This window comes from Anabrus simplex, chromosome 7 (assembly GCF_040414725.1).
Source record: "Anabrus simplex isolate iqAnaSimp1 chromosome 7, ASM4041472v1, whole genome shotgun sequence".
NCBI lineage: Eukaryota > Metazoa > Arthropoda > Insecta > Orthoptera > Tettigoniidae > Anabrus > Anabrus simplex.
Window position 1 is genome coordinate 173,270,184 of NC_090271.1, and position 255,730 is coordinate 173,525,913.

Sequence of the window (255,730 nt, forward strand, 5' to 3'; positions counted from 1 at the left end):
GATGGATGCAGAAGTACTGTAGCCATCAAGAAATGACAGCAGACAGTGATTCTGATAATTCACCTCTAAATTTAACTTTTGCCTTCGTATTTTTAAAAGTCATACTAATGAGGTTAACAAGTTTTTGGTGTAATCCAAATTGTTTAAGCCTTTTTAATAATGATTCACGATGAATACTGTCGTATGTTTTTTTAATCTACAAACGTGATGACTAGACCCTTACTTCGAACTCTTTGGTGCTTCATTATCCATTTTAAACTAATGATTTGATCTGGACAGCTTCTACCTGGTCGAAATCCTCCCTGTTATTCTCCAAGTTCTTGGTCGAGTTGTTCTTGGATTCTTGTGTATATAATCTTGGATAAAATCTTGTATGAAATATCAAGCAAGGATATCCCCCGATAATTATTTGTATCGGAGCGATCACCTTTCTTATGCAGCGGGTGGATTATCGCTGTATTCCATTCCTCGGGAAGTTTCTCCGTGTTCCAAATATCAATGATGTATTTTTGTAGGTTTTGAATAGTCTGATCATTAGCTTCTTCCATATTTCTGCTACTATTTGATTCTCTCCTGCTGCTTTGTAGTTTTTAAGTGCATTAATTGCTGTTTTCACTTCATTGTAAACTGGTGGTATAATCTTTTTTTTTAATGGAGTTTTATTTTTTGGGGTTAGAGTCAAATTCTGAATTTTCCACATGATCCTCACAATTAAGTAACTCTTTAAAGTATTCTGCAAGGATGTTAGCATTATCTTGATTATTGTGTGCAATTTTTCCATTTTTATTCCTTAACATAAGTGTGGGAGGGGTAAACTTAGATTGATATTTCTTGAATGTTTTGTAATAGTCTCTTGTTTTATGCTGATTGAATGTTTCCTCTATTGTGCTAAGCATTTCCTTTTGATAATTTCTTTTAATTGTCCTAATTTCCTTAGCTGTTTGTCCTCTGACATTGATTAGTTCTTCTCGAGATTTTTCTGTTTTCCTCTGTTGATCATTTAAACATGCCTTGTGCCTTGCTTGAATTGCTTTGTCACATTCCCCGTTCCACCACTCATGTTTCTTTCTCCTTGTAATTGGAGCGATTTCTTCAGCTAAGGTTTTAAGTTTGTTGATCATCGTCTCTAATTTGTCATTTAAAGGTGTTTTGGATCTCTCTAAATATATGTTATTATTTATTAAGTAACTGGGATCATAATTTCTCCTTGCTTTGAGATGATTACGTTTGTGTTTCCTTTTTGGTGTTAACTTGATTTTTATTTTTGAGATATAGTGATCCGTGTAAATGTCTACCCCACGAAGGACTCTGACATTATAAATTTCTTTATGATAATCTTTATCCATAGCAACATGATCAATCTGAAACTCTCCCAATTTTACGTTAGGGCATTTCCATGTCATAAGTTTATGTGGTCGCCTCATGAATCTGGTGATTTCCAAAATGAGTCCATGATCTGCACAAAGTTCAATTAATCTTTGGCCATTTTTGTTCGTTAATTTATGAGCTGGCCATTTTCCTACAACTGTGCGATACTTATTTTCTCTTCCTATTTTAGCATTGAAATCTCCCAGTAAGATTTGTATATGCTCATCAGGGATCTTCGATAATATGTAATCAAGTTCTTCCCAAAAGTTTTCAACTCCTTCTCTATCTTTATTGTTTTTGTCATTTGTTGAGTCTATTATGCTACTATGAACAAGAAAACCTACACCAAATTGGGAGACATTCTTCATTACACTTTGTCCTGGAGGTCCTTTGTAGAGACGATAACCTCCTGATTCAATTGGTCTGTGTTCCTAAGTTCTTGTAAATCCTATGTTGGTCCATCACATCAGTTAAATGTTTCAACTTGCCCACCTTACTTAATGAATTACTGTTTAATGTTGCAAAATATGAAATTTTTCCTGATTTGTTGAACTAAGTCTCCTCTTACATTGTTGGGTTTGTCCACTCTCTGTCAGCTGTCTGTCAATTGTCTGTTGGGCTTCCAGGCGCTCCGACTCTCCTAGGTCTTCTACTTGACACCCCACCGATTCCGAGTGGCGTCTTTGTGCAGATCCTTGTTGTTGTTTGTCACCACCGGTGGATTTATTCATTAGAAGACTCATCATCATTGATTGTCTGATCTTTCGATCGAAACATTTCTGACCGAGGTCAGGCTTTACAATTCCAGATGTGATCTGGAAAGGTGATTAATGAAGTATGAATTGGTGATAAATGAATCGCTTCAAGTTCATCCTATTTGTTCAGGACTGGGAGTAGGCATTTCCTCCATACCCCGCAAACGTTATGGTTTTCCCGCCAATACTCGGGTAGCTGATTGCAGTGGTTTCCCACTGGGCGATGGGGTCGCCACATCCCTACGCCAATTATTATTATTATTATTATTATTTATTTATTTATTTACATAGTTTACGCCCACATTGGAGCACTTAAATCAATCCGTATAGGCTACACTACAGTCTTCACAATATTAGTTGTAATGTTTTCCAACTTCCTCTCCTCTTCCCAGAACTTCTTCATTTTTTCTGACCTGGCCGCTCTCTCTTTATCTGTAATGGTGGACTGTTTTAGTTTGACTGTTTTTTATTTTAGTCTTATATCTCTACTTCTCAGAATCCTCTTCTCTCTACAATTTGTTTCATTGTTATATTCAACTCTTCTAAATCATCCTGGACCTCAACAAACCAGTTGTTCTTGGTTTTACTTTTCCAAAAGAAATGTAATAATTGTTTCAGTAGTCTGGTCTCTGGTAGTCTTACTGTGTGGCTGAAAAAGGAAATTCTCCTTTTTCGCATTGTATCCACAATTGATTCATTTTCCCAACAGACTATTTCATTAGGCAGCAGTCTCCATTGTCCATTTACTTGATGTTTTTTATTGATGATTGTCCTGATGGTCCTTCTGCTATTTTTTTATTTGATCCGTTGTTGCTTTGGTATTCAATTTAAACAGAGTTTCACTTGCATAAGTTGCTTCAGGTTTAACTACTGAGCCATGATGTTTGAATTTGGCGTTTATCGAGAGAGATTTCTTCTTATATGTTGACCATGTGACTCGTTGTGCTTGTCTCAGTTTTGTTGTTATTATTATTATTATTATCCTTAATAGGATAAGTTTACAACTTGAGAAAGAACTAGGAGAATATCAAGGAGGTTTCAGACCCTGGAGGAGCTGTCCTGATCAGATCATGAGTCTTAAGTTGATAATGGACTATAACAGGAGAAGAAACAGAGATATGGTGATAACATTTGTAGATTTCAAGAAAGCTTATGATTGCATCCATAGAGAATCTCTGTTTAAAATTTTAAGACACCTTGGACTACACCCCAAATTAATAAACATGATAAAATTGACTCTCACCAATACCAAGTCAAAAGTGAAGTTTAGGGGGGAAACATCAGAGACATTTGAAATTAAAACTGGACTACGGCAGGGAGATGGGCTCTCACCACTATTATTTAACTGTGCTCTAGAAATGGTAATGAGGGAATGGTTTAGAAAATCTCCCCCCAAAATAAAGATTGGCCGAAAAATCAAAACAAATTGCCTGGGTTTTGCTGACGATTTAGCATTACTAGCAGTGGACATAAAAGAAGCAAAAACCCAGATATCAGAACTTCAAAACATTGCAAATAAAATTGGCCTCAAAATATCATTTGAAAAAACAGAAATTATGCCCCAAAAACCAACACAGCTAAAAGAAGTCACCATAAATGGTAATAAAATCAAAATAGTAACTCAGTTTAAATATCTTGGAGAAGTAATAACACATAACTTAAATGAAAAAATCTCAATCCAAGTAAGAACAAATAGATTAGCTAAAGCACAAAAATTAACATGGGATATCTACAAAAAGAAATGTCTATCAATAAATACAAAAATAAAACACTACAACACAGTTATAAAACCGGAAGCTACATATGCAGCAGAAACACTCTTTTACCTGAATAAACAATCAAAGACTGACAGACTTCAGAAAATTGAAAGGAGGATTGGAAGAACCTGTATCAACAAAAAATATCAGAAAGATGGACAGTGGCGGTTAATACCTAACAAAGTCGTGTACAAAGAGCTAGAACCCATTACAGATACTATGCGTAAGAGGAGACTGGGATTCTTTGGACATATCATGAGGATGCAGGACTCGAGACTTCTGAAACAACTAGTACAACACAATCTCGTCTCAAAAAATACCACAACATGATGTAAATGGATCAGAGAAGTAAGAGAGGATCTGAAGGAAATAGGCCTTACAACAGAAGACACCAAAAATAAGATAAAATTGAATACAAAACTCAAGAATACAAACCTCCGCTTTACCCTTACACAAAACAAACCAACAACACGCACATTTTCAACTGAGGAAAGGGCACGAAGATCGGAGCGTCTGAAGAAGTACTGGGAGGACCGCAAAGCCCGAACAATCCCTTCAAAGAGACCTGAACGACGGACTGACTAAAGTGATCCTATGTGGTCATAGAAGAAGAAGAAGAAGAAGAAGAAGAAGAAGAAGAAGAAGAAGAAGAAGAAGAAAAGTAGTGCAATAAAACACCTGGGGAAGATGGCTTAAATTTGGAGTTATTCAAATATCCATGCAAATCTTTCCAAGAAAGATTCACCCAGTTCCTAAATAGAATTTGGAAAGGAGAAGACCCACCTGAAAACTGGAATAAAGCAATAGTCACACCCATTTTGAAGAAAGGCGACAAATATGACTGTGAAAACTACAGAGGTATATGTTTATTAAATTCTGGTTATAAAATATATGCCAACATCATTAAAAATAAACTATACAAACACTAGGAGAACATTCTGGGAGAGGAACAATAATTCACCGGGCGAGTTGGCCGTGCGGTTAGGGGCGCGCGGCTGTGAACTTGCATCCGGGAGATAGTGGGTTCGAATCCCACTGTCGGCAGCCCTGAAGATGGTTTTCCGTGGTTTCCCATTTTCACGCCAGGCAAATGCTGGGGCTGTACCTTAATTAAGGCCACGGCCGCTTCCTTCCAACTCCTAGGCCTTTCCTATCCCATCGTCGCCATAAGATCTATCTATGTCAGTGAGACGTAAAGCCACTAGCAAAAGAACAATAACTTGGCTTCAGAAAGGGAAGATCTTGCTGCGATGGCTATTTCACAATGAAAATCCTTCTAGAAAAACACAGGGAATTTAATGTAGAAACCCATATTGCCTTTGTGGACTTCAAAAAAATGCTTTTGACAGAGTAAACCGCAACACCTTACTTAATATTTTAATATCTGATCATACCCCACAACAGAGGGTACATAAACATAACCTGATTTCCGTAAAGATCAACGATAAATGATTATCAGAGTGGAAAACAATAAACACAGAAGTAAGACAAGGTTTGCGGTCTTTCCTCTCTCCTGTTCATAATCTATATGAATGCTCTCATACGATAATTTGGAGGAACAAAACATGGTTCCATCCGCATTAACAGAAATCTACAGCTGGACATAATATTATCTGCAGATGACTTAGTGCTGATCGCCACCTCAGAAGATGATTTACAGCGTTCAATGTATAACCTAAGTCTAGTCTCAGAAAGGTATCCAATGGAAATATCCCCTGAGAAAATTAAGATAATGGCTTTCTGTGGCATGGGACCAGTAAGAAGCAAGATCTGCTTAAATAACAACATTTTGGAAAGAGTAAATGATTTTAAATACCTCGGCTACAAAATGTCTTTCTTTGAAGAACTGGACATACCTGAGAAAATCTCCAAATTCAACAGATGTTTGGGAATCATCAATAAAGTTTTTAGACCATAATTAGTTCAAAAACACACCCGTAAAAGAATGTACAAAATCTTGGTAAGACCTTTACTGTGCTATGGAAGTGAAGCGTGGACCCTGAGGAAATGCGATGAGAGAAGAATAACTACAGCTGAAATGAAATGCATGCGGCGAACAGCAGAAGTCTCTAAGTGGGAACACAAAAGAAATACAGAAGTTCTGAATGATATTAAAAGCAGACCTATATTAGAATACATCTATGAATACCAGAGAAATTTGCTAGAACACCTAAACAGGATGGACAGAAGCAGGATCACCAAAGCAGCCATAAACTACTGCCCCGGTGGGAAGAGATCTCTGCGACGCCTCAGGAAGATATGGCGTGAAAATGTAAATCTTTTGTATAGACCGTAACAGTTCTTCAATAGGACTAACACATGAAAGGAGGATGATGATAAAAGTAGTAATCTGGGCCTCCTTCGACTGATCTTAGCTGGAATCAGGTTGATGGTAGTGATTGTTGTTTTAGGAGGAATTACAATTGGACAACCATACTCTCTTAACACCAACCGCAAAGGAAAAGAGAAAAGGTTTCATCCTTCGAAGAATGAAGATATAGGCAAAAGAAAGGGAAGGGCGAAGAAATGAAAGACTCCTTAGGAATCGCAAACCATATATCGCCGTTGTCGGAAGAGAGCAAAAGTTGACCAAGAGGGCTCAGATAGCAGAGATGGAAGTGAAAAGCCTGGTACAAGTAAGTGGAAGGAATGTCAGTCCGGGCTAGAGGCCTTATGTTCGCCAACCCATGTTTCCAAGTTGAGAGACGCTGAGGCTTCCTCTTTCGTCGCTCTTACCACAGGCAGAGAATACCGTGGATGTATTCTATCATTCCCATCCACAGAGCTTTGGAATCAGGCTAAGTAGATTTCATTTTTATTCATTTTGATACTCAATGCTAAGTATTTTTGTGATAGTTTAATGGGATCAAGAAGAAGCGTTTATATCAATACTCCTCTGATATATTGATGGTGTTCAGCAACTTTGACAATCAATCGTGGACTCGGATAAGACTGGGGTTTCGAATTTTACTGGCCAGTTATGGACGAAGTTATAAGTTACAGTCCATTACAATCTTCTACCTCTCATTCTTGATAGCCAACCACTGGTTAACTGAAATATGAAAAACTTCCTCAGAGGTTTGAAATGCTGTGTTGTCTACATCCACAATTTAGAACCTTCTAATTTTGTGTGATATATGTACATCTGGAATGTCGGTGAAGAAATCCTATTGCTATCGGAATAACGGATAATTAAGTAGAACTACCGTATTCAGAAGTTGGCATAGATGAAGTCTTTTAACTAGTTTCTGAAATGAATGTAGATCTATGCAGATGCTCTCAACTAATCTCAAAATAGTCTTGCGTAAGTTAACAAAGAAAAAACTATCAAAGAAATCCCAAATATTAACAGACAAAATGTTTCTAATCTCAAAATTAGCATAGAAAAATTCTGAAAGTAATCTCAAAAGTTGATCTAGTCGAACTCCGTAACTAATTCCAGCACTTAACACTAACGAATTCTGAAATTAACTTCAAAGATTAGCTTAATAAGAATATCACAAGTCAACATTAATAGTAACAAAAGTAAGTTCACCTAGTTGAATTCTCTAATTAATCTCTAAAGTTAATATAGACAAAAGCTCTCACTAATCGGGGTGGGAGGGAAGAGAAAAGTCAACGTAATCGAATTCTCTAACCAATCTCAAAAGTTAACATTTTAACATTGACAATTTCTAAAACTAACTTCAGAGGTTAACATAGACTAATTTTAAAAATTAACACATATTCCATTATCTCAAAAGTTTATGTAGTCGAACTCTCGCACCACTCGGAGAATGACTTTCAGCTCTTCCTTATCGTGGTCCCACTGAGCGCGACTCGAGTTGGGGTCCACGGTGTGGGGTAGTGGCAGCACTAGACGGTACACCGGTGAGCGAACGTCAATGCGGCTGCGTTCAACGTTCAGATTGACGTTCTCGTAGCGCTCGCCAGGTAGCGGGATGGTCACCACCATATCTTCGCAACTCGCTGTGGCTGGCGTACGATTTCCCATCTGGTGGAGAACACAAGAAGTGTCATTAGAGTCAGGTTTCGCCACAGAGCGCAAGGGTATTTGCTGTACATTAATGAACTTCATAGATAGTGTGTCTGACAAATAACAAAATACCACAATATGCAACATGTGCTTATACATATCGTCTTCGTTCTGCAATTTTTTGATTTGTTTCGCTCATGACATTCTGTGAATGTCTAACTCAGAAGAAACAGAACCACCTGCAGGCAGCAGGTAATTGCATTCTCGTAATTAAAAATGATTGTTACTTTGTCCACTTGCAAATCCTGAATGTCCAATGCATTCTTAGGACGCGAAAAGGAAGTGCTTAAATAAATAAACGAAAGTGATTATCCTCCTCGCAAAGAGCCCGTGTGTTAATTACAGAATTGGGAAATGATATATTCTTGGTCTTCGCCTATCATTCTCAGGACAGCTGACGGCGGGGACCAGCCACTCCGCCTCCCGAATGCAGAGCTACAAGGGTAGTAAAACCATCCACTGTTAAGCCAAAGTACGAATGCCGGCCCCGTGTTCTAGGGGTAGTGTGCCTGCTTCTTACCCGGAGGCCTCGAGTTAGATTCCCGGACAGGTCAGGGATTTTTACCTGTATTTGAGGGGTGGTTTGAAGTCCAGTAGGCATACGTGATTACAATTGAGGAACTATCTGACGGTGAGGTAACGGCCACGGTCTAGAAAGCCAAGAGAGGATTCGTCGTGACCATACGACACCGCGTAATCTGCAGGCCTTTGGGCTGAGCAGCGGTCTCTTGCTAGGCTAAGGCCCTTCTGGGCTGTTGCGCCATGGGGTTTGATTCGGTTGACACACAAATGCAGTTTTATTATGTGAAGGTTAAAGTTTTTAATGTCTTACTTCTTTAAATCTCTTCTTTCTTTCTTTCTTTCTTTCTTTCTTTCTTTCTTTCTTTCTTTCTTTCTTTCTTAATCCGTTTACCTCCAGGGTTGCTTTTTTCCTCAGATTCAGCGAGACCACCTCAAGGGCAGTGTCCTGGAGCGTGAAACTTAGGTTAGAGGATACAACTGGGTAGGAAGACCAGTACCTCGCCCAGCCTGCCTCATCTGCTATGCTGAACAGGGGCTTTGTGGAGGGATGGGAAGTTTGGAAGGGGTAGACAAGGAAGAGGGAAGGAAGCGGCCATGGCCTTAAGTTAGGAACCATCCCGGCATTTCCCTGGAGGGGAAGTGGGAAACCACGGAAAACAACTTATAGGATAGCTGAGGTAGGATTCGAATCCCCTCAAGTCAGTTGATCTCCCGAGGCTGAATGGACTCCGTTCCAGTCCTCGTACCAATTTTCAAATTTCGGGCAGAGTCGGGAATCGATCCCTGGCCTCCGGGTGTGGTAGCTAACTTTTAATCTCTTTTGGACTAAAACATGGCCTTTCAGTGGCTAAAATTCCAAGGTCTACACGTAAGATCTACGTTTGTGAGGAGAATCTTGACTGACCTGTAAGTAGATGTCTTCTGTGGTTACTGCTTGTCTGAACTTGATATCATACTGGGGCCTAGTGCGAGGATCGGCGCTCTCTTCACATACAGCGTCTTCCGGGACCTCCTTCTCGTCCCATATAGCACCGGTGTCCTCAGGAATACTGTTACTCCCTGCTTTGGATCCTTTCCCCACGGGAACGATATCAGCCGGTCCTGTGCAGAGAAAAGATAACTTGTTTTTCTGGTATTACTAGCTGTCGTATCCGTTGTTGACTGGTTACTGTTTGTACAACTGATGCAGTAAAGTGACAGAACACCACAGCTAACAATAATGAGGCAATGTAATGTTATAATAATAATAATAATAATAATAATAATAATAATAATAATAATAATAATTGCTTTACGTCTCACTAACTACTTTTACGGTTTCGGGGGACGCTGAGGTACCGGAATTTAGTCCCACAGGAGTTCTTCTACGTGCCAGTAAATCTATCGACACGAGGCTGACGTATTTGAACACCTTCAAATACCACCGGACTGAGCCAGGATCGAATTTGCAAAGTGGGGGTCAGAAGGCCCGAGCCTCAATCGTCTGAGCCACTAAGCCCGGCTTGTACGTAATGTTATAGTTGATAAGATTCATGGACTTAGAAAACTGCAGGCCATATGAGACATGAAATAGGATTAGCCTAATATTTCCGGAAATATTTGGAAGTTCGTGAAAAATGTAAATAGGTCGGCCATGTTGGTGGTCGAGGTAAACGGAGGAAATATTTGAGGAACATCGTTTCAAAACGTATTAAATGCAGTCGAGGTCAGAATATGTTTTTTTGCGGTTTCCCGCCAATTATGATATGCTCTTTAACGCTGTTGAGTTAGATCGGGTCATTTCGTATTTTTTCCCATAGGAATTCAGTGCTGAAAAACATGATTCGGGACAAATCGTATTATGTGCACAACGGCGAACGGTTCAAAACGTATTATGTTCACGATAATGTTTCCCAGCATGTATTTATCCCGCTCTTTTGTTGGCTGTTCCCGCTATTTTTATATCGTACTTGACATTGTGGTATTGCTTGCATGCCCGTTTACTTTCGATCATCATGGAAAGCTACTTACTCGTAGGAGAGTGTTTCCACGGACCTGAAAGTGAAAATGATTCTTCCAGAATATTTTCTGTACACAGTTCAACATTGGGTTTGGGACACCATCCACGGATGCTTGTAGTTACTGCGCTCGAATGCTCTTTCAAATTAAATATGAAAAAGTTAGTGATAAAAAGAACCGTTTGCTAGATGATTTGGGAGCAAATAAAATTCGCTCACAGGGTTTTCACAAACTTATGAGGGAACGACCTGCTAACACAATGTTCTTCTGCTTTGTTTTGCGACAGGTACAACCGCTTCCTAAATTATCAATTGGCGAAGCGTTCTATTCGCTCCAAATATCATTTTACGCACTATGTGTTAGCGATGTCAGTATTCAGAATCCGAAATTATATGTATGGAATGAGACTGAGGTTGAAAGAGGGCCAAACGAAGTGTCATCAGCTGTTACTTCTTTTCTAGATGCGGCACATTTTGATAAATCGATCACCTGTATCAGGCTGTTCGCAGACGGATGTGGAGGCCAAAACAAGAACATGCATATGATCCATGCTCTAGTTTATGGCTACAAACCAAGGCACCCGCTAACATTTCCATGATCGTTGTCAACTTTCCTGTCATTGAACATTCTTTTTGACACGCGGACAAGGTTTTTGGTGTTGTAGAAAAGTTTCTTCGTAAGTGCTCTGACATCGTTACTCTCGAGGAATACCCAGAGATCTATCAGTCTGTGGGGACTGTAAAACATCTAGGAAAAGAATGGGTTATAAGGGACTACAAGATCTTCGCCAAGCATTTTAACTAATTGGACGGGATTAAAGAAACGAAGACGGTGATTCTGAAGAAAAGCGAGAAATGTGGTCAGTACCACGTTACGTAAAGATGGAACCGACGTACAGGTTTGACGACCCCTCAAAGCGATTCGTAACCCTTCTGAAACTAGGCATAAGGCTGGGCCAGGTACATGAACCTCCCGTAATTCATAAACCGAGAGCATTAACTGACGCTAAAAACTGGACGTCGAGAACCTGGTGAAAACTAGATTTGGAGACAACTGGAAGGAGTTCGACAGTTTACAATTTTATGTTTCAGCACTAAACATCGGTTCAACGTCAGATACTGGTAGGCCGATTCATGATGACGACTGTGTCTGTTTGCATGAGGAAGAACGATTACTTTCAAGGCTGTAAACATCCATAACATTAACAATGTGTTAATAATAAATTTGCTGTACATGATGCGCTGTAGCTAACAATAAAGTCAATAACAATCTTTGGAATCAAATGAACGTTTCAAATCGTATTATGTGAATAAAAGTTTGTATCAGTGAATTGGTTCAAAACGTATTAAGTGAAATTTTATAATTAGAATGACGCCTTCATGTATTGGGAAATGATTTGAATCATGACTGATTCGGGAACATAACCTCAATACCTAGATTTTGCCGTTTAGAATTTTGACATGTCTTATTTGGTTAGGAAGTAAAACGTTTTTGTAACTTCCTGTAAAATTATAATCTGTGCACTTAATACGATTTGAAACGATGCTCCTCATTTCCGAAACGCAACATGATTGAGAGTATGAATATGGGATGGACTAGTGTGTTCGAACTAGTAGTTATCAGAACGTGTGAACCAGAGGATGGCATGCTGATTCCCGCCAATATTTAGGAAAAGGTGTTCTATTCGGGTAGGCCCTTAGTGCATGCGGTACGCGGCAGTAATGCCATCTATCGGAGATGAGTGGCGGCAGAAAAGACAAAGCACATGACAACGAACAGTAGTCAATGTAGGCTACTGGTAATGTTATTGTTGAACAAGTTTATGGTCTTTCGATATTGTAGGCCTTCACATTTTAGTTTTCTAATGACTGTGATATTAGGCATCCAGTGTAAAATGGGTCCTACCTCCTCCTTTACTGACTCCCTCTTATTCTTCAAGTGATCGTTCCTTTACGATCTTTTTCCTCATTTTGATATTCATCTTCACAATCTTCCTTGTCGATAAGGGACGATATTCACATGGATTTTTCACCTTAAGACAATCACGGCAAAAACCACCATCGTCGCCACTTAACACGATTGAACAGTGTTTTCATGTGAGCGATGCTCAGCGTTGATATGGACTAAGCAACAACATTCTAAATTCACAAGTATCTTTGTTATCATAGTCAGTAACGTACAGTAAGACTGCATAAAACATAAATGATCGGAAATTGCATTCTGTACAACATTTGCTATGTAGTATTTATCGGTAGGGCCACTAAGAGGGTAACATAGATATTTGAGAATTAAACTTTTAGGCCTTTCCCTACACTACCGTTTCACCTAGGATGAATAAATTATTTATAGTCTAAAGTGTAGTGCCTTATTCCCCGATTTTCATTCAATACTGTTTAACTAATTTCTCGTAGCTCGGCGTTGATATGGGCTTAGCAACAAAAGTCTAAATTAATGAATATCTCTATTATCATAGCCCGTACGATAAAACTGTACAGGGCATAAATGATCGGAAATTGTATTCTCTATAACTTTTGTTACGTAGTATTTATCTATAGGACCACTAATGACACCAGGAAGGATGTGAGTTCGATTCCCCGTCAGGAAGTCGAAAAATTTTAGAAATGAGATTTCCACTTCTGGAGGTGCACATGGCCCTGAGCAGCCTACATCACAAATGAGTACCTACCACGTTAATTCCTGGGGGCAAAGGCGGCCGCGCGTACAGCTAACCACTCTACCCCACGAAGTGTCGAGATTACGGATAGTGGAAGCCTTTACCTTCCACCCCTCCCAGGGCCTTCATGGCCTGTACGAAGATGACTTTGAATTTTTTGTTTTACACTAATGACATAGATATTTGAGAATTAAATTTTGGGCCATTCCCTCCATTACCATTTTACCCAGGGTAAATAACATTATAACCTAACCCTAAAGAGTAGTGCCTTATTCCACGACTTTACATACCGTACCGATTTTCATATGATTCTGTTCACCAATTTTTCTCATGGCTCGGCGTTGTTATGGACAAAGCAACAAAAGTATGAATACATTAATATCTCTGTTATAATAGCTGGTACGGTAACACTAAGACATAAATGATCAGAAATTGTATTCTCTGTAACTTTCATTATGAAGTACGAAGGGCGTACTATATTGTTTTACACTTTATTTTTTTCTACCCAAATGAAGTACATTACACATCAGTTGTTACGTCCACCATCTCAACATAATCTTCTTGTAACTGTATGGACTTTTGCCATCGATGTGTCAGTCTCTCCAGACCTTTTTGAAACCATTCTTTCGGAGTGTTGCGTACCCATGCCTTGACAGCTGTGTCCAGTTCTGCAAAATCCGCAAAACGGCGACCACGCAGGTGTTTCTTCATGTTCCCGAACAGGCGATAATCACTTGGTGCCAAGTCGGGAGAGTCTGGTGGGTGTGGCAGCACAGTGAATCCCATTTGATCAATCGCAGCGGTGGTCCCTTGGCTAGTGTGGGGACGGACATTGTCGACTGAATCTTGATCATGGCGTTGTAAAAGTTCTCTTCACACGTCCACACGCCTCTGCTTTTCGTCTGCAGACAAGAGTCTAGGCTCCCACGTGGATGACACCTTCCTCAACTGTACGTGACCGTGCACAATCTGCTGCAGGGTGTTTCTGCTAATTCCCGTGGCTGCCTCCATTTCCGTAAATGTGATGCATTTGTTTCCTTGCATGGCCTCTTCGACCCGGGAGATGCAGAGGGAATGTTCCGCCTCTAGCCACTTCGTAAATGTTCTGGTTCCCATCACCCGAGCTATAAAAAGGAGGGCTAGCAGCGGACATTCAGTGAGAGTTGGGCTCCGTGGTGGAGTCCTAGCCATTATTGGTGCTGGACTCGGACTCAGTGCTGTACTTCGTGGTGGAGTCAGTGTGCGACTCAGTGTGTTGGAGTTCGTTGGCTGGGCTGAGAGCGACAGAGGTATTGGCTGTCGTTAGTGCCCCACCGAAGTCTGAACGAGGAGCTGTGGTTGTGGTGACGGGTAGTCCAGTTAGTAGGTGAACTGGACCGACGGAGTCTGTGTACTACCTGAGAGTACTGTGTGTTTGTGTATTTCCGTGGACTGAGGATCGTCAATGAGTCAGCGAGGGAACCCGCTATCGTGAGTGTGAGGATAATGGACCTGTATTAATATTCGCTGTTGTGAGCATCGTCCTGCTGTTGAATACTGTTAAGCTGTTGCTGTTTGGTTGTTTACTGCATATGATTGTGTGAATTACTGGACTGTCTCTGGAGTCGAACCAACGAACAGTCATCGTTTGTAGAGTGACCCGTACCCCTGTGTTCAGATCCAGCAGTCCACACACAGCTGCTGTATGAGGTGACTTGACCTGGGGAAGTGAAAGTAAGGATTAGCCGTCCCAGGTATAGCAACGGCCTGGCGCGTCTGCTGTGCCATGAGGAAGAGAAACTTACAAAATAGACAGTAATTAGTGAGTGCGGCCATTCATGGTTAATTAGAATTGTGTGTATATAAAGATATATATGAGTATGTGCATTTATTGGGTTATCCTGAAATAAATTAGAATAATGAAACAGGCGGTGTTTTATTGGTAACAATATGTAGCTACGGGAAAGACTAATGCCTTAACCATTCTGACTTTAGTATTCAAAGATACATCTGAACACTTGAAGATCTTATCCAGGCCTCCGAATGCTGCTCTTCCAAGGGCAAGTCTTCGGCGAATTTCTGGACTGTTTGAGCCACTTCTACTGATGGGTGATCCTAACAAACAGAAACCATTCACCTCTTTGATAAAATTAGTTATCAACATGTTTGATGGTAAACCTGTTGTCATTATTTTGGTCTTGTTGATATTCAGATACAGGCCCATGTTCTCACTCTGCTCTCTAATTTTCATTATGATGTTCTGTAGCTCTTCTTTATTTTCAGCAAACAAAGTGGTGTCATCTGCATACCTAAAGTCGTTTATGTTCAATCCACCAAGCTTAAAACCATAAGGTGACTCATCCAATCCAAATTTCCTCATGATGTACTCAATGTACAGATTGAACAAGTAAGGCGAAAGTATACAGCCTTGTCTTACGACTTTGCTAATGGGGAAGCATTCTGTTTCACGTAGAGGTTACGCAACAGGGCAATGAGATGTTTAGGTATGCCCATCACTCTGAGTACACTCCACATCTTCTCATGACTTACACTATCAAAGGCCTTCCTGTAACCTATAGAGCACATGTACAGCTCCTTCTGATATTCCTTTGCTGTTCCACCATCCAACTTAATGATGTCACTAATGATGTATCTGGTTCCTCTTCCTCTTCTAAAACCAGCTTGAGTAGCAGACATTCAAGCTCTATGTATGGTTCTAATCTACATTGTATGATTTTCAGCATCACCTTGCAGGCATGTGGTATCAGAGCTATTGTGCGATAGTTGAAGCAGTCCAACAGATCTTGTTTGGGTATGGGAATGAAAATATAGTTAATGGGACGTAAAACCAGTAACATTATTATTAAATTAATTTCTTGCTCCATATCAAAGCATTATTGAATTTTTTGAAGCCATTAATTATATAATTGCCTATACTATTTGTATTTGTGATGGATGACTGTCATCCAATATCATCCGGGATAAAGCGAGGAGGAAGAAGAAGAAGATCCACATTTTTGTCGGAAATCTACCTGTACATTCTTATATGACGAACAATGGCTATAGTTCTCCTCAGAGAAACACGCAAAAATGTTTATACTGAGAATAAGTACCTGACGTTGTCAACAATGAGTACAACAGTATCTTCATTGGAAAATAGTACTTGAACGTCCAGCTTCGTCTTTCTCATACGAATATTTATTGGAGAAGGCAAGAAATCGTCTAATCTTTTAACTAAATGACCACATAGAAGTCACCAAACCTTGATGTTCTCTGTAGTGACAATCTTGCTATTTACGACCATATCATAACCAGATAGCTTCCACACGAGACATCGTATCGGCGACGACGTTATCTGCTCCCTTTATATGCTGAATATCAGTTGTGAACTGGAATATGAAGGACAGCTGATTAAGTTGGTTTGGGGGTATTTCTTCTCTGGGTTGAGAAAATGCATGAAGCAGAGGCTTATGGTCCGTATATATGGTACAGTGTTGTGCTTCCAGTATATAGCGGACATTCTGGACAGCCTTGTACACAGCTAACAGCTCCCTGTAATAGGCCGGCCATGTTATCTGGCGCGCTGAAAGCTTCTTGCTGAAAAACGCTAGGTGCTGACAATAATGTCCAAATTTCTGTTGCAAACATGCTCCAACTTGAGTATTTGATGCATCGGTAAAGAGGCCTAGAGGCGCATCTGGTAATGGATAAGCAAGTTCAGTGGTTTGCGCTAGGCTTTCTTTGCATTCGTGGAACGCACGTTGCAATTCTGGAGTCCAGGGGACAGGTTTCGAACTCTTAAGCTTAGAATTGGCTAGGACGTTCACCAACGGCACCTGCAATTCAGCCGAATTTAGTAGGAAACGACTATATAAGTTGACCATGCCCAAGAACTGGCGGAGGCTCTGGACAGTCTTCGGTAGAGGATATTCCAGGAGAGATTGGATTCTCTTTGGTGGAGGTTTCGTACCGGTCCTTTGAGAGACGATAGCCCAAGAAGATTACCTCACTTGCACCTAATACGCACTTGGATGGATTTATGACTACACTAATCTCTGGAAAAGTATGCGGTAATGGTACATATGCTCTTCAGCATCCCGTGAAAACACCAGGATATCGTCAATATACGTGAAACAGAAGTTTGAATCCCTAGTAACCTCATCCATAAAACGCTGGAAATTTTGTCCAGTATTTCGTAACCCGAATGACATATAGGGAAATTCAAACAGCCCGAAAGGTGTCGCTATGGCTGTTTTTCAAATGTCACTGGGGTGAATCGGGATCTGTTGGTAGGCCTTGATAAGGTCAAATGTACTGAATATGGTTGACCCAGCAATATTATGGCAAAAATCTCCTATGTGTCGTACCGGGTAACGGCCGGGTATGGTCCTTGCGTTCAATGCCCAGTAATCACCACATGGACGCTATGAGCTGTCCCGCTTAGGTGTAAGTTGCAGGGATGAGAACCAGGGACTATTAGAAGGTCTCGCTGTACCGCACCTTACCATGTTCTCGAATTCTTTCTTCGCTATCTGCAATTTTTGAGGTCCCAGAGGACGAGGTCGACAAGAGACCGGTGGGCCTTCGGTTGTCCTAATGTGATGCACAGTATTGTGTTTAATATCACGTTGGATCCCAGGTGGGTGAGTAATGGAGTGAAAGTCAGCGAGCAACATGCTAAAAGATGAGTCGGTGGAGACTGCAGCAGTCTTTACGCAGGCCTATTCGATAGAGGCTAAAGATGCCTTAACGTGTAGGCCGGTGGTGCCGTCGAGGAGACATCTGTTGCGGCAATCAGGGAGTAAGTTATAGTAAGCCAGAAAATAGGAACCAATGATGGCTGTGCTATCATCAGCAATGACAAATTGCCAGCGAAAGTCACGACGTAAACCAAGGTTGAGGTTCATGGGAAGGCTACCATACGTCCTGATTGTAATACCGTTTGCAGCGCTCAGCTCATACCCGGAAGGTTTGCAAGTGATTCCCAGAAGCATACGCGGGAAACGGCAAAGGTCAGATCCGGTGTCATTCAGAAATTTTGTTTGGTATTCCGATCAAAAATAAACAGACGGCGGCCCGATGTAGAACAGACAGTTGCAGTCTTCACTGGCTGTTCGTTCCGTTTTCCGCCTGCCAGGAACAAGGACTAATACATTTTACAGCTTTATCTTTAACTTTTTGTGGTACCAACAAAGCCGGCCCTGTGGCGTAAGTGAACGGTAGCGCTTTTAGATCTCCTCCTACTGTGACTTGAGGGACAAGAGACCGGTGGGCCTTCGGTTGTCCTAATGTGATGCACAGTATTGTGTTTAATATCACGTTGGATCCCAGGTGGGTGAGTAATGGAGTGAAAGTCAGCGAGCAACATGCTAAAAGATGAGTCGGTGGAGACTGCAGCAGTCTTTACGCAGGCCTATTCGATAGAGGCTAAAGATGCGCTTTTAGATCTCCTCCTACTGTGACTCTTGCCTCGGGGCTGGTTACGGGCCAGGGCATTGACTTTACGTGTCAATTCCTCCATCTGTGCAGCGAAAGTGTTCGGCGCAGTGCATCGTGCACGAGGGTGCGTTCTGTATGTGGGGCGAGTTCATTCTTCCGGATGCCGCCACAAGAGTATAAGGAGCCGAGCCACATTAAGGTTGTAGGGTGGGCACGTAACACACATGAGCAATCACTCGCCCAAATCTTGACTACGCCTAATGTAGAACAGCTCACGTAATTCGGCGTACCACTTTGGCTAAGGATCGTTACCTTATTTATCTTATGTTTTTTACGCACACCTATCAAGGGATCTCCAGCACTTCGGTCGTTCGGAATATCGCTTAACCCCTCCCTGCTGAAAAACGGAAAATTTTTGCATGTGCAATTTGCGATGGAAATGTGAACAAACGCTAATGTGAAAGTTGCATTTGCGTAGAACTGTACGTAGAGACAACCCCGCTTCCCGTCCTCTTAAAGCTGCACACAGGAAAGTGGTCTTGTGATTCCGGGAAGTTGATAACAGCTAGTATCATATCACAGTGGTCCCATGTACCTCAGCGGAGATGCATTGCACCGGAAATTCCGCATTTAGAAGGCTTGTTTTCAACAGAAGCAGGGTGTATATATATATATCGCTACGGTACGTATTTTTCCAACATGTACATAACGGTTGTTTTTAAGAATATAACATGCTGTCAGGCCCAAAATTCTTCTGGGCTCGGCGTGTTCTGCTACGTAGCAGTTGGCGATGCGAAGTGGTGGATGTGGACACTGCCTGACTAGCACGGTGGCAGCAGAACAGTACAGGTGTCTCTCTATTGTGTAGTGAGGTTCTGCGTAGCATAGGAAGCCGGCAGATGACTCACGCACAACACGCGCTCGTTTGCTTTCCCAGGACTGTTCACAACACAGCCACATGCAGATACTGTGAAATGTCAAATCCATTATTTGTTCTCAAACCCTATCTTCTCCTGAGTTTGGCTTGCTCTAATATTTAAGGAGCATTTCGTATATTACCTTCAGATATTTTTTTCAAAACTGCTCGTTGAGATTATTTTCTTCAACGATAGACTGATGTCAACTAATGATTCCCTTATTTACATTGCTCCTGGTCTGATCATTTCAGTCAACAGAGATTAAAATACCGTTCTGAAAGTTCTATCTGATAGGTCGTACGCTACATGTATTTATAGTTGTAGCAGCACAGTCGCTGCGTAACAGGTACTGTAAAGTCAACACCTTGCCACTGGTTACGCGTACTTAGTCATATCTCAACACCCTACCTGAGGAGAAAGGAAGCTCTGCTGACAGAAGCAAAGAAGATCTGGTCATCTCCCTCATTACCAGTTCACCAGGAATTTTGCTACCCATCGCCAAAACAACTTTGATCTAGGAGACCAGCAAGTATACTGGCCGGCCGACTCTTGAGGGATAATTTAAACCAGAGCTGGCGGGATGAGTGGTCAAATTTAACATCTGGTACTAATGCTCATGAGCTAAATCGAACAAGGAAAATGAAGGGTTTCGACCTCCCAAGAAAACGATGACGTCGCCTCAACAGACTGAGAACTGGGCACGGACGCTGCAATTTCTTACGCCATAAGTGGGTTTGGATGGATTCTGAAATGTGTGAATGCAGTGAAGAGGAGCAGACCATGGACCATGTCATCCTGCGCTGCCCTCTTCATGCCTACTCCGGAAACCTCAGCGACCTGCTTCATCTTTCAGAAAGTGCCGAAGAGAAGCTGAAAAATTTGGACCTGGACTTATGGACTTGTTGTTATAAACACCATACGATTAAATAAATAAAGTCACTCAAGAGGACGACTGGTGGTGGTGGTGGTGATGATGATCGTTTTAAGAAGTACAACAGAGCAACCATCCTGTTTTACGCTGGGCGCTGCGCAGTCTCTAACTACCGCCACAGGTAGCTAAATATGTTCACTTGTAGTCTCAACTATGCAACCCCGCGTCATAGCAAAATGGACTCCGAAATGGAAGCATTACTCGCAATATTAATAATACGACAACGCCGATGTATACGACAACAAATAAAGATGGTTGCCCAGATGTACTTACTCTTAAAGAATAATTATTACTACCACGGCAAATACAGCGCCGTTTTATGTACATCAAATACTGCAAACACGCTTACATTGCTATACTTTTGGAAGCTAAATAAACACGAGAAGCCGAGTGAGTCTGACAAAATTCAATGAATTTTTTTGCTAGTGGCTTTACGTCGCACCGACACAGATAGGTCTTATGGCGACGATGGGATAGGAAAGGTCTAGGAGTTGGAAGGAAGTGGCCGTGGCTTTAATTAAGGTACAGCCCCAGCATTTTCCTGGTGTGATAATGGGAAACCACGGAAAACCATCTTTAAGTCTGCCGACAGTGGGGGTCGAACCCACTATCTCCCGGATGCAAGCTCACAGCCGCGCGCCCCTAACCGCACGGCTAACTCGCCCGGTGAATGAATTATAATCCGGTAACGTGCGGTACAACTACTTGGATGGCACGGCGGTTACGTTGAACTAGGGATGGCGTGAACTACACGAGTGACTCCGTTTTCGTGAAATAAATTATGGTCGAACACAGTGGCAACTAGCCACTACCGTACTTCGGACGAGACACTTGGAGCGCATTGTCTGTACTGAATATTACAGTTATTGCATACAAAATACAAAACGAATTAGTTTGTGGATTATAGCAGCCGCCAGTAGTGGTGACTAGTTGCTAGTGGTTCAACGCTGCCTTAACACTAATCAGAAGAAAAAATAGAAGAGGTCTGACTTTTCGAAGAATTAAGGTATCGGCAAAAGAAGGGTAAGAGTCATGAAAGGCGCGAAAACGAAACACTTCCTAGGCCTCACAAATCTAACAACGTAGGGGTCGGAAGAGAACAAGAGTTGTCCAAGGGAGGTTCGATAGGAAATATGAAGGTAAGAGGGAAAAAGTAGCAGAAATGTCAGACTCAGCTAGAGGGCCCGTGGTTGCCAATCTACGCTCCCAAGATGAGAGCCACTGGATGATTCCCCTTTAGTTACCGTATCTCTTGCGACAGGCAGGGGATACCGTTGATGTATTTTACCACTCCCACCCATGGGGTGAAGTACCCACTCCAAACGGGCGGAAAGTTACTACGCTATCTCCTAAACCACAGTGGCAGACTATCCATTTGTATCTCAGACATTAAATGAATGCTATTTGTTTAAAATCCCTTCAATTGCTACAGAATTTAAGGGACGTCGGTGTATTGGAATGTTGTCCCAGAAGAGTTCTTAGCGTGCCGCAAGCTAACGAAATGGAGTGGTCACATTTAAACACCCTTAAATGCCACCGCTCTCAGCCAGGCTCGATCCTGCTGTCTTGAGAACAGGTGGGCAACGACTAATTAACCGCGATACTAAGGTCGGCTTGAACCTCATAGAGGCTAAGGTTAACGATCTGTGGCAAGTTTATATGTGGTAATAGGGTGAAGGAAAATGTTCATGACTTTTAGAATTATGCTCCATCCTTCCTCATTTATGGGAAGGTAGGCTACAGCCATTCTTGCCTGTCGGGTTCTGTCTTCAGAAGTCAGCATTGCATCACCCTGCCCCTTGGACATACGCAGTCGTCATATCTCAACATTTGAAGGAAAAATACGAAATAGAGATTATCTTACATGCTGATTGCTTCACAAATGTTGCTGGGAATGCATATTGGCAATGTAAAGCGATTCTGTATAACGAAACCGATTCCTGGCAACTATCTTATGTTACTTAATCTCTTATGTATTGGATCAGCTTCTAGTTTCATACAATATTCACACACGTTAGAGTTTGAAGGCCCAGAACTAGTGGTCTGTTTACTTCCAAATTAATGGGTAATTCATGGAAGAAAGCGTTTAACAGGCTAATTTCCTTTTAAGGAAAAAATACATACTGAAACCCTGAGCAAAGAGGAGTTTTAAGAGAGTGAGGTTTCATCTAAAACTCGATGGGTGCCAGTATATCTCGTGCCAGTTAACTGCACTAATGTATATAAATTGAGGAATTTGGAATTACAGGGTACCGGTATTATAATCTTCGGAAAGTTGAGTGCGTAGAAAACGGATATCCCAGTTGCACACTTAATATTAGCCCTTTTTAATAAGCCAAGCAGTTATTTTCGTACAGGTCTCGGAAAGAAAGCTTTTGGAGGAATAGGAAGTAAAGGCTTCCACTATCCGTATCTGGGTACTACGAGATTTAGAACGGTTAGCTCTATGCCCGGCCACCTGTACCCTCATGAATTAACCTAGTAAAAGCAAAGCAAAGTCATCTCCGTACAGGCCATGAAGACCCTGGGAGGGGTGGAAGGTAAAGGCTTCCACTATCCGTACCCTCGGCACTTGGTGGGGTAGACGGGTTAGCTCTATGCCCAGCCGCCTTTTCCCCCAGGAATTAACCTGGTACTCATTTTTGGTGTAGGCTGAGTGAACATCAGAGCCATGTGCACCTCCGGAAGTGGGAATCTGTTTTATTTTTATTTTTCGACCTCCTGACGGGGAATCGAACCCACGTCCTTCCGGGTGAACCAAGCACGTCTTTACCTCCTCGGCCAGGCAACACCTGAATTAACCTAGTACTAATTTTAGATGTAGGCTGAGTGAACCCCAGGGCCATGTGCTTCTCCAGAAGTGGAAAACTAGTTACTAAAGATTTTGACTTCTTGACGGGGAATCGAATTAGTCTTCACCGAGCTCGATAGCTGCAGTCACTCAAGTGCGGCCAGTATCCAGTAATCGGGAGATTGTGGGTTCGAGCCTCACTGTCGGCAGCCCTGAAGGTGGTTTTCCGTGGTTTCCCATTTTCACACCAGGCAAATGCTGGGGCTGTACCTTAAATAAGGCCACGGCCGCTTCCTTCCAATTCCTAGGCCTTTCTTCTCCCATCGTCGCCATAAGACTTATCTGTGTCAGTGCGACGTAAAGCAAATAGTAGAATTAGTCTTTTGCGTGAAGCGAGCACGCCTTTTATCGCCTCGGCTAGGCAGAGCCCTCATTTTAATAGTTATAATATTTACAGTATTTTAGTTGTACAAGAATATATGAGTAAAAATATTTTGTCATCTCTAGTTATTTCTGTGATCTCTGGAGAGCAGCTGTCATTTTAGGTTTTTTTTTTTTTTTGCTTTACGTCGCACCGACACAGATAGATCTTATGGCGACGATGGGATAGGAAAGGCCTAGGAATGGGAAAGAAGCGGCCGTGGCCTTAATTAAGGTACAGCCCCAGCATTTGCCTGGTGTGAAAATGGGAAACCACGGAAAATCATTCTCAGGGCTGCCGACAGTGGGATTCGAACCCCCTATCTCCCGGATGCAAGCACAAAACTACGCGCTGCTAACCGCACGGCCAACTCGCCCGGTCATTCTAGGTTTTGGCCAGGAGTTCGGTATCGGATGCCCATCCCGGCGCCATATGATATTTTGGTTTAAAAATACATCTAAGGATTTAATGGGGTTCGAACTATGGATAGAAAGCCCCATACGCAAGAAAGGTATCACATTATTACTTCCAAAAAGAAGGCTTCTTTGTCTGCTACTTTCCTTCTACAGTCCCTTAAGGTCTTACTCAATCAAATCATTATCTTTTTCCTTGTGAGGTTGTTCCATTAGAATCATGCCGCCTGTATCCTATGGTTTCTCGAGAACAATGCTACCTACAAGGCGATATTAATGCCACGCCCTTCTCAGCCTAGAGGGTCAGATAAGGGGTTGCGACATCTTAATCCAAAATATTCTGTTTTAGGTTGCAGACCCACACCACTCCCTTACAGACCAAAAAACCAAGCCCCACGGCACTTAACGCCCTTGAAAGGGCTTTAGTCTGCCCAGCGACCGCTGCTCAGCCCGAAGGCCTGCAGATTACGAGGGCCCGTGTGGTCACCACAACGTATTCTCTCGGTCGTTATTCTGGGCTTTCGAGACCGGGGCCGCCATCTCACCGTCAGATAGCTCCTCAATTCTGATCACGTAGGCTGAGTGGACCTCGAACCAGCCCTCAGATCGAGAGAAAAATCTCTGACCTGGCCGGTAATCGAAACCGGAGCCTTCGGGCGAGAGGCAGGCACGCTACCCATACACCACGGGGCCGGCTACTACCTCACAGAGCTAGGATTTAATGATTCTGTAACTAGAGATTTCCCTGTTATTTACCAGAAACACTTAGTCGAATTAGGACCAGCAATGGAGTTCTAAATTGTCAAACAATATCCCAGACACCCAATTATCATCCACTTTCACAATTGTCAATAATTCGGCCTCGCTCAGAATCCCATGCAGCTTCTGAATGCCTTATAATTGATCGAAAAATCCTCAGATGTACAAACCACCATGAACCCCATCCCTCTACATACAGACACGGTAAGCCTATTACGAAATAATAAAAAGGAATTCAAAGAAGAAATGCACCTCAGCCTAATAAAGCTCCATCGGACCTAAGCTTCCCCACTACGACGACTTTATTCCAGCCCACACAACCACATAAAATAAATAATTGGAATGACATTAATAAATTTAATTACCTCCCGCCAGTAATCTATGTGTAAGAATTTGATGATGTTACTTGAGCCCTCTAGTTATTTGGTCAGATTCTACCACATTCAGTCTATACACCAGATAAATTCAAACAGACTGGTGTATATACAATCACCTGTAAAAACTGTTGGAAACTGGAAGAGAATTTGACATCAGATTTCACGAACACCTGGTGGCACTTCGGCTACATAAGCATGAAAAATAAGCAGATGATGCACGATGAAGCCTTGACTCTGGCACGCGTTGTGGAGTACAACATTTAATAAAAATCGTGACCAGAAACAGTTTTAATTAATCACATACAATTAATAAAATTCACAGTCACGTACAAGGCCTACATAAAACGTGGTTATATTTAGCAGTATCGTTTTATCTGTACACTTCAAATCTTTTCCTTCTTGTTGTTATCTCGGATTAGATACACAAAAGTCGAAAGTAATTTCAGTTCTGTTTTTTCTTGTCGTTTGTTGGTTTGTTTGGTTTTTAGATAACTGGAAAATGGCTTAACAAATTTTTAGAAATTCGGTATTTAAGTTCATTGATAGCCGGGTTGTGCTCAAGGCTAGGTATTATTTGATTATTATACAGTCGCTAAACAATATTAAGGGGACCAAAACAGGAAATGTCCATTTCCTCTCTTTTCTTTATCGAAACAGTGTGAATAACAACAGTTTCGTAAAGTGTATACACACGTAAAGGAAAGTTTGTATCACCTCGGACCAAAGAATTCCTGACTCGTAACCAAAAAATAAAGAGATATACAGAGGTACCGTATCACCGTTATTTATTGTTCAACAAAACAACAAATTAGAGCCTCTACAACAAAACAGCTTTACTTTCTCACTTTGAGTTCCTGAATACTGTGCACACCAGTACCTTTAATGCAGGATAACACGCCACCTAATACTGATGTATGTCTGAATTCGTCTTTGCATACTCTCCATTAGTTCATCAAGGTAATGTTGCTCCAAATTGCCCCACTCCTCAATGGTAGGCATATATACCTGCACTATTGTGGTGGGCATTGGCTTGGTGTCTATCTTGACAACGATAATCCTTTCACTATGCTGTTCATAGCAGCTTACCCACTGCGTAGATCTCGCAAAGTAATTGTGGGTCGTTGGGTTGTGATGTCAAAAAACAGCCTTCTCTAATTTACCGCAGGCATGTTCGATAGGATTCATGTACGGGAAACGCGGCGGCCACTCTAGTCGAGCGATACCATGATCGCGAAGGAAGTCATTAACGATAACAGCACAATAGATGCGCGCATTATCGTCCATTAAGACAAATGATCTCCAAAATGCTCGTGATACGCTACCGCGAGGGATCAGTGGATGTCTTCCCTGTTTCGTACAGACGTGACATTGCCCTGCATAACTAGGAGTGGCGTACGGTGGCTCCACATAATGCCACCCCAAAACACAAGGGAACCACAATCTCGTTGCACGTGCTGAACAGTGTGCCTGAGGCGTGAACCCTGATCAGCTGGTCTCCAAAAACGTCCCCGACGATCATCAGTAACAAGGCATGTGACACTCATCGGTGAGAAGGACTTTATACCCATTCTGAAGAGACCATTCAGCATAATGTTGGGCTCACCTTTACCGCACCCCATGATGACTAGGTTTGAAAACAGGGCTTCGCCATGGGTATCGAGAGTGAAGTTGTGGCCTGTGCAACCTGTTTCTCACAGTTTGAGTTGAAACGTGGCGATCTCTGGCTGTCTGAACATCGTTATTCAGCATGGTGGCATTGCGTTCAGGGTTCCTCCGAGCTGAAATTCGAAGGCAACGGGAATCGACTGCAGTCGTAGCCTTTGGACGACCTGTACGATGCAAGTCATCAACAGACCCTGTTTCCGTGTACCACATACATGTTCGAACCACATCAATGTGATTACAGGCCACACGTCGAACAACTGCCCATGTTGGCCATCTTTCTTGACATAACGTGATATGCGTACACGTTCGCATATCGACATACCACGCCGTGCCGTCCTAGGTGCTCACTACGCTGCTTAGAATACACATCTAATGCTGCACCTCTGGTGGCCATGATCATAAAGGCGACGAATTTCTATTGTCTGACACCGTGGTTAGGCCAATCACTAGACTGCGTGCCAAAAGTCTGGATTCAGTTTTAAACGTCTTCGCAGTGTTCAAATTGAGTGAGGGCATGTGACACGGTTGATGGTGATTCGTCCGTTGAAGCAGACTCCTTGCTGTTATTCGACAGGAGTAGGCCGACATTGGATTTCAGATCCCCACATCCAGACATCCAGGAGACCCACGGGCGTCAAATAGAAAGGCCTGAACCAGACAAGCCGTACATATCCTCAGCCATACGATAAATAAAACCTTCCACACTAGTGCTACAACTTCAACTGAAATATTGCCTCCCTTTGGAGCGTGGGGTACTGCCTCTGGACTTCGGGTGCATGCAGTTGTCAGTATGTTTACAAACATCCTAAGGATCCTCATTAACGGCTGCATAGTACAGTCCAAGGTAGCAAAACAGTTGCATGACAGACAGGGTCGATGCAAAACATTTTTTGATGAATGTAGTTTCCGATATTTTAAGTTTACTGCATGTTGATAGTATGGGGAATAGAATCGGAAATACTGGCAATAATCACATTTTTCATAAACTTCCCAATGTCTGCGGAATTATGAGTTATATCGATTACCTTTACATAAGAAATGCAGAAAATAAATTGTTCACTATTTTATCTCCCGCACATTTTTATCGTATTGCCCCCTAATTTCCCGGCATGTTTCCTCACATTTTTCAATCTTCCTTTCCAGCAATCGATTTCGTACTTCCCGGGCTAGGATCAGGTATTCCTCCCGGTCAGTTGGGTCCGTAAATCTTTGCCATCTTTTCCTATAATCATTTTTAATATGGAAAAAATCCTTCAGGAGATCCGGCGTGGTGTCATATTGGGTGCCTTGGCGGCACTAAACCCGCGGCCGGACTGCATTCTTAGTCATTACCCGTCCAGGAGCCGTTTCCAGCGCGGTCCGCACATTTGACGACGGTCCGGAACATTATTATTATTATTATTATTATTATTATTATTATTATTATTATTATTATTATGTGTTGCTGGAATGGCTGATGACAGGAAAAACCGGAGTATCCGGAGAAAAACCTGTCCCACCTCCGTTTTGTCCAGCACGAATGTTACATGGAGTGACCGGGATTTGAACCACGGAACCCAGCTGTGAGAGGCCGGCGCGCTGCCGCCTGAGCAACGGAGGATCCTTATAAGTACATTAATAACAGTAAAATCAATTGGTCTCACCTCTTTCTACACCCCACCGCCGTTAAGTTTATTTACCGCCACCCTCCCCCCCCCCAAAAAAAATTAAAAGAATGCTTGTTTCTTTATGTTTAAGGGAGATTCCAAACACCAATGTTCACGTCTATTACCTTCAGTTTTGAGATATAAGTATCCCCATAAAAATAATTTACTTTTTTCACTTCATTTCACAATACTCCTCCCCCCCTAAGTGAATTTTCCCGCAAAACATACTTGTTTCTTTAATAGTAAAGGATCTTCTAAATACCAATTATGACGACTCTAAATTCTTCAGTTCAAGATTTATGTGTCCTCATGAAAGGAATTCAACTCCTTTACACTCCCGCCCTCCAAGATGGTTTCCCCACCAAAACGCGTTTTTCTTTGTTTTTAAAGGAGATCCAAAAACGAATTTTCACGTCAGTAACAACTTTAGTTTATTTAGATGTATGTATTCTCATACAATTAAGTCAATTAATTTTTCAATTCTTTCACCCCCCTCCCACTTCGTTGGATTTTCCGAGAATACGTGTTTCTTTACTTTTAAAGCAGATTGCAAATATCAAATTTCACGTCTGTAACATCTTCATTTTTGAGATATCAGTAGCCTAATTAAAAGAATTCAACACCATTTTCAGTCACTTCTACCCCCCCCCCTTCCACCCAAGTGGTATTTCTGAAAACTAAAAATACACGTTTCTTTATGTTTAATAGAGATAAAAAAAAATCCATTTTTCACTTCTGTAACATGTTCAGTTTTTTTAGATATACTGTAAAAATTCTCATTTTAAAATTTCACCCCTTTTGAGTTCCCCTTAAGTGGAGTTTCCAAAAACAAATCACCTATGTTTCTTTACATTTACAGGAGATTCCAAACACCCACTTTTTACGTCTGTAACATTTTACGTTTCCAAGATATTCTGTAGATATAGTCTTTCAAAAAATTCACCCCAATTTGTCACTCCTGTTTAACCGCCATTAATTGGATTTTCCAAAAACTAAAAAATACGTGTTTCTTTATTTTTGAAGGAGATCCCATATACACATTTTCAGTTCTGTAATATCTTTCGTTTCTGAGATATATGTATCCTCATTAAAGGCATTCAACCCATTTTTCACCCTTTTACACCCCTCGTATTAGGATTTACAGGAAACAAAAAATACGTGTTCCTTTATTTTTAGAGGAGATTCTAACCACCAAGTTTTACATCTGTAATTTTTAAAGTTTTAAGATGTAGACACACTCATTTTAAAAAATTCATCCCCCCTTTCACCCCCCAATATTTGGATTTTCCAAAAACGAAAAAATACATGTTTCTTTATTTTTAAAGGAGATTCCAAACACCAATTTTCAGGTCTGTAATATCTTCGGTTTCTGAGATATAAGTAGCCTCATTAAAGGCATCCAACCACTTTTTCACCCCATTTCACTCCTATTGCGATTTTCCGAAAACAAAAAAATACGTGTTTCTTTATTTTTAATAAAGGTTCTAAATACCAATTTTTACATCTGCAAACTTTAAAAGTTTGGAGATATAGATTCACTCATTTTAAAAATTCACCCCCTTTTCACCCTCCCCTTAATTGGATTTTCCAAAAACAAAAAAATACGTGTTTCTTTATTTTTAAAAGAGATCAAAAGTACCAATTTTCAGGTCTGTAATATCTTCAGTTTCTGAGATATAAGTGCCGGTATCCTGATTAAAGGCATTCAACCCATTTTCCCCCATTTTCACCCTTTTTCACCCCTCCTATTGGGATTTTCTGAAAACAAAAAAATACGTGTTTCCTTATTTTTAAAGAAGATTCTAAATACCAATTTTTACATCTCTAAACTTTTAAAGTTTTGAGATATAGATACACTCATTTTAAAATTCACCCCCGTTTTCACCCTCTTAGCGACGGAATATCCAAAAATCCTCTCTTAGCGAGCACCTACATCTTAATATGAATATATCCCCAAAATTTCATTACTTTATGCCCAGTAGTTTTGGCTCGGCGATGATGAATCAGTCAGTCAGTCAGTCAGGACAAGTTATTTTATATATATAGATAGCACTTCACTGAACATGAAATAACAAAATTTTTAACACTATAATCTTGCTGATATTTGTTTGGTTTATTCTCCTAAGGTTGTCTGATACAATAATAACTTATTTCTCCTTCCATGACGAAGCCTGAATTTAACTGAAATATAAATAAAGTAAAAATTAGCCCACACCTGGCTTTAAAAAAATTATTGAGGGTGAACCTCATCCTGACATTTGTCAAATTGTTAACAAATTAAAAATTTAGCAACAATAACATTCTATTAGTTCAAGAAATATTTGTCAACTTTAACTTCATAAAGAAAAATTAACTGATAATGGCGTCGTCATAGTCTACAAATATTATTAAAAAATATTACATTATTATTTATCTTATTCATGGATAAGTCCCATTGATGTTGAATCAACTTTCTGACCCAATTAATCTGAATTACACCCTTGAAAATATCTCAATTAACGTAACTTCAATTCACTTAATCTTGTCCGTTTTAGACTTTACAAAAGCTTATTATGTTCTCAAGAATTATTATTTCCACGAAAATCCTTCTAAAGTGATTTAAATAACGAATGACATTAATTAACTCATGTTACACGACGCCTTGAAAATTATTCATTTACAATATTTAACAGTTCTGCACTTTACTCATACGCAAATGAAATAATACGCACCTATTCATTTTTAAATATTACGTCAATGTCAGCTTTAGGTAGATTTTTAATAAAATTTACTAAAGGTATTAATCCTCACAAAACAAGTCCTCACAAACAACGCCGAAATAACCTGGGCCCATCGTGATGAACACGTGACCAGGACAGATCCACATTTTAGTAAATCACAGAAAAATATCACTAACTACTGCACTCATTCTACATTCACACATATGGTACAGGATTATTATTTACATATTTTACCAGGCTTGAATTGGCTATAAAGAGTGTTATCAGTGATTTGGGAAAGTAACAAAATTCCAGAAGATTGGAGTAAAGGAGTCATCATCCCACTGTTCAAAAAGGGCAACCGACGGAAATGTGGAAATTACAGAGTTGTCACACTCACTGAACCTGCTGGAAAAGATCATAGAAACAAGACTTAGGAAGATAGTGCAACCTTTGCTTGAGGAAGACCAACACGGGTTCAGGAAAGGTCGAAGTACTGTGGATATTATCTTTGCAGTAAAGATGCTGACAGAAAAGTACTGGGAATACGGAAGAAATCTTGTGATTGCATTTGTGAACATTGAAAAAGCATATGATAGTGTTCCTCGAAACAAGATATGGGAATGTCTGGAAGAACTAAAGGTGCCAAAGTACTTAATTGACAAAGTCAAGATGCTATATCAGAAGTGCTACAGCTGTGTCCAGATAGGCAACGGACGATCAAAATGGTTTGAAACAAAGGTATCCAACGAGGAAGTGCTCTGTCACCACTCCCGTTCGTGATAGTAATGGACAAGGTCATCAAATCTATCAAGAAAATGGACAGTGAACCAAACGCCCTGGTATTTGCTGATGATGCGCTTTTATGGGGAGAGACAGAAGCTGAGGTTCAGAAGAAACTTAATGAATGGAACGACACATTAAAAAATTTTGGACTGAAGATGAGCAAAACAAATACAGTGGAAAGGACCATCAACAGGGAAGGAACAAGCTGAAATATATTTCTGTAGGGAGCAAAACTTGAATCAGCTTCCCACTTCAAGTACCTCGGAAGCACAATATCGAAAGACAACACTGTTATGCAGGAAATACTCAGCAGGGCACAGAAAGCATCGAACTTCTACAGTCAAGTCAGAAATCTCCTCTCCGACTGCAAAATACCACAGAAAGCGAAAGCAATCATGTACCACACTTACTTCGTACCAATCCTCACGTACGGTTTAGAGACATGTACCCTACTGAACAAAGACTTCAGTAGAATCCAAGCAACTTAGATTCATTAGAACCATGAACCAAAAAACCAGAAAGGACAAGATCAGAAATGAAGTGAATAGGAAAGTAGCTGGTATTGAAGTTCCTATTATCAGTGTCATAAAGAAACGCAGACTTCAGTGGTATGGGCACATAATGAGAATGAACAGGGAAAGAACTGCCAAAAAATATTTCGACCTTAATCTCGTAGGAAGAAGACCACAGGGAAGACCAAGAAAACGTTGGATAGAGACTGTAAAATCAGATGTGGAGGAGAGAGGATACAAATGGGAGGATGTACTGGATCAGAAGATGTATGAAGACAGAAGGAGATGGCGAGCGCTTGTACACCACACCCGGGAAGCTGGAGTTGGGAAATGATGATGATGATGATGATGATAATCGAATTCTGGAATTTAGTTTTAAGTTTTAATTTTGATTTTAATCCTGTTCATGGAATATTCAGATGACAGTATCTGATAAATTGTTGCGCTCGAGAGTCATTGAAATGTGATTGAATCTGGGCAATCACTTAGAAAATAAAATAGAATTAACACAACGTTGATCATCTAAAAATCAGTAATTCAATATTCAGAAGAATTGGTCGACAGTTACCACGTACATAAATAATGGCTAAACATCAATGTCATCGGACATGTGGTTCATTTTTTTTGCTACCTACACCTACACAGACAGGTCTTATGGCGACGATGGGATAGGAAAGGCCTAGGAGTTGGAAGGAAGCGGCCGTGGCCTTAATTAAGGTACAGCCCCAGCATTTGCCTGGTGTGAAAATGGGAAACCACGGAAAACCATCTTCAGGGCTGCCGATAGTGGGATTCGAACCCACTATCTCCCGGATGCAAGCTCACAGCCGCGCGCCTCTACACGCACGGCCAACTCGCCCGGTCATGTGGTTCATGAGTCGCGATAAATTATTATTACTCCTAAATTTCATCCACATTATTTAACACGTGCTCCAAATTCGCAGAAGGCATGGTACTCAAGATACATGCTTCTCAAAATAAAATCACAAATTAATCCCACAGGATCGCCGTATTCCAGACACATAATCCACCAATAGAGCAACCATTGAGCATAACAGAATAAAAGCAAATATCATTTATCACTCATGACCATTAAATTTTAGTTTAACCCGAACTTCAATTTTATTGCATCCTGGCCAGCTTCAGCTCGGCGAGGGTGAAGCTCTTGCTTCTGAGTTAGCTGTCTTATGACATGCAAGTCATTTTCATATTTTGCTTGCTGCAGAGAAATGTGAATCGAGTCACATTCATGACATGGGCGACTTGAAGGATATACTAAATTCTTCTGTGAAAATGCGGTGAAATTTATCACTCGAAACATACTGTCTGCACTCTTCATTGTATTTAGTGAAGCATAGTTCTACTGTATGGTGCATTGTCAGAAATCGTTTCTGTGGGTTCTTTTTTCTTTAATCGTGGCTTTCACATGTGGGAAGTTGTTTTATGAATACCCTAACACTTTCAATATCTTCTTCAGCACAATTTTTTGATGACTAAAACTGTTTACCTCGCTGATCACTCTGCGGAATTACATTGCCTTTCCTTATACCTGCCGCAATATTTTCAATGCGACTTCTATGATTTTGGAGACCATGAATACTTAAAAATGCCAACTTGCACACTTTAACATTTTCCCCTTGAGTCGTATGAACCAAATTTTGAAAATAATAACTGTGTTTGAATGGTGACTTTGTCTTCTTTGTCTTACGTTTGGTTTCTTCCATTTTAAGGCAACCAAATAAATAAGCATTCTGCAAATTCAAATTTTCCTTTTTCCGAAATACGTCAATACAAAACAATGTGTTTACATTTTCAGTTCGGGCCCAATTTTGCAGCTTCAACTCGTCTGTACAGTATGACAAACCTCTGTTTCTCCTCATCTGGAAAGCAGTTTGGCCACTCATGTTTCCTTTTCTCTTCCTTCCTCTATTGGCAATGCCCTCATTATCGGCAGATGGTGCATCATCCTCTCTCGGATTGTCAGTAATTTATGCAATTCTGTGCGAAACACTTGGCGGAGGTGGTGAATATTTTCCATTGGAGAGGCAAGCCTGTAACAGGAACATTACGTTAATCCATATAATTCAATATTTCATGTAAATAACGGTAACTGAAAAATGACTTCACATGCCATGTATTAAGTTAACGAGGGAATAATATAGGTATCAATAACATATCGTCGCTCCTATGCTAAAACCACGAATCTGACAAGGCTTTTTCTATCCATTATTTCCCCTGAGACTGGTCACGCCTCCTAGCCACATGTTGATATGCAGTCCATCAGAACAAACTTTGCTGAGTTAATTTTCCTATGCTGATGTGTAAAGGAAAATGAATCTTACTGTACCGTACTGCAGGAATGTACGTTTGCATGGCATATTTACCAGCTCCTTGAGTATAATGTATTTAAGGTTCATTTTCCTCTACACATGAACATTGGAAAATGAACTCAACGATAATTGTTCTGATGGACTGTATATCAGTACGTGGTTGGAAGGCGTAACCAGTTTTAAGGGAATTAATGGATAGGAAGTGCATTGTCACATTCGCGGTTTTGGCATAGGAGCGACGATATGTCATTGCATTTGAAAACATATAAATAATCATTGCTCACAGAATATTTTTGTTAAACACAAAGTATTATTGTAGTTAACAAACAATAGCTTTTCACTGTGGCAAGTACATAACGTTTGGTGTATACAGTGATAAATACCGCAGATACCATTATCTACATGCATAAGTATATTTAAGGTTATGCATTTTTCTTACCTCAGATTTCCTGTTTGACGCCCGTAATTCAATATCCGCTGCATCTGGTTAATAGACCGGATCTCTGCCTGAGTCATCAAACTCCGAATCACTGTCTTGAAGCACCTGTGTTCATATTTCAGCATCATTTACATGTGACCGAGTCTGACCCTTTGGCTGAATGGTCAGCATGGAAGCCTTCGGTTCAGACTGTCCGGACTTCGATTCCCGGCCGGATCAGGTATTTTAATCGCGTGTGATAATTTTTTCTGGCTCGGGGACTGGTTGTTTGTATTTGTCCCAATACTCTCCTCTTCGTGTTCAGGCAACACACCACACTACACTACCAACCACCACAGAAACACGCAATAGTGATTACCTCCCTCCACAAAGGGTTGGCGTGAGGAAGGGCACCCTGCTGTAGAACATGGCCAGGTCCACATGTGCGACACAGTTCGCACCCGTGACCCCACAAGGTGTGGGAAAAGCTCTAGAAGAAGAAGAAGATTTACGGGTGACTGTGGAAACAACAACAGACTTCCTTCGAGCAGTCATCTAGCAGTCGATATCATTAATAACATAACTTTGAATCAATACATCTCTGCCGTCTGTTGACCGTTTCTGAAACCATTTCGAATGTGTGATCAGCCTGTATGTTGCTTTCATATGACATTAAATCTCAGTTTCTCACAACATGTCAGATACCATTATTTACAACCTTACGCCACATATTAGAGGTAATCTCACTACAATAAAATATTTACTATACGCCGTGGGGGCTGCCTAACCGATGCGGAAAAGGCGTGCTTGATTCACCTGTAAGTAGTGGGGGTCCTGGAATCTTGGGTGTAGAAAGTGAGTACCTAACTAAGTACGCTATGTAGCCAACTTACCTGACGTGAATGGGGGAGGATAGGTTAACCCTTTATAGGGCAAAACTATTTCAATTGATATTTAATGAAACCGGAAATCTGTTAGGAATGTACGAGTTTTCCGTGGATTTTTCGATGATACAGACCACTCTCTGATCTGTAGTGAACTATCTCTAGGCCTAGGGTAGAGAAAGTGAAATCTGTCTGCAAACGAATAAGGGTAGAAAATCTCCAGGACGAGGAAATTAGATAGAAGTACATGGTTATGATTAGTGAGAAGTTTCGAACAGTAGACAGTAAGCAGGTTCAGGATAAAGAAAGTGAATGGGTGGCATACAGGGATGCTGTAGTAGAAACGGAAAGGGAATGCCTAGGAACAACCGTGTGTAAAGATGGGAAAAGGCCAACATCTTGGTGGAATGATGAAGTGAGAGCAGCTTGTAAACGTAAAAAGAAGGCTTATCAGAAATGGCTCCAAACAAGGGCCGAGGCAGACAGGGATTTGTACGTAGATGAAAGAAACAGAGCGAAACAAATAGTTGTTGAATCCAGAAAGAGGTCGTGGGAAGATTTTGGTAATAACCTGGAAAGGCTAGGTCAGACAGCAGGGAAACCTTTCTGGACAGTAATAAAGAATCTTAGGAAGGGAGGGAAAAAGGAAATGAACAGTGTTTTGAGTAATTCAGGTGAACTCATAATAGATTCCAGGGAATCACTGGAGAGGTGGAGGGAATATTTTGAACATCTTCTCAATGTAAAAGGAAATCATCATGGTGGTGTTGCGAACGGCCAAGGTCATGGGGAGGAGGAAAATGATGGTGAAATTATGCTTGAGGAAGTGGAAAGCATGGTAAATAAACTCCATAGTCATAAAGCAGCAGGAATAGATGAAATTAGACCTGAAATGGTGAAGTATAGTGGGAAGGCAGGGATGAAATGGCTTCATAGAGTAGTAAAATTAGCATGGAGTGTTGGTAAGGTACCTTCAGATTGGACGAAAGCAGTAATTGCACCTATCTATAAGCAAGGAAACAGGAAGGATTGCAACAACTATCGAGGTATCTCACTGATTAGTATACCAGGCAAAGTATTCACTGGCATCTTGGAAGGGAGGGTGCGATCAGTAGTTGAGAGGAAGTTGGATGAAAACCAGTGTGTTTTCAGACCACAGAGAGGCTGTCAGGATCAGATGTTCAGTATGCGCCAGGTAATTGAAAAATGCTACGAGAGGAATAGGCAGTTGTGTTTATGTTTCGTAGATCTAGAGAAAGCATATGACAGGGTACCGAGGGAAAAGATGTTCGCCATACTGGGGGACTATGGAATTAAAGGTAGATTATTAAAAGCAATCAAAGGCATTTATGTTGACAATTGGGCTTCAGTGAGAATTGATGGTATAATGAGTTCTTGGTTCAGGGTACTTACAGGGGTTAGACAAGGCTGTAATCTTTCACCTTTGCTGTTCGTTAGTTTACATGGATCATCTGCTGAAAGGCATAAAATGGCAGGGAGGGATTCAGTTAGGTGGAAATGTAGTAAGCAGGCTGGCCTATGCTGACGACTTGGTCTTAATGGCAGGTTGTGCCGAAAGCCTGCAGTCTAATATCATGGAACTTGAAAATAGGTGCAATGAGTATGGTATGAAAATTAGCCTCTCGAAGACTAAATTGATGTCAGTGGGTAACAAATTCAACAGAACTGAATCTCGGATTGGTGATACAAAGCTAGAACAGATCGATAATTTCAAGTATTTAGGTTGTGTGTTCTCCCAGGATGGTAATATAGTGAGTGAGATTGAATCAAGGTGTCGTAAAGCTAATGCAGTGAGCTCGCAGTTGCGATCAACATTATTCTGTAAGAAGGAAGTGAGCTCCCAGACGAAACTATCTTTACATCGGTCTGTTTTCAGACCAACTTTGCTTTACGGGAGCGAAAGCTGGGTGGACTCAGGATATCTTATTCATAAGTTAGAAGTAACAGACATGAAAGTAGCAAGAATGATTGCTGGTACAAACAGGTAGGAACAATGGCAGGAGGGTACTCGAAATGAGGAGATAAAGGATAATTTGGGAATGAACTCGATGGTTGAAGTGTACGCATAAACCGGCTTCGGTGGTGGGGTCATGTGAGGCGAATGGAGGAGGTTAGGTTACCTAGGATAATAATGGACTCTGCTATGGAGAGTAAGAGAAGTAGAGGTAGACAAAGACGACGATGGGACTCGGTTTCTAACGATTTAAAGATAAGTGGTATAGAACTAAACGAGGCCACAACACTAGTTGCAAATCGAGAATTGTGGCGACGTTTAGTAAATTTCAGAGGCTTGCAGACTGAACGCTGAAAGGCATAACAGTCTATAATGGTAATGTATGTATGTATGTTTAATGAAATCTTTTTTTATCGTATCGTATCGTAATCTGTTTACTCTCCAGGGTCGGTTTTCCCCTCGGACTCAGCGAGGGATCCCACCTCTACCACCTCAAGTGCAGTGCCCTGGAGCTTCAGACTCACGGTCGGGGATACATCTGGGGAGGATGACCAGTACCTCGCCCAGGCGGCCTCACCTGCTATGCTGAACAGGGGCCTTGTGGGGGGATGGGAAGATTGGAAGGGATAGACCAGGAAGTGCGAAGGAAGCGGCCGTTACCTTAAGTTAGGTACCATCCCGGCATTTGCCTGGAGAAGTGGGAAACCACGGAAAACCACTTCCAGGATGGTTGAGGTGGGAATCGCACCCACCTCTACTCAGTTGACCTCTCGAGGCTGAGTGGACCCCGTTCCAGTCCTCGTACCACTTTTCAAATTTCTTGACAGAGGCGGGAATCGAACCCGGACCTCTGGGGGTGGCAGCTAATCACACTAACCACTACACCACATATTAGTTACCATATTATGTATTTATACAGAAATAAGTATATGATTCCAAGAAAATTTATTTTATTTATTATTATTTTTATTTACATATTTTACGCCCACATTGGAGCACTTAAATCAATACATTTGAGTTAATTTCTTCTTTTTCTTCTCCCAGACCTTTCTCATCCTCTCCGACCTGGAAGCCTTTTGTGTGTCCGATATAGTATTTTGTTTCCGTTCAACTGTTTTTAGTTTGAGACTTATGCTTTTGTTTTTCAACATCCTCTTCTCTTTTCTGTCTTTGATTTGTTGCCGAGTTATACCCAATCCTTCCAAATCATCCTGAACTTCTTTGAACCAATTATTATTTAATTTATTTTTCAAAAAGTAATCATTACAATTGTCTGTGGCAAAAAATCTACCACAATCCGTTTAGGCAAACTGAAAAATACATATGTGGTTTGTGGTTAATATTTTAACCATATTACATAAATTGGTTTTTATTGTTAAGAGTAGATATTTTTCACTTCAGGAATATTATTTCTAAAAACGTATAATGCAGTATATAAGAAAATACGAATATAAATAACACTCTGAAATACATTAGAGAAAATGAAAAACCTAAAAAATTATACCATTCAAACATATTCAAACACATTCAAACATGGCAGAAAATCTGAAAGATGCTAAAGAAACATATGAACAGACTAAAATGTTACGTGTAACGCACACTTACTCTGTAGAAAAGTATTTCAAAACATGAACGCACATCAGTTTTTCCCATGGAATGGGGCAAAGCATGCCTTCCACAAAGCTACTTCACATGTGCTGCACTGCAACTTGTTTCTTCTAGGCATTGCTTGGGTGCTGCAAAATTCACACCTCCTCGATGTTCCTGCTGAGGATAATGACAACAATACCACTTCAGTAGGTATTAGTTTTGCTAATAAAAACAGTAGTGTTTATTACTGATCCCGTTTCCCTGTTTTTAGAGGATTGGTGGTGAACTCTTGATTAGGCACTTGTTTTACAGCCGGATGCCCTTCCTACCACTAAGCTCTGCAGAACAGTTGACGAGGTGGAAGAGAACAATGAAACACACACAATCACAGAGTTCCCAACAGGAGAGAAGCTATAATTCAAAATAAACATTGCTGACCTGACCGGGAATCGAACCTGGGACATTCGTGTCCAGAGACCAGCATAGATCCACTCGGCTACCAAGACATACTGACCATAACAGTAATAAAAGAGTAATGGCAAGTTTTTAATATAGTATTTTAGTACAGTATTTATTTAAACATAACAGGCGATTAGCCCCGATACATATTCACACAGCCCCTTTTCATGCACAGGCAACTAACAACCAAAAGCAAAGAAACACGAGACTCCTTGGGCATGCCATGAGGTCCGTCAGATACTCCAGAAACGTGACACTCCCTTCGGCAGTCATCTTCACTCCCTCATGCCACGTCCATCGCCTCCATTTAATATTTAAAAACAAAATAAATAATAAATAAAATATAATAATATCAATAATAGGCCTATAAGCTAACAACTTACTACTAATGTCCGGCCGCGCCGTCGCCCCTGGTGAGGAAAAGGCCAACCTCCCTGCGATGGCACGACCGACACTACCCGTGGGGCCTAAAAGAGGACCCCCTCTACCTCTACCAGATGACAACGCAGTTCTCTCACCATTCCATTTACGGGCGGCCACTTGGGGCTGAAACCGCTCTCGTCCTGTTCCTCTCCCCTCTCACTCCTCATCCCACATTTATCTTCATCATTTTTGGGGTAGGCCCGTCCCACCCCATCCATTTACGAGCATGCCTTCCTCTCCCTAACCGATCTACTATACATAAATAGTGAGAAAACCGCACATGCCTTCATAGATACAACTAAGTGTCCTCCTGCTACCGTACTACAATTAATAATAGGGAAAAAATAATAATGAACAATTAATACTCGCAATTAACTACCATACAAATAAAATAATAATTGAATACCTACAATTCCATTCCTAAATAAATCCAGTCTGGTCCTACTCTATCCTTATATTCTACACGTATCATTTATATCAGGTCATTGTTACAAAATCAGCCGACATCAGGTTTCATCAACTATTAGCACATGACCTTGCCTGCCTGTCTACTGCGTTCGCAATTCTTGTCCACTGTCCCACTATGGCTGAATTCCAATATACTGTTAGTCAACAGTTTCACAATCACCTGTCGTATCACGATCTATAGGGCCTCCTCCTACAGTTACAAAATCAAAAAAGCTCCCTAACTTAACACATTACACTCACCTTATTTTTTTCAGTGACATAAACACACTTCCATCTTTTCAGCCTTTACACATCCACTTATACTTCCTATGTCTCCTCCTCTCTCCCCTTTCTCTCACACTCCTTTTTAATGTCGCATAAGTACCTGTTAAACTGCCCCCCATCTTCCCATTGCCTGATAATCCACCTTATATTATTCCTCTCATCCCCTTTTTCTAATAATTCACGATGTTTGGCACTCAATAGACAATTCCTTAACTTACTCGTTTCTTTATAATTACTAAAATGAAAATCGTCGTTTACTACCCCCACATAATACAGATACCGTCTTATCTCTACCCTTTAGCCATCCCTTGTTCTTGCGGAGTCCCATCAACCACCATACCATCCTACCCCTATTTAGCCTATCAACATACCTAATATTTATCACCGTTACTTCCAACACTTTATTCAAAACACTAAGGGAATTTCTTAGCCAATTTCTTCTAATAATCTCTGCTTCTGCATATCTCTAATCCTCCTGGAGATTACCTTCCACCCTCTTGCTTCTGTCTTCGACCAAACCGAATCCCACATGTACCCCAAACCTATCTTCTCCAAATATCCTTTAATTTTTCTAGCCAGCATCCCTTATACATGCTCTTCAGTTGTTGCTTGTACGCGGCTTGCAACAATTTCCCGCCCTCTCCTCTTTTCAAAATCACCCAGTATTTAACTATTCTTTTCACACACTCAACTTCTGTATCTTCCCCACAGAAATTCCACCCCTGCATTAGCTGTGCACTGCGGGAGTCGCATCACCGACTTAACGAAATTACAAATGATTCGTCTTAATTCCACTCTTTTCTCATCCAACCCCCATACTTCAGCCCCATACATTACCCTACCAATAACCACCGATCTTAAAACTAACCTCAAGGTTTTATAGCTGATACCCGGAAATTTAGCCAACAAGTTTTTGATTGATGCTAGGGCGACAATGCCTTTGCTTCTCGCTCGACTTATTTGATGGCCCAAGTCTCTTTTCTGTTAATAATGACTCCTAAATATTCCTTCGTACTTACTTGTTCCAACCTTTCTCCCTGCACGAAACATTTCCCATTCTCCTTTCTTTTTTTGTGTACCAGGGCTACTGGCACTTTCGATTTATTCCCGTTAATTTTCAAGGCCCATTTCTTTGCGAAATCCGACACCGCACTTCAGCCCATCTGCATCCCTCTTGACGTTAGCGTGATCAATATCACATCATCAGAAAAATCAGTCCTGGTATCTCTAACCCATTAATCATCGGAACGGCCTAATTGCTTCCCCATGTCCATCCAGAATATCGTTAATAAATAAAATAAACAATTTTGGCGATTATTTACACCCTTGCTTTAAACTCACCGTAGACTCTTGTTCCGTAATAATAAATTTGGAGCTTAATCTATAAGGAAAATAATTTATTGTACAGGAATATTTCCTAACAGCATTATTGACAAAAAGAACTTCCAATAGAACAAAAAACACACGCCTTGCGCACTTCAAGACTGTCATCCTTTTTTAAACAAAACTTAAGGGAGAGCTGTCATGATACCAACCACTACAAACACATAACAGGATAGAAATCAAAATTCACTTAACATCCTCCCCTCCTTGCAATTTTCGTTTACACTAATCCACAGATAAAATTGCAACACAATGAAAATAGACAGCAGCATTCTACAATAAAACATTACAATATTTCATTTGACACTGATTTTCATACAATGACTGTCTCTTCTGGAATATTCATAAGTCCAAACGTTTTGGTGTTTTCACTATTCTACCACTTCTTGTAGACTTCACTTGTGGATTTGCCACTGCATCAGATGATCAATGCGAAGCCTTCTCTGGCTGTATCTCCAGGATAGAATCTGGCCGATTGCTCTGTATTACTGCAGATTCATCTGAAGAGGCGACTTCTAAGGAATAAAGCCTTTGAACTGGTCGCACCCTCTCGCCCGCAGCCGTTCTCAGTTTGACAACCCTGACGACGCCATCCTTACCAGGGAACACCTCCTGGACGACACCTAGTGGCCAATCGACTCGTTTGATGTCATCAGCTCCGATCAGCACAATGTCTCCAACGTTCACTTTGTTGGATGTCCTACCTCCCTGTTGAATAAGAAGAGCCAGGTATTCTTTGCTGAACCTCTGCCGAAGATCGTCCCGCAGTTTCTGTAGATAACGCCATCATAATTTTATTCCTTTTCTGTCGATGGCATCCAAATCTGGCACATCAGTACTGGGTATCTCATGAAGAAAATCAGCTGGTTTCAGATCGTGTAACTCATCGGATACATATGTCAATGGCCGTGAATTTATAATAGCTTCACAGTCACAGAGTATCGTGCTTAACTCTTCGCAAGTAACCGAAGCCTTGTCCAAATTACGACGAATCAGCTCTTTCACCATTCCAATAAGCCTTTCCCACCACCCTCCCCACCATGCAGCAGTGGGAGGGTTGAATTTCCAAGTTATTCTTTCTACAACACAACTGGAAACTATTCCTTCCCAGTTTAACCCTTGCAAAGCGTGGTTAGCCCCTGTGAAGTTTGTGCCATTGTCGGAGTAGATACCCGAGACCCTGCCCCTGCGAGCAATGAATCTTCGTAGGGCTTGTAGGAATGCGTTTGTTGACAGAGACCTGACAAGCTCAATATGAACTGCTCGATAGACGGCGCAGGTGAATAACACGAGCCACGCCTTTTCTCCAGTCTTCAGATACATGGTCAAGCAAGATCTACCCCGGTGACTTGAAATACTGCGGTGCAGTTAACTCGCTCCTTGGGAAGTGGGGCAGATTGTGTCCCCATTGACTTGGACCGATACCTCTTACATATGACACAGCTTATTATGATTCGCCTAACCTTCTTCCTCCTATGACCCAGAAGTCTTCTCTAAGCATTGTTAATAAAGTTTGAAGTCCAACGTGCTTAGACAGGCCATGTTTTTCCATCACCATTCTCTCAACGACGATGTTATCTGAAGGCAGCACCATGGGGCACTTGAAGTTTTCTGTATAATCACCGTAGGCTAACTTTGTTCGCAGCATTAGAATTCCCTGACTATCTTCAAAAATCTGAGTTTTCCTTTTCATCTTTTGCTCTATGATCTCTCTGTTCTCTGTTTGAACACATCTTATCAGACATCTTTCTGCCTCGACTACTTCTTCTACAGATAGTTCTCCCTTCCTTTTGGCATCTTGGTTTCGTAGGTTGTAGACAAATCTCAGTGCCCAGCCAATCATGCATAACGTTCTATGGTAACTAGAAAAACAGCAGAGTCTCGATGTAAACTCTTCCTTATCAAATACTGCATTCGTTACGAGAATCTTTCTCTTCTCCTTGTTGACTTCATCCTCAGGAGCCACAATGTCCAATTTAGGCCATCGTTCAGGGTCATCCTTGAGCCATGTGGTTCCTTCCCAAAACTTACTTTCTACCAGAAACTTTGCGCTCATGCCTCTGGATAGTAGGTCAGCAGGGTTTAAAAACCTTGGAACATGATGCCAATACTTCGGGTCACTGACCTTGCGTATTTCCTCACAACGATTTCCTACGAATACACTCCAGTTTCCTTTCGTCTTGATCCAGGTGAGTACCACTGTTGAGTCACTCCAAAAGTATGTTTTACAGTCTTGGAGGTTTAATGCCCTTTTCACTTGTGTGCATAACCGAGTGGCTATGACCGCAGCGAACAATTCTAGGCGGGGTATAGTTATCGGTCCTAAAGGTGCAACCCTAGGTTTAGCTTGGACCAACTGTAATGACAAAATAGAGTCCTTTTCTGCCCTTAGGAATATACACGTAGCATATGACAACTTGCTGGCATCAGCAAACACATGAACAGTTAATCCCCTGCTATCAAATTTCCATGGTACAAGTCTTCTTGGAATCCTGCATTGTTTCAACAAAGGTAAGTGTTTCACCCAAGAATGAAATTTGTTCGTTATCTGTTGTGGTAATTCCTCATCCCATCCATATTTTTCTCTCCAGGCTTCCTGCATCAATAATTTAGGGATTAATGTTACTGGACACAGAAAACCAAGTGGATCAAAAATACGTTGTACAATTGACAGTAAGCTTCTCTTAGAAGTTGAAAGTGTGGTTAGCTCAACGGTATTAATGACACAGAACACCTCATCTGACCGAGCATCCCACATAAGACCAAGTATTGAAACAATGTTCTCTGACTCTGATTTTTCTGGTGAATTGCTTATCCACCCTCTTAATTCAAAATGTGCTGAACTCATCATTTTAGTAGGTTTTTCAATGAACTCGCTCATCTCTTCTTTTGTTTCACAGCTAGTGACACAATTGTCCACATAGAAAGAATTCTGCAGCTTCTTGGCAGGTTTCAGATCTTCAGCTGAAACTTTACTCAGGTGATGCGCTATAGTTGCTCCTAATAGGAATGGGCTGCACGTAACCCCAAACACTACTCTGCAATGCCGCAATGTGATGACCTCGCCTTTGGAATAATCTTTCTACCAGAGAAATCTTAGAAAATCTCTGTCATCCTCATAGAGGCTTATCTGCAGGAACGCCTTTTTAATATCAGCTGTGACCCCTATGGCATGCCTTCGAAACTGCAACAAAAGTTTGGGAATAATCTCGATGAAATTTGGTCCCTTCTCCAAGCATTTATTCAGCGAATTGCCATGTCTGTCCTTTGCCGAAGCATCAAACACAGGCCTAATTTTGGTAGTTAAACTTGATTCCTTAATGACTGCTCTGTGCTGTAAATAGTGGCCTGACGCCCCGTCATTTTTATTTACAGTCTCCACGATTCCACATTCTATCCACTCCTGAATCACATCATCATAATCTTTAAGCTTGTCCAAGTTTACCAATCTTCTAGTGACTGCTTCCAACCTCTTCTCAGCTAACTTCCTGTTATCCAACAATTCTGAAAGGCCATCCTTCCAGGGGAGACGAACCTCGTATCTCCCTTCTTCATTCATCCTTACAGTTTCATTGAAGTGTTTCACGACTTCCTCTTCCATCTCTTTCTTTGACTGAAACTCTGCAGGGTCCTTTATGCCAATGGTTTCTAACTTCCACAAGTCTGATATATCCATTGCTTTACCACAAGTGAGACTGACTAGTGACTTATTGCCCTTAGCCAGATCTCGCTGACCCATCACTGTCCAACTTAACCTGGTTTCCAGTGCATACATATTTTCACCCAGCTTAATCAGAACTCCTGTAAGCAGCTTCCCCAAAACATCTGCTCCAAGCAACAAATGCACCTTTGGAACATTGACCCCAACATCTGTTAACTGAATGTTTCTAGTTGCAAGAACAGGGTAAACATGTTGCGTTTCTAACCTTGGAACATAACCACATATTTTCTTCTTATCAAGCACCGAGATTGTGCATTTGAAATCCCCTTTTAGTGCTTGTAGTGTTACATCATAAACATTATGGGTCTCTTTGCTAGTTTCTACACCCCCAAACAAACAATGAGACATCACTTCCTTTCCCACTTTTTGTAGTCGTAACTTCTTAGCGCTTTCTTTGGTTATGTAAGATATTTGTGACCCAGAATCTAATAAAATTCGTGCAAGCTTGACAGGTCCTTCACTACCATAAACCTTCACAACAAGAGATTGTAGTAATAGCGTCTCTGCATTTTGATAGGCAGTTAAAGTCTCAGTGTTTTGATTATTTTGATTATCCTTTCCCTTTGAACTTTCCCTCTCCTCTTTCTTAGTAACTAAACCAGGACATAAGATAGCACAATGATCCCTTTTTAAGCAAATCATACACTTCACAAATGCTTTACATTTGCTCGAGTTATGCCCTTTCCTTAAACAACGAAAGCAAGCACCCCTTTTCTTGAAAATATCCTTCTTCTCTCCATTCTGGAGATTCCTCACTTTAAAACAATCAGCAGATGTATGGAAACTCTTGTCACACCAGATACAACCTGTTTCAGTTTTCTGATCCTCACCTGAGTACAAAGCAGCAGCAGTGGGAAGTCTCTCTTGTTTACCTTGCTTGCATAACATGTCATCCCTCTTCCCAATAAAACTAGAGCGAGCAAGTGACAAACGTTCTTCGCTCTCCACTTCTTGTTTTATAAACAGTAACAACTTGCTTAGGTGATGATCGTGATCATTTTCTGATATATGAGATACACGAACTCTTTCCCATGCCTTCATGACCTCTTCTGGTAATGCCGACTCCACCAGAGGATACAGCATTGCTGCATACTTATCACTAGTGACTCCTAAAGATTCCAAAGCTCTCAGTTGTGTTTCTAATTTATCATAGAGACTTCCAATACTAAGGCTACTACCTTCGGTAGCTTGAAGCAGAACAAGATTTAGAAGTTCTAGGACATATACTTCTATAAGTAATTCTTCCCTGGCATACCTGGATTTCAGGTGATCTATTGCTTTTTGATAGTTCACTCCGGACGGAGGGAAACTCTCAACTAGCTCCCTGGCCACAGAACCTGGAACAGTAGCCTGTAGTACTGAAATTTGTCTTCCGGGTCGATATCACAATCGTCGTTTATTTTCTTAAACTGTAGCCAAAAACCAATCCAGTTTCTTATATCTCTATCGAACTGTTTAAGCTGTAGCTTGGGTAAACTGAAATTCATTTTCTTCGTCGTCTCGATCTCACTCGCTAAGGTCTCACCTCCACCAACAGATAAATTCACTTGAAAATTATTTTCGAACTTAACCTTAGATTGTAGCCACTTCTCCCGGTACGTTTCTGCCGTGTCGAATTCCTTTGCGTCGTCTTCTTCTGTCGTTTCTTCAACACCCCTAAGTGCTTGAACCTTTTCATCCAAAGATAACATCCGCATTGCCTTATCTTCTAAAATACGGAAGTGTGTCAACATTTCTTCCGCATCTACGACTGCTTCCGATACTTTTGATTGAAACTCGCCATGTGCTCTCGTAAATAGTCTATGTATTTGCGATCTTTCCTTATTATACTGTTTAAGCTCCTCCATCTTAACTATGTCCTGTCACGGTCGCCAGAAAATGTTCCGTAATAATAAATTTGGAGCTTAATCTATAAGGAAAATAATTTATTGTCCAGGAGTATTTCCTAACACCATTATTGACAAAAAGAACTTCCAACAGAACAAAAAACACACTCCTTGCGCACTTCACGACTGTCATCCTTTTTTTAAAACAAAACTTAAGGGAGGGCTGTCATGATACCAACCACTACAAACACATAACAGGATAGAAATCAAAATTCTCTTAACAACTCTAGTGGTCTGCTCAACCTATCTTCACCCAATTTTACACAGCACCTAACCACATTATATATCGCCTCCACTGCCCTTAACATCTTTTCCGACACCCCCAACCTACCCAATTTCTCTAATAGAGCCCCTCTATTCACCCTACCGGACGCCTTTTCAAATTCAATTGTCGCTACATACACCTTACCTCTTGGCAAGCTCATATACTCCTCCAAAACCGTCTTCACTGTCATTATATTGTCCGCTGTTCTTTTCATTTTTCTAAACCCCCCTTGGTAATCTGAAAATACTTCGTTTCTTTCTGCCCATTCACTTAACCTGTTCACTAACACCCCTGTATAAATTTTAAGGAATCTAGCAGAGATATTCCCCTATAATGATTCATACTGTTTTTACTACCCTTTCCCTTATATATTGGGCATACAATTCCTGTCTCCAACTCCCTAGGGTACTTCCCCTCATCAAAAATCTTATTGAATAGTTTAACTATGCCCTCTATCATGTTCCATTTTTGCTCATTTCCTTCCAAAACTTATTATTGATACCATTGCAACCCCCGCCGCCCTCTCCCTAATTCTTCTTATCACAGCCAAAGTTTCTTCTCTTGTGATTTCCTTGTATAGTTCGTAAATTCCTACTCTTCTATTCCTCCAAATTGCTTCGTCCCTGGCCTCACTCAACCATACCTCCCACTCCCCCCCCCCCCGCCCCGAGTAATTCCCTAAAGTAGCTAACCCACTGTACATCCTCAATGCTCGTTGTCTATAGACTCCTTCCACCCTTAATTATTGTATTTATCCTTCCCCAAACTTTCTCGGTGTTGTTCATCTTACATTCTTTACTTATGGCTTCAGTCTGTTCCTCTAACCACGCCTTTATTACCTCACAAATTTTCTTTTTGTAAGCTTTCCTTAACTTACAAAAAACTTCTCTTTCTAAGCTCCAACCTTTTTTCTATACTCCCATAACGCTCCCAGCACCCTCTTTCGTATACCTTCACACTCTATCTTAAACCATTCTTCTCCCTCTTTATTTTTTCTTCTTCCACCATTATCTATCTGAGCTATCATCTTTATTGCATGTAGCAGCAATTCCAAGGCTTTATCGATCTTATTCTCCTCTAACGCCCTTTCCCATCTATATTTCAGTATGTGTACTTCTTCTTTTGCTACCCTGTCCCAAACCCTTTCCATTTTCTCTGTCCATTTGTACTTATTATACCCTCTCCCTAGTTCGTCCTTCATCTTAACTTCTTTCCTTGTATTCTTCTCCTCCCCCCTTTTTAACAGAACCCACACTGGGAAATGGTGCAATTCAATCCAGTCTCCTACCTCCATCCTTATAATATCCTCTAAGACTCCCTCCGAGCTTAAAACTATATCTATCACACTACCCCCTGCTCTGAGACATAGGTCAATTTACCTGTACTGTCACCCTCTTTCCTTCCACTCAGAATATATACATTCCCCGCTGCGCACATTTCTAAGAACTTCTCCCCATAACTGTTTATAGTTTTATCCTCATTTCTTCTACTTCTCAACGTGCCAGTCCCGTCTTCCCTACTATATACTGGACTCTGTTCCCCTATTCTCACGTTCCAATCTCCAAATAGCAGCACGTCCTCTTCTTCTGCAAACTTCTCCCTTATCATACTGATCTCCACCAATAGCTCTTCACAAAGATGCTTATTTGTGTATACGGAACTACAAGGATGGCAATACACGAACGCTAGGATTATTCTCTTCATCCTTCCCTCTACCCATCCCATATTAAATCTCATCCATATAACTTCCTGCATATCTGTCTCGATATTTATGCTAGTTCACTAATATCTTCTTTAATTAGTACTAGCATTCCTCCTGGGGTGCGTCCTTTATTCCTCTCCATTCTTCTATATTTATATTTAATCACAAACCCCTTCCATGAAATCTCTTTCTCTCCTTCCAACCACGTCTCCAAGAGTGCCACAACACTGAAACTTTCCACTACTTCTCTAACCTTTTTATGTCCTGTTTTGTTTCCTATCCCCTCTATATTCACACATCCTATTTTCCAATATAGTTATCAATCCTCCCTCCCTTCTAAATTGCCTCCCTTATTCTTACTCCTTGTAGCTCTCACCCTCTCATTTCTTGTTTCGATACCTCCTTTTCTTAACATTATTTGCCGTTCCATGCCTTCCGTATCCTCCCCCCCCTTGCACACTTTACCCCACAAGTCCTTTAGGCTCCTACTTCTTCCTCTGTTCATAACATCTCTTCTCATGTTCTTTCTTACTCTCTAAACCACTACACACTGCACCCGCCGGTTCTTGCTGCTCACCCTCACTCGCCCCTTCGCTGCTCTGTTCTTTTGTATCCATATTGCGTTGCCCACTTCCACATGGGTTGATCTCCACTCCTTCCTCCACTTCACCCCTAGTTGTTTCTGCTTCTTGCTTTCCATCTTGCACTGCCACCACTCCTCCCTCGGAGCTGACGTGTTCGTCCATCTCTTTCAGCTTTGCCACCGGGTGCTCCATAACCCATCTCCCATTCGTCACCACTAGTCTCTGACCTCTTATGCGGGCTTTTAGCCCTTGATGCCTCGTTCTCCAAAGATGCCTATTCAGAATCTTCATGTTCTCCACACCTTCTTTTCCAATGTCCCTCCTCACCCATACTTTCGACCCTGCAAGTTACTGCCGTTTCTTAGCACCATTTCTGCCATTAGGGTAGAGAATACTGTACCCTAATTGGTCTCCGTCCTTTTGCTTTGCCCACTCTCTCCACATCGTCTATGTCCACTTTACTGAAATTTATCTTCATCCTATCCCGTATGACCTCTACTACCTTATAGATTAAATCAATCTTTCCTTCTTTCACACCTTCTTCCACACCATATATAAATATGGCTTTCTTCTTTCTCTCATGCCTGTACCTCTCTGCTTCCTTCTTCATCATCATCACCTCTTCTTTCAGATGTTTCACCTTCCCTCTTAATAACTCTATCTCTTTCTCATTGTTGCACGCTCTCTTGTTCGATTCCTCCGTCTTCGTTTCTAACCATTTCTTCATGTTCCCTATCTCCTTTCTCTGTTCTTCCATCATGTCCTTTATTTCTTCCACCTTATCCCATTGACAATTTTCTTGAATTACTTCCTTCACTGCCACCTTCAGTGCTGCCATATCTTCCATGCTGAATTTGCCACTGGTATTTGGGTCTGGGTTTAATTTCACCCCCCAATGACCAGAAGAACAGCTAACACTGCTGCTACCAGCACCGCTTCACCCCATTTTATCTCCTCTTTTCCTTTTACCAGTGCATTCTTGGCCTCCTTCTTCTGCTTCAACTGCCACCTCCCAATCGCGGCCCGGTACTGCTCGATACCAATCATATTAACGGCACGCACTGTTACAAAGCGACCTCGCTCCTCGCTTGCTCAAGCCAGACCGTGATAAAACTGTAATACAACTGACAGTGCTATGAAAACTTAACTTTCGTACTAAGATGTTGTATTCAGTATGTTCCTCTCAAGTTCACCAATATGTAAACCCATACAATTTAGCTAATAACATCTTAGCCATATATAGTGCGTATAATATATGTGCAATACTATATAAAGCTTATATTGACAGAAATATGGTTCATGAAAGATCATATGCATCCCACGCGTTAGTTATTTATAAAATAAAACTACCTTGTTTTTCGCAAGAAGTGAGGTTACGGATGAATGATCAGGAAACATACAAAATGTAAGTAAGACTTGATATTTTAAAAAGGTCCTATCAAATTATAATTTAGACATATTACCATCATCAAAATATCACTGAAAGAGCAATTAAATATGAGAAATACATTCACTTACCGCCTAAAATGTAAGCCATGAGTCCAACAATATTCCAGAATGCACTGTGGTTGATTAATTGACCACAATAACAAAATGGTGCTGCTCTCTCTTGCAAATCATAGACACCAAGGTTTGGCTATGTTTTCGACCACAAACCGTTCCGGGAGAAAGCATTCTAGCGTATGGTTGATTATCCAACAAAAATGAAAGAAATATGAGACCTAATACAATGTGGTTAAATTACTAACCACAAACGTATAAAGGGTTTTAAATGCCAGTCAGCCAAGGTATACCCGTAATCTATTGATCTCATACGATGAGTTTCCGAAAACAGCGATAGAAGTCGAGCTCTTATTTCCGAACATCTCTTAATTATATACTCATTTCTCTTTTCTGTAGACAATCATTCATCCACGCTAACTATTTTATTCTAACTAGCATCGATAGGTGTTCTTGTTCAACATCAGCAACAATTTTCTTCGGCAGTACCATAGGTTCGTAAACATTGTCTTAAACTCCAACTGTGGGAGTTTGAAACTGAACCATTTTTGCATTCTCTCTGACTGTGACTTGCTCTCTGAACATCTAGGAGCATTGTTGGGATATGTTGTATCATCCATTATATAGATTCTTTGAAATAAAATGGTAGCACATAGTTGACTGGAAGCAACACCTCCTAGATATATAAGGCCTCACAACTGTTCTGGGAATATACCGTGACGTCAAAATCGGGAGGCAAGCTTGAACCTTTTCAGTAATAACACAGCAATGAGTTTGGCCATGTAACGCTGAAATTAGAAGAGTTTTAATTCGTTTAATGGTGCCAATTGTTAATACCGTTGTACGTAATGGTACTGATGTGTTGCGTACTCAACTTTAAGGAGAATTCCGGCAGTGATAACGAAGTGCATGCATTAAGTTTACGAAAGACGAGGTTATGCGGCAGATATGTTTACGTGCAATTCCAAGACAAGACTACAGATTTACTAATAACTCAATGGTGAGTAACTATTATTATTACATTCTCACACAATCATAATGAGTATAGGCCTTTGACGTATTTAACTACACGCAACAGCTGGTGATATGTAGGCATATTTACTCTTTAATGATATAAGGTTATGTTAGATCACAATCATGGGATACATTATTTCAACGGTATTATTATTATTATTATTATTATTATTATTATTATTATTATTATTATTATTATTATTATTATTATTACCGTATTATTATTATTATTATTATTATTATTATTATTATTATTATTATTATTATTATTATTATTATTATTATTATTATACGCATTAAAACATACCACCTACAGGAGCTGCTGGTGTAGGCCGATTCACTCTGTAAATGCACGAATTTCGCTCACGGTGATACATTATTTTACAGGTATGCCACAGATATTTCAAAGTCGGTGATATTTTATGGGAAGTAACTGGTACTGATCCTGCCAGAATGTGACTATAAATATGATGGGCAGTTGGAAAAGATATAAGCCACTGCTGTCTCTGACAATCATGGTCTTGGAAGAGGAGTAGTTAAAAGAACCAGGCAAAAATGTAGAATAGAAAGGAGCAATAAACAGAGCCATTGAAGATAGTACATATCTCATACACAGAATTTCAACACAGCTGAAAAGTACAATAAACACGTTGTTACCTGATGGTTGTTGTACTGTGATGAAGGGAATGTAAGTAATTTTTCTGTACGTCGATACATCAAGGCAACCATACTGCATGGCATATGTAATCATCTTATAAGACATGGCCTTTATTCTAAACGGGTTTTATTAAAGTAAAAATATTTCTAATGTATATGTGGACAAAATTACTAATATAAATGCGGTATATTCTTTAGTTACAAAACATCATAGCTGCATCACAAGGAATGAGTGTAACAATGTGTAGAAAGATTCAATAAATAAGTTAATTCTAGTCCTAGTTGGTGAATTGGACACCGAGGATGATATCCCCACAGTTAATTTAATAGCCATAGTTAAAACATTTCTTAGTTCATAAAGGAGTATGTGCATGATTTTCTTGTTATTTGTTCAACCTTCTGTCTGATATCTCCTCATGTTTACAAATTTATGGCCGACCCCGTGGTGAGGGGATATAATGCCTGCCTCTTACCCGGAGGCCCCGGTTCGATTCCAGGCCAAGTCAGGGATTTTTACCTAGATCTGAGGGCTGGTTTGAGGTCCACTCAGCCTGCGTGTTTACATTTGCGAGCTATCTGACGGTGAGATAGCGGCCCAGGTCTAGAAAGCCAAGAATAACGGCTGAAAGGATTCGTCATGCGGAACCCAAGACACCTCGTAATCTGCAGGCCTTCGGGCTGAGCAGGATCAAGGCCAAGCCCTTCAGGGCTGTTGCGCCGTGCGATTTTTACAAATTTATGAGAGAGTAGCAATTTAATGTTGCCACAATATGTCAATACTTTTAAAAGAGTAGGCTCCAGTCCGAATGGTAGTCCAATATTAGGTTAGAAACTTACATACTTTCTGGAATACATAAAGGTTTCGAACAGAATTACAAATTAGTAACATCGATGGTAGGTGAAATTCTCATTAAACCATACATGAACTTCAAGAGAGGAAACATTGTAGGCTCATGTGCAAATACTGCCAGTGATGCTACATCAGCTTAGATGTTAGGCCTATGCTAATATTATACGTGCTAGTTTTCTTTTAAGATCACGTAATCATCATCATCATCATCTGTTTACCCTCCAGGTTCGGTTTTTCCCTCGGACTGAGCGAGGGATCCCACCTCTACCGCCTCAAGGGCAGTGTCCAGGAGCGTGGGACTCTTGGTCGAGGGATACAACTGGGGAGAATGACCAGTACCTCGCCCAGGCGGCCTCACCTGCTATGCTGAACAGGGGCCTTGTGGAGGGATGGGAAGATTGGAAGGGATAGGCAAGGAAGATGGAAGGAAGCGGCCGTGGCCTTAAGTTAGGTACCATCCCGGCATTCGCCTGGAGGAGAAGTGGGAAACCACGGAAAACCACTTCCAGGATGGCTGAGGTGGGAATCGAACCCACCTCTACTCAGTTGACCTCCCGAGGCTGAGTGGACCCCGTTCCAGCCCTCGTACCACTTTTCAAATTTCGTGGCAGAGCCGGCAGCTAATCACGCTAACCACTACACCACAGAGGTGGACAGATCACGTAATACCTATTTAAATTGAAATATGTTTGTAACATTCTGTTGTGATGTTAGCAATTCGGCCTAAGTGAGTTAACATTGCAAAATGCTGTCGTGTTTTACAACTGTCTGCTGTTTATCTTTAATGGCAGAGTCACTAAAATACGGTAATAACGACAGTATAATTCAATATCCTTCAAATTTGAAACGCTATTTGTTAGTAAATAAATTATTCCGTTGGCAAAAAATATTAAATTCATGTCTGTGTTTAACTATGTTCCGCGTTTCTCTGCATTGCCATCGCCTCCGTAGCGTGACGTCACTACGCTGTTGTTAGGCCTTATTATCTAGGAGGTGTTGCTGGAAGTGATCCCCCTTTTCATTTTTAATCTATTCACTACATTTGTTGGTACCGAAATACTCGATTGAATGAACCGACGTACTTTGAATCTTTGACTCAAAATAAAGGAACATTCAGGTTATATTGTACTTCGGCAACTTCGTAAACATACATCTGCAGACTACGGCCTGATAAAGGGAAGTACCTCGCTCGCTTTAGCAATGCTACTTACTCCACTTAGAATTTCAATTTTATTTGGTCCATTTTTAGTTATGCACATATCGTTAGTTAAGCACATATCGTTCAAGAGATATTTATTGCCACCAGAAACGATAACATTCATTGCTCCGCTTTCATTCACTAACAAAATGTCAGAAACTTCATTAGATAGATAACATAACTTGAAACGGAAATGCACTACGGAAAGGGCAAATGCTACACGATTTATTAATGCTATTAACAGCTTCAGTGACACTACACCGTTGAACGAATATCAATATTACCGAAAGAGACTACAAGAGACATTAGACAAACTTATTAGCATAGATGACGTAATACACGACTTTCTTTCGGATCAAGAGTTTGAACCTGATATCGAAAAATGTGAGGAGTATATTGACACGGCCAAACGAGCCATGCAGCGCGCTACACACGGCATTAACGAAAGTACAGCTATTTTAACATCTTCTCTCAGTATTAATGCCCCCAACACAGTACCCTCTGCAATCACACATTCAATAAAACTGCCCACTATCAAACTTGAGCCTTTTAACGGTAACATCGAAACATGGTCTTGCTCTTGGGAACAGTTCCAATCATCAATCATCTGTAGACAAGAACCAGACAGTATATACAACTGATAAACGTGTTTTCTTGAGAGGTCATCTGGAAGGAGTAGCTAAACGTCTCATTGATGGTATCGCCGTCACTGCAGAAAATTATGAAGAAACCAAACGAAATTTGCAGTATAGATATGGTGATAAAAATAGAATTATACAGACATGCTTAGATTACCTAGATAATCTCAAACCCATTCGATCTATCTCTCCTAATTCCTTAACCCGCGAGTGGTCGCTAGCCAAAATGTAACGCGAGTGGTCGCGCGTGAGACTTTCTCTCACATTAAAATAAATGTGACATTTTTTACAGTTTTGTGAGGCGTAAAAATGAAATAAAGAAAATGAAATGGCGCATGGCTTTTAGCGCCGGGAGTGTCCGAGGACAAGTTCGGCTCGCCAGGTGCAGGTTTTTTGATTTGACTCTCATAGACGACCTGCGCATTGTGATGAGTTTGAAATGATGATGAAGACGACACATACACTCAGCCCCCATGCTAGTGAAATTAACCAATTATGGTTAAAATTCCCGACCCTGCCGGGAATCGACCCCGGGACCCCTGTGACTAAAGGCCAGCACGCTAAGCATTTAGCCATGGAGCCTGACATAAATATGAAATGATTAGCTGTTTATTAAAGACACAAATTGCTACTTAAAATAACATATGCAATGTACATAAAAATAATTTTCGTTCTGGAGTTGTAAAAGAAATAAAATCTCACACATGCATTATATCTAGTAAAATTTACGTAAAAAGCAAGGTTTCTGAACACAATAGCATTTTCAAAAACAATAAGTGCTCATAATACAAATACTAACGCTTACAACAGGAGTAAGTTTTCCGCTCAACTTCAAAATAACACCAACGCCATTGGTCGCGCGATGAGAGAAACTCTCACACGGCGCGCACGGATATATAGGAACCTTTGTTCTGACTAGGGGAGGGGGTGCTTACCCTTCAAAAGTGAATCGCTCTACTCACGACAGTTATAAACTCAGCTAGAAGAGGGAACAGTCACCTCACTTTCATCATTGTGAAGTAATATCACAGTAAAAAATAATGTGAGAGAAAATCTCATATAGCGACCACTCGCGGGTTAAATTATAAATGTATATGGAATGCAATCGTCGCATACAAGCTCTGAGGGCTCTGAGAGAGAATGTAGAAAACTACGGACGAATTATTGCACCCAAAATGTGTATTCTGCTCATCCGACTACTCCACCAAACATCATTTCACTTACACACAACCATAAACTACGACAGACGAAACTGCTATCTGCACAATAGAGACCTTATCGCACTCATGAACATATACAAGCTTCCTATGTCGAAATGGGCTAGTAACTCTGAATCTCTACAGGACTCATGGAAGGCTGTGAATATAGTGCCTCATGTAAGAACAAAGTTCTTGGCATTGATTGGAATACCGAGCCTGATGCCTTCTCTCTCATCGCTGGTGATATCTTGATTCACTATTTAGAAAACCTAGTACCAAACGCCTACTATTTCGACTTATTTCAAAATTCTACGACCCACTCGGATTGTTCTCACCAGTCTTAATAATTGGCAAATTACTATTCCAAGATACTTGATACAGAGGTATTGGATGGCTAGAAACACTTCCTTTCGATATTGGTGCAAAATGGTTGTTATGGTGCTCCAATATCCACCATATTTCAGGTATTTCTCTTCCACGATGGATAGGAGCTGAAAATTCACGATTTGAGACCTCTGCGTTACATGTTTTCTGTGATGTATCGGAATGAGCATATGGAGGTGTTATATACCTGCGTACGGAATTTAACAATGACACGACAGTGCGACTAGTATGCAGCAAAGCTAGAGTAGCACCGGTAAAGAAGATCACTTTATCTCATCTAGAACTGCCTGCAGCGATGGTGGGAGCGAGAATTTTACAATATTTCTCTAAGGCCACAAATAATGATATTACAAAGGCAACAATGTGGACTGACTCCACTGTTACACTTGGGTGGATTCACAGCGAACCTCATCGTTGGAAAACATTCGTCTGCAATTGCGTTACCGAGATCATCTCGTACACTTCACCACCAGAGTGGGTGCACTGCCCAGGACTTAATAATCCGGAAGATCATTTATCAAGAGGAATTCGAGCCCAAGACCTACGTTCGACTGAAACAGGGTGGTATGGTCCTACCTGGCTTCGAGCTTCACCACAACACTGGCCTCAAGATTCCATATCTGAGCACAATACACTCCTAGAATTTAGAATGACTACTCATCAAACACTTGCCGTTACCATTCAAATTCCCCTTCTTGATATTTCCAAGTACAGTTCCTACTTCAAACTACTCCGATTAATAGGATGGATTTTTTGTTTCATGAATAACATACGTAACAGAGAAATACGTTACGGGAACTGGCGGCTTCTGAAATGGAAACCAGTCGACATTATCTAATTTATACGGCCCAACAAGAAAGCTTTCCTGAGGAGTATAAAGCTTTACGGGAGCATTTACCACTCTCGAAGATCTCTAAAATTAAACGTTTCCAACAATTTCTGCAAGACAATATGATCCGCCTAAGAGGTCGACCTCAGTTCACTGAAACATCGTTTAATGAGAGACACCCACTCTTTCTTGATTGCAATCATCACTTCTCACATTTATTGATCAGAAAAATTCATATTAAACTGCATCACTTGGGACTTCGGTAACAATTCAGGATCGTTCGAGCACGACAAACCATCAAGAAAGTTCTTCGAATGAGTTTACTATGCAAGCTCGCGAATAACCCTCACGGGCAAGCTCCTGAAGCTCCATTACCAGGGAACCGCGTTAAGTGCGCAACTCCATTTCAAGTCACAGGTTTAGATTTCACTTGCCCGCTGTATACAAAGCAAGGCGACACTGTACGAAAAGTGTATGTCTTATTACGCACTTTTGCCACTACTCGAGCTGTTCACCTGGAACTTACTTCCGACATGACTGTAGACAAATTCTTACTCGCCTTTCAACGCTTCACCAGTCGTAGAGGAATTCCACACACAGTAAATTATATTCAGATAACGCTACTACCTTCCATGCAGCCAGTAAGGAACTCAAAGATGTAACTACTATCATTCAACAAAACGAAACTTCCCAATACGTTGCAACCAATGGAAGTAACTGGAAATTCATTGCTCCACGTACTGCTTGGTGGGAAGGATGGTGGGAGCGTATGATCGGCACAGTTAAGCGGTGTGTTAGAAAGGTCTTAGGACTCAGACAAGTAGACCATGAAACACTTAACACAATTCTGGTCAGTGTGAAGGCCTCAATAAATTCACGTCCATTACTCCAGGATGAAGGCCCCACCACTTTAACGCCTGCTCACTTCCTAAACATCGGAAGACGATTGAATTATATCCCTACTGGATCTGAACCACTTCTGCACAAAGACTTGAAACGACAATTCAGACTTTAGCAAAAGGCAGCAAACGATCTTATGAAAAGATGGACCAAAGAATATCTCTTGGAACTGAGAAACTATCGTCATATCCGGCAGACACATGGAAGATAAGTTCCCTTACGAGTGGGAGATGTAGTTCTTCCACAAAATGACTCACGCCGCCGTCATATGTGGGAGAAATCACTCATCGAAGAGTTACGACAAGGACGAGACGGCCACATCAGGACGCTGATACTCCGCACGACTGATGGACTACAGATCACACGTCCAGCGCAGCTGGTCATCCCACTGGAGGTCGACCAGAGTGGGGAGGATGTGGGAGTTTGAAATGGATCCATTTTTGCATTCTTTCTGACTGTGACTTGTGCTCTCTGAACGTCTACGAGCATTGTTAAGATATGTTGTTGTGTCATCCAGGATACAGATTCTTTGAAATAATATGGTAGCACATAGTTGACTGCAAGTGATTCCCCCTTTTCATTTTAATCTATTCACTACACCAACAAACTCACCTAATCTTGCCGAACTTGTTTCAGGTAGATCATCATCGCTGTCAGGCGTCTCGGGAGGTTTCAGTATATCAGCCAAGCGTCTTATATCTGAGATACTGAACTCCATTGGTGTCCTAACAACCTTTTAACCTGTTAAAACCTGAAACAAAGTGAACAAATTTATATGTCGCATAAATATAAGTGGACTACAGCTACTTTTTGAACAGAAACCTTCAGATTTACTATTATATCTGGAACTTCCTGAGGGACAGAAGGAACACGGAATATTAAAATATTACAGGCCGCGTTGCACACTGAGAAAGCTTCACATTGCCTATCTCATAGGTCTTGACACAAATAGTTGTGCCTAGTGTGGTAATTATTGTTGTAAAATGAAGTACAACTGGGCAAGCATCCTGCCACTAACCAGAAGGAAAGTGGAGTAAGTTCGACACGAAGAGCGTGAAAATGAAACACGCCCTAGGCCTCGCAACTCAGCTGGACTGAAGAGGTTTTCAACAATTTTCGAGGAGACACTCGAGTTGGTTCCCAAATTGTTGAAGGGTCAGTACAGGAATGGTTCCCCAGTAAACTTATTTTCCTCCCCACTTTCAACAGACTGAGGATTGTCTATTGCTTCTTCAGTAGCTATGATTACATTTGTTATTATAGGTACAGTATCAAAATTAAATTCCTAAACTTCCTCGAGGACATCTGTTAATTGGAATATATTGGGGTGTGGAGCGTAAAACTGCCCACTGAACTTGACATATACAGTATATATATGTGTGTATATAAGAATGAAATAACATAAATATCATCATCGAGTGTAAAAATGCATTGTAGAAATTTTAAGAAATACTTACTATTATATGTGTTTTAATAGGCGTATGGTGTCAGGAGTGGTAAGAAACAATTAATTATTCCAGCACACGGAATAATTTCCTTATGTGAATTAGTATGGGATAATCGAATAAGAAATAATAGCTTATTCGATTATTTAATTTTATTAGATCATTTTTCCATACAATTACTTTCTCTATTATTCATTCGAAATTCCATTCGAATGAATGAAGCAATCGAATAGCGAATGGTCTCGAAATCATCGAATGAAACGTGATCCAAAAATGTTGTCATCATCTCATCAATATAATCACAGGGAAATTAAAATTACATACCTCCATTTCCTTACAGGAAGTATGTGGATGGGAAGATCGGCCTCTGAAAAGCCGTCCAAAAATAGTACAAACTCGTGCTCCACGCGTGAGTAGGGTTGCCATACGTCCTGAAAAAGCGGGATTGTCCTGAATTTGAGCATGTGTCCCGACGTCCTGACTGAATTTTTAAAAATTCCTAAATGCCCTGAATTTTAAAAATCAGAGCAAATTATTATTTTAAAATTTTCTCAAATACTTTTAAAGGGGAATAGCCCGCCTGGTGGCTGTGATCGTTAAGGCGCTGAAGTCTAAATGGTCTGACACCGAGTTTAGCCGGTTCGCGTCCCGTTGGTCGAAAAAATGTTCACCATCAGAATGTTGGCCGGCAGGGTAGGGGAGGTGGTGGTATACAATTTCTAATCACTAGATTGCGTGCCAAAAGCCTGGATTAAATTCCAAACCTCCCCGCAGTGCTCATATGGAGTGAGGGCAGACCCCTTGGTGCTATTCGACAGGAGTGGGCGATGAGCCGGCACCGGGTTTCACCCTCTCCCTACTATCATATATCACGTCATTCATTTCATCTCATTAACTCCTCTGACGAGGTTGTCGTCAGGAAGGGCATCCGATCATAAGAGCCCGCCACGACAGTTTCATCTCACCTCATACCCGACCCCGTAGGGAAACGAGACAAGGGTTGGACAAACACACTTTTGAAGGGGAATAGAATTTTGTTGGTTGGCCATCCTGAAGCAGAATCTGTTGTCATGGTAACAGGCTTGACCATTGAACTATAGGTAATACTGGAATGCTGACTGTAGTGGTAGCTCTCGCAGAAAACTGCTTCCTGTTCCTTGGCTAGTCACGCCACCTCGTGTACGGCAAAGTTGACTAGATACAGAGCCTGGAAGTTAGCTGATGTGTTGTGTTTGATGGACTCTTTTGGTAATATCTGACCGTACGTCAAATTTGTGATACAATCAAGATGCCTATTTCTTGTGTAGCATATGGTTGCGCTAACAGGTAGCAGAAGAAACCAGTTGTGAACTCACAAAAGCTTCATTTCCAAAGGTAAGCAGTCTCAGCACTATCTAACTGCAAAGCTATAAATATGGTATTTTAAAACGATAATTACTATTTTCTTCCGGTTTGGCTCTTGTCATTAAGTATTTTATGTTTATGGAGATATCTCACATGATATTTTGGCATACCGGTACTAAATGTCGTACGTTACGTTTTATAGGTTATAGTCAGAATGATACTGTTGCAGAATTTATAACTTCAATCGCAGATTTCCGTGGAAACGTCCGGAAATATTTAAAAAGTGGGTTATGGCTGTGAGAAGGAAATGCTGGACCCGAACAAAATGGGAGATGTTCGATACATTTTCAACTTCTTTGAAATCATGTCAAAAAAAGACTAAGGAAACAACTGATAGGGAATCTGCCATCTGGGTCGGTGCCCTAAATGCAGATCAATGGTGACTGATTATTTTGTAACGTGTATATATTTTGTTTATTAAGTGTATAGGCCTAATCCAATGTGAAGTTGTATATGTATATATACACGCATACATATGCTGCCTTTGTCCTGATAATAAATATGGTTCAAAACCTGATTACAATGTATTTTCAATTAATCATCATTCGCAGATATTTCCCGTCTAAACTCACTAAGCTATAATTTTTTATGCATATGTTTCGTTTGTATGGCGTCTATTTTATTGCCTTTCTAGTGTAGGTATCGGTCCTGAAAGCCAAGAATAACCGCCGAGAGGATTCGTCGTGCTGACTCCACGACACCTAATCTGCAGGCCTTATGGCTGAGCAGCAGTCGCTTCGTAGGCCCTGGCCCTTCGAGGTTGTTTCGCCAGGGGTTTGTACCTTTTTAGTGTAGGTATACACATTTACTGTCTTGTGACCTCTTGAAGAAAAAATGTTTGAGTATAATCAGGCCTAGAATATACTTTCATTTTATCCAATATTCCAAGCCATTTTCAGTTTCAAATTGCTAATAATCCTCTGAAATACACCATAAATCAGGTGAAACCAGCAAGAGATATTCCGCCTAAATGTTTAAAATTCGCTAAGATACCTTTGTCTCATGTACGTATAGCCTACGTCAGCCATACCTCCATGCCGTAAAGCTAGTCGCCCCGGAAGCCGCATTTCGCTCCCATACCGTCAGCGGCTAACGCTATCCACTTCCGCCCGGGAGCAACGTGTTTCTTGGCCACTATTGCTAAGTTGACATTTTACACAGTGTTCGACGTAGTTTCGTCATATTAACTGTCTTCAACATTCGTCTATTTTAGTTTATTTGCGTGTTTCAGTAATATACCATTCACGGAATACAGTTACACAACGGATCTTTTGGAAAAATTGTATAATGTCAGAAAAAGAGACTTTCAAAATTCAACGATTCATGGACAAACGATTTGCCATCGGTTAAGCGTAAAAGAAATGAACATGAAGCATACTGCGATTTGTGCAAGTACGGTAAGTAAATGAAAATAATATTCTGTGGTGTAACAGAATAGGTTAGATTAGACATTTATAACATTTATTTCAATTTGCGAGAACGTGAAGTTAGTTGGGACCAATAACGTTCACTGCAGTTAATCTGAACAACCGTATTTACAATTTGGCCTATTTCTTAATAGCCCTACTTTTACTTTTATTCCCGTTAGAAATTACGGTTTCGAATCGTGGTCCTTTAGGTTAAGTTCAAAGGTTAAATTAGGTTAGCTTAAATTAGATTACATTTATAAAGGATTAGAGACATTTGCATTTTTTGCGTGTGTTTTATTATGTAATATATAATATCAATAACAATTTCGTAATGCTAATTTGCCTACCCGTACCACCTCAAGTGTACAAGTGCCGGATTAGATTAAATTATGTTAAACCTTTACTCAGCCTCGACAGTAGAAAGTTATGATTCTTTACCGAAATTATTTCGGCACTAACTTGATTATTAAAAGTGAATTGAATGCAAGAGAAACATAATTGCGTTTCTTAACAACTGAATTTATATTTTTAGTACATATGTCAACGTGTCCCATGGAAGTAATGGGGATGCCTCCAAGCATTCATTAACAGGGAAGCATAAGAAAGCTCTGTCTGCTGTTTCAAGAACACCAGTACTTCAGGGACACTTCAGTGAACAAACCAATGAAGCCAAGAATGTCGCAGCAGCTGAAGGTGCTTTTGCGTATATTCCATCAAGTATCACATGTCACACAATTCAGCCACTTGTAGCTGTAAGAAGTACAGCAAGATATTTAAAGACTCAAATATGCATTTATGTTTTCGAGTGGGAAAACAAAAACTGAAGCAATTGTAAATAAAGTTCTTGCTCCCCATACTCTAAATGATTTCCAAAATAATATAAAACATGTGAATTTTCTAAGCATAACTACAGATGCTAGCAGCAAAAGGTATCATAAAATGTTTCCGGTGATTATTCAGTATTTTGATAAGAGTGTAGGTACACAGACTAAGTTTACTGAATTTGATGAACTAGAAAATGAAACTTCTGTCACTATTTCCAATTACTTGTCGAAGACTGTAAAAACATTTGATATTTCAAGAAAGGTAGTTGCATTTGGGGACAACAACACTAATACTAACTTTGGTGCCCTAAGAAAAAGAGAAGGAAATAATGTATTCTGTCATTTGAAGAATGATTTGGAATGTGGTAACAATTTATTAGGTGTGGGATGCCCTGCCCATATTCTGGATAATACCCTACATGCTGGAACTGATATTTTGAATATTGATATAAAGACACTTGTAATGAAGTTGTTCAATCATTTTTTCATCTACACAGTTAGGGTAAATACCCTTAAAAGTTCTGTGATTTTGTTAGTGTTTCTCATCAAGATCTACTACATCATTCAAAGACAAGGTGGTTGAGCATCTTCCCTGCTGTGGAGAGAGTCCTGTCACTATTTCAACCTCTTCAATCCTATTTCCTGTCAATTGAGAATTGTCCAAAATATTTGAAATCTTTTTTTCAAAATCCTCTTGCCAAAGCCTACCTCCATTTCCTTCAATCCCTTTCTCAAACATTCCAAATATCCATTCTAAGAGCAGGAATCTACAGTTATTGAAGTTGTTTAAATATTAGAATCAGTGGCAGAAAATCTCAAGCAAAGTCATGAACAACATTTTGGTTCATTAAGCGTTCAAGAAATCTTAAACAATCTGAGTGACCACACAAAAGCAGGAAGCTCATGAATGATATGCAACGTGTGACAAATATTTGCGGAAGTGGTTGAGTTCATTCACTGACTTAACATGTTTTGAATGGATGGTTTTGGTGAATGTTCCAACATGGAAAGGGCAAATAGGAGAGACAGTTAAATTTTTAATGAAACGGGGCCACAAAATTGATGATTCTTGCATTTAACTAAGCATTGTGTTTGATAAACTTTGTAAGAAAAATTGAATAATGATGAAAATTATTTTGTATCCATGTTAGATAGTAATAAGTGGGTTAAGTTTCTCAAGAAATGTAAATTCATTGAGCAATATTCTGAATTGTTTAAATTGGCTGAGTTCTATTTCTGTTTACCTGGCCATAATGCATGTGTGGAAATAATTTTTTTCTTTAATGAATTCACAATGGCTAGGTGACAGAAACAGACTGAAAGTAGAATCTGTTAAAAAAAATATTATTGCTGCAATACAATTTGAAATTAATATCTTGTCAGGAATTTCATGATTACATTTAAAAATGATGAGTTCCTAAAAAGTGTGTCAAGTTTAGAAAAGTATATGTCATAAATATCTTTAAGCAAAGATAAATAAATGCTGTTTTTAGTTTTCATTTACTCGTGTTTTTGAGAAATGAGTAATTCCATGTGAGCTGTCCCATCTGTTACTTAAAAATCTATGTAAATAATATTGAATATTATACAATTTTGGAGTGGTCTCTAAAGTAGATATTTTACTTAAAGTATGATTTCTTACTATTTCTCTATTTGATTTTTAACATTAACATCATATAACAAGTGAGTTTTGTTAATGGATGGGATAGTTCACATGGAATTACCCAAACATACTCGCTGGAACCATAGGCACCAACTTTTGGTCTTGAACACGGGGGCAAGGATGAATAAATCAAATATTTTTCCGGGAGCAAATACCCAAAAACGGGAATGCGTCCCCGTACCACTATATGTATGGGGGCAAGTGCTCCCATGTTAGCGTCCTGTATTCCATCCTGAACCTTATGGTAACCCTACACGTGAGTCATACATTCACATGTTACTTCTTAATATATTTCATCACGAGCCCACGCGATTACGCAAAGCGTGATGCTAGTGTTGACTACTCGACTCGTCAAATTTATCTAGTCAGATATTAAAATTCGCTAGAATTTTCTCTAAATGGCAAAGTCGCTAGTAGCTATCTTTGAAATTTTGTCGCTAAATGACTTCAAAAAGACTCAGGATGGCTGGAGTTGGCAACACTGATGATGATGATGATGATGATGATGATATTTTGTGATGGTGGTTCTTTCCCCAGTCAAGAAAATCTGTAAAGGGTCAATATAAAACAATAAGGGTTGAAAACAATGAAGGAAAGGGGTGGGGGTGATTACTGTTTTAAGAGGAAGTACAAATGGGCAACCAAATTCTATTAATACTAATCACAGAAAAAATGGAAGGCGCCTGAAACTTCGAAAAATGAAGGTATCTGCATAATAAAGACAAGAGCCACGAAGGGCGTGAACATGAAAAACTCCCTTGGCTTCGGAAACCTAATATCGTCAGGGTCGAAAAGAAACAAGTTCGGTCAGGATAGATGAAAGTAAGGAGCCTGGCACAAATGAGTGGAAACAATGCCTGAATTCGGCTAAGCGACCGGTGATCTCCAAACAACGCTCGCTCGCTCACTCAATCACTCACTCATTGACTCCCTCACTTATATACTCAATAAATCAACATCAAATGTGACTGTGGCGAATAACAAACTATGCACCATATGCTCCAGTGTTCATTGTGTCCATCTTCCTACAATGAAGATGATTTTTTTCATGCAATACGGAATGCACTTGATGTTGCTAGGTTCTGGTCGGTATTAGTGTGAAGTGCTTTGATTTTAATCTGTGTTATTATTTATGTAGTTTAGTATTGCATATTGAACTGTGTAAATGATATTTCTGATACGATGATAATAATAATAATAATAATAATAATAATAATAATAATAATAATTTTTTTTTGCGAGGGAGTGTGGAAAATCTTTCATAAGACGCTTGTGAGGGTCCGCACTCAACAAGTGTGTGGAGATTCTTACCCACTAAAAACCACACTCCCTTTTCCCACGACGTTTATCTCCGCCCCGGAACCGCTCTCGCATTACTTCAGGGCGGATGTCGTGCTTAATGCATCTTGTGCTTCATCTTCCTTCTTCTGCTTTACTATCTGTCGTAATCGTCCAGGTCCTTCTTCTCTTGACGCAGAATATTTTCTACGTAGACTGCCACCTGGTCCCAAGATTCTCGACTTCGTAGCATTACTGACACGATCCCTTCTGGCGTCAATTCTCCGTGCATAACTTCTAAGCATCTTCTTTGTGGCAGCCAATGAACACACACAAAGAAAGTATGTGATACGTCATCGATATCGCCGCAGTATATGCACACCGGACTAGTTGCTAGCCCTAGCCTATGAAGAAATTTTCGGAAGTATCCATGACCTGTCAGGAACTGTGTGAGATAGTAGTTCACTTCACCATGATTTCGGCCAACCCATACGCCCAGAGAAGGTATCAGCCTTTTCGTCCATTTCCCTCTAGAATCATCTTCCCATCTTGTTTGCCATCGTTGCATTCTGCTACTAAGAGCCAAAGCCTTTGCCCTTTTCCTACCTAACTCTTCTTGTGTGAGCCAAATTTCTTGTCTTTCGAAGGCCAACAAGTCAATGGGAGCTACTGCTGCTACTACTAGAATCGCGGGTTCTGATACTGTGCGATATGCGCAAGCAATTCGTAAAGCTGCTCTCCGTTGTACAGCTGCAATTCTTCTCCGATATTTCACAATTTTTAACGATTCAGCCCAAATTTCCGAACCGTATAGCAGTATCGATTGAACAATTGACATGAGAAGCCGCCTTTTACTAGATATCGGTCCCTTGATATTTCCCATGAGTCTGCTCAGTGCAGTCATGGTTTTCGCTGCCTTATCTGTTACCCGTTGGATGTGGTCCCAATATGTAAGCTTAGTATCAAGCGTTACACCAAGATATTTTGTGCTCCTAGTTGTTTCGATGGCTATCTGTCCGATCTGCATCGGTACAACAGTATTAATCCTTTTCCTCGTCAGGAGGACAATTTCCGTTTTGTGATCTGCGAGTTCTAACTTGTGATTTATCATCCATTCTTTGACACGTCATATCACCTGATTCAATTTAAATTGAGCCAGCTCTAGGTTACGGGTTACTATCACAGCAGCCACATCATCAGCATAACCCACAAGTTTTACATCTTCTGGCATCTCCAGCCGTAATAAATCATCATACATGATGTTCCAAAGGTGTGGTCCGAGAATTGAGCCTTGCGCTGCACCAGCTGTGAGCCGTTTTCTTCTCTGACCGTCTTCCGTGTCGTATAACAATGTACGGTCTTTCAAATAGTCTCGCAGTATATACATGAGATATTCTGGTAGCTTGAAAGTTTCTTCTAGAGCTTCCAAAATATCACTCCATCTTGCCGAGTTGAAAGCATTTTTAACATCTAGAGTCACAAGAAGCGTCAGTTTCCTAGAATAATGATTACCCGTTTGAGCTCGTTCTGCTGTCTTCACCACTTCCTTCACAGCATCTAGCGTTGAGTGACCTCTGCGAAATCCATGTTGTTGGTCGGATAGGTCGCCAGCTAATCGGACTGCTGCAAGTATTCTCGGTTGTAGAAGCTTCTCTAAACCTTTCCCGGCAGTGTCCAGCATACATAGAGGTCTGTAACCCCCAGTTTTCCCTTTACTGATCAGAACCAATCTAGCTATCTTCCAACGAAAGCTAAAAATTCCCGCTTTCAAACAATGATTATACATTCTCAACAGCAGTTGAGGACATAATTCGGCTGCCACCTTTAGTACTTCTGCTGGAATACCATCTGGACCAGGGGCTTTCTTATTTCTAAGGGAATTAATTGCTGTTATCAATTCTTTAATTGTAAAAGGTGGTACATTGTCTAGTTCTTTCTCGGCCTCATCATCAATCCTCTCTGCATGATCAGGGAATAGTGTGTGTACTATTTCTTCCATGGTGCGTGGATCCATGATAGGGCTTGGTATCATCCCGAATTTCTTCATGACAATTTTATACCCTAATCCCCATGGATTTTCATCCACTTCCTTGGACATTTCCCACCACTTGTCGGCTTTACTCTTTTTAATTGTATTTCGCAGTCTTTTCTTCATAGTCTTATACTCTACTGAGAGAGCTGCGTCGTTATGTCGTGCTCTTTGTGTCCTTCGTCTGAGTCGCAGGCATTGTTTCCTCAACTCAGCAATTTCTTCATTCCACCAATATGCTGGACGCTTGCCTCTCCGTTGTTTGATTCTGGTCATAGATGCGTCGCATGCTTGCTGAAGGAGTCTCATGGTGTGTTCCACGCATTTATTAGCAATAATGCTTCTTTTGCCTCCGTGACATGTATCCGTCATACAATCCATTCCATTCTGTATTACTTCATGAAATTTTTCTCTGTCCATAGTGGCTATGTTCCATCTTTCTGACTTGGGCGTGGTAATCCTTAGATTCGGAGTCTCTTGAAGTACAAGAAAAGTGATATACTGATGATCGCTTCCAGTATATTCTTCAATTACTCGCCATTCAGTTATCCTAGACGCAATGTCTTCAGAAGCAAAGGTTACATCTGGTATGGTTCCCTGACACCCTGGTCGCCGAAAGGTTGTCACATTACCAACGTTGATAACCATTAATCCCAATCTCGCGACCATCTCCATTGTACGCCGCCCTCTAGAATCTGTTTGAGGCATGTTCCATTCAACTGCTTGAGCATTAAAATCACCAGCAACAACTAGGTTAGTGTTCATCCCTTGCAGAGTATCTTCAAGCCCATCTAGTTTTGTCTGGAAGTCAGAAATAGCCTCGTTCGGGGTAAAATAACAGCTGACAATAATAATAATAATAATAATAATAATAATAATAATAATAATAATAATAATAATAATAATAATAATAATAATAAATATATCTATCAATAAATCACCACTGATATGCAATTAGGGCAGTTGCCTGGGTGGTAGATTGACTATCAGTTTTTTACTTAGTCCTTTCTTAAATAATTTTAGAGCCCCTGTGACTTCTTTTAGTCGTCTCTTACAACCGGCAGGGAATAGCGTGGATGTTATTCCAGCGCCGTAACCCACAGGGAAAGATATTTGGTGAATGAGACCAGTGCTGTATAATAATAATAATAATAATAATAATAATAATAATAATAATAATAATAATAATAATATCGTCATCATCTTCATCAAAACAAGTTGCGGTGATCTTAAAGATATTAGAACTTATTTTTACTTTGACATAAAATTAAAGAAGGTCTGCTGCTACTTAAAAGAAATTGTCAAAAGAAATTGTCAATTTGGTAGTACTGGGGCTTGCTTTCATTATGTGGTCAAAATATGGCATTTACTTAAATAAGGAACATTATTTTACTAATATTAAAGATTAAGGAGGTACATTGGAAACAAACGGCGTATTTCTATTTTTGGAAAGAGTTGATCTATTCGCTATTTCAATCGATTATCCATCCGACACACTTAAAACCGAAAACTGTATTCATGACGTATCCGATTATTCCATGCGATGCGCCTGAATGATATTAGAAATTCATTCAATTATTTTATTCGATTATTTAAATAATCGGATGGAAGTTATTCGATTATTAAAAGTATCAGTTTATCCCATCACTAATGTGAATACAATAATTATAATTAATGGCATGATGTATTCAAATAAACCTGTACCAGAACTCTTGTACTGCAATGAACAGTTCGTAGAGAATTAGAGAGTTTTGAAACAAGTTTGGTTGGGAACTTTTCCTGCAGTAATTCACATCACTGTACTCCATATAAACGGGCAGTGAAATGGAACGTTAGAAAATCTTCTCTATATTTTTTCATTTCTATATATTTTGAAATTACCACAGTCATCCCCCCCCCCTCCCAACCCGCTCCATAGATTCGTATCTGAAAAGGATATTGAAACTTCGGCTTGAATGGTGGATGGAATATCCAACACGCAGTCCTTTCCTTTCAGCGACGCAGTTGGGATTTCGGAAAGCCAAAAGTACCTTCAACAACCTCAGTATACAGTATTAACTACTGAGATAGAACGGAGTTCCTTTAACAAAGAGTATTTATTTGAGTAGGGTAAAATAACGGGTCCTGACGCACCGTTAAGAGAGCGGGCTAGAACTTCTGATGAAGAGGACGGCGGCACAACTGCCTTCGTAATGTAACAGGCCGTACTGTAGGAAGCGCGCAAAGGCAATCTGCTGATCGATTAGGGCGAATGTTACGAGTTACATCTGTGAGTGTAATACGAAGTGATTGAAAGCTTTCTGTGAATAATAGGGGTTATTGAAAGTCATTTATTGATTTTTAAGTACGTTAAATGCCTTTTCTTCTAAATGGTCTTAATTCATCAAATCAAGATTCACATAGGTAGCTGTAATTAAAATCGTGAAACAATGTCGTTTAGGATATATTGCTCCTTGTTAAATATATTGATTGAATATTTTCCCCAACCTTGTATATCCCTCTTTTTTACTGTTCTCCACGCTGGAAAGCAATGCTAAACTAACATACTGTAAAAATACTCATTCTCAGTATTAATCAAACGGTTACTGAACATAAATATTCGTATATTACGTACATTATTGTGTAAATTTTACTCGAAACGGTGATTGTAAAAGCAAGGTCGTTGATAATTTGCCTTTTAATAAACAAACAAACTAGGCATGTACTCTCACTGGAGAAATATTAGAAAAAATAGTTTACTAATAAATCGGTTTATTATTATTAAATGGACGATTTTGAAGGAGCTCTCAAAGTAGGTATCTTATGACAGTACTAGATCAAGCGTTCATTGACTGTTGCCAATCACGTGACTGATGACGCCACAAAGCGTGGGTGATTTGAAAAGTGGGCATGGATGTGTGTGACAGCTGTCATGCTACGAGGGGGCGTGTGCTGCGCTCTGGTAGGCGATTTTAAAACTACGTCTGTAGGCTTGCCAACCTGACAGAGGGAAGGAGTGCCAACCTTACAGACCCAAATTCGATGCTAATAAGTTTGTTCGCAGAACGAATCTGTGATAGTTCGATTTGTCGTCCATATGCGCACGCGCGGTTGGCAACTAGTTTGAAACGTGACGAGCTGAGTTTCACTACGAACAGGTGTGGTTCGAGAGACCAGCTGTTTTGAACCAAAGTGTTGTGTACTCTGTGAGCTTCGGAAATTAATTAGGATTATATTCGTAACTTCAAGTTTAAAAATTGAAAACGGAAGGTCTGAAATATATATATATATATATATATATATATATATATACTTAGGCATAAATACAGAACTGAGGTTATATATTTGGTAAATTTTACTTATTTTATAGGTTACTTGAGCAACTAATCACGGCCGTGAAGTAATTCTCAGGTCAGTTATGAAATGAAGATAGATGGCAGTGGGTATGCGCTGACTGAAAGAGTTTTCGTCCAGGATCAGAAACTGTTCCAACGGTGTGCCAATGGTTTCCAACAGTTCGAAAACCTTGTACGAACAACACATTAGTAGTCAGCAACTCTGATGATCGCTACTACGAACACGAATTTGAATGTGCGCATGCGTCTGATAGTTGGCAATAGTTTCTGACCGTACTACGAACAAAGCTAATAAAACTCCAAGTTTAACTGCCTTACTAGGTAAGATGGCTGCTGTACATTGGGACAAATGGTAACAGTTCAGTGGCCTCTTTCTAGCCGGTTGCCCTTCCCTAAACTAGCTTGTGGGCTTCTGGCGCAAGAGCTACTAGGCAAGATGGCTGTCATCAAATACAGTAACTTAGATACAATACGCGACAGTCAGCGAGATATCGAGGGACGAAACTATTGATGGTAAGATCAAGACCGACTAGTCGATCTTGGTAAGACTTAAACGGGCGGTTGATCAACTTCTACCAGATGAACAGTTTGGCTTCAGAAAAGGAATATCCACAATGCATGCTATAAATAATCTAATGGACGACATGGATCATGCACTACGATACCACAAGGGAAATTTGTACACGATATTTATGAACTACAGCACTACACTAAAGCATTTGATCTACTATATAGGGGAAACAATGATGTACAAACTGGAAACAACTATACACTTAGGTCATAGATATTCATTATTACAGACGTGTGCAAATTATTGGAATAAATTATAAAACTAACAGTAATTCACTTTTAAAGTATAATTATAACAATTTATCAATATACAATGACCTCTTTAGTACTTTGTGTGCATTCCCTTGTTCTTTATAATAATTTTCCCTCAGATATCCCAAAGGGCCATCAGTGAACTACATGAACCAAAGAATACATAAACAGGTTGAAACATACTTTTACATCCATATGTATAGAGGTTACTGTACTAAGTGAGGTAAGAAACACAAAATTCATGCATTATTCTAATAATTTGCACACGTCTGTAAACATCTTAAAACATATTTTCAATTTTAACTATGTCTCTGTAAATAACAACATCGCCCTCTCAAGCCCAATAGTACAGATGAATGGTGTTCAACCGGGAGATCCTTTGAGCACTATTTTGTTCAAAATAACAGTTATAGGTCTGATAAATAAAATTAGAGACGCAGATGGAGAAACCTCAATTAAGGCCACGGCCGCTCAGTGATATTTCGTGGATCAACGTCGTTCACGTAACCATACTTATGACTTGATTGGATATTCTAAAGAGATACTGCAAGCTGGTGAAGCTGTCACCGGTGGCTAAAAATCTCAAAGTAAGTGCCAATTTATCTTGAACAGATACAGCTTTTCTAAATTTCGTGTCCCTTGTTTATTTTCGGTTCAACCAAAATTTAATAAATACTCGAAATCGGTCGGTGATAAACGAGTGAAATTCTTAAAATATCCACTTATTTCTAGCGATTTCAAATCCAGAAGCAAACTGGAATTAGCATTACCTTTGTAAAACTCATCTTGCCACCAACGACGGGGATGTTTATAGTCCTCGATTAGGTAATGCAGCAGAATATAAACATCACTTATGACGAGTATACTAGATGACATGGTTGCATGTGACACAACGAATGCTGCGGAACTACTGGTGTTCGCATTGAGTTTGACGAACGTACACATTATACAAGGTTGCAGCAACCGTTGCGTTGCATGTTGCAGCCTCCTAGTGAGTACCTGCCTTAAGAAACTCAACGCTAAATACTATTACATTTTGGAAGATAGATTAATCAGCCCAAAAGGAATTGGTTAAGGATGAGACAATAACCTTGTTTTCTTAGTTGCTGATGTTAGGTCGAAAGTTTCTTGATCGTTGTACTCCCGTACGGGTGAGTGGAACTATCACTAGCCCTGTTGACTTATCAAGCGTAAATATTCCAGTGGAACTTAAGTTGAGAAACGGCAATGCATTATGATTAGAGATGTGTCGTTCCTGACTGAACTGCTCCTCGGGATGAGTAAGTCTTCAAGGAAGGACTAACTGCGGAGTTGTAGTTCTTTAAGTCCCAACCGACCAATGAGACGCTTGCATGCGAAATGAGCGGGACATGATGGAACTAAGAGTAGGAGTACACGGCCGACTTGATGCCTCGCTCTAGCTAGCTCAGCGCAGCGAGGGATCCAGTCGGCCGTGAGGAGTAAGACTAACCAGAACAGAAGGTCGGCCAATGAATAGTGAAATTTAATTTTTATTTGTATACATTAGTTGTATTATGTGGTACCAGTTGCGAAACAATAAAACTTTGCGTTTATTTATGTTAGTGTCGACATATTCTTTTACATTTTCGTGTCGGGAGAACAGCTACAGAGCAGTAGTTCTTTTAGTCCCAACCGACCAATGAGAGGTGGGAAGAGTAGTTCTTCAAGGAAAGACTAGCTACGGAGTTGTAGTTCTTTATGTCCCAACCGAGCAATGAGAGGCTTGTATGCGAATTGAGCGGGACGTGATGGGACTAGGAGTAGGAGTTGGAATAAGACTAACCAGAAGGTTGGCCCGGGACTCTTCTACAGGAGCGCACGGAGATAACTTTATAATGAAATGTAAATTTACTTGTGTAGATTGATTGAATATGTGATACCAGTTGCGAAACCATAAAACTTGGCGTATATTTATGTAAGTGTCGACATAATCTTTTACATTTTCGTGTCGGGAGACTAACTACGGAGCTGTAGTTCTTTTAGTCCCAAGCGACCAATGAGAGGTTTGTATGCGATTTGAGCGGGACGTGATGGGAGTATGAGTAGGAGTTGGAGTAAGACTAACCAGAAGATTGGCCCGAGACTCTTCTACAGGAGTGCGCTGAGGAAACTTTGTAGTGAAATTAAAATTTACTTGTGTAGATTGATTGCAATACGAAACACCAGTAGGGAAATCATAAAACTTGGCCTAAATTTATGTAAGTATCGACACAATTTTTTTTACATTTTTGTGTTCGTGGTGTAAAGTACTCTAAGCTAAAATAGGCCTAAATCAAACGCACGTAATGTGATATTTAGGGAGTTTGAAATTATAGCCCAAGTTTCATAATCAAAATATTAATAATGTGTAATCACCGAACTCATAGTTTATCGCCGACCGGTGTAGCATGACGGTAAGCACTGCTTGCCTGTAACCCGGACTCAAGAGGCGCTGTGGGTTTGAATCTCCCCATCGACTGTTCTCTAAGGGTTTTCCGTGGTTTTCCCTTTTCCCTCGAGGAACATGCTAGAACAGTACCTTCTTCAAAAACCATGGCTGATTCCTTCCAAATCCTTTTCCAAACCCCCACTTGCAAGTGAAATTAATACCACGGTTCGTGATCTATTTTGTGACTGTGGCCAAATTTCAGAGGTATTGTAACATTGTTCCTGTAGATATTTAAAGGAAATGCACTGAAAATCCAACCATTAATAATTTTATTCTCAGTAACCTAATTGCCATGCCCTTTAAAACAATCATGATCGTAAATTTTTAAAGGTACATTCGGCTGCTGTGGTGCGAAGCGCGAGCAGTTGTAAAATACTCACGTGCTGGTCACGGACCATTTTTGGCAGCCCAGCCGTCTGGGACTCTAGCGAGCGAAGTTACCGAGGGAGAAGAGTAGGAACTAAAAGAACTGCTCCCAAAGAACTGTTCATTTCAGGGACTGAGCAGTTCTGACACTTGTCCTTCTGGTGAACTACTTTTACCCATCTCTAATTGTGATGGGAAAGTATGACGTACCGTAGCATCGGTAACCAAGCAGATAAATAAGATGACTTCCAATGAATTACACATACGGTAGAAAAACAAAGAAAACCTTACGGTAGTATATTATCATAGTACCGTGCGGTAACAGTAGAGAACACAAATTCAAGCATAAAACGACTTAAAAATCAGGAACAACAGGCTTTGATTAAAAGAAGGGACCATTAATTAATTTATCTTTGGTAATTCGGTGATCCAAATATAAAGTTCATAACCATCTCTCTCTGTAAATTAATTAATTGATTAATCAGCCCAAAAGGCATTGGTTAAGGATGAGACAATGACCTTGTTTACTTAGTCAAGTTGCTGATGCTAGTTTCTTGATCGTTGTACTCCCGTACGGGTGAGTGGAACTATCAGTAGTCCTATTGACTTATCAAGTGTAAATATTCTAATGAAACTTACGTTGAGAAACGGCAATGCATTATGATTAGCATAATGGCAGCGTGTTAAATAGATCCATACAGAACCATAAGAAATGAATATAATTATAATATTATAATTACCGTTTACAGAAGAATATAGAAAATGCGTTTGCATATACTTAATAAACACTTCTCACTTTAGCTATCCCAAGTTCGGACAATTTGATACCAAAGATCTTAACCGCTGGTTTATCACTCTATTCAAGACAAATCGGCACCGATTACTGTTGCCATGGAAACGAAATCACCACAGAAAATGTAATTTACCACCATGGTGTTTTTGCAGGTAAGAGGTCTTGTGTATGCTTCCTGAAGTGGAATATATAGATAAACAGCCTAAGTCCACAATTAACCATTTTTAAAAATCGAATAATAAAGCATGGTTTTGTTTCGCTTATACAAGAAAGCAAGATATTGGTATCCGTTGGTGAACATGCGACTGATTGTGGTATTGGTGGTACCACTGACATCAGCGGAAACTCGAGAGAGAAATTGATGAACAAGAGTAACGCCGATACTGCGTGGCAGGAGCGGGACTGAAAACTAGTATATCAAAAATGAGTGAAAACCACGTTGCTAGCGTGGCCGATGGTGTAGGTGAACATATATCCAAGAGGTAAAACAATGTTTGGAACTGTTATGCTCGTAGTCATTATTATTTATTGTGTGTTCTTGTCTTCAGTTGCAGGGATCGATTTCTCTGCGGTTTGCGATTAGGAACCATGTGCTGAATTTCATGGGATACTCGTGAATAGTGCCTCTTATCATTCGCGGTGATAGTATCTGGAGCCACAAGCTGTTTGATAACATCTGTGATTTACCGGCGGATTGTAACTGTCATACTTAAAGAGTACCAACAAATGTTAACAGTGGTTACCCAGTTCTGTTAATATGTTATATTCCAGTGACTATATTCAAGTATGACGTAGTCATGCAAAAGGAAGAGAAGAAATCTTTTCTTTTATATTGGATAATATACATAATACATTTTTACGTCTGAGTGCAGTTGACCTCCCTACATAACCTATATTCATTCAACCGTTCTAAAATCTTTCTGTGGCGTCTCCGAAGACCGTAAAAGTAGTTAGTGGGACGTAAAACAAATAACATTATTATTATTATTATTATTATTATTATTATTATTATTATTATTATTATTATTATTATTATTATTATTATATCTTTCTGTCTATTATTTCGTGTGTGTTGATTTGTGCTTGACCGCACCGATAACGTTGCATGTTGAATTAGGTGAAAATTTCTTATTTCGAAATGGTAGGCACTTTCTCAGCTGTTTTAAGGGGACTTAGGAGGGCGTCCTGGAATTTGAGTTCATCTGTCCAGAGAAGTTTGGTTGTGTCATGCAGTTTCTCTTCTTCAAATTCATTGCGTCAGCATAGGTATGTTACCTCTGATGATAACCATAACCTTATTCATCTTATGTAATTTCTTAAAAAGTACAAAGTTAAATCAGCTTATTCGAGGTATTTCTGGGGGTGCAGAAACCACCCTGGTTCACTCCATGAAAATAGGAAACCATGAAATTAGTGTTCATTAAGTCAAATTTTGTCCCCTCTCAAACATAGAATGAGTGTTAATTCACCTTTTGTCCGCTCTAACGTAGAATACGCTGCTCTCCCAAGAGACTAGAGGCTTGTAGGCCACTTTGCAGCAGCTGACCTGGGGGCTTATGCCTCCAGACCCCCTTTGCTTGCCATGCCAGTCTGAGATATAACTTAATCAACCAAAGCAGACCAATGGTCTTATCATTTACGGGACCTAATAAAGCCAGACAGTGGTCTTGCCACAACATATACTAGAGACCTATAGACTGATTTGTGGAATTATGCTCCTAGATCCCCTTTGTTTACCATGCAAGTCTAGGACCTAACCATCCCAAACCACACCAGTGGTCTTGTCACACTGACCTTGGTAAGCCTTGTGTACATGACTGTAGTTGAGGGTATATGCGGTTATACGCCATATGACCTCTGATTAACTCCACTCAGAGTATCCCTTCTGATATCTTGAGTATACGTTCTACTTTGGTTCTTTTCTTTCTAATTTTGACATTCTGTATCAAAGGTTCAGCTTAATGAACAACATTATCAGCCATAACTTATTTAAGGTCACCGCTATTCATTGCTTACTTCTCCAGTCTTATGTTCATGCTCTAAAATGCTTCACCAGTTGCCTGATTTGCCTGAGAAATATGTGAAAACTTTGGCTGCAAAACCACCGTACTGCAACATACATCAATTCAGGATTTTATTCCAGTGAAAAGTGTGATCGCAAATGAAAAGAGGCACTTTGTATTGTGTTATAATAAACAGCTAGAAGTAGGTCCAGTAGAAAACTATCGTGTAAGCATATTAAGATTTTCAAACTTGTGCATTTAAATATGGATTTCTTTTTTATCATCATAAGGTCTCGTCTATATGCCTGACTTATGCCAGATTGAAGGAAGTTTTATGTAGCTAGCAGTAACCCACTAATTTTAAACGTCAGGGTGGTCTTTCATCCAGGATATGCCATGCCCTGTCTTAAGGCTAGTACACACCTAGCGACAAAGTCGCGGGACATTGTATGGGGACAGTTGCGAGACACTGTCCCTAGACTGTTGCGATACAATGTCCCGTGTCCACTCTATAGACCCAGTTGCACCACAGGAAATGGCGCAAGAAATTGCTTTACTTGCTTTTAATGTTGTGAATCTTTTTCTCCATCTCGTGAATGGACATAGTGAACTTTTTAGCCAGAGACTCCATTGCTTCCCTCCTTTTGTCTCTGTTTTTATACTCAGTAGACATAACATCTCAAAGACAAGGGAGGGTGTGTAAATCCTCAATGATTTTTAGAGTAGTTTCCATCACAAAACAACAGAACACGAAACGCAACACCAACACGTGGCGTCTATCTGCACACTGGCATCAGCGTGTCCCGGGACTTTGTCTTGCGACACGTCCAGACTACATCATGTTGCGCAACATTTGTATCATGCATCCCATTTCGAATGGGAGACGTGCGACATGCAACTTTTGTATCGCGACAGTCCCAAACACGGAAAAAATGTCGCAGGACATCCCTGGAACTTGTCACGATACACATATTCCTCAACTTTGTCGCTTGGTGTGTACTAGCCTTTAGAGTATACCCTGTGAGAACTTTGAGACTACAGTGCTGCTTATGTAGCATCTTGTGATGTGAGCTATGCTGGATTGCTAACCTCTGTTTTATAACCATGATAGTAAAGTTTTTACTGATGTGGGTTGCCCTGCTGCATTTCCTCCTAAAGCAATTATCACCGCTAACCTTTGCTATTGGGATGTCTGTCTTGGCTGTGCATTTGCCACTGAATAAGGCATAAAGATAGGGAAGAGAACTAATCTTATTGCTGAGAAAGGAACTGTTCCACCACTTGCTTGGAGCTGATGTGTGAAAATCAAATCAAGTATACTGAGCAATGGAAATGAAGCTTTCTTGTTTCCTGAATCTGCTGGTACAACTTATTCAAAATATAATTGCACTTAGACGAGGTGGCACAGTGTGTATCATAGTTAGTAGATGGCAGTGGCATGAATAGCAGACATGTCATTGAATTGACTGCAGCCATCATGTATCTCATAGGCCTGTTACCTATAGGACAGGATGAAATATAAAGAAGAATTTGTGAGTGCTTCAAATGCAAAAACAAGATGGCAAATTGGTCAGAATGGAATGTGTGTTGATTGTTCAGGATAGAGATTGTTCTTATCAAGACTGAACTTCAGAATGAAAGGAAACACTGTATCATTGAGGACTGACCAAGTGATGTACTGAGCCATTGTATATTTGGCATGCTACTGTAATTGGTAACATGACACCAGTAGTAAAGAAGTAGGCCTAGTGGTACCTGGCATGGTATCATAGTAGAAGCCTTTTACATGGCAGATACTTGAATGTGTCAAAGTTTTGATTTCAATTTAGTCAGTCGACTGTACTATAACAGCAGCCAAAAATTGTTTCTTGAAATCCTAATACGATAAATGTATTTCACCAAAATCTGATTGAAATCAGAAAATTGCAACCATAATGAAAAGCCCATATGTTATTAAAAGGCAGTTCAGATCAAGGATAAATGCAAAGTTTGACAACTGGATGGTGTTAAGGCATAGACATTGGTGGGTTGGAGTTTTTCAAAAATTTGGAGACCGGGCGAGTTGGCCGTGTGGTTAGGGGCGCGCAGCTTGTGAGCTTGCGTCCGGGAGATACTGGGTTCGAGCCCCACTGTTGGCATCCCTGAAGATGGTTTTCTATGGTTTCCCATTTTCACACCAGGCAAATGCTGGGGCTGTACCTTAATTAAGGCCACGGCTGCTTCCCAGTCCTAGGCCTTTCCTCTCCCATTGTCGCCATAAGACCTATCTGTGTCGGTGTGACGTTAAACCAATTGTTGAAAAAAAAAAAATTGGAGAACTCCATCAAACAGAGAAGAAAAGTAAATATCAAATACTGGTTTGTAATTAATGATTATGAAATGGTATGTAGGTTAGTATGAAATACGCAGATCAATAAGAACGATGTTCCAATTATTGCAAATATGAAAATTGTGACATTAATTTACTTTATATATACATATCGTATGTATGTATATATTGTAGCTGTTACTCCAAAATCTTGTAACACCATTGACCATCAAAATCGAGGTTTTGAGTATACTAAATGAAAAATATTGTTCCTCAGATGTCTATGGGACCTCATGATGCAATATTGATTTTTGTGCTAATGGCAAAAATAAAACAATTATTATATTATATATTTTCGTTTACGGCCGTTAGAGACCACGTTAGGTAACGGTTACATGTTTCCGGAAGCCTTCTTCACAGCCCAAAACTTTAGCATCCTTTCTCTGGCAGGCTGTCTTCTTTCTTCCGTCTACCCAGGGTTAAGTTTCCCTGGAATGTGTCGATCACTGACCTAAACTGTGTTCGGTTTGAGATCTTCTAAATTTAGTCCCGCCTGTTTGAGATCCTTTCTCACCTCGAACCATTTGTCCGACACTTTAGGTCTGCTGTCTAGTATTGTGAAAATCTTTTTTTTTTTTGAAAGTCTCTTCTCATCCATTCTAAATAAATGCCTATAGAATTTAAGTCTCCATTTTCTCATGGACTCTATTAGCCTTTCATTGTCACGGTCAAGTTCTTCCCTTCCTCGCAACCTATACTGTCCGACCACAATCTTTGGACCCATTATTTTGCGAAGGATGTTTCTTTCAAATTTCTCATCTTCTCTCAGTCCCAATTTCTCTGTCATTTGGAGGCATTCACTAGCATACAGACATTCCATTTTAATTACTGTATTGTACTGCCTTAGTTTGGCTCACTTGGAGATGGTTTTCTTCTTGTGTACAGGATATGTCCTACGAAAAGCCGCAGCTGTCTTCTCCTGTCTGGTCTGTGCTTCTCTTTCATTAGTTTTCAATTGCACTTTTTTATCCAAGTGCTTAAAGCTATCAACTCTTTCTCTTTTATCGTGTTCTGTTTTCATGTACCGAGGGGCTATTCTGATGGTTGTTATATATTTCGTTTTTTGGAAGAAGTCTGTAGTCCTGCTTTTTCTGCTTGTAGTTTTAGTACATTCAGCTGTTCTATTGCTATGTCAGTATTCCTAGATAGCAGTGCAACGTCATCAGCAAAGGCAAGGCAATTGATCACGACACTACTCTTTGATCCTCCAATGTATATTTGGTTAAGTAGTCCTTTTCTGTCCAGTTTTTTCCCAGTCCTGGATAATCTTCTCCAAAACACATTTGAAAAGAATTGGTGACAGTCCATCACCCTGTCTGACTCCTGTTTTCATTTCGAACTGCTTGGAGATCTCTCCCATGAACTTAACTTTTAAATGTGTCCCAGTTAAAGTTTTCTTAATAATTGCTGTTGTTTTGGCATCTATTCCAAATTCCACCAATATATTAAATAGCACTTCCCTGTGGACGGAATCATATGCCTTCTTGAAGTCTACAAAAACCAATACCAGATCCTTCGAGAGATGATTCTCTACTACACATTTCAGACTCAAGATTTGATCAACGCATGATCTTACCTTCCTAAATCCCGCTTGATACTCGCCTAGTTGGTGATCCACTTGTTCCACAAGTCTCTTCTATAGTGCTTTAGACAGGTATGATGGAAATGCTGAGGTAGTTGTTAGGATCTGCTCTATCACCTTTTTTGTGTAGAGGGTGAATGATAGCATTTTTCCAGTCTTCAGGGATAACCTCCATTTCCCATATCTTTTCCATTTCTTGCCTTAAAATTGTGATTGTGATTTCTCCCACTTTTCAGCATCTCTGCTGTGACAGAGTCTTCCCCTGCAGCTTTGTTGTTCTTTAAGTCTGTAATTATTTCACAGAGTTCTTTTTCGTCAGGGGGTATTGACTTCTCATTCTGTTTCTTTTGATCCTCTTTTGGCCGTTTATTTTTAGGCATTTCACAATTCACTGATTTCTTAAAATATGTAGCTAATATCTCACAATTTTCATACTTATTCACAGCCAATTTTCCATCTTCTCTTCGAAATCTCATGGTAGATGGTTGATATCCATTTATGTACTCTTTAAAGGCCCTGTAAAAGATTCTAGTATTGTTTTTCTTAAATTCCGTGTCAATACTTCAGATTTCTTCAGATATTTGGTTCCTTTTGGCTTTACATGTAATATTACATGTAATAAATATCATTTTTGGTCCGTATTGATGATATTAGATTGAAATAATAACATTAAGTTATTTATTAGACCACCTAATCAATACAAAATCGTCTTGGATGATTTACATAAATTTGTTAGCTAATAGTGGGACATGTTTCGCCTTCCCTGAAGGCATCATCAGCCATAGTCTTAACCTTAAATTAAAAATAAGCGTCTAAATAACATGTAGTAATGAAATGAATTTTTAAAAATCTTGAAGACATTTGAAGTAAAATAACATTAAAAATAACAATGATGGTTTGAAAATACAATGTGATGAGATACAATAGTGGAAGTATTAACAAAATTAACATTAGAAGGCTGCTAAAATAAGTAGGGGAGAGTGGGGCAGTTTCATACACATTCTACCTATTAACACTTAAGAAGATTTAGTGGCTGTATTTTGCAATCTAAATGGCTAAAAACAAGTGTTACACAAACATTGTTATATTAGAAACAAGTTGGACTTATGTAATTACTCATTTAGTAAATTCCTATAAAACAATTTAAAAATATTTATAAACATGTAATTTGTATGAAAGTACCCCAATATGGGGCAGTATCATACATTGCAGGGGCACTTTCATACATGTTCTACAATATTGACAAAACATGCTTTTATACATACAAAACCAGCACTAGCCTATCCTAAATTGAATTCTGTCAGATCTACAGAAAAAATTAAGGAAATTGCTCGAGCTGTTCCTCCAACCATGGTAGGTTGTGGAAGTTTAGTGTAAACATCAGCCCAAGAAATTTCACTGACATCTTTCTTTTCATGGAAAACAAATTTCTTTTTATAATTTGTACGTGAAAAGTTTGAGAAACTCTGAATCATTCATTTTCTCATCAACTTGACAAAGTATTTCTTGCAAACTCAACCAGAACACAAGTCATTAAGCTCAATATCACTGCTTTTATCAAGCAGCGGTAAGTCAACATCTTGGTCACTAAACTCAAGTTCACTTTCACCACTTGTTACAGCAACACTTTCTTCACTGCTTGAAGAAGTGAAGCCTACAGATTCCTTGCCAGATTTAAACAATTTTCGTCTAGGGAGATTCGAGGATGTCATCTTGTTTGGCTTTCTTTTCGTTTTATTCTTAAGCTTCATCATTTCCTCCAATCTTTCTTTTTCAGGAGTGGTGGTAGTCAGAATTCTTGACTTTCCTTTAGCTCATCCAGTGTCTTTAAGTGTTATAGGATTTGCTTTGGGGTAAGGGTGGATATATTCTGGTTTAATTGTAGGTTTTTGAGGGTTGCCTTGGAATTGGGTGTTGGCGTGGAAGTGGGAGAAGCTGAAGTGGGTATGTTACTGGATGGTTCTTGGACATGACTTTCTTGCCCTGAAGGTGCAGATGATCCCATTAAATCTTCCTCATGATGGGCAGGATCTGAAGATGTAGAAATTTTTGTGCAATCCTGTGGAGGGCTTGGGAGATCTGTTGTCAAAGATGCAGCAAAGTCTTTGTCAGTAAAGACAAAATGATTTGGAGACCAAAGTCCAGTCTTCCTGAATGAAGACACAATGTTGATCTTGAAAAATGACTGACTGAATGGTACATTTGTCAGTTATGGTATGCTATAAATTGATATGGTCCTTCCTGGATTTTCATAGATCCATGTATTAAATGCTTGCCTGCATCTGGTCTTAAATGGGCCGAATTTGTCGAACAAGACAAGTACGGGATCATCCTTAGAAGACTTGCATATCTTTTGGAGATGCTTGATGATTTCAAGAAAAGATGTTCCTGCAATCCAGCCACTAGGCCTAGGAGCCCCAATTATATCCTTTTGGCTTTAAAAATAGATATAAGGGGGTGTATGGAAGTGCCCCAAACCATTGTATGAAAGTGCCCCATAGGCAGTTATTTTACTAATCTTGCCATGTGGCTTTTCATAAGTTATGGAGACTACTGTAACTTATACATAAGTTGCAGTGAAGACTGTAGTATGATGTGAAACTTGTTTCAGAATCAAACACAGTGAATCAAAAGACTTACCTAACTATTTCACAGTATGAAGATTTTTTAAAAAATCACCAAAATTAAACTTTTCAGCACAGCTTCTCGTCAACAGATGCTATGATGCTACAACTTGCACAGGAAGTAGATGAAGTCAAAAGGAGTTAATAAGAATAAAAAAGATGGCACACTCTACCCTTAAAGATGGGAAAATTAAAACTGTATGAAACTGCCCCTGTATGAAACTGCCCCACTCTCCCCTACAATGGATAAAACAACAGATTGTTATACAACAAGTAGTAAGATTGCATAAAAGTTGAGGATATGAAGTAGGTGAATAGAAGTTGAAGAACAGTTTCAAATAGGATCACTATGGACCATCTCAAAATTTGAAGTGATGTTCAAATGTTGTAAATTGTGAGTTTGTAGATATTCTAGTTGAAAAAGCATATAAAAGTGGAATCTGTAAATGGAAGCAAGAAACGTAGAGTTAATTGTGTGAAAAGATAATCTCGAACATAGTAAGATTATTAATAACATCAACGGACTCTGTCTTTGGCATCGCTATGTTGATGATACCATAGCTATCATTGATAAACAAATCAACAACAGCAATAACATACTATCATTCCTCAACAACTTAGATAATAATATTAAATTCACTAAAGAAGATGAGTTCAATAACTCTTTGAACTTCTTAGATATCAAAATCACACGAGCATTGAACAAATTCGACTTCCAAATATACAGAAAACCCACCTTTTCTCCAACAACCATAAAAAATGATTCTTTACATCCCAACTCACATAAAAAAGCCACTTATCACAGTTTAATATATAGAGCATTAAAGATCCCTATGTCCTCTACTAATTTAAAGAAAGAATTACTATTCATCAAGGAAATAGCTAAATTCAATGGATTTAACACGAGTATGATTGATAAAATCATCAATAAAACCAAACTGAAACTAGCTACCAATTTAACCCCATTAAAACCCGTCAAACCAAAATACGCTAAATTCACGTTCACTAACCATAGCATTTACCCGATAACCAATTCATTAATGAAGCACGAAATAAAAATAGCCTACACAACAAAAAACACTAATCGTAATTTATTCTTCAATCACAACTCTATCAACATCACAGACAATAGTTACTCTGGATCAGGAATATACAGATTGAAATGCTCTACATGTAATTTTTCTTATGTTGGCCAAACTGGCCGCAGCTTCTCTACCAGATATGCCGAGCATTACAATGCCCAAAGACACAACAAATTCTCCGCAATGGCCAACCATATGAGGGACACCGGGCATAAATTCACCACAATAGAACAAGACCTCCATATCCTAAAAAGAGTCGATAAAAGCAAACTCATGACAGAATATGAAAACTTATTTATTTTCCTCGACCAACATTTTAATAAAGATAAAAATCTAAATGACACTATTGATAAAAAAAGCCCCTTGTATGAACAGATTCTTATTTTATTACGAGAATCAACTTCCCTCACCAACAAATTCTTAAAAATCTTCAACCTCACATCAATTAGAGTTCCCACCTCCCCTACAGCTAATATACCCCCCTCCCTTCCCCCCGCCGCTAGTACCTCTAATTCAAATACAACCAATAAACCCATAGCCACACCCACCGGAACATCGCTCCCTCCAATAGCCTTACACCGTTACAACACGCGCAGTAATACACTCTCTTCCTTCCCTCCCACCAATAGCAGCCCCCCTCCAATAGTTACGTCAACGCAAACAGATCCCCCTCCAGCACAAAACTTCAGTTATAACACACGTAGCAAGAAGTCTACGGTTGCAAATTCTTCTAACTCATAATATTACAAGCTATCTTTGTCACCGTCAAATGGTAAGTGCATACGATTCTACTTCAATATTTTTCAAATATCTTTTCACACAATTAACTCTACGTTTCTTGCTTCCATTTACAGATTCCACTTTTATATGCTTTTTCAACTAGAATATCTACAAACTCACAATTTACAACATTTGAACATCACTTCAAATTTTGAGATGGTCCATAGTGATCCTATTTGAAACTGTTCTTCAACTTCTATTCACCTACTTCATATCCTCAACGTGTTCTACAACTTCACCATATGCATCTGACTTTCGTCTTTTATCTTCAAGATCATGATGAACTTTGGATCTCTCGACTAACTTTGACTTTTATTCTCTCCTCTTTACTTTGATTATATAAGATTTTTCGCCATCGTCTAATTATAACCGCCATGACTATCAACTTTACTTTTATGCAATCTTACTACTTGTTGTATAACAATCTGTTGTTTTATCCATTGTACTTATTTTAGCAGCCTTCTAATGTTAATTTTGTTAATACTTCCACTATTGTATCTCATCACATTGTATTTTCAAACCATCATTGTTATTTTTAATGTTATTTTACTTCAAATCTCTTCAAGATTTTTAAAAATTCATTTCATTACTACATGTTATTTAGACGCTTATTTTTAATTTAAGGTTAAGACTATGGCTGATGATGCCTTCAGGGAAGGCGAAACATGTCCCACTATTAGCTAACAAATTTATGTAAATCATCCAAGACGATTTTGTATTGATTAGGTGGTCTAATAAATAACTTAATGTTATTATTTCAATCCTTTTGGCTTGCCGGAGGGTCTTTGCTGTCTGTTTGCGTATCTCTTTGTATGTCTCAAATTTATCTTCTGTTTTATCTGCGTACCATGCTTTATAGGCTGCAGCTTTCCTATCAATAAAGCCATTAATATTGTAATGCTCATTTCTCTTAATACAAAACCTTATAAATTGGACAACAAGGATTTTAGGTTTTAATAATGCGTTAATAAAAAACCTTGTAAATTTATGACCCGGACATGAAGTCGGGTTACATAATCTCATATCTCCAAATGACTTGACAACGAATTAATCTTATCATTTTCAATTTTGAATTATTTGCATGATAATAGAATTCGATATATATCTATCATGAGATTTATTAATATCTTTTTCTAATTCCCATCAAATAGTTATGTTCTATCAATATTTTTGTCCTTCCTGAAAAATTAGCTTTCTGGAGATACAAGGTTTTAGATTAACAGATTAGATTAGTGACTTATGTCAAGCATTATTTGGTCTTAAAATATATGTAAATGAACTTGATCTTCATAACCTTCTGACCGAGCTCGATAGCTGCAGTCGCTTAATTGCAGCCACTATCCAGTATTCGGGAGATAGTGGATTCGAACCCCACTGTCGGCAGCCCTGAAGATGGTTTTCCGTGGTTTCCCATTTTCACACCAGGCAAATGCTGGGGCTTTACCTAATTAAGGCCACGGCCACTTCCCACTCCTAGCTCCTTCCTGTCCCATCGTCGCCACAAGACCTGTCTGTGTCGGTGCGACGTAAAGCAAGTTGGAAAAAAAACAAAAACATAACCTTCTGTTTACCGGGAGCACCATGACCTCTTCCTCTTCTAACTCTATTAGTTTTAAATCATTTAACCATTTTCTTATGGATCTCTTTCTAATTCTTGTACAATTGACTTCACAGTATAATTGATTGGGCATTCACCTCGTTTACTCAAGGTTACTGAATTAAAACCTCTGACACAGTCAATTAGGAATAAAATGTAGATTCATGTTAGTGAAAGAAATACACATACCTATAGACATACCTAGCTAGTGAAAACTTACAGTGATTGGAATTTGTTACAGTGAACTGAAGAGACGATTGAAGGCTGAACAAAAGGCAAAGGAGAAAGCTGAGAAGGAAAAGCTTAAAGCTGCGGAAAAAGCTGAAGCACCAAAAAAGAAGAATGCCATAGCAGAGGAAGAAATTAGTCCTAACGTAAGAATACTTCTTTTATTAATGATAACCCTTTCCCTTTGAATATTTTCCTAGCCTCTCAACTTGTAATTATTTCGGTAACCACAGCGGAAAGTGATGATGGAGATGATGATTTTAATGAATTGTTAAGCGATTTTGAAAGTGAGAGTGATACAGGAAGTGCCGAACATATTGTATCTGAGAAGGAAGCTTTAAACGAGAGAAAAAAGCACGAGTTCGAAAGCTATTTTATCACTATTTTCATGGTGGTCGGATTATTTTTCTCCACCAGGCTTTCAGATAACTGTGACAGACTCTGAGAGCCAAGTAGTGTTTGATGACAATCCGAAAATCATTGATTTTTAAAAACCTCATGTGCCAGTGGCATTGGTGCAGATAGTTGAACAAATCGGTGTCCCAAACAACCATTGAGCAATCACCACATTCCAGGTTTAGAAAGTATTTTAAAATATCAACTTGTATACTTCCAAGAAGTTACATGTGTAAGTTGCTTACAGATTTTCGGAAATAATATTATTTTGGACTCTTTACTTTGTATAAAGATAATGTGCACATGGGCACAAAAGTGTAATTTTGTTATCTCTCAAAATAATATTGAACATAAGTGTAGGATTTTCCATCTGCATTTAGATTTATAAAGAACCAACATTTATAAACATTTTAAGGTAAAAAAAATTGAGGCTTCCACAAATTTTTTTACATACAAATGAAAAAAATTCAGCACTTAAAAGGTTAATGTAGAGCATTTCTTTAGCCATGAACGGCATGTAACAAGAACTCACACAGGTCATTTAAAACATGTGATATTACTTCAACAGACACCATGTAAATAACGTGATACGTATACGCACCCAAATTTCTGCTGCCATATTTTGAAAAAAATATTGTGGAGATTATTTGCTTATATATTGCCTGAGGGCAAAAACGCCTTGTATAGGAATTGTCATTGATAGTTTTCCTTAAGTGTTCAAGTTATTAGTGTTGTTGGTCTCAGATGCCTAATTTCAATAGCAAGATGGCCAGGATCTGCTCATGATAGCAGTATTTTTATTAACTCATGAGCGAATGCTCAGTTCGAAACGGGCGACATTCCGGAATGCATACTCTTTGGAGAGTATGGCTACCATTGTTCTCGATACCTGCTGGCTCCAGTTCTTCATGTCAAAACAGCTACAGAGCGGGCTTATAATCAAGCTCATGAAACAGACAGGTCAGCAATAGAAAGAAAGTTTGTGGTTGTGAAAGGACGGTTCTCTCGTCTTAATACTCTCCATTCTCTGAAACTACTTAGAAAATGTTTCAGTCCAAGCTTCTTTTGGGATGTCACTTAGTGCACTCTCGTATGCTGCAATGGCCTCTTCATCCGACAAAAACCACTGCCCATGTATTTTTTCCTTGGTTTTAGGGAATAGAAAGAAGTCACATGGGGCCAGGTCAGGTAAATAGGGGGGATGAGGTAACACTCGCACTTTTTCCCTTTCCAAAAAGTCCATTGTTCTGGCAGCCCTGTGTGCAGATGCATTGTTGTGATGCCGCAGAAGGTGCCCATTCTTGGACTTTGGGTGCTGTGACCTCCAAGTGGCGAGGAATTTGGGAATACAGTCATTCACATACCATTCAGCATTGACTGTACGATATATGTCCAAGGTCACAGAGGTGAGATACCCCATTTTCGTAAAAAAAAGTTGCTACCATCCAGAGCTTCGACTTTGTCGAACTTTTGTGGGTGGTTCCTCCCCTGGAAAACACCACACAGAGGACTGTCTCTTCGTTTCAGGGTCATAATGGTAGACCCATGTTTCATCACCTGTGACGATATTGTAGTTGTCTTCGAACTGCCCTCTATTGAATTTTTCTAGCATGAAATGACACCACTCCACTCTCTCCTCCTTTTGGCTTTCTGTCAGGGAATGTGGCACCCAACAGGCACATCTCTTGGTAAGACCTAAATAATCATGAACGATGGTCTGCGCTGCTCTTGACCCAATATTTAAGGTCCCTTCAATGTCACAAAATGTAAGAAGTGGATCTGTTTTGATCATTTCCCTCACAGCATCAATTTTTTCTTGAGTCACAGCTGTTGCTGGGCGACTGGGACGAGGTTCATCTTCAATTGACTGCCGACTCCTTGAAAACTCGCGAAACCAATTTCCAACTGTGGCTCTAGAAGGGGTAGCCTCACCAAAAACGCGCAGCAAAGAAGAATGGCATTCTTTGGCACTTAATTTCTTTTTATAATCATAAAAAAGCATTGCTCGAAAATCGCGGCGCGGCAGATCCATCTTGCACCGTGTCTGACTCAGCACTGCCTGTGCTTTCTTCCCTCACTGTGGAGGAGCTACCGCAAGGAGGGATTGCGCGCACATGTTCCAAGGTCGAAAAACATCGCTCTTTCAAATGAAAATAATCCCGTTGTCCTCAGAATTACGGTTTACGCTCTGCTAAAAACTTTCGGCATAACCTTTGTATTACAGTCAAACTCAGTCAAATATGATTTTTGAAATGCCTAAAGCTGTTCTGTTTTCACTGACGTCACTGTACACGACAAATATTTCCTTTGTTTGCCCATTGTAAACATAACGTAGAACAACGGAGAGTTGTGGAGTGTTGGAAACATCAGTCGTCTTGGCCACTAAAACTGAAACAAACTTGGCTTCTTTCAATTCAGATTTTATTTCTTCCAGCAACGAGTTTGCCACTGCATCAATTAAATCATTCTGAATTCTATTTGATACACCCCTAAAAACTGTGGATATCTCAAAGTGGGTTTTAAAGAGAGTGTCATATTCTGCAGTGTATTTTAACAGCTCGATGTAGTTATCCCTATTAACTGAGGTTTCACGCTCGTCATGCCCTCAGAAAGAAAGTTCTTGCCTACATAAAAAGCACACAACATTAACAAAATGCTTCAATAGTTCCCTGTTTTGTTTTACCCTCTCGTTATAAAATATGATTCCCTGTTTGAGCTGGTCATGTAGTTGTGTGTCCACTCTAACTTTACCAAACGACGCTAAGAAATAAGATGCTCTGATGTGTCCTATAGACTCTTCGTGAGAAACACCTGTATTGGTAAAATTTCCCAGATTAATATACCCCATTTTTGTCCAGCTTGTGTTTCTGTCTTTACCGAAAAGAAAACAAGACCAATAGAACAGGGCATTCACTTTGGTGCATCCTGTCAACCAAACATATTTTTCGTATGAAGAAGAAGCAGTGAAGTGCCTAGTGAAACCTTTTACTTGTTTTGTTAAGCCTGATAAATCTGGAGTTGGCCTACCTTCTTTTATAAAGCTGCATTTTTCATGGAAATGTCTACCTGAGAAAGGCTTTTCGATAATATTTTCCACTACACACTCGCGCATAATTCCAAATTGATATTCAAGGCTGTGACGACACCATCATAACTTAATCTACAGTGTCACAACACATAATACATGTTATATTCATGGATAATGGCACAGAACTCACGAAAACTTCACCTGTGATCCAAGAGGAACACTACAAAAATTCACTATATACCACCATTACAGACAACCAAGTACCGGTACAACAGTGGCTTAGCTCTGTGTTCATAGTGGGCAACCTAAATATTTTTCTGCAACTATCGGAAAACATACTGTACACGTGCCATCAATGAATTGCTCAAAAAAACTTTATACATGCCGAAATCCAAAAATAAAATATATTATTTTATATTACAATTGATTTTATAAACAGGCTATATTTTTATTAGGGAGATGATATTTTTATTGTAGGCTCTAGTGTGTGGCACTGAGTACTTTGAGTGGCAAGTATTAAAACAAACAGGCCCTACCTAAGGTAGCTGGCCTGTTACCATAAATTGCTGTCTGGGGAGGAGCCACAGCTTCAAGGACAAGGAAGCTTTAAGTGCATGCGTCATCCAAGCGACTTAAATTTCGCTTGGGATTGCTCTCTTTCACGCCGGCAAGGAAACCCAGCTCGTTGGAGAAGCTGAACTGCAGTAGTGCGAGCGGATCGTCAAGACAGCTGTACTTGGCTTAGATACTAGCAGTTTTTTAAACTTAGCGTTCTAAGGAATAATAAGAAAATATAAATACAAAGTTATTTACCCCAGCAGCACTGGGGTAGATGGGGTTCATTGCACACCACTGGTCATTAATGAAGACATCATTTTCTCTACCAGGCCACTTGTGTACAAATCCGTTGTAGTACAGACCCTCTTATATGGATGTGAGAGATGGACAACATACAGGCGCCACATAAAAATAATTGAAAAGTTCCATCAAAGATGTCTCTGAAGTATCTAAAAGTACCTGGCAGGATAAACGCACGAATATCAGCGTTCTGGAAGAAGCTGAAAGTATGAGCATAGAGGCAATCCTAGTCCGATATCAGCTATGGTGGGTTGGTCATGTAGTTTGAATGTCCAGTCATCGAATCCCAAAACAAGTTCTTTACTCGGAATTAAGTAAGGGTTACCACCCTATTGGAGGCCAGAGAAAGAGTTATAAAAACTGCATCAAAGCCACCCCGAAGAAATGTAATATTGATTCTAACAACTGGGAAGTGCATGCTCTGGAATGTTCGGCCTGGAAAAACACCATCCATCAAGGAGTTGCTGCTTTCTTTTTTAAATTATTATTATACTAGCTGATGAACCCGTGCTTCGTTACGGGATTCTCAGAAAGACTGACTTGGTGGTTTTCCTAACTGAATTCAACATAGGTCATTACAAAAACATCAGTAGGAATGTAGTGATTGAAAGCAATGTTATCATATAAAATACTCGATCAAATGAAAAACCGCACACTTTCTCACTTTCAACGAACAGTACTACGGTGCCGATCTAAGTGTCCAAAGCTCCAGAGCTAGAATAACCAGGTCGCAGACTGCAATGAACACTCCTCTGTCATTATTCCCTTAAATATGCACACTACTCATTCCAATCAGTGCCTCAGAGTAGGGATTGAATAGCTCGAATACTATGATGAACCAGTGTGTTACATACCAGATATATCAGAAAAAGTATGAACCAGAGGAATGGCATGCTAATGAAGAAAGTTATCTTACTCCCCAGCTACTTCCCGCCAATGTACAGGCATGCTGTTACAGTCGGTACGACCAGGCGAGTTGACCGTGTGGTTACGGGATCGCAGCTGTGAGCTTGCATCCGGGAGATAGTGGATTCGGACCCCACTGCCGGCAACCCTGAAGGTGGTATTCCGTGGTTTCCCATTTTCACACCAGTCGCACCAGGCTGTATCTTAAAGCCAAGGCCGCTTCCTTCACACCACTATTCATTTCCTATCCCATCGTCGCCATAAGACCTACCTGTGTCGGTGCGACGTCAAGCAAATGAAAAAAACCTCAGCACGCTGCAGTAATCCTATCTATCGGGGATGAGAAAACAGAAGACAAAAAGCACATCACAACAAACAATGGACAATGTAATGTTATTGTTGTTAAATTTTATGAGCTTTCTATATTGTAGGCCTTCACATTAGTTTTCTTTCGACTCTGTGATATTAGGGTGTCTTACAAAATTATTTATATCGTAGAATGTAGTTCCTTATTCTCAGACTTTACATACCTATTTTCAGTAAATTCTGTTTACCCATTTTCTCGTGACTCGGCGCTGATATGGACTTAGTAACAAAAATCCAAGTTCATGAATATCTCTGATTATATGCGGTACGGTAACAATTTATAAGACATAAGTGATCGGAAATTTAATAACTTCTTACATAACTACTACTAACTTACGACATAACTAAAGTTATGTTAGTTATGTAGTATTTATCGATACGACCCCTAATAACATAAGTAACTTATTTGAGAATTACATTTCAGGCCATCCCTTAAACTACCATTTCACTCAATGTGAATAAAATAATTTGTAGCCTAGATTGCAGTGGTTCTATCACCTGACATTACATACCGATTTTCATTAAATTCTCCTCAGCCGTTTTCTATTGATGCGTGTACAGGCAGACAGACAGACGGACAGAAATTACAGAAAAGTAAAAAAATGCATTTCCGTGTTACTGTGGACATGACAGATACAGAAATATCATTCATTTCAAATTCTGAGCAATGCACAGGCAAAACACTTATTTTATATATAGATTACATTTCAGGCCTTCTCCTAAACTATTTCACTCAGTGCGAATAACATTATTGATAGCCTAGATTATAGCGACCTATTCCCCGACTTTGCATACCAATTTTCGTGAAGAAACGACCACTAATAAAATAAATGTTTGACAATTAAATTTTAGGCCTTCCCCATAACTACCATTTTTCTCAGCGTGGATAGCCTATATTGTAGCGAATTATTTCCCATCTTTGTCTAGCGATTTCCATTAAGACACGACCACTAATAATATAAATATTTGAGAATTAAATTTCAGACCTTCCCCTAAACTACCATTTCACTCAGCGTGATTAAAATAATTTATAGCCTAGATTGTAGCGGTTCATCACCCAACTTTACATTCCGATTTTCATTAAATTCTCTTCAGCCGTTTTCTCGTGATGCGTGTACATACATACATACAGACAGACAGACAGAAATTACGGAAAAGTAAAAAATGCATTTTCTTGTTACTGTGGACATGACCGATACAGAAATACCATTCTTTTCAAATTCTGAGCAATGTACAGACAAAACTCTTATTTTATATATATAGATATTTTGCGAATGAGCCCATTAGGACTACGCAAAGTACTTAGACAGGCATTTGCCTTTCTTTGTGCCCACACTTCCTTCATTCGTTTGCTGTGTGCTTCTTTTCTCTCTTGAGACCATGTTGTTCCGGTCTTCTTCTTTGGTTTTTCCTCTTGGTCAACTTGCCACTTATGAACTTTGGTTCTGAAGATAACCCAGCTTTGGATGTCTTCAGGTGTAATTCCTGCCAGTTTGAGATCTGTTTTAATTTCGCCAATCCATTTTATTGTGTCCGTTTTGGCTTTACTTCGGTTTTCATAAAATTCAACTATTTGCTTGGTAAGTCTATCTGGGTTCATCCTTTTTATATGTCCAAAGAATCTTAATCTGCGTTTTCTGATGTCGCTGTGAATGTTAGAAAATTGTTTGATTTCCTGTTTCCCTCTAAGGCGGTACTGTTCATCTACGAGTTTTGGGCCTAAAATTTTTCTAATGATCTTGCGTTCCTTTTTCTGAATATTTTCTAGATCAGTTTTCCTGTTCAAAATTAGTGTCTCTGATCCATAGAGGCATTCTGGTTTTATAACTGTATTATAGTGTCTTAGTTTTGCATGCTTGGAGAGACACTTTTTGTTATAGATGTTTTGGGTGAGTCTATATGCAGTTTCCATTTTTTGGCATCTAACTTCATTGGCTTTTGTTTCCATTCCATTCTCCTGAATTATTTCACCGAGATATTTGAATTGCTGGACCCGTTTTATTTTGCAATATTTTGTCTCCATGAATTTAGGGGCTTCTTTGCTGCAGGTCATGTATTCAGTTTTTTCAAACGATATTTGGAGGCAGACTTTTTCCGCTGTTTCTTTCAGGAGTTCGATCTGGTTTATGGCTGTTGAAACGTCACGAGTTAAGATTGCCAGATCGTCCGCAAATGCCAGGCAGTCTACTGCTAATTTGCCCCTACCAAGAGTGATTGGTTGGTCAATCTTGAGGACAGACTTCTGTTTGCGCCATTCCTGTATTACCTTTTCAAGGACGCAGTTGAAGAGTAGTGGAGAGAGCCCATCTCCCTGTCTTACTCCTGTTTTGATCGGAAAAGAGTCTTGAGATTTCTCCCATGAATTTAACCTTAGATTTTGTGTCTGTCAATGTCTCTTACAATTGCGAGTGTTTTCCGGTCTAGACCCTGTTCTTTTAATATCTGAAACAGTGATTGACGATCATCTGAATCATAGGCCTTTTTAAAATCAACAGAAGTACAAACTACATTTTTGCTACAAATTCTCTGATGCCTTAGGATTAACTTTAGGTTCAAAATTTGCTCTGGACATGAACGGCCTGGTCTGAAACCTGCTTGATATTCACCAATTTTTGGTTCTAGTTGCTGTTGGGCTCTATCGAGAAGGCACTGAGATAAAATTTTGTAGGCAACAGATACCAATGAGATTCCTCTGTAGTTATTTACATCTGTTCTGTCTCCTTTCTTATGTAAAGGATGAATTAGTGCACTTTTCCAATCTTCTGGAATTTGTTCTGTTTTCCAAATCTCTTGGATGATACCGGTGAAATCTTTTATAGTATTTGGGCCTGCTGATTTGAGAATTTCTGCTATGATCCCATCCTCACCTGCAGCTTTATTCATTTTAAGTCGTTTTATCTGTCTGGTAATTTCTTCTTCATCCGGTGGTACTGAATTTGGGTTTGTGAAGTCATGTTCCTGCGGTGGAAATCTTTGTGTTGGCTCTGGGCAGTTAAACAGTTCTTCAAAATACCTTGCAAGTTCGGTGCAATTTTCTTGATTGTTCAGTGCAAATTGCCCATTTACTTTCTTAAAGCAAAGGTTTTGTGGCTGATACCCTGTTAGCTTTGTGTTGAAGTTCTTGTAGAAATTTCGTGTGTGGTTTTTTTCGAAGTCCTTTTCAATTTCTAGTAGTTGATCTTTCTCAAATTTCCTTTTGGTCTGTCGGACTAATTTCGCTGCCTCTTTCCTGACTGCCAAAAACATTTTGTGATTCTTATCGGTCTTTTTGCTGTTCCACTTATTGTATGCATTCTGCCGGGATTGGATGGCTTGTTCACAGTCTGCGTTCCACCAAGGGTGTTTTTTTCTTTTCTGCAGAGGAATCAGTGTTTGTGCTGTTTCAATTAGTTTGGTCTTGAGTTGCTGCCAATTGTTGGACTGCTTTTTCTCTAATTCTTCGGTGAGAGATGGCTGGATCCGACTAGTATAAAATTTAGGAATTATTTGCTTCCTTCTTCTGAACCTTTGGGGTATCAACTGTAGTTTGACTCTTGTCAGATAGTGGTCTGAGTCTATGTTTGCACCCTTTCTTACTTGGACATTCATAATTTCTCTGTGGTTTGGGTACGAAATTGCCACGTGGTCAATTTGAAACTCGCCCAAAAGGGAGTTGGGTGATCTCCATGTCATTTGTTTAGAAGGTTTCTTCCTGAAGTGAGTCGACATGACTTTAAGGTTGAATGCCCTGCAGAATTCGACTCATCTCCGTCCATTTTGGTTCGTCCATTTATGTGCTGGGAATTTTCCAACTGTTTTCCTGTATTTCCTTTCCTTGCCTAGCTGAGCGTTGAAATCTCCTAACAGAATTTTGACGTGGCTTTGAGGAATTTTTGATGCTGTTTCTTCTAGTATTTCCCAGGATTTGTCTACCTTCTCGCGATCTGTTTTATTGTCTTCATTGACTGGCATATGTGCATTGATCAGTGTGTATGATTTGTTTGCACACTTTAGGGCGATTGTCGTTAGCCTATTGTTTACACATTTCACACCTGTTACCGAGTTAAGTATGCTCTTCTTGACTGCAAATACAACTCCTAAATGGGGTGTGTTTTTGAGAATCCGTTTGTCTGTTTTACTTTTGAAGAGTCTGTAGTTCCCGAAATCCATTGCGTGTTCGTCAGTCAGCCTCGTTTCTTGGAGTGCCAGTATTTCTATTTTTTTATCATTTAGGGTTTGCTCTAGTTCGTACTTCCCTGCCCGCAAGAGAGAATTTATGTTCAGTGTTCCGAAAAATGTTTTGCTGTTTGGGCGAAGTTGGCCAGAGGTCTCAGACTCCCTCTGTTTGCGTGTCCAGCCAGACTCCCCAGAATCCGATAGTCTGGTTGTGCTGCTAATGTCAGCAGTGGATTGGTTACCACCTGGGGTACAAATTTGTTTTCTGCCACGCCTCATGGTACTTGATTATCCAAGTATTGGACCGTAGTCCTGTTTCATAGGACTGGAGTGGATAGTTCCAGAACATACATTTCCAGCTGCACCTCTGGTGAACAGACGCTGACCACTTTGCCGCTTGCTGCAAGTCAGACGCGAAGTGGATTTCAGTCAGTTCTTCCGCCCTCTCCGCCATCGGGATGAATCCTCTTATGCCGTCGAGGCCGTTGACCATTTTCCTTGTTCCCTCAGTTGATCCGCGGGTGCTTATTTGGCTACGCCTTATTCGCACCTGTCCTGCATATCTACAGGAACTTTCTCTATCAGCCATTGGGACGCGCCGTGTCGGGGTTGAGGGCCCCCACCCCAGTGTCTTACATAGAGTTATGCCTAACTCCTACTCAGTTCAGAGCTAGACCCCCACGCAAGCTGACCGGGCACGGTTTAAATTATTATTATTATTTTTTATTATTATTATTATTATTATTATTATTATTATTATTATTATTATTATTATTATTATTATTATATTTTAGAACAAAGCTGCCGTATTGCAACAGAAAAGCATACTTGGAAAAACGTAGGTTTGTCCTGAGGAGAAATGGCCAAATGCCAGCTGGCTCCTTAACATATGGTTGTCATCATTGTAGAGTATGTAACTCGCAGATTGGACTGATCATTCATCTGAAGACACATTGGTAGGAAGACTATCATACTCGCTTGCGAGTGATTATGATGATGATGACCTCATCCAACCTTCTGTGTTAGTCACTTCCCTATAGCATTCAAGCCAAATGCTGTCTATTCACAGCATTATATTAAATGCACCCTCACAGCACTTTTAATTTGCATATTCACTCAGGCCTATCAATTCACTCTTGGTATTTGTTTCTTTGCTGAAACCTGAACCTGTTTCTCATTCATATTTCAGGTTGGAAATCAATCTCTCATTGAGGGAAGTACCTGGCATCAATATTGAATGTCTTCACTTTCTTGTATGTTCCCTTCGCTGGGCGAGCTGGCTATGGCGTATAGGTCATATAGATTTACACTTGCATTCAGGAGATGGTGGTTTCAGACCCCACCAGAAGTAGTTCTGAAGGTAGCCGTCTGCAGTTCCCGCTTTTGCATACCAGGAAAATGCTGAGATTGTACTTTAACCCTTTCAGTGCTAGCTTTATTTTTATGTATACGTACCCCCTCTGTGCTGATTTTTTCCTTTCAAGAATGTGCAATTATTGAACAATAAACTTTTCTATTTATTTAACAGACATTTTGAAGATAATAAATTGAAATAAGCTTATAATGGTGGTGATGTTCAAAGTCTAAAAATGGACATTACTGTGGTATTGTTCAAAACAAGGTATAACATAACGAACCCTACATCATATGGTTGATACATATGTTTTTTCAGCTTGTTATCATTGTACTAGTAAATGTGAAAGAGAGACAAATTTTCACTCACAGTCATATCATTCCACTTGTGAAGTCTACTATTTGTAGAAATTGGGTAAACTGTTAAGACCTTCTTGTAATATTTATTGGTTACCTCCACTGGCATAGCCAAGGGGGGGGGACTTTTTAACAACAACTGTTCAAATGAATAGAAATAGTTTTTAAAATAGGCTAACTCCATATCCATTCCACCTCATTTCACTAACCCATTTAACCACCACATTGTTTTTAATTCATTTTAATTCAATTCATATTTACGTAGTATTTAAGAGGAAGAAGGTACCCGATTATAATGTACTTAAAGATAAACACTTAGTGAGTCACCTAAGCCGTATAAACAGCTGAAGATGTTCTAAAAAAGAATGAAACATGTACTGTGTGTAATTAATTTTAATTTGCTAAAATGCAAATATAAGTATCAAAAAGGTGGGAGATTTTTGTTGTTATAAGTCTTTGAGGAGTGAAAGCCAATCTGATCAGTGTGTGGCACTCAAGTGGTTAAACCAGTAGGGGAAAAATGTTCTTTTCACTCTCCTCCTCCATACACCTTTCCAGTAGTGTCTGTACAATTGTCTAAGCAGCTGTCTTCCTCTTATCATTGCTTTCTTATCTGATAAATCACTGCTGTCAATCTGCTTTCTAAATTGGTTTTATGTTCAGTTTGTCAATATGTCAGTTGAGGTAGCTGGAATGTTATAACTAGGTTCAGATAAATATAACATGCAGTGCACGAGTGGGGAAGTGTACACTCTGTTTTACTAAGATTTCTACAAACAATTGTACCGCTCTACCTGGAACATTCATTATCTCAGACTGAATGACTTGAGCTTCGATATTCTTGGTTTTGGACTGACGAGAATGTAGGAACATTCCCCTGAACAGGGGAGGTGCTGGAGAAAAGCTTGCTGCATCGTTCACTTTACTGCAGACCTTAACAGCATTAACATAATTTACAAGTAGTGTGCTGGTGATACCCTGTTATGGTGGGTAGCAGGGAATTGTCAGTGGTGCTTCATGCTGCTGCAATTTTGTTTGACACTTATTCTTTCCGCATCCAGCAAGGGTGCCAAATGTGTGTCAAGCCCTCGAGCGAGCTAAACCTCACCTGTTGCTTCAAGGAAATGTTCACAGTGCATCCACCAGCATGAGCAAAATATTGCTATTAAGACTTTCTTAACTGGAGATGTCTATAAAATTTGCATGTTGTTGGGCGAGTACAATTTTTTGTTTCTACACGCGGCACAGTTATTTGTATCAAGTTCTACAGGCATGACTAGTGCAGTTACTGCTTTGACTAAGGCTGGTAATAGGAATCCCTGTAGTTTTTGCTGTTTGCTTATTGTATTTCTGCCAAGTTGGTATGGCTTTACCATTGTTATCTTGTAAACTTGGTTGACACAATGCTTTCAAATGTAGTGTACTGTTGAGTTTACTGTATATGTCTAACAATTGAACAAGGGCTGTGACTTTTATGCTTGCTTTGGTGTAAGTGAAAAAGTTGGTTGGAATGTAGGTCTATGCATTGAAAGGCTCCCTTCAGATTCAAAGAAATCATTTGTATTAGTAGACTGTCTGCACTACACCATAAATGTATCCTTTTATAACCGTAATCATGTACTTAAATGAAGACTCTTTTTGATATGGTATGCTTTGTCATTATGGCAATCCATGAACTGGAAAGTAATATAAATTGAATTAATGCAGTTTTGCATTCGATACATTGTCACAATCTAGATGCTGCTCATGTTATTCTTGATTTATTTTTAGGAATACTTTCGGTTACGAAGCATTGCTGTGTCGCAGTTGAAAGAGGCTGGAGACCACCCATACCCACATAAGTTTCATGTCTCAACATCGCTCGAAGAATTCATTGAGCGTTATAGCCATGTTGAAGATGGCGCGATTCTCAAAGATGTTGAAGTTAGTGTTGCAGGTAGGAACAACATTTTGGGGTTTTTAAAATTTTCTTTAACCCTCTTTCAGCCAACTGTCCATTAATGGCTTTAACCCCTTTTGTACGTTCTTCTTTTCTTCATGGGGCCTCTAAATATTAGTTCCTTTTTGTTTCTTAGGATATTGGATGTCTGTTTTCACCATTGAACCCTGTCTTCAGATCTTGGATTTCTTGTCACTGTCATTTCAACATCACTCTTAATCATCCATGGAAAATAAATATCCATTATTGATATGGGGTGGTAGAAGGATGCAATAAATGGGGTATCCGTGAACAAGCCCTTTAAAGATTATGTTCACAATGGAAAGCAATAATGATAAATATGGTGAGCCTTGTGGCTACCCATTCTTTCTTATACAGTACAATAAAACCTCAATAAGACATTTCTTCAGGGGACAAGGAGAGAGAACATGTTAAACAAAAAAAGTACTATAGAAAACCTAAATAAAAATTGTCCATCAGGGATGTGGAAAACACTTGGTACGGTTTTTGACGTGCATGCATTTTATGTCCGGTAAATTCAGGTACAGAGTAAACCATATACCATTTCTGAAGTTGAAAGAGTATTAACAGGTGTAAAAAAAAAAAAATTATATATATATATGAAAACATTTCCATCTGGGGCTTATAAAATAAGTGTCATAAAATTTGCAAAACACGGGACAACAAATATGAAACCATTTGCACTAGAGCCCAAAATATTATCAATGTACTTTAGGTCATCCTCTTTCTAAAAATAATGTGATGTTTGACTGTTAGTTGAAGCCATATACACTGACTTAGCAAATGTCATGGGATAGTCATTTAATAGCGTGTGAGGCCTCCTCTGGCCCTGCGAACTGCAGTGAGACGCCATGGAAGTGAGTCAACAAGTCCCTGGTAGTCTTCTGGACGCAGCTGACACCAAATCGTTTGCAGAGCAGCCGCCAATGCTGGTCTGTTCGTGGGTGCAGGATCCATGGCACGGAGCCTGCGTTCCAGGACATCCCAGATATGCTCGATAGGGTTCATATCGGGGCTCCTGGGTGCCCATGGCAGTCGTTGGACCTCCGCTGCATGTTCCTGGAACCATTCCTGGGCAACATGGGAGCGATGTGGTGGCGCGTTATCATCTTGAAACACCGCAGAATTGTCTGGGCGCTGGAAGGCCAAAAATGGGTGGAGATGGTCTCCGAGCAGCTCAACATACCGCATACCATTTAAAGTCTCTTCCAGAACAACTAGGGGGCCCATTCAATACCAGGAAAATGCTCCCCAGACCATAAGAGACACCAGTGCCCTGGACCACACCTTCGAGGCAAGCGGGATCCATCGCTTCCTGTTGTCTGCACCATACACGGTGCCTCCCATCGGCATGGTGCAGTTGAAATCGTGATTTGTCCGACCATATCACGTTACGCCATTGTTCCAGTGTCCTTCCCTGGTGACTGGCGACAAATGCGCATCGTTGTGCCCGATGACGTTGGGTTAACAGTGGCACCCGTGTGCGGCGCCGGCTCCCGTACCCCGTAGAACCCATGTTCCTACGAATTGTCCACTGGGAGATGTGTCTATCACGGCCTGTGTTGAATTTAGACGTGATTTGTTGCACAGTTGCCCATCTGTCACTATTGACAATCCGTCTCGGATGTCACGGTCATCGAGGGTGGCTGGACGGCCGGTCGTTCATCTGTTGTGGACGGTGACACCTGCATTCAACCATTCACGATACGCCCTGGACACGGTTGATCGTGTGAAGCTGAATTCCAGCACCAAATCGCACTTCCCACCATCCGTCGGGCACCGACCACCATACCCTGTTCGAACGGTGTCAGCTCACGACGACGTTCCATGTTACACCTGTCACATGCATAGCCACTGCTCACAAGGTCTCCTATACAACTGCCGCTGGCACAGGGGGCTTGTGGTGCGCAGACAACACACCTGCCCATCCCATGACATTTGCTCAGTCAGTGTATATCAGAGTAGTGTGTTATTAAACATTGTTTTTTGGTCACACACTTCCACCATGAATTAAGTTTGAGTTTACACTTGTCCATGCACGAGAGAACTACTTTGGTCGCCATCTTTAACGCAACAAAACTTCGTTAATACCTGGCATTAGTTCAGACCGACCCAAGCTGAAGGAGCTAGATTTATTCGCACCAACTATATGTACTTAAGATGCAGATGCCTTTTCTCTTCCTGGAAGGATTTTCATTTGCATTCCCTCCCCAAGCATTTTCATTTGCATTCCCTCCCCAGTTAACATTTTGTAAATTGAGATCACCTGCTACAATAATGTTCCTTTCTGTGCCATGCCCCACATAGCTGATTATCTTATCAAATAATTGTGCATCAGCGTCAGTGCCAGGCTTGCCAGGTCTGTACACCCCACAAACATCAAGTTGCCTATCATGTCTGGAGATCAAGTTTTACACTTAGAATTTCATTTTTCTCATCATTAACTTTTACGCCCTCCCCTGTGAACCATGTGACCTTGGTGCGGTGGGGAAGCTTGGGCATCCCATTGAAGCGGATAGCCAAATAATAGGCGCAACCATATCGGATGGGTACCTGTCGAGACACCAGTCTAACGAATAATTCATCAAAAGGGGGTTAGTCGCCTGATGTTCTGATGATGGCTTTCTTCCAGGTAAAATATCCCAGAGGTAAAATAGTCCACCATTTGCATCTCCGGGCGGAAAATACACAGGAGGGGCAATCATCAAGAACATGAATACTGACATTCTACGGGTCGGAGCATGGAATGTTAGAAGTTTGAATTGTTGTGGTGGGTTAGAGAATGTGAAAAGGGAAATGGATAGACTAAAATTAGATGTAGTTTGTGTAAGTGAAATACGTTGGCAGAAAGAGCAGGGTTTTTAGTCAGGCAGCTACAGAATTATCAACACAATCAAACATGGGAAATGGAGGAGTTGGTTTAATAAGAAGAAAATAGGGCAGCGGCTAAGTTACTACAAACCAGCATAGTGAACGAATTATTGTTGTCAAGATAGACACCAAGCCAATGCCCACGACAATAATGCAGGTCTGTATGCCTACTAGTTCAGCAAATGATGAAATAGAAAGAATATATGAAGAGATAGATGATTTATTACAATACACAAAAGGAGATGAGAATCTAATTGTGATGGGATGTGGTGATGCAGTTGTAGGCCCAAGAAGAGAAGGTAATGCCGTAGGAGAATTCAGACAGATGAAGGGATGAAAGAGGAAGTTGGCTAGTTGAATTCTGCATTGATCCTAATTTAGTCTTTGCTAATATTTGGTTCAAACATTACAGGCAACGGCTGTATATATGGACGAGATCTAGTGACAGGAAAGTATCATCAGCTAGATTTCATTATGATTAGGCAGAGACTCAGAAACCAGGTGTCGGATTGCAAGACATTCCCAGAAGCAGATGTGGACTCTGACCACAACATGGTTGTCATGAAATGTCATCTGAAGTTGAAGAAATTGAAGAAAGGAAAGAATGCAAGAAGATGGTTTTTAGATTAGTTTAAAGAAAAGAGTGTAAGCAATTTTTTTTTTTTTTTCAAGGAACATATTTCACAAGGACTAAAGGAAAAGGCTTAAGGAAACACAATAGATGGGCAGTCATGCAGAATGAGATTAATAGGGCTGCTGAAGAAAGGTTAGGAAGAAAGGTAAGATCAAGTAAGAATTAGTGGATAGTGTTCCGTAATAATAAATTTGGAGCTTAATCTATAAGGAAAATAATTTATTGTACAGGAATATTTCCTAACACCATTATTGACAAAAGCACTTCCACTGGAACATAAAAACACACGCCTTGCGCACTTCACGACTGTCATCTGTTTTGAAACAAAACTTAAGGGAGGGGCTGTCATGATACCAACCACTACAAACACATAACAGGGTAGAAATCAAAATTTTCTTAACATCCTCCCCACCTTGCAATTTTGTTTACACTAATCCACTGATAAAATTGCAACACAATGAAAATAGACAGCAGCATTCTACAATAAAACATTACAATCTTTCATTTGACACTGATTTTCATACAATGCTTGTCTCTTCTGGAGTATTTATAAGTTCAAACCTTTTGGTGTTTTCACTATTCTACCACTTCTTGTAGACTTCACTTGTGGATTTGCCACTGCATCCGATGATCCGTGCGAAGCCTTCTCTGGATGTATCTCCAGGATAGAATCTGGCCGATTACTCTGCACTACTGTAGATTCATCTGATGAGGCGACTTCTAAGGGATAAAGCCTTTGAACTGGCCGCACCCTCTCGCCTGCAGCCGTTCTCAGTTTGACAACCCTGACGACGCCATCCTTACCAGGGGACACCTAGTGGCCATTCGGTTCGTTTGATGTCATCAGCTCCGATCAGCACAACGTCGCCAACGCTCACTTTGTTGGATGTCCTACCTCCCTGTTGAATAAGAAGAGCCAGGCATTCTTTGCGGAACCTCTGCCGAAGATTGTCCCGCAGTTTGCTTTTTGATAGTTCGCTCCGGACGGAGGGAAACTCTCAACTACCTCCCTGGCCACGGAACCTGGAACAGTAGCCTGTAGAAGATACTGAAATTTATCTTCCGGGTCGATATCACTATCGTCGTTTATTTTCTTAAACTGTACCCAAAAACCAATCCAGTTTTTTATATCTCCGTCGAACTGTTTAAGCTGTAGCTTGGGTAAACTGAAATTCCTTTTCTTCGTCGTCTCGATCTCACTTGCTAAGGCCTCACCTCCACCAACAGATAAATTCACTTGAAAATTACTTTCGAACCTAACCTTAGCTTGTAGCCACTTCTCCTGGTACGTTTCTGCAGTGTCGAATTCCTTGGCGTCGTCTTCTTCTGTCGTTTCTTCGACACCCCTAAGTGCTTGAATCTTTTCATCCAAAGATAACATCCGCATTGCCTTATCTTCTAAAATACGGAAGTATGTCAACATTTCTTCCGTGTCTACGACTGCTTCAGATATTTTTGTTTGAAACTCGCCATGTGCTCTTGTAAATAGTCTACGTATTTGTGATCTTTCCTTATTATACTGTTTAAGCTCCTCCATCTTAACTAAGTCCTGTCACGGTCGCCAGAAAATGTTCCTTAATAATAAATTTGGAGCTTAATCTATAAGGAAAATAATGTATTGTACATGAATATTTCCTAACACCATTATTGACAAAAGCACTTCCACTGGAACATAAAAACACACGCCTTGTGCACTTCACGACTATCATCTGTTTTGAAACAAAACTTAAGGGAGGGCTGTCACGATACCAACCACTACAAACACATAACAGGATAGAAATCAAAATTCTCTTAACAGATAGCTTGGGAGACATTAGATGTGATTGACAAATGGTGAAAATACAAGAATGCAAAATATGAGGAGGGCAGAAAAGAATGCAGGCAATTAACCCAATGAGCTCGGATGACTAGGCACGCCCGCTTGTGAGCACATGGCCTACCACTCTGATGACGAGCTGGGCCCGCACATGCCAATTCTCAGATATCTTCCTATAGTCTACCCAATTAGCAACATATGGCTTTTGCGTTAAGATTTTCGTATACTAGAAGGTTGAGGTGAGGGTATGTCAATGTTTCCCCTTGTTTGACCATCACACCATGTACATAGGGCAACTCGGAAATACAGTTGAACCCCTATTTAACGTTTTTACAGGGATCTGATTTTTAACCCTAAATAGGGGTTTACCTTAAATCAAGGTTTCAGTAGAAAGCACACCTACTCCAGAGATCTTTGCCTGTATTAACGTGAATTGTACCATCATACATTATTCACACAGTGACAGCAATAAAACAAGGAAATATCTATCCTACACACTGTACTGCAGTTATGGTTTGTGCTTCATTTTGACAGATTTTTGTCAGTGAATGCAAAAACCACTTCGGTTGAAGGTTGTTCTTATAACGTTATACATGATTTTCCATGAAAGTCAGGCAAGGTACCAAACTAGCATAAAAACTCATTTAAATTGGTATGAAACAACAATCGGTTTGTTTAAATATTTTTGCGTATGTTTTCCAAGCAGTGGCTTACTCATTAGCCCGTATTTTCGAATTCCAATAGTCTGAACACGCATATTCAGTTTCGTTCTTTAAGAATTGTAATAGCATCACTCCAGAGGCTTGTGGCAAACATTTCCATTTTCTTACTTCAGACAGCGTCACCTAACCTACAGTCAGTCTCACCATGTTTGAAATACGAAGTACACAACATTTTTGAGGTTTGGTTTTAGTAATGCACTCCCTATATGAACAAATGTACTAAAATTAACGTTGTTGGACTTGCATAGTTTAGAAGAAATGTAATACAGTAGAAGTCCGTTATAGCGAGAATTCATAACGTCGAAAAATTTACTCGCTATAGCGGATTGTCGTTATATCCGATTTTTGTGTGAATGTACAAAAATAATGAGTCACCACCTTATCAATACACTAATTTATTTACTTCCAAACTGGTGAATAAGGTCAAGACCGGTTTTGACCCCTAAGGGATCATCTTCAGTTGACATACACAAAAATATCTACAAAAACATCACATATAATGATTAATGTTTAAGTTAAATTCAATTGTCATTAGAATGTTGGTAGGTACATCTTAGTTTGGAAATATGTGTTATATGAGATTTATAGGCCTACTCTATTTGAGCTGTTATGTATATAGGTCCTATGTTCCCCTGCATATAGTGTCAAAAGTATTGCATTGAATATAATTCATCAATTTGACAAAATGCTAGTGAACTGATTACTAAGATAGTAAAGTATGTACATTTTCTGGGAGGTACATGCTGTTCTACATGTTATCACTTTACAATTTATATTACACAATATGAAGTAAAATTATTTTTGCATTTGTACACATTGATAATATTAAGTCCAATGTAGGGTCTTCAAGGTGTACTATTGGACTGTCAGTATCCTAATTACATTTAATGTAGTGGTTTATAAGGTTTTCTTGTTCACTTTTATAGTTCAGTCAAATGAAAAATGTAGAAGGACCTTGTTGATTTGGATTCTTATGACTAAAATATTGGTATATAGTACCTTGTTGACATGGATCCTTAATACTAAAATACAAGTTTGTAGCACCTTGTATTCTTGTTTTATGTCTTAAAATAGAGTTGTACCTTGACACTGTTTGTTTTGTTAGGTGCAGGCATGTAAAAATCTTGTTAAAATGAACCCTTAGGACTAAAATACTGGCATGAGATACCTGTTAAAATACTTTACATTAAAAGTACTAATATGTGGTGCTATATGCACATTCTTCAGACGTAAAATGGGGTTAACATAGTTTGACAACAGTACTATTATTATTATTATTATTATTATTATTATTATTATTATTATTATTATTATTATTATTATTATTATTATTATTATTACTATGGGTTGTTATGATTAGTTGTTATAGTTCAATATAATTGGTCCATTTGAGATAAGAGAGTGGTTTGCTATCATACTGAGGTGAGATTGCTCTGTTATCTTACTGTTCTGAGGGGCCCGATTATCAATATAGTGGTAGTGAGGGTGTTCAGGAATAATACAGATACCCTCAGCTATCATCGTAGGTACATACGAAGCAGAGATAAAATAGTATACAATATTAGTTGATAGCTCAAACATAGATGTGGTAGAAGAAGCAGCATGATATAATAATCATAATAATAATAATAATTTACAGCAAAATTTGCGCAGTGAGAAGGAATAGGACCAAGAGAAAGTGACAGGAACAAGAAAATCTCGAATTTAACGAAGCAAACAGGATATGTATTTAACAGATAATAAAAATAGTAAACATATCTCAACAAGTTTAGTAAATCCCAGACAAGAGTTTGCTAGACTGAAATATATAGAGGAAACCTTGAAAGACAAGGAAAATGTGCCACATTTACAATATAAAATATAGAAATACATCAAAACCGTATGAATAAGTATAAAGGGTACGATGAAGAATAATATAAGTCGATATAGAAGAAGCAACCTGAAAGAAGAAGTGAAAAGAAGGAAAAGGGATAAAAATGAAGTAGGGATTGAACTGGGAAAGGGATTCTCTTCGCCGGGTGAAGTTACGCTGCAGAATGTGTTAAATAAACATATACCAAAAGGTAACGATGGTCCAAGGAAACAGATATTGTGATTTCAAAATTCCATTGTCCGTAGTACAGTTCGTGTTTGAAAGGTTTTAGTCGAAATAATGTCTTGCATATATATTTGATGCCGTAATAAGCTGGCCAAAGTAAAGTTCAAGTGGGGCAGATGGCCCAATGAAGAATTTAATGTCCAAATAACATTATGATAAAACTTGCTCACCAGATAACCTGAAGAAAATAACAGTCCAGATGGTAAATGACAATATCGAACGTAGTAGTAGTATGGCTGCTTCCACCACTCCGTAACGAAGCCAGACACAATATTTTGAGCGGTGGAGCGAGATTATATAGTCGTACAGAAACATCGAGAAGAGTAGAGAAGTTGAAAACCAGCATATTCCAGAAACGTTGTAATCACGTGTCCAATGGAGGTTAGCGAAAGCACACTCACAGGAGGAGGAGGCGGTGCGTGGAGAAGAAGATGACGTCAGGATCACGTGATGAACAGAGTAGGCAGGCGACAGGTGAGCATAGCAGAAGAGTGAATGAAGTCGTGGTGGCGTGATCGGCAAAAACCAGCATGCGAAGGTAGGATGTATACGTAGCGGTAGCGGAGATCGTAACACATTAGAATGTTTACATAAATAGGATCGAATGCATATTTGTACTGTGTGCTTTACGAGTGAATTGCGTGATGTTTTGATAGTAATATCTGGCAATTTTGTAGGCTGCTGCTGTTGTTAGAGCTGTCTTGAAATCCTGAATATTATTAAGAAAGCATTCTCTTCTTGTCGCGTGTCGTTTTCAGGTTAGGTTGGTGACTATTATGAGATGAAGTGCGTTTTAAATGTCATATGTCCTGATTGAGTTGTACGTTAGTTGTACCGTGGAGGCATTCGTGTTGTAAAATAATGTATCTGTAAGTAGAAATAATAAGTATATAAGATGATGTGATATAGAAGTGTGGTAGTAAGTTATATGTCGTATCACTTACGTTAGATGTTGAGACCGTGCACTCTGTGTGGCTGCCTGTTGAGATCTATTGCGTGTTGTTCTGAGGTTATAGTTTGTGGCAGTAGAGGGGAGGTTTGAAGGGATGGGTGGAGCGCTTGTGACGGGAGTGGGGTTAGAGGAGGGGAGGTCTTGGAGCGGTTGATTTGTATGTATGTATTTTTGTTTATTAATTCTTTTTAAGTAATAATCTTTTAGGAGGGGGATAATTGCGTGAAAAAGAATATTGTTTCTGTCTGTGTTTTTGTTCAAGTTGGAGTTTGGGTTAGCGTACTTATCTAAATTTATATAGAATTCTTCTAGTATACTGAGCTAGGGGCTTTTTGGATTTATATTGAGGATTTGCATATCATTACTGATGTCTGTAAATTTGTGTTTCTGATCGTTAATGTGCTATCCCATGGCTGAGAAGTGTCTATGTTTAATGGCATTTACGTGTTCGTTGTATCATATTGAAAAACTTCTACCAGTAAGCCCTACATAGCTGGCTTGGCAGTCATTGCATTTTAGGCGATAGACTCCTGAGTAGTTGTATTTGTTTAAGTTATTGACTGATTTGGAATTGTATAGTATGTTGGTGTTGTTGCGTGTAGTTTTGTATGCTATTTTTAGACCTTGTTTTTTAAAAATGTTGGTTATGGAGTGTATATGGTTATTATTGTAAGTACCGTATTTCACGGCATAATCGTCGCCACCGCGTAATCGTCGCATCCTTTATTTTCAATAAAAAAATCGGACTTTAAACCTTTAATTACATAATCGTCGCACGTCCAAATTTTGTTCACTAATCTGGTTAAAAGGTAAATGGAACTGCAACGTAAGTTGCACATGAATGCGCAATTTAAATACGTGTAATGTTTATGGGCAATTTGGCAACACAGTCACGTTTGCGACATGTTGCACAACGTATAAATAAATAATACCGGTATATGTACGACGCATGGCTTACCGGTAGACTATCGGCAGTTTGACAACGTGGTCGCGAGACAGTGTACTATTTATTCACCACCTACATATTATGAGTTCCCATTTGAAATACGTAAGGCTGTAAGTTATCGCTTATCGGCAACGTCGCCAGGAAATACCGGCTAGGTAGGTTGAATGGACCTCGAACCAGCCCTCAGATACAGGTAAAATTCCCTGACCCGGCCGTGAATTGAACCCGAGGCCTCCGTGTAAGAGGCAAGCACGCTACCCCTACACCATGGGGCCGGCTCCTGTGTTATTGCGCACGAAGTGAAATCCAAGACGATAACGCAGATTTCCACGGAATTATTCAGCCGAATTATTTACGATGTCTCAGTTGTCATCGCTAGACTCTTATCTTACTACTACGTCATAAGTGTCCGGGCATGGGATGAAAACTTTTATCCAAGCAGTCAAGATAATTATTATCCAATGCTATTAAATTTTATTTTATAAACTCGTCAGTAATGTAATGTAAAATCATCAATAACTGGGAAGAAATATTAACCTAATTACCGTATGTTTAAAAGAAATTGAAAAAAATGAATGTTTGTTACTGACGTCTCGGAATACAGTCAACTATACAGTAGATTTACACCGCGCTAGCTAGAGCTCCGGTTTGCGAGCTTTGCGCAAGCGCAGTAGTGTGTCGCAACCAACGAGCTAAACTGATAAATTGTTGCATGCTTCCTTGCTGTCTAACAGTATTGGCTGCTCTGGAATGGACAGATCACAGATGCATTTATTTGTTTCAGATTTACGTGATTACTGTAGACATGTGTGCATGAGAATTTAAGTTTTTAATTTGTGTTTTGGGTGTTTGCAGAAATAATTTGTTTTAATAGTGAACAATTATGGAAAGTCATTTATATCGCAAAACATTAACGTGTGAAGCATTCATAAGCGATTATGGGTAAATATAGAAACTATTCTGCGGGCTTCAAGCTAAGCGTAATTGCCTTCGCTGAACAGCACGGGAACAGAGCTGCAGAAAGAAAATTTTCTGTGAGTGAAAAGTTGGTGCGTGACTGGCGGAAAGTAAAAAAAACAAGCTAAAAAGCACAAACCCTTCTAGACGCGCATTTAGAGGTCCTAAAACAGGGAAGTTTCCTATAATTGACGAAGAAGTGTTTAGGTACGTCAGTGAAATACGTAACAATGGCTGCAGTGTATCATATGAAATGTTACAAATTAAGGGACAGGGGGTAGCGCGCAAACACAGCATACCGTTAACTCAGTTTAAGGCGACTCGTGGGTGGATTAAGGGGTTTGTGCGACGACACAATCTGTCAGTGCGAAGGAGAACAACACTAAGCCAAAAGTTGCCTGCTGATAACACGGACAAGATTGTAAATTTTCACCGATTTGTTATACGTTTGCGCAAGGAAACTTCGTACTTGCGTTCTCAAATCGGTAATGCCGATCGGACTCCAATCTTTTTTGATATGCCTCGCAACAGCACTATTGCGCTGAAAGGATCACGGAGTGTATTAATGAAAACCAGCGGTAGTGAGAAGTTGCGATGCACGGCAATGCTAGCCATTACAGCTGACGGGAGAAAGTTGCCGCCTTACATCATTTTCAAGAGGAAAACGATGCCTAAGAATATACAGTTTCCCCGTGGAATTCATGTACGAGTGCAACCAAAGGGTTGGATGGACGTAGAACTCATGCTGGACTGGGTTAAAACTGTGTGGAATAGAAGACCTGGTGCACTACTAAAACAACCAGCTCTGCTTGTTTTAGATAGTTTCCGAGGTCACCTCGTGAACGAAGTGAAGCAAATTCTCACTACAAATAAGACACGACAGATAGTCATTCCTGGTGGCCTAACATCTGCTTTGCAGCCACAAGACATATGTGTTAATAAACCCTTTAAAGACCACTTACGTCGATTTTACAACGAGTGGATGATGAGCGGCGATCAGCAATTGACGCCCGCCGAAAATATCAGGCGTCCACCCTTGGACTTGTTATGCTCGTGGGTGAAGAAGAGTTGGGATCTTATACCACCTGAACTAGTCTCCAAGAGCTTCAAAAGGACTGGGATTTCGAATGTACTAGACGGTTCCGAAGATGACGCAGTGTGGCAGGGAGACGAATCTGATACTGGTATTAACAGAGGCGAGGACGGCGCATCAGATAGCGAAACCTGCGATAGCGACACCGAAGATTTGGAATAAATTGCGTACCGGTAAGTCCGCATTTCACAACAAAGCGATAATTTTTTGCAAGTGTAATATTTTAACTTTAATACTCAAATTAATGACAAATTAACTTAATACGTTCATTTTTATTTTCAGGTTGGAAAAACGTTCGCCGAATTGTTGCGAAAAATTATGAATTTTGTTTTAGACTATTTTAATTATTTTGATGTATAAACGCGAGTATTACGTGCATCTTAAATTTGTATCAAATACAATTTAGTTATAAATACATTTTTTGAGTAATACAAATACTGGTATTAAATATTCATCGTATAATGGTCGCACCCTACAATTTTTTTCGAAAATTTTGGTATAAAAAGTGCGACGATTATGCCGTGAAATACGGTAAATAGTGCGTATTCTTTTTTATCTTTGGACTACCTAGAATACCAAGAAATCCAAAAAATAGAAAATATCATCCTTTGGTGCAGGTTTGCCGACGATGTATTTATAATCATGGACAATAGACATATTAATGAAAATACAATCTTAGAACAACTGAATAAAACAGATCCCCACATAAAATTTACCATGGAAACCGAAAACAACAACACCATAAACTACTTGGATATATCTATAACCAGACATAACAACCATCTAACATACAACATATACAGAAAGCCTACCCATACATCGAATACAATAAAAACAGATTCCACCCACCCACACACTCACAAGAAAGCCGCATACTACAGTATGATACATAGAGCATATAATATTCCACTTTCGAAGAAAGAATTAAACATAATTCACGAAATAGCCAAACAAAATGGATATAAAAGAGAAATGATAAACCGGATCATCAACAAAGTAAAAAACCAACCGAAAACCAAGCTAACCAGAACCACCAAAGATAAAAAAGAATACGCACTATTTACTTACAATAATAACCATATACACTCCATAACCAACATTTTTAAAAAACAAGGTCTAAAAATAGCATACAAAACTACACGCAACAACACCAACATACTATACAATTCCAAATCAGTCAATAACATAAACAAATACAACCACTCAGGAGTCTATCGCCTAAAATGCAATGACTGCCAAGCCAGCTATGTAGGGCTTACTGGTAGAAGTTTTTCAATACAACGAACACGTAAATGCCATTAAACATAGACACTTCTCAGCCATGGGACAGCTCATTAACGATCAGAAACACAAATTTACAGACATCAGTAATGATATGCAAATCCTCAATATAAATCCAAAAAGCCCTTTTGCTCAGTATACTAGAAGAATTCTATATAAATTTAGATAAGTACGCTAACCCAAACTCCAACTTGAACGAAAACACAGACAGAAACAATATTCTTTTTCACGCAGTTATCCCCCTCCTAAAAGATTATTACTTAAAAAGAATTAATAAACAAAAAGCCATACACAAAAATCAACCGCTCCAAGAACTCCCCTCCTCTAACCCCACTCCCGTCACAAGCGCTCCACCCATCCCTTCAAACCTCCCCTCTACTGCCACAAACTATAACCTCAGAACAACACGCAATAGATCTCAACAGGTAGCCACACAGAGTGCACGGTCTCAACATCTAACGTAAGTGATACGACATATAACTTACTACCACACTTCTATATCACATCATCTTATATACTTATTATTTCTACTTACAGATACATTATTTTACAACACGAATGCCTCCACGGTACAACTAACGTGCAACTCAATCAGGACATATGACATTTAAAACGCACTTCATCTCATAATAGTCACCAACCTAACCTGAAACGACACGTGACAAGAAGAGAATGCTTTCTTAATAATATTCAGGATTTCAAGACAGCTCTAACAACAGCAGCAGCCTACAAAATTGCCAGATATTACTATCAAAACATCACGCAATTCACTCGTAAAGCACACAGTACAAATATGCATTCAATCCTATTTATGTAAACATTCTAATGGACCAATTATATTGAACTATAACAACTAATCATAACAACCCATAGTACTGTTGTCAAACTATGTTAACCCCATTTTACGTCTGAAGAATGTGCATATAGCACCACATATTAGTACTTTTTAATGTAAAGTATTTTAACAGGTATCTCATGCCAGTATTTTAGTCCTAAGGGTTCATTTTAACAAGATTTTTACATGCCTGCACCTAACAAAACAAATAGTGTCAAGGTACAACTCTATTTTAAGACATAAAACAAGAATAGAAGGTGCTACAAACTTGTATTTTAGTATTAAGGATCCATGTCGACAAGGTACTATATATTCACAATTAAGTATTTATTTTCCACCTAGTCGATACAATGATTGCTTAAGGCAATTTTTAATGGTCAAAAGTGGTACATGTTTCGTATATTATCAACATCTTCAGCCACATAACACTGTTTAGATGAAAAATGTATAAAATTGACAAAGTAATGCTTTAGAGGAAGTGTCCTTACTATATACCAATATTTTAGTCATAAGAATCCAAATCAACAAGGTCCTTCTACATTTTTCATTTGACTGAACTATAAAAGTGAACAAGAAAACCTTATAAACCACTACATTAAATGTAATTAGGATACTGACAGTCCAATAGTACATCTTGAAGACCCTACATTGGACTTAATATTATCAATGTGTACAAATGCAAAAATAATTTTACTTCATATTGTCTAATATAAATTGTAAAGTGATAACATGTAGAACAGCATGTACCTCCCAGAAAATGTACATACTTTACTATCTTAGTAATCAATTCACTAGCATTTTGTCAAATTGATGAATTATATTCAATGCAGTACTTTTGACACTATATGCAGGGGAACATAGGACCTATATACATAACAGCTCAAATAGAGTAGGCCTATAAATCTCATATAACACATATTTCCAAACTAAGATGTACCTACCAACATTCTAATGACAATTGAATTTAACTTAAACATTAATTATTATATGTGATGTTTTTGTAGATATTTTTGTGTATGTCAACTGAAGATGATCCCTTAGGGGTCGAAACCAGTCTTGACCTTATTTACCAGTTTGGAAGTAAATAAATTAGTGTATTGATAAGGTGGTGACTCATATTATTTTTGTGTGAATGTCGGAAAACCCCCCATACACATTAAAATCGGTATGAAAGGGCAATCAGTTTGTTCAAAACTTGCGTTTCCACAGATGATATCCACACTGCGGCTTATTTGTTTTTAATTTTTTCAAAATCCAATACTATGTGAAATTGTATGTTTAATTTCATTCTGAAAAAATATAGTACCGCATTTCTCCAAATCCAAGGCGAACCCCACTTATTCCTTCAAAATTTTAAATCAGGCTCAAAAAGTACTTTGTAAAATTATATGAATGCCTTTGTTGTACAGTAGGTCTGTGCATTATTAGACTATTTTGGACGCCGAACATTGCCTTCGCCGTGACGTATCCATTTTGCGGCTGCACAATTATTGTTTATTTCCGCGAGTTTAAGGACCATTAAACTAAAATTGGCATCATAATACCGAAGAGAACCCGTTAGAAATATGCCGGCAATACCTGTTCCATCCGTCTCTACAATACGACGATCCATCAGGAAATTATTCTTGGTGTCTATAAAACTGTTACTTTTACTCAGCATCAGATATAACTGGCTACCGCTACACGCACATCTCACATGCCGGGTTCAGCCAAATTCAGTGGCTAGTGATGTATAGGCCTAATCGTGGAAGTTGAAAGTCAACGAACAAGTTTATTGCGCCACGGTATGGCCATTCCACCCTTGTGTATTTCGTGCACATACGTCATAATTTCATCTTCGACTTCTTTAAAGTGTCCTTGTTGCGGACCACTAAATGCATTTTTTTGTACAGTACGCATTTTTTGAGCTCTTTGTCTTCACGCTAACGCCAAATATTGGCTTTACTTAGGCCTATGCCGTATTTTCTTGCGGCTGCACAATTATTCTACATTTCCGAGTGTTTAATAATCATTAACTAAAAATTGGCATCACAATATCGACGAGAATCTCTTGAAAATTTGCAGACATACCTTTCCCACATATCTTTACAATAAGACTATCCATCACGAAATTATTCCTGCTGTCTATAAAACTTATTTTACTAAGCGTCAAGTACAATAGACGTGTTATAACTCTGCCACTGAGTAGCTGGCCTTTCTAAGAATTCGAAGGCTCGCATGTTTTGATGCCATTCTGCGGATTTGGGAAATGTTTTTGTTGAGGCTACATCATTTTCTCTTCAGTATTTCCCAAGATCCAGTGGCGTTACGCACAGGCACTGTCGCGGATAGCGATGTACAATAAAGAGGCGGTCGTTTATTGTCAGTGAGTTTTGTGTGCACATGCGGGGGTTAAAAGCAGCGTGGTTACCGCGGTGGTTACCAGTGGTATCCATTAACTTACTGTTAGGCCATGAATGCAAGTCAACCCTTGAGTTTTCGCATGAGTTTTTGAGAAGAAAAAACATCGTCTTGGATTCGGAGAAATACGGTATCACTCCAGAGGATTCTGTGGCAATCACTTCAGTTTTCTTCTTCAAACGGCGTCATCTAACCTAACCGTATATGTAGCATTGAAAACATATTTGAAACACATGTAGAGAAATGATAACCTCCTCGCTAAAAATTTACATGTAAATAGCCTTTCCGAAATTCAACTGGACGCGAGAAGATATGAACTATTCTCTGAAATCAGTGATGTACTCTGCCATATCTTGAGGTGTATCACATTCTTACTTAATTTCCGTATATAACATTAAAATTAAGATATCGTTTACTTCAGTCATTATTTTTAACGAGTTAACAACTGCTATCGGCCACGTTATTTATGCATTTATTACGAAAACGTGTTATCCTCTTTCATTTCGATTTTTTTATAGAGAGCAGCAGTCGACGGGTATTACTAATCGACTCCAAGATCGCCTTCGAATGTCGATGAGAGAGCTCGCAAATGCACATAACGAGAAAACTATACCGTACCGAAGATGATTGATTGCATTTTGTGGCAAGCGTTTCAGTTTTCTTATTCAAACAGCGTCACCTATCCTAACTGTACTATAAGTATGATAAAGACACACTTCAAGCGCCAGTAGAGAAATGATAACCTTCTCGCTATAAATTTTCATAACAGCCTTTCCGTAATTTAACCAGACGTGAGAAAATATAAACTAACCTCTGAAATCAATTGTGCACTCTGCCATATCTCGACGTGTATCCCATTCTTACTTAATTGCAGTATTTAGCCTTAAAATTAAGCGGTCGTTTAGTAAGCCATTATTTTTAACAAGTTAACGACCGTTATTAGACACGTTATTTATGCATTTATTACGAAAATGTATTCTCTTTCGTTTTGAATTTTCTTTACGGAACAGCAGTCGACAGGTATTACTAATCAACTCTGACATCGCCTTTGAATATACAATATTAAATAGAAGGAAGGATCCACCTTTAATATTCCGTTGTTAAGTTGAACCAAATAGAAGTTACAACCTGTTCATTTGGGACCGGTTTCAACACATTTGAAGTGTCATCATCAGCCAATTAGCAAAGCAGTGCAAAAATTAAGTCATAAAGGTCTAAAAACAAGTAACATAATGATCAAAGGCAAAAAAATTAACACTATTTCATGCCAAAGCAATTCCAGTTGATGTTCATAACACAATGATCAACGTCAAAAGAGTAAAAAGAACACCACTGTTTCGTGCCGAAACAAATCCAGTTGAAGTTCATAAGCAGGTCTAGTACAATCCTGTTATGCCGCATTCACATATGAAGACGTATGAAGATGTTGTAATTTGAGATCGATAACGAATTAAATGACTTGTTCTAATATGCAAACTTGAAGGATAACTCATTATGAAATTGAACTTGTGATATGCAGTTATGTATAGTTGTTGCTAAGCAGGTCTTGTAGGCATTTGTTTCACCGGCCGAAGAGTAAAAGATGACGTAATTGAAGTCTTAGGAAAACAGTGTAGGACTTAATTTTGACAATTCGAAGTGGATATATAAATTTGAAAATAATTTAAATCGTTAAAAAGATTAAAACCAAATAAAAATATATAAAAAATAGGAAGACATTTTAAAAGAAATTACAGTGTGAGGCTCAACTCAAAACAGCTTGTCATGGTGATTGATAAATGAATGGGAGATGATACATAGAGAAAAGGGTGGGAATAATGAGCACTTATTAGAGGGTGGGACGGAAAGGAAAAAGTGGGGAGGGTATCTAGGGAGTAGGGAGGACCATGGGGGTGTTGCAGAAGGGGGAAGTGGCATGAGAGGGTATTGTGTAAATTGTGAAAGATTGATCGCTTGCTTGTTGACTTCAGGTTATTTAAAATGGAGATGAGAAAATTGAAAAGGGCATTGTGCTTCTCAGAAATATCATTCAGGTTAAGATTTGGATTGAAAAACTGGTCGAGGTGTATAAAACAGTTTTCAGTGATGTCTAGGAGAGGGCCTTTATTTAGAGTGCTGAGAATTTCAATATCCTGGTCTATTGTAGTGAAAATATGTTTTGTGTCATGTATATGTTGCCCCACTGCCGAAAATGTGTTGTATTTTATTGCATTAACGTGTTCAAAGTACCTAATTTTGAAGTTGCAACCAGTTTGACCTATGTAAGAAGAGTTACAGTTGTTGCACTTAAAACGGTATATGCCTGACTTAGAAAAGACACTTGTTTTATTTAAGGAGATGGAGTTATGTAATAATTCAAAGCTTCTATTATTAGTATGAAAAGAAATCACTGTATTGTGTTTTTTGAAGACATTAGCAATACTGTAGGCATTTATATTGAATGTGTATGTGGAGAAAGCAGCTGGTTTAGGATTATCTTTTAAGAGTGTTGTGTTAGGACGGTGTTTAAATTTGTTAATAATTTATTCAATAAAATATCTATTATAACCATTAAATTTGGCAATGGAGTGGATGATATTTAGTTCTTTATTTAAGTTATCCTTTGAAAGCGGAATTTTGAGGGCACGGTTAACCATACTGTTGTACGAGGCACGTTTGTGTGTCTGTGGGTGAAAAGAGTCTTGTTTTATGTATTAGCTGTATGTGTGGGTTTAACTTTAAATTGCCTTTGAATGTCGACGAGAGAGCTCGCCAGTGGAAACGATACCGAAGATAATCGATCACATGCAATATATTATAATCTATTAGCTTCATTTCCGTATTGATTAGTATCACAGTATAATGATAATTTAAAAGTCACCACCTTATCAATACACAGATTTATTTACTAATTTACCAATTTTGAAGTAAATAAATCTGTGTATTGATAAGGTGGTGACTTTTAAATTATCTTTACACATGCAATATAATCGCTGGGTGTATACATATCGGTAACGGAAAAAATCGCACACGCTTAATCGCTAGTAATGACGGATGCGCCAGTGATAGGGTTCTCGCTGTAACCGTAGGACGATACACAGTTTAATATAGGAATTTTGAAGGGACATAAAAATATTGTCGCTATAATGGAGGTCTCGTTATATGCCGTACTCGCTATAGCGGACTTCTACTGTAATCCTAACATACGATGCTCTTGCTTATTATTAGCAATATAATTTGAGTATTCCTTATTCTTCCCACATATGTATACAATTATGTTACGTCTTCGAGACATAGGGAGGCAAGTCACTTGACGGAAGAGTTTGCGGGAAACGACGATCCGTTTCGCAAACATGATCCTTGAGCCCAATAACTCGGCGACTGCTGATCCAAAGCACGTGTCTGCTTTGCTTGCTTGTTCTAAGTTTATTGTGAATAAAAATACACAACAGTGTATCTAGTATACTGTTTAATTAGTTGGAAATGCAAACGTCTGTCCAGTGTGTGTGTGTGTGTGTGTGTGTGTGTGTGTGTGTGTGTGTGTGTGTGTGTGTGTGTGTGTGTGTGTGTGTGTGTGTGTGTGTGTGTGTGTGTGTGTGTGTGTGTGTGCGTGCGTGCGTGCGTGCGTGCGCGCAGAGATAGGTTATTTATAAGGTTCAACCTATTCAATACTAATTACATGTTGTATAGATGTTATTTACAACATTTATTTAACATGGGACCGGTTTCGACATTTAAATATCATCATCAGCCATAAACAAATTAATTACAAACAAATGATCAAGGACATAATTAAAACTGGCGTAGTGACACATTGATATATGTACATAGTTTTTTTTACCATTCCAAGATTAAAAGAAGGTTTTGAAATGTTATGGAAGCACAAAAGTCTTTATACGCCCATTTATACCTTGCGTTAATACTGGTGTAGTGACATAATGAGATATGTACATGGTTTTCTTACCAATCAAAGATTGATAGAAGGTTCTGACATATTTTCAAAGCCAAAAGTCTTTAAAATGCCTATATACACCTGTGTCAAATAAAGCGTCAAGAACTTATAGGAATCACTTGGTACACAGCTCTGGCTGTGGATGGACCAACTCGCCCGGTGGTGTACCCTCTACTCATCCTCTTCACTCCCTTTCCCCTCCGCTTGATCTTGCTTAGTCCCATTCTTTTTCTCCATAAAATCAGTCAACTCCTCTGATTTTCCCGTTAGAGTTACAACATTTATTATTCCCACCTTCTAATATTAACCGCTGGTTGCCCACTTATCAAAGCTCCCCCAGCACAAGAACTGCATCTTGCTTTTAGCTGGGTACGCCCTCACCTTTTCTGGGGCTGATAATTACTACCACTCATTTTAGGCTATTGTTACGATGGGGTCACACTCCCTAAGGCATTTTAGAGCTATTGCCAGCAGTTATTCAGGCTGCCCCTTATATGGGGAACAGATGCCCTTGCAGCCACCTCTAACATGGGAAACACACGCTGCTGATGAATAGTGCATTCGTACTATTCCCTGAGTACAGGGCTGCCTCTTCCACAATATCCACCGTTTGGAAGCCCATATTCTCCGCTGTAGATTCCATAAGGTCTTCGCTCGTAACCCTGAGCTGGGATCCTTACCAGAGGCTACGCATCGGGCCATTGTTATTAATAAGCCCCAATGGAAAAGGTTTTAGTATTTTGTTCTCTCGTCTTTTTCAAGCCTTTTAATACTTTCATCTCATCTTTACATACATGTAAAATGCACGCATGTCAGAAAAAAATGTATCCGGTGTTTACATGTCCCTGTTGGATAGTTTTTATTCATGTTTTAGTAGGATACCTATGCTTTGCTACAGTTTTAAGCTGAAATTTATCATTGACGGTTTCAAATTTTGGCAAGTTACTGTCAGCTGAGCCCGTAAAATACACCCTCAGTTTGAATGTCAAATGCTTTTGGAGGTATGATTATTTATTTTTAGATGTAAAGCTAATTTGAATCCCATAGATTTCAAATGTTTTAAAACCCTATCTTATTTAACATCTGCCGGGCTGAGTGACTCAGATGGTTTAGGCGGTGGCCTTCTGGCATCTTTGAAAACTAAAAATTAATAGTAAGTGGGACGTAAAGCCAATAACATCATCATCATTTTTTTTTTTTTTTAAACATCTAGGCACAGAAGCAATAAACCTGCACATTTTTTACCTCTACAACGCACAGTATTGCAGGTGTAGAATGTTCTACAAATATTTCTTTACACAGTGCTGACCGGATGCTTGAGCTTGTCACATACCCTGTGGACTGGACATTTTTCTACTGAGCATACTAGAGTGCACATTATTATAAAAGTGTACATAAATATTAAACTAGTCAATATTTTATCTTTAAAGTTGATGGATCTGTCTTTAAAAAACCATCTTCAGCATCAATTCCTAATACATCATCAATGTTTACATCACTGTCATCATTAGGGTCACTTGAATAAGTGAGTACACTATGTAAATTAATGGTGTGTAGGGGCTTGAATATCACTTCCACTATCACTCTCACATTCAGTTTCCACTAATTCACAATCACTATATCCATTAGAACGATCATCAGCATACAATTCTTCTAAAATACCATCATCAGCTAACACTGTATTATGCGAGCGCTCCATCTTATATTTGACTGAACCAGCAGAAAGAAAGTCGACGTCTTGAAACTAAATAAAAGAAGGCCGTGAATAAAAGAAGAGTGGCAGATATACACCTATGATTTATTCTACTCAATGTGCACGTCCGAAAAACGATGTCGTGAATAAAACCCAGATTTCTCGGGGCCCGTCCCCTACCGCTGGCGAGCGTACTACGAGATTTCTCATGGCCCATCACACATGTGTTAATTAACATCTAATTAACATCCATGTAAAATTTTAAGTTCATATGTGAAACATTAAGAAAATCTTTTATAAATAGACAAGAGGCTATGCCTCATAACATCGTGAATCCTGACACCCACACACAAGATAATATGCCCAACTGGACCTTCCATTTTATCATAAATATTACAAAAGCATTTTAATGTATATTTCACACACAATAATTTTAATCTTGGTCATATTTTAATTTGATATGTTTGTACTGAAGATGACTCCGAGTGAGTCGAAATATGTGTGTATTGAATGGGAGGAATAATAAATACTTAATTGCATTATTATAAGAGTTCAATTGTCAAGACGGAAAAATTAAATTTATAGTCTGTAATGATTGACAATCACTTAGGACATTGCCTTTTCTTTTTCTTTAAAAAAAAAAGATAGCGAGAGGATGTGCACGCTTATAAGTACATACTCACTGCTGCTAAATGGTACGTGGTGCACGTTGGATTGCTATTTCTAAATAACAAGCAATGAGTTGCCTAGTTACATGAACCTCCTAGCAAGAAAGGTACTTCATAAAACATGGCAGTGTGTTCCCATCCTCCTATATACAGCATTTCTTACCAGACTATCATGATAGAGAGTAAGTCGCCCTCGCCTAGCGACAATCTGACCATCAAGGTCAATCCTGTCTTCATGCAGCTTTATAATTTAATTATATAAAATTGCTCATCATAAACTACCTAGCCGATTTTGTTCAAACTACTTCCTAAACCCTCTCATGAATGATAAGAACTAATTGTGAAATTTTCAGCGAAATTGGTCCAGACATTTTTGAGTCCATTCGAGAGAGACAAACAAACATAGTTTTACTTTTATTTATGTACAGGTAGATTCAGTAGTATGTTTTCTCGCTTAACACATTCTCGTTTCCTTGTCCCCTGCAGAAACTTCCAAACACGTGTGGTTAGGGGGCGCGCAACTTTGAGCTTGCATCTGGGGGATAGTGGGTTCGAAACCCACTGTCGGCAGCCCTGAAGATGGTTTTCTATGTTTTCCCATTTTCACACCAGGCAAATGCTGGAGCTGTACCTTAATTAAGGCCAGGGTCGCTTCCTTCCCATTCCTAAGCCTTTCCTATCCCTTCGTCTCCAGAAGACCTATCAGTGTCAGTGCGATGTAAAAAAAAATTAAAACTACTTCCAAATGAGGTTTTGCTGAATAAACTAACCTCTGAAATTAGTCATCTACTCTGTGCCATATTTGTATCGCTTTCTTACTTAATTTTAGTACGTAACATTAAAACATTGATATTAAACGATCATTTACTTCAGCCTTTATTTCTAATGAGTTAAGTACTGAATCGGCCACGTTATTTACTAATTTATTACGGAAACATGTTCTCTTTGAAAAACTCATGGTTAAAATAAATTGGTTATAAAATAAGAGTACTGCATATATATTATATGCCAAGTTTCATTTACGAGGGTGTTCATTTTCAGGGAGGGTTCATGCTATTCGAGAATCTGGTGCTAAGCTGATATTTTATGATCTGCGAGGGGAAGGAGTGAAGATTCAAGTGATGGGCAATGCCATGGAATATGAATCTGTTGAACAGTTTGGCATAGATTCGAGTAAAGTGCGACGTGGTGACATTATTGGTTGTGTAGGTCATCCAGGAAAAACGAAGAAAGGAGAATTATCCATAATACCTAAGAAAATTCAGCTCCTTGCTCCATGCCTGCATATGCTTCCACATCTTCATTTTGGTTTGAAAGACAAGGTAAAGATATACTATTTGCTACATATTTTATTCAGTACTTTTCAAAATTGCTTTGTAAATTTGTGTTTTATACCCTTTGATTAATTTTTGTATTTCTCATTTTGTGGACCATGATTACAAATGGATTTTTGTAAAATTAATTCAGTTTTAGTTCAAAGAAAGAGTGAGGAGAAAAATTATAATATTAATCGTATTTTAAACTTTTACATTCAGTTGGAAAAACAGCCATTGACAATTGAAGAGCCAAGTACTGTAAGTGGTTTATCAACCAAAAATAACATTTTCACTTTTTTGATGTATTCTTGCTATGTTTGCCGCTCTGAATCTGAATCTGCCATTGGTTTCTCTATAAACCTACTTATAGTTCTAGAAACATACACAGGATTTAAAAGACCTTCATTTTACAGTACTATAAATTGGGTAAAAGCCTCGTGCATATTACTAGAAGTGGGTTATGGACCAATCAGCCAATAGGAATCAAGTTTTCATATCACGTGGTGTAAACAGTTAAGATGGTGGGTATGGAAGGTAAGCATTATTTTACTGTTTTACTGAGATCTTTAATTTTTTGTAAAATAAATATAATGAAAATGTTATCAAACATTAGTATAAGAAATACAATGCTTAAACTGTTTGTGTTTCTTTAACTTATTTTGACTGATGCTTAGATGGGCCTAGATAGTGTAAGATAGTTATAACTTGCATAACATAAACAAACTTATTGCTATGTATGTATTTCTGCATGCAGTACAATTTTAAATAAAGCACTGTTATGAGGCCTACTAATTATACTGTTACATTTTACCGTTTATTATTCCAGAAGTGGATTCTATGGATGGTGCACAATTTAGGGAATGTTTAATAGAAGTAAAAGAAAGCAAAGGTGATGAAGACCATGATGCAGGTGAACTCCATGGTAAAAAGAGGCTTTATAATCCAGAGAAGTGGAAAAGGAATATTCGTAAGTTAAGAAGAAATTCTTTCTTGGAATATGATCCAGTTAATGGGGGATCCAGTATAACTAGTTAGGAGCAAGTATTGATGGATTGTAATAATGGTTGTATACTTCAACTGCAAAATCCTGGAAGTGGTTTTGAAAAATAAAAATCATTGGCAGACTATAACAAACAAAATGTATCTCATGGGATTGATTTCAAAACTAGACAAACAGCGAATTAGTATTTCAGAAGAAAATCGCAAAAAGAATAGGAGTGTATATCAGTATTGTCAAGGAAGGAGATACGTGTATAAAACGATGCAAAAATGCTTTTCTGAATGTATTTTGTTTGTCAGAACGCAGGATGGAAAATATCCTGAAAGGTGTAGCTGCAAATGATCCAAATACTGTGTTAGATACGAGAGGACAGCATGTTAAAAAGGTAATTTCTACTGAAAATAAAGATGCAGTTCGCAGATACATTAGCAGTTTTACTTCTGGGCAAAGTCACTGTTCAAAGATGAAGAACCCTGATAGGATGTATTTATGAGCTAACCTTAATTTAAATAAAATGTATGCATTATATCTGGAGTAACATGAAACTGAACTTGTAAAATAGTGGCTTATCAGAAATATTTTCCTCCATGAGTTTATTTTAAGTTTTGGTGCACCTAGAAGTGACACATGTGGTATGTGTGATAAACTAGCATGTTCTCGCATTAACCCAGAGCTCACTCATGACAAAAAACTATTACTTTTGTCTTACAACAAACTTTGCCCATCCCATATCATAATCACTCTCAAGCAACTTATCAATGACAACTTTGGTTATACAATGAAGGGATCCATGTGTGTTCCAATAATGAAACATTCATTGCATTGTGGACAGAATATCAAGGAAAAAGGGAAAGTGATGAAATCTGCTCAGCACTGTATGCAGTTTTGAAGATGATGAAGGGCCAGAAAATGCTGCCCAAGAAAGAAATTTTTTAGTCATATGGCTGCACGGGCCAAAATAAGAGCTTTTTGTGTTTTCACCCGTCTTTAGTGGTGCAAAGAAATTTTGCACACACATCATTTGTCATCGCTTCCTCGTAAGTGGTCATACTTCTTTGCCCTGCGACCGTGACTTCAATCACATAGAGAAAGCAAAACTAAAAAACGTAAATAATATTTGTACACCAGAGGATTGGGTAGATATTATTAGGATTGCAAGAACTGAAAAGCCATTTCATGTTGTAACGACTCCTCTCGAAACTCGCAAAATTTTCAAAAGTGTTAAATATGATTGAAGAAAGGCATATAGGACATGTGTTACGAATCCAGCTGTAATTTGACACACCATCTGTTTGCAAAATTTTGACTTTTCGGCTCCATATACAAATTTTTAGGTTCACTCACAAAATTTATCACTACTAGAGGAATAATCAAGCATTAAATGGTTATCCGACTTTTATTAAAACCTTTTTTAAGGTGTGGGTGCGTAACATCATCGGTGAAGATACAAAGATATACAGAAATACACAAATATGCAGGTGTTTGCGTTTACCTGTGATTCACATATGAAGTGCGAGCACGTAACCTATTGTTGGTTTGTTAATTCTGTGATTCACACTTGAGAAGCATTGCATCATGGTGTGGCTTGTTTTTGAAGTGCTCATCAACCATTTGCACGTTTTCGTTTAGTTCAATTGAGCAGCAGCAAGGACAGCTACACATGCAAGTTTATCGGGATAGTTCACCATGCCACCACAAGTGAGCTTAGATGAAAGAATACGAGTTCTCAAGGACGGAATGAGGTCTGGAAAAGTAATGCTCTGTAGCTTTTGCAATAAAAGAATATTATGGGAAACTTCTGATGGCGTAGAAAGGCACATTTCTAGCCACCGCCACGTGGTAGCAGCAAAGACACGCAAACAGCAGACAACAATGTTCGAGGTGGCTGTATGTTAAAAGGAGCAAAGGTACATAACATTCAATTGTTATATTCTTGTAAATACTTTTATTTCATTGAGGGCGATGTAACAACGTTACAACTGTGGTCTGTTACCCGCCAACATTGGCGGCAGAGTGGGTTAGGAATTGTAGGCTGTTCATCATCATCATCATCATCATCATCATCATTTCCCTTTATCCAGCTGTAGCTGGGTAGGAGCAAATATGGTTCCTCTCCACTTTCTTCGGTCTTTTCCACCACTACTCCTCCAACATTGTGCCCCAGTCCAGGTTTCTTTCTATAATACTGCGTTGGATTGTATCCTTCCATCTCAGTCGTAGTCGTCCATGGCCTCTGCTTCCTTGGATTTGCATTTCCATAACCTTTTTTGGCATTCTTTCGTCCCTCATTCACTTTATGTGCCCAAACCATCTTAGTCGGCTCTTCTCTATTCTATCATTCATTTTTTCCACTCCAATTTCTTCCTGGATTTTCTCATTTCTTATTTTGTTTCTTCTACTCTTCTGTATCATACTCCTCAAGAACTTCATTTCGGCTGCCTGTATTTGACTCTCATCCTTCTTTGTCATTGTCGAAGTTTCTGCTCCGTAAGTTGTTATGGGTATGTAATACATCTTGTACATAGTTTCCTTTGCTTCCATTGGCACATTTGTCCCATAACATGTTTCTTACACTATGGTAGAAACAACTTCCGGCTTGAATCCTCTTATTAATCTCAGCATCCAGTCGAGCATTCTCCATTAATTCACTCCCCAGATATTTGAACGTTTCCACTACTTTGAGGAGCTTGTCTGCAAGCCTAATCTGACCTTTCCCTTCTTTCTCCCCTCTAGTCATAACAAGAGTTTTACTCTTTTCTACACTTATTTTCAATCCACATTCTTCGATCTTCCCATTCACCATTCAACTGTTCTTGAACCTTCCTGTTGTCTTCTCCCCAAATCACAATATCATCTGCAAATAACATGTTCATTTCTCTTCCTCCATATGCTGCTTTTGCTGTTCTCATGATGTCATCCATTTCTATTGTAAACAGGATTGGTGATAGAACACTTCCCTGTCTCAGCCCACTAGTTATTTTGAACCAACTTGTCCTGCCAACTTGTGTTTGTACGCAACTACAACACTCCTTATACAATGCCATGATCATTCTTATTAATCCCTGTCCAATTCCTTTTTGCACCAGACTGTCCCAAACTTTAGTCCTGGGGACACTGTCATATGCCTTTTCAATGTCAATGAAAGTCATCACCATATCATTCCCGTACTCCCATTGCTTTTCCATTAGTTGTCTCATAATGAAAATGGGCTCTATTGTTGACCTTCCACTTCTGAAACCAAACTAATTTTCCTGTATCTGATTCTCAACCCTCAACCTTTTTCTACTTTCCAGTATCCTTTCCATTATCTTAGCAACATGGGATATTAGAGTAATTCCCCTGTAGTTCTTCAAATCTTTCTTATCTCCTTTCTTGAAAATTGGGATGATTATTCCTTTTTGCCAATCCTCAGGGACCTCCTTATTCTCCCAGACATTCCTGAGAACCCGATATGTCCACTGCAGGCCTACAGCTCCAGCTGCCTTTATCATCTCCACTGAAATTTCATCTATTCCAGCAGTTTTTCCATTCTTCATCTTTCTTACTGCCATTTCAATTTCATTCATTGTAATTTCTTTATCCATTTCTTCATCAACTAATTGCCTTTCCTGGTTGTCCATTGAATGACTGTCATCAGTTCTTATGTTCAGCAGCTTCTGAAAATATTCTCTCCATCTATTTCTTATTTCTTCTGGCTTTGTTAACATTATGCCACCTTCATCCTTCACAAATCTCATGTTTACTTGATCTCTCTTTTTGTTTCTTAAGATACCATGCAGTAATTTCTTGCTGCCCTGCATATCATCTCTCAATTTCTGTGTGAATAAGGCCCAGCTTTTCCTCTTTTCTTCCTCCACTACTTTCTTGGGCAAATTCTTTGCCTCCACATATTTTCTTCTACTTTCTTCAGTCTTAGATGTTTTCCATGCTTTCCATGCCATTTTCTTTTTCTTCACTTTAATCTTTTCCCTATCATTCCACCAGTGTGTCTCTTTGTCTTTCACATTTCCTGATGTTCTACCACAAACCTTTTTCTGCACATCCAACCAGTGCTTCCTTAAATCTTTTCCATTCATCTTCAACATTCCCCACCTCCGTCTTGGGTACCAAGGGTATTATTTCCCTTTGAAATTCTTCTTGTATGCTTTTCTCCTTCAACTTCCATACTTTAATTTTTTTCTCTCGTCTTAATGGATGTTTTTCCATCTTTCCGACTTTCAGTTTTCCTATCACAACTCTGTGATCTCCACCAAAGGCTTCTTCAGGCATGGCTGTTACATCTAAAAGGTTCTTCCGGTGTTCTTTCGCTATGATTATATAATCAATCATGGTCTTTGTTCATTTGTCTCCCCAACCATACCTTGTAATCTTCTGACTGTTCTTCTTCCTAAACCAGGTGTTTCCAACAATCATTTGATTCTTCACGCAAAAATCCACCAACACCTCGCCTTCTGGATTTACATTTCCATATCCAAAGGGCCCTACAACATCTTCCTTTCCTTGTCTTTCCATTCCAACTTGTGCATTTAGATCTCCCATCAATAGCACTTCCTTATCTTCTGTCACTCCACTTCCTCTAAGAAGTCTTCTAGATGTTAATCTATGCAACTAGTTTGTGGGGCATACAACTGAAATAGATCTTTCACGCCATTTTCAAACTGTCTCATCATCATCATCATCATCATCATCATCATCCTATCACTGACGTATTTTGTATATTCCACATATTCTTGGATTTCTTTTCTAAGTATGATGGCCACTCCATTTTTTGCTTCAGGTCCTCCGCTGTAATACAGCCTGTATCCTTCTCTCAGAGGAATCTCCCCTGTACCCCTCTTCTTGGTCTTGCACAGTCCAAGTATATCTTTTTCTATCATGAAGTCAACCAGTTCTTCTGTCTTTCCCGTCAGTGTCAGTACCTTTACTGTTGCAATCTTGATGTAGTTTGGTGCTGGTTCCCCATTTATCACAGTTTCCCCAGCACCTGAAGAGCTGCACGTCGCTTTTAGCAGGGGACGCCCTAACCTTTTCCGAGGCACCCTATCTGCTTTGTCCATATAGGCTATTGTTACGATGGGCTCGCCACACCCAAAGGCATTTTATACCTACTGCCAGGTTCAAAATTAGGCCGCCCCTAACATGGAGACAGGCGCCTTTCGTAGCCACTCCTCTGAAGTACAGACGCTACGGGTTTGCCCCTTCAGTCATCTCCACCATACCGAAGTCCACCTTCTCCGCCGTAGATGCCATTGAGGTCTTCGCTCGTAACCCTGAGCTAGGACCCATACCAGATGTTACACACTGGGTCAGTGTGCTCTGGGACTCTCATAGGCAGGGGCGCCACGCCCTGGGTAGGGCTGCCTCTGAAGAGGGTCCCTACCTGTTGTAGGCTGTTATCTCTGCAAAATATCTTAACTAGATATTGCACGCCATTTCCCCCACTCAACCAGTCGCCAGGTAGAATATGACGGCCTATTTATGTACTGGATGGCCCGATACACGGTATCGGGTGTATAATGAATACAGTATAGGTATTTTATTGCGTATTTGTTTTGTTGCATTCTGACCAAATATCACATAACGGAGATCCGTCACTTTTGTGTTAAAACTTCACTTGAAAGATGAATGTGCAGTGCACAATACAGTTGCTTTACAATGGCAACATATGGAGCAAATTCACCTTAGATGTTTTAGCTACGAAGCTGTTCTTAAACCACTTATTCCATCAGAAATCAAAGAAATATGGTTGAAGTAAAAGCAGCATGACTAGTAATTCTCGAAAGTACGATAATTAATGTTATTTGTTTTGAAGCGACTCGATATAGCTCAACAATGTTGGCAATGATTTTGAAATATTAATCTCTCGCTTAAGCCGTAAGCAGTAGTTATTAATCCTTAATATTCAATCTTCTTCTTCTTTTCCTTCCGGTTTTCCCACACCTGTGGGGTTGCGGGTGTGAATTTTTGCACGAGAGGTTTTGGCCCCTGTTTTACGGGTGGATGCCCTTCCTGCCGCTAGCTCCCTATGCGTAGGGATGTGTTTACTATTGTGTGTTTTTTGTGGTGGTTGATTGTGGTGTACAATATAAATTGTAGATAAATTTAATTGCACAGATAAATTATTTGCATTTTTCTGACTTTATTAGGCTGCATTACTGGATTTTGTCTCTTCGACCGTGGAGATGATATCTGCTAATGTTCCCTTGGAAAAGGCAGATCACCCATCTTTCAAGGAATAGGCAAAGAAGAATGTTGTAGGCAGTGGAGACCTTCCAGGAAGTAATGTTCTTTGTAGGAAATATTTGCCTCTCTGGGAAAAATCGAGGAAGGAAGAGGTTCTATAGCTGTACAGCACAAACAAGTTGTTGTCATATGTGGTGAAATAACCAACAAGATGGGCAGGGCAATTTTTGTTGTTCTGCTGTCTACAGTGGATCCTTTCCTCATCACAGGGCCACATATGTGGCGGCAGTCATTACATTGGAAGCACTGAATGGACGGACATGTGCTCGAACAATTACAGAGACACTGCAGGACACAAAAGTGAACTTTGACCAAGTTGTGGCCTTAGTAACTGACATGGCCAAATACATGACCTCGTGTTTTGCTGGGTTGTCACTCCTCTTACCGGACGACTCTCTTCACATTCCTTGCTGGGCATATAAGGTCAATCTGGTTGGTGTTGTGGTGAAAGAATGTGTGTCGTCCTTGAACAAACTAGTTGTTTCCGTTAAGCAAACATTTCTCCATGCCAGAAAGAAACAGCACGCCTTCCAAAAGTGCCTGCAGGAGAAAGAATCGGGGGCTGGGATGTTTCCAATTCTTGTTGCCACAAGGTGGAATTCCTGGCTGGAAACAGAGTGGCTGGCAGATAACTGGGCCATTCTTTATGAGTTTTTCCAATCCATTGATGGAAAAGAATAATTCACCACTGCATCTTCACATTGCAGAATATAATGGAATCTGAGTTACAAGTGCTTTATGTGCAGGCTCTTTTCGTTAAATCTGTAGCATTGGTGATGAAGCCGCTATTGCTCAGACCGGAGAGAAATTCCAAACCAATTGTTACAGAAGTGTATCCCAAACTTCAGAATTTGAAGAAGCGTTTACAAGTGGTTCAGCCATAGCGTCCAGGAAGAGCTGGATGCCCTGAAAGGTAATCTTAGGGACAGAGTGATGGAGGAAATAAAGAAGACGGCAAGCCATATGCATGCAAAGTTGGACAACCTGATGTTGGGGGACCCGGCATGTACAATTTTGGAGCCAGTATCTGAGCTCTTCAATAGGCAATAATCTGATAATACTTAACGATGGACGAATTCCAACTTTTAGTCGAAATGATAGTAATAGTTTTATAGATGTTAGCGTCTGTTCACCTGCACTTTTAAAACACATTGTGGAATGGGAAGTCAGCGAAGCTCCTAGTCTTTCTGATCATAGATTATTACTATAAAAATTAAAACAGACATAAATACAGTTAGTGCTAATCAATCCATTACACGTATTTTGTAGAACAAAAAATGTTCAGTGGACTCATTTTCAGCCTCGGAAACTTGAAAGAATAGCAGAGCAGGTGCTACAAGTGACTACGAGCAAACAACTTGGTATAATGATAAATGACCTTATGCAAACTATTTATAATATCTGTGAAGCGCATCTTCCGAAATTGTCGCAGAAACCTGCAAAAAATTACTGGTGGAACTCGGACCTAGATCGGATGAGAAAGAAGGTGTTAGCCTCATACAGGAGATATAAGCTATCTACTTGTGAAATACTTCGTCGGCATTATGAAGAGGCTTATAATAGAATTAAATCGGATTGTAAAATAAAGATAATTCACACCAAAAATGAGGCATGGAAAGCTTTCTGCTCTGTACAACAGACCAGTAACCCTTGGAACATTGTATATAAAATGATACGAAGACCTGAAAATTGCAATAATACCATCACAGCCTTACAAACAGCAAGTGGGTTCACAACAACCATTCAAGAAACAGCAGAGGTACTTTTGAAAAAATTCTTCCCCGAAGAATTACAAGATAATAACTTTCAGAAATATGTCAGAAATTCCCCAAAAACTGCACCAGACATGATAAATGATCCTCGCTTTACACTTGAAGAAGTTCAACATGTAAACAACAAACAATGTGATAATAAATCCCCAGGAATAGACAGAATATCAGCCAATATAATACAAAATATCCAAATGTGTTGCCCAAAACTATTTCTGAATATATTTAATATGTGCCTGAAACTTGGTGTGTTCCCTGACTGTTGGAAGGTGGCTGCAGTGAATATTATTCCAAAGCCAAATTTATCAAACAAGGCTAGTGCAAAATCTTATAGGTCTATATGTCTATTGCCAGTGTTAGGAAAAATATTAGAAAAGATATTAATTGATCAAGTTATGTTCCACCTCCGCAGTAACAATCTTTTAAAGGACAACCAGTTTGGGTTCACAGCACAGAAGTCAACAGAGGATGCAATACGACTGGTAGTCGAATGGATAGAAGAGGTATTTGCAGAAAAGAAGACCGCTCTGCCGATCTCGCTAGATATTTCAGGAGCGTTTGACAATGCCTGGTGGCCAAAAATATTACATCAATTGAAGAAAAAAAACCTTTCCTAGAAACTTGTATATAATAATCAGAAACTACTTTAATAATCGAATGGGAAAGCTCACAATGGGCAGTACTACATTTACCAAAAATGTCACAAAAGGCTGTCCTCAAGGTTCTGCATCAGTGTTCTCCCCAGAAATTTTTGTCAGCCGGGTGGCAGGAATAAGTAGCCGGGTGGGGGAATACTACTTCAAATATGAGTGATAAAATTTCAATAAATAAATTGTTTATTCCTCTCTGGTTGATATAGGTGGGGCACATGCTTGGATGAACAATAATATCAGAGAGGTAAACATAAAGTGAAAAATTGATTTCACTGTTATCACCAACAAAATAAGATATAGCTTTTTCTACCATTAAAAATTGAAATTTACTTATAGCATGACATCAAAAATCAAATCAAAATCTCTTTATTTGCAAATGAGGTGTCTACCTCGGTGGCAAATGGTACACTAAAATACGTTATTGTCAAGCACTAAATATTAAATTAACAAGAGAAGAAAATTTTTCCTATAATACAATATTATACAATTTACGCTAACAATGTTTTCTATTAAACACACAGCTCATCCTTAATAAATTTATATTGTTTACAAAATTCTAATTATAATATCACCGGGCGAGTTGGCCGTGCGCGTAGAGGCGCGCGGCTGTGAGCTTGCATCCGGGAGATAGTAGGTTCGAATCCCACTATCGGCAGCCCTGAAAATGGTTTTCCGTGGTTTCCCATTTTCACACCAGGCAAATGCTGGGGCTGTACCTTAATTAAGGCCACGGCCGCTTCCTTCCAACTCCTAGGCCTTTCCTATCCCATCGTCGCCATAAGACCTATCTGTGTCGGTGCGACGTAAAGCCCATAGCAAAAAAAAATTATAATATCTCCTGTACTACTTACAAATATAGTCAACTGATATACAGTATGTGGAATTGCTTCAAATGATACTATAAAACTGGTATAACATTAATATTTACATTGTATTTATTTATTTACTTTTTTTTTTTTTACCCGTTCAGGATCCTAAGTAGCATAACGACCTGCTGCGTCTTAACCAGAGCCCCTTTTGCCACCACTTTTCAGAGTTCCTGAAGGGCCTTCACAGCTACCGTAGCGGTCCCAGGGCCCTCGAAGTCCCCACTGTACTTCACCCCTACAGGCAGTCCCCTACTTTGGCTGTCCAAACTCCTTAGACCGGGGGATGGAATTAATTTATTCACACACATTTTTTTTTATTTACAATAACCTACACCGGTCGAATGCCCTCTAACACTTCATTTATTTTCTCTGTTGCTGTTTATTCTCTTCTTGAATATCTGTACAGATTTTGGAAAAGGATCAAACACTACCCCTGGTAAACTGTTCCACTCCTTCACACCCTTCCCAATGAATGAAAATTTACCCCAATCGCTTCTGCTAAAATTCCTTCTAATTTTATATTTGTGGTCAGTCCTGCCGATATAATTATTTTCCAACTGAAGCCTCTCACGGATATCTCCCCATGCTTCTTCTCCTGTATAGGCTCTATATAATCCTGTAAGTCTAGTTTTCTCCCTTCTCTTACTTAAAGTTTCCCACCCAAGTTCCTTTAACATTTCTGATACACTACTCTTTCTCCTGAAATCCCCTGTTACAAATCTTGCTGCTTTCCTCTGCACACTATCTATTTCTTTTATTAGGTATTCTTGGTGAGGATCCCAAACACTGTTTGCATATTCCAATAATGGACGAACCATACTCAAGTAACTTTTTTCTTTTAATTCTTTGTTGCATCCTTTAAGTAGCCTCATTATGACATGTAATGATCTGTATGCTTTCCCAACAATGTCATCAATATGACCCTTCCAGTGCAAATTACTTTCAAATCTCACACCTACGTATTTGCACTTGCCATCTTTTGGGATAACTACCTCATCCAAAGTATATTCATATTCAGTTTTAAAGCTCCTGTTTGTAAAAGTTGTAACAGTTGATTTGCCTCCATTAACCTTCATATTATTTTCTTCAACCCATTGTTGGATACTTTCAAGGTCCCTTTGTAATTCTGAACAATCCTCAATGTTGTTTATTTCTCTATAAACAATTATGTCATCTGCATACAATCTTATTTTTGATGTTATATTGTTCCCTAAATCATTTGCGTATATTAAGAAAAGTAACGGACCGATTATACTACCCTGTGCAATTCCCTTCCAAACTTTCTCTTCCTGAGATACATTATTTCCTACTTTGACTTTCTGAACCCTTGAATTTAGAAATGCTTTTATCCAACGTGTAACCCTTACGTCCAATCCTATTCCCTCCAATTTCTTTAATAATATTCCATGTTCCACTCTATCAAAGGCTTTGGAAAGATCTATGGCTATGCAATCTAACTGACCTCCTGAATCCAACTGATCTGATATGTCCTGCTGAAATCCCACCAGTTGTGCCTCACAAGAAAATTTCTTTCTAAATCCATACTGGCTCCTCATGAACCAATTTTTATCATCACATATCCCTCTGATGTACTTCGATATTAAACTCTCCAGAATTTTACAAACTATACTGGTCAGGCTGATTGGTCTGTAGTTCTCTGGTTTCCTTTTATCACCCTTTCCTTTATAAATTGGTATTATTATAGATTCCTTCCATTCCTTTGGTATTACACCATTATTTATGACATAGTCAAAGAGAAATTTTAAATAAGGCACTATGTACCACCCCATTGTCTTTAATACCTCCCCAGTAATTTGATCACTTCCTGCAGCTTTTCCTTGCTGAAGCAGTTGGATTTCTCTGAAAATATCTTCGTTTGTGAATGAGAAGCTTCTTGTTTCCCTCTGTCTCTCTCCCTCTCTATCTTCTGTTTCGGTTTCCAACTCTTGACAATCATCTACTGAATCTCTAAATTCCCTACTAAATAGGTTTGCTTTCTCAGTATCTGTTAAATAGTGTTCACCCCCTTCTCCCACCATTGTAGGAATTTGGACTCCTTTTCCTTTTTGATTCCTGATATATGAATACAGCTTTTTCCATTTCCCTTTGTGGTCATTACCCTCTTGAAGTATGCCATTCATATAATTCTCTTTTGCTTCCTTTTTCACTCTATTCAGTTCCCTCATTAGCTGTTTTCTAGTTTCTCTACTCTCCCTACCCTCTTTGATTTTCCTGTTTACTATTCTACATTTTCTTTTTAATTTTCTTATTTCCCTTGTATAATAAACAGGGTCTGAGGTCATTTTACCCTTCTTAACAGGTACAAATCTCTTCTCTCCTTCCCAAATAATTCCTTTAAATTTAGCCCAAAGTGTATCCACGTTACTCCCTTCACTTATCCAACAACTGAATTGTGATTTAAGGTAAGTCCCAAATTCATCAACTTTAGTTTTTCTGTACAATTTCTTGTCTTGTGTAACCCTCTTATTAAGCCTTATTGGTACGAGTCCTACATCCATTATTACAGCCTTATGGTCTCCTATTCCTTCAATTACCTCAATTTTATCAACAATTTCCCATGGTTTAACCAAGAATACATCTAGTAAGTTATTGAGACGAGTCGGTTCTTGTACTACTTGTGTAAATCCTCCCTCCCAAATTAACTTATTTGCCAGTTTCTGTTCATGGGCTTCACTTGCAGCTCCTTTCCATTCAACTTCAGGCAAATTTAGATCTCCCCCAATTATTACCATATCATTATTATTGTTTTTATGAGTATAATCTATTATTTTTTCAAAGATTTCCATGTCTCTTTCCTCTCTTCCAGGCCTGTATGTTCCTATAATTCCCACCTCCTTCATATTATCACAAACTAATTTTATCCCTAATATTTCATCCCTTTCATCGGTAAACCATTCATGTGAACAGTAAGTTTCCTTCACCAGAATAAACACCCCCCCTCCCTTTTTATCTCCTCGGTCTCTACGATAGACTGTGTACCCTTCTGGAAATACTTCTCTATTACCCACCCCTTCTTTCAACCACGATTCCACTCCTATCACCACATCAGTCTCATAAGATTCCATCAATGTACCGAATTTTAATTGTTTATTTACTACACTTTGACAGTTTACCAAGAGCAATCTCAGACCCCCTTCCTCCCTAAAACTTGACTGTTGCAATTGGGTAACTTGAAATTCCTTACTATCCTGAGTTTCTTTTTCTAGTTGACTGAGCCAGCTTGAAGTACAGCTGGCTCTTTCTACTAGTTTTCCTGGTCAGTATTATAACTCAAGGGAGTTGCCTGTTTACAGTACATATCTTAAGATTAATAAAATCTAGAACAATATTTGCTATCTTTCGTTTACCTGAATTGTTTAGATGGAGGCCATGTTTTGTATAACAGTATCTCTCAAAACTGCTGCATTCAATAACCTGAGTATTCCGAAAATGTTTACAAATTTTAACAATATCTGTATTGACCTTGTCCACTTCAATGTTCACACACGAGTCTCTACTCAAATCATGCCTGTGGGGCACGTTCACTACAAAAACGTTAGTGTGGGTCAGCTTCCCTAGTGTATGTTTAAGTTGTGATCTTACATTCTTGGCGTCGTCGCGAGCTACGTCGTTCGTCCCACCGATGATAAGCACTGCATCGCCGCTCCCGAAGTTCCTAGTTGCTGCTTCTACGTTTTCCACAACACTGCTGATAGAAGCTCCTGGATATATTTCTCCGGTTGCTGCTATATTCTCGTCGTTAATCACTCCCGCAATTCCCCTTCCTTGGCTATCACCAAACACAGCTACCTTCGCTGATTTAGGCCTAACTGGGTCTTGAATCTGAATTCTAGGCCTAAATTTTAAACTCGGCACGGCAACGGATCGCGATGATTTGGTTTCACGCGCGCGATCACTTTCTTCCAGGATTAAATTATTTAGGGCAGAAAACCTATTTCTAATGTTTATTTCCGGAAATTCAGTTGTAGATTTCTTCTTAGCCGGCCATCCACGAACTACGTGACACCACGTGCTCGAGTTTGTTACTTGTACCGGTATATCACTCGAAGAATGGTCAGTCCCAAATTCTAGCGATCGCAGTCTTTCTTTTAATTCTTGATTTTCAACTTTAAGAGTCTCATTGTCCTTTTTTAGAATGTTTATAATTTCTAATGCACTTTTATATTCCTCATCGACTCTTTTCGGTGCTTCGTCAACGCCGTCCCCAACAACAACATTCCGAACACACTGCTCACAAATCCAGTCAACATTTTCATTAGTTTTTACGTCTCTAGGGCAATTTCCGCACTTATAATGCCACCATCGATCACATGAATCACACAACATTCCATTTTTCACTAATTTTCGACATTTTCCGCACTTTTCGTCACATTTTACGGTTAATTTACTCGGAGAATAAAACACTACGTCGTCATTACCGGGCGCCATTTTGAAAAATTTTTATATGTTGATTCTTCTTTTCTTCTTGGAGGCCCAGTTGTCTGCCGCTCTTACATAATTGAATTCTGTTGAGTCTGGTCCCTCTAGTGAAATCAGCATCAAATTGTTGAGTGTGCTCTGCTTCATACGATTCCTCAAAGAGGTTTTAACTCTCTTCAAAGCCGAAAATCCCCTTTCACATTCAGCTGTGCTCACAGGTATGGACAGTCCAATAGCAGCTAGTCTTGCTAAATTTGGAAAAGATTCCTTAAGCTCGCATGTTGTTGCAAACTTCATCATTATTTGTTTAGGTTTTAATCCAATGTAGGACTCTCCTTGGAACATTTTTGATGCAACGGACCATTCCAGTTTAGCGCTATTGTAATTTATGACTGGAGGGCTTCCCATTTTAGAGTAAAAATCAAGAAGGAACTCAGAAGCTTCATTCTGATCTTGACTTTTTGCATTAAACACTCTTGAAAAGCAGGAAATGATGGGCATATCTGGAAATCTGTGTTCTAGATGTTGGATAACGGTATCTATGTACTTGTTATAAATTGTTGTCTTGAAGGTCACAACATCGACATCTGAATAAGTGATGTGAAAGTCTGACCATTCACCAGCAAGATGGTGACTGAGACTATGAAAATGATTTCCTGGAGTCTCTTTCAATTTTAAGACGCTGAGTTTTGTGGCTTCTAAGATTGGCTCAATTTCTGTCAAGTCAATATCTTGCGTTTGCCAAGCTCTAGACAATGTGCACAGAAGAGGTAAGATATCTGAAAGCATCATAATTGCAGCTAAGAAATTGTATGTCTTCATGTACTTGCTTAAGCCTTCAGCTGTAATATCATTCCTTTCAGTGGCCTCTCTTTCAAGTGCAGCAACAACACTCACCATAGATCTTCTTAGAGACTGTACAGCAGAGTCATGAGACAACCATCTAGTATCACTGGCCAATTTTAGTTTAATTTGAGGGCTGTCCATGATATTCTGGATTTCAGTTAAACCAGCCATCCTGACTGAGGAATTTTGAAAAAAGAAAAAGAGTTGTCTTAAAATGTCATTAAACTTCACTAAATAAGGCACTTCAGCTGCTGCCTGGGCACTAGCAAGTGCCAATCTGTGGTTAATGCAGTGACAGTTTACCATGAATCCATTTGTTTTCTCTCTTAGCAGTGTTGCTACTCACTTTTGCTTACCAATCATGACAGCTGCCCCATCAGATCCTAGACCTACCAAATTACAAGTTTTGTAACCCTAAATTTTCAAGGATTTCAGTTAGTTTATTTGTTATGGTCTCAGCTTTACCATCAATGATGTTGCAGGTTGACACAAAACTAACATTAACCTCTTTTTGAAGTTGGTTGACATATTTTATGTACACAATAAGTTGCTTCAGTACAGAAATATCTGTAGTTTCCTCACACAAAACACTGAAATAATCTGCTGAATGTATGTTCTTTAATATTTCACATCTAATTTCTGAAGCTATAACATCAAGTAACTCCTGCATTATTCTTTCTGAAGTATAATTAGCATTATCACCAATATTAAGATGCTTTAGATATGTACAACCCATAGCCTCACAGTGTTTGAGCAATTTTCCGTATAATGTAGTGTGTGGCAGCTCATTTTTTGCCAACCAATACATTGATCTTAGGGCTCCGAGAAAAGCATCTCTCTGTAAATTGTTTAAAATAGAAACTGATTTTTCTATTTGCCCATTTCCAGTTTCTTCGAATGCACGTCTTTCACTTAAATTTGAACAAGAATCGGTATGCAGCTTGCTTTGTTCATGGTCAACTAAACTCTCCTTTCGAAGTCTTGCACACAGTATAGTCACCCAAGTCACTTCCTTCTTTGTCGGTTTCTTCAATGAACATTTTATACATGTGGAGCAAAACATACCATTTTCTTTCACAACTAACCACGTAAATTGCTTAAACCAGTCATTACTGATGCCCGATAAGCGGTGTTTAGAAGAATGTTTCACTTGTGGTTTTTCATTTTGAATACTTTCCACTTCACCAGATGAGCCGGCCTCAGCAATGTCCTTTTCGGAAATCTCTCCTGGTGTTGAATTATTACTTTTACTAGGTTCTTTCTTAAAGAAACTTAGAAGAGTAGATGTTTGACGAGATTTCCTACTCATTTTGAGAACACAGAATTTGGCGTCAAAAACACGAAGAAAGAAACGGGCAGTTCATTTAGGTAATTCCCGGCAAAAGATTGAAAATAATACCAATATTCGTGATGAATTAGAAAGTAAAGCACAAATGGAAAACACTGACAACAATAGTTAAAATGTAATTGAATTGGAACTATAATTCAACTGAAGTCCATTGTTAGCAGTAGTAAATGTTAAAGAAACAAAAAGACCACCGAACAAACAGATTTGCTTCGAAAACAACTAAGTTGGTGACACTGAACACTAACACATACTCTGTCGATTCGTATGTTTCATATTCGATTGTAGATCGATATTTTCCGTCAAAATAGCTGCCACAGCAAATGCGCAATACCAAATATTGTATTGAAGGATTTGGTAAAATGTTGTGATAAGCTAGCGATGGAGTGGAGTCGAGAAAGTCTGTCTCGAGTTGAGTTCTATGCCTGGAAATGGACACTGCGCCGGAATCGAGTCCATGGGAACACGCATCGGTATCTCTGACCGTTCGTAAAATTATCTGTAACAACGAAACTAGCGGGAATGAAATCGTGATGTAACGAAGGAAGTGTGTTTAAAATAACACTTAATGACTCCAAGACAACGATATGGTTCAATATATGCGAAGTACATACATTTCAAATCAAGAATAAAGTAATGAACAAAACCCCAAACTCGGTTAAATCTTAACTTAGCATAATCTCATTCGCGTTACCACTTCATGAAGTTAAGTATGGAAGGACTGAATGTCAGTAATTTCTGTGTAGCTGCTAGTGATATTGTTGCCCGGCCGAGCGGCTCAGACTGTTGTGGAGCTGGCCTTCTGACCCCAACTTGGCAGGTTCGATCCTGGCTCAGTCCGGTAGTACTTGAATGTGCTCAAATATGTCAGCCTCGGTAGATTTACTAGCACGTAAAAGAACTCCAACGGGACACAATTCCGGCACCTAGGCGTCTCCGAAAACCGTCCAAAGTAGTTACTGGTACGTAAGGACAACATTATTATTATTATCAGTATAACACTGTTAATGAATTCACCAAGGTGACTGGGAGGATGCTGGTACCAAGCATCACATTGGGATGCATGACTTTAATAATGCTGCTGCAACATAATCCTCTCTAATTGATTCGTAAATGTATTTCTATATTGAGAGAATGTAGTTAGAATTTTGTGTTTTAGAACGCTACTAATAGATCACAATCACCATCTCGTTCTTATAATGGTCTCTAACGATCCTGGCCAATATTATACGGTGTATTTCTTCCATTTGTATTGCATGGAATTTGTTCTAATCGTTATTAATTCAAGTATTGACAGAGAATTTTGAACTTCTGGTGTTCTACCGCTCGTTCATAATCGTGTATCATCGTGCTTGCCATTCCACTGCTGTGGAGTGCCATGCGGGTTTGTGACGTCATACGGAATCGAGACGAGTGCTCGCAAGCGATTTACGCTGATCCAAGAGCCGCTCACGCACAACGCTACGTTATGGCGAAGCAAAACACTTAAACTCCAATGTAATTATGCTGACAACAATGAATTTTTATCATTTAAATAAACAGTTTCACAGTATTTATATTTTAATTCGAAACAACCAATGATTCAACTACTGTATGTGTTCAAATAATGTAACTAGCACACATCTAGGTTATATTAGCCGGGCGGTCTGTAAAAAGGTCCTGGGGAGAATACTGTGCATGTAGTCCAGGATTTTGGACAATTCTATGTGATGATTTACTAACTTTGGAATTACCTACTGACTGTCACATAATTGCTTATGCCGATGATGCCCTTCTCTTACTTAAAAGTGATGTTTCAAATTTGACTTTTCGAGCTAATACAGCGCTGAATATAATTTACAACTGGGGATTTGAAAATAAATTGGAGTTCAACCCCCAAAAAACGAGTGGCATGTTCATTACGAGGAAGAGGAAAGCTGAAACACCTGTAGTACACATGAATGGACAAGTTATAAAATTGGTGGACCAAATGTCACACTTAGGTGTTGTTTTAGACAGAAAACTAACATTTAGAGCTCATTTCAGTGCTCAGTCTAGCAAATTGCTGTCTGGCTTCACTATTGCTACCGGACTGACATGGGGTCTTAATCCAGAACTATTAAAGACAATGTATCATGGAGCAGTGGAACCATTATTACTGTATGGTTCATCTGCTTATTGTAATGTATTGAAAAGGAATTGGGTTCAAGCCAAACTAGCCCAAATTCAAAGAGGTTTTGTACTCAGAATTATTCGTGCATACCGCACAATATCTACGGAAGCAGCCGTTGTTGTGGCGGGAATCCCACCTCTGTATTTAACAGCCATTGTGAAAGCTGAGCTCACATTAACAAAAAAGGCGTTTTGTATCCTGATAGGATATTAAGGGCTACTCCTGAACTGCAAGCTAATGCATTGACAGCAGGTCACCCAAGTAAATTTGCCAATAATCTTGTGCAAGAAGTGTGCAACACACATCATTACAATATTTATAGGGATGGATCCCGGATTAGCAAAGAAAAAGATGGCTGGCTTGTAGGATGTGCTTTTGTAGTGCTACAGAATAACAGTGAGGTGCATGCTGAAAAATTTAGATTACCTCATGTTCAGTCTTTCAAGCCGAATTGTGCGCTATACAACAATCAGTTATGTGGATTAAAAAACACGGTTGTGCTGCGCAAATATTGAGTGATTCTCAGGCAGCTTTGAGAGCAATCCAAGAAAAATATAACTTTCATCTGGTAGCAGTTAATATAAGCTCAACCGGGCGAGTTGGCCGTGCGCGTAGAGGCGCGCGGCTGTGAGCTTGCATCCGGGAGGTAGTAGGTTCGAATCCCACTATCGGCAGCCCTGAAAATGGTTTTCCGTGGTTTCCCATTTTCACACCAGGCAAATGCTGGGGCTGTACCTTAATTAAGGCCACGGCCGCTTCCTTCCAATTCCAAAGCCTTTCCTATCCCATCGTCGTCATAAGACCTATCTGTGTCGGTGCGACGTAAAGCCCCTAGCAAAAAAAAAAAATATAAGATCACACATATTAGGCTACAGTAACCATATTTGCATGAAATGGGTCCGAGGTCATGACAGAGTAGAAGGAAATGAGAGAGCTGATGAACTTGCCAAAGCAGCTACTACTTCTTCTGATGCCTTGTTGATATATGAAAAGTCCCCTATGTCTCATGTACAAAAGGAACTGAGGGAGTATACACAAGATATGTGGAACAACCAATGGGTCACCAGCACTGATGGCAGGCTAACAAGGGAGTTGTTCTTTCCAAATATTCAAGACAGACTACAAAGTAGGTTATTTGCAACATGAGCATATTATAACTCAGTTTCTGACAGGACATGGAAAGTTTGGATCATACTTAGAGAGGTTTGGAATCAGTATTCAGAAGCCCTACAGCTGTACCTGTGAAATGCAACAAACTGTTCCTCATCTTTTATTTGAGTGTCCGATTTTTAACAGGAGTAGATATGAATTATTAATGCATTTAAACATGTGTAATATAGAATACCAAGCACATCTCACTGGTATTTCAGAGAAGATGCTGTTATAAAGTGTTTGTTAAATTTCTCCATCTCATTTATAAGTCATCTCTATTTTAATTCAATTGTCATGTATTAACTTAGTCTCACTATCTATAGCCCTAATATACTACTTGTAAAATAGGGTTTGTAATGGGAAATTCAATAATAATAATAATAATAATAATAATAATAATAATAATAATAATAGGCAGAATGTATTATAACTGTCTGCAGCAGGAGACAAGTTGAAGGCCCTATTCAGCAAAATACCATCAGTGAAGGTTATTCCCATTGATGACGGAGTGCTGCGTATAGGGATCTTCAGAAAATTCTGAAGAAGGCCGAAATATCGGTGAAGGACGCTCTTCAGGCAATGCATGATGGTCATCAACCTTTGGTTGATGGTGCATTAAGGGCACTGTGGGTTCCAGTGTCCAAAATGTAAATTGTGAAAGATTCTTTTCAAACTTTTCTTACGTGTTGACAGATTTCAGACCTAACCTGACAGTGACAAATTTGAAATTGCTGTCATCCTACAATTATGAATGTAAAGCTTGAATTTAGCAGGGAGGTAAAGTTTGTAAATTTATTTTTGTCTTTAATGTTTGCAATTTCTGTCTTTTGGAGCGATAATTTTGCAGTTACAATATACTCATTTGAAAATACTGCCTGTGTTTTTATTTCCATATGATCCATGTTATCAAATAATTTGTCTTTTCTACCCAAGAATTGTTGTTTCCTACTAAGGAATTTTAATTGCCTACCCAAGAATTTTCCCTCGCTTTTTTGTTCAAGAATTCAACACCATTTCATTCAAGAAATTTGAGTGTCCCTAGATCTACTTTTCAAAAGTCCAAAAGCCTTGGAAAAGATAAAAATGAGAGAGATCACTGAAATTAGAGTGGAAAAAGAGGATCCCTTTCTAATAAAATGTAAGAAATCTAATATGCCATTAGAAGAGTACTGTTCCTTCTGAATAAGTAAGCCAGGGAAAACTAGGACACTCCCTCCCATGAAGATGAAATATGCAAGAGCCATTCCAATGAATCCTGCCAAACTTAAGGACTTAAAAAGTCGAATGGACTACACAGCCAAAAACTATTTTGTGATATGTTTTTTCAGTGATCAGAAATCCAGTGGCTTAACTACCAGTGTAGTGCTGATGACAGTGGAGATGAAATACAAGCACAGTTTGGGGATTGGGAAGAAAATTCACACCGAGCTCGATGGCTGAAGTCGCTTAAGTGCGGCCAGTATCCAGTATTCGGGAGATAGTAGGTTCGAACCCCACTGTCGGCAGCCCTGAAAATGGTTTTCCGTGGTTTCCCATTTTCACACCAGGCAAATGCTGGGGCTGTACATTAATTAAGGCCACGGCCGCTTCCTTCCCACTCCTGGCCCTTCCCTGTCCTATCGTTGCCACAAGACCTATCTGTGTCGGTGCGACGTAAAGCAACTAGCAAAAAAAAGAAAATTCACAGCAGTGAAAACATAATCTAATAAAAGAAAACTTTCAGTACAAACACCTGTTCTGTTAGATGTATTACAATATAATTATATCTGTTTGTGTTATTTTACCAATAACAGTTATGTTGAAATTCATGAGTGTTAGTGCTGAAGACTGTCAATAACCCACATGTAGTTCTTAGCGTAGAGCAAAATGCAGCCTTATTTTCTTGTGCACATTTCTGAGAAAATAGTGTCTGCAGTTATTTCTGAATGATGCTCCAAATTAATAATTCTGTTCAAAAATTAGGATACTTGTTTTTCATCTCCTGAAAAGTACCCATTTGGTCGATAACCCACTTATTGTTCAAAGCTTAAAAGTCAACTATTACACTGAATTGCTGTGACTGTTTTTGGTTTATTTTTAATAATTTAAATATTTATAAAAACTTAGAAAAAGAGAATTCTGACTTTTTAGTTCAATCGAGCACTTAACTGTTTTAACAACTAATGTTGTCAGACCAACACCTGGTTTTAAATAGTGGAATTTTGTATCAGAGAACACCAACTGCATTTATACTGAAGAACAGACTGTGAAACACATATCAGTGCCCTTTGTGCCCATCTTTCTGTTCTGAGCAGGACTTGATGCTTGCCTGTAACAGTGCCCTAGTTGAGGCACACTTCTGGACAAAAACCATCTGATTTATGAACTAGGTCAATGCACTGTATTTCTTTAATCTGTTATGTACATATAATAGTTTATGCTTTTGCATCTGTCCATTATATTGTTCAGCTCCTTGGTTGAATGGTCAGCATAGCAGTCATCGGTTCAGAAGGTTGCGGGTTTACTTTCCAGTTAGGCCATGGATTTTAACTTCATATCATTAATTCCTTATTCATTTAATGATTAATTAATAATTGTCTGGCCGGTTACTCCAATGCGGTAATGAGTAGACTGTACAGACAGTTTCTCAACACAGGGTGTCAGACGGCAGTAAATAACCCGATTCCAAATGATAACCAACGGCTTTGGATGGAAGAGTTTCTTTAGGTGATGTGATGGTCCCCTCAGTATAGGAAATTACACTGGGACCCATCGAGTAGTGTCTGATGTCGGGTTAGGGACGGCTGCAAAAGGCATCTACTCCATGTTAGGAGCAGCCTGCTCACCTGCTAGTAGTAGCTCTAAAATGCTTTTTGGGAGTGGCGTCCCCATCATGATAACAGCCTCTGCCTCTGTAGCACTATTATCTGCTATCCTCAGAGGCTCAGGTTTGATTCCCGGTACTGCCAGAGATTTAAGAATGGCAGGAGCTCACCTCGATTGGGGATGTGCCTGATAAGAGATGCAACACCTCGTGATGAGGACATGAATTTACTTTACTTACAGTCTAAAATGAAAATGGGTCTTAAATCAGCATGGGAAAAGGCTAGGGTGTTCCCTGGAAGAGACATACAGTTCTTATGCTGGGGGAGCTATGAGAAGTAGGTGACCAGTAGAGAAGAACTTTATGAATGTGGCAATAATCAACCTCATGTCACTGACTGGAAAGTCGGAAGAGATTATTGAGTTTATGGAGGAGAATATAGTTACTGTATGATAGGATTAAGTGGGCTTAAGTGGAGAAGAAAAGGAAAGAAGTTGTGGAAGGAATATACTCTACTGTAGTGGAGGGCATAAAACAAATAATAGAGTAGGGATAGTAACTAGCAAGATCTTAGATGAGTATGTTTATAAAATGGACTACATAAGTGGTAGAATAATAAAGATACATTTAAGGACAAAGAATTGAGTAAAGGATTTATTCCAAGTGTATGTAGTCCAGATTGGATGCAAAGAAGAAAATGTGGACAAATTCCTGTAAACACTGAAGAGAGTAATAAAGGTAAAGGATGTGGGAAGTGACATGTGCAATGGGAGGATGCAACAGAAAAGGAATCGTACAAGTAATTGGATCTTTTGGATGTTGAAAGTGGACTGAAGAGGGAGAGAAGTTGCTGGATTTTTGTCTGAGGAATGGGTTTAGTGTGGGCAATATGGGGTTTAAAAATAGTAGAAAGGTTACAATGATGATGGGTAAATGAAAGGTCAAAGACAGTAATTGATCATTTTTTGGTGGAAAGAGCAAATTGTAGACAGTTCTTAGATGTAACAGTCTTGCCAGAAATATCCTCTGAAGGAGACCGTGGAGTAGTAGTATCAAGAATGGAAGGAAGAAGTGAAAATAAAAGAAAGGAAATTAAAAAATTAAAATATATGGATGCAAAAGAAAAATTCCAATATAAATTGAAACAGCACATACCCAGAACTGAGGTGGAGAGTGTGGAAGTGGAATGGGACATGTTCAGGGAGGCATTTGTAAACTGTGCAGAGATGCTTGTGGCAGAGCACACGAAAGAGTGAAAGTTGAAGAGATCCCATGGTGAAATGAGAGGTTGATGTAAGTGTAATGGACTAATATAGCTTAGAAAGAATTCTCTAAAACCATGGGTAAATGGTGAAAATATGAAGCTTGATTATTAGGTATTATTGTTATTGTCTATGTAGTTGTGTACGACAGGTTGTCAGTACGGACTTTGTTTGGTATAAATCATCGTCTTATCATTTATTATTTGTGTGTTGTACGATCTGTCTTGTGTAACAACACATGTGAGGTTATGTTACGATACGTCTGCTGTATGTATATTAATACGACTTTGTTTAATGTAAAATGTGTGTATGTAATGTGTATATAATTTGTAAATGAAACAGTCTACACAATTGACAGAGTAATCGGGAGATAGTGGGTTCGAGCCCCACTATCGGCAGCCCTGAAGATGGTTTTCTGTGGTTTCCCGTTTTCACACCAGACAAATGCCGGGGCTGTACCTTAATTAAGGCCACAGCCACTTCATTCCAATTCCGAGGCCTTTCCTATCCCATCGTCGCCATAAGACTATCGGTGTCGGTGCGATGTAAAGCAAATAGAAAAAAAAAAAATTGACAGCATCTCGTGTGAGCATCCTTGTAAATATGATGAGGTTAAGGACAGCAGTGAAAATAAGAAGCATGGCAAGTATGGAATAGGGATAAAATGGATGAAAGTAGAAGAAAGTATCAGATGTGCAGATGAGGTTTAGAGGTAATGTGATGAGACAGAATCCGAGAGGAGTGAAATCACATTGGAAGAAATGGAAACTTCTGGGCATAGATAAAGTTAGAGGTAGAGTGTGAGGAGGCAGAATCAAAGGGCAAAATCACAATGAAGAGGTGGAAACTGCTGTCAAATGAATGAAGAAGGTGGAAGAATGTAGTAAGTGAAGAAAAGAGGTAAAGCTGGGAAGGATTTATATAAGAGTTAGAAGAGGATGTGTGTAGTGGTAAAAGGATGCTATATAGACTTACAAGAAGGAAGAATCTACTGAAATCAGGTGAAAGGGGAAAAAAAAAAAAAAAAAAAAAAAAAGTAACACAACCAAAGGAGATATGGAGAAGATGGAAAGAGTACCTTGATTAACTCCTGAATGTGAGAAAGGGTGTAGATGAGGTTTTAGCGGTAGAGTGTGAGGAGAGAGAATCCAAGAGCGAAATCACAATGGAAGAGGTGGAAACTGCTGTCAAATGAATGAAAAGCAACAGGATTGTGTGTGGAAATGATAAATGTAGCAGTACCCATTGGCCTACAAATGGCTTTATAGGCCATGTATATGTATTTGAAAAGAATAATCGGTACCAAATTACTGGTCTAAAGGAGTAATAATACCTATAATGAGGGGGACAAGAAAATATGTGTTAATTATCGAAGAATCACACTCTTATCTCAGGTAGCAAAAATATTTGAAAGGGCACTAGAAAAGAGAATCAGAAGAAGGTGGAAGGGCAATTACAAATAGAGCAATAAATAAGGCTTTCAAAATGGTAGCTAGACACCAGACCCCATCATGAATATGAGGTAGTTAATGGAAAAACACAGGGGATACAGAAGAGATAAGGTGATGACATTCCTTGATTTATAAAAGGCTTACAATAGTGTACCCAAAGCAAAGGTATGGAAAGTAAAGCAACAGAAAGGATTTGGTAAACAAATGATAGAATATGTGCGAGCAATATACAGAAATTGTTGCAGCAGTGTCCAGAGACATGTGGGTAGAACATCGCTTATTATGATATACTGTATATAAAAACTTATTTTTATCATGTATTTTGAATAAATGTATCGGCTATAACGTCCAATGTTTTTGTTTTTTACATACTTGGGGATTGTTGAAAACCTGTAACATTATGTTTACAACTGCTAACGCGTACTCGGTGATGTCACAGCGCTTCACGATCGGTCGCGCTCTATCCCACAGTTACAAAGCCTAACAGAGAATATGTAGACAGAAAGACAGGAAATCCTGACAGGGAATTTCCAGAGCGGCGGTGATAAGCAGCTACTGAAAAGCCTCGGCCCATGGAGCTTATTGTTCAAGAAATATGATGTAATGAAAGACTCGTGTCTCTCACAGATATGGCGTGACCGATGGAAGGAAAGTCTTGTTTTCAGTAGATCATAGATTTCAAATCAGTCTGTGTTAAATAGTCAAAGCAAGCATTGCTGTGAAGATGAAACAAAATCAGCATCACAGAGAAATTGGATGTGTCACATTCATTGATTTCTGCAATTTGGAAGGACCAAAGATAAAATATAGTCTCTTTTTGAACAACATTCTTTAAAACTCAAGCGGGCCAGATCATCTGACCACAAAAGATATTGAAGAAGCTTTGCTTATATGGTTTTAAGCAGCAAAGAACAAATAATATGCCAATCAATGGACCTACAATCTATGTCAGAAAAGTTCCAGGACTGAGGTCTTAAAAAATAGAAAAGTTGCACTTACCAAGTAATTATCTTAGCTCCTTTAGTCCCATTGGCTACCTATACACAATCGCCAGCGTTTCAGGAGTTCTTGGGAGCAAGCAAGGAAATTGTCAACTGTGATGCTTGTAAGCTCATGTGTCACAGTCTGTTGCATGTCTGCAATATCTTGATTAAGCTTTCCATTCAGTTGCAATTTCACTCATGGAAACAAGGAAAATTGCAAGGTGAGAGATCAGGCAAATATGGTGGATGGGAGACAACAGTGACAGGTCTTGTATTGCCGTGCAGTAAGAACCAATCCTGCAACTGCCACAAATCGGGATGGCAACATCAAATTGCTTGTCTTGAAATGTTTCAAGACTTCGATGTGAAGAGTTCGGTTCATTGTTTCACTTGGTGGAACATACTCATGGTGAACTAACCCATTACTGTCAAAGAATGCGATCAACATTGTGTTTGTTCTCGAAGGTTGATGTTTGGCTTTTTTTCGAGGCTGGTGATCCAGGACTACGCCTTTCTGCACTTTCAATTTCTATAAAACACTTTTCCGCCTTGTCAGTTCTTTACATATGTTCTCTTCTCAGTGGTGCCAAAATATGAAACTAAATATTTGGACTTGATTCATTTGTACAAATACAGTTATCAACAGAACAATTATATATAAATCTTGAAATCGTACACATACCAGGTAACATAAAACCAACATTTGTTCCTTTGTTTACATTGCAACCTCAGAAATACAGCACTTGTCCTGGAACTTTTCTGACAAAGGGTGTATTCTTCAAGCAAAAGCAAATGAATTTGCTTGACGGTTGGGCAGTCTTGTTCTCCCTCTTGGATTTGACGTTTCCGAGCTCGCCATGACATTGTCACCGGGTGAGTTGGCCGTGCAGTTAGGAGCGCATAGCTGTGAGCTTGCATCCGGGAGATAGTGGGTTCAAACACCACTGTCGGCAACCCTGAAGATGGTTTTCCGTGGTTTCCCATTTTCACACCAGGCAAATGCTGGGGCTGTACCTTAATTAAGGCCACGGCTGCTTCCTTCCCATTCCTAAGCCTTTCCTGTCCCATCGTCGACGTAAGACCTATCTGTGTCAGTGCGACGTAAAGCAAATAGCAAGAAAAAAATGACATTGTCACTGAGAAAATTTATGGCGAAGCTGCCCATGTACCTGATGGCATAACAGACAAGTGGCAATCTAAGAAATGGCCTGCTTTGTATGAAGGTTACAAGCCAGATGATATATTCAATGCAGATGAAAGTAGCTTGTTTTATAATATGACACTGGCTAAGACACTGAAATTTGAAGTTAAACAGTGTTCGGGTGGGAAAATGTCTAAGACAAGACTCACTGTTACGGTTGCTGCAAATATGACAGGATCATGTAAAGAAATGCTTTTGGTGATTAGCAAATTGAGAAATCAAAGTTGTTTTAATAAATTCAGTCCCTGCCTGTAGTTTATGAAAACAAGGCAAAATCTTGGATGACATCTGAACAGCATAGATCTTATCTTTAAATTTTTTTTAAATTAATCACATAATCATTATCAAAATAAATTGTTTATTCACCTCACCCAACTAATGTAGATTAAAATGTCATTTAGAGTATGTAATTTTCATCTATACTGTAGGAGATATAATTTTAATTTTTCCATATAATCTTCATTCTGAAATATGAAATGTAACGATTTTAAGTGAAGCAAATTGAAGGGAAAAAAACCTGTCTATGCGTCTTTTTAGATTACGCTGGCTAAACCGTTAAACCTACATTGTTGATAAATTTCATATAACCATAATAGGTATTTTATTTGATCCTGTACTGTATTGATTTGTTTGAATCTATTAAAGGAAAGCAACGGGAAACTACCTCACTCCTCTTTTCCCTAGTATGCCTCTTCAGTGACGTCTAGGTTATCTATGACAGCTGTTGGCGGAACTGTGGAGGATCAAACCAGCCTTCGGGCTGAATACCCAACATACATAGTTTTATTTAAGTCCAGTACAGTATATGGGTTAGTCCAAGAAAGTTTATGCTGTTATGTGTTTTATAGCTTAGAAATACAGACAGTATAAAAGGGTGTGTTATTGACAAGGTGGACCCAGAATAAAACTATAATAGTCTCTTTGATAGATACAAACTGTAGACACAATTTCATCAAGATCAAGAACGGTTGTGGTTGCTGCATAGGTAAGAAACGGTTAATGAAAAGAGATGTGCTGTACAGAACTACAGTACAGTATATGTGTTAGTCCAAGAATATGCTTTGCCAATTTGCTTTACGTCGCACTGACACAGATAAGTCTTATGGCGAAGATGGGATAGGAAGCGGCTGTAGCCTTAAGGTACAGCCCCAGCATTTGCCTGGTGTGAAAATGGGAAACCACAGGAAACCATCTTCAGGGCTGCTGACAGTGGGATTCGAATCCACTATCTCGTCGCACGGCCAACTCGCCCGGTAGTCCAAGAATGTTTATGCTGTCATGTGTTTTACAGCTTAAAAATACAGACAGTATAAAAATTGCTTAAAAATGAACAATTAACGACATCCAATAAATAATTCCCTATAAAAGTATGAAAATTTAAAAAAATAAGTTAAAATGCACTTAAATGTTAAAAATTTATTTTATTCTGGAAAATTGCAGTTTGATGACCTTTAAAATCTCCATATTTTTAACTTTTATATTGCAGAATATAGTTAATTGCTACTGAGTATCATCTCGGTGTACTCAGAAAAAAGCTGATGCTTAATCAAAATCTATGTTCTACTTATAAGTACAAGATATCATAAAGATGCGATAATACTGCCATATGGTACTCGTCTCTTAATCAACACAGGATCACCTACTTTAATTCTCAGAGTTTTATTTTCTAGAAATTTAGCCACCCTCAGAGCTTAGAAATACAGACAGTATAAAAGGGTGTAAGCTATTGACAAGGTGGACTCAGAATAAAACTATAATAGTAGCCCTCATTTTTATAGGTAGTCTTCCATGACCTACTGTATCAAAAGCCTTGGATAGGTCAGTAATGACAGTGTCGTCGTCATTCCCCCCAAAATTTTCATCAGCTGGGTGGCAAGAATGAGTAGCTGGGTAGGGAATGCTACGTAAAATATGTGTATGATAAAATTTCACTTTATTCCCCTCAGGGCATTAACAATATCAGATAGGTAAGCATTAACTGCAAAATTGACCTATTTTAGTGTTATCATGAACAAGTCATAATATGATATTACTTTTTCTGTCGTTACAAAATTAAAATATACCTTCAACTTGAAAATTTATATGTTGATTCTTAAATTATCTGAGCCCCAGTTGTCTGCAGCTCTCTCATCATTGAATTCTGCTGACTCTGGTCCCTCTAGTTAAATCAGCATGGAATTGTTGAGTGTGGTCCACTTCATAAGATTCCTCAAACAGGTTTTAACCCTCTTCAAAGCCGATAATCTCCTTTCACAATCAGCTGTGCTCACAGTTAATGGACAGTCCAATAGAAACTAGTATTGCTAAATTTGGAAAAGATTCCTTAAGCTCACATGTTGTTGAAAACTACTTCATAATTTAGGTCTTAACGTGATGTAGCACTCTCCTTGAAACATTTGTTATGATTGTTATTAATTCAAGTATTGACATAGTATTTTGAACTTCTAGTGTTCTACTGCCAGTTCATAATTATGTAACACTGGGGCTTACCACTTAGTTGCTCTGGAGTGCAATACTATCTTTTTTTTTTTACAATTGGCTTTACGTCGCACCGACACAGATAGGTCTTATGGCGACGATGGGACAGGAAAGGGCTAGGAATGGCAAGGAAGCGGTCGTGGCCTTAATTAAGGTACAACCCCAGCATTTGCCTGGTGTGAAAACTGGGAACCACGGAAAACCATCTTCAGGGCTAGGGATTGAACCCACTATCTCCCGGATGCAAGCTCACAGCTGCACGTTCCTAACAGCATGGCCAGCTCGCCCGGTCCATACTGGTTTGTGACGTCATGCAGAATAGAATGCTTGCATGCGATTCCATGCTAATCCAGATACTACTCGTGCACAACAGTACATGATAGTCAAGCTAAACATTTAAACTCTGATGAGATTGAAGCAATTATGCTGACAATAATGTAGATTTGTCATTTAAATAAACAGTCATAAATTATTTTAATTTGGAATGCCCAATTTCTCAAATATGTATTAATAGTATGTAACTAGCACATATCTAGGTTATGTTAGCTGGGCAGTCTAAATGGTAGGGTGGTGCGCCGACAGCACAAAGATCTCGCTTCCTAGTGTCTGTAGAGTGTATAGTGTGGGGTTCTTCACCATCTTACAAGCTCAGCAGTTTGCACTGAATCATGAACGAGGCCACATGTTCATGTGAACAGACTCATTAAGTTCTCTGCAGTCTATTGATACCTGTTTCCCCACAACACAGCATATTCATGACCTTCTAGCCAGGTTGCACAGTGCTGGCACCCACCTTGTGGGGATTGCGAGGAACGATACTCTCATCATCTAGACCTATGAATTTACCTGCTATGGATATCTGTTCTCAGCTACGTCTAACTATCTTGGTGTCCAGGGAATCGGAATGGCTAGCTATCTGCTCTTCCAACAAGCCGAGAACACTTAAGTAGACAACTGCCGTGTGGCAGTCTTCTTTCCGGTCTTCATGCAGAGGCCATAGTTTTGTGTAGGCTGAAGATATGTCTTGGAAGATCTACGCACTCTTTACCTCGTGAAGAGGGAAGGACCCCCTCATCCTCCCCCTTCACCGTGGCTCTCCTTACAGAGAGCGTGGATCTGTCTGATGTAACACAGAACCTCAGCCTGTTGGAGACTCTCTAACTCATACTAGCCAATGATCTTGTCATGCTTTTTTTTACGTCGCACTGACACAGATAGATCTTATGGCGACTATGGGATTGGAGAGGCCTAGGAAGTGGAAGGAAGCGGCCGTGGCCTTATTTAGGGTACAGCCCAGGCATTTGCCTGCTGTGAAAATAGGAAACCACGGAAAACCATCTTCAGGGCTGCCGACAGTGGGGCTTGAACCCACTATCTCCCGATTACTGGATACTGGCCGCACTTAAGCGACTACAGCTATCGAGCTCGGTGTCGTGCGTTTTATGTGTGAGAGTGCACTAATCAAGTGCATATATATTTCAGGTGTTCTGTTCCTCAGGGAATCTACGTTCCCTTTTGATGTGTTTATGTCCTTTTAGGCTTAATAATTTTTTGTTGTTTTTCTTTTTTATTCATTTTCAAATTCCTTCATTTCATAAATTATTTTATTTTAATTTTTATCTCCACTTAATTTGTTCAGAGAGGATGGTCACCTAGTAGTACTTCCTCTTGAAATAAAAATCACCTCTACTATTTATCTGCAAGCGGAAAATTACAGGCCAGTCAGCTTGACGTGTAGTTTATAAGCTCTGGGAAAGCATTCTTTCTGATTATTTTAGATATGTTTGCAAAATTACTAACTGGTTTGATAGAAGGCAGTTCGGGTTTAGGAAAGGTTATTCCAGTGAAGCTCAACTTGTAGGATTCCAGCAAGCTATAGTAGATATTTTAGATTCAGGAGGTCAAATGGACTGTATCACTATTGACCTATCCAAGGCTTTTGATAGGGTAGATCATGGGAGATAACTGACAAAAATGAGGACAATTGGACTAGACAAAGGAGTGGTTGAATGAGGGACTACATTTCTAAAAAATACTCGTAGAACTCAGAGAATTGGAGTAGGTGAAGCATTATCTGATCCTGTAATGATTAAGAGCGGGTCCCGCAGGGCAGTAAAAAAATTGGACCTTTATGTTTTCTTATATATGTACATGATATGAGTAAAGATCTGGAGTCACAGGTAAGTATATTTGCAGAAGATGTTATACTGTATAGAATAGTAAATGAGGTGCAGGATTGTGAACGACAGCAGTGGTACTTAAACAATGTAGTGAGATGGACAAATGAGATTAAAAGTCAAGTTGTAAGTTTCACCAAGAGGAGAAGTCCTCTCATTCTTAATTATTGTGTTGATGGGATGAACGTACCTGATGGGGAACAATGTAAGTACCTAGGTGTTGATGTAAGGAATGATCTTCATTTGGGTAATCATATTAACGAAGTAGTTAGAAAAGTTACAGATCTCTTCACATGATTATATAAGTGTCTGGTAAGACTGCAGTTAGTGCATGGCTCCAGTGTATGGGACCATCACCAGGACTAATTGATACGAGAAATGGAAAAAAATTCAAAGGAAAGCAGCACGATTTGTTCTGGGTGATTTCCGACAAAGGAGTAGTGTTACTAAAATGTTGCAAAGTTTTGGCTGGAAGCCTTGGGAGTAAGGAGACGAGATGCTCGACTATGTGGTATGTTCACAACTAAATATTTTTTATTTTCCACCGTGTCAATACATTAGTTGCTTAAGGCAACTTATTGGTTAAAAGTGGTACATGTTTCGTATATTATTAACATCGAGCTGTCAGTGGTGAGTTGGCGTGGAATGACATAATTAGAAGAATAAGCTTGAGTGGAGCTTTTAAAAGTAGGAAAGATCACAATACGAAGATAAAGTTGGAATTCAAGAGGACAGATTGGGGCAAGTATTCATTTCTAGAATGAAGAGTAAGGGATTGGAATAAATTATCAAGGGAAATGTTGGTTAAATTTCCAAGTTCATTTAAAATACTTAAGGAAAAGCTAGGTAAACAATTATAAATAAATGTAAATATTAGGAAAACAATTGATAGGGGATCATCCACCTGGACAACCACCCTAAATGCAGATCATTGATGATTGACTGCAGTGTTTACTTGGCATCACGAACCACTGCAGTAAGTTCTGCAGCCATGACCACAAAGTTAGTTGCAAATGGAAGATTGTGGAGTTTGTTAGTTAATTCACAGAGGCTTGCAGACTGTGCGAATGAAGGGCATAACTATCTGTACTGAGGGTGTATGCATGTTTACTTGTAACATTTCATGTGAGTTTGAGATACTTCAAATTAAATACTTACTCATTTTATCTCCCTGTAGCAGTTAAGAAGGTAGGCTGTTGCTTACCACCCCATTCAGTCTTTATGCTTTCCTTGGGCCCATTTTCCTCAGTAGTAACATAAGCAGAAAGTACTTTTCCATATCCTGTATACTAGCTGCCAGGTCCAGTTACCCTGCTCTTCCCCACTGGTGTTTTTTTTTTTCATCACCATCATATGCATTTTCCAGCTGCTGGCTAGGTTTGCTTGGTGCCTTTTCCACTGTGTTCTAATATTACCATATTTGTACTAATTTGCAGAAATTTTAGAAAAAGTAAGTAGTCTAGTGTATTTTATGCGATGAAATTATACATTTTCACAACAACCATAATTGTTTGTCAATAATATGTAACTTGTCGGTCACACGCCCGCTTCCAGTACCTCATACTCCACATTTACATTCCCCCTCCCCTACCTGCTCTCCCTTCCTCTGATGACGCCAACAGAACTCACACAAGAGTGAACGTGTTGCCGACTTATAGTGTCAGCCTAGCTGTCTAGCAAGCAAGTTGTGTGCTGCAATAAAGGGGCTAATGGAGAGCAAGTTAATAATTTTCTTTTTTCACTTATGTTCTTGTTCTCCTTTTCCTTTTTTTCTTCTTTCCCCAATGCTTATTTTGTTTTTGTTTTTAAATCAAAATTTCAACATTATCAGTTCAGCACGTTTTTTTCTTATATTTAGATATTTCACACCCTTTTTTAAGGTTCTTCTTTCGCAGTTTTCTGTTGGTTGGCAGTATAATGATTTACTGTCCACAATTTGGTTTAGTTTTTAACATGAGTTTTAGACAATATTTTAAAATGAAGTACATCAACTCAGACAAACATTTTACTATATCTCCCACAAGATTTTATGGATTTTAATGGCTATTTTTGAACCATTTCACAACATTTATGACTCATTCTTCCTCTTGATGTTAAAAATGAAACATTTTAATTTAAATTCCTTTTATTGTATAAGAACGTAAGATTCAGAATCACATAGTCTCCAGAAATATGAACCCTGTCTCTTAAGTTAATGTACTGCGACATTGCTGTAGTAACCTTTCCGCTTGAGTGTATATTGTATTGTTAAAAAAACTTATATCCGTGATATTGTTCCAGGAAACAAGATACCGGCAGAGGTACCTTGATTTGATTCTTAATGACAGGGTGCGTCAAAAGTTCCACATCAGAGCACAGATCATTTCATACATCCGTCGATTTTTTGACAGCCTGGGATTTTTGGAAGTAGAGACCCCAATGATGAACATGATTGCTGGGGGAGCTACTGCTAAGCCATTCATCACTCACCACAATGAACTCAATATGGATCTGTACATGAGAATTGCACCAGAACTCTACCATAAGGTAAATATTCATTTTGCAGGTTTTCAATTATAACTCTCCTTTAATGTTGATCCACCAGTCAGGTTTTGTAAATTTTCCTTTATTTCCATTTTTCATAACCATTGGTCCTCATACAGTATTCTTACTATCCAAGTCTCAAGTAATCAAAATTCCATATTTTCCAAAACCGATCATAGAAATAAAATTATTGTGTTTCTATCGCAGCAAACAATTCTGTTGTTTCACAGCTCTAGTCTTAACTGTTCTCTTCTAATCACGCAATGCAATGTGTCCATTGTCTCACATCTCAAATCAATTTTCACTAATCATTTGATATGTCAGTGCTGTGATCACGATGTCAGCTGTCAGTCAGAGGAAAAAAAAAACATGAGAGTTCATATTATTATTAATTATCTAATTATAAACCCTTTTTTACACATGGTATATTAGGGTTATAAATAACAAAACTAGATCAATGCATGAAATAACAACTACAACTTAAAACTGAGAGTTCATATTAACCTTATTTGTTAATTCTGTTTAGTCCGATGAGTTTGTCTAATTTGTAATCAAAACATAATTTTTCAGTAAGCCTCTGTTTTAATCTTGATCTTGGTCCACATCAATGTGGATAATCAAACCTAAGAAGTAGGGTCCGGATTCATATGCACTAAAAACTCTGAAAAATATGCATGCACATATGCACTAAAAATGTTGAAAATATGCACAAATATATGCACGAAAATTAAAACAAAATACCGTATTTCACGGCATAATCGTCGCCACCGCGTAATCGTCGCATCCTTTATTTTCAATAAAAAAATCGGACTTTAAACCTTTAATTACATAATCGTCGCACATCCAAATTTTGTTCACTAATCTGGTTAAAAGGTAAATGGAACTGCAACGTAAGTTGCACATGAATGCGCAATTTAAATACGTGTATGGTTTATGGGCAATTTGGCAACACAGTCACGTTTGCGACATGTTGCACAACGTATAAATAAATAATACCGGTATATATACGACGCATGGCTTACCGGTAGACTATCGGCAGTTTGACAACGTGGTCGCGAGACAGTGTACTATTTATTCACCCCCTACATATTATGAGTTCCCATTTGAAATACGTAAGGCTGTAAGTTATCGCTTATCGGCAACGTCGCCAGGAAATACCGGCTAGGTAGGTTGAATGGACCTCGAACCAGCCCTCAGATACAGGTAAAATTCCCTGACCCGGCCGTGAATTGAACCCGAGGCCTCCGTGTAAGAGGCAAGCACGCTACCCCTACACCATGGGGCCGGCTCCTGTGTTATTGCGCACGAAGTGAAATCCAAGACGATAACGCAGATTTCCACGGAATTATTCAGCCGAATTATTTACGATGTCTCAGTTGTCATCGCTAGACTCTTATCTTACTACTACGTCATAAGTGTCCGGGCATGGGATGAAAACTTTTATCCAAGCAGTCAAGATAATTATTATCCAATGCTATTAAAGTTTTATTTTATAAACTCGTCAGTAATGTAATGTAAAATCATCAATAACTGGGAAGAAATATTAACCTAATTACCGTATGTTTAAAAGAAATTGAAAAAATGAATGTTTGTTACTGACGTCTTGGAATACAGTCAACTATACAGTAGATTTACACCACGCTAGCTAGAGCTCCGGTTTGCGAGCTTTGCGCAAGCGCAGTAGTGTGTCGCAACCAACGAGCTAAACTGATAAATTGTTGCATGCTTCCTTGCTGCCTAACAGTATTGGCTGCTCTGGAATGGACAGATCACAATGCATTTATTTGTTTCAGATTTACGTGATTACTGTAGACATGTGTGCGTGAGAATTTAAGTTTTTAATTTGTGTTTAAGGTGTTTGCAGAAATAATTTGTTTTAATAGTGAACAATTACGGAAAGTCATTTATATCGCAAAACATTAACGTGTGAAGCATTTATAAGCGATTTTGGGTAAATATAGAAACTATTCTGCGGGCTTCAAGCTAAGCGTAATTGCCTTCGCTGAACAGCACGGGAACAGAGCTGCAGAAAGAAAATTTTCTGTGAGTGAAAAGTTGGTGCGTGACTGGCGGAAAGTAAAAAAACAAGCTAAAAGGCACAAACCCTTCTAGACGCGCGTTTAGAGGTCCTAAAACAGGGAAGTTTCCTATAATTGACGAAGAAGTGTTTAGGTACGTCAGTGAAATACGTAACAATGGCTGCAGTGTATCATATGAAATGTTACAAATTAAGGGACAGGAGGTAGCGAGCAAACACAACATACCGGTAACTCAGTTTAAGGCGACTCGTGGGTGGATTAAGGGGTTCATGCGACGACACAATCTTTCAGTGCGAAGGAGAACAACACTAAGCCAAATGTTGCCTGCTGATTACATGGACAAGATTGTAAATTTTCACCGATTTGTCATACGTTTGCGCAAGGAAACTTCGTACTTGCTTTCTCAAATCGGTAATGCCGATCGGACTCCAATCTTTTATGATATGCCTCGCAACAGCACTATTGTGCTAAAAGGATCATGGAGTGTATTAATGAAAACCAGCGGTAGTGAGAAGTTGCGATGCACGGCAATGCTAGCCATTACAGCTGACGGGAGAAAGTTGCCGCCTTACATCATTTTCAAGAGGAAAACGATGCCTAAAAATATACAGTTTCCCCTTGGAATTCATGTACGAGTGCAACCAAAGGGTTGGATGGACGTAGAACTCATGCTGGACTGGGTTAAAACTGTGTGGAATAGAAGACCTGGTGCACTACTAAAACAACCAGCTCTGCTTGTTTTAGATAGTTTCCGAGGTCACCTCGTGAACGAAGTGAAGCAAATTCTCACTACAAATAAGACACGACAGATAGTCATTCCTGGTGGCCTAACATCTGCTTTGCAGCCACTAGACGTATGTGTTAATAAACCCTTTAAAGACCACTTACGTCGATTTTACAACGAGTGGATGATGAGCGGCGATCAGCAATTGACGCTCGCCGGAAATATCAGGCATCCACCCTTGGACTTGTTATGCTCGTGGGTGAAGAAGAGTTGGGATCTTATACCACCTGAACTAGTCTCCAAGAGCTTCAAAAGGACTGGGATTTTGAATGCACTAGACGGTTCCGAAGATGAAGCAGTGTGGCAGGGTGACGAAAAATCTAATACTGGTATTAACAGAGGCGAGGACGGCGCATCAGATAGCGAAACCTGCGATAGCGACACCGAAGATTTGGAATAAATTGCGTACCGGTAAGTCCGCATTTCACAACAAAGCGATAATTTTTTGCAAGTGTAATATTTTAACTTTAATACTCAAATTAATGACAAATTAACTTAATACGTTCATTTTTATTTTCAGGTTGGAAAAACGTTCGCCGAATTGTTGCGAAAAATTATGAATTTTGTTTTAGACTATTTTAATTATTTTGATGTATAAACGCGAGTATTACGTGCATCTTAAATTTGTATCATATACAATTTAGTTATAAATACATTTTTTGAGTAATACAAATACTGGTATTAAATATTCATCGTATAATGGTTGCACCCTACAATTTTTTTCGAAAATTTTGGTATAAAAAGTGCGACGATTGTGCCGTTAAATACGGTACACTTACCAAAAGTATTATTTACTTTTAACTCAGTGTTAAACTGACAAACATGTTTCATTCCTTGTAAAATGATGCATGGCAGTAGGTTATCAAGAGTTTTTCAATATTTTCAGGGGTCAGTGACTTTCTGTTTTTGGACAGAAATAATTTATAAGCTGAAAATGATCGTTCTGCGTCAATGGACTTAACTGGGCAATACTTTCCGTGGTTTCCCATTTTCACACCAGGCAAATGCTGGGGCTGTACCTTAATTAAGGCCACGGCCGCTTCCCACTCCTAGCCCTTCCCTATCCCATCGTCGCCATAAGACCTATCTGTGTCGGTGCGACGTAAAGCAACTAAAATTCACAATTAAAATATCAAGGAAGGTTCAACCTTTTCAATACAAAACGTGTTGCATAAGATGTTCACAACATAATATTTATTAAATAGTTAGAACCGGTTTCGACGCTCATCGCGTCATCATCAGCTACAAAAATCACAATGGGCAAAGTACATGTCATAAAAGTTGCATTAGTAACTCTTGCATGGCTGAATACAAATGGTAGACTGCTTTTTCTTAAAAGCTAGAAGAACTTGATTAAAATATGATGTGATGTGACACATAAAAGCATAGTAGTTTGATGGGTAAGTATTGTGCATAAAATTGAACTGATGCTTTGAACATAAAAGTCTGAATATGATGATAAAACGATGTGGTAAAAACAAAGTAGTAGTAGCAGGGAGGCGGAGTTTAAGGCGGGTCAGGAGGGCGGAGTGGCAGTGGTGTGGGACGTAAAAGAGTACTGTGGAGAGCGTGAAAGATCGATTTTCCTCCCGTGGTTTTTATACCTCTAAAGACTTCTATTAGGAAGTCGAAAAGAATGTTGGATTTTTCTGAGATTTCGTTAAGACTTAAGTTAGGGTTAAAAAATTGGTCTAGGTGAATAAAACAGTTCTCCGTAACGTCGAGTAAAGGGCCTTTATTTATGTTTTTGAGAATTTCTAGGTCTTGTTCTATGGTAGTAAAATTATGCTTTAAGTCATGTATATGTTGGCCTATTGCGGAAAATCTATTATATCTGATGGCATTAACGTGTTCCAAGTATCTAACCTTGAAGCTGCGCCCGGTCTGTCCGATGTATGAGGAAAAACGGTTATTGCATTGAAAACGGTAAACGCCTGACATTGCGTAAATCTCAGACCTGTTAACTGATTTGGAATTGTGAACTATATCTATGTTTCTATTGCTGGTTCTGTAAGAAATTTTAATATTATGTTTCTTGAAAATATTCGTTACACTGTGTATGTTTTCGTTAAAGGTGAAGGTGGCGAATAGGGCAGGGTTATGTCTTTCTTTGGTTAATGTTGTCTTTAGTCCATGTTTACATTTGTTAATGATGCGTTCTATGAATGAGGTGTTGTAACCGTTGAATTTAGCAATGGCACGAATGGTGTTCAATTCCTTCTTTAGGTTTTCCTTGGATAACAGAATTTTTAGTGCACGGTCTACCATACTATAGTAAGTGGCGCATTTATGTGCGTGTGGATGTGTAGAGTCATTTCTGATAGTAGTCGCTGTTTGGGTTGGTTTTCTGTAGATATTGTATTCTAAAGAAGAGGGATGTCGTTTAATTGTAAGGTCTAGAAAATTGATCGAGTAATTGGACTCGGATTCTAATGTGAATTTTATATTAGAATCAATCTTGTTTAAGTTATTAAGAGTGGTAGCTGCATTAATCATTCTGTCATCTAGAATAACCAGAGTATCATCAACATATCTGGACCAGAAGTGTATATTTGAAAAAGTGTTATTGGTATTAATTGCAGTGTCTTCTAGGAAATCTATGTAAATTTCAGCCAAAATTCCTGAGGCCGGCGACCCCATAGCCAGTCCATCTTGTTGGTAAATGCATTTGTCAAATGCAAAATAGTTGTTATCTATTACGAGTTTTAGGACCTGCATAAAGTCTTGGATCTCTAGTTTACTTAGCCCACTATATGTTTTTAGGTTTTTTTGTATTATGGGAAGGAGTTTTTTGGTGTTGATACTGGGATACATATTATTAATATCGAATGAGTGAAGGGTGTGAAAAGGTAGTATTTCAAATTTATTCAGTTTTTCGATTAGTTCGATGGTGTTTTTTACGGATTTATACGACTGAAATTTATAGTTTTTACTAAGAAATTTTTGTATGTATTGGGCCAATTTATATAATGGGCTAGGTCTATAGTTGATGATGGGGCGTATGGGGACGCCGGTCTTATGGATTTTGGGGAGAGCTTTAGCGGTAGACAGGCCGGGATTCATATTAATTAATTTCGTTTTTTCTTGTTCTGTAAAAAGGAATGATTTTTTTTAAGTATGTTTTAGGAGACGTTGGATTTGCTGTGTCGGATCTTTTTCGACTAAAGAGAAAGAACCAGTATTGAAAAATCTTTTTGTTTTTTCTATATAATCATTTTTATCCATGATGACCGTTGTATTGCCCTTATCAGCTTTAGTAATAAGGTTATGAACTTCAATTTTTTCCGCAAGTTTTGTAATGTGTTCTCGTTCTGCGAAGATTTTTTTATGTGGACTAATATTAGTGGGAGTTGTTCTGTTTTTTAGGTTATTGATTTTGTTTAAAGTTCGTTTGACATCGAATCTAACCTCATCTTGTGCGTCTAAAGGTATTTTATTTATGGCTGTTTCGGATTCTATGACTAGTGTGGTAGCGATGTTAACTTTATTTGGATTAGGCCAATTGTGTTTTGGTCCTTTTTCGAGGATCTCGTTTTCCTTGTCTGAAAGTGTTATTTCTGTTAAGTTAGCTACTGGGGGATGGAAATGTTCTATTAAAGACTCTAGGTTACGGGTACTCGATTCGTTAGGAAATGTTGTAGTTAGACTATTCAGCAATGCGTTATTTTTAAGGTTGTTAAGTTTCTTCTCATGTGTTGCTTGTTTTTGTTCAAGTATATAGAACAGTTTGTCCGCAATTTTATTCTGGAATATATTCCATTGGGCTTTAGAAAGTAAATGTGCTGTCTCAAGGTACGTCTCATATAGTTTGTTATTTAAAAAAGATTTTTTCTTGTATAAAAATCTTATTTCATTCTTAAGCCAGATTTTATTTACCTTGGCTTGGGTTTTCGAGTGTTGAGGAGATTTTCGTTGTATTTCTTTCGAGTTATTTTTAAGAAAGTTCGGAGTTAAATTGTATAATAAACATTGTTTTAAGAAACGAATGTCTTTGCCCAGTTTTGCGATCTTTATTCTTAGGCCATATGTATTGTTGGGCTTTAAATTTTGCTTGGTTAGCTTTGTCATTATAAGTTAAAAACTTCATTTTCCCGTATTGAACTGAGATTCACAATTAAAATATCAAGGAAGGGAACCTTTTCAGTACAAAACGTGTTGCATAAGATGTTCACAACATAATATTTATTAAATAGTTAGAACCGGTTTCGACGCTCATCGCGTCATCATCAGCCCTTTACTCGACGTTACGGAGAACTGTTTTATTCACCTAGACCAATTTTTTAACCCTAACTTAAATCTTAACGAAATCTCAGAAAAATCCAACATTCTTTTCGACTTCCTAATAGAAGTCTTTAGAGGTATAAAAACCATGGGAGGAAAATCGATCTTTCACCCCTCTCACTCTAACTTCGCTACTCAGTCACACCCATCTCACTTGTCCACAACTCTTCTTACACCACACACTCAGCACGCTAAACAAGGTGAGTCTCATATCCTATCATCCTTGGCCGCGACTCCATTAGACTTCCATTTCACTAAATTAGTTTTTCTTTTCCTTTCTTTTAAGACTCACCCCCCTGTTGAGCTGAGACTTAATCGAAGATCAACCTTATTCAATTCGCCCAACATCAGGTGTCCCGGCCTCGACAAAATCTTTTTGTTGGTTTTCCTATATAACATCGGACCTGGACGTATGTGCCTGAATTGAACATCAGAAGAGTGGACAATTTTACTACTTTGTTTTTACCACATCGTTTTAGCATCATATTCAGACTTTTATGTTCAAAGCATCAGTTCAATTTTATGCACAATACTTACCCATAAACTACTATGCTTTTATGTGTCACATCACATCATCATATTTTACTCAAGTTCTAGCTTTTAAGAAAAAGCAGTCTACCATTTGTATTCAGCCATGCAAGAGTTACTAATGCAATTTTTATGACATGTACTTTGTCCATTGTGATTTTTGTAGCTGATGATGACGCGATGAGCGTCGAAACCGGTTCTAATTATTTAATAAGTAATATGTTGTGTAAGATATTTCCTAAATGTCTGACTAAATTTACAAATATTATTATAAAACTGCATTTATATTGAAAAATCTGAATATCTTCATTTAAAATGGAAAATCTGAAAATTAACATTCATTAAATAAAATACACACTCGTCGAACCTTGTACTCGCACTTACTTGTTACCTGCTTACTTACACATACGTTATTTGAAGGGCGCCAGCTGTCACTCAGTACAGCAATAATAGAATGAGACTCTTGACTATCTCTAGGGTGTGGGGTAATGAGCTTACTTTTGACAACATACCATATAAGTTCTGGGAAAATGAGATTGGCGTTCAGTTTCCCCATTAATTTTGAGGTTAAGATATTTTACTGTCAATGAAATGAAACTATGAATTCGTTTGATAGAACAATATATATTCTTTAAATAATATATCAAAAAATAGTGAGTCTTGTTGCGATAAAACAGATGAGAATATGAAATTATGACATTGCAACTGAAAGAAACTAGGCATGAATTTGAATTCTTCTTGACCGGACATTTAACAATTTATACGAAATATTTCCCTCACTGATTCACTTGACTGTACCTTCAACACTTTGAGTGTAATTACGACGTAATCCATTGCTCTGGTGTTTACTGTAGATGTGTCACGCCTAACGTGGTGATACATCCTTGCGACTGCTTCTTCTCCATATCATCTGACTTCTTTGTAAGTCAATATGGTATGGCCTCTTGGCAGGTCCAGGGTTGCCCTCTCTGACTCCTTGGTAAGCCTTGCGTCCGCGTCTTCCACTAAGTGACGGACCAACCATTTGGTCTCACTCTCTCAATGACCAATAATTAATGGCTCACTGAGTCTTCTCCATCTCTCGTTCACACTCGTTGGCTGACCACCTAAGGCCTCTTGATCTAGTAGACTACTTCACTGTACTGCATCCGTATAAGTAATGACTGACGCTACAATCTGGAGCTACCTTATATAGACGTTGGTTGACACAACTACGTAATCTCCAGAAATAACAATGACATATTCCCACCTACGCGACAGATATTACATACAGTGGTGAAATAGCCCCGCGGCGACTAACTCCGTGAGCGCATATCTAAATAAATACAATGCCGTAGCCATGGCTTGGCGATGACTTGGCAGAATCTCCACTGGTATAGCAATATAACAACGTCACTTCCAATCTCTGATATATACAACAATTCTCACTGTACAGGTGTTTAATGATAATCTACACATACGTATATATGCATACATCTAAGTGCAATCTTGCAAGCAACAGGCAATTGTAAAATTGAATAAAACGGATAATTACAATAATAGTAACAATATCACAGATAAAATAATAATACTGACATAATAATAATAATAATAATAATAATAATAATAATAATAATAATAATAATAATAAGAAGAAGAAGAAGAAGAAGAAGAAGAAGAATACAGATAAAATAATAAAAATACAGATATCATCTTGTAACGGGATTTGAACCGTTACAATTCGCCTCCCTCATAAATAAATCGAAGAACAAAGAATCGATTGATTTATGAACAAAATTATATATATAACACTGACACAGATAAACACTTTAAATGAGTATACAACAATAATTTTCTTTTTCACCATCCATACATTTTATAATACATCACATATGAGAATTTTTCTCGCACATTGTCATCGTAGATAACTGTTCAGTGTCCCATTCTCTTTTTCTCTCATACAAATCACGAGAGTGCAGCACTCAATTTAACACATACAAATAATTTTAAATGATTACACTACATTCTTCTTTTTTTTTAACATATCAAAACTTTTTGTGAAATATCACTTATATGAGAACTGTTCTCGCATATTGTTATCGCAGATAACTGTCCAATGTCCTGTTCTCCGTTTTTTTGTCACACATTACATGACAATGTAGCACTTATTCTTCCAATGCACCAATACGACACTTGGTTCACACGCATATCGCAGATGTTAGTTTTATTTTGCCAGTTTCTCACAAAATTAATCATCTTAATCTTATCTCAACAAATCTCACGTGAAGTACTTCTTCAAATATATAATACTATAAATACCGACAATATCCCCTTCCTGATCTTTTAAGGAATATGCACACTTCCCGATACGGTTCACAATAGTGAAATACCCCTGATACAAAATAACTTCAACATATTTCCCGCCTCTGCAGATGATGAAAATGGAACTCTGAGTAGCACCTTGTCACTCAAACTGAATCAATTTTGCCCTCATTAACTTACATATCTCAATGAATCACATCCTCCTTGGCAACAGTAATTAAAGGATCAATACCATGGCTACAAGATGGTTCAATTGCACCGTAATCCAGCATAATGTTTATCTGTTCTTCGACGTCACTAGCATATTTAAGTTGAATGGGGTACTTACCTCCCACAAACGATGAATGGTCATGTACTACTAATTTATGTTCATATACGTGTTCTTCCTCACTTACCACTAAATACATCTCGATGCTTACCTAACATCGAACACAATTACTCCTCCTGTAATTCACTCAAATTACCTCACGTCACTGCCTCATACCGACGATCCCTCAGATCCTGGTCGTTATAGACACCTGACACGCTTCAACACATTTCCTCTCACTAGGAACAACTTTACTTACCTCTCATATATTTCAAAGAACACACGTCACTAACACACTTACCTCAGACCATCATAATTAACACGTACTTCTTTGCTAGTTTCCTCATAGAACAGACACACACTACCTAAATTAAAGTCTACTCTACTTCCATAATTTGCAACCAAGTCAGCTCCTAAAACAACTGAATACACAAGTTTTGGTACAAGGCATGGCTGAAACTTACAATTATCTTAATCCTGATTGGTACCGCTATCATCTTATTTACTCACTTTGACTTACCCAACGGCTGTTATAATATCTAATAGTACCTTCTTCATCTCACAATTTCCATCATCGGAGTTACTACATCACTACTTACATCATATTCTCAGTATTATCAAGTACTTACATCACTTAACAGAACACTTCTTACGTCTAACTTACTGCTACCATCAATTACTTCATTATCTACGACTACGTCACTACTTAAATATCTCACTTAACATTACTTAGGTCACAATCACACTACTCTTAAATCTACTTTCCCTACATAACTACTTATACTAAATACCTGTTCATCTACTACCTTCAGCCTGTCTACTTAACTTACCCGATTCCCTGTGAATCTGAGATACTCTGGCTCGATAAAGACACCTGGATACCATTCATATTAAGACTATCATAGTCTCTCTGATAACTCAAATCCGTACGCCTCCCATCTTCCGATTCTCTCTGATTACTCTTCTGACCTTCTCTCTCATAACTCAAATACATACGCCTCCCATCTTCCGATTCTCTCTGATTACTCTTCTGATCCTCTCTCTCACAACTCAAATCCATACGCCTCCCATCTCCCGATTCTCTCTGATTACTCTTCCGACCACTATCACCTTCAACACAACTATTAATCCTCTGCAGATCATGATTACCCCTTCTCTGATACACGGCTAACATTTTTCCCCTTCTCTCTACAATATTACTTTCCCCAGCCATCATGCGTTCTCTCTCGCACGCGCGCCCTTGCACACATTCCTCCCAAAGCCTATCAATGAAAACTTTAAACTCTCCTAAATTAGACATATTATTCCAGTATACTCGAAACCATATTCTACTTTCACCGATAAAAACATTAGACATAATCTCCAACACATATTCCCATTCAATAATATTATTCCTCAACTTACTTGCAAATCTTTTCTCAACTACTTTTACAAATTCTATAGTATTACACTGATTTCCAGAAAACTTGGTTAAATAACGATCCCTACTGAACAAACCACTCGCTATTACCACTTCTTTCGCCGTCTCACCTGTACCTTTCTGCCATATCACTTCCTGGCAGTTTACAACTTCTTCTTCTTCTTCTTCCGCTGCTCTTTCAGCATTCTCTTCCACTATTCTCACGTCTTCCTGCAATTCTTCCTCTCTCTCTCTCACCTGTTGTGATAGCATTTCCTGTTCATTCCGTAGTTCAGTGACCTCCACAAGTTTGCTTTCAATTTGTTCAATTCTACTAATCTGTTCCCTCCTATCTTCCCTAACTGCATTGTAAATTTTGTCCAATCTTTTCTCGACTACCTCATGAATTTCTTCCCGATTACTCGAAATCTTATTACTTAACAGTATGATCTTGTTTGTACATGTTCCTTTGACATGCTCAATTTGAGTATGAAAACCGCTCCGACTCAAATCCCTTTCTCCTCTAAGGTCAACACACACTTTATTAAACTTATTTTCTAACTTGTATATTTGACCAGTTACCTCTACTATCTTAGTATCTATTTTAGAATCTAGTGATTCACTTAACCTATCTAATTTCTCATTAATCGCATTAAAACGTTCGTTACAACTACTACTAATTTCTTCCATCTGTTTCATATTATTTTCACCACTAGTATCAATCTTTTCGTCCATTTTTCTACAGCTACCAATCACTTCTTCCATCTGTTTATTATTATTTTCATTACTACCAATTAATTCTTTCATCTCTTTCTTATTATTTTCACTACTACCACCAATTATTTGTTCAGTTTTATCACTTATCTCTTTCTTACTATTTTCGTTCCTAATATCCAACTTTTCACACAGCTCGTTTATTTTGGCCATCAAAATAAGAAATTGTCGTTCCCCACCCCCTGGGACTTCGTTTTGAGTTTCAACGTGCTTCTCAATTTCTGCACTTTCCGGAATTATCTCAGAATTTTCCATCGTATTCAACTGCTCCCTACTCTGAATTTTACCTTGGATGTACGCAGAAGCAATGACCTCGTCGTCACATGACTTGTTATTGTCTTCCTTGTCCATCTTTGGTTCACTAGTGATAGTACGCGATCTCAAATTAATTTACCTCTTCAAATCCCTTGACATATCCCCAAAATACAAATATATATCACAAAGTTACACTCCTGACATTTACCAGTAATAATTCCGTTGGCTTACATGTGCACACTCTTCCCAAAATGAACCTATGATATGCCGTCATTCAGAACAAATTCTGAATTTATTCGAGTCCCACGTTGCGTCGACACATTGTAAGATATTTCCTAAATGTCTGACTAAATTTACAAATATTATTATAAAACTGCATTTATATTGAAAAATCTGAATATCTTCATTTAAAATGGAAAATCTGAAAATTAACATTCATTAAATAAAATACACACTCGTCGAACCTTGTACTCGCACTTACTTGTTACCTGCTTACTTACACATACGTTATTTGAAGGGCGCCAGCTGTCACTCAGTACAGCAATAATAGAATGAGACTCTTGACTATCTCTAGGGTGTGGGGTAATAAGCTTACTTTTGACAACATACCATATAAGTTCTGGGAAAATGAGATTGGCGTTCGGTTTCCCCATTAATTTTGAGGTTAAGATATTTTACTGTCAATGAAATGAAACTATGAATTCGTTTGATAGAACAATATATATTCTTTAAATAATATATCAAAAAATAGTGAGTCTTGTTGCGATAAAACAGATGAGAATATGAAATTATGACATTGCAACTGAAAGAAACTAGGCATGAATTTGAATTCTTCTTGACCGGACATTTAACAATTTATACGAAATATTTCCCTCACTGATTCACTTGACTGTACCTTCAACACTTTGAGTGTAATTACGACGTAATCCATTGCTCTGGTGTTTACTGTAGATGTGTCACGCCTAACGTGGTGATACATCCTTGCGACTGCTTCTTCTCCATATCATCTGACTTCTTTGTAAGTCAATATGGTATGGCCTCTTGGCAGGTCCAGGGTTGCCCTCTCTGACTCCTTGGTAAGCCTTGCGTCCGCGTCTTCCACTAAGTGACGGACCAACCATTTGGTCTCACTCTCTCAATGACCAATAATTAATGGCTCAATGAGTCTTCTCCATCTCTCGTTCACACTCGTTGGCTGACCACCTAAGGCCTCTTGATCTAGTAGACTACTTCACTGTACTGCATCCGTATAAGTAATGACTGACGCTACAATCTGGAGCTACCTTATATAGACGTTGGTTGACACAACTACGTAATCTCCAGAAATAACAATGACATATTCCCACCTACGCGACAGATATTACATACAGTGGTGAAATAGCCCCGCGGCGACTAACTCCGTGAGCGCATATCTAAATAAATACAATGCCGTAGCCATGGCTTGGCGATGACTTGGCAGAATCTCCACTGGTATAGCAATATAACAACGTCACTTCCAATCTCTGATATATACAACAATTCTCACTGTACAGGTGTTTAATGATAATCTACACATACGTATATATGCATACATCTAAGTGCAATCTTGCAAGCAACAGGCAATTGCAAAATTGAATAAAACGGATAATTACAATAATAGTAACAATATCACAGATAAAATAATAATACTGACATAATAATAATAATAATAATAATAATAATAATAATAATAAGAAGAAGAAGAAGAAGAAGAAGAAGAAGAATACAGATAAAATAATAAAAATACAGATATCATCTTGTAACGGGATTTGAACCGTTACAGTTGTGAACATCTTATGCAACACGTTTTGTATTGAAAAGGTTGAACCTTCCTTGATATTTTAATTGTGAATCTCAGTTCAATACAGGAAAATGAAGTTTTTAACTTATAATGACAAAGCTAACCAAGCAAAATTTAAAGCCCATCAATACATGGGCCTAAGAATAAAGATCGCAAAACTGGGCAAGGACATTCGTTTCTTAAAACAATGTTTATTATAAAATTTACCTCCGAACTTTCTTAAAAATAACTCGAAAAAAATACAACGAAAATCTCCTCAACGCTCGAAAACCCAAGCCAAGGTAAATAAAATCTGGCTTAAGAATGAAATAAGATTTTTATACAAGAAAAAATCTTTTTTAAATAACAAACTATATGAGACGTACCTTGAGACAGCACATTTACTTTCTAAAGCCCAATGGAATATATTCCAGAATAAAATTGCAGACAAACTGTTCTATATACTTGAACAAAAACAAGCAACACATGAGAAGAAACTTAACAACCTTAAAAATAACGCGATGCTGAATAGTCCAACTACAACATTTCCTAACGAATCGAGTACCCGTAACCTAGAGTCTTTAATAGAACATTTCCATCCCCCAGTAGCTAACTTAACAGAAATAACACTTTCAGACAAGGAAAACGAGATCCTCGAAAAAGGACCAAAACACAATTGGCCTAATCCAAATAAAGTTAACATCGCTACCACACTAGTCATAGAATCCGAAACAGCCATAAATAAAATACCTTTAGACGCACAAGATGAGGTTAGATTCGATGTCAAACGAACTTTAAACAAAATCATTAACCTAAAAAACAGAACAACACCCACTAATATTAGTCCACATAAAGAAACCTTCGCAGAACGAGAACACATTACAAAACTCGCGGAAAAAATTGAAGTTCATAACCTTATTACTAAAGCTGATAAGGGCAATACAACGGTCATCATGGATAAAAATGATTATATAGAAAAAACAAAAAGTTTTTTCAATACTGGTTCTTTCTCTTTAGTCGAAAAAGATCCGACACAGCAAATCCAACGTCTCCTAAAACATACTTTTAAAAAAATCATTCCTTTTTACAGAACAAGAAAAAACGAGATTAATTGATATGAATCCCGGCCTGCCTACCGCTAAAGCTCTCCCCAAAATCCATAAGACCGGTGTCCCCATACGCCCCATCATCAACTATAGACCTAGCCCATTATATAAATTGGCCCAATACATACAAAAATTTCTTAGTAAAAACTATAAATTTCAGTCGAATAAATCCGTAAAAAACACCATCGAACTAATCGAAAAACTGAATAAATTTGAAATACTACCTTTTCACACCCTTCACTCATTCGATATTAATAATATGTATCCCAGTATCAACACCAAAAAACTCCTTCCCATAATACAAAAAAACCTAAAAACATATAGTGGGCTAAGTAAACTAGAGATCCAAGACTTTATGCAGGTCCTAAAACTCGTAATAGATAACAACTATTTTGCATTTGACAAATGCATTTACCAACAAGATGGACTGGCTATGGGGTCGCCAGCCTCAGGAATTTTGGCTGAAATTTACATAGATTTCCTAGAAGACACTGCAATTAATACCAATAACACTTTTTCAAATATACACTTCTGGTCTAGATATGTTGATGATACTCTGGTTATTCTAGATGACAGAACGGTTAATGCAGCTACCACTCTTAATAACTTAAACAAGATTGATTCTAATATAAAATTCACATTAGAATCCGAGTCCAATTACTCGATCAATTTTCTAGACCTTACAATTAAACGACATCCCTCTTCTTTAGAATACAATATCTACAGAAAACCAACCCAAACAGCGACTACTATCAGAAATGACTCTACACATCCACATGCACATAAATGCGCCACTTACTATAGTATGGTAGACCGTGCACTAAAAATTCCGTCATCCAAGGAAAACCTAAAGAAGGAATTGAACACCATTCGTGCCATTGCTAAATTCAACGGTTACAACACCTCATTCATAGAACGCATCATTAACAAATGTAAACATGGACTAAAGACAACATTAACCAAAGAAAGACATAACCCTGCCCTATTCGCCACCTTCACCTTTAACGAAAACATACACAGTGTAACGAATATTTTCAAGAAACATAATATTAAAATTTCTTACAGAACCAGCAATAGAAACATAGATATAGTCCACAATTCCAAATCAGTTAACAGGTCTGAGATTTACGCAATGTCAGGCGTTTACCGTTTTCAATGCAATAACTGTTTTTCCTCATACATCGGACAGACCGGGTGCAGCTTCAAGGTTAGATACTTAGAACACGTTAATGCCATCAGATATAATAGATTTTCCACAATAGGCCAACATATACATGACTTAAAGCATAATTTTACTACCATAGAACAAGACCTAGAAATTCTCAAAAACATAAATAAAGGCCTTTTAGTCGACGTTACGGAGAACTGTTTTATTCACCTAGACCAATTTTTTAACCCTAACTTAAATCTTAACGAAATCTCAGAAAAATCCAACATTCTTTTCGACTTCCTAATAGAAGTCTTTAGAGGTATAAAAACCACGGGAGGAAAATCGATCTTTCACGCTCTCCACAGTACTCTTTTACGTCCCACACCACTGCCACTCCGCCCTCCTGACCCGGCTTAAACTCCGCCTCCCTACCCCTCTCCTCTCCACTTCCCCTCCCCCCCCCCCCCCTTTCCACCCCTCTCACTCTAACTTCGCTACTCAGTCACACCCATCTCACTTGTCCACAACTCTTCTTACACCACACACTCAGCACGCTAAACAAGGTGAGTCTCATATCCTATCATCCTTGGCCGCGACTCCATTAGACTTCCATTTCACTAACTTAGTTTTTCTTTTCCTTACTTTTAAGACTCACCACCCTGTTGAGCTGAGACTTATTCGAAGATCAACCTTATTCAATTCGCCCAACATCAGGTGTCCCGGCCTCGACAAAATCTTTTTGTTGGTTTTCCTATGTAACATCGGACCTGGACTTATGTGCCTGAATTGAACATCAGAAGAGTGGACAATTTTACTACTTTGTTTTTACCACATCGTTTTATCATCATATTCAGACTTTTATGTTCAAAGCATCAGTTCAATTTTATGCACAATACTTACCCATCAAACTACTATGTTTTTATGTGTCACATCACATCATCATATTTTACTCAAGTTCTTCTAGCTTTTAAGAAAAAGCAGTCTACCATTTGTATTCAGCCATGCAAGAGTTATTAATGCAATTTTTATGACATGTACTTTGCCCATTGTGATTTTTGTAGCTGATGATGACGTGATGAGCGTCGAAACAGGTTCTAACTATTTAATAAATATTATGTTGTGAACATCTTATATAACACGTTTTGTATTGAAAAGGTTGAACCTTCCTTGATATTTTAATTGTGAATCTCAGTTCAATACGGGAAAATGAAGTTTTTAACTTATAATAGTAAAGCAACTGGCAAAAAAAAAAAAAAAAAACACTGGCACTGACTGTTTGGAACATTCTTCTGGCAAAGACTGCCTGATTCCACTAATGTATTTGCTTATGGATTGAATCTTCTTCAGTCCTGGGTTTAGTCCAACACCACATGGAGTTTCCTTTTAACTTTTTCTCCATTTTCACCAAAGACACCGTTTAAAGAACTAACGGTGTTTTGAATTAACTGAAGGGATTCGTGTAGGGGTGTACCATGAGTTTCTAGGCCCTTAATCACCTTCGAAAGTGATGAATAATGCACATGGATGAAACTGATATCATTATATACAGTTTCAGATTCACATGCACATTTTGCTTTACGAACACACGCAGTATGACTATCATCAATACTTTTAACGATATCTTTCACTTGATTAAAGTTCTCCTGGTAGAATGATTCTGCGGATAATCAAGTTCCCCATCTTGTGAGAACAGGTTCCGGTGGAAGAGAAACCTGATGCAAATGGGTTTTATACAAATGTACATGAGCCGGTGCTTTTAGGAACTGTTTTTTCCCTAGCACTTTGCATGAAAGTAAATGAGGTTTGCTGGGTTGTTCCGGACATAATTTACCCACTATGAAGTTGGCAATGTATCGACCACACGAATCGGTTGTTTCATTTACTGATATCCAGACACAGTTCCCTCCTATATGAGATCATATCAAATCAACGACAGAAGCATGCAGTGAAAGTAGATAGTTTTTCCTAAGTGTTGATTCATCTGGTATTCTTTGATTAGCACAATACTTTTCAAGAAACGAGCATAGATGTGGATTATTCAGTTTATGCAGTGGAATGTTGCTGCATACAAAAGCCTTACAAATATCAGCAGAAAATGTACTAACTTCACACCGTGTTTTCACATCGGTTAGAAGTAGCTGTTGTGTATTCTTATTCTGCTCTTTTGATCTGAGATATTCGTTTAAACAATCAAGACACCACTCCATCCACTTCATGGCACTACTTCACTTGTCATCTACCTCTCTTTCCTTCCATCCTTCACTTGCTTACTCTTAGCCATCATACCTCACTTATCCTCGCTCATACCTATCATATCACCAAGATACTGCTCCATTCACTTACATTTCACTAATACCATCATAACACACTTTACCAATATATTCAATACACTAATTCCACCTCAATATCATTTCAACACTCGCAATACATTTCAATATAGCAACTGTGATATCTAAACAACTCCAATTCGGCCACCTTATACATTTCCCTAATAATTATCCACACTTCAGTATCTATCAATACAACTCTCTTGCCATAAATACAGCTTCAAAACACCTTCAACCAATAATTTCATCATACCAATACACTATCAATAAAGAAAACATCATCATTGGTTTATATCTGCCTAATAGAACACTTACCATCATAACACACTTAAACCACACATTTTTACACAATTAATAACACTTCTAACTCGGGCACATGTCTGTGAAGACCATAGTAAAATAATGGAAAATCACTATATTTGCTAACATAATTTGGCCAGATACACTTGTTCTAGATAGACAAAAATTATTATGTGCAATCAGTGAACATTGTAGATTATTGTTATATTAATAGTTATTGGTTAAAGTTCATGGTTAATTTTTTATGAGAGTTTATTTCTTGCGGTGTTTTTTAAGACTGCAAAATCACTCCAAGCTGTCGGAAGGGTAAACTCGGAAACTACTCGTGTGATATGAATGATATTCTTACAGGTGCTACCCACAGCATGTAGCTACAAAGTAGACTACAATCATGATATTTGGTAAAATGGTTCTTTTGTGGGAAAAGTTTAAAAATTGTTATTAAAATTTTCATACATTTTTTTGGATATTTTATGGCCTTTTTTCATAAATAAAGAGCTATATTCATGATTGTAGTCTACTTTTCAGATAATTGCACACTAAAACTGTGTGCCAAATTTCAGTGGTCTATCATTAACGGTTACTGAGATAGTAAAATAAATATTCTAAAAAATACAACTTTTCAGGAGAGTCATTCAAAGTAAAAATTTAAGTTTGTGACCAACCTGTACAGTTTCAATGCATTCCAGCTCCATATTCCCCATGAATGAGGACACTCTCGTCATCCTGCTGTCTTTTCCTATTCCTCCTCTTGGTTCTGGCTTCTTTAGAGCTTTCAAATACAGCCCTCTCAGCATCAATTACCCTGCGATGATCAATTGCAGCTAATGCTGAGGCCATATTTTCCCCTGGAGACATTCCTAAACACTCCAGTACCTTACATCTGGATGCAGCAGCTGCATTGAAGCAGATAACTGCATCCAATACACCCATTTTTAGAGTAGGAAGACCTACAAATACACTTTTTGGCACCCATTCCCAAATGCAATGATGGAAACTCTCATTAGGGTTCTGTGTTCGTCCATGTAGACATTTTTCCAAGAGTTTTTTGTCACTAAGATCTCTATAAGTAGGTTTTATGGCTTTAATAACAGCATAGGGTAATGAATGTTTATGAGAATAATCTTTACCCTCAGCCTTTGCTTTCTGGTACCTACACGACGAGTCTGGACCTGGAGGACATAACACATGTTGTGGGTGGTCATCAGTTGATGCTTTGTGAAGTAAACTTAGCCCATACAGATTTTCTCATAGCTTCCAAATTACCCTGGTTTCTCCTTATAGCTAAGCCATAGTACAGTTGTAATAAGTCTACTTCTGTATCAGTGAGACGGCCTCGTCCAGTAATCAATTTTCCATCTGATAGTTTTACACCCTTTAGATCTTTTCGAAGCTTACGTAAACGACTACCTAATCTCTTCTGAACATGCCCTACGCATTCCAGCGTGACTATTGACACATTTTCTCCATATGGCTTAGCGTTTACAACATTCTGGAAACCCCTGGAATCACCATCCGCAAGGTATTTTGTGTACTGAACACCATAATTTTCCACTGACCTTCTAAAAATACTCAGGGCACCCTGTGACTCCATTCCCCCACTGTAACCTTCAAAATTAATGGCACGTTCATCGTTTTCATTATCTGACTGGCAACTTTGGCAATATTTTGTCAGACACTCCACATCAATGATTTTTCCATTATCGAGAGATGTTGCAGTGACAACCCCATTTAGGGATGTATGCCCCCTTTTTTGCCAACTCCCATCAAAGGCTGCAACAATGTTTCTATCCCCATCATTCAGTTCAATTGCTTCTTGCACAGCATTTGTCATACTTGTATTCCCTACAATTATTAGGCTATCAAGAAGTATGTTGTATCTGTCAAATCTAGGAGGAGGAGGCAAATTCATGACAGCACAGAAAGTTTGTGCAGCCCTGAATCCCTTTCCAATGCAACGCATGGAATAAGCTAGTCATACACTGACTGACAGAGCAAGTGCAACACCAAGAAGGAGTGGTTCGAAAGGGATGAAAGGTGGGGAAAAAACAGAGACGGCACGGACGAATAATTGATGTTTATTTCAAACCGATATGCAGGTTACACAATGCGAACGGCATCGACTCAGTAGGATGTAGGACCACCGCGAGCGGCGATGCACGCAGAAACACGTCGAGGTACAGAGTCAATAAGAGTGCGGATGGTGTCCTGAAGGATGGTTCTCCATTCTCTGTCAACCATTTGCCACAGTTGGTCGTCCGTACGAGGCTGGGGCAGAGTTTGCAAACGGCGTCCAATGAGATCCCACACGTGTTCGATTGGTGAGAGATCCGGAGAGTACGCTGGCCACGGAAGCATCTGTACACCTCGTAGAGCCTGTTGGGAGATGCGAGCAGTGTGTGGGCGGGCATTATCCTGCTGAAACAGAGCATTGGGCAGCCGCTGAAGGTACGGGAGTGCCACCGGCCGCAGCACATGCTGCACGTAGCGGTGAGCATTTAACGTGCCTTGAATACACACTAGAGGTGACGTGGAATCATACGCAATAGCGCCCCAAACCATGATGCCGCGTTGTCTAGCGGTAGGGTGCTCCACAGTTACTGCCGGATTTGACCTTTCTCCACGCCGACGCCACACTCGTCTGCGGTGACTATCACTGACAGAACAGAAGCGTGACGCATCGGAGAACACGACGTTCCGCCATTCCGCCATTCCCTCATCCAAGTCGCTCTAGCCCGGCACCATGCCAGGCGTGCACGTCTATGCTGTGGAGTCAATGGTAGTCTTCTGAGCGGACGCCGGGAGTGCAGGCCTCCTTCAACCAACCGACGGGAAATTGTTCTGGTCGATATTGGAACAGCCAGGGTGTCTTGCACATGCTGAAGAATGACGGTTGACGTGGCGTGCGGGGCTGCCACCGCTTGGCGGCGGATGCGCCGATCCTCGCGTGCTGACGTCACTCGGGCTGCGCTTGGACCCCTCGCACGTGCCACATGTCCCTGCGCCAACCATCTTCGCCACAGGCGCTGCACCGTGGACACATCCCTATGGGTATCGGCTGCGATTTGACGAAGCGACCAACCTGCCCTTCTCAGCCCGATCACCATACCCCTCGTAAAGTCGTCTGTCTGCTGGAAATGCCTCCGTTGACGGCGGCCTGGCATTCTTAGCTATACACGTGTCCTGTGGCACACGACAACACGTTCTACAATGACTGTCGGCTGAGAAATCACGGTACGAAGTGGGCCATTCGCCAACGCCGTGTCCCATTTATCGTTCGCTACGTGCGCAGCACAGCGGCGCATTTAACATCAGCATACCTCAGTGACGTCAGTCTGCCCTGCAATTGGCATAAAGTTCTGACCACTCCTTCGTGGTGTTGCATTTGCTCTGTCAGTCAGTGTACATTTGTATTATACATACGTTTCTCCGTAAATCCAGATGTATAACCTTCTTCCTGGGTATTACACACACTGCATACAATGCTAAGCTTTGAAGCTAAACCTTTTCTTTCCTGGATATTTTCTGTAACTTGTAAACACCCACCACTTTTACACGATTTGCAGACTACACTCTTATTTAGGAGTTTAGAAAGAGCACTTGACTACTACACAACCAGATACAATATGATTTAGGCCTATATCAACACTTTCACAAGTCTCTACTAGGTAGCAAAGCTTTTTCTTTGATGCACTTATAGGTGTCCTAACCTCATGTGGTACCACGTGAGGTGAAGAAACCCTACCTGGTTCATTGTTTTGTTTCTTTGCGAATCGATTACCGTAAAACTTACGTCTATCGGTACCAAATGCCTTCTTATCCGGCATTATTACAGACCAACAAACATTCACACACACGCTAAATGGATCTGAATAACGACGAGATGTTTACAAATAGAGAATTTCATGTACGCTACTAGCTTCTGTTTACAACCTAGCACATTGCAGCTGGCAGGTCTAAGTGTAATCAGTTCTTAGGCAGGGCAGCCAATGTATAAAATACAACTTTCCGCTTCCCGATATCTTTACTGGTGCAAAAGTTATGACGCTTTCAACTGTTTGACATTTATAGGGGCGTGGCTAGTTAGTGCACACATTTTTAAAAGCAACATTTAGGACAAAATATGTGTGCTAACATATGCGAACTATATATATTCTGAAAGAGAGAACTTCAAAGAATAATAATACACGAAAATAAAATTTTCGATTTTTTTGAAAGTAATTCACATACACGTGCCCTAAACCACACATTTTTGCCCAATTAATAACACTTCTAACTCATCATCTCAAGATTTTACAATACATCTTGACCATGATTACACCAATTCCACATCCTCCATGATACATTTACTATTAATATCATTACACCACTCACTATACATTTCAATATAACAACTTTGATAGCTAGAGACATTGCGTTTCATAAATCACATACTTTTACATAACTAAAAAACACCTCTCTCACTTTAAGCTTCCACCCTGTTTTCACCACTATTCCCTTATTTATCACTACTTTTTTAACGTTTTTACTTTGTGTTACAGTACCCTCATCCTTGCTTATCATTCCCCACATATCTCTTAAACTCTTGCTCCTCCCTCTGGACATATTCTGCTCTAGCTTCTTACGGGCTGCCTCTTCCAATTCTCTTTTACTCTGTGTCTCCATTTCATCCCTGTATTCACTTCTCTGCCTTTCCTCTTCTCTGGCTGTCTCAGTAGCTGCACCTCTGGTCCTTCTTAATCTCACCCCCTTATCCACTACTCTTTCCTTATCACTGTTTATTATCCCACTTTCACTTTGCACCTCTCCCTGCCTTTCCTCATTCATCTTACCGCTTCCCTTTGACTTTTCCTTATCACCTTTTCCGTCTTCTCTGACAAGGCTGTCTTCAACTTGTCTTACTTCCAAGCTATTGACCATACTCCTCTCCGTTACTTCCTCTTGTTTCAACTTCTCTTCCAGATCCAATAATTTATTCGCAGTTCAAATTCTACTCCAGAAGCCGTTTGTCACTACTAGCTCCTGTCCCCTTATGAATGCTCTCGATCCTTGAAGTCTAGCTCGTATCATATGTTTTTTGAGGATTTTTTCTTTCCTTATCCCTTCACTTCCCATATCTCTCTTGATCCATATTTTCTCCCTCTGAATGTTACCCACATTTCCAACCACAATATCGGCCTTCAGCGTGGAAAACAGTTGAACCTTAATAGGCCTGTTGCCTTTAACTTTCCCTATTCTCTCCACATCGTCTATGTCAACTTCGCTAAAATTAATTTTCATTTTCCCTTGAATTAAGTCCACCACTTTGTAAGTTGTAAGCACTTTGTCCTCTCTCTTCTCCTCAGGCACACCATATATAAACAGGCATTGCCTTCTCCTATATTATGTACTGGCTTCCATTTCTGCTTTAAGTTTCAGCGTTTCCTCTTCTAATCGTCCTATCTTTTTTTTTTCAGTTGTGCAACTTCTTCAGCATTGTTCCTCACTTGGGATGTTGTGTCTTCAGCCTTTTCCCGAAACCATTTCTTCATTCTGTCGAACTCCCTCGTTTGTTCCTGTATCATATTCTTGAGTTGCTTGAATGGGCAGACTTCTTCAACCACCTCTCTAACTACCCTCTTGATCACTTCAATGTCTTCCCAACTCATGTTTCCACTGCCAGTCGGACCGGGGTTCAGTTCAACTCCCCCGATCCATAGCATTACAATAATCACTGCCGCTGCCAGCATCATCTCTCCCTTCTTTCCCATTTTGGTTTTACATCCTCCTAATTTCACTAATTCTTGCTTCCTTCTTCCCTGCCATCTTCCTATGATGGCCCTGTATTGCTCCACTCCAATCATCTTCTAAACACACTTCACTACTTCCCTGCACTCCACTCCTGCGCTCCCCTCTCCTTCTACCAGCACCCTCCACTCAACACGACTGCTCTAGTCGGACGCTTAGGTTATACTGTTTATTTGAATATAAATTCTGCACTTCTATAACAGAGTTTCTTCTTTTCTGAGGCATGTTATTGTAAACAGATTAGTATATCTCTTCCAAGTAAATTTTAACCCCCAGTGGTACTTGAGAGTTTAAAAAAACAAATATCTGTAAAAGGGCGGATGCAATATGTTCAAGGCTAAATTTAGTACTCATGATCATAACATTACCCTTTTCAGAAAGAGGAAACAAGCATTTTACTTCATTACTGTACTAAAAACCAGGCTACATTTCTGAAGCAGTTGCATATGTTGTTTCTTACTGAATTAAAAATTGGGAAATTTTAATTAAAATTTTATTCTTGCTTACGCATTTATAATTGAGAATTTTGCCCTACATTGTTTTCAGATGCTTGTTGTTGGTGGGATTGATAGAGTATATGAAATTGGCCGTCAGTTCAGAAATGAAGGAATTGACTTAACACACAATCCAGAATTTACTACATGTGAATTCTATATGGCTTATGCAGATTATAATGATCTAATCCATTTGACTGAAACCCTAGTGTCAGGTAAGTAAATCATTAGTATAAGTGTGAGTTTCACAAATGGAAAAAGTCCTTTCAGTTTTAATTACTGTGTTGACGGGATGAAAGTTCTTTATGGGGATCACTGTAAGTACCTAGGTGTTAATATAAGGAAAGATCTTCATTGGGGTAATCACATAAATGGGATTGTAAATAAAGGGTACAGATCTCTGCACATGGTTTTGAGGGTGTTAACAGGTTGTAGTGAGGATGTAAAGGAGAGGGCTTGTAAGTCTCTGTAAGACCCCAACTAGAGTATGGTTCCAGTGTATGGGACCCTCACCAGGATTACTTGATTCAAGAACTGGAAAAAATCCAAATAAAAGCAGCTCGACTTGTTCTGTGTGATTTCCAACAAAAGAGTAGCGTTACAAAATTGTTGCAAAGTTTGGGCTGGGAAGACTTGGGAGAAAGAAGGCGAGTTACTCGTTTAAGTGGTATGTTCCAAGCTGTCAGTGGAGAGATGGCATGGAATGACATTAGTAGATGAATAAGTTTTGGTGGTGTCTTTAAAAGTAAGAAAGATCACAATATAAAGATAAAGTTGGAATTCAAGAGGACAAATTAGGGAAGGTACATCATGAATACGAAGATAATCCTCAGTGAAAGTATGGAAGGGGATCATAGATTAGTAATTGTGGAATTAAAAGTAAAAATCCCTAAAATTGTACTGAAGAAGAAATCAAAGATCAGGATTTGGGAGTTGGAGGAGGAGGATAAAAGAATGGCATTAGATCGGATGAAAAGGAAGTTGCTTGACACGGAAATACGAAGTGGAGAAGAAGAGTGGGACAGTATAAGACAGACATTTGTGGAAGCAACAATTGAGGTATGCGGGAAAACAAAAGCAAAAGTTAAGGGAAAGGAGACATCGTGGTGGACAGACAAAATAAAAAGGACATAAAAGAAAGGAACAAGGTGAAGAAAGAAATGGATGAGGAAAAGCAAGAAACTTATCAAAAGGATGAGAATAAGATAGAAAGGTTACATGTGGAATATAAAAGATTGAAACTACAAGTAAAGAGGAGTATCAAGGAAGAAAAGGAGAAATTTTGGGGAGAGTTTACCAGAAAATTGAGCAAGATAGTCGAGGAAATCAGAAACTATTATACGGAGTAATAAAATCGAAAAGAATAAATCAAGAAAAAATCAAGGCATTAGAGAAGATGGATCCACAGTACATGACAAAAAGGGTCTTCAGAAGGTGATGGCAAAGTATTTTGAAAAACTTTATAATAAGGATGACTGCTCGGAGGAAGAAGGAGATAAGAAAATGGAAATAACAGATGGAGAAAAAGAAGAGAACCTGATAACATGATTGGAACTTGAAAGGGCAGTGAAAGCAATGACCAAAGGTAAAGCAAGCGGGAAAGACGAATTCAATGCTGTTGTGATTAACCCATTCCAGTCTGGGCCTTAACATCCCTAACAAAGTTCTGGACTGGGCATTTTTAAGGATATTTAAAACATATCTCTGTACCTGTAGGAGATATTTTCATGATTCTTTTTTCTTTGTGCTTGTTTGAGCATCTAGTTTTGAAAAACGCTGTTTGTATTATGTCAACTGTCAGTTGAGATTTTAAAATTGTTTATATATTATACCATGTTTTGAGAATGCAAAAAAGGTCTGACAGATAACTAAGCAAGTACAGTTTTCTGAAATACTGTTATATTTACCCTATTTTGCTAATATAAAATGTGCATTGCAATTACAAAACAACAACAATAATGAGTATGATATAAAAATAATAATTTTTCAATAATAATAATAATAATAATAATAATAATAATAATAATAATAATAATAATAATAATAATAATGAAAATGGGAGCTCTTATGAAATTTTATTTTAATTGATAAATTTTGTCAAAAGTTACTCAAATGTAAAAATATTGTTCCATTTACCACGAAAGACCTGAGAAAGAGAAAATACAGTCTTCTAAACAGACAACTTTACTAATATGTAGACAATCTTACATATTCACGCAAATTTGAAATACACGGGAACATGCTCTAGGCCATAAAACTAACTCCAATCATAATGAAATGTAAGAAGTTGTTTCGAATTCATATGTCAACAATATGTTCATTTGCGCATAAACTTATATCTTAAAATATCAAAAATATCACTTTCGTCAAGCACATGTTTGCCGTGAGAAGCCATGTCTTAGAGCTCACTGAGTGACAGCATCTACTGATGCATGTTGAATATCGTAATTTCTCTGACTTAGACATTATAGTACTGCCATCTGCTTAAATACTCTTGTAACTAATACATGAAGAAACACGATGTAACCACCAGAATGCATGCATAGCTCGTTCTTGATTTTTAGCGAATTGTCAAACCTTACTATGGGCTATGCCCGCAGAGCGGCCTGAGTATAATTTCGGCCGCTGCGAGCTATGCTATGAGCTATGGGCTAAAAATAATGGAGAAAGTCATAGACAAAAGACTGAGAGATACAGTATAATAGAAGCAGAGTTAGAGGAAGAACAATATGGCTTTAGACCGAGTCAATGCCAATACGGATTTACTCCACAAAAATCAACAGAAGATGCTGTTCTTAGTGTAGTAGAAAGGGCTGAAAATGTTTTCTCCGTGCATGAAGTAGCTATCCTAATATCACTGGATATCTCCATTACATTCAATAATGCCTGGTGGCCAAAAGTTCTGATTCAGTTGAAGAAGAAGCTCTGTCCCAAAAATTTATGTAAATTAATACAATCTTATTTCCAAAATCAGAAAGTTAAACGTGAAGTCGGATCAGCAGTCTCTTCAAAGATCCTGAATAGGGGTTGCCTGCAAGGATCTAGTTGTAGTGCTGGTTTCTGGAATATTTTATATACGATGACCTTCTAACTTTACATCTTCCTGTTGGTTGTAAAGTTGTGGGATACGCTGATGACTCCCTTCTTTTAATTAAAGCAGATAATGTGCGGGATCTGAGAGTAAGAGCAAATTTGTCTCTTGACATTTTATTTACATGGGGTTGTGATAATAATTTACAATTTAATCCCCAGAAAACGAAGGCCATGCTTGTTACAAGCAGAAGGAAACTGAGAAAGCCTAAAATTAAAATGAATGGACAAAGTATCACTATGGAAAATCATATTCTTTATCTTGGAGTTGTGCTTGACAAGAAGTTAACCTTTAGGGCCTATTTCAACAAACTGCAACAGAAAGACAGTAAGTTTATGCAAGGTTTAGCTGTTGCCTGCAGACCTTTTTGGGGACTAAATTCAGAGGTACTAAGAATTATTTATGATACAGCGTTTGTACCTCTGATATTGTATTGCGTTTCTTCTTTTCGAATGACACTTGAGAAGAAATGGGCTCAGCAAATTCAGAGAGGATTTGCTCTTCGTATTTCCCGTGCTTACCGCACCACCTCTACTGACGCAGCTCTTCTTATTGCTGGCATTGAGCTACTATTTCTGACGGCGATAGCAAAATCTGAACTCTTTTTGTTTTAAAGAAAAACGAAGTATCACCAATGCCCATTCTGAATACCACTCTAGAGCAACCTTGTCATTTTCTACAGTCTGATCACCCAAATCTCTTCAAAAACTTCATTTATGAAAATTGTTCAATTACCCATGACTGCTTTATTTACACACATGGATCTCATATACCAAGCACAGATGAACAGGACAAAGTTGGATGCGCCTTCATTGTTCATGAAAGCGATTCTGAGGTGTTCTCATCCCAGTGCAAACTCTCTTCCACATGCTCTATTTTCCAGGCTGAACTGTGGGCAATCAAATCTGCGATCGAATGGTGCAATCTAACAAGAAGAAATCTTGGTTATTAAGTGATTCGCAAGCTGCGTTGAATGCGATAAATAATAAATATTATCTGAATCCAATAGCTGTAGCTGTTAGAACCACAGCTCAACAAAGTTCGCACATCTGTTTTGACTGGATTCACGGTCATTGTGGAATATCTGGAAACGAGAAAGCTGATCTTCTGGCAAAAGCAGTGGCTACATCTAATTTGGAAATTACTTATGACAAAACGTCACCTAGCTACGCTAAAAAATCATAAAAGAAGCACGTAATCCATCAATGGAACAACATTTGGACTCCTTCCGCTAGAGGCCAAGTCACTAGAGAAATATTCTTCCCTGAGGTTTTCAACCGCCTGCAAAGTAACGTGTTGGTGCCAAGCTTTGAACTCGGTTTTTGACTGGTCATAGCAAATTTGGTTATTATTTTCATCGATTTGGAATCAATCGTCTTAATGGCTACATGTGTGCGGATCCTCACAAACAGTAGACTGAATGTGCTGCATTTGAAAGAAGAAGGCATGACTTGAACTCTCATTTAAATTATTGCAACATTGCATTATTAAAACCCCTGTATCATTTGTTTAAGAAGCCATGCTGTTACAAATATTTTATTAACTTCATTCACTTTATTTTCGGCCAATTAGATACATGAATTCATTTTCATTGTAAAACTGAATATGTATTTTAACTATAACCCTAGTATACTATGTAAAATAGGGTTCCAAACAGCTTTGGATATTCAATAATAATAATAATAATAATAATAATAATAATTAGACTGAGTAGATCGACAATAGACTTGATATTTACAGTGTGAATGATAATGAAAAAACATCTAGAAAAGAAATAGGAAATCATCTTCGTATTTTTGGATTTGGAAAAAGCTTATGATACAGTTAAGAGAAAACATGTATGGAAATGCCTACTGAAAAGGAATGTACCAAAATCATTAATTAACAGGATAAAATGTTGTATCATGAGAGTAAAAGCAGTGTACAAGTGGGGAGTGGTGACTCTGAAACATTTTATACAAAAAAATGTCTCAAGCAAGGAAGTGCGCTGTCGTCATTATTGTTTATTATATTGATGGATGAAATCATAAAACGTGTAAAACATAGTATTAGTAGTGGTGAAGTGAATGGTTTGGTATTTGCAGATGATGTGGTGACTTGGGGAGAAGGAGAAAAGGAGTAAAAAGGAGACTGGACATTTGGAATGAAAATCTGAAGGAGTTTGGAATGGTAATTAGTAAAAAGAAAACTGTAGTCATGCACTGTGGAAAAAAGAAAAAAGAAAGGCCAAGTGAACATAGACGGAGAACGGTTAGAGAATGTAGAACAGTTTACATATCTAGGTAGAGGTAACATTATTAATGGAAGAAATGAAATCAACCCTGAAATTAAGAACAGACTAAGTAAAGGTACAGCATTTTAATCATCAAGTCAGAGAGCTTTTATGGGGTGACAGAGTTCCCAAGAGAAAAAAAAATTAACATTATATAAACAGTATTTCATACCAATTGTAACATACGGACTAGAAACGCTGGTAACTAATAAGAAAGAAGATAGTAAAATCCAAGCAGCAGAAATGAAATTTTTAAGAACATCGGTCAAAAAGACAAGAAGAATTGATATAGATTTGTTGCTGTTGTTATGAAACTAAAAAGTCATCTTTGCTATATACACTTACTGGTGTCCTGAATTTTATAGTAGTTTCTTGGAAAATATGAAAATTATGGTGCCGTGAAGGATTAGTGATAGTTGGTATGGTTATTATAAACAAGTCATTTATATTCTTTGAAGATTAAAGTTTCCTTATACAGTGAATATTTTAAAATTATGAAATTCTATACATTTTATATGTATTTTATCTATACCACGAAGAACTTGGCATATTAACCTTTTTGTCCTTGTACTGTATAACATCTAACATTAACTTTATGTGGAATACATAACCTCTCCTGCCCAAATGCTGATCTCACCTTCCCAGGATGAATGAACCTGTTTCCACAGATGAGACTGTCGACCGAGTCACAGCGGTATAACCGTTACATCAATTACGGAGGAAATGCTGTAATTTCAGCTAGTCCATTAGCTGAGAGGGGGCAGCCCCCCCAATGGTCTTACTTCCTTCAGGCTAGCAATCCGTCGGAAGAACATTTGATTGCTTTCAAGTCTTGCAAAGGGAAAAGCAACCAGACGGATGTTAAAGATGACGAATATGGCAAAGAAAAGGTTAATGATAAGGATAATAAGTGGAAGAAAAAGAATATATTTACGTGTGCTACATGGAATGTACAGGGAATAGCACACAAAGACAATCAACTAGACGACATTCTCTCAAAAAAGGACATCTCGATTGCTTCGATCTCTGAAACCAAACGTAAACCACAAGGCTCAAAACAAACAGTAAATTACCTACAATTCTATAGTGGGGTCAAACAAGAAGATAGAGGCCAAGCGGGAGTTATGATCATGATACATAAAAGACTAAGATAGAGAATAGATAATTATACTTTCTGGGATGAAAGAATTATTTCAGTAAGGGTAAAGCTATCCAGAGGCTGTCTGACGTTCATAGGTGTTTATGCCCCAGTAGAGGGACGATTAGGAGACAATGATAGCTTCTATAACAATTTACAGAAATTAACAAAATTAATAAACAAGATTTTAACGCCAGAGAACAATATAGGAACAAATGGGGAGCAAACTTGCAATAGCAACGGAAGGAAACTTACTTTGTTCTCTTCAGTCAGTTAAAAATGATGAACACCAGAGAATTCAACTTGGAAACACACGTCGCATTTGTGGACTTTAAAAAGGCCTTTGACCGAGTAAACAGAAACAAATTGCTTGAAATTCTAAAAGAAGACAATGTCTCTCAACAGATTATTAACAATATCTACAACATCTACAAATCCAATCTCATTTCTGTAAAATTGAACAAGAACCAGACCGAGTGGGAATCAATAAATGGTGGTGTAAGACAAGGCTGCGGACTCTGCCCTGTACTTTTTATAATACATATGAATGCAATAATCGAAACTTGGAAACAAGGACGCCATGGATCAATATCAATAAATAGACGTCTTGAACACCTAGACGCCATATTATATGCTGATGGTGTTGCATTGCTGGCTACGATGGAAGATGACCTATAAAGAGCAGTTTTCAATCTAAAAAATGTTTTGTCAGATTTTAATATGATTATTTCAACAGAAAAGACAAACATAATGGCCTTCAAGGGAAGAGAACTGATTCCTGGTAAAATATGTTTAGATAATACAACATTGGAAAGAGTAGATATGTTCAATTATCTAGAGTACAACTTATCATACCAATCAGAATTAGATATACCAGCAAAAATTAATAAATTCACAAAAACTACAGGAATACTAAACATCATCATGAAACCATCACTTGTTCAGAAACATACTTGATTGTGCCTTTATAATACCCTAGCTAAACCAACACTTTACTATGGATGTGAGACATGGACTTCAAGATCTCAAGACTTATCTCGAATTACAGCATGAGAAATGACATTCATGTGTCGTACAGCAGGGTATACAAAATGGACCATAAAAGGAATGAAGAGATGCTAAAAGAACTGAAAGTACAACCGATAACTGACTACATCTACAGTTATCAGGAATGCTGGAAACGTCATATACAAAGGATGGAACCTTGTAGATTGCCAAAAGAGATTCTTCGATACCAATCCAGAGAAAAAAGATCTGTAGGACATCCGATGTAGAGATGGAGGGAAAATGCAAGACCATAACGGGACACATGGCCCAATACTTGAAAGGAAGATGATGATGATGATGAAAATCAGAGAAGAGCTAAATATAGAACCGTTAGTACAGAAGATACAGAAAGCAAGACTGAGAAAGTTCGGACATGAAAAAAGAATGGGAAAGGAACAGGTAGCAAGAAGGGAATTGGAAAGAGAAGTTAAGGGAAAGAGACCAGTTGGAAGACCAAGAAGGTGGATGGATCAGATTTGGAAGGACATTTGGAAAGCTGGATTGGATGTGGCGGAAGTAATGGAGCAGGAAAAGCGGAAGGACAGAAAAGAGTGGAGGAGGCTTGTTAACCACACCCGGGTGACTGGAGTGGGATGATGAGGAGGAGGAGGAAGGGGAGTTAGGGATTGGAATAACTTACCAAGGGAGATGTTCAATAAATTTCCAATTTCTTTGAAATCATTTAAGAAAAGGCTAGGAAAACAACAGATAGGGAATCTGCCACCTGGGCAACTGCCATAAATGCAGATCAGTAGTGATTGATTGATTGATTGATTGATTGATTGATTGATTGATTGAAGAACAATATCCTTGAGAGTTTGTTTGTTTAAAGATTTTATTTTATCGTAGGAATGGTAAAGAGTATACATGGCAGTTACAAGGTAACCTACCATCCAGAAGGACCTGAAGGAGAGGTGGTAGAAGTAGACTTCTCTCCTCCATTTAAACGTATATACATGTTTCCTGCTTTGGAAGAGGCGCTGAAGGTGAAGCTGCCTGAACCTGATAAGTTGGATACACCTGAAGCAGCTAAATTTCTCAGTGACCTTTGTGAGAAGCATGAGGTTGACTGTCCACCTCCTCGCACAGCAGCACGGTTACTAGACAAGGTACAATTTGCATGCCAGTGTAACTTTTAAGTATACAGATACAATTTAGGATATATGATTAAAATGCCTAGTTTGTACAGGCAACCTAATTTATTGACATCTTTAGTGGAATATATTGCTAAATTACTGTTTATGCTTAAAAAGAAACATTGTAAGTTTTCTATTTTTATAGTTGGTGGGAGAATTCCTGGAAGAGAAATGTATCAACCCAACTTTCATCTGTGATCACCCGCAAGTAATGAGCCCTCTGGCTAAATGGCATCGTTCTGTTAAAGGTTTAACAGAAAGATTTGAGTTGTTTGTTTTGAAGAAGGAGATATGTAATGCATATACAGAACTAAATGACCCGGTTGTACAGCGTGACAGATTTAAACAGCAGGCTAAGGTATGAGGTATAACTTGACCATACATTTCTGTTTTCAAATAATAACCCTATGTTACTTCATCCAAAAGTTTAGAATACTGGGTTAAAATTAATCTTTCATCTCACAGTGGTAGAACATGTAATGCTGTCGGTGAACATCTAATTTTTATATCAGTGTTTGTTGGATGGCACCAAATGACATGAAACATGCACCTTCTTGGATAAATATAATACAGTGGAACCTCGATTCTCCGTTTTTGGAGGGACCCCGGGAAAAAACGTACAACACGGGAAAACGGAAAATCCGGGAACGAGTGAACCATCAACAATTTGGCTAAACATCACAAAAATGAAATATGTACACTTATAATCTTACAAACATCCCTAAACCAAACCAAACCAAACCAAACTACAGCCCCAATGGGCCTTCCGCCTACCAAGCAACCACTGATCGGTCCAAAGGTCTGCAGATTACAAGGTGACGCATAGTCATTGTGACAAATCCTCTTGGCTGTTATTTCTGGCTCTTTAGATTGTGGTCGCCATCTCACCATCAAGTAGTGCCTCAATTAAAGGTAATCGTAGAATGAGTGAACCTGGAATCAGCCCTCATATCCAGGTAAAAATGCCTGATCTGGTCGGGAATCGAACCCGGGCCCTCCGGGTGAGAGGCAGGCAAGTTTGACTACGGGGCCGGCTTCAAACATTAATTACCGGTACGCGACTTAAAAATCTCAAAACTTTACATTCAGTTTTAACAGGGAAATTTCGTCAGTTTCCTCTGAAAACTTCTTTCAGTTCAGCAACTTTGATCAGTCAAACTGTTCAAAAAACCTAATAACACCAAGCCAAACAACAATCGACGAGTAGTTTTTCATTCTCTAATCTAATAAATAAAGCCCATTGGATACAGAAGCACCCAACATGATGGCAAAATCCCTTTTTCTTTAAATCTTCCATTGTAATTTGGTCATCGGTATACTGTTCGTAGTCAGTTATGGAAATCATGTACCGCGTAAATTAGGCCTACATCGACTTGTTAAAGGTTATGTTGAACTCGAGAATATGGTTTCGAATGTAAGTATCGATTCTCAAGTTATCAAATGCATTATATTCAGTTCTAATCACTAACCACAATCAAATTGGAAAGAGAAAAAATATCATCAAAACTTCTGAATTTACGGTTATTCGCGACCTTGAGCTCAGCTGGAAAGCGCACTCGCTGTACAAGTCGGTACGAGTGCGAAACTTTTTAAATTTAACGTGCGCAAATAAAACTGCTGTTTAACACAAAAACACAAAAACGTGAAATTTCCAGTCATACATTAGGAGCAAAACAGTAATAGGCAATCACAAAACCTCCCATAGATTTATGCATGTTCTGGTCTCGATAACATAATCATACACGATAGTATTAAAATACTGAATTTGTGTTAGACTTAAGAAGCAGCAGTTTTGTAATCGTCACCGCCCACGCATTTGTAATAATTTTCTTCATAGTAATGCCTATTATGATTGGAGGCTTCGGAAATTGATTAGTTCCACTTATACTCGGAGCTCCCGAATAAATAATATAAGTTTTTGATTAGTACTTCTAAAAATTTATTTTCAACTTTTTCAATTTTCCTTCACAGTACTACTTCACTATAAATAAATAAATTTGTTCTATTTCTATACTAAAACATAAATGATTAATGTTATTTCAATTAAATAAATTTCTCCGATTCACTAATTTTAAATTGATACTTTCAAAATAATTTGAAGATTTCTGCCTGAAAGCTCAGTGACTATAAAGTGCCCTGAGGGAAGTGCCGAAGACCTGTTCGGCGTACACTCGAAAAAAGTAAAAAAATAAACATCTAACCCTGGACATAATTTAGACATTTTGCAAGTACGAACATTTGACGAAACTCGTTCCGTCTTCAAGTAGAGTTGTCGAAATGGGCTCTCTGTCTCCTTCCAATTGTTGTAGACACTCTCTGCTTTATGATTTTGATTCTCTAAACAGTACCACCCGAATGCGATGATAAGATGGTCCCTTATGCAAGTTCACCGCCGGTCGCTTTTCCGGTATAGTACTTCCTCAAATTACCGCAATGACGGGACGTTAACACCAAGATCCGTAAGTATGCCGTAGCTGTCCTTTCGTGAGATACAGTTCCTTGAAAAACGCGTGATCGAGGATTTAGTGTTGATGGGACTGAAATTTCTGGACGGTTGATACGGGAAATCGTTTCTTCGAGGAACAGGTAATGCGGGATTTTGACAGCGTGATTTAATTATGATGCTCACGGACCACGAAATTTGTATGGATAATACGGGAAAACGTAGTTTCCGGGAACATATAATCGAGGTTCTACTCCTACGCCTTTCCTATACCATCGTCGCCATAAGACCTATCTGTGTTGGTGCGACATAAAGCCAATTGTAAAAGTAAAAGAAACAGTTTCTACAGTTGTGCAATGGAGTTTAAAGCAAATAATTTGAAGGAAAATATTTTAATCCCTACTGATCCACCACAACTTCTGTAGCAACAGAAAGATTGTGAACCAGTGAAGTTATTCACTCCATTCCTCTACCTCTCCTCTCACCCCTACATCCGTCTTCAGCTCGAGCCATATTGAAAGTCTCCAGTGTTCTTTGCATGTCCTGTGCATGAGATATGAATCATCTACCGCAAAATCCACTACAAGAGAGACATTTTTTACAGTCTATTTTTTATCTAACATTTTTATAATTTTTGTTATCTACATAAAATTATGAAGAAAATGATTGCAAACAAGACATAATTACAACAGTAATGTTTTGCAAGCTATCTTCCACATCTCTCCAAGTGTTTATTTTATTAATGTTGTTAGTTATTGCTTTATATTATTATATTTGAAAAATATGCAGTGTTTGATCAAGCGATTTGGCTACGCGATTTGGGTGAGCTTTCTTTCTGAAGAGGTTTTCCGTGGTCTCCCATTTTCACACCAGGCAAATGCTGGGGCTACCTTAACTAAGGCCATGGTCACTTCATTCCCAGTCCTATCCCATCATCACCATCAAACCTGTTTGAGTCGGTATGACGTAACAAAAAGGAGAAAGTAGTGTTTTAGTGAACTTAATCATTTATCTAACGGAGTAAGTTTATTTTTGCTTTATTAATGTGCCTAAAACAGTTCATAGTGGTCAAAGCAGCTCAACAGCATATGTAATTGCCCGTATATGGAGGCAATTTAACTTTGAAAGCTCTGGGCCGAATCATCCAGGGATTACAACCGTATAACTGCAGTTTGTATATTTGGGCCTCCATCAAATATCGGGTGGGAATGACAAACCTCAGTTCTACCATCCAGGACATTAGGAGAATCACTAAAGAGGAAATGTCAAATCGCTGTCAGAGAATGGAGAAAGCATGCAGCCGTGTCATTGGCCTAGAGAAAAATTACATCAAGAATAATGATACAATAGAGGGAGGGAAATGGAAAGGGAAAAAACTACAATATTGGTTAATATTTGGACTCTGACTTACCTCCTTCCTCAGCAGATGAAGAAAGTGATGCAGATATACTAGGAGTGTTCCTTCGTAAGAAGTTGCCCACTTCAAGTGCTAAACTGAGCTGTGTTTCATCAGCCTTGTAACCATTTGTCTGTGAAGTTATTCACTCCATTCCTCTACCTCTCCTCTCACCCCTACATCCGTCTTCAGCTCGAGCCATATTGGAAGTCTCCAGTTTTCTTGCATGCCCTGTGCGTGAGGTATGAATCATCTACTGGACAACCCACTACAAGAGATAATTTTTTTACAGTTTATTTTTTATCTAACATTTGTATAATTTTTGTTATCCACGTACAAAATGTTTTAATGTTTAAATAGAGTTCCAACATTAGATTAGAAATTTAAAAAATTCTATACTTTAAATAGAATGAACTAGGTAAACTGAACGTTGTGGTAAAAATGGGTCCCATCTTTCCATGAATGAGATACTGTAAGTTCATTGGTTCATCTCAGGTGTCATACTTCTACGGTGTAGCCTTATCTTGTCCGATACCTCGAAAAATGCAAACTCAAGAGGATTGAAGTTATCAGACTTATGGTTGGAGTGAAGGGAATCATTACATGTTACTTTAAAAACATCTTTCTGAGGTTGCATATCCCTAACAGTATTATGAAGAAAGTACCCTTACAGCCCTTACAGGCTCAGGCAACTTACTTTGGAGTTTTACTTTCTTAACTCATTGAATACAAGATTAAATTTTATTCAGCGTGCTGAAAACCCTCTTGCATTTTTTGTTGTTGTTCAGGAGATATAAGCGGAAAACGATCACAGTGCTTGAGTGAGTGACATTACTGTTGGTGAACCGTCAGTCTTGCAACTGTAAGATAAAACTTAAAATATGAATGTTTTCACTAGACTAATCTTTGCATTGTTTGTAATTGTCCTCTTTTGCAGGTCTTGATTAGTTTATTCGTGGCAACTGTACGTAGGGTGATCAGTCTCCTTATGTTATCCTCAGAGCTTCCTATACGAGAGAACTTTGAACCAAGATAGTCGTAATCTTTTACAATCTCCATTTCCCGTAAACAGCCTCTAAACTGGCCATAGGCTGCTCGATTGATTGATCTGTAGTCCATATTCAGGACTTTACCTTTATCTTTAACCTTGCAAGTAGGTCTGAAGTTCATCTTCACTGTTGGCAAGTAGAGTAGTGTCATCAGCAAATTGCAGATTGTTTAGTGTTCTGCCACCAGTTGAGATGCCCCCAGTCCAAAAATCAAGGACTTTCCTTATGGCATATTCAGCATAGATGTTGGACGGTACTGTAGCGGTGAAAGAATCCAGGCCTGTCTGACATCCTTTGACTCTTGAAAGAATTCAGAAGAGTGACTCTCAATTCTTACAGTGGCTGTGTGATTATCATACAGAATTTTCAGTGATACTCTTATTAAGTGTGATGGATCATTGAAAGAGCCACCTATTAATGCACATTAACATTTGATGTAAGTTATATTCACATTGAATACATCATGGGACTAATTTTGACCAGCTCTAAGGGTCATCTTGAACCGTTACAACTAAAATGACAACTCCTTTTTTTTAACGTCACACTGACACAGACAGGTCTTATGGTGACGATACAACTCTTGTGGTAGGAGTACAAAATACATACACCTTTATAGACTATTATGCCTTTCAGTGTTCAGTCTGCAAGCCTCTGTGAATTTACTAAACGCCACCACAATCCTCTATTTGTAACTAGTTTTGTTGCCTCATTTAGTTCTATACCTCTTATCTTTAAATCATTAGAAACAGAGTCTAACCATTGTCATCTTGGTCTCCTTATACTTCTCTTACCCTCCATTAGAGTCCATTATTCTCCTAGATAACCATTCCTCCTCCATTCACCTCACATGACTCCATAACCGGGGAGCCAGTTTATGCTTACTTCATTCATAGAGTTCATTCCTAATTTAGCCTTCATCTCCGCATTCTGAGCACCCTCCTGCCATTGTTACCACCTGTTTGTACCAGCAATAATTCTCGCTAATTTCATGTTTGTTACTTCTAACTTATGAATAAGATATCCTGAGTCCATCCTGCTTTTACTCCCATCAGACAAAGTTGGTCTGAAAACAGACCAATGTAAAAATCGTTTTGTCCGGGAGCTGACTTCCTTCTTACAGATTACTGTTGATCGCAACTGCGAACTCACTGCATTACCTCTACTGCACCTTGATTCAATCTCATGTAGGTCAATCAGATATAAACAGGATTTTTATTCCTGAGCATCAACAGTTGGCAGGACCAGACCTGTGCCTCTAGTATGCTTGGGTGGGGTCGTTAAGAGTGGGGAGAGCTAGCTGTTACATACTTCCAACCGCTTTGTCAGTGACGCTCATGATGTTAAGAGCAATAGCTGCACCCTTCCATTGTGCACCATATAATTACAGTGAAACCTCGTAAAGACGTTTCTGCAGGGAACAAGGAAAAAGAACATGTTAAGCGAGTAAACTTACTAATGATCATATGAATAAATACTATCCAACAGGGATATGGAAACACTAGATACGATTTTTTTCCGACATGAGGGCATTTTACATCGTATATCCGCGGGTACAGTGAAAGCTACAGGGCTATCTACCATTTATAAAGATGAGAGGAAAGTATTAAAAGGTGTGAAAAATACGAGAACAAATATGAAAACTTTTTCCAGTGGGGATTATAAAATAACAAGTACGCTGAAAGGTGCACAGGGGCCAACAAAAATATTGAAGTATTATTGCAGATCACACTTCCTAAAACAAATGTTAGTAGAAGCCTTTTATTTCGGAGCAGTGGATTATTTAACATTTTTTCTGGTCAAACTCAGACAATGAATTGGAGGTTACATTTGATTATGTGCAACGGTGAGGAAGTTTTGGCCGCCATTTTGAATAGAGCAAAACTTCGACCTACTGGAAGGTGTGAGTTTCAACATTCGCGACCTCAGCATGCTTATGTCATTCCACTTCCTAACAGATTTTAATTTTGTCTTCTTCTTGCTTCCGAATTTGGCCAACTGTGGACTGCGTGAAACTTAATGCTTTCTGGCCAGTCTTCTTCTTTTCTCTTCCCAGGCCTTCTTCATTCGTTCACTCCTTATTTTTCTCTGCTCCTCAGATATTACAAATTTGGGCCTGTTCTTCCGCTGCTCTTCATGGAATTTGTGGTCATCTACTCAAGTTTTGAACTTCTTTCTGTTGAGGATCAATTCTGGTGTTATTTTAATTTCTTCTGCGTCCTTCTTAACCTCCTCCACCCATTTTGTTGTCCTCCTCAATCCAATTATATATTTAAATATTCTTTTAGTCAGGCGGTTGTCATTCATTCTGACGAGATGTCCGTAAAATTTCAGTCTTCGTTTTTGCATTGTGTCCGTGATCTTTTTGGAATACTTGTAGAGATCCTCATTTCTCCTTTTCCTCCATGTACCATCCGTCGTTTTCTGAGGTCCAAGAATTTTCCTCAGAATTTTCCTTTCCTTCTTCTCAATTTCTTTCAGTTCCCCTTTTTTATTTAATATAAGGCATTCTGAAATGTACAACCCCTCTGGTTTTACAACAACATTGTAGTTCTTAATTTTGGCTTTGCAGGATATTGCCTGTTTATTGTACCTGTTCTGTGTCAGTCTGTAGGTCAGCTCCAATTTTCTAGCTCTTTCCTTGTTTCTCTCCTTGTCCAGTCCATTGGGTTGGATCAGTTCTCCCAAATACTTAAACTTTGCTACTCTTCTAACCTTTCCGCACTTCACTTCCATGCTTTTCTCTCCCTGATGTCGGTATTCCATGTACTTCGTCTTTTCATAGGAGACTGAGACCTGTTTTCTTCGCAGTGTCATGAAGAAGCTCCAGCATCCTTTGGGCATCTTCTCTGTTGTGAGCTAAGAGAGCAAGATCATCAACAAAACCCAGACATTTAATTTCCAAGTTTTGTCCCTTGCACCCAAGATGAATTCCCTGTATGCCTTCTACTTTCGGAGAGTTTTCCCAGTTTCTTATGATTTTCTCCAAAACAATGTTAAACAGGGTGGGTGATAATCCATCTCCTTGTCTGACTCCTGTCTTTATTTGGAATGGATCAGAGATTTCTACAGCGAATTTAATTTTTAAGATGGTGTCTGTCAGGGTTTGTTTTATTATTTCTCTCGTTTTCCCGTCAATTCCAAACCCTTCTAGGACATTAAATAATGTCTGTCTATCAATTGAGTCATATGCATTTTGGAAATCAACGAAAATTACCACTGTGTTCTGGCCCCTCATTGCTCTAGTCCTTAGAATACACTTGAGGTTGAATATCTGTTCTGATGACCTCGCTTTCCTGAAACCAGCTTGGTTGTTCTTCGACCCTGATCATTAGCACTTTGGAGAATATTTTGTATGTGACTGAAAGTAAAGAGATACCTCTGTAGTTATTAATATCCATTCGGCTACCTTTCTTGTGAAGGGGGTGGATAAGCGCACATTTCCAATCGTTCGGAATCCTTTCAGTTTTCCAAACTGTCAAAAGTTATAGCCATTCTCAAACCTGGCAAACCTGAGGACATCCCCGAAAGTTATTGACCAATAGCACTGCTCAGCTGCATATTCAAGCTTCTTGAACGAATCCTCCTAACAAAAACAGCTCCATTCATTGAAGCTATTACTCCTCCTGAACAAGCTGGATTCAGACATGGACGCAGCTGCACCGATCAAGTTCTTGCTCTAACTACACTATCGAAGCTGGTTTTCAAGGACAACTAAAATCAACAGCTGTGTTGATCGACAGTGTTTGGCGACAGGGACTGATCTACAAACTATTGCAAGTTGTACCAAGTCGAGAAATCGTGGATCTAATATCTAGCGTGCTTAGTGAAAGACAATTTGAAGTGTTTCTAGGCAACACTAAAAGCCGCAAACGAAAACTAAATAACGGTCTACCACAGGGATCTGTCTTAGCACCATTGCAATTCAATTTGTACATTCATGACCCACCAAACTCAACATCAACTAAGTTCATATATGCTGATGACATCGCATTGGTAGCACAGAGTAATAACTTTGAAGACGGTGAACAAATTCTGATGGAGGACCTTAAGAAGATGTCAACTTTCTTTAAGACCTGGAGATTGATCCCCAGCACAATAAAAACTGAAGTCTCTTGTTTCCTTCTAGCAAATCGTGCTGCAAACCACAAACCAAGAGTTCTGCTCAACGGACAAAAGCTGAGGTACAATCCTTCCCCAAAATATCTTTGAGTCAATTTAGATAGAACCCTGAGCTACAAAGAGCATATCACTAAGCTTTCTCATAAAGTCGCCGCAAGAAGAAACATACTGCATAAGGTCTGTGGTACCTCCTGGGGAGCCTCTGCTGATTGTCTACGTTTAACTGGCATTAGCCTTGTCTACTCGGCCGCTGAGTACTGTGCTCCTGTCTGGTCGGAAAGTGTACATGTGAAGAAGATAGACACAAAATTGAACGATAAAATGCGTTGCATTACTGGTACCATCAAATCAACTCCATGTCACTGGTTACGTGTGCTGAGTCACATCCCTCCACCTCACTTAAGACGGAAGCAAGCTCTACTAAGGGAAGCTAAGAAAATCTTCCGCATCACCCTCTTTGCCACTGCACCAGGAATTCTGCCATCCGTCACAGCAGCGACTTCAAACAAGAAGACCAGCAAGTGTCACTGCAGGGCAACTCATTGCAGATGGATTTGACCTAAATGAAAGCTGGAAGCATGAGTGGTCAACAAAAATATTGGGAACAAGTGCCCACCATCTTGATCCCACAAAGAAGCCAAACAGTTTTGACCTACCGAGGAACCTCTGGTGCCGTATCAACAGGTTAAGGACTGGGCATGGTTGCAATTATTTCAGATACAAGTGGGATTGTATCAGTTCACCGATGTGTGATTGTAACCTAGAAGAACAGACGATTGAGCACCTGGTCCAACGCTGTCCTCTTCATTCGTTCCCTGGCACTCCTGATGATTTGTTCGCTCTCATCACCATACGATTAAATAAATCCAAATCCCTTTTATGAGGTGATGTATTCTTTCTTAAGCCACTTCTCCGATCTTCCACATTTCTGCCACAATGCCATCTTCCCCTGGTGCTTTGTTGTTTTTAAGCACTCTGATTATACATTTTATCTCATCTAGACTTGGTGGTTTGGAATTTGGATTCTCATTGGATAGTTTCAGGACAGGCAATCTTTCATGTGTTCTTCACAGTTGAGCAGCGTTTGGAAGTAGTCAGCCAGGAGCTGGCAGTTTTCTTTATCATTTGTTGCTATGCTACCATTTGTTTGCCTGAAGCACAGATTTGGTGGTGTGTATCCCTTTAGTTCTTGGTGTTGTTCCTTTTAAATTCCTATTCTATCTTCTCTATCCTATTCCTGTCATATTTTCTCTTCTCTGTTCTTATGATCCTAGCTGTTCTCTTCCTTGTTCCTTGAAGTCTTCCAAGTTCTCGCTGTTGCTGTTCGAATGCCATCTCTTCCAAGCCTTTAGTCTACTTTCTAATGCATTGTCACATTTTTCGTTCCACCATCTATGTTTCCGCTTCATTGGAGGATTCCCCAAACCTTCAGCAGCTTTGTTCATGGAATCTCTGATTTCATCCCAGTTGGTCATCCTTAGTTTGCGAGTTGGCCGTGCGCATAGAGGCGCGCGGCTGTGAGCTTGCATCCGGGAGATAGTAGGTTCGAATCCCACTATTGGCAGCCCTGAAGATGGTTTTCCGTGGTTTCCCATTTTCACACCAGGCAAATGCTGGGGCTGTACCTTAAGGCCACGGCCGCTTCCTTCCAACTCCTAGGCCTTTCCTATCCCATCGTCGCCATAAGACCTATCTGTGTCGGTGCGACGTAAAGCCGCTAGCATCCTTAGTTTGGAGAGGTTCTGTTGGTATTCCAATTTATTCTGCTCCAGAGTCTCTATATTGATCCTGGGCTTCCTTTGCTGTCTCGGTTTAGATCTATTCGGCTGGAATCTTACTTTTATCTCAGAGAGATAGTGATCTGAATCAATGTTCAGACTTTTCCTTACTTTGACATTTAGGATTTCTTTCTGCTTTCGTTCTGTTATTGCAACATGGTCAATCTGAAATTCACCCAACATTGTATTAGGAGAGACCCTGTTTTCTTCTTTTTTGGGAGAGCTTTGAAATTACAAGTGATGAAAATAATTTTTGTCCGTATTGAAAGTTTCGTAAAATATATAGGAAAATATTTAAAATTTATTTCCACCTATTCAATACAATATAAGATGTTGACATTTAAGTCAAAACATTTTTCAAATGTGAGACATGTTTCGCCTCTTACTGTGAGGCATCTTCAGTCACTAATCAAATCCTTATTACTTTTGTCAGACAACATTTCAAACATTTTACAGCAATTATAAAAATGTTCATAAAACAACTAAGAATCTAATATAATGATGAACAATGTGTAGTACACTTGATGAATAGGACGACATTAGATGGTTCAGTAGTACGGATGATGGCTTGAAGCCTTAGTCAATATTAGGTTTTAAATACATAGTGGAAAGTATATAAAATCATTTCAATGAAGATATACAGTACATTTAAATGATATTAAAATAGTAGGTTCTTAGATGGTACACTTTAAAATGGAGGTATCATAAGTGACAGTTGATGGCTTAAAGCCATAGTCAGAGTTTGAAGTATAGGTAAAATAACATGTTAATATACACATATGAAAAAGATTACATTAATGAATATAAAATACAAAATGTAAAGGAAAAACATTCCAAATGTTGGGCAATTGTTATTGACGCCAGCGTATATTTGCCCGTAATGTTTAATGGTCAACAGTTTATAAGTTATTTATAGATGGGTTCAGCGAGATTGTGCTGACAAGTAGTTTATAGTTGGCTTAAATTTATTTTGAATCATCTGAGTAAGTTTGTAGAGATGATGATGATGATGAGCTGTTATTCTCTACGTTGGTAAGATTTTAACACGAAGTTTGAATGGCTGTTGTTTTCTTAACAGATTGACAATATATTTTCAAAATGTTGATACTGAAAATATTTATATTATTGACGAATGTTGTGGGAGTTTAATGGGGCTGATCGTTGTCAAGATACTAGTGGTATCTTGACGACGATTCACGCAACAAGTCAAACGGGCCAGCAACGCCATAGAACCAACCAATCAACATTATTTCTTGTGGACAGTCGAGATTTCCTTCTGATGACACAGAGCACAGTTCTCTGTGAAATCTAAAGAATTTCACCTTATTTTCTTTACACGGCATAAGCCCAAAAGCCTATACAGTATCACGTCTATAAGTACGGGCTGTGAAAGCATAAATGGCAACATTAAATACAGAGTAGTTTAAAAAAATAAATGTTATCATAAAGGAAGTAGGCATGTAATCATGACATCTTGAAATTTAATACTTCAGCTCTCAATACAAAATTAAATTCTTTAATGTTGACATCCATTTCCTGATGATGACATTTCATGATTTAGGTAGACTAACTTGCACTACATTTATGATGATGAATAAATTGAAAGATGGCCAGATGATATTAAAAGCACTTCAGTCGGGTAATTTGTTTATTATTATTATTATTATTATTATTATTATTATTATTATTATCATCATTATTAAAATCAGGCAGCCGTATCAGCCCATGAGTATTCTATGGAATACTACCAGCAGCACTGTATTAACATATTGGCTTTGATATTGTATGATGATTATAACTCAGGTCATTGTCATTATAAAGGCAGGGAAAGCTTAATTCTATGAAAATAATTTCAAATTATCAGTAATAATGTAAATATTGTATCAATTTTTTATAGGATAAGGCTGCTGGAGATGATGAAGCTCAGGTAGTGGATGAGAATTTCTGCATTGCCCTTGAGTATGGACTACCTCCAACAGCAGGTTGGGGCATGGGTATTGACAGAGTAGCCATGTTCCTCACAGACTCCAACAACATAAAGGTAAAACAAATATCCTGATTAATGCAGATTATGTTATACTCTTGATAATTATGAAATGTGTATATTATGTGGGGGTGGGGAAGTATTTGATTTGCCATGCTGTGATTTGACCATGTTACATTTTTGTCACATGCTGTTTTGGTGATGCATTAGATTTTTATAATATACTGCTTTGGTACCAGTAGGACAATTTTTTTAAATGTTAAAATATAGGCCTGCTAATAAGAACCATAGTTGTCTTATATGTGCAACCTGTAACTGTACACAAGTACGACCTCTTGGTTTTAGGTTAGAAAATGTTCGTAAAATAATTTGCAATACAGAAGTAGTGAAAAATTGGTTATAGTGAGAATTCTTAATGGCAAAAAATTCACTTGCTATAGTAGATTGATGTTATGGATGAGAATTTCTGCATTGCCCTTCAGTATGGACTACCTCCAACAGCAGATTGGGGCATGGGTATTGGCTGTCCCAAGTCCGGAATGAGAAAGGAGGAGGGTTTGCTAGTCTGGCACCCAGTTGTAAAACTGCCAACGCTGAGTGTTGGGCGGTGGGAAATAACCTGACTCCCTAAGGGGGCCAACGGCTTCGGGTGAATGAGCCCCTTTAGGTGGGGTGAAGGAAATGCCACTGGAATCCAATATGCAGCGTCTGTTCTCCAGGTTAGGGGCGGCTGTACAAGGCGCCTGTACTCTAGAAGAGCGGCCTCATTATCACCTCACTGGATCACATCCAGGGTTGTAATTCAGGATCTAGTCCCACACAGGTGACACCTTGACAGTCAACCATGGAAGGTCTTTTAAGGAATACTCCACCGGCTGAACCAATAGTTCAGAGAAGGCAGCATTCGGATATGGTGGGCTGCCACCCAAAAGATACCGTGAAGTCGGAGGCACGGAAATACCTCGGTACCTCATACACGAATGAGACAAAATCATGAATCAAACCAAAGCAGATAACATACTCTCTCACACAATATAAACTCACTTATGCAAACCCATAAACTAAAAGTGATCACCGACATAATGGACCAACACAAAATTCTTATCGTGGGATTACAGGAAATTAGAAACACTGACCAGGATGCCTTGGAATCTCAAGGGTACAGACTTTATAAAGTTATATCCGGGAAGAGAGTGATGAAGAATGTCTCACAATTTGGAACAGGATTTTTGGTCAGCCTTAAAATAATAAACTCGGTTCAAGAATTCAAATCACAGTCTCCACGACTCTCAACACTCGCCTTAAAGGCATCTAATAAAATCTATACTATAATAAATGCCATTGCTCCCACTAATGATGAAAACAACTCCTCAAAATACCATGAGGAAGCAGAAGAATTTTGGGACCTATTGGACCAGACCATAGATAACATCCCCAAACACCATGTAAAATTATTAATAGGCAACTTCAACGCTCAACTAGGTAGAGAAAGAAAATACGGTGACATCATTGGAAAATGGCCTGCACACAAAAAAAATTAAAATGGAGAGAGACTAGTTGACCTGTGTAGAAACCATAATTTAATCTCAAAATCTACATGTTTTAAGAGGAAACCTCAAAAACTCTAAACATGGAAACACCCTGACTACACTAAAGGAGAATGGCAACTGGATCACGTCTGCATGGACAAATACCACCACAAAGAGATCTATAACGTCAAAGTCCTCCGAGGAATAGACACAGGTTCAGATCACTACGTAGTTAAAATTAAAATTAAACTCACTCCCCAGAGGAGACAACAAAGACAAGCCCTTAAAACTAAAAGAAAAATAGATCCTACCCAGCTAATCAACAACAAAAATTACCAGAAAGCAACTGAAAAGAAACTACAGATAAACTTGAAGACTTAGTACACAACCTTAAACAAATTGCAGAAGACCTGGCTCTAATTAAACCACGTAAAAAACACCAATGGTGGAACAGTGAATATGATGAAACAGTGGAGGAAAGACATCAGGCATGGCTATTACATCAGTCCCAAAAAACAGAAATATCCTATCAAAATCTAGTAAAACAGAGAAAAGAAACTACCCAAATCTTAAGGAGAATAAAAAGACAACATCTAAAGGACACACTGCAGTTAATTGAAGAACAATTCAAAAAAACTCAATCAAGGGACTACTACAAAACCTTCAGAAAGCAGCTCCAAAAATATGACCGCCCACCCTACTGATGAAGGATGAAAATGATAAGCTGGCTCATAACAATGCAGAAATTCTGGCTAAATATTTCAACAAGCTTCTAAATTATGAGGAACCTACAGAACTCCTTCATTTGGACATCAACACCCCAATTAAAACACCACCGGAGAACATCAATCCCCCCCCCCCCCCCCACAATAAAGGAAGTTTACCAAGCTCTGAATAAATTAAAAAACTACAAAGCGCCAGGAGAAGATCAGAACTTTGCGGAAATCTGGAAATATGCAGGAACATCAGCAAAAGTTGCCCTCCATCAACAACTTGTCTCTATCTGGATTAAAGAAGAACTACCAGAACAATGGACAACAGCCCTCATTCACCCACTGAACAAAAAAGGAGACAAAACCGACCCTAATAACTACAGGGGAATCTCGCTCCTAGACATAACATACAAAATATTTTCAATAATCATCCTTAATAGGATAAGTTTACAACTTGAGAAAGAACTAGGAGAATATCAAGAAGGTTTTCAGACCTTGGAGGAGCTGTCCTGATCAGATCATGAGTCTTAAGTTGATAATGGACTATAACAGGAGAAGAAACAGAGATATGGTGATAACATTTGTAGATTTCAAGAAAGCTTATGATTGCATCCATAGAGAATCTCTGTTTAAAATTTTAAGACACCTTGGACTACACCCCAAATTAATAAACATGATAAAATTGACTCTCACCAATACCAAATCAAAAGTGAAGTTTAGGGGTGAAACATCAGAGACATTTGAAATTAAAACTGGACTACGGCAGGGAGATGGACTCTCACCACTATTATTTAATTGTGCTCTAGAAATGGTAATGAGGGAATGGTTTAGGAAATGTCCCCCCAAAATAAAGATTGACCGAAAAATCAAAACAAACTGCCTGGGTTTCGCTGACGATTTAGCATTACTAGCAGTGGGTATAAAAGAAGCAAAAACCGAGATATCAGAACTTCAAAACATTGCAAATAAAATTGGCCTCAAAATATCATTTGAAAAAACAGAAATTATGCCCCAAAAACCAACACAACTAAAAGAAGTTACCATAAATGGTAATAAAATCAAAATAGTAACTCAATTTAATTATCTTGGAGACTTAATAACACATAAATGAAAAAATCTCAATCCAAGCAAGAACAAATAGATTAGCTAAAGCACAAAAATTAACATAGGATATATATGAAAAAAAAAAAAAAAAGAAAAAGAAATTTCTATCAAAAAATACCACAGCAGGATGTAAATGGATCAGAGAAGTAAGAGAGGATCTGAAGGTAATAGGCCTTACAACAGAAGACACCAAAAATAAGATAAAATTGAATACAAAACTCAAGAATACAAACCTCCGCTTTACCCTTACACAAAACAAACCAACAACACGCACATTTTCAACTGAGGAAAGGGCACGAAGATCGGAGCGTCTGAAGAAGTACTGGGAGGACCGCAAAGCCCGAACAATCCCTTCAAAGAGACCTGAACGACGGACTGACTAAAGTGATCCTATGTGGTCATAAAAGAAGAAGAAGAAGAAGAAGTGCAAAAAAAATTAAACACTACCACACAGTTATAAAACCGGAAGCTACATATGCAGCAGAAACACTTTTTCACCTGAATAACAATCAAAGAAACTTCAGAAAATTGAGAGGAGGATTGAAAAACCTGCATCAACAAAAAATACCAGTGGTCAGTGGCGGTTAATACCTAACAAAGTAGTGTACAAAGATACTATGTGTAAAAGGAGACTGGGATTTTTTGGGCATACGATGAGGATGCAGGATTCAAGGCTTCTGAAACAACAAGTACAACACAATCTCATCTCCAAAAATACCACAACAAGATGTAAATGGATCAGAGAAGTAAGAGAGGATCTGAAGGAAATAGGCCTTACAACAGAAGACATCACAAATAAGATAAAATCGAATACAAAACTCAAGAACACAAATCTCCGCTTTACCCTTACACAAAACAAACCAACAATACACGCATTTTCAACTGAGGAAAGGGCACGAAGATTGGAGCGTCTGAAGAAGTACTGGGAGGACCGCAAAGCCTGAACAATCCCTTCAGAGAGACCTGGACGGACTGCCTAAAGTGATCCTATGTGGTCATAAAAGAAGAAGAAGAAGATTGATGTTATATCTGATTTTTCGTAAAAATCTGAGAAAAACCCACATATATTAAAATTGGTATGAAACTGTAGTTACCGTATTTCACGGCATAATCGTCGCCACCACGTAATCGTCGCATCCTTTATTTTCAATACAAAAATCGGACTTTAAACCTTTAATTACATAATCGTCGCACGTCCAGATTTTGTTCACTAATCTGGTTAAAAGGTAAATGGAACTGCAACGTAAGTTGCACATGAATGCGCAATTTAAATACGTGTATGGTTTATGGGCAATTTGGCAACACAGTCACGTTTGCGACATGTTGCACAACGTATAAATAAATAATACCGGTATATGTACGACGCATGGCTTACCGGTAGACTATCGGCAGTTTGACAACGTGGTCGCGAGACAGTGTACTATTTATTCACCACCTACATATTATGCTTACTGGTAGGCTATCGGCAGTTTGACAACGTGGTCGCGAGACAGTGTACTATTTATTCACCCCCTACATATTATGAGTTCCCATTTGAAATACGTAAGGCTGTAAGTTATCGCTTATCGGCAACGTCGCCAGGAAATACCGGCTAGGTAGGTTGAATGGACCTCGAACCAGCCCTCAGATACAGGTAAAATTCCCTGACCCGGCCGTGAATTGAACCCGAGGCCTCAGTGTAAGAGGCAAGCACGCTACCCCTACACCATGGGGCCGGCTCCTGTGTTATTGCGCACGAAGTGAAATCCAAGACGATAACGCAGATTTCCACGGAATTATTCAGCCGAATTATTTACGATGTCTCAGTTGTCATCGCTAGACTCTTATCTTACTTACGTCATAAGTGTCCGGGCATGGGATGAAAACTTTTATCCAAGCAGTCAAGATAATTATTATCCAATGCTATTAAAGTTTTATTTTATAAACTCGACAGAAATGTAATGTAAAATCATCAATAACTGGGAAGAAATATTAACCTAATTACCGTATGTTTAAAAGAAATTGAAAAAAATGAATGTTTGTTACTGACGTCTCGGAATACAGTCAACTATACAGTAGATCTACACCACGCTAGCTAGAGCTCCGGTTTGCGAGCTTTGCGCAAGCGCAGTAGTGTGTCGCAACCAACGAGCTAAACTGATAAATTGTTGCATGCTTCCTTGCTGCCTAACAGTATTGGCTGCTCTGGAATGGACAGATCACAGATGCATTTATTTGTTTCAGATTTACGTGATTACTGTAGACATGTGTGCGTGAGAATTTAAGTTTTTAATTTGTGTTTTGGGTGTTTGGAGAAATGATTTGTTTTAATAGTGAACAATTACGGAAAGTCATTTATATCGCAAAACATTAACGTGTGAAGCATTTATAAGCGATTATGGGTAAATATAGAAACTATTCTGCGGGCTTCAAGCTAAGCGTAATTGCCTTCGCTGAACAGCACGGGAACAGAGCTGCAGAAAGAAAATTTTCTGTGAGTGAAAAGTTGGTGCGTGACTGGCAGAAAGTAAAAAAAACAAGCTAAAAAGCACAAACCCTTCTAGACGCGCGTTTAGAGGTCCTAAAACAGGGAAGTTTCCTATAATTGACGAAGAAGTGTTTAGGTACGTCAGTGAAATACGTAACAATGGCTGCAGTGTATCATATGAAATGTTACAAATTAAGGGACAGGGGGTAGCGCGCAAACACAGCATACCGGTAACTCAGTTTAAGGCGACTCGTGGGTGGATTAAGGGGTTCGTGCGACGACACAATCTGTCAGTGCGAAGGAGAACAACACTAAGCCAAAAGTTGCCTGCTGATAACACGGACAAGATTGTAAAGATTGTAAATTTTCACCGATTTGTTATACGTTTGCGCAAGGAAACTTTGTACTTGCTTTCTCAAATCGGTAATGCCGATCGGACTCCTTTTTTGATATGCCTCGCAACAGCACTATTGCGCTAAAGGGATCACGGAGTGTATTAATGAAAACCAGCGGTAGTGAGAAGTTGCGATGCACGGCAATGCTAGCCATTACAGCTGACGGGAGAAAGTTGCCGCCTTACATCATTTTCAAGAGGAAAATGATGCCTAAGAATATACAGTTTCCCCGTGGAATTCATGTACGAGTGCAACCAAAGGGTTGGATGGACGTAGAACTCGTGCTGGACTGGGTTAAAACTGTGTGGAATAGAAGACCTGGTGCACTACTAAAACAACCAGCTCTGCTTGTTTTAGATAGTTTCCGAGGTCACCTCGTGAACGAAGTGAAGCAAATTCTCACTACAAATAAGACACGACAGATAGTCGTTCCTGGTGGCCTAACATCTGCTTTGCAGCCACTAGATGTATGTGTTAATAAACCCTTTAAAGACCACTTACGTCGATTTTACAACGAGTGGATGATGAGCGGCGATCAGCAATTGACGCCCGCCGAAAATATCAGGCATCCACCCTTGGACTTGTTATGCTCGTGGGTGAAGAAGAGTTGGGATCTTATACCACCTGAACTAGTCTCCAAGAGCTTCAAAAGGACTGGGATTTCGAATGCACTAGACGGTTCCGAAGATGACGCAGTGTTGCAGGGAGACGAAGAATCTGATACTGGTATTAACAGAGGCGAGGACGGCGCATCAGATAGCGAAACCTGCGATAGCGACACCGAAGATTTGGAATAAATTGCGTACCGGTAAGTCCGCATTTCACAACAAAGCGATAATTTTTTGCAGTATTATGTGCATCTTAAATTTGTATCAAATACAATTTAGTTATAAATACATTTTTTGAGTAATACAAATACTGGTATTAAATATTCATCGTATAATGGTCGCACCCTACAATTTTTTCAAGAATTTTGGTATAAAAAGTGCAACGATTATGCCGTGAAATACGGTAGTTTGTTCAAAACTTGCGTTTTTGCAGATTCTCATACAATGGCTTACTCGTTAGTTATTTTTCTAATTCTGAGACAATATAAATGCAAATGTTCCAGTTTCATTTTGAAAAATTGGAGTAGTATCACTCCAGTGGCTTCTGTGGCAAACATTTCAGTTTTCTTATTCAGACAGCATTGCCTAACATAACTACCATATTTACTTGTGTATTAGACTACCATCACATATTACTAGGGACCTGAAAAAATCGCATTTGCGATAAATGTGAATTTTTGAATCTTGTACTGAATCCAAGCCTACGGTAATTCTAATGTGGAATAAAATAATTTTTACACGTAAATAGAAGTGCGACAAAATGCGAATTGTGACCCAAAATGTGATATTGGTGTGAATTCTGTGAAAATGTGCTATTTTACTGGCAAAAACAACATATTTCGGCAAAATTGTCAGAAATACGCAAAATATGATGCATAAATCTTTCGATCGTTCCGATCGATGAAGAAAAGTAGCCGATCGATTGCTGCTTGCTGACTTTAATTGATATTTACAATGGGAATAGCAAAACATTAGCTGGTATTACGCGGATCTCCAACAACAACATGTACGTAAATATCAGTACGGCCAACTACTGGACAACAAACCGGGAGGGTGGAAAAGGCTGGGAACCTCCCAAAGGCATGGACATGGCTTAGATTGCGGATTCCAAAATAAATCGCCTTGATCCTTTGATTTGAAAAATATTATTTACAAAAGAATATTACAAATACATTCCAAATACAATCCCGACTTACGAACTATACCTCAAGTGATACAGAACTACCAGAGGCAAAGCCCAAGGTAAATATATTAACTTACAATCTACATATTTTGTGAAATAAGAAAAGGGAAAGCCTGGAAAACAAACAGGCAAGCCCAGCTGAAAAGCTAGGGCGTCCTAAATAATTAATTTGGCGAATATAGGTTAGGCTAGGGCAGACTCCTATATGAAAAGCAAATCGGAACTTTATGGAAATTTTAGCAAGAACAGAAAGTAAGAGTGCTTACCCGAGGATGCGCCATTTCGGAAGCGAGGCGTTGCACATGACGGAGACCAACACAGACTAAAGGCAGATCAGGCCAAGACAAGACCGAATAATCATGATCGCTGCCTCGCTTACTATATATAGGAAAACTCTGGCTTGGAGTAGCCAATCAGAATGTATGAGTCTGCCCATCCCCTCCTAGGTTCACCAATCACAATTCCTACTCCCGTCGCGAGCTTTAACTAACATTCTCGAAGACACACGTTCGTGAATCTTCCATTTCCAGAATAGTAAGAAATTCCAGAATAGTAAGAAAATTCCTTCTAGAAAACATAACCCACAAAAGGCACACACCCTGTTCAACAATTTTCTAGATACTTCCAGTAAGTACAGAATAGAAATCTACCATTTACAATTACATATGTTACAAATATTACACAGTACAGGTTAGGTCATTACAAATAAAACGTTATATGATACTTTACAAATAAAGTCTTCAAAAACACTTTCCACTTCCACAATATTGTTCACCTGTGACAAACTGAATGTAAAGTTTTGAGATTATAAACTCTCTTACATACATAAATAACCCACGTCGTTCCATCTTAAGCGATGGGTCGGTGAACGAGGTTTCTCCACCAGTTCCGGTCTCTGAACTTCTCTCCTCCTTCGATGCTTTCCAAAGTATGTCCTCGCTGTTCGATGTCAATCTTCCTTGTTCCTGAGTCTTGGTCGCCCTCTTGGTCTTTTGTCTTCAAGTTTTAGATCATACATTTGTTTCGGTAATCTGTTATCTCCTGTGCGTCGCATATGTCCATACCATTTCAGTCGCTGCGATGTTATTTTGTCCTGCAGTCTTACAACTTGAGCCTACTTGCGGATTTCCTCATTACGGATTCTGTTCTTCTGTGTTTTATCAATCATGCTATGGACAAATCTCATTTCTGCTGCCTGGATTCTACTGACATCTTTATTTCTCATGGTCCATGTTTTGCAACCATAGGTCAGGATTGGTACGTAATAGGTTTCATATATGACTCTCTTACATTATGTAGGTATTTTCTTGTTCCATATTATGTCTTTAACTATTCTGTAGAAGTTGCTACCTGTCTGAATTCTGTGGGAAATTTCCTTGTCTATAGAACCAGTATGAGAGATAACACTTCCAAGATATTTGAATTGATGGTTCATCTGTAGCTGTTTCCCCTCCATTTCAGTGTGTCCCACTGGTTGTCTGTATCTTTTCATAACTGTAACCTCACTTTTCTCTTGGCTGAAGATGAGTCCATATACTTTAGCAGCTACTGTCCAGGAGTTTATTTGTTCTTAAAGGTCTTCTTTAGAGTCTCCCCACAAGCATATATCATCAGCAAACAAGATAACTTTCATGTTCTTACTTCCAATGGTTTAGTGTACTTTTCTCTGAATCTCGTTCATCACAGTGATGAAAAAAAAGAAGAGACAAAACACCACCCTGTCTTAACCCAGATTTTATATCAAAGGCTTCAGTCATTCCTACAGGTGTTTTGACTTTACTTCATACAAATTCTTGATCCTGTGTATGTCATTCTGTATTCCAATTTTCTTCAGTGTTCCCCACACCTTCTCTCTGTTCAAGGCATCAAATGCTTTCTTCATGTCCAGAAAGGATAACTACAAATCTTGGTTGTGTTCGTAGTATTTTTCCATTAATTGATGGATGGTAAAGATTAAATCATTTGTTGATCTCCCCTTCCTGAATCCATACTGCTCTTCAATAAGGGGTCTGATTTTTCACTCTATAATTGTTTCATTAGTTTACCAACTTGAGATGTTAAAGTGATGCCTCTATAGTTGAAACATTTCTTTCTGTCTCCTTTAGTGAAAATTGTAATTATGATGCCTGTTTTCCAATCAACTGGTACTTCCCCTTCTTTCCGGATCTTATGAAAGAGTCTGTAGATCCAGTGTTTTCCAGAAATGCCTGTAGTCTTGATCATTTCTCCATTAATTTCATCAGCACCAGCTGATTTTCTGATTTTGATGTATTTCCAGGCATATTTCACATCATTCCATGTTAAGTCTAACCTATGGGAAATTAAAGTTTAAATTTGACCCCACGGTCTAACTTGCCTGCCTCTCACCCGGAGGGCTCGGGTTCGATTCTCTGCCAGGTCAGACATTTTTACCTGGATATGAGGGCTGGTTCCAGGTGCACTCAGCCTACGATTACCTTTAGTTGAGGAACTATGTATCTAATGGTGAGATGGCGATTGCGGTCTAGAGAGCAAGGAATAACGGCCGAGAGGATTCGCCACACTGACCATACGTTACCTCGTAATTTGCAGGCCTTTAGACTGAGCAGCGGTCACTTGGTAGGCGAAGGCCCATTGGGGCTGTAGTTTGGTTTGGTGTAGGAGTGTTTGTAAGATTATAATTCTACGTATTTAATTTTTGTGATGTTTAGCCAAATTGTTGATGGTTCATTCGTTCCCAGATTTTCCGTTTTTCCGTGTTGTACATTTTTTTTCTGTGGTCTTACCAAAAACGGAGAGTCGAGGTTCCACTGTACTAATACCAAAGAAAAATAACGCAAAGAAATGTTACGAATACCAAACCATTTGCTTAATGAGCCATATTTTAAAGATCTTCCTGAGCGTGATCCACGACTACATTTATATGGGACATTAGAAGAACGAATTGGAGACACACAGTTTGGTTTTAGAAATGGCTCTGGCTCAAGAAATGGTTTATTTAGTCTTCCTCTATTGCTAGAAAAGGTGCTGAGACATAAACCAGAATGTGTTTGCTTGTTTTGTAGACTTCGAAAAAGCCTTCGACAAGGTCCGACATGGGAAGCTTCTGGAAATTTTATTATGAGTATTTGGCATAGATGACAAAAATATAAGAATTATTGTTAATCATTACTGTTATTAAAGAGGTAAAGTACGAATAGAGTATCAAATATCACATTTGTTAAGGAGTTTGACAAGGATGTATATTGACTCCATTATTGTTTAATATCTACTGTGAGGAGTTGTTTAAAGAGGCTTTGGAATGTGTACAGGATGGAAATTTTATAAATGGGGTAATTATTAACAACTTCAGATATGCTGATGACTTAGTACTACTTGCTGATAGTGCAGAAGAACTGCAAAGAATAGTTCATCGAATAGTAAGTGTCAGTGAAAGATATGGAATGCATCTTAACACACTGAAAGCAAAAATGATGGTCACAAGTATGAGTTGTGACGAATATAGTCCGATTTATGTAAGTGGGAAACAACTACTAAGAGTACAGAGGATAGATTATTTAGGCTGTTTAATAAATGAGAGATGGGACCAATATCAAGAAATAAAAATCCAAATTGAGAAAGCGCGGTGGCATTCTATCGGATGAAGAAAGTACTGTATTAACCTTGGTGATGGGGGACATTTGAGTGCCGCTTTACCCAGTGGATGGAGGTGATTCAGATGTGATCACTAAGAGAATGCAGCGATCTCCTTAAAAATTCACTGTTACAACAGTTTAGCTCAGATTATTTTTAAATGTTTACAGTAGAGACTCAAAAGAATGTAGTTTACATTCATTAACTTTATATTTACCTTATGCAGTCGAAACTGGTTAAGATGTCCCTCTCTAGCGCGTTTCCCTGGTTATTATGCCATTATTCCGAAGTCCTAGGACGTGTCCTATTAAATACCGGATAATCTTGAATACCACCCACACTGTTTTTTCGAAAATATCGTGTCCAAAATTGGATGCGGGTCTTATTTAAAATTTTCGGAAATTTATCTTTCTGAATGCACGTAAATCGGCCATCACCGCCGGCACGGCTTGGCAACAATGCTCTCTCCGCTCTCAGTATACGCTACTTTCACGCTTGGCATCAGTCTCATGCACGTTCTCGGAGTATCAACATGAATTCCACAAAGCGTTTGCAATCTTTTACTGTGAGTGAGAACTGAAAGTAGTTCGGGAAGCCGAAATTATTGGAAATTGTGCTGCCGGTAGGAAATACGATACCGACGAGTCGTGTATTCGCGATTGGAGAATGAAGAAGAATGTGCTCTTAACATGTAGTGGTGATATTGTAGAGCTTTTCCTGGACTGAGTGTACAGTTTCCAGAAATTGAAAAAAAAAAAAAAAATGTATATAAATATGTGACAGAAAGGTGGGAATTGGGATATGGTGTGTCATCTAAAGGCATTAGAGATCGCAAAGGAACTTTCTATGGAAGGGTCTAAGGCAAGCCGAGGATGGGTTTGTAATTTTTATAAAAGAAATGGATTGAGAGTACAAAGGCGTACCTCAATTTCACAGCGTCTTCCTGGTGCCTACGATGAGAAGTTATTGTCGTTTCAGCGTCACATAATTCGGTTGCGGAAGGAAAATGCATATTTGCTTTCCCAAATTGGCAATGCAGATCAGACGCAAGTCTACTTAGAAATGCCAGTGGACGGGACTGTGAATGTTAAGGGTGCGAAAAGTATTACCATTAGAACAGGTGGTAATGAAAAACAACGGTGTACAGAAATGTTGTGTATTCTCACCGACGGAACCAACTTGCCACCGTACATTGTTCTCAAGCGAAAGACGCTTCCTAAAAATCTACCCGCTAGTGTTATTGTCAGATCTCAGAACTCCGGCTGGATGGACAGTTCACTTGTGGAAGACTGGGTAAAGCGTGTCTGGCAACGTCGCCTTGGTGCATTATTGGGACAAAAGAGCTTGTTTGTTCTCGACAGTTACCTTGGCCACACAACAGACACTGTAAAGAAACATATCAAGGATAGGAAAACTGACCTAGCAGTCATTCCGAGCGGGATGACGTCTATGCTACAGCCGCTGGATGTCTGCGTGAACCGTCCATTTAAAGCAGCCTTGAAACAGCTCTATACAGAACGGATGGCGGCTGATAATCACACACTGATGCCAACTGGTCACATTCAGCGCCCGGAAGTTCACCTGTTGTGTTCGTGGATTTTGAAAGCACGGAATCATATCCCTGGAGACCTCATATGGAAGAGTTTCAGGAAATGTAGCATTTGTAATGCTATGGATATCAGCGATGACAACATTTTGTGGGAAGGTGATGGTGATGAAAGTTCCGAAGTTGGTACTGATGATAATGATGAATGAATGAACTTGTTGGATATCGTTCTGGAAATTTTTGTTTACTTTTATTTGTATTTTCTAATCATTTGATGTGTGTTAGTAAAGATTGTAAATAATTTTGACTTCACTTTTTTTAAAAATTTTGTTCTTTCACAATAAGGGTACGGGTCTTATTCGGTGGCGGGTGGTATTCGAGATTATACGTTACATGCTAGAAAAACCCGGATAGCATATTTACGTCACTCTTTAGTACGTTCGTAACTCCCACCATAAGAAATTTAAATTAGCATTCCCAGCCACGTTGCACCCACGTCAGACCAGCAACAGCTGGCCTGGGTATGGATTTGGTAAAGAACTTAATTTCACGGCCCTGGAGCTGCAGGGAGCACTGTTGCTTGTCGGCCTACAGCTGCAGGCAGCGCCAGTCCCAAGCCAGTCTTATTCTCTTTGTATCTGATGTATTACGTTTGTGAGGCCTCTTTCAGATGGTGTGGGTTCAACCGCTTCTGCGCTTAGCCGCCGTTCCACCTATAGGCCTAAACCAAGAACTGATTGTTCAAACAGAATCTTTCAGATAATGCAGAGGCAGAGAGTAACAGTGTGGGAGAAATGTTTGAGCGGGCAGTCCATGGTGAGTCACAGTCCCACGCCCACAGTTACTTGTTATTTGACATTAGTTTTTATGCACGTCATCATACACAGTGGATCGACCGTGCTCGCGACATCATTACTGCGACCTGTATCAGAACCCGATAGTGTATGTGTAAGAAAGTAGAAATGGATTTAGACGATAAACAAAAGTAGGCTCGCTCTCACTCATTAGATATTTCTCATTTTCAATTTAAAATTAATTTTTGTGCTTTTTTTCGTTTCCTGTGTGATTTGCAGCGGTTTATGGAACCTGAAATAGACATTGAGAACTTAATAACTTTATCGGAAATTCCAGTGATGTCGTGTTTGGAAAAGTGTGATATCATTATTTTGGACCCATTATTGAGAGAGTATCCTCAAAATTGTACCCATCTCCTTCTCTTACGAAATTGGAAGACACAGCATGCTTGAACTATTTTTATATTTTCTTAAGTGTAGAAGGTAAGCGAAGACTATGATGATCCATATTTATTATCCACAATGAAGAGAATGTTGAAAAGGATCCGCTGGAAAGCTTGGGGAGTTTTGTACCGCTTGACCCGCTGTGTGTGTAAGTCACCAGAAGTGGGTACCGTACACCCGCGCATACACACAGGCGCGTTTTATTCCCATGCAGTCTGAAAAAGACCTGCCAACCTTTCCAGTTTACCTGGAAGCTTTCCATTTTTTAACTAGTCTTCCGATTTTCCGATTTATTTTTTAGTTCTTCCTATTTTTGACCAAAATAAGCTGGGTAAGGACAATACTCTTCCCCTAGGATAAATCGTATTCTTGTGTAATTTACGCAACCTTATTTTCAAGTGTATTTATTTGGCAAGTGTATCGTCCGTTGTTTTCATGATTGTGTTTCCCGCTCACTACAGCAAAATGTGTTTTAAAATTGGGAATTTGGGATGGCAATCATCCTACAAGTGAGAGAGGCTAGCACGCGCTAGCGACTCCGTTAATCGGGACGAAAGATTGAGTTTCTTGTACGTGCGCTGTTAACATCGTTTCTGTGTGTAGTTTCGTTGGAGTTGAAGGCCACGTGACTTTTCTTGCGTGTCTGTGCTTTTTTCCCCTGTCAAAGTCATATGTTAACAATGTACGAGACATATTGATCTGATTTGTATGTGGTAGTTTTGCTTATTTCAGTGTGTTTTTGTTCATTCTTAGTTCATAATTTGAATGAGTTGAATGTATTTCACAGAGCTGTGTCGATGACAGTTTATGGTATTTTCTCTTCACATTATGGCCACAAAACATAATGTGTTACAGTCTAATAAAGGAAGCTATTATGCATTTTATTCCGTGTATGTTACATTTTCTTGTAACCATTTTTTATGTTTTCTTAGTTAAAGATTCTAAATTTAATGGTCAATTCACCTTGTGACTGTAGGCCTTTATTAATTGAGACCGTGGCGCATTATACACGATTCAATCCAAGAATTAAAAAAATATTTGTATTTTTTATTTCTAAAAGTTGGCAGGTATGGGCTTGAGTGACTTTTGTAACAATGTACCTAAATTAGGCCTACTGTACTTACGTGTGTAACAACGTTCGTAAATGGTGCCAGCATTCCATCTAATATTATCTCAAAAAGAACCACGCCATATGAAAATTCTTCAAGATTTATAAGCGTATAAATGAAAATCAATACCTATCAACTTCAAGAACCAACGACCATTATCAATGCTCAACTTTCCTCAAGTTTTTGAACAACACTCCATTTGACAATTAAATGGAATGTGCTTTCTTATTTTTATCTTTGTTGTGATATCTTTTAATATCACGAATCGACCATCTATGTCATAATCCTCAAATAACTGTCATGTTTTTAGACTCAAATATTAACACAAATATTATTAAGTAATAGTATATTACAGTTTATATTGTAATAGTTGTTTAACGATCTCTAATCTGTTTTACAAGACATAGTTTTTATCAGTATTCATAAGTCATTTCCAATCAAGTACCTGATCTATTCCAAAGGTAAAAAATATGGCTGATGATGCATACTATTGATAGACGAAACATATACCATCCAATGTATTAATTTTATGTTAATAATTTTGATAAGGACAAAGTCCTAAATTTTAATATTGTATTGTATTGAATAGGTGGGTGAACAATAAAAACATACTAGTGTTATTTAATACAAATACTTTCAATACAGACCCAAAAATTAATTTTATCACATGTAATCATGAAATTTTACGTCGTATATCCACGGGTACAGAGAAAGCTCTACAAGAAGAGAGTATTAACAGGTGTGAAAAACACAAAAGAACAAATATGAAAACTTATTCCGCTGGGGCTTATAAAATAATAGTGCACTGAAAAGCGTTAAACACACCAAACAAAAAATATGAAATCTTTGAACGGGTCCCATAAAAATATCAAAGTATTATTGCAGATCGCACTCTTTCTAAAACAAATGTTAGTAGAAGCCTTTTATTTCGGACTAGTTCATTATTAAACATTTTTTTGGTCACACACTTAGACAGTGAATTGGAGGTTATACACAGCCATGTGCGACTGCAACAGAATGACTTTGGCCGCCATTTTCAATCTAACAAAACTTGACTGATTTGAGTGATCAAGTAGAAACTGGAAGGTGCGAGTTTCAACGTTCACGCCAACTCTGCACGCTTAAAGATATGGCTGCTAGTCGACTTGCTGACAAACTTTAATTTTGTCTTCATTAGTAAGGAATTTCATGACATTTTCCGTATCCATAATTAGGCTATCACAAGACAAATACGCACCACGCTGGTCAACTTCACATGATTATGTTCCAGATGTAGGCTATCGTGCAACAAGTATTCGTTACCCTTCACTTACAATGAACACGAAATACTTTTCTAACATCGAATGGAGTGCAAAATACAAGCACAAACAGGCTCATTGTGTTATTCTGCAGTTTCATTGCTAACCGGCAATCAAAACTGAGCTTTTATGAGGCTAATTAATGGCTTACTTCCCGAAGGTGCAATTTCCCGCTATCACGCAACTGCGGCAGAGGCTCTTACCAGAGTTAGAAATTATGTTCCTTCCACAAGGGATGACAAACAACAATTTCAGGGCTAGGAAAAATGTGATCGTACTAAGCAGTAATAGTGAAAATTCGTGATGTGGTGAGGCATTTTTATATAGATTTAATATGATAAGAATCGGGACTTCGAATTTACGACGTGCTAAGCAGGAAAACGTGTTAATGAGGAACACACTAACGAGGTTTCACTATATTAAATTTAATAAACAAGGCTCGAATTTTGACCTTCTGGAGGAGATGAACTTGACTTATATTCGAATAATTGCACTATAGATGATATATTTTGCTCTCATAAAGAATAGAAGAAAATACCCTTCCAGCCGATATGCACGTGAAGTATTGTGGTTAACAGCTGATGTCGTTCTGGAAGGATGTGTACAAAAAACCAAACACAGACCATCTGTTATCTGGAAGGACGTCAGCCTTATCTGGGCTAATACAATTTTATGTATAGCGTGACATAGGCTTCCCCATACAATGCCAAAACCGTATAAGAGGCAGTGAGTGAGGCCATCTTTAAAAACAATGTACCCTTTTATGTAATTCAGAGTTCACTTTTCTAATAATTTTTATGAAATGTCATTGTACTGTACTGTATAAACTATATCCACCCTTACTGCTGTCATTGGAAAATTCAGTACCTGATTGGTGCAGTAGCCATTTTCATTTGAGAGGAAATGATGGAGCAGCATCATAGAAGACATAATACTCTAGGTTACGACCATTTTACGAACATGCCTATTAATCATCAAGTCGTACAGTCTCGTTCTTCTTCTTCATTTTGTATTCGGATTGACATCCTTTATATAGATTTACATAGATTATGTAGATTGGACAACTCTAGGAGCACTAATATGGTTATTTTATAACCGCACCTTGTATGCTGATTCTCCTCGACCTTTTCACTATCTTGCTTTTCTTTGACGATACCTTGTGCACCATGTGTTATGGAGGTACCTTTTATTTTTAGCAAATTTCTGCAGTGGTTTCCTTATAGTGTTCATTTCAAGTTTTTACAAAGTAGATATACACACACCAAATATTTTTCTTATTCTTTCTTCAGAGTCTTTCAAAATGAATGTCTTACCATACTAACTAGTTCCAGTATTGAAATAGTTAATTAATCCTTGTTCTCTTAGTTAAAAATGTTTTCCAGATACTGTTCTTGTTAAATACTTCTTATATTATTTAAGTTAATCATTAGTAAAAATAATTTTTCAGTCTATTTCTCCTTTTCTTCTTTCTTTCAGGATGTACTGGCAGGAATCCCTTCACAATTATGTAAACGTTTTTTTGAAAAACATGACAATGGGGATAACTTTTTGGATTCTGCACTGAAATAAATTTAATATTTTGGAAATAGGTGGAGTACTTGAGTACTTATGGGCTATCAGAAAATTATTGCATGCTAAATTAAGTTCTCTGTAACACTGAGCTAGGAATGAAGCAGTAATACCAATGCTAGCAACTGTTATTGCCCCTCTATTTCAATGAAATGACTTTCAGACTGAATATATCTTGCTATGTCAATCTAATTTGCACCTAGATCAGTAGTTTTCTGACTTCCCTTTCATTGATTTCATAGACCATTTTTGAATGAAATGTTCATGAAATTACTTGAAAGGTAGGTCAGAATTGTTAGGTAAAACTTATATGAATTACTTATATGAATTACAATAGAATGTACAGTTCTTCCAAGTACAATGAACATAAATTGTAATTTTGCTTATTGTGCTTCTCTTGAGTTTCTTAGACAGGTACCATATTACAAGGATTCCTTTAAATGTATAGAATAAGCATGCCATTCCATGTCTATCACACTGAAGGGAAGAAGGAAAATTAAGTATACTCTTTCCAAGCATATATGCTAATGCAGTATATACTTAGGAGTACAAACTGAAGGCTTTTAAAATCTGCCTTATGTATTGATGAACTGTACAGCCCCAGTAAGGTCAGTATTCCATATTCTCAGTGGACACTGGACACTTTTAGAAAAGATATTATGTAATATAAGAATGCAAATTGAAGTTAATAAATGAAGTGAAGCCTGAATGATAATTCCACTCTAGTGATGATATGACTCATACAGAGTTGTATGGGTACTGCTATATCATAGTGAGCACTACATAATTGCTGAAACAAAATGTTATTTGTTGTCATTTTTCTAATACATATATGACAGACAAAATTACATAGTTGCTAGGGTGAGTGGCTCAGATGGTTGAGGCGCTGGCCTTCTGATCCCAACTTGGCGGCAGGTTAGATCCTGGCTCAGTTAGATGGTATTTGAAGGTGCTCAAATACGTCAGCCTCATGTCGGTAGATTTACTGGCACCTAAAAGAATTCCTGCGGGATAAAATTCCGGCACCTTGGTGTCTCCGAAAACCATAAAAGTAGTTAGTGGGACATGAAGCAAATAACATTATTATTAAAGTACATATTTGAGATATTCAGCAAAATCTATATTTCAAGGGTGGCAGGTTTTAGGGGGCAGCAAATTTCTAGAATCTCCTATGAAATATTGAATGAAATGAAACAAACTCCGACATTGCCTTCAAATGTCAATAAGAGAACTCGCTAGTGGACACAGCGAGGAGCCAATACCGAAGGTAATTTTATCACATGCAACATAATCGCTGGGGTGCATAAATATCGGTAATGGAAAAAATCGTGTGCGCTTAATCGCTCATAATAACAGATGGATCAGTGATAGGGCTCTTGCTGTAACCGAAGGATAATACACAGTTTAATGTAGGAATTTTGAAGGGACAGCAAAATATTGCCATCGTAACGGGGTTCGCGTTATATGCCGTACTCGCCATACCGGACTTCTACTGTATTTTTTAAGTTTCTTTATGTCTCATTTGTGGAATGAAATAATTATACGGTAGTATTTCATTATCCATGATCAGTGTTGCTGCTTTTGCATGAGGAAGTTGGCATATGCAGAAAGATAAAAGAGAGAAAGGTTATGATATAAATCGCTGTATACAGAGAACTGTTTATATAATTTCTACATGGGGATGCTGAATGCCAGGGAGATCTTGCTTGTGCATGCTGTGGGAATTAACCTTGTGTTTATCCATTATTTTTAGGAGGTCCTCTTTTTCCCTGCTATGAAGCCGGATGACCCTACGAGACATAAGGAGGAGGAAGATGCTCCACATGTTCTTCTGAATGGATCGGAGAAGTAGCTGTTGTTCAGCGTAGTTTGTACTGAAGTATTGGCTATTGTGGTACTAACAAGGGCTCAGCAGCTATGACTTCAGATTACTGCATTTTAGCCCTCTTGTGATCTGTTATAATAAAATGCATGTATCATTGTCGGGACATTAGATGCATGCAAGGAAGTGTTGTGTTTACTGTCTGCACATTAGAGATTACTTCCTATCAAAACATTAAAAAACTGAAGATAAATTGCAGGAAAATATTATCACATTGATTTTGAAGAATTATGTGATTTTTAATTTATTTATAATGTAGAAATTCTGATCCTTTCTTCTTGCTTGATAATTAAGAGTAAGTAGGAAAGACAGATCTCTTTTTGTTTAGTTGAATCGTATGATAACTTCACCCCCCCCCCCCCACAAAGAACCAAGGCTTTATCATCCTCCCTATTGCATTTTTGAGAAATATTGGACAACCTGCATCCTCCTTAGTTTTGTTGATTACTTTCTAATACTGTATATATGCAAATAATCCGCACCCCCTAATTTTAGGACAGAATTTTAAAAAATTGGCTATAATTTGTGTTTTATTTACAATAAATTAATCCTACATAATGATGTATTACAAAACTGAATAAAATATAAATTTATTTTAAGAAATGCATTAAACCTTCACATGCTCCACATGCTGTTAGGTAGGCAGTCCGCTCAATCGGAATATTGTTCTGCGTTTTGCTCATCTTCCCTTGATATTTGTAATCTGCTAGTTTCACCAGTATGTGTTGTCTGGTATTAGCTGTATAGAAATGGATTGTGCGAAATGCTCGGCGATTTTTTTATTTAATTTTTTTCTTCTTTTTTTTTTTTCTTCACCATTTGTGAGTAAAAGTTTCTCTGATGTACTTTCTTCCTGCTTTGCAGTTTCTAATGTTCTCTGCTCCTCTGCATCTTCCACAACCATAAGCTTTTCTGTAGCTTTGAATAAGCAATTACAAGAACTTGTAGCCATAGTTAAACATAGTTAAACACTTGTAACATGCTACTGACACCACACAGACCAAGGCTGGACAACGCTATAGTATAATGGGATCCACTGTTTCAGGTGAACGGCACCCTACCATCCTTATTTCAAATCCATCCAAGTTATCTGCTAAATTCAGGAAGAAATTTGTGCAGAATATTCGTGCATATACAGTAGTTCTTTTGCAGCATACTTTAAAACCATTGAGGTATATGGTTATTGTTAAACTTTAATATTATTATATCAGTGTGAAATACTATTTGAAATTTTAGGATTTATTTTCATTATAACATAAAATAAAAAAAAAAAAATTTAAGTGTCGATGGGGTTCATTTCAGATAATTATAGTTTCACTCCTGTCTTGACATTAGATATGAGTAAGAATCATTTATTTGTTGGAGGGTCAGCTGCTTGTTGTTTCTTAGACTCAGCAACTGTCTTTATACCAGAAAGCAAACTGAATCCAGAGGGCTTTTTCTTTTTTAAGTGGCAAGTTCACACAGACCAAGGCCAGACAACGTTATAGTACAAAGGGCACTAGGAAAGTTTTGCAGTGTGAGTGAACGCTTTCAAAATAATTTCCACCATGCTCAATACACTTCTCTCCATACGTCGAAACCAGTCACTGAACCAACTCTGCCACTTTCCTTCGGTTACATTTTCACACTCTTGATCCCATGCTGCCAGAAGCTCCTCATCGGATGCAAAATGCCGCCCTTTCAGCTTTATCTTCACTTCTGGGAAGAGTGCAAAGTCACATGGGCCAAGATCAGGACTATATGGAGGGTGATCAAGCACAATCAACCCTGATCTGGCAAGAAAATCCATTGTTACATTAGCACAATGTGCTGGAGCATTGTCATGATGCAAGAGCCAAGTGTTGAGCCGTGACCTTGGACGGAGCTGCTTGAAAGCCTGGATGACCTGAGGCAGACAAGTGTACCACTTCGCAGTAACTGTCCTTTGTGTTTCTAGCACAATCTGAGTCAGGATGCCCCGTTTAGTGAAGAATACTGCAATCATCCTTTTCTTCACTGACCTTGACTTTCGCACAGTCACAGGAGTGACACACCTTGTTCTGGGATTTTGTTGGGACATCGCAATAATAAAGCCAAGTTTTGTCACCTGTAACGATGCTATTGACGTTACGCGAAGTTCCATTTTCAAACTGTTTCAGCATTTTTCGGCACCATTTCACTCGATGGCCCTTTGTTCCTCTGAAAGTGAATGGGGTACCCAACGGGAACAAACCTTTCTAACATGGAGATGGTCATGTAGAATTGAATGAATAGCTTGTGCAGGGATGTGGAGGGTCTCTTCTACCTGCTGATATGTCAACCGCCTCTCTTGCTGCAACATTTTCCTCACAGCTTCAATGTTTTCCTCAGTCACTGATTCAGACGGTGAACCAGAACAAGGATAGTCATCAACTCCAAAATTTCTCCTCGGGAACTCTTTGTACCAGCAGAAATTGTTGTCCGATGTAGACAGTCTTTCCCCAGCACAGGAGTCATTTCCTCCAGGCACAGGTCAACAGTTAATCCACTAGCAAAATTGTAGCGGATAATTGCGCGATATTCACTTCTAGACCACACTGACATTTTAACTTGCTTTCAATCCCACTGCTTGGTAACAACTGGTGTGAAGGTCGCGCCTTGGTGTCTTCTAGACCGGTTTTCACCCCTCACCATAACCGGTGTATACAGCCAACCGTTTTTGCGTATTGCAAAACTTTCCTAGTGCCCTTTGTATAATGGGATCCACTGTTTGTCAAGGGAACTCAACAAAAATACTTTGTACTGTATATGTGCTGTACTCCATCATTATAGACTTCCTCTCCTTTAATATCTTGTAACATCATTCCTCTTGTTAGATCATCTTTAATTTGGTCTAGCCACTTTGTTCTGGGATGTCCAATGGGTCTCTTTCCAGGTACCTTCCTTTCCAAGTACTGTCTGGGAGTATGTATCTTGAGAGCAAGGATATGGGCAGGTTCGTTTTATATGCAGACTGTTTCAAGAGAGATTCTAGGATATTATACTTTCAAGTTGAAATTCGATTCACATATTGGAAGTTACTGAAGGGAGGCACTTCTTGCTTGAAAAGGGTGATTACTAATATACAACTTAAATAGAAAATTTAATGTTATTATTGGTGGTAGTAGTACTAATAGTAAAACTTGGCACAATAAATTGCAGCGCAGATGTTCTGACTCCCATTCACCGTTACGCACGGAATGGTTCCGCAAAGGAAAATCACCCTGTAGAACTATGACAACATTTTCGGGTCAGCATGGGTTGTGTTGGGGTATCACACAAGTAAAACTAGGATTACTACTGCAAGATTTTCTGGTGTCTTATGTTGTCATTGTTGAGAAGTGAGTTACAGGAGTTTCTTTTTAATATGTTAAAGGTTTTGTGATTGCTAATTGCAGGAGATTTAATTATGCTGTGTAACACCTTTTGATCATGTAATTGATGTTAATGGAGAAAGTGGTCTTTGAAAAATCAAGTGCCTATTATTGTTGGCAGTTCCAGTTCTGAATTTGGGTTTAGATCTTCACACATTCAATAGCTTGCTTGTAGGGCATTCTATAAAGTACTAGTGTATTTTAATGTTTTCAGACTCATGTTTGTGTCCAAAATGTAGTAATTGTAGTTTTACCACATAAGAAAATGAAACTGATATGTAATAATTATATAGCTGTCATTTCTGTGTCTGTATGACCAAAATGTAATTTTACTCTAAATGTTATACTTGTTTCACAGAATTTAGTTTAAAGAATTAATTTTTCAGTTACCATACAATAACTCCTGTGTGTTTGAATTCAAAGCAGAAATGATATGGATATAATATAAAACCACTTAAACACTGCTAGACAGTTTACAAATTAAGCCCACCCAGTTTGGTGACATGGGCACTCAGAATTTGTTTCACTGAAATATGCTAGCTGTCTCTACTTAAGTTTTTAATATTGTGATCATTTACAGTTGCCAAGAAAGCTAAGATTTTGTCATTATTTGTGTGATCATGAAGTATAAGAATGTTACGAGAATGAAATAGTAATTAAAGGAGTCAGGAAAAAATTTAATTAAGAGTAGCACATGCAGGTTCTCAGTGGGGAGAGAAAAATGTTACTTTGTTCCACGAATCTTTGTTTTTCTGGACAATTAACTAAACTCGAAGTGTAATCTTAATGCCATCATGTTCATAGTTTTATATGTATAAAGTACATAAGAGCCAAAAAGTCCTTCTCAGGAATTACAAAATTGCAGTATAATAAAATCTGAAGTTGAACTGTGTAATTTTGTATAAAATTAAAGTGGGTTCGTTATGAAGTGCAAAGCACTTTCAAACAGTATTTCAGTGTACAGAACGAATTCCTTCCCCTTATTTATATCGTCATTTTATGCCCCTATTCAATGTAATCCTAGAAATACTTTGTTAACTGTTTTATTATCTACCAAATTAAATGAAATATATCAAGTTTCTTTTTAAAAGATGTGGTGTATTATTTATTTTGGATAAGTGTATCCAGTTGCATCAGCATAATATTATATATATAAAAAAACATTGCTGTTATTTTACTTTCTAATGCAGTGAAGAATTTCCAGTTATGAAGATTTATACAGGGTGAACCAAAAATGCCGCACGTGGAGGTCGGCATGCGGTTCCTCATCGAAATTCACGACAAACGTTTACCTTGCAAAACCTAGTCCCACCAATAGGTTTTGTGATGGTAACTCGAGACTCGCGTACACATATAAATAATAATAATATCATAGAATAGTAATAATAGTTGACATAAAATGTGAATAAAGGAATACCGGTAGTAAATAATATAGACACTTAATAATATGAATAAGGAGATAGTAAAATGTTGCAGTGGCGGTGAATTCACATCAGAACGTGGAAACGTGACGAGTATCCTTCGATACGCAATATTAAATAAAGTACAGGGAACACTTACAGGCCTAAAAATGACAACTAAGAGAGGAGAGTGGAAGGTCCTTAAAAGCCCTGTGAGGTCCATGGGAACGTATGACGTTGTGGGGGAGAAAAGACTTACAAGAATCACCCTCTAGCACAACTATATTAAAAATAACAAATGAAAAATTACAAGAAACAAAGTTAAAATCACCAAGCAGCTGATACTTAACGCTTTTGACAAACTGATACAATTACGAATCCAAAAACACAAATGAATGGATTGTTGAATTAAAAAAAGGTGAAAGACTTGAAATTATTATAAACAGCGAGAATCTAGGGCAAACTCGGACACGTTAAATTTAAAACTTTAAAATGACATTAAGCAAAGAAATACCGAAATACCAAAATAATTAAACGAAACCAGAAAACATCGAGAATAACATTGAAATAACACTTACCAAATAAAACTGGGGTTCCCGGGGGGAGCCCTCGAGCACACGCGCTCGCTAGGGCGGTCGGATGTAAAAGACGCCGAGCACACGCATGATTTTTCTGAAGCCGGCAGAAAGTCCGGAAATGGCCCGATCACAACCGACCAGTGGGAAACAATTTCCACTAGATTCCTTATATTTTTGCCAATAGGAAATCTCGTTATTCTAGCGAATGAAATTGCATGACCATATATGGTCATTAAGATAGTTAGCAACTTCTCGAGATTTCCTATTGCTATTGCGACACCTATTTCAACACCCATAACCGCACATGCAGTATAGGATGTTTCACATTTCACAACTAAAGCACCTTTACATTTTCATCAGATTACAATTTTGACATATATAATTACGAAAAATAATTTTCTAATAATTCTTCAAGAAATTCTTCAAGTTAAAATGTCCGAAGTGTCTTTGCTTACTGACATTAATTTAAATTATCAATTACATAAAATTTACATACAAAAAAAACCCACTGTTTGCATCTTGCAATGTTCATAGTGTTGAATATATCTTGCCTATTGCCAAAAAAAAAAATTATTACACACACATTTAAATTAATATTTCTTGCCGTTACATAAAATAATTCCAGTAGAGTCCAGAGTTCCAACCAAAAATGAAATCTTTCAGACACTTTAAATAAAAAACTTTAAAACTATATTTCCCATTATTGTAGTTCTCCGTCTCACCACATATTACAGGTTTAATAGAAATGTGAGTTAAGAAAGGAGGCTCTGGCAGCGCTGTAGTGGCGTGCAGCGTGGCCAAGCACGGGTCGCATGAACTCGGGGCACTCTGCCGGAGCTGTCTCGTTAGCTCAGTGAGACGAGGTATTGCTATAAATGCCAGTTGTGCGGACGTGCCAATGTAAACGTAAACGATCACTTTATTTCGTCCATGGCACAAATAAAGCCAATACGTAGAACATAATAATGGATACAGTAACATCGTCTCTATCCAATGCGGTACAATGAAACACAATACAGTACAGAAGGTAGGCTACACTGGATTGCCCATTATGCTACGTACAATAATTCCATAGTGTATGTGTGACGTCCAGTCTTATCTTCACAGAGCTGGTACGTACACTTAAGAGCAACATTCACTTCACAGCAGATGTTCAAAGCGACCACCTCGCATTTGCAAACACCTCGCCACTCGCTGGAGCATTCTTTGCTGGACGCTATGCAACACACCTGCATCCACCATTGCCGATGCAACATGCATGCGAGCTATTAGGTCTTGTACATCATTATGTTGTTAGGATAGCTCAGTATCATTATAAACCTAAGCTAAATAGATCTGAGTAGACGTACAGTTAATCTGAAGTGAATGTAAGATCAACAAATAGATCTAAGCTTGAAAATAATTCTGAATTATAACTTCGAATTATATATCTCAATTATATTTGAATTATGAATAATATTTAAATTATACGTTGCAAATCATAAATCTGAACTCATTTATTTGCTCTTTCTTCAATGTTGCGCATGGCTAACGATTTACGGACTAAGGCATTTCCCCCTAGTGCCTGTTAAATCTCACTCCTAGCCTATCATTTCCCTAACCATTACTCATTGAAAGAATGTAAATTCCAACAAACTCCGTTTCAGGATAAATAAGCTATCTATCTAACTTCAACATAAGTTTTTGGTCGACATACACAAGTATTTGAGGCTCAATATGCCCTCTCTCTGTTATATTCCATAACACTTCTCGTTTAGGCAAGTTACTGAATTCTTATGCGCAGTCGTAATGTAAATAATATGTATTTGTACATGGGAATATATCACCGCATTTATGGGTATCCTGAATGCATTTGGTCAAGATCATCGTCATAAAACATATGATAATATTCTCGTAACTGGAACAAAGCATCTACAATTGACATATAATCCCGTCTTAAATTCAATTCTACTTCAATGAATTCCATCCATACCTTGGTTTAGCTCATCTCCGCGGTGTGGTCAATTTCACGTACCTGTATCCTTTCACATAATTCCTTCCCTATAATAAGTGTGGCATGGCATATCCTAAGCTGCAGGCACTCCTTGGCCTCTACGTTATACATTAATAAATCCGCATTTCATATACAACAACATACTTCGTCGAGTTACCACTACTGTAACCATATTTCCACATTCATTTAACATCTTAACTATCATAGCCTCCATAACAACATGTCGCGATTATCTAAGTGAAGATAAATGCCACAATTCCTTTCTCATAAACGCGTTTCAATATCGCTATTTATCATAACCCTAAAGCTGAGTTCAATGCACTTATTGCGAAGCAAAGAGTACGTGATTCTATGCATTCATTACCACCGCGCATACCAACGTGACGTAGACATATAGCATAACAAATATGAATTCATTGCAATTCCACAATGTGTCATTATCAGCTGTTATTAAAGACACTTCTTTCCACTTGTAGTTACTCACGAGTCATTTTGACCAAAATGCAGTGATGGATATACGGTATATAACATACAAGAATCTTATTCTACACTGTTTAATCGTATTACTATGGACTTAAATATCTCACACATCACTTTCATTATTCTTGCACTTTAAATTCCACGGTTTCTATAACCAACTTATCGGCACATGCCAAAAGCACCTGTGTACGCGAACCAAAAACTATGTAATTAAATAATTTAAACGACTTAGCTCGCTTATCGTTACATCTGGTCCAGCTGTTCCGCCTCCACTCGGATGTAGTTGGCTCTGCGGTCAGGTCATGGGTTGGTCGCCTGGTAGGTCCTCGGCCTCCTCATCATGGGTTAGTGGTCTGGTTTCCCATTGCCTTCCTCATCGTGGGTTGGTCTTCCGGTAAGGATGTACTGCTCCCCCAGCTCGGTCCATCATGCGTATTTAGCAAGCCATCATCATGCTACTTCTGTTAGCAACAAAAATGCAGATTTCAGAGCAGTAAATAGCCATGGTATGTTCCATTCGACGATAATAATTCCTCAATTATTATTTCTTTTGCTGCTCTCAGAGGTGAATTTAATTTTGTCGGGTTTAAGTTCTGCGTATATATATCTATATCGGCTGCTTCCCGCAAATGTCCAAAAAAAATTGTTCTTCTCTTGAAACTAAATTCAGATAGTCTTCTTCCCGTATGAGAATCTTTCTCCTAGGTTTCACTTGCTTCTTCCTTGTGGAATGTAGCTCAGTTACTGTCGAGATCCTCCCACGCGTATTTTGTTGTATCTTGCCTATTTTATATTTTTTATCGACTTTCTTTCGTCGGCTGGTGAATTACGTCGTTTCTTTACTACAACGATCCCTTTTTCTCAAGTACTTCTACTAAATTTTTCCGTCTTCTTCAAATTACTTAGCGCGTTCGCCAATTGCGTCTTCACCCTCCGATGAAAATTTTTAAGATGGAGTTTTTTAACAATCCGTTGTCTTCTATTTTCTTTTTTTAAAATTCATTTGACAGTCCACTGTCCGTAGTGCCTTCAATATATGACCGTTCCGTGATGTGTATGGCCTTCATATAATATCGCATTAGATATCTATTCCTTGAATCTTATAGATGCACCACTCGGCACCATTTTGAAAGCTGTCTACGAGATGTAAATGGGCACAATTCCGATGCGCTGCAGGATGTGACAGTGTTGCCAGCTTCTCGTTTTTGACTTGTTTTCCAACAGCACCAGATGTGATTTGGCTATAGAAACTTTTGTCTTGCAATGGGATGGGGAATCTCATGCCGACCTCCAAGTGGGGCATATTTTGTTCACCCTGTATAGTTGTAGCACACATACTCAAATGTTGACTTTAATTCTTAAAGTAATATACAAGACAAACAATTGGAGGTTCTGGTATACACATTAAATGGAGAATAGATTTTTGTTCAATCGGTACCTTTTACCCATTGGCACATACAGATTCTAGATTTTATTTATTGTTCAGTAAAACAAAGGACACTGCAGTTTCAGATACACCAACCAGTTAAAAAAGTAAGTATATACACACTCAAATTTTTATAAATATAATTTCTCATAAGGCAGTCACTGGGCTACACAACTGTGATTACTGCATGTTGCAGTCATTTTCTCTGATTATGTATCTTTGGCAGTATCATATAATACGGAACATGTAAGTTCAAAATGGCTCTATGAACTGTTTGGATTTATTTGTAAAAAGAAAAAGAACACACTGAATCATCTCTGGTCTTTTCTTTGAAGTCCCCCAACTAATTAAGAACAACACTTCAAAGAATGGTGGCATTATGACAAATAAGAATCATTATTACTTTGTTTACACATCCCTCTAAAAGCTAAGAGGAGAATGTGATCAAGCTAGCTTGATATGAGAAGTGAAAGAGGCATGGTCTAGCATATCGTCCGAGACTTGTGTTAGACTTACTTGAGAATATAGCACGGTATCATGAATCTATTCACGATTTTCTTTGGAGGGAATAAAGTGACTAAAACATTGCATCTTCTTTCTGTCAATGTTCTGATTCATTAGGCAAAATAAATATACATACAATTTCATTATAGACTATAATGCCATTAAGCACTGAGTATGCAAGGCCCTGTGAATGTACTAACTGCTGCCACAATCCTCTATTTGCAACTAGTTCTATATCTCTTATCTTTAAATTGTTAGAAACTAAGTTAAACCATCGTTGCCTTGGTCTCCCTCTACTTCTCTCACTCTCCATAAGAGTCCATTATTCTCCTAAGTAACCATTTGCCTCACATGACCCCACCACTGAAGCTAGTTGATTGAGTTCATTCCTAACTTACCCATTATCTCCTCATTCAGAGTACCCTCCTGCCATAGTTCCCACCTGTTGGTACCAGCAATCATTCTCACTACTTTCATGTCTGTTGTTTCTAATTATGAATAAGATATCCTGAGTTCACCCAGCTTTCACTCCTATAAAGCAAAGTTGGTCTGAAAACAGACCAATGTAAAGATAATTTCTTCCAGGAGCTGACTTCCTTCTTACAGAACACTGTTGATCTCCACTGCATTAGCTCTACTGCAACTTGATTCAATCTCTTTGACTATACTACCATCCTGGGAGAACACATCCTAAGTACTTGAAATTATCTACCTGTTCCAGATTTGTATCCCCAATCTGACACACAGTTTTCTTTGATTCTCTACCTACGGACATAAACTTTGTCTTGGAAAGGCTAATTTTCATATCATACTCATTGCACCTAATTTCAAGTTCTAAGATTAGACTGCAGGCTTTTGGCACAATCTGCCATTAAGATCAAGATGTCAGCGCACCCCAACTACTCACTAAATTTTTACCTAACTGAATCCTCCCCTGCCACTTAATACCTTTCACAGACGTGTCAACTCGCCTGATTTAATCGGGAGACTCCCTATTTTAGGTCCTTCCTCCCTCACTCTCCTGGTCGCAGAGACATTCCCGATTTTGAGAGCAGATTTAGTATTCCTGTATTTTTTGAAAACCAAGGATTTTCCTCATTCTTTAAGTAGCTGGTGGGAATTGATGTTCAGTGGTCACTGGCAAGACAGATGCAATCAGCTGGTGGTGTTCTTAACACTATGCGCCCAGCGGTAGTAATATTACTACGACACTGTGTGCGTCCAAGTGCCGCTGTTAGTAATACTACTACCACGAAATTTGAAATTCAGTCACTCGAAAGCTAGTAATGTTATCGAATTAATTTTTGCTTTAACGTGTTGTCGATTTCATTTACTATTGATAGGTGGTGTTATCGATTGATAGCGATTGGTGGTGCAATTTTGGGACAAAGTTTCAGAGCCATGTGCGCTCAGCTAGATCTTTCCTAATTGCTGACATACGTACTCAGCGCACGCTCTAGTTTGATAAGCTCAAATTTATGCGCGCGTGTTCTAATGATGACTTCACAGATTTAGAATGAAAGTGTAGTGAGTCAACAGTCTGCAATCGTCTCTCAAGTAGTCAATTTGTGCTGTATATTAAGATGTGGGTGAGCCTCCGTGGCTCAGACGGCAGCGCATCGGCCTCTCACCGCTGGATACCGTGGTTCAAATCCCAGTCACTCCATGTGAGATTTGTGCTGGTCAAAGCGGAGGTGGGACAGGTTTTTCTCCGGGTACTCCGGTTTTCCCTGTCATATTTCATTCCAGCAACACTCTCCATTCTCAATTCATAGCATCTGTCAGTCATTAGTAAATCACTTTGGGAGTGGCGACCCCATCGTACTAACAGCCTAAATCTGCTTCATTCATTACATCCCTGACCCGGTCAATGACTGGAAAACAGGTTGTAGGTTTTCATTTTCATTAAGATATGGATCCCGGACCCAGTACAAGTAGAGGAAATCCTGTGTGTTCATACAGCCCACGGATAAGTAAACAGATTATTACGGAACTTGTAAACGATTCGGATTTTGATCTGTATAAAAGTAGTTGTGAAGAAGAAAATTAAAATCTACAAGCCCCTCATCACCAGAAGAACCAGTTGCAAAAAGACGAAGGGAGTTGAGAAGCATGGTAACACAATTGAAACAAGATATTGCTCCTGTGAACATGCATGTTTTTTATTCCCCTATCGAAATTTTGTGAATGTTTGGCAGATGATTTGGCGAGTAGTGTTGCTGCTAAAATTACTGAAGAACCATGGGTGCGTGAACAAGGATACCAGAATATACCAATATTGTTGCCTGATTTTATTTCCAATCCTAAAAGTATGCATTTTTGAATTGATTTCATGCGATAGCCCATTTTTTCTAGAATATGTATATAAATTTGTTTATTTATACTGCAAAAACTGACAAAACTGTGTTGTTTTTCTGAGAGTTTAAATCAGGCCGGCACAGGGTAGGGACGCTATCTTGACTCGTCCAGGCTCATAGTGTTCAATATGACAGAATCTCTAACTTAATGCTTTTTATTTTATTAGCAATGCCGACTGTGACAGTGGTTTTTTTAAAAGCATATTTTACAAGGACAAAAGCTCAATTCAGACCAAAGCTTCCCAAAAAAGAATTCTTGAAAAAATGAAACCTTAAATCCTGTTCAGCAAGGCCAGTGATTTGAGCATAAATCTAGTTCAGAAATTTATGAAGAGGCCTAAGGCAGTTACAATGAAGAGTCATGTGTTCCAGGTGCGAAGCGTCAGGGGAGACAGGGTAGACAGCATGTGCCGTGAACATTTTTGAACGAAATATTGTCTAGTTAATTCAATTATTTTTAGAACATTATTTCCACATTTGTGACATTATTGTATCCCCACTTTACTTATTTTCGGCTCACTTCGGCAATGCTAGGACTTGGGTCAGTTATACGAAGCACGTAGGCGGAAGTAGACGTCTGTTCTGTGTACTTTCCCTTTGATTTTCAAAGGTTTCAGATAGAGCAGCACTAACGCTATCTGTAGGTGCTGACTGTGGAACTATGAATTAACTATAGCGAGATTTCTCCGTGCAGTAGACAGACTTACCAGCATCTCTTATTGCTGTCATTGGCTTGTATTTGGATCTCGCTTATAAAGGTGCTCTTATTGGCTACCATTTCAGACATGCTTTTAATGTAATTAATTTGAATAGTATAGCAAACTTACACTTAATACATGAATGACAGCATCTAAACCCTTCAAGTACATGCGTTTTCTTGCCCGCCAATATTAGTTACGGTATTATAACCCCAACAATTATTGGTTTACATTCTTAATAACAAACTCCAGAGTATGCATACGGAAATAACAAAATTGCTTTACTTGGTGCTGTATATTCCATTAAAGCCTGCTTCTAGTGAACGCGCTACGAGTGCCTTCAAATGAATTAAAACGTATTTAAGGAATTTGATGACCAACCAGAGACTGCTTAACTTGGGAACTCTACCTATAGAGAAGGAATTATTGTGGAATCCTAGCAAGACATCTACTTCAAGACGAGAGTAATAGATATATTTGCCGAAATGAAGGACAGGCGGATTTAACTCATTTACAAGAATATTGTTTTAAGGTGACTTGTACGAAAAACTATTTATTTCTTATTTCTCTTAATAAATCTACATAACAATGAAATACATTGCTATTTTTTATTCTTAAAGTATGTTGCTATTTGACAACTCCCGCTGTCTATTTAAACTATATTTGAAAATAAATACGGTTTGTCTTAGTTTCAAAGTCATTAATATAATATTGAATACAGATCTGTATGCGTCGAAAACAAAATTCCATATAATAATATGATTAAAATAGTTTAAATAAAAAAATCTCCCTTACTTAGTTGATGCTTCGCCACTGATGTGTTCTAAAGCTCAGATACGTGTATTATTTCAGTATTTATAAATAAATAATATAATTTCTCTTATTAATTAATTAATTAGTTAATTAATGAAGTGAGTAGTATAACGTGTTAAATATTCTTCAAAGAAATATCATCAATAGTGAGTCGTAACATGTCAGCTTTCAGCAGATGATCCATGTAAACTATAAACAACAAAGGTGAGATTACAGTCTTCTCCAACCCTTTAGTACCTTGAACCAAGAACTCATTCTGCCGTCATTTCTCACTGCAGCCCAATTGTCGACATGATTACCTAGGACTGATTTTAATAATCTACCTTTAATGCTATAGCCCCCAGTATGGCAAACATCTTTTCCCTCATTACTCCATCACGTTTTGTAGATCTACAGAAGGCATATACACTCAACTTTCGATTAACCAGGGTTAAGGCTTCCCGGATAAGTAAAATCACAGTTGACCTGCCAACAGTTAAAAATAGAACAGGCGTACTAGAAGTACAGTTAAAATGATAAGTGATACTATTGTATTCTTTTTTATTAACTTACCCAATATGTTGCAGTAAAAGTAGCACTTAGCACAATTAATAAATGGAAAAATAAACAGCACTTCTCGTTGAAACTATTAAGGCAAAGAAAAATATTCAGACTAACTTTATTGGTTCTGAAAATAATCAGTCATGGTTTTCTGCTTTTGTGCCGAGAATCACTTTTTCTTTATTTTGCTTCTCAAGTTTCTCAAAACAAGTTTTACGGTGATGAGAGCATTATCCTGGCCCTCGATGTACTCCAGTAATGACTCTACATTTGCCAAGGTAGCCCTATACGTAACTGTTGTGCTTGTGCGGTGCGAGCAGCTGTTTCCCCCTCCTCATCACTTTCACTTCCCGCTCCCTCCCTGACCTTTACTTTGTCAAAAATCTGTTCGTCTATCAGGTTTTCGTAGCCTTGGTCGTTCTGGTCACAATCGAACCACTGACGAATATTGTCTTCGTCAACTTCCTCTCCACCTGGGACAGTTTTTACGGCTTCAGTCACTGTACTAACTGTATCGGTTTTATCAAATCCGAGAAATCCATCGTCTTCAGAAATATCTGGGATTTTTTTTTCAACACCGCACAATTGTCAATGGTTTTGTTTTTTCCCCAAGCCAAAGCGCGGTTGACCCGATTACGGTAAATCGAGGGTTGAGTGTAACTATACATTCCTCTCGTATCACATTTCGGTTACCTGGCGCATACTGAAAATCTGATCCTGACAGCACCTCTGTGGTTAGATAAAAAGTCTGGTTTTCATGTAACTTACTCCACTGATTGCACCCTCCCTTGCAGAACGCCAGTGAACACCTTGCCTGGTTTATTGATCAATGAAATACCTCGACAGTTGTTACATCCTTACCGTTCCCTTGCTTAGATATAGGTGCAATTACTGCTTATGTCCAATCAGAAGGTACCTTACTAACACTCCCAGTTCATCTTATTATTCTATGAAACCATTTCATCCCTGCCTTTTCATTATATTTCACCATTTCAGGTTTACTCTCATTTATTCCTGCTGCTTTATGTACCATCCTTTCCACTTCCTCACTCATACTTCATATGATGAAAATCCACAGCCTGTTTCCAGTCATTTGACCAGGTCAGGAATGGAATGAATGAAGCCCAAATCTAGTGGCGAGGATCGGAATTGTGCCGGCTGCCGAAGCCTGTCGCACTCCTGAGGCAATGATTAATGACTGACAAATGAAATGAAATGATACTGGAGAGTGTTGCTGGAATGAAAGATGACAGGGAAAACCGGAGTACCCAGAGAAAAACCAGCACAAATCTCACATGGAGTGACCGGGATTTGAACCTCAGAACTCAGTGGTGAGAGGCCGGCGTGCTGCCGCCTGAGCCACGGAGGCTCTCATACTTCATAAAACTTGTGAAATTCCTTTATCTGCACCCTCACATGGTGAATTCACTGAGACAATTCTTGTCATAATTCCTCTAACTGCCAAATCTACCCACATCATTCGCTCTTTTACGTGCCTAACAGAAACTTAAGTTGCGTGCAGTAGCCTTCCTGATGAACAGTATTACTCCACATGTGCAATACTACACATTGTTGGTCAGGAAGAGATGTGAGGTTATGCTTGTTGTCTCGTTTAATGACACTTGGCCTAGATAATGCATGCTGGATCTCTCATTTATTTCCAATTATAAATCATTTAAATCATTCAAATGATGTTAAAATAGCCCTCTAATATTAGGCCTATTGATTTTTTTAAGGTGCTGGAGACTTACCCACAGCTGAAAGACTGCGGGAAGGTTCTGTACCACAAATCATTAAAGAGGAGAAGGAAAGATTAAAAGAAGCTGTGAGAGTTTCAATTCTTTGTGATGAAACGATTGATAAAAAAGGGCAGTGTTTGTTTATGGTTCTGATAAAAGTGCTTAGTTGTGATGATAGTACATTTCAGAAGTTATTTGCAGGGGGAGTGAGAGTTATTGCAAATGCTAATGCTACAGAATTTTCACAAGCAATTATGAGTGTAATTCACAAACTTGAAATTCATAACCAGAATGTAATTTCTATAATTTCAGATTCAGCACTTTACTTGGGCAAGTGTATAAATGCAGTTAGGTTTTAGTTTGAGAAGGGTTAGTACACAAATGTGTTGTACAGGCAAAATACATGTTCCTTAACACTAGGTTTACCGCAATGGTTAAAATGACCGTTTTCAGTTCTGTTTTCTCTATCCCTCTCGTTATGCGGTTAGTACAAACAAATCCTTTGGTGGCTTTTAATGATTTTAAGTGTACTTTTTGGCATATAGCTTTAAATACCCGTAACTCATTTCTAGTTGGTGAAATGAGGTCATATACCTACTTTTACCGAACGGTCATTTTTACCGCTACTGCAGTAGCTATATATGAGACTTTTGTGGCATTCATTTAGAGCGGAATATCACTCTAACAAGCTGTAACAGTATATTTTATTACTGTAGTATCGAATATAGAGTATTTGTGTGCTAAAACGAGGCAGCTGTTGGCTCTTTTCAAACAAAGATTCAAGTGCACTGGCAAGAAAATATAGTCGGTATTTGTTCAGTAATGAATGGTGTGCAATCATAACGAGCAGTCAATTGTTGTGCTCAGTTGTTACAAACATTCAAACTAAATTTCCAAATTATTTGTAATTACTCTGAAGAAATATGTTTTTACGTAGTCTGCTGGCGGATGCCGAAATTCTGAACCATTTACATAATATTTCCCCATAACAGTCAAGCGATCTCAAGGGTTAGGTAATTGCCCGCCAAATGGCAATGCACAACCGCAAAACTGCTGATGAAAAAAAGTAAGCCTATTTGACATTAGTGATTTTGTATTTACGTAATTGAAAGAAAAGAATGCCAGGGATTGTTTCAAGGAACATGTAATACAAGGACTAAATGAAAAGGCTGAAGGAAACACAGTAGAGGAAGAATGGACAGTCATGAAGAATGAGATGAGTAAGGCTGCTGAAGAAAAGTTACTAAGAAAGGAAAGATAACTAAGAGATACTAGACCTGAGCAACGAATAACGAAAGTACAAGAATGTAAAAAATGAGGAGGGCAGAAAAGAATACAGGCGAATAAAGAATGAAATAGATAGAAAGTGCAGGACAGCTAAGAAAAAATGGCTGAAAGAGAGTGCAAGAAGGTAAAGGTGGTGGTATTGATTACTGTTTTAAGAGGAAGTACAACTAGGCAACCATCCTCTATGTAACACTAATCAGAGAGAAAAGTGGAAGGTATCCGACACTTTGAAAAATAAAGATACCGGCCAAAGAAAGACAAGGGCCACGAAGGGCGTGAAAATGACTCACTAGCCCTCGGAAACCTAAATAGCGTCTGGGTCGGAAAAGAACAAGATTTGACCAAGGGAGGTCGGATAGGATAGATGAAAGTGAGGAGCCTGGCACAAGTAAGTGGAAGCAGTGCCATGACTCAGCTGTGGACGCCAACCCATGTTCCCAAGATAAGAGCCCCTTTTAGTCGTCTCTTATGACAGGCAGGGGATACCATGAGTATTATTTTATGGCCCCCACCCACAGAGGGAAATATCAAGGTAAGGACGTAGATGATAGTGTTGTGGAACAAGAAGAGGCTGTTAATGCCGATGACATGGGAGGCTCAATTTTGAGGTCAGAATTCGACAGAGCTTTGAGAGACCTAGGTAGGAACAAGACACCGGGAACTGATGACATATGCTCAGATTTATTGACTGCCTTAGGAGAAACCAGCACGGAGAGGTTATTCTGATTAGTGTGTAAGATGTATGAGACAGGAGAAGTCCCATCCGATTTTCGGTAGAATGTTCTTATACCTATTCCCAAGAATGCTGGTGCTGACAAGTGTGAAAACTACTGCACCATTAGTTTAGTATCTCATGCCTGAAAAATGTTAACACACATTATTTAAAGCAGAATGTAAAGACAGTTGAAACTGAGTTGGGAGAAGATCAATTTGGCTTCAGAAGAAATGTGGGAGCACATGAAGCAATCTTGACTTTACGTCTGATCTTAGAGGACCGAATTAAGAAAGACAAGCCCACGTACATGGCTTTCGCAGATCTAGAAAAGGCATTCAATAATGTTGATTGGACCAAGCTGTTTAAGAGTCTGAAGGTGATCGGGATTAGATACCGAGAAAGGAGAAATATCTACTATCTATACAAAAATCAGTCGGCAGTGATAAGCATCGAGGGCTTTGAAAAAGAGGAAGCAATCCAGAAAGGAGCGGTGCAAGGCTGCAGTTTGTCCCCTCTCCTTTTCAATGTTTACATAGAACAGGCGATAAAGGAAATCAAAGAGGAATTTGGAGAGGAAATCAAAACCCTGAGATTTGCCGATGATATTATTTTATCTGACTGCAAAACATCTGGAGAAATTGCTGAATGGTATGGACAGAGTCTTGGAGAAGGAATACAAGATGAAAATAAAAAAGTCCAAAACAAAAGTAATGGACTGTGGTCGAACAAGGTCAGGTGATGCAGGAAATATTTAGATTAGGAAATGAAGTTTTAAAGGAAGTAGATGAACACTGTTATTTGGGTTGTAAAATGACTAATGATGGTAGAAGGAGGACATAAAATGCAGACTAGCACAAGCAAGGAAGTCCTAACTTAAGAAATAAAATTTGTTCACCTCGAACATTGATATAAGAATTAGAAAGATGTTTTTGAAGACTTTCGTCTGCAGTGTGGCATTGTTATGGAAGTGAAACTTGGAAGATAACTAGCTCATAAAGACAGAGAATAGAAGCTTTTGAAATGTGGTGTTACAGAAGAATGGTGAAGGTGAAATGGGTAGATAGAATCACAAATGAAGAGATACTGAATCGAATTGGTGACAGGAGATCGATTTGGCTAAATGTCACCAGAAGAGGAGATGATAGGGCACATCTTAAGACACCCAGGACTTGTACAGTTGGTTTTTGAGGGAAGTGTAAGTGGTACGAATGGTAGGGGTAGACCAAGATACGAACATGACAAGCAGATTAGAGCAGATGTAGGATGTAGTAGTTATGTAGAAATGAAAAGGTTAGCACACGATAGGGTGTCATGGACAGCTGTATCAAACCAGTCTATGGACTGATGGCGCAAACAACAACAATGCTTTAATAGATACACACGAATATAGTAGGCAAAATACTCCAATTCTCACCTGAAATGTGGTTTTATGATTTTAAAGCTGGTGGATTACTGTTATTTTTCCTACTATGCAGGACGGAGAATACAAGTGTCTGTAAATGCGAAAAATAAGAAATTTTTTACAATAATTTTTCTAAAAATAAAAAAAATACTTTCAAAACTACGCCAGGGACTTTAATTGCAATATTGACAGGATATAGGAATTTGATTATTAACATTTTCTTGACAAATAAATGAAGGTGCAAAGTACAAAGTATGCCAGGGTACAAATTATCGGAATACAGTAATTAGCTGATGTATTTGTTTACTCAACTACCATATACTCTTTGATCTCATCAGAATGCAGCAAAAAAATCATCAACAATCCAAAGACTGTTGAGTAATTCTCCAGTGAAATACCGTGTATTCTCTTTAACTTCTATTTTTTAAATCGAAGTTTACAGGCATATCGCATTATTTAATTGAATAAATTATTACCTTTGTGATAGTTTGAAGGGAAATCTATACGAAATATTGTCTTCACGAACGTAAAAGCTACGGAAGTTACAACTCCTTATGATAATCTGCCTTTTTAAGTATTATACCAACAAACCTACAGATATTACTGTTCCGGGGTTCCCGTGGAACAGAGAGGTGAAAGAAGTTGTGTGCTTGAATGGGTCTAACTATGATATCAAAAATTAATTTAAAACTTTAAATAAAGGTTATATTTCTTTTCAGATCTCAAACTTAACAACATTCTTCACTTAGTGAAGAGAAACCAATGTATCAGGTACAATGACAATTACCGGGCGAGTTGGCCGTGCGCGTAGAGGCGCTCAGCTGTGAGCTTGCATCCGGGAGATAGTAGGTTCGAATCCCACTATCGGCAGCCCTGAAGATGGTTTTCCGTGGTTTCCCATTTTCACACCAGGCAAATGCTGGGGCTGTACCTTAATTAAGGCCACGGCCGCTTCCTTCCAACTCCTAGCCCTTTCCTATCCCATCGTCGCCATAAGACCTATCTGTGTCGGTGCGACGTAAAGCCCCTAGCAAAAAAAAAAAAAAAACAATGACAATTTTGATACCAGAATAGGGAATTTAACAGTTTTGGGCTTCAAGCCCCAAATTTACAAGTTTACTATGTCACCAAAGTAGCGTTTAATTAGACACAAAATTCCAGAGCAATTGCTCCAACTGATACAATTTACGGCCTTCTAAAGGCACCACTCAATATTACACTAAAATCAGAAAAGAGTGTACATGCTCTCCAAATTCACCAAAGGAGGCTGGTTCCCAATTTCTTACAGCCTACACAAGGCAACTTTACAAAAATCTTATAATCTCTGGCCTCTCTGGGCACAACCTACCACTTGGGCTACAATTTAGTTAATACAGGGGTATCTAGTACCCATACTACTGGACCTTCGTGAAAAAGAAGAACGGGAAACCCTACTTGGGCTCGCAGCCCTATGATACAGAGGCTATTCCCAAGCTACTGAGGTGACTAGAAAGAAAGGTTAATTAATGCTTTACAGAAAGAGAAACAGTTACAAAATCGTAGTCACCTCAAAATAAATTGAAGGGGAACTCGAGAGGGTAACACACTCTCTATTCCCGCTTTACAGTTTAAATCTTTATGAAATTTTATATGAGAAGAAGTAGTATACATTCTTAGGAAATGGATGGTTACATAGTTAGAAATTAGAACCTTCCCTCTCGGGTAAGTCTGCGGAGATAGCTACGGAGATAGAAAACTGGTGGCCATTACCTGGGCTGATGTTCTGCCTGCCTCCTGTCTTAACACACACACTCAGAAATCCGACAATCAATAAGGCAAGGTAACTTGGAAAAGTCGCAGATTATATACCGGAGGGGAGGGTTCGAGAAGGCTCTGGACTAAATCCAGATACACCCTCTCATTTTATTGGATAAACCAAAACCTACAAGAAACCTGTAATTGGCTGAAAAATAATTAGAGAAAATTTGTGATTGGCCAGACTCAAAAGCTGGTGGGAAGAGAAGGAAGTGTTGCAAACCTTGAAGTAGCAAAATAAATGCAAGTCAATTTAGTTGCAAAAACCTATGAACACACAAAAATTCTTCAAGTAATTAATTATTCCACCTTACACCAGAGTGTATGACCTCAGTTTTTATAGAGACATCTATGAAAAAAAGTTCAAACTTCGTGATGTACACCAAATCAAAACAAATAAATCCAATCAGTTTAGGAAACTTTAAAATAACATATTACTCAGTTATTCAGTAGTGACATTTTCTGATTAATGTCCCAACTTTATGCATTAGCTGTTTCAATATTTGTCTGATAGATAGCGTTCCTTAAGGCACTTCTTTTAAATGTGCAGGGTTGAGGTGTACCTCCCTGTACAGACCTCTGCCCCTGAAGGTCCTTCCCTGGGGTGGCACAGTAGAAGTTTGAGAAACAAAAAAAAATTTGTAGTTGGAACTTCACAGATGAGAAATTTCTTGATAAGGGTCCATTTTTAGAAATTTAATTTGGATAACTTGTTTTGAAGTCTTCTTGCCCTCATAGAAGTCTAGGATATACCGGTTAAGTTTGACGGCAAGACTGGCTGCCGCTGCCGATACCCGGGCGAGGTCCCTCAGACCCCACAAGTACCCTCAGATACACCTCTCCCGCTAGTATGAGATGGGTAGTCGTGGTGATGGTCGCCGCAGATCAGGTGTAGAAGTACTGTCCCCAGATGAGTTGGCAGTAGATTTACCGCACCTCAGCCCTTGCCGGAAAGAGGGAGCTCCAAAAGAGACATGACTAGAGTGGAGTGGGCCCATTCCCCACTCCGGTATCGCTCGCCAGATGTTCAAACACATCTGCCGACGGCTGAGAGGGCACTGAATCAATAAGTATCTTGGCGACAGAGACTGTTTTGACGGAGCTTGAGTGTACAATATTTATTTTTACTGGATGTAGAAGGGCGGACGGCTTTGATGGTGAGTGTGTGTGAGCGGTGCATGGATTTAGGAAGACAGGGGTTAGGTAATGGATAACAGGAATTTTAATCAGAGGGGAAGGTCGTACAAATCTAATGACAATGCCTAGTAAGATTTTGTAATTATCAGGGCAAAAGGCCTCCATATTACCATTTAATTAATTTTAAGATCTACTATCCTTCTTAAAAGAAAAATCGTTTGACTCCTGCCAAAATTTAGTGGCTAGTGTAATACACCAATGAATTTATAGGGTTGAACCCTAAATATCCTCTCTGTGGCTGGGTTACTGACCAACCGGGGTTAGAAAATCTAAAATTACACACGACCCATAGAATCTAGGGGCAAGCTCGCCCGCAGGAACAAAATTTTAAACCATGACCTGATCTCCGACTTTCAAATTGGTGGGCCTCCGTTCATGATCATATCTTTCTCTAACCTTTTCATGGGAGGCTTTAAGATTGCTTTTAACCTTCTTCCATAGATCTCTAAGATTATCGGGATCTATTGTCCCTAGTAATATGTCATTAAGTGACCAAAGATTAGAAAGCGGCGCGTTAGGACTAATCTTAAACATGAGAGATGCAGGAGTGAACTTATGGGACTAATGAACAGCCAAATTTAGAGCAAAAGCTAACCAATGCAGGGAAGTATCCCACCTGGAATGATCTTCATGATGAAATGCAATTAGGGCAGATCTGAGATTACGATTGACCCGCTCAGCCAGAGACGGTTGAGGCTAATAAGCAGAAGTGGTTACGTGTGAAATAGACAGGTCAAAACAGAATTTGCGGAATAAGATGTGAATGCCTTAGCATTATCAGAAACTATGTATTGACAAGGACCAAAAGCAGCAAATATAGTATTCCAAACATTCAAACAAGAAAATGGTAGACTGAGCGGTAGCCAGCTTAGTCGGAAATAACCAAGAAAATCTCGTGAAACCGTCTACACAGACCAGAATAAATTTATTTCCGTTCTCCTTTGATTGTGGGAAAGGTCCGGCGAAGTCTATATATAGACGTTTCATGGGGCGAGATGCTTGATGCGAAGACAAAAGCTCTAGCTTAGTGGACAAGGTGGGCTTACTAAGTAAGCAAGATTTACAAGTTTCCACCATTTCTCTAATTTCACCGTCCATGCCCTTCCAAATGAACATCTCTTGGATCTTTTCCCCGAGTTTTGAAGATGCCTAAATGCCCCCCTAATGGGGTCTCATGGTAGTATTTGAAGATCATAGGCACAAGCACAGCTGGAACCACTACTTTCATCTTTTGATCATGCCTCGAAGGGCAACACAAAACCCCATTCCTCAATACATAAGGGACGACATGTTCCCCAGAAGAAAGGGTTTCCATTATAGGAGCCAGTACAGGATCTTCACGTTGATATTTTTCAATATCCCGAAAAAACACAGGGGAATCAGTCACGATAGCATTAATACCCGAAGGTATGGGCGTGGGAAGAGAAGAACTATCTTCCTGCTCATTGGTCTCTACTTCATGTGAAAACATGCAGCTTAATCCATTCGCAACTACATTTTCGGATCCTCTAATATGCCTCACATCAAATTGGAAAGCTGAAATCCTGATAGCCCAACGGGTGATACATCCAGTACAACGGGGCCTAGCTAACACCCAACTTAAGGCTTGGTTATCCGTTTCTAAGTCAAATTTGACATGTTCTAGATAAAGGCGGAACTTCTCTAAGGCAAACTAAACTGCCAAAACCTCTAGTTCATAGAGTGAATATTTGGCTTCTTGAGCCGATAGGTTCCTAGTAGCATAGGCGATGGGTCGCCTTCCGAGTTCCGTTTCTTGAAGAAGGACAGCGGCAACAGCCGATGACGAGGCGTCTGTTTGGACAATGAATTTCTTAGAGAAATCTGGCATGGCTAATACAGGGTCATTACAAAGAGCTAATTTCAGATCTTCAACAGCTGCTTGCTGAGACGGTCCCCATTCAAATTTGACGCTTTTACTCCGCAATAAGTTCAGGGGCGCCGCTCTGTTAGAGAAGTTCGGATTAAATTTTCTGAAGAAATTCACCATGCCTATAAACCTGGCAATGCCTTTGATGTTCTTAGGAGGTTTGAAATCACGGATAGCCTGTGTTCTGGAATGATCAATGGAAACACCATCGGGCGACACAATATGCCGTAAGAACGACATGGAAGGTTTAGCAAAAGCTACTTTAGATAATTGCACAGTCAACCCGGCCTTACAAAGGCGATTGAGTACTTCCTTTAGATGATCTAGGTGTTCTTCAAAGGTCTCAGAAAACACAACGACATCATCGAGGTAGTGATACAGATATTCAAATTTCATGTCCGAGAAGACCCTATCTAGCAGTCTAGTAAGAACAGCTGCCCTCGTGGGGAGCCCAAAAGGCACACGGTTGTACTCATACAGGTTCCAATTCGTGGCGAAAGCCATTAGATGTTTTGATTCTTCTGCTAGAGGGATCTGGTTGTATGCCTGATAAAGATCGAGGATGGTAAAGAACTTGGCCTTTTGAAACCATGAAAAACAAGAGTGAAGATCAGGAAGGGGTACAGATTGTAACACCACCTTATGGTTTAAAGCCCTGTTATCAATCACAGGCCTGAAGCCAACTTGAGGTTTCGGTACAAGAAAAATGGTCGATGAATACGCCGACTTAGAAGGTCGAATTATACAATCCTTTAACATCTGATCGATGATTTCCTTAACAGCATTCATTTTAGGAGGGGACAGTCTATAAGGCAGAAACCTAACTGGGATAGAATCTGTTAACTCGATCTTATATTCAATAAGGTCAGTAATGCCAAGAGTATCAGAAAATACATCAGGAAAGGACTGACACAACCTTCGAATACTTTCAGCCTGCTCCTTAGGTAGATGTCTAAGATCTAACAACATCTCACCCTGGGTAGGCGAAACAGATGAACATGACACAGAAATACGCTTCAAAAGGGGAGTATTACAATTACTAGAAAATTTGAAGGTGCACGACTTGCTCTGAATGTCGAGCACAAGACCAGTATAAGACATGAAATCGGCCCCCAATATTGCAGGGCAAAGACAATTGTTTAGCGACCAACAATTTCACTTTCCGGGTAAATTATGAAATACAAACTTTAGCCCAAATGAAACCTAAAATTTCTAACGGAGAG

At 38.8% G+C, this 255,730-nt stretch overlaps 2 protein-coding genes across 4 annotated transcripts; one reads left to right on the forward strand and one right to left on the reverse strand.

The window, feature by feature from the left end:
• Positions 1-7,616: 7,616 nt before the first annotated feature.
• Positions 7,617-77,857, reverse strand: Dnaaf6 (Dynein axonemal assembly factor 6). Its single transcript, XM_067150807.1, has 4 exons — positions 77,731-77,857; positions 60,579-60,717; positions 9,343-9,539; positions 7,617-7,874 (listed from the first exon to the last, which is right to left on the reverse strand). The coding sequence occupies exons 2-4, from the start codon at positions 60,682-60,684 to the stop codon at positions 7,617-7,619; spliced, it is 561 nt and encodes a 186-aa protein (XP_067006908.1). The 5' UTR covers positions 60,685-60,717; positions 77,731-77,857.
• Positions 77,858-78,144: 287 nt separating this feature from the next.
• On the forward strand, positions 78,145-234,788 carry LysRS (Lysyl-tRNA synthetase). Of its 3 annotated transcripts, none has more exons than XM_067151454.2 (10): positions 78,145-78,265; positions 90,061-90,193; positions 103,237-103,402; positions 127,365-127,645; positions 162,744-162,989; positions 188,669-188,831; positions 197,014-197,273; positions 197,446-197,658; positions 209,983-210,126; positions 230,194-234,788. In XM_067151454.2, exons 1-10 carry the CDS (start codon positions 78,207-78,209, stop codon positions 230,290-230,292), a joined length of 1,764 nt encoding a protein of 587 aa, XP_067007555.2. In that variant the 5' UTR covers positions 78,145-78,206; the 3' UTR covers positions 230,293-234,788. The 3 variants fall into 3 exon arrangements, with proteins under 3 accessions (XP_067007555.2, XP_067007553.2, XP_067007554.2); XM_067151452.2 differs by lacking the exon at positions 78,145-78,265 and adding an exon at positions 78,913-79,049; XM_067151453.2 differs by lacking the exons at positions 78,145-78,265; positions 230,194-234,788 and adding exons at positions 78,913-79,049; positions 228,348-228,464.
• The last annotated feature ends 20,942 nt before the right edge of the window (positions 234,789-255,730 follow it).

Bases quoted from the DNA above. Each gene is read 5' to 3' on its own strand.
- Dnaaf6 (XM_067150807.1), bottom strand. From the start codon at position 60,684: ATGGAGTTCAGTATCTCAGATATAAGACGCTTGGCTGATATACTGAAA. The intron at 9,540-60,578 runs GTGAGTTTGTTG...TTCTCTGCACAG, and splicing joins AACAAGTTCGGCAAGATTAG to GACCGGCTGATATCGTTCCC. The intron at 7,875-9,342 runs GTCAGTCAAGAT...GTTCTCCACCAG, and splicing joins CAGAAGACATCTACTTACAG to ATGGGAAATCGTACGCCAGC.
- LysRS (XM_067151452.2), top strand. From the start codon at position 78,922: ATGGTAGGCACTTTCTCAGCTGTTTTAAGGGGACTTAGGAGGGCGTCC. The intron at 103,403-127,364 runs GTAGGAACAACA...GTTCATTTTCAG, and splicing joins TGTTGAAGTTAGTGTTGCAG to GGAGGGTTCATGCTATTCGA. The intron at 197,659-209,982 runs GTATGAGGTATA...AATTTTTTATAG, and splicing joins GATTTAAACAGCAGGCTAAG to GATAAGGCTGCTGGAGATGA.